The following is a 288358-nucleotide window of genomic DNA, read 5'->3' on the forward strand; positions in this document are numbered from 1 at the left end:
GACCGAGTGTAAGTGCAGCTGTCAAAATGGCACAACCACTTCTTGGCCTTTTCTGAGGTCTGTGGGGACCCACTGTTGCTGATCTGTTGGCAGCCGCTGACCCACTCTGCTGCTGCCGCCGAAATGTGCTCACACTGGTTTAAAAGCAACGAGATGAGCTGTAAGTGGGTTCGTGGGTAAAGGCGTCAACCGCTCTGATGTTCAGCCATAGATACCGGAAGACTGCAGCTTTACACTGCGTGTATGTGTGCGTGCGTCCGGCGTTGTCTGTTCTCAGCCAGGACAGTAGCAAAAAGGCACCGTAATTTGTCGTCTCGCCCCGGGGCGGGGGAGGGGGAAATGCGGTCAAAAGGCTTGCTGTGTCTCCTGCTACCTCAACGTGTGGGAGCCCAGCGAGGGTCGGGGCTCCCCTGTTGACGCCCACCTCCATTTGAACAGTCTGCTGCCATTCGCTAAGCGCGTACACAGCTGGCTACTTTGGGCAGACTGATTCTAGTAAACCCCAGCATGAATTGGTACTCTGGGAGAGCAGAAAATCCGAAATTTAAGTGAGCCACGTAGATTTGAGTTTTTTTTAAAAATAATGCATTTCTGTGGTGCCCTTCAACTCACCAGCCACTGAAGTTCCTTTTTTAAATGTGCAGTAACTGATCAGCAGGCTAGTGAAGCAGGAAGTTTGTGCACAGCGAGATCCAAAGGAATGAAACAAGTGACCAGTTAATCCGTCTTTAGTGGTGGTTGTTGATGATGTTGGCCCTGACACTTGGGAGAACTCCCCTGTTCCTCCTAGCGCCACAGGATCTTTTACACACAGGGTTGAACCGGCAGACAGGGCCGCAGTCTTACTCGAGCCCCCATCTCTGACAAGTCCAAACTCCCCCCCCGCACACAATGCTGCAAGCGTCTGTTGAAATGATGTGCTCGAGTCTGCAGTGGGGTTTGAGCCCTTAACCTTCTGACTCTTAAGAATGTGCTGGTTGAATCCTCTGCTTCCAAGGTTAAAATAAACTCTTGCAGCATGCAGATCACTGTCCATTCTGAGTAATTTAAAAAAAAAAACTCCACAAAGATCTCGCTGATAACCAGTAAACCCGGTTGCAGTTTATTGTGAAGTTGAAATTACAGCAGAGTTAGTTTCAAAACACTAGACACCAGTGAGCGCTGAATGCTCTCTGTGGCCACTTCAGGCAGATATATACTAGCGATTTTTCAATTGTTCTATGGGGGAGAGGTGGACCCATTGTAACCTGTACATTTATTTAAAAACAAAAGCATCCCAGATAGCCTAGATTTATCCAAAAGTTTGTATTTCTGTTTGCAAGGTTCCTTTTTAATTGTCTTAATTTTGCAGTTGTGTAAAAAACCTCCAAACGATAAATCAGTGCAAAATGCAGTTCAATAAAGCCTTTAACAGAACTATTGGTTTTTTGGTCTCTTGCTTACGGAGTTCGGTCGTACCACAAGCTTTGCAACGAACCTGCCAAACTGGGCGAAAGGTTTTAAATCTCTGCTAGGCTGGTAACTCCACCACCAACCAGTGGTATGATACGAGTTTAACTTCACAATCCTCCGGAGCGGACCCTTACCCATATTTGCCTGGTTACAAGGAGGCCCGAAGCTGATTCCACCCAGCAAAAGTTGTCCCAGAGTGAGATACCGGACGGGCTGCCAGGGCCTGTGGAGCCATACCCCAACAGCCAAGGAGTTCTGCACAGATGGAGGTACTGTCTGCTCTCTCAGGTAGATGTAAAAGATCCCATGGCACTATTTCAAAGAAGAGCAGAAGCGTTCTCTGGTGTCCTGGGCCAATATTTATCCCGCAACTAACATCACTAAAACAGATTATCTGTTTTTCGGAGCTTGCTGTGCGCAAATTGGCTGCCGTGTTTCCTACATTACAACAGTAACTACACTTCAAAAATACTTCCATTGGCTGTAAAGCGCTTTGGGACGTCCTGAGGTCGTGAAAGACGTTATAGAAATGTAAGTCTTTCTTTAAACAAGCCAGGACTTTCAGATGAGATGGGGAGAACATTGAAAGGCAAATAGATTAGACTAAGAATCAGCCATGGGTTTGATTCCCACTTGGGCCATCTCGGGAGTGGTACCTGTAGGGCAGTGATGTTTGACTGTGGGGAGGGTGGCAATCAGCTAATGTCCCCGCGCATTGTTCTCCGGGGCCCGCTGCTAGAAGCTTGCCCCTGCGTATGTTAGATCAAGCTATTGGCCTAGAAATTCAGTAGCGTTCGCCAGCCGTTAACGCCATAAGAGGGGTATATTTCCAGCGCTAGGCACTTAGCGCCCGGGCGCAGACCGATCTGCGCCTACGCCCAAATTCAGTTGACATTTAGCGCCAGCGCAAAGTGTTTGCGCCCGCTCAGCTGCGCGCGCAGCTTATGACGTCATTTTGTCGTGCAACGCTGTTTGTGCGCCCCAAACCGGAAATTCAGTGGCGCCCGCCCAATGTGGGCGTGGCGCTGTTAAGAACTGTGAAGTGGAACGCAACAGAGGCCCTGTGGGCCTCGGGGAGTGCTAATTAAAGGGCACTTACACTGACCTATAAAGCCCAGCCATTTTGCTGCAATGACTTTACTGCTTTGGATTTCTGGACAGAGACCAAGGGACAGAGCTTACTGATTTGGGACAACATAGGAGAGGTATTTTTGGCTTCTGGCCAGAGCTTTGACATTTGAATCATTGTGATTTCACTGTTTGCAACTTTATTATGGGGGCTGTATGGGGGTGCAACCCTCAGTTGCAGCATTATGTGCGAAGGGCTCGCAGACGCTGTGAGAGAGGGCCAGCCATGCCTAGACGCAGAGGGGCCATCAGGCGTCGGCAACGTAGGTCTTACCCACTCAGGCAATACCGGCAGCAGGTGTCCTATCTCACCATGACTGCGGCGCATTGTGTTAAGAGGCTGCGCTTCAGAAGGGAGGTGGTTGCAGAGATCTGCCAGCTGCTTCACAGAGATCTGCGTCCACAGCTGATGTGCAGGACGTCTCTCTCGGTGGATGTGAAGGTCACGGTGGCTCTGAACTTTTATGCAAGCGGCTCCTTCCAAGCCGCTGCTGGGGACATAGCGAACATCTCCCAGTTCACCGCGCGTCGCTGCATCCGGCAGGTCACCGATGCACTTTTCGCGAGGAGACACCAATTCATCTCCTTCCCCATGACCCTACAGAGGCAGGAGCAGCGTGCAGTCGGATTTGGCAGGATCGCGGGCTTCCCCATAGTGCAGGGCGCCATTGACTGCACGCATGTGGCTATGCGGGCACCTATCGACAATGCCGAGGATTACCGCAACCGGAAGGGCTACCATTCCCTCAATGTACAGCTGGTGTGTGACCACAGGCAGCGCATCCTAGCTGTCAATGCCCGCTTTCCAGGAAGCAGCCACGATGCATTTATCCTGCGCCAGACTACTGTGGCTGACATGTTCAAGGCACAGCCTCCACCAAGGGGATGGCTTATCGGGGACAAGGGCTACCCTTTGTGTACATGGCTCATGACCCCGCTCCGCGCGCCCAGGACCCCAGCGGAGGAGGCATACAACGAAAGCCATCAAGCCACAAGGAACATCATAGAGCAAACGATAGGCGTCCTCAAGCAACGGTTCCGCTGCCTGGATCGTTCCGGCGGATCTCTACAGTATTCGCCGGATAGAGTCTCCCAGTTCGTCGTCGTGTGCTGCATGCTGCACAACCTGGCTATCCGCAGGACTCAGGCACTGCCACCTGACATTGCACCACCACCTCAGGAGGACGAGCAGGAGGACCATGAGGAGGAGGAGGAGGAGTACCAGCCCAGGAGGGAGCCACAAGGTCCAAGGGCCGTCCACCGGCGGCTTATTGAACGACATTTCTAGGCCCCCTGTCAGGGAATGGCCTGTGGCAATGAACGCACCTGAAGGCAGCCGCTCCGCAAGCCCTCAGCCGGTTAACGCAACAACCACTTGAAACATGACACCTGGACATGCTGAATAAATAAAAAGCTTTATTTCACAAACTCAGGGCCCTTCCCACATGAAACAGAAAAACAGACAAGACCCCCCAAAAACAGTCAAAAATATCTGTCACTCCCAAAACCTGGGGAGGACTAACAAAACTTGCCCATCCAAATGGCCTTCATCATCGGCCTTACAAAAATAAGCCCCCCCCTCCACAACACAAACACCCCCATAAAAACAAAAAATGCCTTGATCTTCGGCCTTACCAAAATAATCCCCCCCCAGAACACAAGCCCCCCATATAAAAAAAACCGCTATCACCACACTCTACTGGGTGTGCCGAGAGGGCGAGTCCTTAGGCTTCTCCGGCCCCTGCCCGACCTGCTGCTCCGCCTCAACCTGGGCCCTGTGGCTGTGGCAAGGCTGGGGGAAGGCTCATGAGGGCGACAATGCGTGTCGGCAGATGCCCTTGGGGGTCGGCCTAGACGAGGCCCGGCCCGGGAGGGGCCGGCTGGTGACTGCTGCAGCTGTGGCTGGCCAGCATCAGTCTCAGCAGCAGCTCGTCGCACCTTGGCTGGGGGAGTGGCAGTGTCGGCTGCACCAATGGGGGCAAGCTGGCTGATGGCAGGCGCGCGCTGTTCGCCAGAGGCACTGGCACTCGGCCGGGCTGGCAGTGCAGCAAGCGCAGCAAGCTGGTGGAGGCCAGACCGCTGTGCTGCAGCAGGGCGGCGGGTGCCCTGGCGATGCTTCCGCACCACAGCAAGTGTGGCAGAAGTGAGTGCCCGAACTGCCCTGGTATGTGCCCGCATCAGCTCTGCCAGTGTCTGGACGGCACCACTCATGTACTCGCGACTCGCGTCCTGCGCTGCCGCGAGTTGCTGGACACCCCTGTCGTGCGCTGCCGCGAGTTGTTCGACCCCCCTGGCCTGTGATTCGCCAAAAGCGACCACACTATGAGCCAGGGACTCGATGGCCTGAGGCATCTGTTGCACAACCCCCATGAACTCCTGGTGGCGCCGCTCCGACGCCGCCAACATCTCATCGAGGAGGCGCACCTCCTGGGCGAGGACCGTCTCCGGACTGGAGGGCGGACTCTCCCTCTGGGGAGAAGGCCGCCGAGCTGCCCGACCCTTCCCGCGTGCGTTGACCCCACTGGGCCCAGGAACTGCCCTCCCCTGCAACACCTCCCCCCTCTGGGGAGAAGGCCGCCGTGCTGCCCGACCCTTCCCGCGTGCATCAACACCACTGGGCCCAGGAACTGCCCTCCCCTGCAACACTTCCCCCTGGCTCTCCTGCAGGCCAGGCGTCTCCCCTCCATTGCCATCCCCTGGCGCGGATGAGGGTTCCCCCGATGTGCTGCCTTCCTCCTGGTCCTCGTCGTCCTCCTCCTCCAAGGGCCTGGCACTCTGAGCTTGAGGGGCCACCTCCTCCTCACCAGCTGAAAGCAGGAAGGCACAAGAGTAGCTTTAGAGTGAGGACAGGGCGTCAGCGAGGGAGGCCTGAGTGGTGGCATTATGCGCATTTGTCGGACAGTGGGAAAGGATGTAGATCTGAAGCGCAAGGGCAACGAGAGAGGTCCAACCGGTCATGTCCTTACCAGTGGGTCCCAGTACAGGGTCCGCATCTCCGATGGCAACAGGGCCAGTCACCCGGCCACGCATGAGTCGAGCCACGCTCTCCTCCAGCTCACTGAGCGCCTGGTACTTGGGACGGCCTCCACCGGTGACAGACTGGCTCCTCAAATTCCGCGCCAGCTTGGCCTGCAAGAGAAAGGACGGCCTGTAAGTACAGTGTGGTGCCCTGTTGCTGTGTGCACTGCCTCCCATGGTGGAATAGCTTGGCCAGTGTGGTGCCCTGTTGCTGTGTGCACTGCCTCCCATGGTGGAATAGCTTGGCCAGTGTGGTGCCCTGTTGCTGTGTGCACTGCCTCCCATGGTCGAATAGCTTGGCCAGTGTGGTGCCCTGTTGCTGTGTGCACTGCCTCCCATGGTGGAATAGCTTGGCCAGTGTGGTGCCCTGTTGCTGTGTGCACTGCCTCCCATGGTGGAATAGCTTGGCCAGTGTGGTGCCCTGTTGCTGTGTGCACTGCCTCCCATGGTGGAATAGCTTGGCCAGTGTGGTGCCCTGTTGCTGTGTGCACTGCCTCCCATGGTCGAATAGCTTGGCCAGTGTGGTGCCCTGTTGCTGTGTGCACTGCCTCCCATGGTGGAATAGCTTGGCCAGTGTGGTGCCCTGTTGCTGTGTGCACTGCCTCCCATGGTGGAATAGCTTGGCCAGTGTGGTGCCCTGCTGCTGTGTGCACTGCCTCCCATGGTCGAATAGCTTGGCCAGTGTGTTAAGTGCAGAAAGTGCTATTGATGATCATGCCAGTGCCATAGTTGCGGGAGGAGGGCTGCCCATTAGGCCTTTGAGGTCCCTTTGCCCATAATGTGAGGTGCACATGCAAGGATGAGGAGGACACTGGAAAGGGTACTCACCTTCACCAACCGAGTGAGGTCGATGTACTTCTTCCGGCATTGGTCCGCACTCCTGGGGACATCGCAGGTGGATGACACCCTGCGGGCGATTTTCTTCCAGGCTTTCCTGTACTGCCTCCTGGGAGCCTTCTTGCCACTGTCCGGGCACAAGATCTCTCTTTTGTTTTCCACACCATCAACCAGCACCCTCAGAGCATGCTCTGAGAAGCGCTGCGCTCGTTCATGGGCCCTCTCCATGGCTTCAGGCGCTATTTTGGCCCACCAGCAGTGTTGAGGCCTAGCTGCAGGGCTCCACTATGCAGGGCGTGGCAGCAGTCAAAGTCGACCCTTCCCCCTTTAAGAGCTGGCCGGTGTCAGGGTGTCTGCTGTCAATCAAAACATGCCCGCACCTGCGCTGCGCCCGGCCTCGGCGTTATCAGGCCGCATCTCCGGCTTAGCGCCTGAAGATAGCATTGCAACGCCAGTTTCAGCGCTCGCCCAAACTCTTGGCCAAATCTACTGAATTTCGGCGAAGTGGCCTACACTTTCCGGCGGACGCTAACTTTAGCGAACGCCCGACTTTAGCGCCCCAAAAGTGTCCAGACTGAATTTCTAGGCCATTGTGTCTACAGCAACCGAATAGTCGCCTAACACTCACTGTTCAAGCTGCCACACACTGGCTACAAGGTTGAGCTAACAAAAGTGGTGGAATCTACCCCAGGCAGAGTTGTTACTTCAGGAAAGGAGTAGAGAAATTTGGAGTGGGGTTGTAAAGGGTGAGATTGATGAGCAAACCTCAATATTTGGGGGAGGCAAATGTGGCTCTAGAGCAGGTCAGAGGCTGAGTATTCTGCAGCGAGTGTCTCACCTCCTGACTCCCCAAAGACTTTCCACCATCTACAAGTCAGGAGTGTGATGGAACACTCTCCACTTGCCTGGATGAGTGCAGCTTCCAACAACACTCAAGAAGCTCGACACCATCCAGGACAAAGCAGCCCGCTTGATTGGCGCCCCATCCACCATCTTAAACATTCGCTCCACCACCGGCGCACTGTGGCTGCAGTGTGCACCATCTACAAGATGCACTGCAGCAACTCGCCAAGGCTTCTTCGGCAGCACCTCCCAAACCCGCGACCTCTTCCACCTAGAAGGACAAGGGCAGCAGGCACATGGGAACACCACCACCTCCAAGTCACACACCACCCTGACTAAGAAGTATATCGGCCGATCCTTCATCGTCGCTGGGTCAAAATCCTGGAACTCCCTAACAGCACTGTGGGAGTACTTTCACCACACGGACTGCAGCGGTTCAAGAAGGCGGCTCAGCACCAACTTCTCAAGGGCAACTAGGAATGAGCAATAAATGTTGGCCTTGCCAGCGACGCCCACATCCCAGGAACGAATAAAAAAAATGAGCCACCGTACCATCAGGCCCCTAGAAGCGATGCAAGAGTAAACATCCCTTGGGAGGAGAAAACTAAAAAAAGTTAAAACAAATAATGTTGAATTAATATTTGCAGCCAAAAAGCAGGGTCAAAGTCACATTATCCTGTTGAAAATAAGAATTGTGGAATGATTTTCTTGTACATGCTGCAGTATCTCCTCTGAACCTGGCGGGGAGCAGGCTACAGTATTTCCTGCTGTAAGCACCTGTTCTAATTTCAGAGATCTGATGGCAATTTCTTGCCTTTAACCAACAGTTTAAAACTGGAGTGAATATATATTATTTAAACATTTTGCGTTCCCCAAAATGCCTCAGTCAGTAAATATACTTCCCCGGTCTAGACCTGAGCTGCATAAACAAAGGGGAGTCCTGGGTTCAGTCCCAGTTCTGCTGAGCTGGTGAATCTCAGCGAGGTAACGGTGAAGGTGCTACATGGGTCTAAATGTCCCGTCCCCCCCCCCGCAATAGAAAGCAGTGGGGCGGGGTGGGGGGGAGGCCAGGGCTAACACTCCTAGAAACATAGAAGATAGGAGCAGGAGTAGGTCATTCGGCCCCTTGAGCCTGCTCCGCCATTCAATGAGATCATGGCTGATCATTCAAATTCAGTACCCGGTCCTTGCCTTCTCCCCATATCCCTTGATCCCTTTAGCCTTAAGAAATATATCTAACTCCTTCTTGAATATATTTAATGAATTGGCCTCCACTGCCTTCTGTGGTAGAGAATTCCACAGGTTCACCACTCTCTGGGTGAAGAAATTCCTCCTCATCTTTGTCCTAAATGGCTTACCCCTTATCCTTAGACTGTGACCCCTGGTTCTGGACTCCCCCGCCATCGGGAACATCCTTCCTGCATCTAGTCTGTCTAGTCCTGTTAGAATTTTATAAGTTCCTGCTGCCATCTATGGAATTCTATCCCAGGAGGAGTCAGCATCTTCAAGAGAGGAGGGGGAACATTTGAGAAAAAGAACTTGTGTTGTGAGATTCGACAAAGGGCGGTGGGGAAAATCAAGATAAACCCAGTGGCCTAGAAATCCGTCTCCTGCGGTGGCACAAAGGAGGCGGTATCGGACTGTTATACGCAGCGCCGGCCGAGATGAATCTCTAGGCCACTGATTTTTCTTAGCTCCCAGGGAAAAATTGTCAGAATAGTGTTTGGCTATTCTACCACAGAGGCCATCACAGCTAAGCACAATCCTGTCTTTGGTGTCTCCTGGGACTGCTTTGATTGCCATTGGTGACGGAGAGAAATTTCCCAGAGTTTTTTCCTTAATTGGTCTAGGGTTTCTTTTATCTCCCAGCAGATTCAGGGGGGTGGTGGGGGCGGGCGGGCGGGCGCTGGGATGTCATGTGCATAGGACGCACACGGCTGTATGAGACAGGCTCGATAAGGAATCGGGGGCGGGGGTTGGAGGGGGAGATGAGAAATGTTTTTACGCAGCGAGTTGTTGTGATCTGGAATGCGCTGCCTGAAAGGGCGGTGGCAGCAGATTCAATAGTAACTTTCGAAAGTGAATTGGATAGGGGGGGGTAAAATTGCAGGGCTATGGGGCAAGGGAGAGTGGGTCTAATTGGATTGCTCTTTCAAAGAGCTGGCACAGACCGGATGGGCCAAATGGCCTCCTTCTGTGCTGTGTGATCCTATAAGGCACAGAGTCCCAGGTAACTGATATTTTCTTAGGCAGTTAGTTATACAGGTGGGTGACGTGCTGGGCGAAGCTTCACTTTTTGAACTGATTTAAGATTATTGAGACCTTCTGGCATAAACGCCAACTTTTGTGGGGTTTTTGTGCCCAGCACGGTAAGGAATGTTAGTGCAGTGAAACGGAACACTTTATCCCATTTCGTTCGCCCAGTGTCAGCATCGAGCGTTCCCCAGATCAGGGCTGTGGGATGAGAGAAAGGAGAGAGAGAGAGAGAGATCAGCCCAAGACCTACTCAATTCAATTCAATTCAATTCAAATCGCTTTATTGGCATGACAAGGTACATCTTATGTTGCCAAAGCATCGAAAAACATTCATGGTTGAACACAAAAATACAGATCTATCCATACAGTGTATAAACAGATATATCCCTGAGTGTATAAATATACATTCCTATAAACAGATATATCCCTGAGTGTATAAATATAAATATACCTACTCCCAACTGCCATCTAGTGACCCCTTCTAGTAAATCCACAATTGGATGGCGACAGGATTGTGCCCTTTGAAGATCCAACAACATTGAAGCAAAGTGGGGTAGAGTCTACGAGAGGTTAGATTGTACGATGTCCGTGGAAAGTGTGGCTTCGTGGGCTGACTGGCCTTTCTCTACCCGCTATCTCTGAAGCTCATGTTGCGTACGACCCTAACAGTTACCAGACAGAGAACCTGTCGTCCCATCAGTCAGGGCTGGTCTTGAAGCCAGGGCCTGTAGGTGAAAAGGACAGTGTGGTGCCCATTCTCCGCTAATTATAGATGGGACGTATAAGAAATGGCAACTGGTATTTTTTCTCACAGTGCTGTGAACAACAACAACAACCTGCATTTATATCGCGCCATTAATGTTGTAAAACATCCCGAGGTGCTACACAGGAGCGATTATCAAACAAAATTTGACACCGAGCCACATAAGGAGATATTAGGACTGGTGACTGTCATAAATCTCATCATCGAGAAACTACCTATGAAGTAACACTGGACGGCCAGCTGGTGGCGCCGTCCAAGGAGTATAAATACTCGGGCGCTGGCCCCAGCTTTCCAGGGGCATTTTGTAAAGACAAGGAACTAGTGAAGTACAACTAGACCTCCATGTTCTGAAACAAGTTGATTAAAACCTTGCTTTATACTCAAACCAAGTGCGTAGTGAGCTTTTTTACATCAGTGACCAAAAGCTTGGTCAAAGAGGCAGGTTTTAAGGTGCGACTTAAAGGAGGAGAGAGAGGCGGAGAGGTTTAGGCAGGGAATTCCAGAGCTTAAGCAGTTGAAGGCACGGCCGCCAATGGTGGAGCGATTAAAATCGGGTATCGGTGCTCAATAGAGCCATATCTTACCCCGTCTCTCCACTTTCCTCCCCTCCTATCCTGAATCAGTGGGCTGCTGCTGGGGTAGGGTTCCACAAAGCCTACCTGTCCCACGTGGCCATTCTTCTAGCGAGCTCAGAGGTGTCGGAAGGCTAGTCAACCCTGTAGGGGGGGATAACAGCAGGAGCTCTGGCTGATTTTCCTCCCGCCCCAGCACTGGTGATAACTGTATTGCCCCGGTTGCTGCCCAGACGGTATCAGCTAACTCAGCACGGAATGGAGTGGAACCTAGGACCTTCCTGCTCGGTATACTCTTGCTTGTTGTTTCGTCTGACGGGAAAAGCTTATAATGGGACGTCTAGTTTGGCTCTCCATTCGATGGCCTCCTGAGATGTCGAGTGGAGAAATGAGGTGCTTCCCGCAGCAGATCTCAGTGGGCAGGTTGATGTGATGTGTTCCATGGTCTGGGACTCATGACCACAGTTGCACTTCGGGTCGTCTCTCATCTTCCACTTGTGGCGCAGGAGGCCGCATCGTCCGTGCCCTGTGCGGATTGGGTCGAGCGCTGTCCACTGTCCACGAGGTAGGTCGAAGCCAGGGACCTCTGCTGTTGAGTCAGCGACGAGGTGTTGGTTCTTTACGTTGCGTGCGCCCCACGATTCCCTCCATCCGGATAGCGGGGTCGATACCCGCTGCGTGAATATCGGCTGCTGTTTCCCAGAATGGCCGGCGTGATTTTAAGCTCTGCTTATCGGTCGCACCTCCCAAACCCGCGACCTCCACCGCCTAGAGTGAATTAAAATAATAGGGGACCAGCCGAATCACCGGAGGGAGCTACGTGGAATTGTCCTGGCAAAACAACCGTGCAAGATGGTCTTTTTCATATTCATTCTCGGGATGTGGGTGTCGCTGGCAAGGCCGGCATTTATTGCCCATCCCTAGTTGCCCTCGAGAAGGTGGTGGTGAGCCGCCTTCTTGAACTGCTGCAGTCCGTGTGGTGAAGGTGCTCCCACAGTGCTGTCAGGGAGGGAGTTCCAGGATTTTGACCCAGCGACGATGAAGGAACGGCCGATATATTTCCAAGTCAGGATGGTGTGTGACTTGGAGGGGAACTTGGAGGTGGTGGTGTTCCCATGTGCCTGCTGCCCTTGTCCTTCTAGGTGGAAGAGGTCGTGGGTTTGGGAGGTGCTGCCGAAGAAGCCTTGGCGAGTTGCTGCAGTGCATCTTGTAGATGGTACACACTGCAGCCATGGTGCGCCAGTGGTGGAGGGAGTGAATGTTTAAGGTGGTGAATGGGGTGCCAATCAAGTGGGCTGCTTTGTCCTGGATGGTGTCGAGCTTCTTGAGTGTTGTTGGAGCTGCACTCATCCAGGCAAGTGGAGAGTATTCCATCACACTCCTGACTTGTGCCTTGTGGATGGTGGAAAGGCTTTGGGGAGTCAGGAGGTGAGACACTCGCCGCAGAATACTCAGAATGACCTGCTCTTGTGGCCACAGTATTCATGTGGTTGGTCCGGTTAAATTTCTGGTCAATGGTGACCCCGAGGATGTTGATGATGGGGAATTTGGCAATGGTAGTGCCATTGAATGTTATGGGGAAGTGTTTAAATTTTCTTTTGTTGGAGATGGCCACTTCCTGGCACTTGTGTGGTGTTAATTTTACTTGCCCCAGTCTTGCAGTATGTGGCCATCGACTGCTTCATTATCAGAGGAATTGCAAATGGAGCTGAACACTGTGCAATCATCAGCGAACATCCCCACTCTAACCTTATGATGGAGGGAAGGTCATTGATGAAGCAGCTGAAGATGGTTGGGCCTGAGTCACTGCCCTGAGGAACTCCTGCCACGATGTCCTGGGGCTGACATGATTGGCTTCAATCAACCACAACCAGCTTCCTTTATGCTAGGTGCGACTCCAGCCACTGGAGTGTTTTCCCCTGATCCCCATTGACAAGTTTTACTAAGGCTCCTTGGTATAACACTAGTCAAATGCTGCCTTGATGTCGAGGGCAGTCACTCTCACCTCACCTCTGGAATTCAGCTCTTTTGTCCATGTTTGCACCAAGGCTGTAATGAGGTCTGGAGCAGAGTGGCCCTGGTGGAACTCAAACTGAGCATCAGTGAGCAGGTTATTGGTGAGTAAGTGTCGCTTGACAGCACTGTCGACAACACCTTCCATCACTTTGCTGATGATTGAGTGCAGGCTGATAGGGCGGTAATTGGCCGGATTGGATTTGCCCTGCTTTTTGCATACAGGACATACCTGGGCAATATTCCACATTGTCGGGTAGATGCCAGTGTTGTAGCTGAGCTGGAGCAGCCTGGCTAGAGGCGCGGCTAGTTCTGGAGCACAGGTCTTCGGCACGACAGCTGGGATGTTGTCGGGACCCGTAGCCTTTGCTGTGTTCGGTGCGCTCAGCCGTTTCATGCTATCACGTGGAGTGAACCAAATTGGCTGAAGACTGGCATCCGTGATCTTCTGATAGTGTCGCTAGTTCTCAATGCTGACCCTCCTTCGTGAGGTTTATGAGGCAATGTGGAGACGTTCGTTGTGTGGGAGCATTGCGTTTGTTCTCAAGCGCGGAGTAACAATCTCAGATCAACGAATAATATTTTGGGAACTCTTTGTTGTTAAGCGATTGCGAAACATATAAACAAAAGTCAACTCATTCTTTCCTTTGGTCAAAGCTCACTTTGCCTCTTATTTGTATTCAACACAACTCAACCTGATGACAGTATACATCGCCCCTGCATGCCTCTGGTGTACCTTTGCCAGACTGAAGGTCAAACGAGTGGAGCTCAGGCGTGAAGCCATCAATCTTTAGGGTACCACTTATTTGGTTTACGGAAGGCTTGATGGGCTGAAGAACATTTTCTTGTTCCATGTTTTCTTGCCGACGAACCTCAATGGACTCATAGCCAGTAGGCAGAGAAGATGGTGGTCCCATCAGTCTGGCTTGGGTTGGAACCCACGTTCCAGATGTGTAGAGGACTGTACCGACCCAACTGCCGAACTATACACATTTCAATTTTAGATAATTAACCTTCTTTTGCCTCTTCTACTCTCCCCTTTGCCGGGCCCCACCCTCTACCCGTGCCACTCCCGTGGCTGAGGAGGAGAGAAAGAAAGATTTGTATTTCTATAGCGCCTTTCACATAGAAACATAGAAGATAGGAGCAGGAGTAGGTCATTCGGCCCCTCGAGCCTGCTCCGCCATTCAATGCGATCATGGCTGATCATCCAAATTCAGTACCCTGTCCCTGCCTTCTCCCCATATCCCTTGATCCCTTTAGCCTTAAGAAATATATCTAACTCCTTCTTGAATATATTTAATGAATTGGCCTCTACTGCCTTCTGTGGTAGAGAATTCCACAGGTTCACCACTCTCTGGGTGAAGAAATTCCTCCTCATCTCTGTCCTAAATGGCTTACCCCTTATCCTTAGACTGTGACCCCTGGTTCTGGACTCCCCCACCATCGGGAACATCCTTCCAGCATCTAGCCTGTCTAGTCCTGTTAGAATTTTATAAGTTTCAATGAGATCCCCTCTCATTCTTCTAAACTCCAGTGAGTATAAGCCCAACTGACCCAATCTCTCCTCATACGTCATTCCTGCCATCCCAGGTATCAGTCTGGTGAATCTTCGCTGCACTCTCTCCATGGCAAGAACATCCTTCCTCACGACCTCAGAACGTCCCAAAGCGCTTTACAGCCAATGAAGCACTTTCAGAAATGTGGTCACTGCTGTGATGCAGGAAAGGCGGCAGCCATTTTGCGCACAGCAAGCTCCCACAAACAGCAATGAGATCAATGACCAGATAATCTGTTTTAGTGATGTTGGTTGTGGGATAAATGTTGGCCCCAGGACACATGTTTTTATAATATCTGAGCTATTGCCGATGGCACTGGTTGTTAGGTTTGGTGGAGATATCAAGCCCTGCGTAGTAGACCTTGAATTATCACACACAGTTGAGGTAACAAGGTTGTGGGCATCATCACCTGTACGCCAGGATGTGTGGGCATCATCACCTGTACCCGAAGGTGTGTTAGCATCATTACCTGTACCCCAGGATGTGTGGGCATCATCACCTGTACCCCAGGATGTGTTGGCATCATCACCTGTGCCCCAGGATGTGTGGGCATCATCACCTGTTCGCCAGGATGTGTGGGCATCATCACCTGTACCCCAGGATGTGTGGGCATCATCACCTGTACCCCAGGATGTGTGGGCATCATCACCTGTACCCCAGGATGTGTTGGTATCATCACCTGTACCCAAAGATGTGTTGGCATCATCACCTGTACCCCAGGATGTGTGGGCACCATTACCTGTACCCCAGGATGTGTGGGCACCATCACCTGTACCCCAGGATGTGTGGGCATCATCACCTGTACCCCAGGATGTGTGGGCATCATCACCTGTACCCCAGGATGTGTGGGCATCATCACCTGTACCCCAGGATGTGTTGGCATCATCACCTGTACCCCAGGATGTGTTGGTATCATCACCTGTACCCAAAGATGTGTTGGCATCATCACCTGTACCCCAGGATGTGTGGGCACCATTACCTGTACCCCAGGATGTGTGGGCACCATCACCTGTACCCCAGGATGTGTGGGCATCATCACCTGTACCCCAGGATGTGTGGGCATCATCACCTGTACCCCAGGATGTGTGGGCACCATCACCTGTACCCCAGGATGTGTTGGCATCATCACCTGTACCCGAATATGTGTTGGCATCATTACCTGTACCCCAGGATGTGTGGGCATCATCACCTGTACTCCAGGATGTGTGGGCATCATCACCTGTACCCCAGGATGTGTGGGCCTCATCACCTGTACCACAGGATGTGTGGGCATCATCACCTGTACCCCAGGATGTGTGGGCATCATCACCTGTACCCCAGGATGTGTGGGCACCATCCCCTGTACCCCAGGATGTGTGGGCACCATCACCTGTACCCCAGGATGTGTGGACATCATCACCTGTACCACAGGATGTGTGGGCATCATCACCTGTACCCCAGGATGTGTGGGCATCATCACCTGTACCCCAGGATGTGTTGGCATCATCCCCTGTACCCCAGGATGTGTGGGCATCATCACCTGTACCCCAGGATGTGTGGGCACCATCACCTGTACCCCAGGATGTGTGGGCACCATCCCCTGTACCCCAGGATGTGTGGGCATCATCACCTGTACCCCAGGATGTGTGGGCACCATTACCTGTACCCCAGGATGTGTGGGCATCATCACCTGTACCCCAGGATGTGTGGGCATCATCGCCTGTACCCCAGGATGTGTGGGCACCATTATCTGTATCCCAGGATGTGTGGGCATCATCACCTGTACCCCAGGATGTGTGGGCATCATCACCTGTACCCCAGGATGTGTGGGCATCATCACCTGTACCCCAGGATGTGTGGGCACCATTACCTGTACCCCAGGATGTGTGGGCATCATCACCTGTACCCCAGGATGTGTGGGCACCATCACCTGTACCCCAGGATGTGTGGGCATCATCACCTGTACCCCAGGATGTGCGGGCACCTTCAGGAGAAAATTGAAACACATTTTTTTGCCCAGAATTAGCGTGAAGAATCACAAGGACACACCAGAATCTCCTAACGTCATTCCGTCGTTCCTTGTTGCGAAAATATTGACCCCCCTCCCGACCCCCACAGACATTCTAAGACGCTGTAGCGCTTAGGGAGATGATTGTGACCTCACTGCCCTTGTTAAACCAAAGAAAATCACTTTCTTCCTCCCTCTATTTGTTTCTACACCTCCCTTCCCCTTTTTGTTCTCTGATTGTGCAAAAACCTCCCCACGTCTTGCTCTCTTTTGCTTTTCATGTTATGTAATTCCTTGGCCCTGTCCTTGCCTGGCTGGTGCAGCGATTGTACTTTGAACGCACAACCTCCCCTTTCAGTGTTTTTGACACAGGAACGCTTTGCTGATGCGCTGAGAGAGGGAGAGAGAGAATAACAGACCCGCATCACTTGTAGTAACTAGCGCTAAACAGACCCTCTGTGTACAGGCAATCAAAGCACACTTGGGTGAGGCACCGAGCTGCGAATTATGGAAACAAACTGCATGTTTAGTCAAAATATTCATTAGACGCAAGTCACTGCACACTTGTCGTGTTGCATTCACGCTGATAAGCCGAGGAATTCTCATCCTGTACACCTAGTTAGCCTACCTGGTTAAGGCTGATGCATCGCAACGGCACATAGCTCTGATAGGCGATATCAGGCCTGAAGAAGGGTTCAACCCGAAACGTCAACTCAAATTTCTCTCCACGGATGTTGCCTGACCTGCTGAGTTTTTCCAGCATTTTCTGTTGTTATTTCAGGCCTGTCTATGTCAGGACTGTCATTGCATCCAAACACAGAAATGTGCTCGCTTCTGTAGCCGCGAGATATTTGGAGTTTTACGGGATATGAGGTCGGTTATGCTTCCCTCGGGATCAGTACTCGCAGCACAAGCTCTAGGAAAGGGAAGGCTGAGGGGTGACCTGATAGAGGGCTTTAAAACTGTGAAGGGGTTCGATAGGGTAGACGTAGAGAAGATGTTTCCACTTGTGGGGGGAGACCAGAACTAGGGGCCATAAATATAAAATAGTCACTAATACATCCAACAGGGAATTCAGGAGAAACCTCTTTACCCAGAGAGTGGCGAGAATGTGGAACTCGCTGCCACAGGGAGTGGTTGAGGCGAATAGCACAGATACATTTAAGGGGAAGCTCGATAAACACATGAGGGAGAAAGGAATAGAGGGTTATGGTGATAGCGTGAGATGAAGAGGGGCGGGAGGAGGCTCGTGTGGAGCATAAACACCGGCACGGAGCAGATGGGCCGAATGGCCTGTTTCTGTGCTGTACATTCTGTGTAATTCTATGTAAAGGGGCAATAGCCACAAGCAGTTGTTGAAGCCGAGTCCGGTAGAAGGATTAGAGGGGAGTTGAGGAGAGCTTTTCTCACCCAGAGGGTGGTGGGGGTCTGGAACTCACTGCCTGAAAGGGTGGTAGAGGCAGAAACCCTCATCACATTTAAAAAGTACTTGGATATGCACTTGAAGTGCTGTAACCTGCAGGGCTACGGACCAAGAGCTGGAAAGTGGGATTAGGCTGGAGAGCTCTTTGTCGGCCGGCACGGACACGATGGGCCGCACGGCCTCCTTCTGTGCCGTAAACTTCTAGGATTCTATGATTTAAGAGGAGATTCGATGAACACACAAAAAAATAAAATGTTACAGGATTAGATAGCTCCAATATTCTTATTATGTGAATGAAAGCAAAAATTGCTAAACTCTTTCCCATTAAGATCACCCCCTGCCTCCGTCCCCCCCCCGTCCCCCCCTCCGTCCCGCCCCCCCCCCCCCCGCTATAAGATCCACAGTGTTCCCTAAGGTGGAGCTTGCAAGTGTGTTGTCCCTTTCACATTCTCAGGACATCCCAACGTGTGTTAAAAGTGTAGTCGTTGTTGTTACGGCGGCAAGTGTGGCAGCCAATTGACACACAGCAAGGACCCATGGATGACTGAATGAACTGACCATTTTGTTTTTGGTTGGTGCTGGTTGAGAGCTTGTGTCGGGACAGCTCCCTGCTCTTTGACCAGCGCCCTGGGATCTTCTACAGTGTCAGCTGTGGCTCAGTGGGCAGCACTCTCGCCTTCTGAGTCAGAAGGTTGTGGGTTCAAGTCCCCACTCCAGAGACTTGAGCACATAAAGCTAGGCTGACGCTCCCAGTGCAGTGCTGAGGGAGTGCTGCAATGTTGGAGGTCCCGTCTGCTCTCTCAGGTGGCCGTAAAAGATCCCATGACACTATTTCGAAGAAGAGCAGGGGAGTTCTCTCCAGTGTCTTGGCCATTATTTATCCCTCAGGCAACATAACAAAAAAAAATCAGATTATCTGATCATTAGCACATTGCTGTTTGCGGGAGCTTGCTGTGCACAAACTGGCTGCCGCGTTTTCCTACATTACAACAGTGACTACACTTCAAAAAGTACTTCTTGACTGTAAAACGCTTTGAGACGTCTGGTGGTCGTGAAAGGCGCTAAAGAAATGCAAGTCTGTCTTTCTTTCTATGTCCACCTGAAAGACAGCACTGACAGCAATGCTGCACCCCCTCGGTACTGCACTGATGCGTCAGCCTAGACTAGGCGTGCAAGTCGTAGTGGAGCTTGAACCCATGACCTCATGTCTAAGAGGCTAGATTCCCAGCACTTCACAACCATCAGGCTCTGATCCGGGTAGATTACAGATGACTCTTACGTCAAGAGCCTTAATGTAACCCATTCAGCCCTTAAATACCCTCTTTTACTTGACTGAACAACAACATGCATTTATACAGCACCTTTTGGGTTGAGAGATTGGGTCGACTAGGCCTATATTCACTAGAGTTTAGAAGAATGAGAGGGGTTCTCATTGAAACGTATAAAATTCTGACAGGGCTAGACAGACTGGATGCAGGGAGGATGTTTCCCCTGGCTGGGTGGTCTAGAACGAGGGGTCACAGTCTCAGGATACGGGGTAGGACATTTAGGACTGAGATGAGGAGAAATTTCTTCACTCAGAGGGTGGTGAACCTGTGGAATTCTCTACCACAGAAGGCTGTGGAGGCCAAGTCACTGAATATATTTAAGAAGGAGATAGATAGATTTCTAGACACAAAAGGCATCAAGGGATATGGAGAGAGAGCGGGAATATGGTATTGAGATAGAGGATCAGCCGTGATCACATTGAATGGCGGAGCGAGCTCGAAGGGCCGAATGGCCGACTCCTGCTCCTATTTTTCCATGTTTCTATGTTTAGCACAGTAAAACGTCCCAACGGGCTTCACAGGAGTGTTATCAGACAGAATCTGAGACTGAGTCACGTAAGGAGATATTCGGGCGTTGCTCAACGACGTAGGTTTTAAGGAGCGCCTCAAAGGAGTAGAGAGAGGCAGAGAGCTTTAGGGAGGGAATTCCAGAGCTTAGAGCCCCAGGCAGCTGAAGGCACGGCTGCCAATGGTGGAGCGATGGAAATCGGGGGATGCGCAAGAGGCCAGAATTGGAGGAGCGCAGAGTTCACGGAGGGTAGTAGAGCTGGAGGAGGTTGCAGAGATAGGGAGGGGCAAGGCCATGGAGCGATTTGAAAACAAGGATGAGAATTTTAAAATTCGGTGGCCATAGACTTTCAAAAACTCAACACCCAGTGTTGGCTGATGTCTTGTTTACATTTTCAACACTGGGTTGACAGAACTCAAAGTGCTAAACTGATTCATAAGTTATCACTATCACTAGTTTGTGCCCTACACCAGCACAGTAAGGAAGATGCACCAATATATTAGGAAAGGTTTACCCACCCCAACCCCTTTCATTTCTAGGTTCACTAGATTGATCCCTGGGATGAGCGGCTTGTCCTATGAGGAGAGATTGAGTACAGGAAACTCTTTTTTATCCGGCACCGACGGGACCGGCGTGGTGCCAGTTTATCAAAAAGTCCGGATTACCGAGAGGTATAGTTAAAAGGTACGAGAGCGCCGTACACAGCAACAAATCCAGGCGTCCCTGTTGCATAGCAACAGGTGCAGGAACCCCAGTTACACAGCCACAGATCCAGGAACGGCCACTAATATGAAGTAAAACTTACCTGAACCTACTCCTGAATTTTTGCCGGTTAACAGAGATTTCCGGTTATTTAGGTGCCGGTAAATCGAGAGTTTCTTGTAGATTGGGCCGATACTCTCTGGAGTTTAGAAGAATGAGAGGTGATCTCATTGAAACATACAAGATTCTGAAGGGGATTGACAGGGTAGATGCTGAGAGGTTGTTTCCCCCCCGGCTGGAGAGTCTAGAACTAGGGGGCATAGACTCAGGATAAGGGGTCGGCCATTTAAGACTGAGATGAGGAGGAATTTCTTCACTCAGAGGGTGGTGAATCTTTGGAATTCTCTACCCCAGAGGGCTGTGGAGGCTCAGTCGTTGAGTATATTTAAGGCTGAGAGAGACAGATTTTTGGACTCTGGGGGAATCAAAGAATGTGGGGATCGGGTGGGAAAGTAGAGTTGAGGTTGAAGATCAGCCATGATTTTATTGAATGGTGGAACAGGCTCGAGGGGCCGAATGGCCGACTCCTGCTCCTAATTCTTATGTTTTTATTTTTTCCCCTTCTCTCCAGAAAGTGCTGGGATATCCTGTTCCAAAGAGGCTTGGCCATCCCCCAATACATTGGCCAAGCGGCCATTCCTTACACATAGACCTAGACAGTGAGTGCCAGCAAGCTATTCAACCCTGGCAGCCATCACAACTCAGCCTGATCCTGTCCCTTTCCAATTTTAGCACCCCTAACGCAACCCTACTTAACTGAGATCTGTGAACTCGGCATAAACCAAGAATTGAATCTGGGGCCTCTCTGTATGAGAGAGAGACGGACCTGGGTTGATAACTTGGTTGCTATGTGTCAGCCATGGCTCAGTGGGCAGCACTCTCGCCGCTGAGGCAGAAGGTTGTGGGTTCAAGTCCCACTCCAGGGTACTTGAGCACATAAAGCTAGGCTGACACTCCCAGTGCAGTACTGAGGGAGCGCTGCACTGTCGGAGGTGCCGTCTTTCAGATGAGACATTAAACCGAGGCCCCGTTCGCCCTCTCACACAGACACACAGAATCACACAGAATCCCCACAGTGCAGATAGAGGCCATTTCGGCCCATCGAGCCTGCACCGACACATATCCCACCCTATCCCCATAACCCCACGTATTTAATCCCCTAACACTAAGGGTCAATTTATCATAGCCAAATCAACCTAACCCGCACATCTTTGGACTGTGGGAGGAAACCGGAGCACCCGGAGGAAACCCACGCAGACACAGGGAGAATGTGCAAACTCCACACAGACAGTCGCCCGAGGCCGGATTCGAACCCGGGCCCCTGGCGCTGTGAGGCAACAGTGCTAACCACTATGCCACCGTGTACATAAAAGATCCTATGGCACTATTTCGAAGAAGAGCAGCGGAGTTATCCCCGGTGTCCTGGGGCCAATATTTATCCCTCAATCAACATCACTAAAACAGATTCTCTGGTCATTATCACATTGCTGTTTGTGGGAGCTTGCTGTGCACAAATTGGCTGCTGCATTTCCCACATTACAACAGTGACCACACTTCAAAAATTACTTCATTGGCTGTAAAGTGCTTTGGGACATTTGGTGGTCATGAAAGGCGCTATATAAATGTAAATCTTTCGTTTTTGCTAATTTCCCCTCTCTCTCTCCCCATCCACTCCAACAGTAAGAAAGCTGATTATTGTGAATGGCAGGCTTTGTTACAGCAAGCTCAGTATATTGGGAACTATGGGCACGAACCCAGACCAGGCTTCTCCGCGACACGACATGTTGGTGTATCAGTGTGCTGTACACCACATCACCCAAAACATGCTGTTAATAGCAAGATATTGGCCTCTTAGACACAGAGGTTATTGTATCTAGTGTAGAACAGCAGTTGGGATTTCTCCTTTCAATGTGCTTAACTATTGAAATATTTACCATTAGACAAAACTTGTCTCCTCTTTCCATATACCCTTCCTTCATTCTTCACTTCTTTCATTCCTAATGACCTTCCTTTTATCTTTCCTCCTTTCTGTTGTTCTTCCCTCTGTTCTTCACCCTCCTTCATTCTTCTCTTCCTTCCTTCTTATTTACCTTCCTCCCTCTGTCTTTCCTCTTCCATTCTTCCCTTCCTTCCTTCTTGTCTTCCTTCCTCCCTCTGTCCTTCACTCTACCATTCTTCCCATCCTTCCTTCTTGTCTTCCTTCCTCCCTCTGTCCTTCACTCTACCATTCTTTCCTTCCTTCCTTCTTGTCTTCCTTCCTCCCTCTGTCCTTCACCCTCCTTTATTCTTCCCTTCCTTCCTTCTTGTCTACCTTCCTTCCTCTGTCTTTCCTCTTCCATTCTTCCCTTCCTTCCTCCCTCTGTCCTTCACTCTCCCATTCTTCCCTTCCTTCCATTCTTGCCTCCTTCCCTTCCACCCTCCGATCCTGGCCCTCCTCCATTTATCCTGTCTCCCCTGAGCTTATCACGCTCCAGAGAGCACCGCGGTTAACAAGGTTCGCAAATACGTACAGCCTTAGTTGAAAGGAAGCCCCTTGCCGAGGCCTCCTCGGAGAAATGCTGGGCGTGCTGGGGAGGGACTTTTAACTTTGACTCCCTGGATCTGCAAGGACTGCAAAGCAAAAACAAACTCTCATTAGCAGCCTGTGCCTCCCGCGGTTTGACGGGTTCATTGCCGCGGACTGAAAGCAGAGAATTCCGGTACATTTTGGCACCAGTGAATAGAATCACAGAAACATAGAAATTTACGGCACAGAAGGAGGCCATTCGGCCCATCTTGTCTGTGCCGGCTGACAAAGAGCTCTCCACTCTAATCCCACTTTCCAGCTCTTGGTCCGTAGCCCTGCAGGTTACGGCGCTCCAAGTGTATATCCAAGTACTTTTTAAATGTGATGAGGGTTTCTGCCTCTCCCACCCTTTCAGGCAGTGAGTTCCAGACCCCCACCACCCTCTGGGTGAAAAAAGTTCTCCTCAACTCCCCTCTAATCCTTCTACCAATTACTTTAAATCTATGGCCCCTGGTTATTGGCCTCTCTGCTAAGGGAAATAGGTCCTTCCTATCCACTCTATCTAGGCCCCTCATCATTTTATACACCTCAATTAAATCTCCCCTCAGCCTCCTCTTCTAAAGAAAACAACTCCAGCCTATCCAATCTTTCCTCATAGCTAAAATTCTCCAGTCCTGGCAACATTTTTGGGAATATATCGCTGTTCCTTCATCGTCGCTGGGTCAAAATCCTGGAACTCCCTCCCCAACAGCATTGTGGGAGTACCATCACCACACGGACTGCAGCGGTTTAAGAAGGCGGCTCACCACCACCATTTCAAGGCCAATTAGGGATGGGCAATAAATGCTGGCCCTGCCAGTGATGCCCACATCCCGCGAATGAATTAAAAAACCATCCTCATAAATCTCCTCTGTACCCTCTCTAATGTGATGACATCCTTCCTGTAATGTGGTGACCAGAACTGTATGCAGTACTCTAGCTGCGGCCTACTGACCAGAAATAAATTAAGACTCTGATCTGAATTTAAAAAAACTCACCAGCTACTCACCAATCAGCTCCTTCCCTTTTGCTGATGTCACTTTAGATGTTTTTTACGTCTTTCCCTGATGCTCCCAGATCGCACTCTCTCTCTCTCGCGCGCTTTTTACTCTCGAACTGCTCTCTCTCTCTCACTTCATCGCTTTATTCCCTGCTGCACTGTCGGAGGTGCCGTCTTTTGGATGAGATGTTAAACCAAGGTCCAGTCTGCCCTCTCAGGTGGACGTAAAAGATCCCGCGGCACTATTACAAAGAAGAGCAGGGGAGTTATCCCCGGTGTCCTGGGGCCAATATTTGTCCCTCAACCAATATCACTAAAAAACAAATTATCTGCCCATTATCACATTGCTGCTTGTGGGAGCTTGCTGTGCACAAATTGGCTGCCGTGTTTCCCACATTACAACAGTGACTACACTTCAAAAAATACTTCATTGGCTGTGAAGCACTTTGAGACATCCGATGGTCGTGAAAGGCGCTATAGAAATGCAATTCTTTCTTTCTCTAAGCACTTGATCTGTTACCCACCAATCCGCTCGCTCCGCAGCAGTGACATCACTTGTGAATTTCTTTCTCTGATTTCCACGTTCGGCTCGCGCTCCGACTCTGACTCTCTGCTGCCGGTTCTCCCGCTTTGATCCGTTGTCCTCTCGCTCTGTTTCCCCTCAGGCTGGCTCTCTTTCCGCTCTACTGACTCTCTGCCGCTGGTTCGCCCACTTACACCTGTTGTTATAGTTAGAAATTAAATTATACAGTTATAGAATCCATAACGGCACAGAAGGAGGCCATTCGGCCCATCGAGTCCGTGCCGGCTCTCTGTAGAGCAATCCAGTCAGTCCCATTCCCCCGCTCTATCCCCGTAGCCCTGCAAGTTTATTTCCCTCAAGTGCCTACCCAGTCTCCCCTTGAAAACATTGAGGGCTGGATTTTGTCAATGGGGAGCTTTTGGAGGCAGGACTCCCACTTTTTGGGTTGTAGTCTCGCCTCCATCCACTTGTGGCCAACCCACGCTATTTTCCCTTGATTGACCTTGTTAAGCCCGCCCAGCAGGCTCAGCAGGCCAAGTAAGGGACACCTGGTTACTGGTGACGTCAGCGATTGACATTTCATCTGTCTCTGTGAAGCTCTGTGAGGCTGTCAAACACTGACAATCTGTCTTCTAACTTGAGTCCTTCTACTCAGACTCAGTTAGAGATCTCTCCAGACCAGAAAGCAGAGGCTGCAGCTTTTCACAGTTCAGTGGCCATTTTGCTTTCTGTGCCGGTGAGCTGAGGGACTCCCGAGAACTGAAGGAAGGAAGCCTGCAGGAGAAAGTAAAGGTAAGTAAAACTTATTAAAACACTTTACGCTTACCTCACACACTTACCTCTGCACACATGCACCCATCACTCACCTGCACAACGGACATCTCGACCCCTCCAACCCCTGCAGACCGACGGCCCGCCTCGCTAACTTGGCGTGGTTTGGAGCCGTTGGACAGCCCATACTTCAGGGCTAAAAATAGGGATTAGGCAAAAAACTGCCTGTTAACTACCTGTTGACAGGCAGTTAATTGGCACTAATCCCCTTCCCGCCTCGGGGAGGCGGCTCCCAGCACAGGTCGGATACCCGCCTCCTGGGACATTGGCACGGAGGTGGGTTGGGGGCGGGATGGGTTCGTGCCCCCCGATTCTGCAATTTTCCCCCCACTCCCGCCTCCAAACCCGCCTCCACGGGGCTTGGAAATTCGAGCCCTGAGTGTCCCCGCTTCCACCACTTCCGTCAGCAGCGAGTTCCAGGTCCTCGCCACTCGCTGCGTAATAATGTTTTTCCTCACATCCCCCCTGTATCTCTTGCCCAAAACCTTAAATCTGTGTCCCCTAGTCCTTGTACCATCAACTAGTGGGAACAGCCTTTCCCCGTCTAGCCTACCCAAACCTGTCATAATCTTGTACACCTCTATCAAATCACCCCTCAACCTCCTTTGCTCTAATGAAAACAAATCCAGCTTCTCCAACCTGTCCTTGTAGCTAAGATCCCCCATTCCCGGAACCATTCTGGTAAATCTCCTCCACACCCTCTCAAGGGCCTTCACATCCTTCCTAAAGTGTGGTGACCAGAACTGGACACAATACTCCAGTTGTGGCCTAACTAGCGCTTTATAAAGGTTCAGCATAACTTCTCTACTTTTGTACTCAATACCTCTATTTATGAAGCCCAAGATCCCATATGCTTTGCTAACCACTCTCTCAATATGTCCTGCCACCTTCAGGGACCTATGCACATTAACTCCCAGGTCCCTCTGTCCCTGCACACTCTTTAAAACTGTGCCGTTAAGTGTATGTTGCCTCCAGCGTGGAGGGTCTATACCTTTGAACTCATTTCGAGAGAAAGAAGAACATGGCTCATCTTACAAACACTTCAAGGCACATTTGGAAAAGGGGAGGTTCCTATATATTTAATATACCCACGTCTTTAAAAGTGTGCACCTCTCGGTTCAAGAACCGAGACAGAAGATCCAAGAGGGAGACGGCTGTGATGGTTTCAAGAATGGAGATGGCTGGAATGACCTGTCAGGGCCTTGCCCGCACGGGGACATGGAACAGGAGGCCCAAGAAGGCAAAGAGAGTCCTGGACAGACAATGTCAAAGTGTGATTTGTCACAGAAAAGGGGGATACAGAGGACTGAAGCGGTCAGGCTGGTTCAGAACCCGCAACACTGGAGCAGACGGACGGGAATTAAGTAGTACCTGTAATAGCATTAGTAGCATTATTAATATTAGTACAGGTTGAGCATCCCAAATCCGGCAACCTCGGGTCCGAGGCCGAGCCGGTTTTTGGGTTTTTCCCGGACTTCGGAACGTGTTTCTGATGTCCGAAGTCCGGAAACGCCCGAGCCCAGGTTGCAGTTTTTTGGTAAGCCTCCCTCAGGGTGTCCGGATTCCAAAACATTTTACGGATTCCGGACCCCCTGCCACCACTCGCCCCGGATTCCGGAACTCTGGATTTGGGACGCTCAACCTGTAGCAGTATTTAGCAATGATCCCTTTAAGCTGCACGACCGCACATCAGTCTGGAGGTCCCGCGCAGCCGGCTCACCGGCTTTTAAATGGAGGAACCGCGCACGCGTGGAATTTTGAATGGGCCGCGCGGCCCCCAAAAAGATTAGCGGGAACATTGAGTATTAGTATTAGCATTATTAGTATTGTTAGTATTAGTACCTTTCAATTCATGTCCATTTACAGTGCTGTTTTTTTTGGAAGCCATTGTACAGGAAACTCTTTGGTATCCAGCACTGACGGGACCGGGATGGTGCCGATTGATTAAAAATTCCGGATGACGGAGAGGGTTATCTACCGAGGCTATTTTTAACAAACAAAAATAAAAAAATCAAGAAATGTGCAGTATACAGTAATTGGGTACTCCCGGCAGCGCGGGAGGGTCAGACTCCTGTTATTGAGGTGTTCGGACTTCTGACAGCGCCAAGAAGCCGAGTAGTGGCAGTTTGGAGAACTGTCCCCACTGACTAACTCGGCCACCGCGGGAGACTCGGACTCGGCAACATTGCCGGTTATTGAGGTGTTGTTTTCGGAGTATGAATTTTGCCGGTTAATAGAGAACTCTGGATATTTAGGTGCCGTTTAAACGAGAGTTTCCTGTACTGTGGACTGCATGGCTTGTTACGAAGCCGCAGTAGATCCCAAAGTTTGATCTAAGGCTCCACGTTTGATCAGCCAGGGTCCCCTCTGAGATCCTATTGGAAAGGGAGTGTGTGTGGATAGTGGGTAAGGAGAGGATTGCACGCGATTATCTCGCCTCGCACGTGGGGAGAGCGCGATAAAAGAAAGACTTACATTTCTATAGCACCTTTCGCAACCTCAGGACGTCCCAAAGCGCTTTACAGCCAATGAAGTACTTTTTGAAGTGTAGTCACTGTTGTAATAGAACATAAGAACATAAGAAATAGGAGCAGGAGTAGGCCAATCGGCCCCTCGAGCCTGCTCCGCCATTCAATAAGATCATGGCTGATCTGATGTGGGAAACGCGGCAGCCAATTTACGCACAGCAAGCTCCCACAAACAGCAATGTGATAATGACCAGATAATCTGTTTTTCAGTGATGTTGATTGAGGGATAAACATTGGCTGTATTTCTTCTTCTTCTTCTTAGGCAGTCCCTTGGATCCGAGGATGACTGGCTTCCACACTAAAAATGACACATAAGGACACCTTCAAAGCCTCCTTGAAAAAGTGTAACATCCCCACCGACACCTGGGAATCTCTGGTCCAGGACCGCACAAAGTGGAGGAGAAGCATCCGGGAAGGCGGCGAACACCTCGAGTCTCTTCGCCGGGAGCAAGCGGAAGCCAAGCGCAAACAGCGGAAGGAGCACACGTCAACCCAGGCACCCCACCCACCCGCCCCTTCAACCACCGTCTGCCCCACCTGTGACAGAGTCTGTGACATGAATCAGTCATTCATGAAAGAAAGACTTATGAAATAATACTGAGCGGCCTGCGGGTGGCGCTGTCCAGGGAGAGCATAAATACTCGGGCACGGGCCCAGCTTGCGCAGGGCATTCTTATCAGGAACTAGTGAAGGACACAACTAGACCTCCATGTTGTAAAACAGTTGTGGTGTATGTGCCTTTAAGAGCAATTGTGGTGTATGTGCCTTTAAGAGCCCCAGGTGTGCGTAATGCCGGTAATTGCCACTTGGGCTATATAAGCCTGTGTATTGTGTATATCCTTTAGAAACCCCCCCCAGACTTGCTTAGTAAATACCTATGAACCAACTCCTGTCTTCAGTGTCTTTATCTACACACGGACACTACAGTGGCGACGAAGTGGAAACGGACTTACCTGCAATTCGGCAGCACCTCAAGGACATCGATTCCTCCAGTGTCCTGAAGACTCAAGGAAGTAAGAGTAACTGTGGTTTCACCAGCTGGCCAAGCTGGTGACGGGTACTGCGCTAATCCTTCCTGGGCGTCAGGCTAGAGCTCCAGCGGCGGGCTCTACAGCTGAGACAGGCAGCGAAATCGGAGGCAAGCAATAACGGACTGGGAGGGTGCACTCGAGAGACGGCCGGCGCGGCAAGCAGGTCAGCGTTTAGACCTCCGTCGGGAACGAGTCTCCAACAGTGAATAAACAGCGTTGTTATCGGTAGCAGCGGCGGGAAAGCGCGGGAAGCGCCATATCGTTGCTACAGAGAGAAAAAAAAAGCGCGGGAAGCGCCATATCTTTTCTGAAATGCCTAATTCTGGTAATATTGAGGCTTTTGATGGCGAAATAGAAGATTGGACCACATACGTGGAAAGAGTAGAGGTTTATTGCACTGCAAATGGAATAACAGATGAAAAAAAAGCTTCAGTACTTCTGAACTTAATGGGCGCGAAGACATACGGGCTGTTACGAAATTTAATCAGTCCAGCCAAACCAAAGGACAAGACTTTTAAATAAATTGTTGATACCCTGCAGGAGCATTTAAACCCAACACCGCTGCTGATAGCGGAACGATTCAAGTTCTTCAAGAGAAATCAACACAAGAATGAAAGTAACGCTGATTACCTAACCGAATTAAGAAAGCTATCAAAGTACTGCCAATTCGGAGCAGGACTATCGGATTATCTTCGAGACAAATTTGTTTGCGGTCTCTTAAGTGAAGGAACACAAAAAAGACTGCTTTCTGAAAAAGATTTAACATTGGACAAAGCTTTCAGTATGGCTGTATCATACGAAGCAGCAGCAAAAGGAGCTGCAGAGATACAACAAGAGACACAGGACTTCGGCACCCATAAAATGACACAGGAGTTCGGAAGATGTTATCGCTGCGGCAGATCCACCCATAACCAGAGGGACTGCTGGTTCAAGGGCAAAGCATGCAGGCAATGTGGTAAGATTGGACACATTGCACGGGTATGCCAATCTGGACAAAATAAATCCACTGACAGAAAACAAAAAAATCAATAAAGAAAAGTACAGGAAGGTACAAATGATGACGGACAATAGCTCCGAAGACCAGAATAGCGATAGCGACTCCGGAAACAAGAGACTAAGCTGTCTCAAATTACATAATGTACTTGCCAAAGAGGATTACCAAACCATTTGGGTTACCCTCACAATAGTAGGGTCCCCAGTTAAAATGGAGCTAGATACAGGATCAGCTCTAACCGTAATAAATCGACGAGATTACGAGAGGCTATTTTCGCATATACCTCTAAAAGACACATCCATTATCTTAAAAACATATACGGGGCAGAAAGTCTACCCCAAAGGAAAAATAAGGGTGCCTGATGTATACAACGGCAAAGAAATACAAAAGTTGTATTTATACATTCTACAAGATGGTGGTCCACCGTTGTTGGGACGTGAATGGATAAGGAAGATACGTTTAGACTGGCACTCCATTCAGGCACTGACGGTGACCAGTAAGGAAAAAAACAATGATGACATCATACCTGAACGATTAAAAGACATCTTGGCCAACGCCAAGGAAGTGTTTCAAGAGAAACTAGGAACCTTGAAAGGCATCACCGCCTCAATAAAAGTGGAAGATACAGCAATTCCAAAAATTTTTAAGGCAAGACCGGTGCCATACGCAATACGTCTGGCAGTCGAGGCAGAGCTGAAGAATTTGGAAAAGGCAGGCGTATTATCCAAAATAGATTGGAGCGAATGGGCAACACCCATCGTTCCAGTCATGAAAAAAACATTGAAAAATAACTCTGAGGAACAGAAAAAAATTCGCATCTGTGGGGACTTTAAGGTGACTGTAAACCCGGTCCTTCACACGGTACAGTATCCTCTTCCGAGGATAGAAGATATTTTCGCCTCACTATCCGGAGGGAAACGTTTCACAAAAATTGACTTGGCACAGGCATATCTACAGATGGAGGTTGAGGAGACCTCTAAAAAGTATCTCACAATAAACACACACAAAGGCCTGTACCAGTACAATCGACTGGTTTTTGGAATAGCATCAGCTCCAGCTATCTGGCAAAGAGCTATGGAGCAAGTCCTGCAAGGGATTCCGGGGACTCAATGCTACCTAGACGACATCCTTATAACAGGAGAAAACGACAACGAGCACCTTGCCAATTTGGAGCAGGTGCTCACTAGGCTGAAAGAACGGGGCCTACGAGCAAATCGCCCCAAGTGCGAATTTTTCCAAAATCAGATATCATATTGTGGCCACATAATTAATAAGGAAGGGTTGCATAAGTCACCTGAAAAAATTGAAGCAGTTATAAAAGCCCCAGCACCTGAAAATGTTTCACAATTAAGGTCATTCCTGGGATTAATAAATTACTATCATAAATTTTTACCGAACTTATCAACTATTCTACACCCTCTTAATGATCTTCTACAGACAGGAGTGATTTGGAAATGGAACGAAGACTGTAAACGTGCCTTCCATAAATGTAAAGACTTAATCACATCCGAGAAAATTTTGGCTCATTACAACCCATCACTACCAATCAGACTGGCGTGCGATGCATCCCCTTACGGCATAGGAGCGGTATTGTCCCATAGATTCCCTGATGGCTCGGAACGGCCGATAGCTTTTGCGTCACGCTCATTGAACTCAGCTGAGTGTAACTATGCCCAGATAGACAGGGAAGCACTCAGCCTGGTATGGGGAGTGAAGAAATTCAACCATTACCTACACGGACAAAAATTTACCTTGCTGACTGACCATCAACCCCTCATCTCCATATTCAACCCTAAAAAAGGTGTCCCCATTATGACGGCACAAAGACTACAGAGGTGGTCCCTTTTTCTAGGGGCACAACAATACAACATTGAATACAAAAGGTCAAAACAGCATGGGAATGCTGACGGTTTATCACGCCTACCGTTGCCAACGATAGAAGAGGCACCTACAGTAGACCCAGTAGAGATATTCCACTCTACCATAGTGGAATGTCTACCGGTGACAAATTCTGCCATTGAAAGGGAGACAAGAAATGACCCTACTCTCTCACGGGTCTATGATTTAACAGTGAAGGGATGGCCAGCACATGGCGAACCACTGTTGCCAGCATTCTCGCAAAGAAGAGAACAGCTGTCAGTGTGCCGAGGAACCTTGATGTGTGGATCCAGAGTGGTGATTCCACCCAAACTCCAGGATAAAGTGCTAAAGGAGCTTCACGAGGGGCATCTGGGTGGAGTGAAAATGAAGAACCTAGCTAGGGCGTTTGTATGGTGGCCAGGTATCGATGGAGACATCGAAGACATGACCAAGAGCTGCCTAGGATGCCAGAAGGTCCAAAATGCTCCGCCACAGGCCCCTCTACATCCATGGGAGTGGCCCTCATCTCCCTGGCAAAGGGTGCACATCGACTTTGCTGGTCCATTTATGGACTCAATGTTCTTAATCGCAGTTGATGCACACTCCAAGTGGCTGGAGGTAATAAAGATGTCCTCCACCACCACGGAAAAAACCATCACAGTATTAAGGACCATATTTGCCAGGAATGGGCTGCCGGAGCAGATATGTTCTGATAATGGACCGCAATTTGTGTCCGAAGAATTCAGAAAGTTATTAAAGAACAATGGGGTAAAGCACTACACGTCCGCCCCATACCATCCCGCCACCAATGGATTGGCTGAAAGGTTTGTCCAGACCTTCAAGAAGGCCATCAAGGCCATGGGTAATGAAGACATAAAACTTCAGCACCAGGTGGATAACTTCTTATTTGCATATAGGAATGCAACGCATATGGTTACTAACCAAACTCCCGCCATGATGTTCTACAATAGAAACCTAAGATGCCGGCTGGATTTGGTCAAGCCCAACATCCGAAGGGACGTGGAGAACCGGCAGTTTCAGGGCATGAATGAAAGGCCAACTAGGGCCTTCCAGATAGGCCAACCGGTTTTGGCCCGGGACTACCGTACCGAGAAATGGCAGCCTGGAACTATCTGCACACGATTAGGACCACTGATGTATACCGTGGACATCGGAGACAGCATAATAAGGCGCCATGCTGACCAAATCATCAAGTCATCCGAAAAGGGACAACCTACACCACCACTCTATACATCTAATGATGAAGTAGAGATACCCATATCTACCTCCGATCCGGTGATACTGGAGCCCGATGAACCCGACACTGGCCTTCAAGCCGAATCAGCCTTGCCAGAAGAACCTACTACACCACCAGAAACTACTACACCCCCGAGGCGTTATCTGGACCGAGTCAGGAAGCCTCCTGAGAGAATAACTTATAATTAATTAATACAGCAATGTATATTATTTTGCATATAACATGTAATTAATAATTACTTAAAATATGATGTACTAGTTAGCTAGAAGGGGAGGAATTGTGGTGTATGTGCCTTTAAGAGCAATTGTGGTGTATGTGCCTTTAAGAGCCCCAGGTGTGCGTAATGCCGGTAATTGCCACTTGGGCTATATAAGCCTGTGTATTGTGTATATCCTTTAGAAACCCCCCCCAGACTTGCTTAGTAAATACCTATGAACCAACTCCTGTCTTCAGTGTCTTTATCTACACACGGACACTACAACAGTTCATTAAAGCTTTGTTTAACGCTTAGACCAAGTGCCTAGTAGTTTTCTTACGTCAGTCTGCAGGTCCCGCATCGGACTCATCAGTCACCTGAGAACTCATTTTTAGTGCGCTAGCAAGTCATCCTCAGATCCAAGGGACCGCTTAAGAAGAAGAAGAAGAAGAAGAAATACAGCCCTGACCCACAGGAGCAGGCAGACAGGGCATCAGCTTAACACCTCAACAGAACAAGGGGAGACAATCGTAAAATTAGAGCCAGGCCATTCAGGAGTGAAACCAGGCAACACCTCTTCACACAAAGGGTGGTAGAAATTTGGAACTCTCTTCCCCCAAAAGGGCTGTGAGCACGGGGGGCCAATTGGAGCTGTCAAGGCCGAGAACAATAAGAGTTTTTGTTGGGCAAAAGGGTATTGAGGGATAGGCAGTTGAGGTGAAGAGCAGCCATGATCTGATTGGACAGCGGAGCAGGCCCGAAGGGCTGAATGGTCTCTTCCTGTTCCTAACATAGAACATAGAAAAATAGGAGCAGGAGTGGGCCATTCGGCCCTTCGCGCCTGCTCCGCCATTCAATATGATCATGGCTGATCCTCTATCTCAATACCATATTCCCGCTCTCTCCCCATACCCCTTGATGTCTTTTGTGTCTAGAAATCTATCTATCTCCTTCTTAAATATATTGGCCCAGTAATTCCGGGCACAACGCGTGAGTAAGGACGGGGTACTCATGCGTGTGCCCGGAGGAATTGCCGGTTTTCAGCATGCACAGCACATGCGCTGAAAACCGGCATTTCCTGTCCTCTGACCCAAGGGGTTAAGAGGCTCAACGCGTGCGCGGTATCGGGCAGCGCGTGCGACTTGGATTTCCTCTATTTTTAGAGAGTTGCGCGTGTGTAAAGGCCTCCGGTCTTTACGCATTGAAAAACCACACGTAAGTACTTAGTTTTTCAGGTAAGTGGTCTATTAATGCAATTGAGAATTTTTTTTTCCACAGGTTTGTTATTTTTAAAGAACTTACAGTAAGGTATGTTTAGTTTTAGCCCCGATTTTTTTATATAATTTTTTTTTTCAAATTTTAAAATTATTGTTTAAAATAGTTTTTCAGAGTTCTTTATGGTTCATTTGAGTAGTGCAATGTTTTTTTTAATTTTCTTTCAGGTTTAAGTAGTGTTTTGGGGCCAGAAGTTTTCATGAGTTTGACAGCTCTTACTCTCAAACTCATGAATGAACTTTTGCAACCTTCCATTGGTTGCCCTGTGCTCACGTGATCCCAGCCGGCTCATCGCACTAAGTACGCCGCTGGGTCACGCATGCACAGCGCGGCAGCACCTCAAGCGGGCCAGTCAGAGGAAATGCAATGCGGGCCTGAATTAAAATGTCAGCGCGCCGGGTAAGTGAACATCGGGGGCTTGCACGCGCGGCAAGCTCCCGATCCTAATTTCAGGGCCAATCAGTGACTTGGCCTCCACAGTCTTCTGTGGTAGAGAATTCCACAGGTTCACCACCCTCTGAGTGAAGAAATTTCTCCTCAACTCAGTCCTAAATGTCCTACCCCGTATCCTGGGACTGTGACCCTTCGTTCTAGACACCCCCTGTGATAACACTCCTGTGATAATGCCACACTCCCTCAGTGCTGTGCTGAAGTTTCAATGTATAGCGTAGGCTTAGCGATGGGAGCGTGACTAACTGAGCCAAGCTGACCGGGAGTGGAGGAAAAGGCAAAAAAATCTAAAGAATGTCACTCTCTCTCAGTTCTAGTGCACTCCCAATGTACTCCAGGAACCACACTTCACCTCTTTACAGAAGCAAATCTTTTTTAAAAGATAAGGAAAACCACTACAAAGGCAAAATACTGCGGACACTGGGGGCTGGATTTTGATACTGGAGGCGTGTAGGAGGCGGTGTAACATTTGCATATTGAATTATTATTGGCCCGCAGGCATCTGTAAGGAATACCTATTATATTCACATGTGATCACATGCTGAGTTGTCATTGGCCTGCAGGCATCTGTAAGGGGTCCTAACTCCAGCTTGTCCACACTGTGCTGTATGATTGAGATCACAGACCTGACGCTTCATAAAAGAGTTTAAACTGTAATACTCCGTTGCCCTGCAATTTATTATTTTTGTACAAGGTTTGCAAAACAAGACAGGCGGGGCTACAACTTTCGGGGTTGTAGTCCCGCCTCCATTGAGCTGTGGCCAATCCACGCGATTTTGACATGATTGACCTTGTTGAGCCCACTGGGCGGGCTCAGCAGGCCAATTAAGGGCCACCCGGCAACAGGTGACGTCACAGGCTGACATTTCATCTGTCAAGAGCTTTTGACAGATGAAATAACAGCGTTTCACAGCTGTTTGAAGCTGTCAAACACTGACAATCTGTACTCCAAGTTAATTCCTTCCTCTCAGGCTGATTTAGAGATCTCTCCAGAACAGAAAGCTGAATGCTGCAACTTTTGACAGCTTGCGGCCATTCTGCTTTCTGTGCCGGTGAGATGAGGGACTCCCGAGACCTGAAGGAAGGAAGGCTGTAAAGGTAAGTAATGGTAAGTAAAACTTCTTTAAACACTTTACACACACCAAACACACTTACCTCTGCACTCATGCACCCATCACTCACCTGAACACCGGACATCTCGAACCCTCCAACCCCTGCAGACCGATGGCCCGCCTCGCTAACTTGGCGTGGTTTGGAGCCGTCGGGAATCCCACACTCCAGGAATAAAAATAGGGATTAGGATAAAAACTGCCTGTTAACTACCCATTAACAGGCAGTTAATTGGCACTAATCCCCTTCCTGCCTCAGGGAGGCGGCTCCCAGCACAGGTCGGGTACCCGCCTCCTTTGAAACTGGCATGGGGGCGGGTTGGGGGCGGGATGGGTTTGTGCCCCCCCCCCGATTTCGAGATTTTAACCCCCCACATGCCTCCAATCCCACCTCCACGGCCGAATGAAAATCCTGCCCTGGGAATCTGAGATATAAACAGAAAATGCTGGAAGTACTCAGCATCTGTGGAGAGAGAAACAGAATTAGCGTTTCAGGTCGGTGATCTTTCATTAGAACTGGAGAATGTTAGAGATGTCACAGAGTTTAAGTAAGTGCAGAGGCAGGGAAAGCGGGGAGGGGAGGAAGGAACAAAAGGGAAGGCCTGTGACAGGGTGGAAGGCAGGAGAGATTAAATGTCAAAAGGGATGATGCAAGGCAAAAAGAGATGGTAACAGGACAAGTAAAGAAACAAAAGATGGGTCTAGAGGAGGTGTAAATGGGGATAACAGAATCATCAACAGCTGCCGTGTGAAAAAATGGGGGCAGAGGTTATGGTCTGAAATTGTTGAACTCGATGTTGAGTCCGGAAGGCTGTAAAGTGCCTCATCGAAAGACGAGGTGCTGTTCCTCCAGCTTACGTTGAGCTTCGTTGGATCAGTGTAGGAGGCGGAGGGCGGAGAGGTCAGAGTGGGAGTGGAGCGGAGATAACCAGTAACTGAGCCCCAGTTCAAAATTTACAAGCACATTCCAATCTGCAAAATGCCCTGACGCAACAATTAAACTCTGATTGACCCGAGGGCTGCGTTTCCTTAATAATTACACTTTGTTGCCTCAACAGGGCAGCGCCTCACTCTGAGCGACGGAATAATACCTGATGTAATGGTATGGTACAAGACTCCCGGCCTTTGTAAAATAGCACGTCATCCAACACACCGTGGCTTATCTGCTAATAAAAAATAAACTACATGGCATTTTTTTTTTCTCAGTCAAGTTGACGGGGCTGCAGGCTGCATTTTTGAGAAAAAAAAATAACATAGCTGTTCACCACTTCAAATATATGCATTAGCCCAAAATGATACTTTGTGAACCCATTTATCCCCATTGAGTCAACACGTCATTAAGTCACTTACGCTGCGGGCTGCTCAAGTAAGCGAGCAGGAATCAACTGCGATGAGTTAGATTCCAATATTAGGTTGCAGGCGGGTATAATGGAGGGTTTCAACTTCTTTCAAACTGTGCTAAATTGGGCAGTAATTATACAGGTTGAAGCTCCCCCGCTGGGTGAGTGGGTTAGGTGCCCGGTCCGCTGCGGCAAGGCGGTCCCAGGTTTTGAGGCCTCGTTGGGACTGGAGGAACGGTTTGCGTTTCTGTGGCGCCTCAGGGCTTCCCCAAGCACTTCACAGCCAGTGCCGCACTTTTTTTTTGAAGTGCGGTCACTGTTGCAACATAGGAAACGCCAATATGCGCACAGCAAGCTCCCACAAACAGCAATGGGATAACGAGCAGATAATCGGTTTGCAATCAGGTTGGTCGAGGGATAAGTATTAGCCAGGACACCGGGGAAAACTCGCACCCCCCTCCTTCAATGTGGGATCTTTCGCGTCCACCCGAGAGGGCTGACGGGGGCCTTGGTTTAACGTTTCATCCGAAAGACGGCTCCTCCGGCAGTGCAGCACTCCTTCAGTACCACCCCTCCGACAGTGCAGCACTCCTTCAGTACCGCCCCTCCGACAGTGCAGCCCTCCCTCAGTACTGCCCCTCCGACAGTGTGGCGCTCCCTCAGTATTGCCCCTCCGACAGTGCAGCACTCCCTCAGTACTGCCCCTCCGACAGTGCGGCGCTCCCTCAGTATTGCCCCTCCGACAGTGCAGCACTCCCTCAGTACTGCCCCTCCGACAGTGTGGCGCTCCCTCAGTATTGCCTCTCCGACAGTGCAGCACTCCCTCAGTACTGCCCCTCCGACAGTGCGGCGCTCCCTCAGTATTGCCCCTCTGACAGTGCAGCGCTCCCTCAGTACTGTCCCTCCGACAGTGCGGTGCTCACTCAATACTGCCCCTCCGACAGTGCGGCGCTCCCTCAGTATTGCCCCTCCGATAGTGCGGCGCTCCCTCAGTACTGCCCCTCCGACAGCGCAGCGCTCCCTCAGTACTGCCACTCCGACAGTGCGGCGCTCCCTCAGTACTGCCCCTCCGACAGTGCTGTGCTCCATCAGCGCTGCACTGGGAGTCTCAGCCTAGATTTCGTGCTCAATTCTCTGGACACGACCTACTGACTCAGAGGCGAGAGTGCTACCTACTGAGCCACCGCTGGCACCATGAGTTACCTGATCCCAGCTGGGAGACAGTTGAGGGATTCAGATCAGCTTCGGTCCCCCCGGGCTTGGCAGGATTAAAAAAACAATCGGCGTCTCCCCTCCTGGTGACTTGTCCCTGAATACTGCTGGAAAGCACTTGTGCATGTGGGCATTTTATAATAACAGGTTTGCATTTGGATGAATAGCCTGTCAACAGACACTCCAGTCTGCAGCAGAGGAATGGAGAAAGTTGGGAGAGACATTCCACAAGGTTAGCTGGGGCAATATGCGGGCACAGAGCCCTGGAGCGCCAAAGCAAGGCACAATGGAGTAATAAAAGAAAGGACTTGCATTTATATAGCGCCTTTCACGACCATCGGATGTCTCAAAGCGCTTTACATTCAATTAAGTACTTTTTTTGAAGTGTAGTCACTGTTGTAATGTGGGAAATGCGGCAGCCAATTTGCACACAGCAAGCTCCCACAAACAGCAATGTGATAATGACCAGATAATCTGTCTTTGTTATGTTGGTTGAGGGATAAATATTGGCCCAGGACACCGGGGAGAACTCCCCTGCTCTTCTGGGAAACAGTGGATCGTTTACATCCACCTGAGAGAGCAGACGGGGCCTCGGTTTAACGTCTCATCCGAAAGACAGCACCTCTGACAGTGTGGCACTCCCTCAGCATTTCACTGGGAGTGTCAGCCTAGCTTTATATGCTCAAGTCTCTGGTGTGGGGACTGTGAACCCACGACCTTCTGACCCAGTGCGCGTGTGTGCTGCCCACTGAGCCGCAGCTGACACAGCTTCCCTCACCCCGCGCAGTCGAGTTCCCAATCTCGGCCGAGCTGCTGGGCAAGGAGCACCAGACGCCAAGGGATTATGGGGATCGGGTGGGGAAAGTGGAGTCGAGGTCGAAGATCAGCCGTGATCTTATTGAACGGCGGAGCTGGCTCGAGGGGCGGTAGGGCCGACTCCCGCGCCTATCTCTTACATCTGCTCAGAAAAGGAGGGCAAGTTGGAGTGAGGATTATTAGGGACTGCTTCCACAGGCCTCCTAGCAGCTAGCTGGCAGAGGCCATGCATTGCTCCCATGCCCTGCGCCCGCACATTGCCCAAGCTAATTGACATGAATCAGTCATTCATGAAAGAAAGACTTATGAAATAATACTGAGCGGCCTGCGGGTGGCGCTGTCCAAGGAGAGTATAAATACTCGGGCACGGGCCCAGCTTACGCAGGACATTCTTAACAGGAACTAGTGAAGGACACAACTAGACCTCCATGTTGTAAAACAGTTGATTAAAGCTTTGTTTAATGCTGAGACCAAGTGCCTAGTAGTTTCCTTATGTCACTAACCTTGTGGAATATTTCTCCCAATTTTCTCCATTCCTCTAGGAGCAGGTTGCTGTGCTGGCCACTTGGCTTCAGGAGCTACACGGTCAGTCAAGGCATACGTTACAAAGAGTGGAGAACACAAAAGTACAATTTTCTCCCCCCCCACCAAATCTCTACCTTCCTTTCCTGGAGGCGCTGACTCTTCATGGATTATGATTCCACGGGCTGTCACCGCTACAAGCCTCTCACGCCAATGAGCAATCTTTATGCGCGAACCTCGGCCAGTTAGTTTGGGCAGACTATTCGACTGCAGGGGGCCTCGTGGCTTAGCCGATCCTGTTCCCAGCCAACATCCTCACATGGAGGGAGTTCAGCGAAGATTCACCAGGCTGATACCTGGATGGCAGGAATGACGTATGAGCAGAGATTGGGACGATTGGGCTTGTACTCGCTGGAGTTTAGAAGAATGAGAGGGGATCTCATTGAAACTTATAAAATTCTGACAGGACTAGACAGACTAGATGCAGGAAGGATGTTCCCGATGGTGGGGGAGTCCAGAACCAGGGGTCACAGTCTAAGGATAAAGGGTAAGCCATTTAAGACAGGGAAGAGGAGGAATTTCTTCACCCAGAGAGTGGTGAACCTGTGGAATTCTCTACCACAGAAGGCAGTAGAGGCCAATTCATTAAATATATTCAAGAAGGAGTTGGATATATTTCTTAAGGCTAAAGGGATCAAGGGGTATGGGGAGAAAGCAGGGACAGGGTACTGAAATTGGATGATCAGCCATGATCGCATTGAATGGCGGAGCAGGCTCGAGGGGCCGAATGGCCTACTCCTGCTCCTATCTTCTATGTTTCTATACGTTTTCCGGCAGTGGTCATTGGATGGCAGTCGTGAGCGGGGGGGTCTTGGCTGAAGGGGCCTTGGAGGGGATGCAGCACCGAGTCACCAGAGTGACACCCGAGCTAAAAGGGTTAAATTATGGGGACAGGTTGCATAGACCAGGCGTGTATTCCCTCGAGTATGGAAGATTAAGGGGTGAAATGATTGAGGCGTTTAAGAGGATTAAAGGAGTTGATCGGGTAGATAGAGAGAAACTATTTCCTCTGGTGGGGGGAGTCCAGAACAAAGGGGGCATAACATTAAAATTAGAGCCAGGCCGTTCAGAGGTGATGTCAGGAAGCACTTCTTCACACAAAGGGTCGTAGAAATCTGGAACTCTCTCCCCCAAAAAGCTGATGAGGCTGGAGAGGGGTTCAATTAAAAATGTCAAAACTGAGAGCGATAGATTTTTGTTAGGTAAGGTTATTAAGGGTTATGGAACCAAAGCGTGTGGATGGAGTTAAGTTACAGATCAGCCATGATCTCATTGAATGGCGGAACAGGCTGGAGGGGCTGCTCCTGTTCCTATGATTTCTTTCCCCTTGCTAGAGGCTAATGGGCCTGAGAGAAAGGCGCGCGAATGCCTTGTGTTTATAGAGTGCCATCTCCCAGAAACACCCCAGAGCATTTCGCACACTTTGAGTCGCTGTGAAAAGCACCGACTGGTTGTTATGTAATCAAAGATAATTAATGCTCCCACATGGAGCCATGCTGAGATCAGCGAACTCATCGCAGGCTGGGCAATATCGCACCTGGCACTGTCTGACCCGCACAGGATAGCGCTGCAGTGTGTGGTGAGAGAAAAAAACAAGACTTAAAAGCAACTACCTCCGGGCAGTTCCCAACCTTCCATTACTCCCCCCAAAAAAAACACACACACGCATTCAACAGCGAGGCAAGCCTGTAATTTAAAGGAATCAACCATCAAGGATTTGCGAGCAGCTGGCGTCGTCATAGCAACCACCTTTGCTTTGCTCAGCTTCGAGAGGAAGGCTTCCCCGAATCTTGGCATCTCCCGAGTTTATGGACAAGGGGGTAGAATTCCCGTACAGATGTGTTAGCGGATCCCCAGCTGGCTCAGTGGGTAAACAGCACGCCCCAGTGTGGTACTGGGTCCACTTGGTCCCGGAAGCCCCCCCAGCCTGTGACTAGTTTGCTAAATGGGCCTCTATTCCATGGAGTTTAGAAGAATGAGAGGTGATCTCATTGAAACTTATAAAACGCTTACAGTGCTTGACAGGGTAGATGCTGAGAGGCTGTTTCCCCCTGGCTGGAGAGTCTAGAACTAGGGGGCTCAGTCTCGGGATAAGGGGTCAGCCATTTAGGACTGAGATGAGGAGGAATTTCTTCACTCAGAGGGTGGTGAATCTTTGGAATTCTCTATCCCAGAGGGCTGTGGAGGCTCAGTCATTGAGTGTATTCAAGGCTGAGATCGATAGATTTTTGGACTCTAGTGGAATCAAGGGATATGGAGATCAAGCGGGATGTTCTTGCCATGGAAGGAGTGCAGCGAAGATTCACCAGGCTGATACCTGGGATGGCAGGAATGACGTACGAGGAGAGACTGGGTCGATTGGGCTTGTACTCACTGGAGTTTAGAAGATTGAGAGGGGATCTCATCGAAACCTATAAAATTCTGTCAGGCCTGGACAGACTAGATGCAGGAAGGATGTTCCCGATGGCCGGGGAGTCCAGAACCAGGGGTCACAGTCTAAGGATAAGGGGTAAGCCATTTAGGACAGAGATGAGGAGGAATTTCTTCACCCAGAAAGTGGTGAACCTGTGGAATTCTCTGCCACAGAAGGCAGTTGAGGCCAATTCATTAAATATATTCAAGAAGGAGTTAGATATATTTCTTAAGGCTAAAGGGATCAAGGGATATGGGGAGAAAGCAGGGACAGGGTACTGAATTTGGATGATCAGCCATGATCTCATTGAATGGCAGAGCAGGCTCGAGGGGCCGAATGGCCTACTCCTGCTCCTATCTTCTATGTTTCTATGTTTCTATGAAAGTGGAGTTGAGGTCGAAGATCAGCCATGATCTCATTGAATGGCGGAGCAGGCTCGAAGGGCCGTACGGCTGACTCCTGCTCCTATTTCCAAAGATGTGCGGGTTAGGTTGATTGGCCATGATAAAAATTGGCCCTTAGTGTTAGGGGGGATTAAATACGTGGGGTTACGGGGTTACGGGGATAGGGCTTGGGTGGGATGGCTGTTGGTGTAGGGACCGGGTGTTAGGGTTTGGATGATCAGCCATGATCTCGTTGAATGGTGGAGCAGGCTCGAAGGGCCGAATGGCCTACTCCTGCTCCTATCTTCTATGTTTCTATGTTTCTATCTCGGCAGCGTGCTATAAATGGCCTGAATGACCACAAGGATGTTTTTCGGATGAGAGGTCGAACCGAGGGCCCATTGAGGTAAAAGATCCCAGAGCACTCTTTCGAAGAAGAGCAGCGACTTTCTTCCCCAGGGTCCCGGGGCCAATATTTATCCCTCAACCAACATCACTGAAAAAAAAAACCCAGATTATCTGGTCATTATCTAGAGAGAGCGCCTACCACGGGTCACATGCGATGGATAAAAACTGCCTCGGCAACCTAATTAACAGCACACGGACTCTGCCCCTTTAAAATTCAACCCTTCCCCCTGCAGCCCTCAGGGGATGCACTCTTTCATCTTATGCGTCCAAGAAAAATTGCTAACTGGACTAGTCAGGCCCAACTAATCTGGCGCAAAGCGGCGAGTGGCTGGCTGAGACTGCCCCATTAGTCTTGCACCCTAGTGTGAGCACATTCTGATTACCAGTCGATGACCTCGAACCCAGTCTGACAGGCTGCTTGGGTCGCGGAGTTACCTTCTGTACGACTGTGGCTGGCTGAGGGCCGCAGGCTAGACTGCACTCCACTCTTTTGCGGCCAGTTTTTCTTTTCTTGCTCTTGTCCCAAACCCCACCCCACCCCCTGCCTCTTCCCCCCCCCCCCTCCCCAAGTTCTTTCTTCACTCCTCTCCCTGAAATGGGTAGCTCATGCTACCCAGGCAGCAGGACAGGCAGATAAGGTGGCTAGAAAGGCATATGGGATACTTGCCTTCATTAGCCGAGGCATAGAATATAAGAGCAGGGAGGTTATGATGGAGCTGTACAAAACGCACTAAGCTCATGGTCTACAGAGCAGCAGTGATACCCACCCTGCTGTATGCTTCAGAGACATGGACCATGTACAGTAGGCACCTCAAAGCACTGTAGAGGTACCACCAATGTTGCCTTCGCAAGATCCTGCAAATCCATTGGCAGGATAGGCGCACCAACGTCAGTGTTCTCGCTCAGGCCAACATCCCCAGCATCGAAGCTTTGACCACGCTCAATCAGCTCCGATGGACAGGTCACATTGTCCGCATGCCCGATACGAGACTCCCAAAACAAGCGCTCTACTTGGAGCTCCGACACGGCAAGAGAGCCCCAGGTGGGCAGAGGAAACGCTTCAAGGACACCCTCAAAGCCTCCTTGAAAAAGTGTAACATCCCCACCGACACCTGGGAATTCCTGGCCCAAGACCGCACAAAGTGGAGGAGAAGCATCCGGGAAGGCAGCGAACACCTCGAGACTCTTCGCCGGGAGCAAGCGGAAGCCAAGCGCAGGCAGCGGAAGGAGCGCACGTCAACCCAAGCACCCTACCCGCCCGCCCCTTCAACCACCGTCTGCCCCACCTGTGACAGAGACTGTCGGTCCCGCATTGGACTCATCAGTCACCTGAGAACTTATTTTTAATGTGGAAGCAAATCATCCTCGGTTCCGAGGGACTGCCTAAGAAGAGAAGAAGATATGGGATACTTGCCTTCATTAGCCGAGGCATAGAATATAAGAGCAGGGAGGTTATGATAGTGCTGTACAAAACGCTAGTTAGGCCACAGCTGGAATACTGTGTGCAGTTCTGGTCACCACACTAAGGAGGGATGTGATTGCATTGGAGAGGGTGCAGAGGAGATTCACCAGGATGTTACCTGGGCTGGAGCGCTTCAGCTACGAAGAGAGACTGGACAGGCTGGGGTTGTTTTCCTTGGAGCAGAGAAGGCTGAGGGGGGACCTGATTGAGGTGTACAAAATTATGAGGGGCATAGATAGGGTGGATAGAAAGGAACTTTTCCCCTTAGTAGAGGGGTCAATAACCAGGGGGCATAGTTTCAAGGTAAGGGGCAGGAGGTTTAGAGGGGATTTGAGGAAAAACTTTTTCACCCAGAGGGTGGTTGGAATCTGGAACTCACTGCCTGAAAGGGTGGTAGAGGCAGGAACCTTCACAACATTCAAGAAGCATTTAGATGAGCACTTGAAACGCCATAGCATACAAGGCTATGGACCAAGTGCTGGAAAATGGGATTAGAATAGACAGAGCTTGATGGCCGGCGCGGACACGATGGGCTGAAGGGCCTCTTTCTGTGCTGTATCACTCTGACTCTATGCTGCATTGCAGACCATAACCTCTGCCCCTGTCCTTTTTTTCCCGTTATTTTATTTTATTTATTTTTTCTTCTCCCCCACACGGCAGCTGTCTCATTCTGCCATCGCCATTTACACTTCATCTAGAGCCATCTTTTGTTTCTTAACTTGTCCCATTACCATCTCCCCTTGCCTTGCGCCATCTCTTAATCTCCCTTAATGTCTCTTAATCTCTCCTGCCTTCCATCCTATCACAGACTTTCCCTTTTGTTCTGTGATGAAATATGCCATTCATCACTCATCTGTATTCTCTGTGTGATTGTGCCTGTGACTGTGGTTTAGTTTCAGTTTCATTTCCCTTACCTCAGTTCCGTTTCCTCACCTTGTATTGTATTGTGTGTAGGGCTCCGCCCATACCTGGCCCCTATGTAAGCAGGCTCAGCGTGCCTCACATCCAGTACTGCAGACCTCTGGATGGAAGACACCTCTCCACTGTGTGTTACCTTCTAAGTTAATAAAAGCCTTGTTTTGTTCCGCTAACATTGAGTCTCGGATTTATTGAGGCACATCATGTTCTTTCCTCCCCTCCCCCCTTTCCCAGCCCCTACAGTTACTTCAAATCTGTTCCATCTCCAGCTTTTTCCAGTTCTGACGAAGGGTCATCGACCTGAAACGTTAACTCTGTTTCTCTCTCCACAGATGCTGCCCTGACCTGCTGAGCATTTCCAGCATTTTCTGTTTTTATTTCAGATTTCCAGCATCCGCAGTATTTTGCTTTGGCCTTATGGTACCATGGGTGCCAACAACCTATTGGTAACCATCCCTCCCCTCCCACAAGCCCCACTACAGGCCTTGCACGTATAATCTAGGATGACACTCCCATGCAGTAGTGAGGGAGTGCTGCATTGGTGGAGGTGCCACCTATCTCGCACCAAGTCCCGTTCGCCCATCTCTCCTGTGCTCGCTGACCTACGTTAGCTCCCGGTTAAGCAGCGCCTCGATTTCAAAATTCTCATCCTTGTTTTCAAATCCCTCCATGGGCCTCGCCCCTCCCTATCTCTGTAATCTCCTTCAGCCCCACAACACCCTGAGATATCTGCGCTCCTCCAATTCTGCCCTCTTGAGCATCCCTGATTATAATCGCTCAACCATTGGTGGTCGTGCCTTCTGTTGCCTGGGCCCTAAGCTCTGGAATTCCCTGCCTAAACCTCTCTGCCTCGCTACCTCTCTCTCCTCCTTTAAGGCGCTCCTTAAAAACTACCTCTTTGACCAAACGTTTGGTCACCTGCCCTAATTTATCCTTATGTGGATCGGTGTCAAGTTTTTTGTCTTAAAATACTCCTGTGCAGCGCCTTGGGACGTTTTACTACTGTTAAAGGCGCTATATAAATACAAGTTGTTGTTGTTGCTATCTGGAGGAGGAGCAGCTGGATGTAAAGGATCCCATAGTCCTGATTAAGAAGAGCAGACACGTCTGGTGTCATGGTCAATGGGCATTCCTCAACCAACACCACCAAAAAAAAACAGATTAACTGGCCGTTCATCTCAATTACTGTTTGTGGGATCTTGCTATGCAAAAAAAATGGCTGCCATGTTCACCTGCACAACAGAAAATGTAGTTCATTAGTTGTGAAACGCTTTGGGGTGTCCTGAGGATTGACAAGGCGCTTTATATAAATGGAAGCCCCTTCCCAGATTATTCCCGTTGTTTATCACCCTCTGTATTCCCGCCAATAAATTTCTTGCTTTAGCCCTGGACACCAGCGTTCCAGACTCGGTCAGTAAAAACCTACCAGGCTGCGGTTTATTTTTAAGCCCAGGTACTGTAATTTCTTTGTCAGAGTTGAGCCTTTTCCCATTCCTTATTTGGGGAATGCCACCTCACTTTATCTAGTTATAATTGTAAGTTATACATGAGGTGGCTGTTATAAATCTCATCATCATGAAGAAACGACTCATGAAATAACACCAGATGGCCAGCTGGTGGCACTGTCCAAGGAGTATAAATACTCGGGCGTGGGCCCAGCTTGCCCAGGGACATTTTGTAAGACAGGAACTAGTGAAGTACAACTAGACCTCCATGTTCTGAAACAAGTTGATTAAAGCCTTGCTTTATACTCGAACCAAGTGCGTAGTGAGTTTTATTACGTCAATGGCTTTGTTACTTCTTGTTATGGAGCGCTCGGTACTGCAGCGCGTACACAACAGAGACACAGCGGTTACTGTGTACGCGCCACTGTAGGCCGAGAAAGTTCCACCATCTTTTCAAGGAGGGAGCCTCGCCATCGGGAGTCCTTCAAAGGGGGAATCTCGCCATCAAAACCGCTTTTCATCGAGCGGGTTCCATCTACAGCGTCCCTGGGGGGACGATTTTAACCCTACTCGCTCAGCAAAAACCTGGCGGGCGGGCAGTTAAAATCGCCCCTGGCTTTTACTTGCCCGAAAGCCGCCATGATCGCAACATCTGCAATTTTAACCCTGCTCTCCTGAGGACACGCGCTCGGAGCCAACAGGGTCCTTCTTTAAAAGAAAGAAAGACTTGCATTTCTATAGCGCCTTTCACGACCACCGGACGTCCCAATGTGCTTTACAGCCAATGAAGGACTTTTTGAAGCGGAGTCACTGTTGTAATGTGGGAAACGCGGCAGCCAATTTGCGCACAGCAAGCTCCCACAAACAGCAATGTGATAATGACCATGACATAAGAAATCTACCAGGCACTTGGTCTAAGCATTAAACAAAGCTTTAATCAACTGTTTTACAACATGGAGGTCTAGTTGTGTCCTTCACTAGTTCCTGTTAAGAATGTCCTGCGCAAGCTGGGCCCGTGCCCGAGTATTTATACTCTCCCTGGACAGCGCCACCCGCAGGCCGCTCAGTATTATTTCATAAGTCTTTCTTTCATGAATGACTGATTCATGTCAGAGAGCATTAAGAAAAGTTGCTTTGGAGAGAGAGGTTGGAGCCTAGAGGTGATAGAATGATCACCTATCAGACAACGAGCTTTATTTTGAACTCTGTCCAGTGGCGTGAGGGAGAAGCCTCCCCAGGTACAAGAACAGTAATCAAGTCGATGTCATTGCTTATTGAGAAGCAGGAGCGTTTTCAAGAGAGGACTGCACCGTGAGAGGCACGAAAGTGCCCCAGGGAGCAGAGTGTTAAAATGGGACCATCAAACAAACACAGCAAATGCTGGAATACACTCAGCAGGTCAGGCAGCACCTGTGGCGTGAGAAACAGTCACCGACCTGAAACGTTAACGGTTTCTCTCTCCACAGATGCTGGCTGACCTGCAGAGTGTTTTCCAGCCTTTTCTGTTCTTATTTCAAATTTGCAGCATCCGCAGTAATTTGTTTTTTGTTTTTACCGTTAAGCAAACAATATTCAATCCAGTCTTTAGTAGCGAGAGGGACAATTTGGACCTTAAGGAGCATTTGTTTACCAGTGATTATAATGCCATTAGATTTGTCCTTGTGTTATCGTCCGAGGTACGAGATAACACAATTAATGTTCCTTCATTCAGCGTCGGGGTGGAGAATAAATTAAGAAATAAAAGTGGAGAGGACGCTTGACAAACATGAGACGTTTGTAATGACATACTGGAGAGCACGGAAATGAGATAAACAGCATACAGACGTCAAGGGTAGGCGCACAAAACCCAGACTGAAGTGATTAAACAGGGAGGGAAGGATAAGCAGAGACGGAAAAACAAAAATGGTCTAAGGGAAGGAAGAAAGATTTGAAACACATTTAAAATAAAATTCAGCCAGACCAAAATAATAATCAAATAAAATTGGAAAAAAATAAAACACAAAGAGAAATGAATTGAGAGTCTTTAAAGGAGACATCAATTTATATTTGATTATAGATTCCATTATAAGAAAGAATTTGTATTTATAAAACACCTTTTACTTCCTCAGGACCATGAATCATTTTGAAGGACACTCATTCTTGTCAGGTAGGCAAACGTGGCAGCCATTTTGCGCACAGCAAGATCCCACAAACAACGATGAGATAAATGATCAGTTAATTTTTTTTTTGGGGGTGGTGTTGATTGAGGAAGGTCGGCTGAGGCGCAGGAAGAATTTCCCACTCTTCTTCAAATAGTGCCGCTGGATCTTTAACATCAGCCGCGACTTGAGCACAAAAATCTAGGCCAACGCTCCCAGTGCAGTGCTGAGGGAGTGCCACACTGCCGGAGGTGCTGTCTTTCAGATGAGATGTTAAACCGAGGCTCTGTTTGTCCTCACAAGTGGACGTAAAAGATCCCACGGCCACTATTTCGAAGAAGAGCAGGGGAGTTCTCCCCGGTGTCCTGGCCAATATTTATCCCTCAACCAACATCACTAAAAAAAACAGATTATCTGGTCATTATCACATTGCTGTTTGTGGGCCCTTGCTGTGCGCAAATGGGCTGCTGCGTTTCCTATATTACAACAGTGACCACACTTCAAAAGGTACTTCATGGGCTGTAAAGCGCTTTGGGACGTCCGGTGGTCGTGAAAGGCGCTTTAGAAATGCAAGGCTTTCTTTTATTTTATCCACCAGGCTCAGTTTAACATCTCATCTGAACCCTCCCTCAGAACTACATTGACAGGTCAGCCTAGATTATGTGCTGAAGCCAATGAGTGGGGTTTGAATCCACCACCTTCTGGCTCAAGCAGGGAGAGCGCTACCACTGCACGGTCGGAGATGCCGCCTTTCGGACGGGACTTTAAACCGAGAGGGAGGGGAGAACTCCCCTGCCCTTCTTCGAAATAGTGCCGCGGGATCTTTTACATGAGGCGCCACATCCGCCCTCAGTGCCCCAGGGCAAGGGAGGGAAAAAAAAAAAGCCCAAAATCCGCCGGGGTTCCTGTTACTGATCACCTCCCCTCTGGAAAGTGTCGGAATGTCGACGTCAGATTAGGACTGGACTGTTGCAAAAGCAAAATACTGCAGATGCTGGAAATCTGAAATAAAATCAGAAAATGCTGGAGATACTCAGCAGGTCAGGCAGCATCTGTGGAGAGAGAAACAGAGTTAACGTTTCAGGCCGATGACCCTTCGTCAGAACTGGAAAAAGCTGGAGATGTAACAGGTTTTTCAGCAAGTGTAGGGGTCGGGAAAGGGGGGAGGGGAGGAAAGAATAAAAGGGAAGGTCTGTGATTGGATGGAAGGCAGGAGAGATTAAATAACAAAAGGGATGATGGTGCGAGGTAAAAGGAGATGGTAATGGGACAAGTTAAAAACAAAAGATGGCGCTAGATGAAGTGTAAATGGCGATGGCAGAATGAAAGATAGCTGCCACGTGAGAGAGAGAAAAAAATAAATGGAAAAAAGAGAGAGGGGCAGAGGTTATGGTCTGAAATTGTTGAACTCGATGTTGAGTCCAGCTTACGTTGAGTGGACCGGATTGTTCTTTGCCGTGATTCCCTCCTTGGCCAAAGAGTCCGCCAACTGTCCACTGTCTGTGCCCATCCATAATGAAATTTGGGGTGAGGTACGGAGGGCGGTTGGTGCCTCTCCAACGTGTGAGTTTGCACCTTCAGGGGAGGAGGGGGAGAAGATTGTGGGCAGGGGGAGGAACCAGTCTGAAATCCCAATCACTAAAAACATAAAGCAGATGGGTTCGCGCGTTCTGCACCTTGGATACCACATGTGTGAGACGAGCTTGTTGCCTTGTTTATTGGATCCAAAGCACCCCTTCTACTTGAGGAGACTTGGTGAGACCACACCTGGAGCACTGTGTACAATTTTGGTCTCCTTACCTGAGAAAGGATATATAGGTTGAGCGTCCCGAATCCGGCAAGCTCGGGACCGAGACCGAGCCGGTTTTTGGGTTTTCCCGGGCTTCGGAACGTCTTTCTGATGTCCGAAGTCCAGAAACGCCCGAGCCCAGGTTGCGATATTTCTGGATTTCGGACATCAGAAACACGTGCCGAGTCCGGAAATGCCTGGGCCCAGGTTCCGGTTTTTGGTAAGCCCCCCTCAGGGTGTCTGGATTCCGTAACATTTTACGGATTCCGGACCCCTGCCACCAATCGTCCCGGATTCTGGAACTCCGGATTTGGGACGCTCAACCTGTATTTGCCTTAGAGGGAGTGCAACGAAGGTTCACCAGACTGAATCCTGGGATGGCGGGGACTGTCGTATGAGAAGAGATTGAGTAAACTAGGCCTGTATTCTCTTGAATTCAGAAGAATGAGAGGGGATCTCATTGAAGCATACAAAATTATTACAGGGCTTGATAGGATGGATGCTGGGAGAATGTTTCCCTTGGCTGGGGAGCCTAGAACCAGGAGCCACAGCCTCAGGATAAAGGGTAGGCCATTCAGGACTGAGATGAGAAGAAATTTCTTCACACAGAGGGTGGTGAATCTTTGGAATTCTCTACCCCAGAGGGCTGTGGAGGCTCAGTCATTGGGTATATTCAAAACAGAAGTCGATAGATTTCAGACTAGTAAGGGCATCAAGGGATATGGCGATAGGGCCAGTGAATGGAGTTGAGGCCGAAGATCAGCCATGATCTGATTGAATGGCGGAGCAGGCTCGAAGGGCCGAATGGCCGACTCCTGCTCCTATTTCTTATGATCTTATGTATCCTTATTTAGCAAATGTTTGTGTGTGTGTGTGTGTGTGTGTGGGTCCATCTTTAATTATAGGCATTTCTCAAAACTGTGCAACAGGTCCCGGTCACTGAGAGAGGTCTATGAAGGAAACTCGGTGAGATCATCGTCTGTGGCTGCCTATTCACTTCAAATTAAGTGAGATGTTTCATTGCCGAAACCAGTGGAAAATTACTGGAAGTCAGTGAGAAGGTTGTTCCAATCAAGCTCTCTCAGAAATATCTGCGCCTGTCATTATAATGTTTTTCAGATCAGAGTTACTGACCGGCTCCTCTTGGAGTGAAGGAGAATTTTTTTTTTTTACCCTGCCGGGATTACTGGCTGTGGCCCAAGTAATTATAGCAACATCTCGGAACAGGCCACTGAGGGAACTGGAGCCGACAGTGTCCATTCACTGTTGGGTTCCAATCCAATCTAGACTGGGTAGGATCAGCGCTTCTCCCTCTGGTGCCCGTGAAGGTCCTAAAGTGAAATGTGTTCGGGCAGTTCGAGCCTCGTTGCTTGTGGGTCTGAGCCAGGCACAATTGGGCAAAAAAAAACAAACTGGCCTCAAACTAACCCAGTGGTCACAAAAGGAAGGTTGGTGCGCTATTTGGTGCTTGTATTCCCATGACGATAGAAGATTGAGGGGTGATCTGATTGTTTAAATTATTAAAAAGACTCGATAGGGTGGATACAGAGAAACTATTTCCTCTGGTGGGGGGGGAGTCCAGAACAAGGGGGCATAACCTCAAAATTAGAGCCAGGCCGTTCAGAAGGGTCTTCAGGAAGCACTTTTCGCCCAAAGGTTAGTGAAGATCTGGAACTCTCGGCCCCCAAAAGGCTAAGGATGCTAGGGGTCAATTGGAGCTTTCAAGACTGAGATTGCTAGATTTTTGTTAGGTAAGAGTATCAATGGATATGGAGCAAAGGCGGATAAATGGATTAGGGGGATTGACAGGGTAGATGCTGAGAGGTTGTTTCCCCCTGGCTGGAGAGTCTGGAACCAGGGGGCACAGTCTCAAGATAAGGGGTCGGCCATTTAAGACTGAGATGAGGAGGAATTTCTTCACTCAGAGGGTTGTGAATCTTTGGAATTCTCTGCCCCAGAGGGCTGTGAATGCTCCGTTGTTGAGTATTCAAGGCTGAGATAGATAGATTTTTGGACTCTCGGGGAATCAAGGGATATGGGGATCGGGCGGGAAAGTGGAGTTGAGGTCGATGATCAGCCATGATCTTATTGAATGGCGGAGCAGGCTCAAGGTGCTGAATGGTCCATTCCTGTTCCTAATGTTTCTTCACTTCTCTGAGCTGCTGTGGGGGGAGTGGATAAGATACACTGTTGGGTTAAAGTAGAAAAAGCATCTGACCCATCCAACTAACCCATGCTATCGCTGCTCCTGAAATGGGAATGTTTTATCGTGACACTGGGTGTAAAAGTGGAAAACAATGTTCCATTCAAACAAATCTTCACCCCCCCTCCCCTCCCAAAGGAAAGGAACACTTTCTGGGGGTGGCATCGGAACAGATGTTGGTGTACGCTTACAATTCTTCCACCAAAGCAAACCCCGGTCTAAGCCAAGAGGGAGAGGGGGGCAAAGCAGAGTCAAGGGAAGTCATCAAGTCGACCACAGCATCATCTAGTGGCTGGTCAGTAGAACCGTGCCGGCCAAAGCGTGGGCATAAACTCTGCTGCCTGATGGGCAGGTGGGGAAGAGGATGGGGCGGAGGGTGGGGGTCTGAAGTGTGAAGAAGCAAAAAAGTTACAAAATTAGGTGAGCGGATAATCTTTAGGACTGAAGCAGAACAGCTCGACATCACATCTTGTCTGTTTAAACATTGAGTAGACTGGGCCTCTACTCTCTGGAGTTTAGAAGAATGAGAGGTGATCTCATTGAAACATACAAGATTCTGAGGGGGATTGACAGGGTAGATGCTGAGAGGTTGTTTCCCCCTGGCTGGAGAGTCTAGAACCAGGGGTCACAGTCTCAGGATAAGGGGTCGGCATTTAAGACTGAGATGAGGAGGAATTTCTTCACTCAGAGGGTTGTGAATCTTTGGAATTCTCTGCCCCAGAGGGCTGTGGATGCTGAGGTTTTGAGTATATTCAAGGCTGAGATCGATAGATTTTTGGACTCTAGGGGAATCAAGGGATATGGAGATCGGGCGGGAAAGTGGAGTTGAGGTCGATGATCGGCCATGATCTTATTGAATGGCGGAGCAGGCTCGAGGGGCCGTATGGCCGACTCCTGCTCCTAATTCTTATGTTCTTAAGTTCTTGTGTAAACAGCTCTAACTGTGAGCACTGGCAACGTCACACAACCTGTTGACGTCTTCATATAGAGGCGATTGTTTTCAGGTAAAGAGCTTTACACGTAGGTGAGATCTTAAGAGTGAGACTTACGGAAAAAGAGCGAGGCAGCATTGCAAACCGACTGAAAGATTTGAAGATGTGTTTATTTTCATGAGGGAGCTAAGTCAAGATAAGTGATACCTTTACACCCTAACGGAGTCGCTCATTAGAAATGAGATCTGATGGGTTTGATGTTGTCGCTGTTCTTGTAGCTATGTTGAGGCACGCAGCTTTAGAAATGTGAACCAAATAATCCTGGAGATGTTCTAAACAGTTATAATAAAATCTTAGGCTTTTCTGTGCTTATAGACGATACATTGTCTTTAGGCAAAATTGGGGCAGAATTTGACTTAGTGCCAGGGTGTTAAGCGAGTCGTCGGCCTGTTTTACGTCTTTCCCCGATTGACTTCAATGGGTATAAAAACTCGGGAGAGCTGCCAACTCGCTATCACCAGTTTTACAACCTCGCACAAAGCTAAGATCTACTTTACTGAGATAAGAACAGAAAATGCTGGAGGTACTCAGCAGGTCAGGCAGCATCTGTGAAGAGAGAAACAGAGGGGTCGATTTTAACTGACCTGCGGAGTCGGGATTGGAGGCGTGCGGGGGTTTAAAGTCCCGAATTCGGGGGTCCCGACACCATCCCGCCCCCAACCCGCCTCCATGTAAGTTTCAAAGGAGGCGGGTACCCGCCCCGCACTGGGACCCGCCGACCCGAGGCGGGAAGGGTTTAGTGCCAATTAACTGCCTGTTAACAGGTAGTTAACAGGCAGTTTTTAGCCTAATCCCTATTTTAAAGCTTGAAGTGTGGGATTCCCGATGGCTCCAAACCACGCCAAGTTAGAGGAGTCGGGCTGTCGGGTTGAAGGACTTGGAGGGGTCGAGATGTCGGTGTTCAGGTGAGTGATGGGTGCATGAGTGCAAAGGTAAGTGTGTTTGGTGTGTCTAAAGTGTGTAAAGAAGTTTAAATTACCTGTAGTTACCTTTTTAGCCTTCCTTCCTTTAGGTTCGGGGAGTCCATCATCTAACCGGCACAGAAAGCAGAATGGCTGCGATCTGTCAAAAGTGACAGCCTGCAGCTTTCTGTGCCGGTGGAGTCTGTGGAGAAGGATTCAGGTTAGAAGTAAGACTGTCAGTGTTTGGCAGCTTCAAACAGCTGTGAAACACTGATATTTCATCTGTCAGCACGTCTTGACAGATGAAATATCAATCTGTGACGTCACCTGTTGCCGGGTGGCCCTTAATTGGCCTGCTGAGCCCGCTGGGCGGGCTCAACAAGATCAATCAAGTTAAAATCGCGTGGATTGGCCGCATCTCGATGGAGGCGGGACTACAACCCCAGAAGTTGTAGTCCCACCTCCTTCCTGACTTCTGAATGAAAATCACCCCCAGAGTTAACGCTTCAGGTCGATGACCTTCTGTCAGAACTAGAAAAAAGCAGGAAATGGAACAGATTTTTAATCAAGTTTAGGGGCTGGGAAAGGGGGAGGGGATGAAAGAACAAACGGGAAGGTCAGTGATAGGATGGAAGGCAGGAGAGATTAAGAGACATTAAGAGATATTCAAGGCGAGACGAGGTGGTAATAGGACAGGTTAAGGAACAAAGGATGGCTCTAGATGAAGTGTGAATTGCGCTGGCAGAATGAAAGACAGCTGCCATGTGGGGGAGGGAAGAAAACACAAACAAAAAAAAAGTGTGGAAAAAAATGTATATATGATAGGGGCCGAGGTTATGATCTGAAATTGTTGAACTCAATATTGAGTCCGGAAGGCTGCAGAGTGCCTCATCGGAAGATGAGGTGCTGTTCCTCGAGCTTACGCTGAGCTTCCATGGAACAATGCAAGAGCCCGAGGACGGTGAGGTCTGAGTGGGAGTGGGGCGGTGAATTAAAATGACAGGCCACCGGGAGCTCGGGGTCCCCCTTTACGGACTGAACGGAGGTGTTCCGCAAAGCGGTCAACCAATCTGCGGTTGGTCTCCCCAGTGTGGAGGAGGCCGCATCGTCAGCAGCGAGGTCATACTTGCGATGAATTTTAAGATGCGAGCTGAGGTTACTTCGCAGCCACGACAGCACCATTCAACCTGCACACAGCAAGATCCCGCAAAACGGCCAATGAGATCACAAAATAATTACAGAGGAGGGAGGCCATTCAGCCCATGTTAGTTCATTCATCCAGAAAGATTCTAAAGCCCCCCCATCGTAGCGTCTAATTGTTCCTTAAATGATTCTAGTGCTTTTGCCTCCATTACTCGAGTTGGTAGTTTATTCCACACGTTGCTCACTCTGTGTGAAGGCAGGAAAAGACCAGTTGCTCCATCAAGTTTGCCCCACACTCATGATGGCTAGAAATAGAAGCATAGAATCATAGAATGGTTACAGCACAGAAGGAGGCCATTCGGCCCGTCGAGCCCGTGCCGGCTCTCTGCAAGAGCAGTTCAGCGAGTCCCACTCCCCCACCCTTTCCCCGTAGCCCTGCAAAATTATTTTCCTTCAGGTACTTATCCAATTTCCTTTTGAAAGCCACGATTGAGTCTGCCTCCACCACCCTCTCAGGCAGTGAATTCCAGATCCTAACCACTCGCTGCGTAAAAAGGTTTTTCCTCATGTCGCCTTTGGTTCTTCTGCCAATCACCTTAAATCTGTGTCCTCTGGTTCTCGACCCTTCCGCCAATGGGAACAGTTTCTCTCTATCTACTCTGTCCAGACCCCTCATGATTTTGAACACCTCTATCAAATCTCCTCTCAACCTTCTCTGCTCCAAGGAGAACAACCCTAGCTTCTCCAGTCTATCAATGTAACTGAAGTCCCTCATTCCTGGAACCATTCTTGTAAATCTTTTCTGCACCCTCTCTAAGGCCTTCACATCCTTCCTAAAGTGCGGTGCCCAGAATTGGACACAATACTCCAGTTGAGGCCGAACTAGTGTTTTATAAAGGCTCATCATAACTTCCTTGGCTTTTGTTCTCTATGGGCTGGATTTTGTCAATGGGGAGCTTTTGGAGGTGGGTCTCCCACTTTTTGGGTTGTAGTCCCACCTCCATCCACTTGTGGCCAACCCACGCTATTTTCCCTTGATTGACCTTGTTAAGCCCACCCAACGGGCTCAGCAGGCCAATTAAGGGACACCTGGTTACTGGTGACGTCACAGATTGACATTTCATCTGTCAAGAGCTTTTGACAGATGAAAAATCAGCGTTTGACAGCTCTGTGAAGCTGTCAAACACTGACAATCTGTCTTCTAACTTGAGTCCTTCTACTCAGACTCAGTTAGAGATCTCTCCAGACCAGAAAGCAGAGGCTGCAGCTTTTGACAGTTCAGCAGCCATTCTGCTTTCTGTGCCGGTGAGCTGAGGGACTCCCGAGACCTGAAGGAAGGAAGCCTGCAGGAGAAAGTAAAGGTAAGTAAAACTTATTAAAACACTTTACACTTACCTCACACACTTACCTCTGCACACATGCACCCATCACTCACCTGCACAACGGACATCTCGACCCCTCCAACCCCTGCAGACCAACGGTCCGCCTCGCTAACTTGGCGTGGTTCGGAGCCGTCGGACAGCCCGCACTTCAGGGCTAAAAATAGGGATTAGGCAAAAAAACTGCCTGTTAACCGCCTGTTAACAGGCAGTTAATTGGCACTAATCCCCTTCCCGCCTCGGGGAGGCGGGTCCCAGCACAGGTCGGGTACCCGCCTCCTGGGACATTGGCACAGAGGCGGGATGGGAGCGGGATGGGTTCCTGCCCCCCGATTCTGCAATTTTCCCACCACTCCTGCCTCCAAACCCGCCTCCTCGGGGTTTGGAAAATAGAACCCTATGCCTCTATTCATGAAGCCCAGGATTCCGTATGCTTTTTTAACCGCTTTCTCAACCTGCCCGGCCACCCTCAACGATTTGTGCACACAATACCCGCCAGGTCTCCCTGTTCATACAACCCCTTTAGAATTGTACCCTTTAGTTTACATATCCGACCTGCTGGTTGAGAGAGGATAGCTGACCAGGGGAAAGCAAGACAACTCCCTGCTCTTCTTTGAAATAGTGACTTCAACGTCCACCCTAGCCGGTGGACGTACCTCAACATTTCACTCAACAGGTAATACATTCGACAACACAATACAGCAGAGCGCTCCCTTAGTACTGCACTGGAGCGCCAGCCTCGAGTATGTGCTGCGATGCTAGAGCGGGGCTTAGAGACAAGACTGAGACAAATGGACAAGGTAATTCCAATGGTGTTTCATGAGCCATCATTCCAGTTTAACTCTATGTGTCGATTAATTTGCATCTGTCTCAAGCTGCTGATACTAACAAAGTTTGGTGTTCTGATTTAAGATTAATCCTCCAATAGAATCATACACTTTCCATACCTCGGGAGCCTACTGTCAACAAGGGCAGATGTCGATGACGAAGTCCAACACCGCCTTCAGTGTGCCAGTGCAGCCTTCGGTCGCCTGAGGAAGAGAGTGTTTGAAGACCAGGACCTCAAACCTGGCACTAAGCTCATGGTCTACAGAGCAGTAGTGAAACCCGCTCTCCTGTATGCTTCAGAGACATGGACCATGTACAGCAGGCACCTCAAAGCACTGGAGAGGTACCACCAACGCTGCCGCCGCAAGATCCTGCAAATCCATTGGCAGGATAGGTGCACCAACGTCAGTGTTCTTGCTCAGGCCAAAATCCCCAGCATCGAAGCTTTGACCACGCTCGATCAGCTCCGATGGATGGGCCACATCATCCGCATGCCCAATATGAGACTCCCAAAACAAGCGCTCTACTCGGAGCTCCGACACGGCAAGAGAGCCCCAGGTGGGCAGAGGAAACGCTTCAAGGACACCCTCAAAGCCTCCTTGGAAAAGTGCAACATCCCCACCGACACCTGGGAATCCCTGGCCCAAGTCCGCACAAAGTGGAGGAGAGGCATCCGGGAAGGCGCCGAACACCTCGAGCCTCTGCGCCGGGAGCAAGCGGAAGCCAAGCGCAAACAGCGGAAGGAGCGCACGTCAACCCAAGCACCCCACCCACCCGCCCCTTCAACCACCGTCTGCCCCACCTGTGACAGAGACTGTAGGTCCCGCATTGGACTCATCAGTCACCTGAGAACTCATGGTGCCGAGGCATGGATTTGCCAGCATTTTGGGTATCTCCCAGCCAGTTTGTTGATAGTTAGATGCATAGTTCAAAGAGCGGGCCATCCTTTCAATCCCCAATCCCCCCTATTTTCTCCCTATATCTTCGAACCCTTACTCTGCCCTTCAGTCAGGTCGTGGGTTGAAGCCCCACTCCAGGACTCCAGCACACAATCTAGGCAGACACTCCAGCGCCCTACTGAGGGGAGTTGCTGCACTGCCGGAGTGTGCCTCTTCCGTATGAGATGTTAAACCGAAGGCCTCGACTCTCGGTTGTTCAGATGGGCACGAAAAGAGATCTCACTATTTGAAGAAGAATGAGGAGTTCTTGAGGTGTCCTGGCCAACATTCTGCCAACTAACACCAAAAACAGATATGTTGGCCAATCGTCTCATTTGCTGGGGTTTGGGAACTTGCTATGTGATTGCACTTTGAGAAAATGATCATTTCGATTGTGAAACTCTTTAGGGTGCTTCGAGGATCGGATAAATGATTTGTGTATAGATGCAAGTTTGTTCGACCCTTCTTCATAATCTAGCTCCCTTTAAAACCCCCCAAGTGACCCTGCATGGATGGCATTCCACATTCTCACAATCCTTTATTTCTGGACTGGAATAACCAGCTGGCAATAGCAGGAACTTCAGAGGATAATGAATGGTCCTGTTTTAGGGATACATTCCTGTTCAGCCCATGGATTTTGCTTCTGGGGGTGGACGCGGGTCTCATTAAGGAGATAAGGTTCATCCTAAATTGTTGCCCCAAAACACATAGTGTGTTTACAAAAAACAAACAGAAATTGGACGGCAGGGTGACAGTAGGGGAAGGCAGAGACAGAGCGAGGAAGCCAGGTTAAGGTTCTGGGTAAGATCCTGCATCCCTTCAACTGATTTAAGAAATTTGTTTGGGAATAAATTAATGAATGAAAAAATTTGTAGAGCAATGAAGAGCTTTGCTGTCTGATTAGAAATGATTCTCCCCTCCCCTCCTCCCCCTGTTTAAAATTGGGTGTTTGTGTATAAATTGGGATGGTGAAATGCAGGCCTGTCGAGGTGCGATTTCCTTCTAATGAAATCACCAGCCATTCACAGAAATCACAGAAACCCCACAGTGCAGATAGAGACCATCGAGCCTGCACCGACACATATCCCACCCTATCCCCGTAACCCCACGTATTTAATCCCCCTAACACTAAGGGTCAATTTATCATAGCCAATCAACCTAACCCGCACATCTTTGGACTGTGGGAGGAAACCGGAGCACCCGGAGAAAACCCACGCAAACACGGGGAGAATGTGCAAACTCTACACAGTCGCCCGAGGCCGGATTCGAACCCGGTTCCTTGGCGCTGTGAGGCAACAGTGCTAACCACTATGCCACCGTGATACTCTGAGAGGTAGAACAGCGATCATTAACGAGAGAAAAGGAATGAGAGAGAGAGAGATTGAGAGAGCAGTGCGTTGGGACACAGTAGCCCAGCAATATCCACCAGTGTCTGGCCACATCCACCAGTCGTATTCTTGTACAGACCCCCAAAAAACAACACAACTTTTAAATGAGGCTTTGACACCTCTGAGATCGGGCAAAGTTGAGGCCAAAGTGAGAAGACTTCGATTCTGCATCTCTTTCTCTTTGCTGGGAGCGAGAGGGTTGTGCGAATTTGGAGATTCTGCTGTTTTACCGAGCTGGGAGGGACTTGGGCGGAGCCAAGGGTTGTCCTTTGAGAGTTGGAGCAACTGCACTGGTTTGTTAAAGTGCTGAGTAACTTCTCGCCTTGTGATGGGTTGGGGAGAGGGCAGCCGGAGAGAGAGAGAGAGAGAACTTCATCCAGCTTTGATCCTGCAGCATCAAGACAGGCTACCGGTGTGACGGTAGGACAACCTTTTGACTCTTTGTCAATTGACCCGTTAACTTTGTACGGGCGATCAGGATGGATTGAGAACATTTTCCAAGTTGAGTCTTGAGAATGAACGAACCTTAAAAAAAAAAAATCCTATTCATTCGGGGTTATTGGGGCTGCCTGCTATATTTTGAATTTCTGATGGCCATGTCCCAACGTGTTCTGTGCAATGTGCAATGTTTTTGGTTGTGTTGGGTGGGTTTCCGTGGGCACAGGAAGTCCTCAGCTACCTTGCCTCATCCATGAACCCAGTGAGTAGGCTGATGGACTGTGGTAGGTATCACAGCCAGGTAATTGGACTGTTTTTCGTGGGGTGAAGGGTATCTCAGTTGGATCCTCTCCCCACCTTGATGCCCAGGTGTGTGCACTTTCTACCAAAAGTGGTGATCAGGACCCTGACTGCTTCTGCCTGGCAGCACTGGCACCAATTGGAGGCGCCCCGTGCTACCCTCTACGGGATCACCTGACTTTACCCAGCCTGGTCATTGAATAACAACAACTTGCATTTATATAGCGCCTTTAACGCAGTAAAACATCCCGAGCCGCCTCGTGGGAGTGTGATCAGACAAAAATTGACACCGAGCCAAAAAAGGAGACATTAGGACAGGCTTGGTCAAAGAGGTAGGTGTTAAGCAGCATCTTGAAGGAGAAGGAGAGCGAGGCGGAGGGGTTTGGGCAGAGAATTCCTTGGGGCTTAGACGGCTGAAGGCACGGCCGCCAGTGGTGGGGCGAAGGAAGTGGGGGATGCTCAAGAGGCCAGAATTGGAGGAACACAGGGTTCTCTGGTGGAAGTTACAGAGATAGGGAGGGGCGAGGCTATGGAGCGATTCGAACACAAGAATTTAAAAAGCGGAGGTGTTGGACCTGGCCCCCTCTGCATGTGTCTATCTCAGTACCATACTGGGTGATGCATTTAGTCACCGAGCCATTTGGGCAGTCTTATTTGAATTATAACCTTACTGCAACCTAGTGTGATATCCGTCCCCAAATCTGATGGCTTTTGGCCACAAAGACATCAAAACAAAACATCTTTTAAATAATGTTAAACCATGCCCAGGTTTGGATTTTCAGAGATTAAGGATTGAATATAGTGCGTGTCTTCTGTTAAGTCCAGAGTTGTCGGGCCAGGTTATTGAATATCTCCGGACACGGCTGCAGAGCGAGTGCGGTACAAGATGACGGTTAAAATCAGGCTGTGTGAAACAAGTAACACCTCTGCTAACGACCTGTGTGTGAATTCCTTTACCCGCTTTATAATTGTTAATTAAGCTCGAATTCCTACCTTGAATCGCAGGCGCGCAATCTTCAGACGAGAGCGACTTCAATCCAAGAATGCACATGTTTGGCAACGCCGTGGGATCATTTTAACTTTGCGCGATAGTGTAAAATGGGTGATATTGGATCAGCCCTTGATCCTACCTCTCTCCCGCTTTTCATTTCTGTTGGCTTCAGTGCAAAAGAAAAACTTGCATTTCTATAGCGCCTTTCACGACCACCGGACGTCTCAAAGCGCTTTACAGCCAATGAAGTACTTTTTGAAGTGTAGTTGCTGTTGTAATTTGGGAAACACGGCAGCCAATTTGCGCACAGCAAGCTCCCACAAACAGCAACGTGATAATGACCAGATCATCTGTTTTAGTGATGTTAGTTGAGGGATAAATATTGTCCAGGACACCGGGGAGAACTCCCCCTGCTCTTCTTTGAAATAGTGCCACGGGATCTTTTACGTCCACCTGAGAGAGCAGACGGGGGCCTCGGTTTAACGTCTCATCCGAAAGACGGCATCTCCGACAGTGCAGCACTCCCTCGGTACTGCACTGAAGTGTCAACCTAGCTTTATGTGCTCGAGTCCCTGGAGTGGGACTTGAACCCACAAACTTCTGACTCAGAGGCGAGTGTGCTACCCACTGAGCCATGGCTGACACAAATGAAAATCAGGAGAGGTGTATATCGGGCGGCCCCCAATCCAATATCACCTGGTCTACACTGTCGGCCAAGGCCAAGATTATCCCCCTTTATTTTCGACTTACTGTACATTATTAACTGGGTCCTTCAAATGTGCTGAGTGCAGATTGTTGATATTTACACTGACGAGACTTCAGTGAACTAATCAACAGCAGCAATCAGAGTGCAAGGGGTGAAGCACAACATTATATTGGATAAAGCAAACAACTGTTGTTCATAGACATGAAGTGGGATATCCTCGCTACTGCAAATGTATAAAATATTTAATGGACTATCCCTATTTTTAAAGAGGCTCACTGGAGAGGAGCTGGACCGGTGGTGTATTCGAGCCTGTATTAGTGGCTGCAAATACATAGCACAGACACACAGACATTGCTCTCCCATGTTCTGAACTGTAGAAGTACCAAGCGTAAACGGCCCTTTTGAACAACCCTTTAGATATTAGTCACAGATTTATAGCTAGTTTTTTTTTAAAGCCTCAGTCTTTTCCTAAACTTTAACAAAGTTCCTTTACTTTGTTGCACAAAGGCCAACGGAATCCACTTTTAAAAAGGAATCGTTGGCCTTTGAGGCTGTTTCCTGGAGAGACTTGCTCTGAAAAATTGGCTTTATTATTTGGAGGGAAACATTGCACCCCGGCAGACCAGGCCTCTGATGCAGCATCGACCTTTCTCAGATGCTCTTTGGTTAGGTGCTAACTTTATTTAAAAAAATTCCTGGGATGTGGGCGTCGCTGGCAAGGCCCAGCAATAATTGCCCATCCCCTAATTGCCCCGCGAGGAGGTGGTGGTGAGCCGCCTTCTTGAACCGCTGCAGTCCGTGTGAGGTGAAGGTGCTCCCACAGTGCCGGCTTTTGACATATCAAAACTTTCAGTGACCGCAATTTGATGCAACGTCACTTGTGTCGACATGTTGTGTTGACGCCATTGAGAAGTCCTGCCCTTTAAAAGTTGGAGTCGCCAATGATGGGCGTTATCAACTCTTTCCGAAGAGTTAAGAAAATTGGGGAGCGGCCGTACTGTGGTTATCTGAGATCTGAGGATGGAAAGAGGGCATGGTGGACAATCTAAGATTCTACCCCCCCCCTAGATATTTTGGGGAGAGGGGAGGAAGAGCTGGCGTTACCATCTTGGAGTGGCGCTTGGGCCAACTGAGTTCCTGGAACGGTCTAGTTGTGGGACTTTGACTTCTCCAGGATTTCGAAGAGCAGATGCAATGACATCGTGCGCGAGGGTTGCATTGTTGCACCCGCCTCTCATTTATAATATTGGGCAACAGGGACTGCTGCAAGACACTAGCGAGCGACTGTCCCTGCGGAAACAGCTGAGGACTACATTTTCCTGGATACGCCGCTTCGATGGGATTGCGCATGGGGGGAGTAGGCAAGTCTGAAAGAGCAGCGAATTGGGTTTAGATAACGGCAATCACTTAAGATGGACATTTGAACTTTGGAATCTATATTTTCATTGCTATAGTTGTGTTTTAAAAAAAAAATCTTATGTGGAATAGATTGATCACGCTCCTGTGAAGCGCCATGGGGTGTTTTACTACGTTAAAGGCGCTATATAAATGTGAGTTGTTGTTGCAGTCAGTTTGATCTGTATTTTGCAATCTCAGCGGTTTGCAGCCAATGGGTTTTAATCAGGCTCTTTTCTGCTGAATAGTCCATGGGTTTGGATGCCAGGTCAAGTTGGGTTCAGTCTTGATAGCAAAATACTGCAGATGTTGGAAATCCGAAATAACAACAGAAAATGCTGGAAAAACTCAGCAAGTCAGGCAACATCCGTGGAGAGAAATTTGAGTTGACGTTTCGGGTTTGACCCTTCTTCGAAGGTCAAACCCGAAACGTCAACTCAAATTTCTCTCCACGGATGTTGCCTGACTTGCTGAGTTTTTCCAGCATTTTCTGTTGTTATTTTGGGTTCAGTCTTGACGGTTATAACCTTCCATATTAAAATAGCCAGCCACCGCTTACTGTCCCTTCTTGCCTATGAAGAGCAGCTTCACTGGGGAGGCACTGAACAGAAAAGAAAGACTTGCATTTCTATAGCGCCTTTCACTACCTCAGGACGTCCCAAAGCACTTTCCAGCCAATGAGGTACTTTTTGAAGTGGAGTCACTGTTGTAATGTGGGAAACACGGCAGCCAATTTGCGCACAGCAAGCTCCCACAAACAGCAATGTGATAATGACCAGATAAACTGTTTTTAGTGATGTTGATTGAAGGATAAATATTGGCCAGGCCACCGGGGGTAACTCTCCTGCTCTTCTTCGAAATAGTGCCCGTGGGATCTTTTATGTCCACCTGAGAGGGCTGACGGGGCCTGGGTTTAATGTCTCATCCGAAAGACGGCACCTCCGACAGTGCGGCACTCCTTCAGCACTGCACTGGGAACGTCTGAGGAAGGATGTTCTTGCCATGGAGAGAGTGCAGCGAAGATTCACCAGACTGATACCTGGGATGGCAGGAATGACGTATGAGGAGAGATTGGGTCGATTGGACTTATATTCACTGGAGTTTAGAAGAATGAGAGGGGGATCTCATTGAAACTTATAAAATTCTAACAGGACTAGACAGACTAGATGCAGGAAGGATGTTCCCGATGGCGGGGGAGTCCAGAACCAGGGGTCACAGTCTAAGGATAAGGGGTAAGCCATTTAGGACAGAGATGAGGAGGAATTTCTTCACCCAGAGAGTGGTGAACCTGTGGAATTCTCTACCACAGAAGGCAGTAGAGGCCAATTCATTAAATATATTCAAGAAGGAGTTAGATATATTTCTTAAGGCTAAAGGGATCAAGGGATACGGGGAGAAGGCAGGGACAGGGTACTGAATTTGGATGATCAGCCATGATCGCATTGAATGGCGGAGCGGGCTCGAGGGGCCGAATGGCCTACTCCTGCTCCTATCTTCTATGTTTCTATGTCAGCCTAGCTTTTGGTGCTCAAAGTCTCTGGAGTGGCTGGAAGGCTGCCAGTATCTCCGAACTATACACACAAGTGTTACTCAACACCTTCGGGAGGAAGGGAAAAACTGATGGTTGGGGAGAAGCAGGAAGAAGGATTACTGGTTTATTGTCCCTGTCTTTAAAATAAAACTTTTTTTTTTCACCTGAAGTTTCTCCTGCCAGTCTGAAGCTGCCCAAGTGGATGTCTCGAGTTTCTACACCATCTGGATCTCCCGACTCTCCGAAGTGCAGCAGCCTCCAGCTTGTCCAAGCCACCGATTCCAGTGAGTTCAGCCAACATATCTCCAACCGTTGATCTCTAGCTTTGGTAGGTTCCTGGCGGAACTCTTCCTGCCTCTCTTGTGCTTTCTGTTCTCTGTTTCCTCAGTATGATCTCCAGCATCGTCAGCATCGATAGAAACATAGAAGATAGGAGCAGGAGTAGGCCATTCGGCCCCTCGAGCCTGCTCTGCCATTCAATGCGATCATGGCTGATCATCCAATTTCAGTACCCGGTCCCTGCTTTCTCCCCATACCCCTGGATCCCTTTAGCCTTAAGAAATATATCTAACTCCTTCTTGAATATATTTAATGAATTAGCCTCAACTGCCTTGTGTGACAGAGAATTCCACAGGTTCACCACTCTCTGGGTGAAGAAATTCCTCCTCATCTCTGTCCTAAATGGCTTACCCCTTATCCTTAGACTGTGACCTCTGGTTCTGGACTCCCCGACCATCGGGAACATCCTTCCTGCATCTAGTCTGTCTAGTCCTGTTAGAATTTTATAAGTTTCAATGAGATCCCCTCTCATTCTTTTAAACTCCAGCGAGTATAAGTCCAATCGACCCAATCTCTCCTCATACGTCATTCCTGCCATCCCAGGTATCAGCCTGGTGAATCTTCGCTGCACTCACTCCATGGCAAGAACATCCTTCCTCAGATAAGGCGACCAAAACTGCACACAATACTCAAGGTGTGGTCTCACCAAGGCCCTGTACAACTGATAGCCGGAGTTTGAGTTTAGCTCTTAACACAGTAACGTGAATGCCTGGGTGTTTGAACTTCTCTTTCTTCCCCCCTCCTCCAGAGTCCTTCGACCATCTCTCTCTCTCTCATGCTAAATCGAAAGCCTGGTAACTCAAGGAATGACCATCACCTACACAGCGAGAGTGGCAAATGTCCGCTTCTGCAGTTTCTCCAAGCTGCTGGTTCTATGGAAAGGCAGCATCTACAAACTGCTCTACAAGGAATTTCTCGTCTTCTCCTTCATGTATGCAGTCCTCAGCGTTGCTTACAGGTCAGTAAACGTGTGCAAATAACTATGTAACCCTGCCATGTAACCTTTTTGCTGAAATTAATATTACTCATCAAACCCCCGCACCCCCACCATCAACATCCTGGAGGGTCACCATTGACCAGAAACTTAACTGGACCAACCACATAAATACTGTGGCTCTAAGAGCAGGTCAGAGGCTGGGTATTCTGTGGCGAGAGTCTCGCCTCCTGACTCCCCAAAGACTTTCCACCATCTACAAGGCACAAGTCAGGAGTGAGATGGAATACTCTCCACTTGCCTGGGTGAGTGCAGCTCCAACAACACTCGAGAAGCTCGACACCATCCAGGACAAAGTAGCCCGCCTGATCGGCACCCCATCCACCACCTTAAACATTCACTCCCTCCACCACCGGCGCACCGTGGCTGCAGTGTGTACCATCTACAAGATGCATTGCAGCAACTCGCCAAGGCTTCTTCGACAGCACCTCCCAAACCCGCGACCTCTTCCACCTAGAAGGACAAGGGCAGCAGGCGCATGGGAACACCACCACCTCCAAGTTCCCCTCCAAGTCACACACCATCCTGACTTGGAAGTATATCGGCCGTTCCTTCGTTGCTGGGTCAAAATCCTGGAACTCCCTCCCTAACAGCACTGTGGGAGCACCTTCACCACACGGGACTGCAGCGGTTCAAGAAGGCGGCTCACCACCATCTTCTTAAGGGGCAATTAGGGGATGGGCAATAAATGCTGGCCTTGCCAGCGATGCCCACATCCCAGGAACGAATTAAAAAGAAATTACTTACAGCATCCTATCAATACATGATTCATGATCCTGGTTGTTGCGAGCGTCAGGTTTGATTCTCAGGTGAGTTGACCGATCCTCGCTCGGGGGCACTGCAAATGGCCTGGCGACCCAGAGCTTAGGGAGGGGAAACCAGAGCCAGGTTCCTGCCCCTCTGATGCTAGCTAGTGACGCCCGAAGTGTGAGGGCCAGAGGATTGAGTTTGGTTGTGATGCTCCCCATGTTCAAGTAGCTTGCTGATTGCGGGAATTCTGGCCAACTTTGCACCCCCAGCCCGGAGCACTGTGGCCAATTGTAGCACCCAGCACCCCACCTCTTATTGATATCCGGTTGGGAACTCAGCACAGACTGATGGTCAACCTGGGACCCACTTGGTCCGTGCGGCGAGACACTCAGTTCCTTGCTGTCTTTAGGATGAGACATTGAACCAGCTCCCTGTTCAGGTGGATGTGAAAGGTCCCACGGAGCTATTCGAAGAGGAACAGGTCGAGACCGGGACCTTGGAGGTCCGGTGCAGTCTGGGCGCCCGTGATGACGGGAGCGTCTAGACAACAGCTCGTAAGCACTGGATATTCTGCTCACAAAGCCGAGGCAACTGTTTCTATTTATTGCACCTCTTTATTCTGACTTCTCTTGTTTGATTTTGATGGGTCTGGAGGTTTAGAAAGGTCTGTTCCGAGCACTTGCCCTAATTGGTGGAAAGACCTGTTAGTGCGCGTAGCTTGCGATGCACGCAGATTAACGAGAATCTTCACTTGTATTCCGTGGGGCTATGTTCTGCGATCGGGCACAGTGATGAGTGCTGCTTTCACAGAGAGAAATGACAGGCCGGTGAGTTTCCTGACCCGCGCGCTCTCGGAGCTGCCCCTTCTCCCTGGATGGCGTCCAACTGTCCCCCAAATCCAAGACCAGGTTTGGGTGCTCCTGCCTCCTCCCGGTGACCACTTTTGTGGAAAGCAGTCCTAGAGGCGCTGGCTTTGGATGCAGAGACATCCAAATGGTCACTGGGGGGGGGGGGGTCATCGATAGAAACTTCTCAGCGCGAGGTTAGGAGAAACTCCTGTGTAGAAGTTTGTTGCCAAAGGGAATGGTCGAGGCAGAGACGGGTGACGTAAGAAAACTACTAGACACTTGGTCTCAGCGTTAAACAAAGCTTTAATCAACTGTTTTACAACATGGAGGTCTAGTTGTGTCCTTCACTAGTTCCTATTAAGAATGTCCTGCGCAAGCTGGGCCCGTGCCCGAGTATTTATACTCTCCCTGGACAGCGCCACCCGCAGGCCGCTCAGTATTATTTCATAAGTCTTTCTTTCATGAATGACTGATTCACGTCAGGCGGTTGCATCTTTAAAGGAACAAGTGGATAAACATTGGAAGCCGAGGAAGGTGCAGGGTGGTGAAGAGAGAGAGCGGGGCAGTGGGGTTAGTCGCAACGAGCACGATGGGCTGAATGGCCTCCTTCTGTGCTGGAAACGTTTACGGTTGTTGGCTGTTAATGGAGAAAATGATCCGTCAATAGCTCATTTGATTTAAGATTTTTTTTTTTTGATCATTTCATTTTTATTTCTGCTAAAGGTTCGTGCTCATGGAAGAGCAGAAGAGATACTTTGAGAAACTGGCCCTGTACTGCAACCACTATGCTAACCTGATCCCTATGGCTTTTGTGCTTGGTAGGTTACTTTTTATTCTTGCTCTTCCGTTCACTTTTGTTCCGCCCGCCACCACCACCCTCCTCTTCCTAAAACTCCTGATCACACAAGGTCCTCTCATCTCACCACATGGTCTGAATCCTCTGGCGTTGCGGCCCTGTAATTGGGAGGCAAGTGGATTGGAGATGACTTTTTTTCCTCCCCTGGGTAGAGATGTGTTTTCCACCTTCCCCCCCAAAACCCCTGCCTGGCTAAGTCCAACGTCTCACCATTTGGAGTTTAAGAAACAAGCGTCTGCAATCTTCCACCCCACTCTTCGTACACCCAACATGTTAAGCAGCATCGACTTAATTCTGCTCTGGCTAGCTTCACAGGTCCGCTGATGTGCTACTGCGGAAGGTGGGACAGCACCGCGGTGAGCTAGTGGTAACTATGGTAACTAGAGTGACCATAGGACCTGCAGTACCCAGTGACCTCTCCTGTAACCTTTTTCGAGGCTCCTGCTTTGAGATTGGCTGTGGCGGCCACACTATAGAAACATAGAAACATAGACGATAGGAGCAGGAGTCGGCCATTCGGCCCCTCGAGCCTGCTCCGCCATTCAATGAGATCATGGCTGATCATCCAAATTCAGTACCCTGCCCCTGCTTTCTCCCCTTGATCCCTTTAACCTTAAGAAATATATCCAACTCCTTCTTGAATATATTTAATGAATTGGCCTCTACTGCCTTCTGTGGTAGAGAATTCCACAGGTTCACCACTCTCTGGGTGAAGAAATTCCTCCTCATTTCTGTCCTAAATGGCCTACCCCTTATCCTTAGACTGTGACCCCTGGTTCTGGACTCCCCAACCATCGGGAACATCCTTCCTGCATCTAGCTTGTCCAGTCCTGTCAGAATTTTATAAGTTTCAATGAGATCCCCTCTCATTCTTCTAAACTCTAGTTTTTGACATTAGGCGCGATATTCCCCTGCATCCCCCACCCCGCCCCACCCCAGAGATTGGATGTTTCCACTGAGGAATCAGCCTGGGTTTTTCCTGATTGCGCGTTGACTTCCCCCAATGAGAGGATGAGCCGCCTAGAGCAGAGAGGCGCCTGGTTTGACCTCTGACCTGCGCTGAGGAAGCGGGCCTCACCCGAGGCAGTGCAAGGGACACTATGCCATTATCCTCAGTGCCCGTGGGCAAGTGGACAAAGTTGGCCGGTGACTCCCTTTGGGTGAGAGGGAATCCCCCCCTGTGACGCCCCCAGCCTGCCAACACGCTCCGTGAGTAAAGGACCATCAGGGTGAGCTACCAGAGGGTTTGGCTCCCCTCCTCCGCAACGATCCGTAAGTCAAGAAGGGCAGGGTGGGCATTGAGAGGGCCACGAAGCGCCCTGTGTAGAGCAGGGCACAGATCATTGGATACCAACAAACAGCGCCAACCACACCATCAGCTGTCACTGAGGACAAGACCAGTCCACTACATTATGGTGGCAGCAATAAGATACAAGAACATAAGACGTGGGAGCAGGAGTCGGCCATTCGGCCCCTCGAGCCTGCTCCGCCATTCAATAAGATCATGGCTGATCTGATCTTGGCCTCAAATCCACTTCCCTGCCCGCTCCCCATAACCCTTGACCCCTTACCATTCAAAAATCTGTCTATCTCCGCCTGAATATATTCAATGACCCGCCTCCACAGCTCTCCGGGGAAGAGAATTCCAAAGATTCACGACCCTCTGAGAGAAGAAATTCCTCCTCATCTCCGATTTAAATGGGTGCCCCCCTTATTCTCAAGTTATGCCACGGGAGATGAATTTTTCTCTAAGGCTACTCAGATAGTTTTTGGTAAAACAAGAAGGTGAGCTGGTACAAGATAGCTGTGGTGTGAGATGGGAAACGTCTATTTCTGAGACCTGGGTCAAGCACGCGGTGGATTAGATGCAGCGTTAAGATCCCTCTTTTTTTCCCCATTCCGTTTCCACTCTTCCACTCCCCCACATCCCAGACATTTGGAAGTGCCCACGACTGGCCCAGCGATGCTTTATTTTGCCACAAAATCCGTCCTGTGGTCCAGGGCAGCTGAATTGCTCCCGCAGCGTCCCGGCCATCATTGACCCCTCCTCAAGCAACACCGGCAGAAACAGATGGAGCTGATCATCCATCTCATTGTTGTTTGTGGGACCGTGAGTACAAAATGGCTGCTGCGTTAGCCCATATAACAAGGGCTGTCCTTCAAAGTCATTTATTACAGGTGAAGTGTTGTTGAGGCGCGTCACTATATAAGTGAACATAAGAACCGAAGAATTAGGAGCAGGAGTAGACCATTCGGCCCCTTGAACCTGCTCCGCCATTCAATAAGATCATGGCTGATCATCGACCTCAACTCCACTCTCCCGCCCAATCCCCATTTCCCTTGATTCCCCTAGAGTCCAAAAATCTATCGATCTCAGCCTTGAATATACTCAACGACTGAGCCTCCACAGCCCTCTGGGGCAGAGAATTCCAAAGATTCACCACCCTCTGAGTGAAGAGATTTCTCCTCCGCTCAGTCCTAAATGGCCGACTCCTTATTCTGAGACTATGACCCCTGGTTCTAGACTCCCCAGCCAGGGGAAACATCCTCCCTGCATCTACCTTGTCAAGCCCTGTAAGAATTGTGTATGTTTCAATGAGATCACCTCTCATTCTTCTAAACTCTAGAGAATATAGGCCTAGTCTACTCAATCTCTCCTCATAGGACAATCCCCCCATCCCAGGAACCAGTCTGGTGAACCTTCGTTGCACTCCCTCTATGGCAGGTATATCCTTCCTTAGGTAAGGAGACCAGAACTGTACCCAATACTCCAGGTGTGGTCTCACCAGGGCCCTTTTTAACTGCAGTAAGATAGGTGCAAGTTTTCCTTCCACTAAGAATATGTAGGAGCTGTCCAGATTCACATTACTTAAAATCCTGACAACTGAAGGAGAGAAGACTTTTGAGTCCCATCAACTTGGGCTGGATTCGATCCCAAGCTGGCTGGGCAAAACCCCAGGCCCACGGGACTACCTGGTCCTTGATATCCAGGGCAAGTCAGTTTGGCGCAGTTTGCCAGATCCCGTGAATTTTCTACACTTGCCACCTGAGTATCACATGTAAAAGTCGGATGGCCAGGTGGTGTGGAACAGAACACTCGACCCTAGTCTTCCGTCGCTTACCAGCCTTTATTTACAGAGACACACCTTACAGATCGTGCATCCCCAAGATATGCTTTTATTTTTCTTCCCTTCCCAAGCCTGCTGCCATATATCTGAACACAAGAGATTCATCGATTAATTCCTGAATACAATGAACAACACACGCCCTGGAGTCAGTGAAAATTGCTGGGGGGGGGGGGGGTTTGACCAATGTTCCCTTTAATTTGTTTTCTGGGTGCGCGGCCCCTTTAAGGGACTGCGCGGCCCATTCAAAATTCCGCATGACGTAAGAAAACTACGAGGCACTTGGTCTAAGCGTCAAACAAAGTTTTAATCAACTGTTTTACAACATGGAGGTCTAGTTGTGTCCTTCACTAGTTCCTGTTAGGAATGCCCTGCGCAAGCTGGGCCCGTGCCCGAGTATTTATACTCTCCCTGGACAGTGCCACCCGCAGGCCGCTCAGTATTATTTCATAAGTCTTTCTTTCGTGAACGACTGATTCATGTCACCACGCGTGAGCGTTTCTTCCCCGTTTAAAAGCCGGTGAGTCGGCTGCGCGGGAGCTGCGGAGCGCTGGCGCAGCTTAAAGGGAATATTGCTTGTCACCCACTGATGGTTGTGGTCCTTTCAATCCCATTCATTGCCTTCCAGCTTTGTAATTTACTCCCACCCATTGTAGCGAGTTGGAGACTTACGCCACCGACCATTCGGCCCGTCGTGCCTGTGCTAGCTCTATGAAAGAGCTTCGTCCCCGCGCTCCCCGGCTGTGTCAGTTCGCTGCTTGAAACGTATCGCTGCTTAAATTTGCCCCCCTTCCTCTCTCTTTTCCTCTTCTCAGGGTTCTATGTCACCCTTGTGGTGAACCGTTGGTGGAGCCAGTATACCAGCATTCCCCTCCCCGACCGACTCATGTGCGTCATCTCCGGCAACGTGCATGGCACGGATGAGCGGGGCCGCATGCTGCGCCGCACCATGATGAGGTACGCCAGCCTGTCCGCCCTCCTCATCCTGCGCTCTGTTAGCACAGCCGTCATCAAGCGCTTCCCGACGATGGATCACGTGGTGGAAGCAGGTGAGGCGATCGTCGCGGCATCCGAACCGCTTGAGATTTTGGAATTGTGCCTGTGGACTGGGAAGTTGCAAATGCCGCTCCCATTATTTAAAAAGGGAATTGGGGGGGGAGTTAGGAGAGAGAAAAACCAGCTAACTACAGACCTGTCAGTTTTAAGGTTTTACACCTCGAGTACCTAGATGCAGGAAGGATGTTCCCGATGGCGGGGGAGTCCAGAACCAGGGGTCACAGTCTAAGGATAAGGGGTAAGCCATTTAGGACAGAGATGAGGAGGAATTTCTTCGCCCAGAGAGTGGTGAACCTGTGGAATTCTCTACCACACAAGGCAGTTGAGGCCAATTCATTAAATATATTCAAGAAGGAGTTAGATATATTTCTTAAGGCTAAAGGGATCAAGGGATATGGGGAGAAGGCAGGGACAGGGTACTGAATTTGGATGATCAGCCATGATCTCATTGCATGGCGGAGCAGGCTCAAGGGGCCGAATGGCCTACTCCTGCTCCTATCTTCTATGTTTCTATGTACTGCATACAGTTTTGGTCTCCTTATTTAAGGAAGGATATACTTGCATTGGAGGCAGTTCAGAGACAATTCACTCGGTTAATTCCAGAGATGAGGGGGTTGACTTTATGAAGAAAGGTTGAGCAGGTTGGGCCTATACTCAATGGAGTTTAGAAGAATGAGAGGTGATCTCATTAAAACATATAAGATACTGAGGGGGCTCGACAAGGTAGATGCAGAGAGGATGTTTCCCCTCGTGGGGAAATCTAGAACTCGGGGGGCACAGTCTCAGAATAAAGGGTCGCCCTTTTAGAACTGAGATGAGGAGGAATTTCTTCTCTCAGAGGGTCATAAATCTGTGGAATTCTCTGCCCCAGAGAGCGGTGGAGGCTGGGTCATTAAATACATTTAAGGTGGAGATAGACAGATTTTTGCAAGATAAGGGAGTGAAGGGTTATGGGGAGCGGGCGGGGAAGTGGCTTTGAGCCCAAGATCAGCCATGATCTTATTGAATGGCGGAGCAGGCTCGAGGGGCCGAATGGCCTATTCCTGCTCCTATTTTCATGTTCTTAATGTAGCTGGGAAAAGAACCAGAGGCGGCATGAGGGAAAAAAAATGTCACGTAGAGAGTTGTTGTGATCTGGAACGCACACTGCCTGACAGGGCGGTGGATACAGATTCAATTGTAACTTTCAAAAAGGAATTGCTAAACATTTGAAGGGAAAACATTTGCAGGGTTATCAGGAAAGACACGGGAACGCCGCCACCTCCAAGTTCCCCTCCGAGTCACACACACCATCCTGACTTGGAAATATATCGGCCATTCCTTCATCGTCGCTGGGTCAAAATCCTGGAACTCCCTCACAGCACTGTGGGAGCACCTTCACCACAAGTGCAGATGTTGCGATCATGGCGGCTTTCGGACAGGCGCGAGCCAGGGACGATTTTAACTGCCCCGCCTGCCAGGTTTCTGCTGAGCGAGTAGTGTTAAAATCCGCCCCCACCCAACCCCCCATATTGTCCGGCCAGTAGCTGACTGAGTTGTGTTGTGCCTGATCCAGGAAACATTAGAAGCACAAAAAACTGTTCCATTCGTCAGTGGCATGCTTCATCAGAAGAGCACAGGAGTATTCGAAGTTTGACTTATCTAGGCAGTCTTGCTCTATCGAGAAGTATTCAAGATTAAGAAAGCGGCTGCATTTGTATAATGCTTGGGGCTCTCCATTGCAAAGCACTTAACATGGCACGCATTACTTTGAAGTGCAGTACTGTCGTTGCATAGTTGCCACCTACAATCAGTGTTTCCAAAGCTCCCCACCTCCCTTCCCTTTATCAAACTCCTAGCCACAAGGACAGGTTGGAGAAGCTGGATTTGTTTTCATTAGAGCAAAGGTGGTTGAGGGGTGATTTGATAGAGGTGTACAAGATTATGACGGGTTTGGATAGGCTAGACGGGGAAAGGCTGTTCCCATTAGTTGATGGTACAAGGACTAGGGGACACAGATTTAAGGTTTTGGGCAAGAGATACAGGGGGGATGTGAGGAAAAACTCTTTTACGCTGCGAGTGGTGAGGACCTGGAACTCGCTGCCGACGGAAGTGGTGGAAGTGGAGACACTCAATGTTTTCAAGGGGAGACTGGATAGGCACTTGAGGAAAATAAACTTGCAGGGCTACGGGGATAGAGCGGGGGAATGGGACTGACTGGATTGCTCTACAGAGAGCCGGCACGGACTCAATGGGCCAAATGGCCTCCTTCTGTGCCGTATGACTCTCTGGGCTAAAAATTGAGCAGCGCTAACTTTGCTGGGGCGCCGCAGTATTACAGGCCTTCCTCCCCTTCTTAAAGGGGAGGGGCCTTGCGCAGCGCGACCCGGGGCCCAGCTGGGCCCCCGGGGATCGGGAGTGCCGGCAAAAGAGCCCGGCACTCAAGAGAAGTGCCGGATTCATGGAGCGCAGCCGACACTCTGCGGGGGGGGGGGGGTGGGGGGCTGGGATTCAGGATGCCAGGGACGGGAGCGGAAGCAGGCGCTGGCAGGTGGACAGCAACAAAAATGGTCGCCCGGGCCGCAGGTAGGCCCCCCTAACCCCGTCGGACATAGTGTCCGGCGGTAAGCCAGGGGGCGTTCCCGAAGATCGCGGCCGGGGCGCTGCGCACGGTGATGACGTCATCGCCGGCAGTGCAGCGCCACGGGGCGCTACCGGTTAGCGCCACCGCTAACCTCCTGCGGAGTTTTGCGGGAGGCGTGGGCGGCGCCATGCCCGGGCACTAGTTGCTTTGTGCTCCATTAGGTAACGGGAGGTGCAAAGCAACCCATTTTTCCCCCTATGACTCTATGTATAACCCTACAGATTCATGGGGCGATTTCAGCTAGCCCCAAAATCATCTGTCTGTACCACCACGAGAAAGGGGCGGGGGGGCCGAGAAATGCTGATGTCTGCTCCAAAAGCAGATACTTGGCTGCTGTCTTGTCGCTGAAGTAAACACGGCAGCCATTTTGCATGCAGCAAGATGCCATAGACGGACGTATGACCAGTTAATCGTTTTTTGCAGTGTCGGTGTGGTCAGGGCAACAGGAGAACTCCCTGCTCATTAACAAGTTGCACCATGGGATCGCTCGATGTCCGTTAAAACCACCAGAACAGACAGACGAGGCCTTGGGTTCAGGCCATCCAAAGGCGAGAGTAAGAAAGGATATACTTGCCATAGAGGGAGTGCAGCGAAGGTTCACCAGACTGATTCCTGGGATGTCAGGACTGTCGTATGAGGAGAGGTTGGGTCGACTAGGCCTGTATTCACTAGAGTTTAGCAGAATGAGAGGGGATCTCATTGAAACGTATAAAATTCTGACAGGACGGGACAGACTAGATGCAGGGAGGATGTTTCCCCTGGCTGGGGCGTCTAGAACAAGGGGTCACAGTCTCAGGATACGGGGTAGGACATTTAGGACTGAGACTAGGAGAAATTTCTTCACTAAGAGGGTGGTGAACCTGTGGAATTCTCTACCACAGAAGGCTGTGGAGGCCAAGTCACTGAATATATTTAAGAAGGAGATGGATAGATTCCTAGACACAAAAGGCATCAAGGGGTATGGGGAGAGAGGGGGAATATGGTATTGAGATGGAGGATCAGCCAAGATCATATTGAATGGCGGAGCAGGCTCGAGGGGCCGAATGGCCAACTCCTGCTCCTATTTTTCTATGTTTCTGTTGTCTTTGCAGGGTTTATGACCAGAGACGAACGAAAGAAGTATGAAAGTCTTCATTCTCCCTATAACAAGTACTGGATTCCGTGTGTGTGGTTCACAAACCTGGCCGCAAAGGGACGGAAGGAAGGACGGATAAGAGACGACAACGCACTCAAGCTGTTAATGGAGGTATTGGGCTGCGAATGCTGCTGAACCTAGGCCGAGCTGGGGAGAGGGGAGACCAGATGGTTTCTGAACAATTTCTTCTCAGTCCCATCTTCCTTTCAGCAGTGTGGGCATCTAGATTGGTCAATGGAGATGGGCCGAATGGCCTCCTTCTGTGCTGTATCATTCTCTGTCTGTAGGCTTCCCTCTGGTTTTCGGTCGCGAACTAGCCCAAGGGAGTTTGCTCTTAGTGGAGCACGGAGACAGATAAATTATCATTTTAAATAAGGGGCAGAGAGTGTCACGTGGCACAGCTAATACCAGGTGCCTCTTGACGTAATAAAACTCACTACGCACTTGGTTTGAGTATAAAGCAAGGCTTTAATCAACTTGTTTCAGAACATGGAGGTCTAGTTGTACTTCACTAGTTCCTTGTCTTACAAAATGTCCCTGGAAAGCTGGGCCCACGCCCGAGTATTTATACTCCTTGGACGGCGCCACCAGCTGGCCGTCCAGAGTTATTTCACGAGTAGTTTCTTGATGAATGATGAGATTTATAACACCTCTTGCTTTGGGTCACTTGTCCTATATCTTTAAACCTGTAAGTACCTACATTGGGGAGGGTGCAGAGGAGATTCACCAGGATGTTACCTGGGCTGGAGCGCTTCAGCTATGAGGAGAGACTGGACAGGCTGGGGTTGTTTTCCTTAGAGCAGAGAAGGCGGAGGGGGGACCTGATTGAGGTGTACAAAATTATGAGGGGCATAGATGGGGTAGATAGAAAGGAACTTTTCCCCCTAGTAGAGGGGTCAATAACCAGGGGGCATAGTTTCAAGGTAAGGGGCAGGGGGTTTAGAGGGGATTTGAGGAAAAACCTTTTCACCCAGAGGATGGTTGGAATCGGGAACTCACTGCCTGAAAGGGTGGTAGAGGCAGGAACCCTCACAACATTCAAGAAGCATTATGAGCACTTGAAACGCCATAGCATACAAGGCTACGGACCAAGTGCTGGAAAATGGGATTAGAATAGACAGGGCTTGATGGCCGGCATGGACACGATGGGCCGAAGGGCCTCTTTCTGTGCTGTATAACTCTACCCCCTGTCGACTAGTTAAGGTTACAATTTACATTGTTTTCAACACAACATTGACTCCAGACTATAAGGACAAATGCGACACAGGCTCTACATCACTGAGACCTTGTTCCTGAATGCACGATTTATATGCCATGTATCCTTAATGATGTCCTGGTGCCTTACAGGGTAAAAGGTTTATGTCCAACTCCTTCAGGGTTCCAGTTGTTAAGACGTTGGGTACTGAGTCATTTCCAGTCTGTGCTGAGCTCGTGGCAGTCATCTTCTTAGGCAGTCCCTGGGAACCGAGGATGACTTGCTTCCGCACTAAAAATGAGTTTGCAGGTGACTGAGGAGTCCAATGCGGGACCTACAGTCTCTGTCACAGGTGGGGCAGACGGTGGTTGAAGGGGCGGGTGGGTGGGGTGCATGGGTTGACGTGCACGGCGTTCCGGTCTGTCACTGTTGGGGTTGTCCATGAGGGGCCTGACGTTCCTGGTCCCGAACGTCATTTGAAAGGGTGGAAGATGCCTGTGCATGAATTCTTTTAACGTGGGGTGGCCGCTGCACACCAGCTACCACACGGGCTTGACAGAGCAAGGTCTCGGTCCAATGGCAAGGGGATCCAAGATGATTGGAGACCAGGCTCTGCTACAACGGCCTAGCACACACACACACACAAACTGCTAGTGGCAGTAGACCACTACAGTTAGACTCAAGTGTGCTCTAGGTCATGGAAGGAAAAATCAGCTCCTGCTGGCTGCCCAGTGACCCTTACTGGAAGGCCCACCTGTGCGGGTGATGGGACGGAGACAGGATTGAGCTCGACTGTGCTGCCCCTGTGGTCGAATAGCCACATGTGCAAGGCACCCAGCAACTCGTTCAGGGAAGGAGGGAAAACGGTGGTGTCTGGAGAGAGAGGGAGAAGTTGTGTTTGTTTTTTAAAAAAAATTGAAACCACTGAACCAGCAGTGTGGTGGCATCACAGAAGTACCAATTATTTCCCCCAAAGTGAACCTTTCACTTTCTATAAAAAGTTCGGAGATCATGATGGGTTTTACATTGCGCCACTCTTGGGTCAACTGAGCTGACATAAGTGGAGTTGAGGTCAAAGATCAGCCATGATCTTACTGAATGGGAGAGCAGGCTCGAGGGGCCGAATGGCCTGCTCCTGCTCCTAATTCTCATGTTCTTAGATGAGTGTAAGAAGTCACACAACACCAGGTTATAGTCCAACAGCTTTATTTGAAATCACAAGCTTTCGGAGCGCTGCTCCTTCTTCAGGTGAAGTGGAGAAATGCATAAAGACACAGCTTATATAGTCAGAGAATCATGTCAGATGTTTACAGGTAACCTTTCCAACTGCCATTTATCACACCTCGGCAGAGAGATAATCAGAGCAGTCAAAGGTGTGAATGGTGTCCAAACAGGTCAGTCAGGGAAACATTACATCAAAGAACAATGAGGTGGGGTCACAAGGGGTCAAATACCTGTAAACATCTGACATGATTCTCTGACTATATATGCTGTGTCTATATGCATCTCTCCACTTCACCTGAAGAAGGAGCAGCGCTCCGAAAGCTTGTGATTTCAAATAAAGCTGTTGGACTATAACCTGGTGTTGTGTGACTTCTTACATTTGTCCACCCCAGTCCAACTCCGGCATCTCCACATCTTAGATGAGTGTTAGAGGCTGTGGCGCTGGCAACAGTAAAATGGATGAGGCTTTATTTGGAGTAGGGACACTTTTGCTTCCCCACCCCAAGGCAAATTTAAAATAAAATAGTTCTATATTCAGCCAAATTAGTCTATCGTATCAATATTGGGTATAAACATTGAGGCATTCCCTTAAGCATCAGTTAAGCAACATCCAGGTAGAACCTGATTGGAGAAATCAGGTGGGATTTGCAAGTTATCACTGATCTACTAAACACATCTAGTTTTTCTTCCTTTATCATTGGTTTGTTAGTAAGCTGAACGATATTGGGCCGTATATTCCGATGCCTACGGGTGGGTACGCACTGTGTACATACCCGTAGGGACATCGGAAATGTCGGTTTCAGCTGCCTTAGGCCCTGAGCTCTGGAATTCCCTCCCTAAACCTCTCCGCCTCGCTCTCTCTCGGTCACCTGTCCTAAAATCTCCTTCTGTGGTTCGGTGTCAATTTGTTTGCCTTGTGACGCTCCTGTGAAGCTCCTGAACGGGACGTCTTACTGCGTTAGAGGCACTATATAAATGCAAATGGTTGTTGTTGAATGCAAAGCGGGCTGCCGACCCGCCAGTGCCCAAGATGAATTTATACCCCAAGGATTTTGTCATTAAAAGGAACAGGCCGGATTAGCTTGCAGCTGAACGTCAACTGTACTCACGAGCAATGCCACAGGAGATCCCTAGAATGGCGTTCCTTGGGAGCGCAGTGTGTTACTGCTGCTGTACTTGCATGTTCTGTACTTCCTTTGTTGTCTCCTCCCTCCCCTTCACACTCTTTAATACTTAGAGAATCACCTGAAATGTTGTTGGTGGCTTCGTTTAACGTTGTACTTTCGGTGCCCCGTTTAATGTATTTTTCTCCATTCAGGAGCTGAATACGTTCCGAGCGAAGTGCAGCCTCCTCTTTCACTACGACTGGATCAGTATCCCGCTGGTGTACACACAGGTAAAGGCATTTCTTTGGATTGTGTTAGAAGTCTTGACCATTGAAGAGCTAATGGTCTGAGCTCCTCTTCCTAAGCTCCTCACCACAGCATGGCTCGGCAAGCTTACCCAACGAGTATCTGAACCTCCTAAACTAGGAAGGTCCCAGATCTGACCTCCTTTGACCTCTGCTGGGTTCGTTGATCTTAGCCGGGGTAGCAGCAAAGATGCTCCAATTGGCCTGAGTAGGTTATGGTTAAGGAGCGGAAAATGAACCGGGGGGTCTTGCTCCTGAACTGTGGCTCAGTGGGCAGCACACTCGTGCTCTGAGTCAGAAAGTTGTGGGTTCAAATCCCACTCCAGAGACTTGAGCACAAAAATCTAGGCTGACACACCAGTGGAGATGCCACACTGTCAGAGGTGCCGTCTTTTGGATGAGACGTTAAACCGAGGCCCTGTCTACTCCTCTCAGGTGGATGTAAAAGATCCCATGACATTATTTTGAAGAAGAGCAGGGGAGTTCTCCCTGATGTCCTGGCCAATATTTATCACTAAAACAGATTATCTGGTCATTATCACATTGCTGTTTGTGGGAGCTTGCTGTGCGCAAATTGGCTGCCCGCGTTTCCCACATTACAACAGTGACTACGCTTCAAGAAGTACTTCATTGGCTGTAAAGCCCTTTGGGAGGTCCGATGGTTGTGAAAGGCGCTATAGAAATGCAAGGCTTTTTTTGTTTCTGATCGCCATCTCATGGCTCATATTGGAAGTGCACGTGTGTGGACGACAGGTTCTGGTCTGGGTACGATGCTCCCTTTGGTTGAATAGCTTCTTGACACTCCCCTTTTTGTTCACACAAATAATAGCTACTTGGGCACGATACTGGAGGGTGGTCGGCACCTAGTGAGGGCTTGGCACCTGCAGGGCGTGAGGGGAAACAATGGCAAAGGAAAGCTCTTCTACCTTGCCTACACCTGCAATGTGAACACAAGCCAGAACCACTAGCCAATAATGTCTTTCTTCCCCGTACCCCTCCCGGACGAACAACATCTCTCTCATCAGTAAGCGAGCAACATTCATTCATTTATACATTCTTTCACTCTTTCCTGCTTTTTCTCTCTTTCTCCCTACTATATTTCTTTCTCTCGTCTCTCTCTTTTTCTCTCTCTCCTTCTCTTTTCCTCTCTCGCTTTCTCGCTCTTTCTCTTTTTCGCTCTCTCTTTCTGAGGAAGGATGTTCTTGCCATGGAGGGGGTGCTGCGAAGATTCACCAGACTGATACCTGGGATGGCAGGAATGACGTATGAGGAGAGATTGGGTCGATTGGGCTTGTACTCGCTGGAGTTTAGAAGAATGAGAGGGGATCTCATTGAAACTTATAACATTCTAACAGGACTAGACAGACTAGATGCAGAAAGGATGTTCCCGATGGCGGGGGAGTCCAGAATCAGGGGTCACAGTCTAAGGGTAAGGGGTAAGCCATTTAGGACTGAGATGAGGAGGAATTTCTTCACCCAGAGAGTGATGAACCTGTGGAATTCTCTACCACAGAAGACAGTTGAGGCCAATTCATTAAATATATTCAAGAAGGAGTTAGATATATTTCTTAAGGCTAAAGGGATCAAGGGATATGGGGAGAAAGCAGGGACAGGGTACTGAATTTGGATGATCAGCCATGATCTCATTGAATGGCGGAGCAGGCTCGAGGGGCCGAATGGCCTACTCCTGCTCCTATCTTCTATGTTTCTCTCTTGCTCTCTCTTTTTCTCTCTCTTTCCCTCTTTCTCTTTTTCACTCTCTCTCTAATTCGTGACAATTTAAGATCAGTGTTTAAAATCCAACCTCGTCTTCAAACCTTCCCACAGCTGGATCTCAGCGCTCATTTTCTCATGTCTCTGGTGTAATCAACTCCAAACTGGCGATGCCTTGCAGCAGCCTCTTCCCAAATGCATGGTGCCAGTGATGTAATGAGCCCTTCGAACCCACCCTTCAACCTTGGGGATGAAATCCAGACCGTATACGGGATGAAGCTCTCTGCTACTGTGGTGGGAAGGAGAAGTCTCATTGTGTTATGCAGCGAGTGCTGGTAACTCCCATTTGGAACCGGTTTGAAGCAGTAATTGTGCGGGAGGGGGACTAAAGGTACTCCAGGGGAAGCCGGCCATTATTAGCCTGTTGGCTCCACCTCCCTCACACTGTGGCTCCCTGATTGACAGTCGCACTTTCCCAAATACTAGCCCGACAATCCTTCCCCCAGTACGTTTAAAATCTAACCGTTTTTCAGGCTCCTCCAGTTGCAGGGGAGTCAAGGGTTATGGGGAGCGGGCAGGGAAGTGGAGTTGAGGCCAAGATCAGATCAGCCATGGTCTTATTGAATGGCGGAGCAGGCTCAAGGGGCCGAATGGCCGACTCCTGCTCCTACATCTTATGTTAATTTAGTGAAGGCATCAAGTCACAGATTCCAGAATCAATTCCTGTTCTCTGCTAAGTTAGCTCATCTCATTTACAGGTGGGAGGCGGCGGGGCTGCTACAGCTGACTTTGGCGCCTATGCGTTAGGTCGGGGAACATTAACAACAACCTGTATTTATATAGCACCTTTAATGCCAGGGGTGACGTAATAAAACTCACTACGTACTTGGTTTGAGCATAGAGCAAGGCTTTAATCAACTTGTTTCAGAACATGGAGGTCTAGTTGTACTTCACTAGTTCCTTGTCTTACAAAATGTCCCTGCGCAAGCTGGGCCCACGCCCGAGTATTTATACTCCTTGGACGGCGCCACCAGCTGGCCGTCCAGCATTATTTCACAAGTAATTTCTTTATGATGATGAGATTTATAACAGGGAGCGTTAACAAAATTCGACGCCGAGCCACGTAAGGCGATATTAGGACAGGTGCCCAAAAGCTTGGTCAAAGAGTTCAGGTTTTTTAAGGAGCGTCTTAAAGGAAGAGAGAGGCGGAGAGGTTTAGGGAGGGAATACCAGAGCTTAGGGCCGAGGCAGCTAGGGTTGCTGCTCCTGATCATTATCAAGTGCATGTGTGCGGGTGGGGAAGGCTCAGTTGTGATGTCCTCTGGTTGCATGGTCCGTCAACACCCCGGTATCAATGTTCGCCCATGAAGAATGGCTATTGAGGATCAAGAGGGCATTGGTAGCTTGTGGAATTGCATCCCAGCGAGGTGTCAACATCATTAGGAGCAAAGGGGACAACATTACAATGGTGCCTGATGTAATAAAACTCACTACACACTTGGTTTGAGCATAGAGCAAGGCTTTAATCAACTTGTTTCAGAACATGGAGGTCTAGTTGTACTTCACTAGTTCCTTGTCTTACAAAATGTCCCTGGACAAGCTGGGGCCCACGCCCGAGTATTTATACTCCTTGGACGGCGCCACCAGCTGGCCGTCCAGCGTTATTTCACGAGTAGTTTCTTGATGACTGATGAGATTTATAACAGTGCTCTGTTGTCGTATGTTGCTCCGTGAAATAGTGAGACGTGGTTTTGCATTTACGTCCATTCCCCTCCCAGGTGCTTAGTTGCACTGCCATGAATGCTGAGAACAGGCCATGTGTTAAGGAGGGAGAGGTGGCCCACATGGTACTGCTAACAAGTTGGTTTTGGAGCAGCACTGGGGATCTAGTCACCTGCCCCTCAGATGTTCCCCGGGCGACTTGCAACTCAAGGACAGGAAGATGATGTAGCAACCTCTTAAAAGATGGGAGTCTTTCTTTGCGAGTGCGCTGCCAGCTAATTACACGTCCTCTCTCTCTCAATAGGTTGTCACTATAGCAGTGTACAGTTTCTTCCTGACCTGCCTGATTGGGCGACAGTTTCTTGACCCCGCCCAAGGCTACGCAGGGCATGACATTGACTTGTACATCCCGGTGTTCACCCTGCTGCAGTTCTTCTTCTACGCCGGTTGGCTGAAGGTAGGTCCAGCACTGTTAAGAACCTGCAGTATCTGTGCCCGAGTGTACCTTTACTGAACCAGATGCCATCCGTCCCAAATCTCTTGGTCCTGTAGCTTCGTGCGCCCTCGCTGTCCCATTTACTGGCACTGCTAGAAGGAAGATCGATAAACTTGTTTGCGTCCCCTTGACTTGTTTGGGGTGGAACCCCCTCCTTGGATAACAACAGAAGACGCTGAAAAAACTCAGCAGGCCAGGCAACATCCGTGGAGAGAGAAACAGTCAACGTTTCGGGTCGAAACCCTTCTTCAGAACTGAGAAAAAAAGGCAGGAAATGAAACAGATTAAAAGGCAGTTTGGGGGCTGGGAAATGGGGGAGGGGATGAAAGAAGAGACATTAAGAGATATTCAAGGTGGGACGAGATGGTAATAGGACAGGTAAAGAGACAAACAATGGCTCTAGATGAAGTGTGAAATGCGCTGGCAGAGTGAGAGACAGCTGCCATGTGGGAGAGAGAAAAAGGCACAAACCAAAGGTGTGGATAAAAAATATATAAAAATATAATTGGGGCCGAGGTTATGATCTGAAATTGTTGAACTCGATATTGAGTCCGAAAGGCTGTAAAGTGCCTAATCGGAAGAGGAGATGCTGTTCCTCGAGCTTACGCTGCGCTTCCGTGGAACAATGCAAGAGGCCGAGGACGGTGAGGTCTGAGTGGGAATGGAGCGGTGAATTGAAATGACAGGCGACCGGAAGCTCGGGGTCCCCCTTACGGACTGAACGGAGGTGTTCCGCACAGCGGCCACCCAATCTCCTCTCCTTGGAGTCAGGCGGCTGTGGGTTCAAGCACCACGCCAATGTATTTATCTTGCTAGTCCCATTACTAGGATCTTTCTGGTCGCTTATGTAGTGGTAACCATCGGGATATGGTTCAGTGGTCACAGCAGCGATGATGGACCATTTGGAAGTATCTCCGCTCAGCGGATCCCGCGTAATATTCACTGTCTAATCTCACTTAGCTCAAAGAATCTTGCTGTAAATGTCACTCTGTACAAAGATGATTTGTTTTGTTTGGTCGTGACTAACTTGTGCTGTGCAACCGTCTATTGCACTCGAGTTGGTGGTGAATTTGCTTCAAATCCTGTTTGTAAAAAGTGTTGCGATACCTGTGAAGGCCCGCCTTTCACTTGTGAACAAGGTACAAGAAAAAGCTATTTTCTAAAAGGGTTCTTCTCTCCTCTCTAGCGTCTTATCAGTGCTACTATGGCCGTTGCTCCTCTGAACTTTCTTTGTTTCTCCTAAGCTCCAAAGGCGCCAGCCTATCATTTCGCCCTTGAGATGGGTAGTGCCCATCTTCTCCGCTGCAACAACTTTTTAGTGGACATAGGGGCTTCCTGCTCCATCGCCCTCTCACTCATCACACTGGTCCCTACTCTGAATACATTTACTCCTCCCCCCTTCTCCACCCCCCATATCTCAAAACTGCGGAACTCCGTCTTTCTTTCCTGCTACAGCCTGCGGGCACAGAAACTTGGTGACACCTAACTGCTAATCCCTGATCTATCTGGTCTTCTCTCCCGCTCGTTTCCACTTTGATGTCCCGCATTTATCAACCTTGCTCTTTCGTCTGGACCAAGAAGCAAATGCATGAAAGTGCTCTGTAATTGTACTGGAACACGCTTTCCAAACGTGTTCATTTCGCTTCCCGGATTGATTCAGTGAATGCAGCACGATGTAAGCCAAGAATCGACTGTCTGATTGAAGGTAGTATGTCTAATTACAGGTAGCAGAACAACTAATAAATCCCTTTGGAGAAGACGATGATGACTTTGAAACCAATCGGTTGATCGATCGAAACTTTCAGGTAATGCCCGCTGCACACAAAGGACCTTGGGTGGCACAGTGCCAGTCTCGCTGGTATCTCAGCCGCCTTCACTTCCAAAGTGTCTCTACAAGATACTAGTGCACAAGCACTCAAGTTTTACTCTGTCTGTCCGTTTGATTTTACGAAGGAAAAAAACAGTGGACAAATGCATTGCCTAGTCTAGTACCGAGCCACACAGACTGATGAAGGTTCCTACATTTGATCCCTGATCTATGCTGAGCTCTGCTAAGATGGGGGGGGGGGGGAGGCAGGGATGTTAGAATTGGCCTCTCGTGCACCTGGGCTAGGAATGTTTAAGAAGAGGCAGGGTTCCAAGTCCGGATCGTCATCCAGCCGGAAAGTGTGCACGTGTTCAGAATGAGGAAGGACAGGATTGGGCCTCCGCCTCTGATACTCTTGGTCAACTAGTCTGCCGACACCCCTGTCTTGACTTGAGCATGAAGAATGGCCACCTGTGTAAGGTACTGAAGGGTTGCTGGCACCTGTGGATCCATACACCAGCACGAGTTCACAGTCAGGAGAGGAGGCAAGGAAACTGGGGGGATAAAAACCAAAATATTTTTTGACTGTCTCCTCTTGCACCCCACCCCCCCCACTCCCCAAAGTCTCTCCTAACCATTCCTTGGCTGAGTTACTCTTGTTGAGTTGGCTATCCCTTTTTTGCAGGGTTGCATTGACTGTAGTTGTGACTGTTGCATTCAGGTGTCAATGATGGCGGTCGATGACATGTATCAGGATTTGCCTCTCATGGAAAAGGATCGATACTGGAATGAATCCAATCCTCGTCCCCCATACACTGCGGCCACCGTGTTTGTGCTGCAGAAGCCGTCCTTCCAGGGCTCCACGTTCGACATGACGTGAGTTGTTGCAACTTTACAAGTATTGCGTGACCGGGGTCGGGTGGTGGGCGGACGGCCAATCGCACTTTTCAAAACTTTGTGCCTTTTAATCAAGCCATTGTCCATTTAATGCAGATGAAAGTGAAAATTAGTCAACTCTTTTTTTGGAAAGACTTGCATTTCTATAGCGCCTTTCACAACCTCAGGACGTCCCAAAGCGCTTTATAGCCAATAAAGTGCATTCGCTGTTGTAATGTAGGAAATGCGGCATCCAATTTGCATTGCCTTCTATTTTATTGAATAATGTCCTTCAGTCTCAGAATAAGGGGTCGGCCATTTTGGACCGAGATGAGGAGAAATTTCTTCACTCAGAGGGTGGTGAATCTTTGGAATTCTCTACCCCAGAGGGCTGTGGAGGCTCAGTCGTTGAGTATATTCAAGACAGAAATCGATAGAGTTTTGAATATTAAGGGAATCAAGGGATATGGGGATAGTGCAGGAAAGTGGAGTTGAGGTAGAAGATCAGCCATGATCTTATTGAATGGCGGAGCAGGCTCGAGGGGCCGAATGGCCGACTCCTGCTCCTATTTCTTATGTTCGTGTCTTCTGAAAGATTATCTGAAGTTAAACTGTCTTTAAAATGGGCCCACATGGTGGCTCGCCCCCTGATCAGGTTCAGCTTTAATATCTGAGGTCTGAGCTGAAACCTAATGTCCTTTAGCTGACCGAGGAACAAAATGTCACACGAATACAATAGGGACGTGCTTCCCAAAACGGGCGAAGATGCACAGCTCGGGCAGAGTAAGGGGAGCTTTGACTCTGCATTTGGCCCGTGCCGCCTCTGCTTTGATGTTGCATTGCAAAAAGGTGGGAAAGTGGCCTCTGTGACTGGGCTGGCAAGGGTCGATCATCAAGCGAAGGGGTTCCACATCTAATGGGCGGATTGGGCTTGGCCACGGCAGCGAATCCATCACCCCTGCCACTAGCACTAAGCTGTGCCGGTCGGTCTAGATCTAGGCACGAGGCCTTATCCTATTGTGCAATGTCAAGCCGCCCTTTAGTGCTTATGGCCTGGTGAAATCATCACTTATTGGGACATTTACAAAGAGCAGGGGTGAATGAGGGTGACTTGGCGCTCTGTGTTTTGGTTCAATTTCCTTATGATAAAACTCGTCGCCCCGACAAACTATAACTCCCCAACCAATCCACTGTCTGGCGAGAGATTTAACATTGGTTGTCTGTTGACCTCAAAACCACAAGCCACTAGGAGGCTTCCTTCGAGTTGATTTTCCAAAAGTGGGTACCCATTTTATCTGGTGCTAACTGTAAGTGTGCTATCGAGCGCCAAAACCAAGGGCTTATTTAATGTAAAATAAAAAACAGAAAATGCTGGAAACACTCAGCAGGTCAGGCAGCATCTGTGAAGAGAGAGAGAAACAGAGTTAACATTTCAGGTCGACGACCCTTCGTCAGAACTGGAAAAAGCTGGAGATGGAACAGGTTTTTAAGCAAGTGTCGGGGGCAGGGAAAGGGGGGAGGGGACAAAAGGGGAAGGTCTGTGATAGGATGGAAGGCAGGAGAGATTAAGAGAGAAAAGGGAGGATGGTGCAAGGCAAAAGGCTTATTTGCCTGCTCAGTTTTGGATGTTGGACTGTTCAGAGTAGGGAGTGCTGCGGCTAACATTCCCCGGGACACCCCCACAAAAAAAACCTGTTGTTGGGATCTTGCTGTGTGCCAATCGGCGGCGACATTTGCCTACAGGAGGCGCTGCACTTCAAGAGCAACTCACCGTATGCGAAGTGCTTCGAGCTGTTATATAAAGGAGTCTTTCTGAACGGGCTCCCAATTTTAACGCTTAATGTTTTTTTCCCCTACCTCCCCCCCCCCCCAGGATTTCAAAAGATGACATGCATTTTCAGCCGATGGAAGAGATTGAGGAGAATATGGAAGAAGGCAATCAGCACCACGTGCCCCTGTTCAGCCGCCTCTTGCCCACTGCTCCGTCGCCGGCAAGCTTCCGCAGCAGCATTGCCCGCTCCGCCCGCCCCTTTCAGCTGCTGAAGCGGAGGAACAGCGTGTCGTCCGACGCGTCCATGTACAGCTGCCTGTGCCAGGACACCCAGTCCACTGTGTGCTCCTGCGGCACCTACAGCGACCACAAGCCCCTGACCGAGATCCACTTCCTCTCGGAGAATGCTGAGCGGCAGAGGACAGGGAGCGGGGCCGAGGAAACGGACAGCTTGAAGTTCAGCCAGCAGGTCAGCGAGGAGAAGGTGCCTGCGTCGGAAGCCCAAGGCTCTGGAAGAGGAGTTAGCGAGCGCAAAGATGGCCCCACTAAAGATGGCGACGTCACCTTGGAAGTTGATCCTCATAGTTCTCCTCCAATCTCATCCCTCAATATTTCTAGGGAAGGCATTCCACGCGGAGGGGATTTGATATTTTCATATGATCCACCTGTTAAGCAGGTTGAATCTTACGAGGACCATGGCTGCAGCTTCCAAAGTCCTTCAGTGACTCAACCTGTACCAAAGGCCCCTGCTCACAGCCAACCAACTACGGAAACCATTCCAGTAACTTTCCTGGTAAAAACTCCAGCTTCAGCTCTTCCGCCCCCCAACAGCAACAACGCCCCACTGTCAGTGGAGGCCAACTTTGTGGAGACCTGCTCCTCCTACCGGGGGCCCTACAGTCTTCAGCAGCTAGTGGCGGTCGGAGCGAAGATTGAGCCCCCGTTACTCCCCCTCTCTCCTGCCGAGGAGGAGCCCGGGGAAAAGTCCGAGTGGCCCCGAACGTCCAAGCGGTCCCTGCGTGGGGACGACGCGGCGGAGGAGGAGGAGAGCGCGCCCTTGCACATCTCGGAGCCACCGCACGTCAATGGCACGGAGCCTATCCATTCAAAAACCCCCTCTCAGCTGTGAAGGAGAAAGGGAACGGCCAGATTTAGACTGAACTTTAAAAAAAAACGGTCAACAAAAAGCTTATTCAGCTGCCTGTTGCGTCCGTAACTGCTGACGTGTTCAGCACCCTGCGGGAGAAGGCCGTCTCCTCTTTGCACAGTACGGACTCGAGTGCAGAACGTGTCATGGTGTCTGGGGTGTTTTTTTTGTAAAGCTTAAAATTCTTGCGGCGTGGGCAAAGCCACTTCCGAGGTTTTTTTTTTTAGAAAGTCCACGTGCACTAGTGCGGGGTGTGGGAGGACTCATAAAAATCAACATTTCATTGTGCAGTACACACGTCTGCTGCATATATGACAAATAAAATTGAATTGAATTGAATTGAATTGGGGGGGGGGGGGGCGTGGAAAGACATTTGCTTCCATGTAAATGTACACGGTTAGATTAAGGTCGCATCTGCCAGATCCCAAGGAAGAACTGAAAGGTCTTTCTCGCCAGAGTTGCCGGAGAGCTGCACAGTTACTGCCCTTTTCCATAAAGCTTTTCAGGGCCGAGCACCCACCCAAACCACTTGGTGCTGACCTGCCTCCTCTGTGTTGAACCCGGCTCTGTATTTTGTGCATCTGCCACTGTTTCCAATATCTATCTTGGATTAGACTTGGGTTCATTCAGGTGCTGCACTGATGGAGGGTGGTGGGCCTTGGGCATCAGCAATCACCGATGACCAAAAACACACGTGACCGATGAACGTGTACAAGAGTGAGATAGAAAGAAGAGTTAAAAGCAGTGATTCTAGCTTGGGTTTTGATCAAAGACGTTCATTGTCTGAAACCTTTTGAAATGACTGTATTTCCCCCATGTGTGTGTTTCTATGCATTTTTTTTAATAAATAAGAGTATTTAATCCATAGTTCTCTTGCACGAAGCTGCTGAACAATAGCTGCAGTGGGCACTGAACTCTGGAAGTTGTAGTCCCGTTTATGAAGGATCCACACAGGAGCCATTACAACTCAGTGTAGAAGCCCAATCAGGCCAATAATTGCACCCACAAAAAAGGCGACAATTTGCATAGAGTTTGGGAATGCGGCCCACCAACCGCGAAACGTTCCAACACGACCAAGAGGTCTGCCGAAGGAACGTGGTTTGGAATGGGCGAGGCTGCATTATTTTTTGGAAAAAGAAAAAAAGGGACTCTGGAGCATTCTGGCCACCGCTTGGCTAATCTGTTGGCGTGAAATTCTTCCTCCTCCATCACTCACACCTCACTCCGTTGCATGGCTTGGGAACGGTGGACACAAACCATGGGCGGCCGCGCCTCCCCCGGGTGGCACAGTGCATTAACCCGATAACACACTGCTGCAAGATCACGTACATCTTGCTGGATAAACATGGAGGGATAAAGGATTATGCCGATACGGTTAGATGAAGGAGGGGTGGGAGGAGGCTCGTGTGGAGCGTAAACATCAGCACGGACCAGCTGGGCCGAATGGCCTGTTTCTGCGCTATAGACTCTAAGTAATCATGTTTTGATCTTTTGAGAATGCAAGTGCATCTTGAATATCATGGGGCAGTAGATATGGAATTCAATTTTCTTTTCTTTTCCATTACATAGAAACATACAAAACTAGGAGCAGGAGTCGGCCATTCGGCCCTTCGAGCCTGCTCCGCCATTCAATGAGATCATGGCTGATCCTCTATCTCAATACCATATTCCCGCTCTCCCCCATGCCTTTTGTGTCTAGAAATCTATCTACTTCTTAAATATATTCAGTGACTTGGCCTCCACAGCCTTCTGTGGTAGAGAATTCCACAGGTTCACCACCCTCTGAGTGAAGAAATTCCTCCTCATCTCAGTCCTAAATGTCCTACCCTGTATCCTGAGACTGTGACCCCTCGTTCTAGACCCCCCCCCCAAGCCAGGGGGAAACATCCTCCCTGCATCCAGTCTGTCTAGCCCCGTCAGAATTTTATACGTTTTCCCTACCGCAAAAAATAAAATGAACACCGTACCAACCACGTAACAGGTGTTTTGAGCTTGACCCAACTTGAATTGGGTGCTTGGACAACCGTACTGTGACAGGTACGAAGTTGCCAGGAGCACTGAATGACCGGGTGTGTTATGATGGGCTGGAAGACTGGCCACCAACCTGTGGTGTGATTTTTGCTGGACTATGATCAGTGGAGTTTTTTCCCTTTGTTGGTGTTGGGAGGGGCTCTTGCTCATTCCAGCGGCAGCAAGGCAATGGTCTGCAGGCGTTCCCTTAGCCGTTGTGTGTTGTTGCAAGGAATACCCGCCTGGCTAGTTTGGTAATAGTTTTATGGTGTGTGTGTGTGTCTTTTTTTTGTCATCTCACCCATTTCAAACAACTTTCCTTTGGTAGACCTCTTGGTTTTGTTAGAACGTTTCACAGTCTGTTGATTGTTGTAGATGTTATGCTTAGGCCATGAGCTATAAAGAGTCATGAACAAAATAGTACTTTTAAAGGTGAACTTTCATGGTAACTACTATATGTAGATAAATAAGACACACTCGGGTTAAAAGAGCAAAAGGCACATTTTGGACAGATAGCGGAAAGTTATTCAATACATGGAATTGGCTCCCAGAAGGTGAAAACCCGGAAATCACCTAAATGCAATTTACAATCTACATTAATGACTTGGATGAAGGGACCGAGTGTAATTTAGTCAAGTTTGCGGATGATACAAAGATGGGTGGGAAAGCAAGTTGTGCAGAGGACTCAAAGAATCTGCAAAGGGATATAGGCAGGCTAAGTGAGTGGGCAAACATTTGGCAGATGGAGCATAACGTGGGAAAGTGCAAGGTTATCCACTTTGGCAGGAAAAATAAAAAAGCAAATTATTTAAATGGAGAGAGATTACAAAATGCTACAGTTCAGAGGGACCTGGGGGTCCTTGTGTATGAAACACAAAAAGTTAGCATGCAGGTGCAGCAAGCAATCAAAAAGGCAAATGGAATGTTGGCCTTTATTGCAAGGGGGTTGGAGTATAAAAGCAGGGACGTCCTGCTACAACTGTACAGGGTATTGGTGAGACCACACCTTGAGTACTGCGTACAGTTTTGGTCTCCTTATTTAAGGAAGGATATACTTGCATTGGAGGCAGTTCAGAGACGATTCACATGGTTAATTCCAGAGATGAGGGGGGTTGACTTATGAAGAAAGGTTGAGCAGGTTGGGCCGATACTCATCGGAATTTAGAAGAATGAGAGGTGATCTTATTGAAACATATAAGATACTGAGGGGGCGCGACAAGGTCGATGCAGAGAGGATGTTTCCCCTCGTGGGGAAATCTAGAACTCGGGGACATTGTTCCAGAATAAAGGGTCGCCCTTTTAGAACTGAGATGAGGAGGAATTTCTTCTCTCAGAGGGTCGTAAATCTGTGGAATTCTCTGCCCCAGAGAGCTGTGGAGGCTGGGTCATTAAATACATTTAAGGTAGAGATAGACAGATTTTTGCAAGATAAGGGAGTGAAGGGTTATGGGGAGCGGGCAGGGAAGTGGCTTTGAGCCCAAGATCAGCCATGATCTCATTGAATGGCGGAGCAGGCTCGAGGGGCCTATTCCTGCTCCTATTTCTCATGTTCAACCGAATGCTGCTAAGGTGAGGGGAACTGTAGGGCCACCTTTAATGCATGAACTAAGATGGGCCAAATAAACTTCCAAATCTACAATTGTCTCGTGATCTATACTGCACAGAAAAATACAATTGCACAATTGGTGCTTCTCAAGTCTTTCATGTGGGCCAATGCTAACGCAACCAAGTTGTGTGCCGTGATCAACACCTTGATGTCCTCTAAAGGACGAGATGTTTTACCTTTGCAGGCCCACTTACTTTTCTGGATAGCCGTACAAAGCCCTGGTTAGACCACACCTGGAGCACTGTGAGCAGTTCTGGGCCCCACACCTTAGGAAGGATATACTGGCCTTGGAGGGAGTGCAGCGTAGGTTTACCAGAATGATACCTGGACTCCAAGGGTTGTTACGAGGAGAGATTACACAAATTAGGGTTGCGTTCCCTGGAATTTAGAAGGTTAAGGGGTGAACTGATCGAAGTTTTCAAGATATTAAGGGGAACTGATATGGTCGATAGAGAGAAACTATTTCCGCTGGTTGGGAAGTCTAGGACTAGGGGGCAGAGTCTAAAGATTAGAGCCAGACCTTTCAGGAGTGAAATTAGGAAACACTTCTACACACAAAGGCTGGTAGAAGTTTGGAACACTCTTCCGCAAACGGCAATTGATGCTAGGTCAATTGTTAATTTTAAATCTGAGATCGATAGCTTTCTGTTAACCAAAGGTATTAAGGGATATGGGCCAAAGGCGGGTTTATGGAGTTAGGTCGCAGATCAGCCATGATCTCATTGAATGGCGGAACAGGCTCGAGGGGCTGAATGGCCTCCTCCTGTTCCCATGGATAAACTGGTTGGAAAGTAACCAGCCATGAAAAGGATGGGCCATGGAGAATCCCAGGACTACTGCATCCTGCTCTGTCTCCATCTCTATCTCTAAACTTACCTCAGTTGACAGTGAAGACTGTTGTGCAAGGAGATGAGATTTACTGTTGGGCTCATGTCTTTTTTGAGGAAGGGGGGGGAAAAGAAAAGAAATAGTTTTGAAGCTTTTGAGCGCCAGCCTGTGTTTCTCCCCCAGTAAAGTGGAGCGGCGGAATGAGCCTGGATCGGGCGATCTTGTTGTGTTAATGAAGAGTGCGCACACAGGTGATTTTAGAGTTTGGGAAGGGACATAACGATTTTGTTGGCTGCAGACTAAGGTTCAGTCTCTCATCTTTTGCCTTGAACCCGGCCCTGGGAAATAAGGATTCCCAATGGTGTTGCTGACATTTTTAGCAGAACCGAAGATGCTGGTTTTGTAGAGGAAATGAATAAGCTACTGACAATTGCGCGTTCGGCTTTGAACTATTCTTGAATTCCAACTGGGATTTGAGGCTGTGCATATTGTCTGTTCTGTCTACCCAGCTTGAACCCCCTCTCGTTTCAACTATTTTGGAAAAGCATTATTCTGGCATTTTTTTTTTTATATATACAGGTGGTGGTGGTGGTAGAAAGAACCACTGGCCTTGACCCAATCCAGTTTGGATATTATGTAAAGCCCGGAATTAGAAAAGGCATTCAACACATTGAAGCTCACCCTTCATATGGGAAAAGGAAAATGTGGAATTTAAACATTTGCACTATAGATGTACCTCAGATGGGCTTTTTAAAAGACATTCAATTTTCTACTAAATGGACCTATTTTGTGCCGTTAACTGAGGTGGACCTGGTAGAGCAGTAGCTTCTGCATGTATAAATGGCAGGGTGGATTTTTAATCTGATTGAACACTAAATCACTGGAATGTAGTGACATTGGAATGAGTAAGTTGTTTCATCGCTTACTGCTTGTGCTTAACTTATCAGTACTGTTTTTAAAATATTAGAATAAAAGGTAGATTATATTGTTTGGCTGTCCTTCTTCAATTTGACTCCAGACTCGATAACCTGATTAAATGAATGAGCTACTGACAATTGTGCGCTAGGCTTTGGACTATTCTTGAATAGCGGGGATGCGGAAGGCATGTACTGGCACCAAATTATTGTGAAATAGATCGCTGGGTTATTTTTCCCCTAGGTGACTGGGAGACACCTCAGGAATCATCGAAATTTACGGCACAGAAGGAGGCCATTCGGCCCATCGTGTCTGTGCCGGCCGAAAAAGAGCCATCCAGCCTAATCCCACTTTCCGGCTCTTGGTCCGTAGCCCTGTAGGTTACGGTACTTCAAGCGCATATCCAAGTACTTCTTAAATGTGATGAGGGTTTTTGCCTCTACCACCCTTTCAGGCAGTGAGTTCCAGACCCCCACCACCCTCTGGGTGAAAAAAGTTCTCAACTCTCCTCTAATCCTTCAATCAATTACTTTAAATCTATGGCCCCCTGGTTATTGACCCCTCTGCTAAGAGGAACAGGTCCTTCCTATCCAATCTATCTGGGCCCCTCATAATTTTATACACCTCAATGAAGTCTCCCCTCAGCCTCCTCTGTTCCAAATACAACCCCAGCCTATCCAATCTTTCCTCATAGCTAAAATTCTCCAGTCCTAGCAACATCCTTGTAAATCTGGAATAGAGCTGGATCCCATTTTCCCCTTCAGGTTGCTTGGCTTATTCAATTCCCTAAAAAAAGGAAAAACTTTGAGAACATGGAATTCGTTAAACTTATGGATATGAATGGATCAAAGTATTTAAATCCGTTGATGGTCTTACCCCGCCCTATCTCTTAGAGTGCCCTCCACCCCAAATTCTCATTTCCTCCGACTCTGGCCTCCTGTGCATTCCTCCCCATTGGCCACCATGTGTCTTAAACCATATAGGCACGATGCTCTGGAATGCCTGTAAACCACTCATTTAAGATCCTCCTTAAAACCCACCTCTTTGACCAAGCTTTTGGACACTCCTCTTATTATCTTCAGCTCGGGTGCCCATTCTTAAAATCTGATTACACCTCTGCACCCCTTGCTATGTGGAAGGTGCTATATAAATGCAAGTTGTTAATGGGGAATTGGGGTGCAGTGGGTGAAATTGTAAATCAATAACGATTAATTAACCACAGCCCCAGAGTAGCGGAAACCAGCTTTGTCATGACCGCTTGTCCATTATGCAATTCTAACTGGGTAGAAAATTACCCTTCAGCTTTTGAAGAGAAGATGACTAAATGGGCTAATTACAGTCCAATTAGCTTGTCTGATATTGAAAGACAATTGTATTTCAAAATGTTTTGCAAATTTTTGAGTAGAAATCTCAACTATTCCAGTGAGAGTTTGTTTAGAGTGTGGAGTGGTTAGTTCACCCTGGATTTTAACTATATACAGGAAACTCTTTGGTATCCGGCACCGACGGGACCGGCGTGTTGCCGGTTGATCAAAAATTCCGGATGACAGAGAGGGTTATCTACCGAGGCTATTTTTAACAAACAAAAATTAAAAAAAATCAAGAAATGTGCAGTATACAGTAATTGGGTACTCACCTACAGAATGTTGTGTTAAATGGATGGTGGAAGATGCTTGATTAAGTACAGTGCTGCCAGTTGAGGGTAATCCATAACTCTTTAATTACTTAACAGTAAAACAAAACTTATAAACGACTGTATACAGCGCGGGAGAGTCAGACTCCTGTTATTGAGGTGTTCCGACTTCCGACAGCGCCAAGAAGCCGAGTAGTGGCAGTTTGGAGAACTACCCCCACTGACTAACTCGGCCACCGCGGGAGACTCGGACTCGGCAACATTGCCGGTTATTGAGGTGTTGTTTTCGGAGTGAGAATTTTGCCGGTTAATAGAGAATTCCGGATATTTAGGTGCCGTTTAAACAAGAGTTTCCTGTACAAGCCAAATGGAAACACATGGCCTATACTGTTCTTTAATCTCAGCACTTGAGGTCAATTGTAGTTTTCCTAACTGCCCCCGCCCCCCGAAGAGGAACAAAGATCAAAGGAAAAATGGTCATTCTGCCAAAGCATTGAAACATAGGACAATGGGGTTAAAACGTACAGTAAGCGATGGAGTGAGCTTTCACAATATCTTAAGCGGCGCAGGTAGAAATGAGAGGGCTATTGAATAAATGAGCCAAGGTTGCGTTGGTTACTATGTGGGGCTTGATTAGATGGCTGGCGATCTACGGTTAAAATGACTGAAAAGGAACCTTTTATGTGGCTCTTTTTGTCAAATGCGATTCTACGTGTAATAGCTTGAAGTTGCTTACTGTATCAGAGATTCTGTGTGTGTGTATATATATTATATCTAGGTATCAAATTGGCAAAAGATCATGTGCAAATAAAGAAGCTTAAATAAAGTGGCTCCTATTATTTAAAAACCTATCCCCACTCATCATCCTGCAGCCACTCTTGACTCTTGCCAATTTCTATACGTGCTGCCACACAAGGACATGGGAATGTTGTACAAGATATCCTAGAGACACTGTTGAGAAGTCACTTGGCCCACTCATAGTAAGTTGACTGGACAACATGCACACCAATTACAGGCCATGGCAAAATATTAGAAAAATTTAAACATGGAAGGAAAGACTAATTAACCTCATGAAGCCTGCTGCTTTCACAGATCACGTACACTCTTCCTACTCATTGAATCACGTGAGAAAGTGCTCCTTGGTGTCCAAAAGTAAATTAAACAAACGTCAGAAAATGTATTTCAATCCAAGCCTGCTGCTCTCCACTAGTCATTCCTACCGTGAAGGGGTTGTCTTGAGGACCGGTTGAGCAGGTTGGGCCTATACTCATTGGAGTTTAGAAGAATGAGAGGTGATCTTATTGAAACATATAAGGTTCTGAAGGGGTTTGACAGGGTAGATGCTGAGAGGATGTTTTCCCCTCGTGGGGAAATCTAGAACTAGGGGGTATAGTTTCAGGATAAGGGGTCGCCCATTTAAGATGAGGGGAATGAGGAGGAATTTCTTCTCTCAGAGGGTCGTGAATCTTTGGAATTCTCTCCCCAGAGAGCTGCAGAGGCGGAGTCATTGAATATATTCAAGGCGGAGATTGACGTATATTTGAGCTACAGGGGAGTCAAGGGTTATGGGGAGCGGGCAGGGAAGTGGAGTTGAGGCCAAGATCAGATCAGCCATGATCTTATTGAATGGCGGAGCAGGCTCGAAGGGCCGAATGGCCTACTCCTGCTCCTACTTATGTTTCTTATGTACCATCCCACCAAAACTGAACACATTCCTATAACTTCCATATCTGACCCCAGGGATTGTGCAGCTCCTTGGTGATGGAGATAAATAACAGCATCAGTCGCAGTTTCTATACTTCTACTACTTGGAATGGGCCAAGAACAAGCAATGGGAGCCCAGTGGTTATGGCGCTAGACTAGCAACCCAGGGATCAGGAGATCAAATCCCACCACGGCAAGATGTGAAACGGAATTCAATAAATTTAGTAACGAGTCGGCTGCCACCAGGAAATAAAGAGTGACCATGAAAGTGGTCTCCCTCTCAAGATCCCATCTCGTTTACTAATGTCCTCCAGGCAACTTGCCTTGTCTGACCTACATGCAACCCGTTAACATGCACTCGAGGAGGCTCATTAGCTTCTCGGCAACAGATGAGGTCTTGCTGGTGTCTGCCACGTGCCAAGAACTGGATATAAAAAAAATACATTCTAATCTTAAACTCTCTTTGATCTTCCAGTTAGTGCACATTCCAGTTACTGCAACTGTTGACATAATTACTTCAGAAAAGTTACATTGGCATTTAAAAAAAAAATTTGGGAAAAAAACGTCAACCCTATGCCTTAAATACAACACCGAGTGGAACAGGTACCTCAATTGCACAGACTCCATTGTCTCAGTGGGTTGACATGAACAGCAGCAGAATAAACTCCCTGCGTGGCTAGCACTGCTGAGGAAATGCTATGGCAAGAGAACTTGTTTTGAGGAATGAATTATAACATCGCAGCTACCTGGTAACTCTCGCATTACAGGAAACTTTCGATTAACTGGCACCTAAATAACCGGAAATGTCGGTTAACCGGCAAAATTCAGGAGTCGGTTCAGGTAACTTTTATTACTTGCCTTCCTCCATGTGTTGCTGTGCAAGGGTGTGGCTGCAGCTGTTGCTAAGCTACAGAGACGCTTGCAACTTGTGGCCATTGTTTTGAACCTGTTGCTAAGCAACAGGGTTTGTTGCTTTATACGGAGCTCTCAGCTCCGTATCTTTTACTATAGCGTTCGGTTATCCGGAATTTTTGATGAACCGGCACCACGTCGGTCCCGTCCGTGCCGGATAAAAAAAAAGTTTCCTGGACTAAGAGATCGAGAGAACTGGTGGTGGGCTCTCGGTGATTAACAACACACCTCACTGAAACCGTGCCGAAGGACACCAGCTGCAGGCCAAGAGGTGGCCCTTTAGCAACCCCAACCAACCACACTTTTAATTAATGGCCTTTCTATTAGGCAAGGAGAGACTTACCTTAAATTGGAGATCAGCCCGTTTAATTTGAGGCAGGTGTCAAAGCCTCAAAACTTAATCGCAGCGCTTTTTAACCCTTTCTTTCTGCTCTGTTCAACAGAACTTTGAAAGTGCAATGCAATATAAGGAAGGATATACTTGCATTGGAGGCAGTTCAGAGACGATTCCCTCGGTTAATTCCAGAGATGAGGGGGTTGACTTATGAAGAAAGGTTGAGCCTTGTAATGAAATGTGTTTGGCTTGCCTGTATTCGTTTTGCACTCATGTATATTACCCTCCCCCACACGGTGTATAGTTTCACTTCCTCTTTCCTGACTAACCTGGAAGGTTCCAGGTCTTGGCTCTTGGCTCCGCCCCTGACTTCTCTTACTTAAAGATCTCAGGATCTGTATGACTCATTCCTGTGAGCCAGTCGGTGTGTTGAGATGTAAGCTCTGATCTTAGTGATTAAAAGCCAACTTGTTTAAGTTTATAACTTCTAGTTTTGTGGTTATTGGAGGCACATCAAGCCTATACTCATTGGAACTTAGAAGACTGAGAGGGGATCTTATTGAAACATAAGATACTGAGGGGGCTCGACAAGGTAGATGCAGAGAGGATGTTTCCCCTCGTGGGAAAATCTAGAACTTGGGGGGGGGGGGGGGGCATAGTTCCAGAATAAAGGGTCGCCCTTTTAGAACTGAGATGAGGAGGAATTTCTTCTCTCAGAGGTTCGTAAATCGGTGGAATTCTCTGCCCCAGAGAGCCGTGGAGGCTGGGTCATTAAATACGTTTAAGGTGGAGATAGACAGATTTTTGCAAGATAAGGGAGTGAAGGGTTATGGGGAGCGGGCGGGGAAGTGGCTTTGAGCCCAAGATCAGCCATGATCTCATTGAATGGCGGAGCAGGCTCGAGGGGCCGAATGGCCTACTCCTGCTCCTATCTTCTATGTTTCTATATAATGGACTTAGGTTTGCTTTTCCAATGTGACTTCAGGATCAGAGACCACACACGTAGTACAATAATCATTACATTGCATTTCTTATTTTTAAAAAGTGGAAATAACCAGGCAGTCAGCTACATATACATATATAAAGGACAAAAATCTTTATTTAAATTAACAAAATGCAGGACAACTTATAGAAACTAGACTCCATAACAGCTTTCTCGTCGCTGTGTTAACTACAGCTGCACAGTATTCAATTTAAATATAACCTAAAATATTTTCTTTAAAAAAAAATTCAGTTCAACTAATGATTTCTGTCCAGTTTAACAGCCCAACTCCTAGAGTGCTGAAGACCTTTCCACCAGCAACAGAACCATAAAATGTAATTAGCCACAAAGCCTAGTAAAATTCAGCCCACCTAATCATCTAGAGAGAGAGAATAATACAAAAAAAAAGTTAAATTTCTTCAGCAGTAGAAGAGATACAGAAAAAGCTGTCATTCAAGGGGGCAACCATGTCCCACTGCAACCACAGAGTTGGGCAAAACTACCTGGTTCCACTTCAATGCAAGCTTTGGAGCCAGGACGCCACCACTCAAACTAACCAGAATCAAATGGCCACCAATTAAGAGTAAAGTGCAAATATCTTGGGTATAAACTGCGCTGATAATGTTCCATAATAGAGCAGCCTACCATCATCAGTCAGATCTATAAGGTGCTTCAGTAAAGTAACTAAATGCGACTCGGACACTCGTATTACACACTCCGATCTGAAGAACGGCTCTTAAAGAGAAAACAGCAGCAGCCTAAGAAATGAACGTACCTTGAGTATTAGTGTTACTACATAGGGAGACCCACACAGGCCAACCAGTACTGTACCTCCATAGCTTCTGGTCAACCTCGACATGCCTTGGATTAATTCAAAAAATATTTTTGTTTGAACGGTGGGGCCGGGGGGAAAGGGAGAGAGAGAACTAGCCAGAAGGAGTCGCTGAGAATGGCCATACGAGGGAGATAAATGAACACAGCAAATCGTTCGCCACACCCTGGGTCACGAACGACCCTGGGTTTCATTTGATTCTCTTGCACGGTCAGACTCGGATCTCCTACTAGTTCTCCCCGAAAGGGATCATTGGCATAGTTTTATAAAAAGGCGTTGATGTTAAACCAAAGTCTCTTGTAACTAATCTTTGTTTTTAAAAAGGATTATGATGGCAAAACTCCAACGTAAAAATTCTCCAACAGGCCAATTTAAAAACCTCGCAGGAAGGAAAAGAAAATGTGAGATAAACTCGATAACCTTTTGGAAGGGAATAGCAGTTGTATTTTTTTTTGGGTTGTAGTTGCGTTGAGGTACGGTAATTGCTTCTTCACACCCGCGTGCTGGGCTGACAGTTTATCTCGTTACGGATTGCTGCAGCCGGTTTGGATGCGCTCGACGCGCGTTGGTGGCTTGTCTCTGCTGAGCCAGGAACGACTGTGCTTGACTGTGGCCCCGGGACCTTTCCTCCGTTACCTTTTGGTGAAGAGCCATGCCCTGCGGGAGAGCACAAAGCACAGAGGGTGAAAGCCCAATATTCCAACACATCCTCGTACGTGGCCATCAGTGCAACAGCAGGAAAATAAAATCGGGTAAGATGAACCTTACACTGCCAGAAGTTTTAGTATATAGCAGCAAAAATACCTACACTGGCTCCCGGTTAAGCAACACCTTGATTTTAAAACTGCCATCCTCGTTTTCAAATCCCTCCATGACCTTGCCCCTCCCCATCTCTAATCTCCTCCAGCCCCACAACTCCCCCCAGTGATATCTACACTCCTCTAATTCTGGTGCCTTGAGCAATCCTGATTTTAATCACCCCGCCATTGGTGGTCGTGCCTTCAGCTACCTTGGCCCTCAGCTCTGGAATTCCCTCCCTAAACCTCTCCGCCTCGCTACCTCTCTCTCCTCCTTTAAGACGCTCCTTAAAACCTACCTCTTTGACCAAGCTTTTGGTCACCTGCCCTAATTTCTCCTTATGTGGCTCGGTGTCAAATTTTGTTCCTGTGACGCGCCTTGGGACGTTTTACTATGTTTAAGGCACTGTATAAACACAAGTTGCTGTTATGTCAACAAGTGCAGAAAAATACAAAAATCTGACTACTTCAGATAACGCCCCCCCGAACGGTAGACTCACTCGAGCCTGGAGACCGCAGTTTGAAAAGCTATGGACTAATCAGTCTATTTTTAAGCACCAGTCTTGGCTCAGTGGTCATGCTCTCGCCTCGGAGTCAGAAGTTTTAGGTTCAAGCCCCACTCCAGAAACTCGAGCACATAATCTAGGCTGACGTTTCAGTCGAGGGAGTGCTGCACTGTAAGAGGTGCCGTCTTTCGGATGAGATGTTAAACCGAGGCCCTGCCCACCTACTCGGGTGGACATAAAAGATACCGTGGCACTATTCAAAGAAGAGTATGGTAGTTCTGTGTGTCCTGGTCAACATTCATCTCTCAACCAACACCATTAAACAGATTATCTGGTCATTCCCCTCACGGCTGCGTGTTTACCTATATAACACTGGGGTCTAGAACGAGGGGCACAGACACAAGATTAAATGCAAAGATCGAGAGAAACTTTTTGCTTTACACAGAGGCTGTGGCTGCGGACTACTGGAATTAGTAACTGAAGCACAGACATAGGCAGGTGGTTGAAGGAAAGCAGGATAAAAGGGTATGGGAACAAGCCGGGCACACGGCCCACTGCTTGTGTGGAGGATACACACCAACGCAGACTGGTTGGGCTGAATGGCCGGTTTCCATGTTGTACTTTCTACACAATACACTTCAGAAGTACTGAATTGGCTGTGAAGCACTTTGGGACGTCCTGAAAGCATCGAGATAAATGCAAGCTCCTTCTTTTCTCTTTCAAATGCAGATGGACCTTATGGATAACTATCAGCTTTTCAAGTTCTTCTTTCATATCTTTACCAAATAAAAACTCTCATATAAACGCAATGATTGAGAGAGTATATTAGTCTGAAAGTATTTTCATCCTCGATGCTAAAGTTGTATGAAAGATTAACTCTGTGGTTGACAAATTTAATCTCACGTGCACCACCACCTAGTGGCAGAAACAGACAATGCAAAGGCTACACTGCCTGGTCGCCCCAGCGGGACCAAAGCTCGAATCTAAACCTAGAATTGAAATATCAGCAACAGGTTTGGTTTTATAGCTGCAGAAAGCTGTGGGTAAGAACATTGTTTTTCATCAGATCTGTCCTGCCTGGCACATTGTGTACTCAAAATATGGGGAGCAAGTGTTTTATTTACCCCCTCCCTCTCCCCATGGTCACCTATAGATTTGCCTATATAGTCACTACGCTCCAAAACTAATTGCAAGTGTAAAGCCCTTAGAGATGTTCCATTGCAGACGTAAGGCGTTATATAAATGAACGCTACATTTTTAAAAAACGATGACCTGCCATGATTTTACAGATCTTAAGGGGAGCAAAAATAAAACAGGTGTCAGTTTTAGTAAATTTCAAGACTTACCATGTTGTACCAGGCGCTGATGATCAATTTCTCCTCCTGGTCTCTTTGGGACTTGTTCTTTTCAAAGTCATTCTAACAAGGAACAGAAAGTCTTTTGTAAAACACATTTAAGAGAGCCAGCAGTCTCTGGAAGGACGGTGCTTGGAGCTCTTCCTGGGAGCATATTCACTGTCCGTCAGAGGGCCTTGTGCCCTTACAGCTACTACAGGCACCTTACAAATCAGAGACAGCCAACACACAAATATGGGGCATTACCCGGAAAACATTGAAGGGGAAGAGGCACCAACGATGTCATCGGAGATACCCTCATGTATTCACTTAATAAAGCTGTATTTGTCCGTATACAAGAGATTCCACCTTGAATCTGCAACCCATGTCAAAAAAGTTACCGTATATGCCTATGGAATCAAACATCAATCTCTGTACAGGAAACTTTTTTTTATCCGGCACGGACGGGACCAACGTGGTGCCGGTTCATTAACAATTCCGGATAACCGAACGCTATAGTAAAAGATACGGAGCTGAGAGCTCCCTATAAAGCAACAAACCCTGTTGCTTAGCAACAGCTTCAGAACAATGGGCACAAGTTGCAAGCGTCTCTGTAGCTTAGCAACAGCCGAAGCTACACCCTTGCACAGCAACAAATGGAGTAAAAAAATAAAAGTTACCTGAACCTACTCCTGAATTTTGCCGGTTAACCGACATTTCCGGTTATTTAGGGGCCGATTAATCGAAAGTTTCCTGTATCTAGGAAAAAACATTCTCTAATGGAAACCAAGGCTCGCCTGATGTTCCAGCTAATTAAGACAGTGAGCCGCTGTCAGACAGACAAGGGAGAGCCCAAGTTAGACCCTGATTTAGGCCCAATTGGCTGATCTCATCCGGTTATAAGGCCGGGGGGGCAAACAATTTTATCTCCAAAACCATGGGATAGGAAGGGGAAATCATTTCCGGCCAGGCTTCCCGTTTGATAATTACTGACCACTGGTGGAAGTGGGAGCAGGTCCAGGATTGAGCTCATCTACAATAACAACTTGCATTTATATAGCGCCTTTAACGTAGTAAAACCTCCCCAAGGAGCTTCATACGAGCGTAATCAAACAAAATTTGACACCGAGCCACGTAAGGAGATATTAAGCAGATGTGCGTCAAGTGGTAGGTTTTAAGGGGTGTCTTAAAAGAGGAAAGAGAGGTAGAGGCGCGGAGAGGTACAGGGAGGGAATTCCAGAGCTTAGGACCCAGGCAGCTGAAGGCACGGCCGTCAATGGTGGGATGATCAAGAAGCCAGAATTGGAGGAGTGGACCCGTGTCAAACAGCCTGCTGAAACTCGCTGACTAGGGTCACGCGACAGGTGCCTGTGGAAACGTGCCCCAAAGAGTCAGCTGGCGAGGGTGGGAGAGAAACTGGCCGGGGGTGGGGGGGTGGAAATAAAGAAAACTGCACTGGTAACCTCCAAAATGAGGTGCTGCGACAGCAAAAATGGGAACCGTCTCATCACCACTACAGGATACCATACGATTCACATTAGAGTAGAAGGGGATTATATTTCAGTTCAAAACCAGGATTGGAAGGGGAAAAGAAAATCTCAGTAGATATTATACAAGAATGTAATCACCCTAAATGCCCCAGCATACCATCTGCAAAGTCATAACCAACATGAAGGGTACTGCAGGGGAAACCCCTGCTTATGCTCAAAGTCTCTTAACGGTTTTGGAAAAAGTAGAAATAAAAGATGGAAAAATATTTAATTTGTTTTGTTGCAACAGAATTATATACAGAGCAAAACTGACAGGGTCGATGCTGAGAGGTTGCTTCCCCCTGGCTGGAGAGTCTAGAACCAGGGGTCATAGTCTCAGGATAAGGGGTCGGCCATTTAGGACTGAGATGAGGAGGAATTTCTTCACTCAGAGGGTGGTGAATCTTTGGAAGTCTCTGCCCCCAGAGGGCTGTGAATGCTGAATCGTTGAGTATATTCAATGCCGAGATAGATAGATTTTAAAACTCTAGGGGAATCGAGGGATATGGGGATAGGGCGGGAAAGTGGAGTTGAGGTCGAAGAGCAGCCATGATCTTATTGAATGGCGGAGCAGGCTCGAGGAGCATGAGTTCCCGAGTCCAATGGAGCTGCTCTGGATGTACAGAGCGGTTTTTTGTTGGAACAGCACCTCACTCGAGAGTCTCCATGGCAGCAGAAAAAGGTGGCATTTCCTCTTTGTGTACCATTTCCAAAAAAAGAATTGTTCCAATCGTTTCCACTGGCTTCCTCATCAGCCCATGCGAAAAGCCAAAGATAGGCCCTTCAAACCCGTTTACTGAAAAGCCTTACCTCCAACAGTTGAATCTTAACCTCTTTCTCCTGCAATTGGTTTTTCAGGGCTAGAACTTCAGGAGCGGTTGTTGTAGTTTGTTTTGGGTCGAGAGTTTGAATCACCTGGGGGAAAGAAAGAGAAAAAACCCCATTGTTTTGGATCAGTTGGTCAAACTGTTCTGTACTGGCAAATGCTCAAAACTTAAACGGTTAACTTTATTTCTGGAATTTCGTTGTCTCCCTTACCCTGGGTACTCTGAATCTGCCCATCAAAGTTATTTGAAAAAGTTTGGAAACTGAACAGATTCCAAACTCTTTCAAATTAACTTTGTCTCAATGTACCCAGGCCTTAATCAGAAGCAGTTTTACATTGCAGGCTATGAAGTAGAATTCTTAGTATCTACTGGGACTTTTTTTCCTCTTGTAATTCTGGTTTTGAACTGAAAAATAATTCCCTTCTGCTCTACGGTGAATCGTATGATGATATCCTGCAGTGGTCAAAGGACTTACCGTCCGTGCCTTCTCCAGGTATTTCTTGTATCTGTCCTCCATGGCTTTCATGTCTTCATCTTTCTTCTTCAGAACTTCTTGCAGCTTACCGATCTTGCGGGCTGCTACAAATTTAAAAAATGAATTGTGCATTAAAACGTATTATGTTTACAGTCAGCTGTGGCTCAGTGGGTAGCACACTCGCCTCAGAGTCAGAAGGTCGTGGGTTCAAGTCCCACTCCAGGGACTTGAGCACACACTCCAGTGCAGTGCTGAGGGAGTGCTGCACTGTCGGAGGTGCCGTCTTTCGGATGAGACGTTAAACCGAGGCCCCGTCTGCTCTCTCAGGTGGACGTAAACGATCTCATGGCATTATTTCGAAGAGGAGCAGGGGAGTTCTCCCCGGTATCCTGGCCAATATTTATCCCTCAACCAACATAACAAAAACAGATGATCTGGTCATTATCACATTGCTGTTTGTGGGAGCTTGCTGTGCGCAAACTGGCTGCTGCGTTTCCCACATTACAACAGTGACTGCACTCCAAAAGTACTTCATTGGCTGAAAAGTGTTTTGAGACGTCTGGTGATCATGAAAGGCGCTATAGAAATGCAAGTCTTTCTCTCCAATGATGCAATAGTTTCCTTTCTTCAAAAGGAATTTCTGACATTCCAAACTTTTCTGCAACTGGTGGCAATCATGCTTCATATTTCAAGGCTGAGCTAGACAGATTTTTGGATTCTAGGGGAATCAAAGGATATAGGGATCAGGCGGGAAAGTGCCGCTAAGGTCAAAGATCAGCCATGACCTTACTGAATGGCGGAGCAGGCTCGAGGGGCCGAATGGCCTGCTGCTGCTCCTATTTCTTATGTTCTTATATTTCCAAGGAGAGTGGGTAGACCATGTCTCCCTTTGCTTCCGTCTCTTTTCTCTCCCTCCCCCAAAAGTCATCCATAGTTAGTGCCGGCACTCACTCCAGTGACAGCCAAAATCCATGACTTGAACTTCTGTCAGTCTAGCTAATGACTAACCTACCAACAGAGCCACAGCAGGACTTGAGTGCACAATTTAGGCCGATACTTCAGTCCAATACTGGCAGAGTGATGCATTGCCAGAAGCGGACAAAATGTTAAACTGGGTTGCCAGTGGATCCCATTGCACAAGTCGACGAGGAGCAGGAAATTCTCCAGCGGGCCCTGGCCAACACTGCTCCCTCAATTAATACCTCCAAACCAAACAGATTACCTGCTCACTCGTCTAACTGAAGCAGTTGGGTCACCGTTGGTGCAGAGTGGCTGCTGCATTCGTCTACACAAGTGAAGTGCGTCAAGATGTTTTGATGTGCTGAGGAGCTGTACAAGCGCAAGTGACTTGTGATGTAAAAAGACTACTGCGCACTTGGTTTGAGTATAAAACAAGGCTTTAATCAACTGTTTCACAACCATGAGATTCTAGTTACATCACTAGTTCCTGGTTACAGAAACATCCTGAGCAAGCTGGGCCCACGCCCGAGTATTTATACTCCTTGGACGGTGCCACCAGCTGGCCGCCCAGTGTTACTTCATGAGTCATGATAAGACTCATGACAACTTGTGTTTGTACTGAAAGTCCCACCACTTCCACTACTTACTGTGGCTGTCCACTGTCGGCTCCAGGTCATCAATGTATTCTCTTTTTTTCTGTAGCTCAGTGTGGGCTTCGTGCAGCTTCTCCCTGCAACAACGTGAAAGAACTCAGTATGGGGAGCAGCACCTTTCTCAACTACAGGAGACTTTGGTTTATCCGGAAGTTGTATGTCCGGAAACCTCGATCTACCGGCAGAAATCAGGAGCCGTTTTGTTAGGTTTTTTTTCTTCTCGTAGCTTTCTTTTCAACAGTCAGGCTCTGGAAAGTCTCTCTGAAGCTGTTGCTAAGCTACAGAGATGCTTCCAAGGTACGGGCCGACTGTTTAGAAGCTGTTGCTAAGCAACAGTGTTTGTTGTCAGATACGGAGATGAAAACCTCCGTATGCTTCAACATTAACGCTGGTATGTCCGGCAGTTTTGATGGGACGGCCAAGACACATTACAAAAAGGGGTGGGGGGGGGTGGGAAGAGAAAGAGATTGGCAGAGCGCTTACAAAAAGAGTTAATTTTATCAAGGTTTTTACCAACAGAAATCGAACTTTCAGCAAGAGAAAAGTCAATGATTTCACTGTAGGCGGAAAATGGTAAGCAGGTTGTCCTTGGTTGTCAAGTACAGCACAACTTCTTTTAGTTCGGGATTAGTACAGGAGGGGCAAATAGTTTCACAGCAAGTTAAGATTCCAGGAGACCCAAGCGGATCGAGTCAGGTGGAGGCAGTTCAGACTCAGGCGGACGAGCCAAGCCACAGAGCGGCTGAAAGAATGGAGGTCAGCACCTTAGTTGTCCTCTCTGGGTTGCTCTTTGTCCTCTACCCACATATTGGTTGAGCACTGTTCACATCAGATGAACAGGAACTAGCACCCTCGCCAGATTTAAATTGCCTGGTCTCCTGTAGGACTAAACATTTTGGACAGGTAGATTTTTAATTTTTTTTTAACTCTATATGGAAACATGGGTGATGCAATGTGTTGAGAAAGCAACACAGGACAATAAGGGGCAGTGGGGGCATGAAGCAGAGCAAACAGCTTCATTCCAGGGCCACTGTCCACCTCCATGCCGCTAATTCATTGGCTGTGGCCCGAGAGCCCTCTTGGATGCAGTCAATGAATGGTTTTGGGCAGGATAGGAGCACTCACTCCTCAATATAATGAGAGAAATATAACAGGGGCAGGTATCATTTGCCTTAAATCATGAAACCTCTCTAAATGAGAACACACTGTAGAATATGCCTCAGGTCTCTTAAGCTAGGGAGGGGGAAAAACACAAAGCACTATTGATCAGGGGCTCATGATCACGCTGTGAAGAATGACAAATCTCCCAGATTGTGTTAACTATTTGCAAGAATGTTAGTGGGAGGAAATGACCGCAGTCTAGACAATGTAATCTCTTTACAAATATCATGCGAACTTTGTAACTGCTGCACTCTAGAGAGAATGGATGAGTTCTCAATTAGTGCTATAAGCTGTGCCCACACGTTACACCAGGGTTAGAGGAGTTTGGATGTTAAATTCTATTTAGACAAATGCAAATCAAGACTAGTGTTGATGCAAAGTTAATGAAGCCACTCCTCCTCTGCCTATTTTTTTCAAGTACTCAGCACGGTAGAGCCAGCTCAGTATTCGGCTATAATACCATCGAGGTTTACAAAGCGGTTCCTAAGTGGCAGGGAAACAGCTAGAGGATATCAGGAGTAATAGATGCTTGTAGAATGAAGGAGCAAAAGATTTGTTGCTATGGTTTTAATTGGAGGACTTTGGTGATGGCATTTCAGCAGAAACTTTCGCTTGCAAGTTTTATCTACGGCCCCGAGGATGCAAGGTCAAACCCGTGAAAGAGGAGATTCTTTCTACTCACAGGTGTTCATCCAGCTTCCGTTTCAGCAGATTAGACTGCAAGGGAAAAAAAAACGAGGGGAAGAGGAAGGTATAGTTGAGTACAAACTGTAACGGAAGCACACAACTATTCTTTTCATCAAAAGGTCCATTGAAATAATTCTCACTTGTAGACGTTAATCACACACAGGAAACAAAAAGCATGATTGAGCACAGAGCTCCACACAAAAGCTGAAGGGACTGCCTGTCCCCAAATCTCACCCCTTTCACTCGGCCATCAAGTTCAGTGTCCTTTTTAACGATGGTTTAAATCGGAATCCCAAAGGGCTCACTCGAATGCCATTCTGCGCCAATCAGCCTGCAGTTATAACTGGTTTGCTGTTTCTGGAGTAGACATAACCCAATAAGGAGTAGACAGAAATGCTATCCTACAACCACTCCCTCCACTGTGCACCCCTCCAGTGTTGAAATCAAGACTCATTGCACTTCGATCGATCCCAGGCCTCAAAACTTTGGAACTTCTGCTTCCGTCAGCCTTACCTTTCTTCTACAGTCTACAAGCTTTTACAACCCAAGTTTGATGTCACATAATCACCATTTCTCCTCTTCTACTTCGCTCCCCACTCCTCCCAAACGTTGCGGATATCCTGCAACTACAGACCTTGGCTCTTCACCTTGGTTTACAAGTTAAAAAATAAAACAGATGCAGAATATGCAACATGGGCTGAATACTAGTCGTAGGGTACCCAAGGTGGCTAAGAGGATACAAAATGTCACTTAATACTTTGACAGGCCCTGCCTACCCACTGGCCTCCGAAGCTCCCTCAATAAAGCACCTTTCACCCACTTTTGTTATTTTACAATGGAACTTGAACTATTCAGCCCGACATTTTGGGTTGTCTCATGGGTCTCCAAAACTTTGTTCTAACTCACAGTTTATTGAGGTATCAATTTTTATCAGACGAGCTCTGACCCCACCCACCTGCCCCCCTCTCCCCCCACAGCACCCCCCTTCCTAGTTTCTCTTGCCTGCTCTGTAAAATAGATCACTGAGGATTCACTGCTCTATGGGAATGAAACCCTGAATTTGAAGAACCGATTAGGTTACATATCCTTGTTTGGCGTTATGTCCACAACAGTCCAGCGAGTTCAGAAATCCTAAACCGATGCAAAGTATTCCAAACGTTTGATCAAGATCTTACTCAGTACGAAGGCCCAGTGAAAGGGTTAGGTGACCATCTCTCATCCATAATAACCAGCAGTGAATACTATCTACAGCATTAACCCTTTGAAAAGTGCCAGGAATCACACACTTCCAAAATTCTTCTCGATAAATTTCCAATTGGAGAAAGGTGTAGAACCACGAACATTGCCTGAATGCATTATTGCTGAGGAGATACTGGCTGGTTCGTGTAAAATGTTCTTGGAATTGATAATCACATAGCAGCAGATAATGTTCAATACAAAACCGCTAGTGTTGCGGCACAAGCTTTCACCCAGTTACCAATAATAGGGACATAGGAATGTACAGTACTGGGAAAGGGGTGCGGTATCCTAGTGGTTGTGTTACTGGACTAGTAATCCCGAGGCCTGGATTAATGATCCCGAGACATGAGTTCAAATCCCACCACGGCAGTTGGGGAATATAAATCTGGAATAAAAAAGCTATTAAAAAGTAATGAAAGCCCATCTGGTTCGCTAATGTCCTTTAGGGAAGGAAATCTGCCGCCCTTACCCGGTCTGGCCGATATGTGACTCCAGACCCACAGCAATGTGGTTGACTCTTAACTGCCCTCTGCGGTTCAAGGCGGCGGCTCACCGCCACCTTCTCGAGGGCAATTAGGCAATAAATGACGGCCTCGCCAGTGACACCCACATCCCATGAACAAATTTAAAAAAAAGACCATTGTGGTCCAGCTGGCCAGTCCCAGTAACACCAAGCTTGGGGACTAAAAGCTTGTACAGGAAACTTTCTGGTATCCGGCACTGACGGGACTGAGCTGGTGCCGGTCGATCAACACTGCCGGAGAAACGAGCGCTAATGTTAAAACATACGGAGATCAGAGCTCCGTCTGAAGCAACAAACCCTGTGCTTCAAAACAGTCGGCGCAGCTTGCAAGCGTCTCTGTAGCTAAGCAACAGCTTCAGCTAGACGCTTGCAGAGCCACAAATGGAGAAAAAAAGCAACTAAAAGTAAAAAAAGTTATCTGAACCGACTCCTGAATTTTGCCGGTGGATAGAGCATTCCGGATATTTAACCTCCGTTTAAACGAAAGTTTCCTGTAGATTGTCGCAGAAAGACAAGACGGAGGGAGGTGAAGAGTTCCGCAGTTTTAAGGTCCTGGGAAGGGATATGTTACGAGTCAGAAAAATAGCATACAAGATGCAATAAGGTACAAGAAACACAGTTCACTCTTTAACTACACTAGGTTTAAATTGGTATAGGAGCTCAAGGAATATCAGTTTTATGACCTGTTATTATCAGGTCATTTTCAACAACAGTGAACAAGGCTCTACGTTCATCTTGGTAGAGGAAACTGCAGTCTTCAAAGGGTTAAACCACGCCCAAAACATAAATCAAGAAAAATTAAGCACTTTAATGTGAAAACTGACCCTTGGGAGATTATGAAATAAAAGGTGATTGAGCAGCAGCAAGTAAAAATATGTAATGGTGCAACCAGGCCATGCAATCTTTCCATTGATTTGTGCTTTTTCTGCACACTAATTGTGGATGAATTTCCAACTGCTGATATACTTACAATGGCCTATTGCAGATGAGAACACACAAAAGGGAAGAGAAAGAAATACATTAGACATTATACAGCTACCCAATGAGGAGGGGGGGGGGGGGGGGGGGGGGGAAGAGAACAAAAAATGATCTGCATAAAAGCTGTATATTCTTCAGTCTCCAAGTTTCTCTCTACCCTTGACTGCATTCAGATTGTATTCAAATTTACAACTGGTCCTTCTTTAAATGCCTGGAAAATTGAGGGGGATAACAGGGCTGGGAAATGCAATGTTCTTCCTCTTTACATTTGTGCAAATATCACTAATAAACTGCTCCAACACACCTCGGCTGAAATCACAGAAGGGCCAATATGTCTGCTTTGCCGGCTTGGCTGCATTTCAAACCATATCCAACTCCACAGGCAAAATTAGTGCCATGGATTTGGACCCCTGGGAATTAGATTAGGCTGAACTTCACTTAGAACATGACACAAACAGAAGGGTGGGGAGTGGTGGTTGGTTTGGGCAGACACACACGAGCGACAGCAAGAAAGACAGAGGGGAAGGGAAAGGGATTACTTCAAGGAATTTGAGACTTCACTTGACTCTGCTCATTTTCCTCCAACATTTCAAAAAACAAATATACATTTTCACTTTCTTCATGAAAGCCGGTCTGATCCATTTTGTTCTTTCCTGCAGACCGTGCCGGACAATTACCCAGCACCTGTACTCACATCTTCAGCCTTGCTTCCCTGCTCCTGTAGGGCCCTTTGGAGTTGTTCCACTTGTGCCCGTAACTCGGTGATCTGCTGCTGATTCAACCTAGAGCACATTGGTTACCGGGGTTAAAAATGCATTCTTCAAGCTCCCCAAACGTTCACGTGGCTTTGGCACATTTCCAACTCTCTGCTAACCTGTTCTCATTCTCCAGTTTGTGCGTGTTCCTGTTGGCATCGTCCAGAACGCTCTGGAACTCGGTTAATCGGTTCTTGTACGTCTCCTCTTGCTGCACACGTAGCACTTTGTTCTCGTGCTGCAGCCGAATGACCCTCTCCCTAAAAGCAATACAGCCCACAAGTCAGTGCCGTGGCAATCCAAACCAAACACTATGGTTAAATGTTCCCCCCAATTTTTTTTTTGGGTGGGCGATCCCTTTAACAGGCTGTGCGGCCCATTCAAAATTTCACACATCACAAAATAGAAACATAGAAGATAGGAGCAGGAGTAGGCCATTCGGCCCCTCGAGCCTGCTCCGCCATTTAATGAGATCATGGCTGATCATCCACATTCAGTACCCTGTCCCTGCTTTCTCCCCATATCCCTTTAGCCTTAAGAAATATATCCAACTCCTTCTTGAATATATTTAATGAATTGGCCTCCACTGCCTTCTGTGGTAGAGAATTCCACAGGTTCACCACTCTCTGGGTGAAGAAATTCCTCCTCATCTCTGTCCTAAATGGCTTACCCCTTATCCTTAGACTGTGACCCCTGGTTCTGGACTCCCCCCGCCATCGGGAACATCCTTCCTGCATCTAGTCCTGTTAGAATTTTATAAGTTTCAACAAGATCCCCTCTCATTCTCAATCTCCCATTTGAAAAGCTGGTCCCGGGCGGCGCGGGACCTCCAGACAGCTGTGCGGCTTAGCGGGAACGTTGCTACGGTGGCTCTTTCAGGAACTGAAGAGTCCAGTAGTTTGAGCTCTTCGTAAAGAAAGACTTGCATTTATATAGCGCCTTTCACGACATCAGGACGTCCTAAAGCACTTTACAGCAAATAAAGTATTTTTCCAAGTGTTATCACCTGTAATGTAGGGACCTTGTTATGACAGCTTGGGGATAGGGGCAGTCGGAGAGAGGGAAGGAGGAAGGGAAAGGTAAGACAGCCAGACTTGCGGAGCATAGTCCAAAATACGATGGTCTTCGAAACCAGCAGCAAGTTACACTACTGCAGTAGCTAATTTTAAACTGCTGAAACATTTATGCAGCCAACTGGTAAAAAAATGGGCACTACATTTCTCATTTAGGTAAAATAGTATACAGGAAACTTTGGTTTATCTGGAGGTTAAAAGTCCGGAAACCTCTATCTACTGGCAAAATTCAGGAGCCGTTTCCTATAAGTTTTTTTTACTTCTCGTTGCTTTTTTTTCCCCCCAGTCAGGCTCTGCAAGGTCTGTAGCTAAGCAACAGCTTCAGCTAGAGACGCTTTTAAGCTGCAGCCGACTGTTTTGAAGCTGTTGCTAAGCAACAGGGTTTGTTGCTTCACACGGAGCTGAAAATCTCCGTATGTTTCAACATTGGCGCTGGTTTGTCCGGCAGTTTTGATCTAACGGCAACAGCTCGGTCCCGTCGGTGCCGGATATCACAAAGTTTCCTGTATCTATTTTGTCTTAATCATTAATTTAAAATAGATTTGCATTTCTTCAACTTCAAATCAGATTTTTAAAAATTATTTTTGCATTTGTGAAAAATCATTGCATGACAACTCATCCTTGTTTTCAAATCCCTCCATGGCCTCACCACTCCCTATCTCTGTAACCTCCTCCAGCCCCACAAACCTACTGAGATCTCTGCGCTCCTTGTGTGGAGAGTGGCGAGGCCATGGAGGGATTTGAAAACAAGGATGAGTTGTCATGCAATGATTTTTCACAAATGCAAAAATAATTCTGGCCTCTTGTGTATCCCCGATTTTAATCGCTCCACCACTGGCGGCCGTGCCTTCTGTTGCCTGGGCCCTAAGCTCTGGAATTCCCTCCCTAAACCTCTCCACCTCTCTCTCCTCCTTTGAGACGCTCCTTAAAACTTACCTCTTTGACCAAGCTTTTAGTCACCTGCCCGAATACAGGAAACTCTCGATTTACCGGCACCCAAATAACCAGAAATCTCGGTTAACCGGCAAAATTCAGGAGTAGGTTTTACTTCATATTGTACTTGCCTTCCTCGATCTGTTGCTGTGCAAGGGTGTGGCTGCAGCTGTTGCTAAGCTACAGAGACGCTTGGAACTTGTGGCCATTGTTCTGCACCTGTTGCTAAGCAACAGGGTTTGTTGCTTTATACGGAGCGCTCAGCTCTCCGTATCTTTCACTATAGCTCTCGGTTATCCGGAATTTTTGATGAACCGGCACGTCAGTGCCAGATAAAAAAAAGAGTTTCCTGTATCTCCTTATGTGGCGCGGTGTCAAATTTTGTTTAATAATGCTCCTGTGAAATGCCTTGGGACGTTTTACTATATTAAAGGCGCTGTATAAATACAAGTTGCTGTTATCAAATTCGTCTACCCAAAATTCAATTACGTTCCCCGCCCACTCTCCCGAATGCATTGATTCCTCATGGCACACAGTTCCATAGATACGGTAGCCCTTCAGTAGCTCAGCTATGTGACCATACTTCATGCCAGTTTGGATGACAAGTGTCTGTCTCAAGATATTTGATTAAGGTGGTTGGGGGCAAGCGGGGGGGGGGGGGGGGGGGTGGCGGAAAACAGGTGATGGGACTGAACAGCCAAGCCCCGCACTGTCCTCAATCCTCATCCATCGTCCAAACACATGCACTTTCCAACAGTGGATAAATGATCAGGAGCGGGAACCCTCCTTAAAGTGAGGCCGACCATGATCCCCCCTACAATAACCCAAGGTAACTTAGCAGAGACCAGAAATCAAATCAGGGACCTTTAGATATGGCCCAGCTGAACATTGACTTTAACCAACTAGAGGAAGTGCAGACAAGGCCAGCAGAACACGTGAGGTGAACCCATGGAGGCAACAAGTACAGCTCTTTATTTGCAGTGTGAGGTACATTGCAACATGCACAAGAAAGACTTGCATTTATATAGTGCCTTTCACGACTACTGGATGTCTCAAGGCGCTTTACAGCCAATGAAGTACTTTTTTTGAAGTGGAGCCACTGTTGTAATGTGGGAAACACGGCAGCCAATTTGCGCACAGCAAGCTCACACAAACAGCAATGTGATAATGACCAGATCATCTGTTTTTGTTATACAGGAAACTTTGGTTTATCCGGAGGCTGTATGTCCGGAAACCTCGATCTACCGGCAGAAATCAGGAGCCGTTTTGTTCGTTTTTTTTTCTTCTCGTGGCTTTGTTTTCAACAGTCGGGCTCTGGAAAGTCTCTCTGAAGCTGTTGCTAAGCTATAGAGACGCTTCCAAGGTACGGGCCGACTGTTTACAAGCTGTTGCTAAGCAACAGTGTTTGTTGTCAGATACGGAGATGAAAACCTCCGTATGCTTCAACATTAACTTTGTATGTCCGGCAGTTTTGATAGATCAGCAACAGCTCGGTCCCGGATATAACAAAGTTTCCTGTATGTTGGTTGAGGGATAAATATTGGCCAGGACACTGGGGATAACTCCCCTACTCTTCTTCGAAAAATAATGCCATGGGATCTTTTACGTCCATCTGAGAGAGCAGACGGGGCCACGGTTTAACGTCTCATCCGAAAGACGGCACCTCGGACAGTGCAGCATTCTCTCAGCACTGCACTGGAGTGTCAGCCTAGCTTTTTATGTGCTCAAGTCCCTGGAGTGGGACTTGAACCCACAACCTTCTGACTCAGAGGCTAGTGTGCTGCCCACTGAGTCACAGCTGACAAGAGAAGGTCCATCAACAAAAGTGGCAACTACTAAACATGAATGTGAACACTGTCAGCAGAGACTGGGCGGGGACACGGAACCAGAGGGGACTGCGGAAATACAGTTAAATACTGACTTACTGGAGCTCCGCAGGAACCATCTCAGCTGCAAGGTTCCCCACCGACAAATCGCCATCAGATGCTGTATCTGAACACAAAAAAACACAGATTGACACCCGTTATATGCACTGCTCGAGTATCGTGTCCTAAGCTGCACACATTCCCCCACAGTTACAAAGTGTGGCTGCGGCCAAAAGCTTACACCATCAGCTCGGGGAAACCACATCTTCTAAACCGAATCCGGGGACACACAGGGTGGGAGCACGGCAAAGTAGCCAGGACGTGCTTCAGAAAAACCAGCACGGCGAATTTCTTGCTTCGGCTAGTGGAACACATGTAGAGACAACCAGTAATTTTTAATTTTTTTTTCATGCACAATTCCTTTAAGTGCCTGCACACGGCCCATTCAAATTTTCACGCAGGCGCGATTATTTTCATTGAAAAGGTGGCGAGCGGCCGGCCTGGGACCTCCAGACCGCTGCGTAGCTTAGCGGGAACGTTGGAGACAACGGCATTTTCACTTTACACTGTATCTCAAATCTTGCGTGTGTTCTGTTAATAGTGCTGCACCAGCTATACTCGCCCTGGATACCCTAACTTTTGATTTCTCAATTTTAAATCTGTTCCAAACAGACTGAGATTTTCCATATAGAGTGTGAAACACCCTCTGTCTCAGAAGGTTTCAGAAACATAGAAGATAGGAGAAGGAGTAGGCCATTCGGCCCCTCGAACCTGCTCCGCCATTTAATGAGATCATGGCTGATCATCCAAATTCAGTACCCTGTCCCTTCCTTCTCCCCATACCACTTGATCCCTTTAGCCTTAAGAAATATATCTAACTCCTTCTTGAATATATTTAATGAATTGGCCTCTACTGCCTTCTGTGGTAGAGAATTCCACAGGTTCACCACTCTCTGGGTGAAGAAATTCCTCCTCATCTCAGTCCTAAATGGCCGACCCCTTATCCTTAGACTGTGACCCCTGGTTCTGGACTCCCCGGCCATCGGGAACATCCTTCCTGCATCTCGTCTGTCTAGTCCTGTTAGAATTTTATAAGTTTCAATGAGATCCCCTCTCATTCTTCTAAACTCCAGCGAGTACATGCCCAATCGTCCCAATCTCTCCTCATAAGTCTTCCCTCTTCCCAGTGGGAGAACATAAGAACATAAGAAATAGGAGCAGGAGTAGGCCAATCGGCCCCTCGAGCCTGCTCCGCCATTCAATAAGATCATGGCTGATCTGATCCTAACCGCCAATCCACTATGACAGGACTATCTCCTGAATCTAACAGCATTAGACACACGAAAACAGGAGCAGGATCAGGCTACACGGCCCCTGGGCCCGCTCCGCTACCCACAGGGCCATGACCTATCCGAACCTAGACTCATGTCCAAATTCCTGCCCGCTCCCCGTAACCCTTAATTCCCTTTTCTACTAGGAAACTGTCTATTTCTGTTTTAAATTTATGTAATGTTGTAGCTTCGACAGCTTTTTGGGGCAGCATATTCCATGGACCTACCACCCTCTGAGTGAAGTAGTTCCTTCTCATCTCAGTTTTGAAAGAGCAGCCCCTTATTCTAAGACTATGCCCCCTAGTTCTAGTTTCACCCATCATCTGGAACATCCTCCCTGCATCCACCCGATCCAACCCCTTCATAATCTTATATGTTTCAATAAGATCGCCTCTCATTCTTCTGAACTCCAATGAGTAGAGTCCCAATCTACTCAACCTCTCCTCATATGTCCATCCCCTCATCCCCGGGATTAATCGAGTGAACCTTCTTTGTACTGACTCGAGAGCAAGTATGTCCTTTCTTAAGTATGGACACCAAAACTGTATGCAGTATTCCAGGTGCGGTCTCACCAATACCTTGTACAACTGAAGCAATACCTCCCTATTTTTATATTCTATCCCCCTAGCAATGAAAGCCAACATTCCATTGGCCTTCTTAATCACTTGCTGCACCTGCATACTATCCTTTTGAGTTTCGTGCACCAGGACCCCCAGATCCCTTTGTACTTCAGTACTTTCAAGTTTCTTGCCATTAAGATAATAACTTGCTCTACGATTTTTCCTGCCAAAGTGCATAACCTCACACTTTCCAGTATTGTATTCCATCTGCCAAATCTCTGCCCACTTACTTAGCCTGTCTATGTCCCCTTGCAGGTTTTTTATGTCCTCCTCACTCACTACTTTCCCTCCCATCTTAGTATCATCTGCAAACTTTGATGTGTTACACTCGGTCCCCTCCTCCAAATCGTTAATATAGATTGTAAAGAGTTGGGGACCCAGCACTGACCCCTGCGGAACACCACTGGTTACTGATTGCCAGTCTGAATATGAACCATTTATCCCAACTCTCTGCCTTCTGTTAGATAGCCAATCCTCTATCCATGCCAGAATATTACCCCCAATCCCGTGATTTTTTATCTTAAGCAATAATCTTTTGTGTGGCACCTTGTCAAATGCCTTTTGGAAGTCTAAATACACTACGTCCACTGGTTCACCTTTATCCACCCTATATGTTACTTCCTCAAAGAACTCCAGCAAATTTGTCAAACATGACTTCCCCTTCATAAAACCATGCTGACTTTGTCTTATTAAATTATGATTATCCAAATGTCCTGTTACTGTCTCCTTAATAATGGACTCCAAAATTTTACCTACCACAGATGTTAGGCTAACCGGTCTATAGTTTCCAGCCTTCTGTCTACTGCCCTTTTTAAATAAGGGTGTTACATTAGCAGTTTTCCAGTCTGCCGGGACCTTTGCTGAGTCCAGGGAGTTTTGGAAGATTATTACCAATGCATCCACAATCCCTACCGCCACTTCCCTCAAAACCCTGGGATGTAAGCCATCAGGTCCAGGTGATTTATCCACCTTGAGTCCCATTATTTTACCAAGTACTACTTCCTTAGTGATTTTAATCGTATTTAGCTCCTCCCCCCCTATAGCCCCCTGCTTGTCAAGTGTTGGGATATTCTTGGTGTCCTCTACTGTAAAGACTGATACAAAATATTCATTCAGTGTTTTTGCCATCTCCATATTTCCCACCATTAATTTCCCGGTCTCATCCTCTAAGGGACCAACATTTACTTTAGCCACCCTTTTTCTTTTTATATAACTATAAAAACTCTTACTATCTGTCTTTATATTTTTTGCTAATTTACTTTCATAATCTATCTTCCCTTTCTTAATCAATCTTTTTGTTATTTTTTGCTGTCTTTTAAAGTTTTCCCAATCCTCTATCCTCCCACTAGATTTGGCTACCTTATATGCCCTTGTTTTTAGTCGAATACTATCCTTAATTTCTTTACTTAGCCACGGATGGCTGTCTTTTCTTTTACACCCTTTTTTTCCTCAGTGGAATATACTTTTTTTGGAATTTGTAAAATAACTCCTTAAATGTACACCACTGATCATGTATCGTCTTATCCTTTAACCTATTTTCCCAATCCACTTTACTCAATTCCGCTCTCATACCTTCATAGTCTCCTTTATTCAAGCTTAGCACGCTTGTTTGAGATACAGCCTCCTCACCCTCTAACTGAATATGGAATTCAACCATGTTATGGTCACTCATTCCAAGGGGATCCTTTACTAGGACATTTTTAATTAATCCTGTCTCGTTACACAGGACCAGATCTAAGGTTGCTTGCCCCCTGGTTGGTTCAGTTACATACTGCTCAAGAAACCCATCCCTAATACACTCAATGAACTCATCCTCAAGGCAGCCCTGCCCAATTTGATTCGTCCAATTTATATGATAGTTAAAATCCCCCATAATTATAGATGTTCCCTTATTACAAGCCTCAACTATTTCCTGATTGATACTCCGTCCAACCGAGTTGCGACTGTTCGGAGGCCTATATACTACACCCACTAGTGTTTTTTTCCCCTTATTATTCCTTATCTCCACCCAAACTGTTTCATTATCCTGATCCTTTGACCCAATATCATTTCTCTGTTTTACAGTGATTCCTTCCTTTATTAACATAGCCACCCCACCTCCCCTTCCTTCCTGCCTGTCCTTCCTGATTGTTAAATAACCTGGTATGTTTAATTCCCAGGCATTGTCACCCTGCAGCCATGTTTCTGTAATGGCCACAAGATCATACCCATATGTAGCTATTTGTGCCTTTAACTCGTCTATTTTGTTACGAATGCTACGTGCATTCAGATAGAGAACTTTCAAATATGTTTTTGTGACACTTCGTTCCTGCTATTGCCCTTTTATTACTTTACCTTTTACTCCACACCTTCTACCCCTTCCTGACACGCTCTGGTTTTTAATTTCCCCATTGCTACCTAAGTCTTTGACCTTCTCTGTTGTCATTTTTATTATTTGCTCTCTAGGAACCAAGAATTTAGAGCTTGCCGTATTCAGTTAAAAAAAAACCATGCTAATCGGAGGTAAAGTAAAGCCACTCACCCACCAGCTCTCCCTGCGCCCTCAGCTTCTCCCGCGCATTTTAAAGGTTCTGCCCTCAGGCCAGTCACTACTGGCTGAAACACAGGGTCAGGTGGACTCAATCCCCCAGCGTGCAGGGCGGCCCAAGTTATCGATGGGGCCTTTTCTCCACCGCGCTGCATTGTGGGAAGACGGGGCCGCCATCGTCGCCTCCGTTCAACCGGCTCCTGGAATCTGTTCCCGAGCTCAAACGGGCCGAGAATCTCCCCCCTGGGGGGTTTCTGTACATTCGTGTTTAAAAACACAAAGGGGTAGATTTTCCTGAACCTGTTGGGAAGGCGGCGGGACTTCCCCTTTCGGGTTTTTTGACCCGCCTACATCGACGTCCGGCCAATTCGCGCGATTTTCCCTTGATTGACCTTTTTGAGCCCGCCCAGCGGGCTCAGCAGGCCAATTAAGGGCCACCCGGCAACAGGTGATGTCACAGACTGCAATTTCATCTGTCAAGAGTTCTTGACAGATGAAATCTCAGTGTTTCACAGCTGTTTGAAGCTGTGAAACACTGACAGTCTGAGTTCTGACATGAGTCCTTCTGCACAGGCTCAGTTAGAACTCTTACCGGCACTCAAAGCTGAAGGCTGTCACTTTTCACAGATCGCAGCCGTTCAGCTTTAAGCGCCGGCTGAGTGATGCGCTCCCGACGGCTACAGGAAGAAAGGCTGTTAAGGTAAGTACAGGTAAGTAAAAGTTCTTCACACACTTTAGACACACCAAACACACTTACCTTTCCACTCATGCACCCATCACTCACCTGAGCGCCGACATCGCGACCCCTCCAAGTCCTTCAACCCGACGGCCCGCCTGCTCTAACCTGGTGTGGTTAGGAGCCGTCGGGAAACCCACACGAAACCCCTCAAAATAGGGATTAGGCTAAAAACTGCATGTTAACTACCTGTTAATAGGCAGTTAATTCGGCACTAATCCCTTCCCGCCTGGTTTCGGCAGGTCCCAGTGCGGGGCGGGTACCCGCTGCCCCTAAAACTTGCGTGGGGCGGGGTTTTGGGCGGGATGGTGTCGGGACCCCCAAATTCGGAATTCCCCCCCCCCCCCCCCCACACGCCTGAAACCCCGCCTGACGGCTCCATGAAAATCTAGCCCAAAGACTCGATACGGGGACGAGTTTGGTAAACCAGGGACGTTGCTTGCCCGGGGACCACAGTACCTAATCCGGGGACTGTCCCCGGAAAACGGGGACGAATGGTCAGCCTACCATCAGCGACACTGAAATGCCGATTACTGTACTGCTGCAGTGCGCAGCTCTTTGCGGCTCAGGAAGAACATTGGATTATAGCAAGAGCAATATACGTGCAATTGGTGCTTTCATTAAGTCTTTGGAAGGGCAGAGTTTGAGAGAAGACAAAGATTATAAAGATTACAGGAAACAAAAAGTACAAATAGTATCATGAACTGAAAGATAATTTTAGATCCAAAGAAGCAAATGCACAAAGCGCATGGAAAACAATACAGGAAATGGAATGAAATCTAGTCATAGATACCAGCAAGATAACAAATAATTACTGGAAAATGCAAGGTTGGGGATACAACACATTTTTTCCCAGTTAGTATACATTCAATGTGTGACATTTATATCTTTTTTTAAAGGAAGTTTATGTTGGGTCCACTGATGGGTGAGACTAGAACTAGGGGGCATAATCTTAGAATAAGGGGCTGCCGTTTCAAAACTGAGATGAGGAGAAACTTCTTCACTCAGAGGGTAGTAAATCTATGGAATTTGCTACCCCAGAGAGCTGTGGAAGCTGCAACATTAAATAAATTTAAAACGGAGATAGACAGTTTCCTAGCTGATAAGGGAATTAGGGGTTACGGGGAGCGGGCAGGGAAGTGGACATGAGTCTAGGTTCGGATCAGCCATGATCCTATTGAATGGCGGAGCTGGCCCGAGGGGCCGTATGGCCTACTCCTGCTCCTACTTCTTATGTTGGACAATGGGAAACTGCAAGAAAGAAAGTGAAGGGATATCCCTTTTAATGGGTGTTTTTAATGGTACCACTTTTTGTGTTTTACGCTCGATGCTCTATCCTTCAGTGTCACTGGCTACTACTTTAACCGGACCACGCTCCTAACCCAGCAAAATCATTCAATTCCCTGGTCCGAAAGAAAAATCACACTTGTGCGCCAAGTGCCACGCAGAATTCTGACCTTTCAGCACAATGAAGGAGGCGGCGAAATATTAGTTTACCTGCTCTGTTCAAGAACTTCTGCTGCGCTTGTGCACACCTCAGCTCTTCATTGGTCTCCCTCAGGGCATCTCGCTCTACTATTAGCCGCTGAAAAGAAACACAAGCACTTAATTACTGTAATGCTTGAAAAATCAGCTGGTGTTTAAGTGGCTACAATTAAATGTGAGGTTTAACATTTTGAATGTGGAACACCGCTGTTTCAGCATGGCATTACAGCAGGAATTTGCCACGACATCCTTCGCTTCACGGCTGCAGCCAGTTGTTACTGATTTGGCACTGGGATCGGCTCACTATCCGGATGGACGGAATTGTGGGGCGCACGCAACATAAAGAACCAACACCTCATCACTGACCCAGCAGCAGAGGTCCCTGGCTTCGACCTCCCTCGAAGACAGTGGACAGCGCTCAACCGAGATGGGGGGCGACCCGAAGCGCGACTGTGGCCATGAATCCCAGACCATGGAACACATCACATCAACCTGCCCGCTGAGATCTGTTGCGGGAGGCACCCTATTTCTCCACTCGGCATCTCAGGAGGCCATCGAATGGATAGACGTCCCATTATAATCTTTTCCCGTCGTACGGATGTCGCATTAATGATTTGGCAAGAAGGCAGTTCGGTTAACAAGTTTCTTTGCCTTGCAAAGAGCTTGTGAAGCTGCAAAACTACCGATGAAGTGCCCTGCTCCTGCTTCAGGTTGCGTTTCTGGCTGGGTTCACCCTTTAGAACGGAGGTTCTGCCAACTTCTGCTCTCCCTCCTCCCTAATCGGAGGATAAAACCGAGAAACCGCCAATGAGAGCAGAACTTTCTGAACTGCAGTCCTTCCAAATTCAAATTTATCTCATTGAAACGTATAAAATTCTGACAGGGCTAGACAGACTGGATGCAGGGAGGATGTTTCCCCTGGCTTTGGGGGGGGGGGTCTAGAACGAGGGGTCACAGTCTCAGGATACGGGGTAGGACATTTAGGACTGAGATGAGGAGAACTTTCTTCACTCAGAGGGTGGCGAACCTGTGTAATTCTCTACCACAGAAGGCTGTGGAGGCCAAGTCACTGAATATATTTAAGAAGGAGATCGATAGATTTCTAGACGCAAAAGGCATCAAGGGGTATGGGGAGAGAGCGGGAATATGGTATTGAGATAGAGGATCAGCCATGATCATATTGAATGGCGGAGCAGGCTCGAATGGCCGACTCCTGCTCCTATTTTTCTATGTTTCTAAACCGGCAAATTAGCCAGCGGCGTAAAAAGGAAACCTGGGAGAGATGCAGGAGAACAAGCTGTCGACACATATTCTCTCCGCTGCCCCTTTTCCTGCCCACCCTGCACTTATCTCTGCCTACTCATCTGATTGTGGAGAAAGCTGCCGTATTCGACATTGCTTGGTACGATCTCATCAATTTAACGTCACACCATCAGCTCCAAGTGCTGGTCAGGTCTCGTGTACGCGGTCCTCCCAGTCTCATTCCCACCACAAAACATCTTCCTCTTTCAGAACCTGACCGACCTGCCGTCCATTTCCACTGTTGTCTGGTTTGATCCCACGACCCGACTTTCTGGGATTACCTCTTTCTCTTTCAGCAGCGCATCATGTTTCTCCTGCAGATGCTTGAACTCAAACTGCCACTTCTCGGTTTTCATCGACTCTTCTGTCTGCTTGTTGTGAAGCTCATGAACCTTCATATTTATAAACACGGGGGGGGGGGGGGGGGGAAAAGAGGGAAGAAAAGCGTCAGAATATTTACTTCAATTTAACAAGGAAACTAGCCCGATTGTGTAGAATAAGTTCAACAGATTTACGTTGGACAGTCACAACCAATGCTCCCGTTAAGCTGCGCGGCAGCCCAGCTGCTTTTAATTGGAAAAACCTTGCATGCACGGAAATTTAAAGGGGCAGCGCAGCCTGTTAAAGGGGCAGCGCAGCCAAAAATAAATTGGGGGAACGTTGGTCACACCAGTTCCCAGTGGGGATTGCGCAGATGTAATGTAATATCAATGAGACCGTCTCAGTCAGGGTAACCACAAGGTGATTAATGTGAGAAATGGAAATGCCACCCTGATGCACAGTCAACCGGTCAGAGGAACAAAGAGTTGGGGGTGAAGCGGGGAGAGAAAAAAAGAGAGAAGGTTGTAGGGCTGGAGGAGGTTAGAGATCGGGATGGGTGAGCCCAAGTTAAATGAGATAACGGTGTGGTCCACATTACCTGTCTCTTGTAAGCCTCCAGCTGACTGCGTACGGTGTTTGCTTTTTTCAGCTCCTCCTCCAGGTCAAAGGTCTTCTGCATATACACAGTGTTCCTCTCCTCCAGGAGCTTGACTTGCCTACGCAGGTCTCCCAAATCCTCAAGCTTCCTCTTATAAGCCTCCACGGTAGCCTCCAGCTTACTGACTTTGTCTGAAGAATGCCTGTAAATAACAACATCAGCAAAACCCTCAATAGTTCAGACTCCTTTAGTACTTTAAAAAAACCATTACAGGAAACTCTATTATCCGGCACCAATGGGACCAGCGTGGTACCGGTTTATTAAAAAGTCCGGATTACAGAGAGGTGTAGTTAAAAGGTACGAGAGCTCCGTACACAGTAACAAATCCAGGCTTCCCTGTTGCTCAGCAACATGTGCCGGAACTCCGGCCACAGACCAAGTGTCCCTGTTGCTTAGCAACAAGTGCAGGAACCCTGTTACACAGCCACAGATCCAGGAACTGCCACTAATATGAAGTAAAACTTACCTGAACCTACTCCTGAATTTTGCTGGTTAACAGAGATTTCCGGTTATTTAGGTGCCAGTAAATCGAGAGTTTCCTGTACAACAGTTTGTGCACTTCTAGAGTACAAACTCCTTATATTTAGCTAGGAAGGGGAAAGCTGGTATGACTGCAGCAGTTCCATGATGGCATACACCTTCATGTGCCATTAATCATCCACCTACTTCATACTGTCTTTACTGTGCTCATAAACATCTTTAGTAAGTTTAGACGTTGGGAGGCCAGGCGTAGGTGAAGGAGAACAACCCCCGCCCCCCCACGTCTCTCATAGTGTCTAGTTGGAAAGGCAGAGGAGGTGGTGAACTGCCCATTTTATCACCACTGAAATGGTACATGCAGTGGAAGAGGGGAAAAATGAACCCAGAGGGATAAAACCTACAGGAAACTTTCGATTTACCGGCACCTAAATAAACGGAAATCTCGGTTAACCGGCAAAATTCAGGAGCAGGTTCAGGTAAGTTTTACTTCATATTACTTGCCTTCCTCGATCTGTTGCTGTGCAATTGGGTGTGGCTGCAGCTGTTGCTAAGCTACAGAGACGCTTGGAACTTGTGGCCATTGTTCTGTACCTGTTGCTAAGCAACAGGGTTTGTTGCTTTATATGGAGCTCTCAGCTCTCCGTATCTTTTACTATAGCTCTCGGTTATCCGGAATTTTTGATGAACCGGCACCAGGTCGGTGCCAGATAAAAAAAAGTTTCCTGTACCTGATAAATTGGGTGGGGTGGAAACAGAAAGAAGCTATTGTAACAAAATGCCTCGTAAGCCATTTGAAAACTTCCTGATGCAACAAGAGGTTATATAGTACTTGTTAGTGAAGTGGGAGTTCCCACTTGCTGACTTGGAAATCTTCAGTTTTGAGTATTTAACAGTGACATGCGAGTAAGTAAGTGTTTTCTAAAAACAGAAAGGATCCATCACCATTAGAATAGTGGGTCTACCACAAGCAACTGATGGTCACAAAGAAAGAACAACCAATGGTGAAGGACTATGATGACCAACTGAGATGATGAGGAGACAAATGATTTAAGCTAACAAAGATGAAGAAGAAGAACAGTGACTGCCGACAAACAAGAGTGCCAACAGCAACCCACTATTCCACCATTCAGACAATGGCCCAGAAATTCGGGTCGGGGGCTTCCCGCGGGTGCAAGCCCCCGACCTGCACTTACCTAGCGCGCCAGCCGTTGAGCTGTGGGCCCGCGTGGAATTCCGATCCTGGGCCTGCTCCAACTGCCGGCGCGCAGTGCTTGCGTATCCCAGGGGCGCAGTTAGTTCAAAGCGTCCCCTGGGATCACGTGGGCCATGGGGAGCCAATCGTAGCAGGGAATGCTTCATTCATAAGTTTGACAGGAAGTGCTGTCAAACTTATAAATACTACGAGCCCCAAAACATCACTAAATCTTCAAATAATTTTTTTTAAAACATCACATTTTTAAAATAAACTATAAATTACATGAAATAACTATTTTAAACAATAATTTAAATTTTTGAAAAAAATAATTTTATTTTCTAACGGAGCTAAAAATAAACTTACCTTTCTTTAAAGTATTTAAAAATAATAAACCTGTGGAAAAAATGTTTTAATTTTAATTAATTCACCACTTACCTTGTAAAAAAAACAGGCCTTGCGACTGCTTTTTACATGTCTAACTTCTGGAGGCTTACCCTCCCGGGAAAACCTGCCAAAAAAACGCAAGTTCGATGCGCACGGGCTGCCTCTCCCGCGCATGCGTTCGACCTCTTAACCCCTGCTTTCAGGGGAACGGAAGTGCCGGTTTCCCGCGCATGCGCAGTGCATGCAGGAAACCGGCACTTCCATTGGGCCTACGGGTGAGTACCCCATGCGTACTCACCCGTGGAGACCCGAAGTTCTGGGCCAATGTCTTTTACGTGGGTAAGGTGAGTGGAAGACACCTCAGCCAGGTGTGCGTGCCCATGCTGTTTGTGATTCAGATCTTCATTATTTGTGCTACAACATCAAGTCATCAGTAAAAGTCTTTGCTAGCATGCCATTTCTGTTAGCAAATTAGTGACCAGAGCTTGCAACCTTACCTCAAAATGTCCATTTCGTCTTTGAGAGACTGGGATTCCTCAGCCAGGCTGGTGAGCTCATCGTTCCTGTGCTGCAAATCGTACACCTCCTTTTCCATCTCCTCACACCGGATACGGAAATCATCTTTCATTCCTTCCAACCTGGGCAAAACAGGACGGATTTAACTTTTCTTGCGAAAGGTGGTGGTGTGGCATTAGGCCAGAGTGTTGGCTGTCTCTTTGCACCCAGAATTTCCCAAAACAAGCCCTTGGTGACGGCAGTACGCCAATGAGGGAGCGAGAGAATGGAAGGTGAAAGGAGAAGATATGCGCCATTAAGTTTTAATCATAACTATTTTTGCAATCTTTGGCCTTCTCTTTTAAAATACTTGGAGTTATCAGTTTTCCGTTAAAGAAAGGCTTTAAAAAGGTCAAGGCTTCTTCAACAGCACCTCCCAAACCCGCGACCTCTACCACCTAGAAGGACAAGGGCAGCAGGCGCATGGGAACACCACCACCTCCAAGTTCCCCTCCAAGTCACACACCGTCCGGACTTGGAAATATATCGGCCGTTCCTTCATCGTCGCCGGGTCAAAATCCTGGAACTCCCTCTGCAGCACGTCGGCCGGCAGCTCCATTTCGGGTAACTCGCAGTCCGGATGGGAGGAGGGGAGCCGGGCATGGTGGCCAGAGCGGGAGAAGCAGGCCACCATACGTGGAGCCGGCAACAGTGAGGAGGAGGCCACGGTGAAGGAGGACGACGGAGCGGCTGAGGGACATCGTGCTCCCACTGCCACGGGAAGCCATTGTATTGACTCTGAACGCGGCGCTGTATGTATAGCTGACGCGTCCCCACGGGGAACAAGCATTCCATTGTACTTGTTACACATGGCAAATAAATCTAATCTGAATCTAACAGCACTGTGGAAGTACTTTCACTACAAGGACTGCAGCGGTTCAAGGCGGCAGCTCACCGCCACCTTCGCAAGGGTAATTAGGGATGGGTAATAAATGCTGGTCTTGCCAGCGACGCCCACATCCCAAGGGACGAAAAAAAAACCCCAACTCTCGCTCATTTTGGCTGCCGGGAATGGCGTCCGCTACAAAATAACTTTCCGCTGCTGCATTTGAAATGCCATTTTTCTAAATGTACTCAAAAGGCCAGGATCTGTTGAATTTTTTTTTATTTTTTTAAAACTGTCTGCAACAATTTGGAAGAATGGGAAAGGTACCTGAAGTTCTCCTCTTGTAGCTGCTCCAGCTGGCTCTGGAGTACGAGGAGTTTCTTGTTGGTGACGCTGGTCGATTCCTCGAAGGAGTCGGAGCGGTTCATCCGTTCACGCAGCACTTTGTTCTCGGCCATCAAACTGCTCTTTTCATCCAGAAGAGATGCAACCTGCAGGGGGGGAAAACCTGCAAGAGTCATGGCGTCGGAAGGAGCGAAGAGGAATGTAAGGAAAATCCTTGCCAACCAGAGGGGGTTGGCTCGTTCTTCTTCAGCGGTCTCAGCCCTAATCATCAAGAACCATCATGTAGTGATTGTCTCCTAGATAAGGAATAAAAATACCTTTTTCCCCCACTAAGTTTTTTTCAGAATGAAGTGACGATGAGGCATTAAGAATGTTCCTGGCCATCTGCACTGATAGATGGAGTGCACTGAGTGGACACACTCCAGGTACCAATCCAACATCTGCACCCATTAATACAGACCCTGGTGCTCCTAAATTAAAGTTACATCTGCAGTGAGTTTTTTGGTCACTGCATAGAGACAGCAATATTTTTTTTTAAATGTTCAAATCGGGTTCATCAGCAAAGCAATCACTTTACATTTATAAAATCTCATTCCCTATCCTTAGGCTTATCTCCACACCGAACAGCACAACACAGCTGTCGGATGTCTCCACAGGCATTCACAACATAGCTGCTTCTTCAGCAGCAGCAGACCACCGCTCTTTACCTCACTCTCCTCCCTCTGACCCAAGGGGGGTGATTTTCATTTAGAAGTTGGGAAGGAGGCGGGACTACAACTTTTGGGGTTGCGGCCAATCCACGCGGTTTTAACTTGATTGATCTTGTCCAGCCCGCCCAGCGGGCTCAGCAGGCCAATTAAGGGCCACCCGGCAACAGGTGACGTCACAGATTGGGAGGACTCGTAAAAATCAACATTTCATTGTGCAGTACACACGTCTGTTGCATATATGACAAATAAAATTGAATTGATATTTCATCTGTCAAAACGTTTTGACAGATGAAATATCAGCGTTTCACAGCTGTTTGAAGCTGTCAAACACTGACAGTCTTACTTCTAACCCGAGTCCTACTACACAGACTCAATTAGAAATCTCTCCGGCACAGAAAGCTGCAGCCTGTCACTTTTGACAGTTCGCAGCCGTTCTGCTTTCTGTGCCGGCTGAATGATGGACTCCCGAAACCTAGAGGAAGGAAGGCTGTAAAGGTAAGTACAGCTAATTTAAACTTCTTTACACACTTTAGACACACCAAACACACTTACCTTTGCACTCATGCACCCATCACTCACCTGAACACCGACATCTCGACCCCTCCAAGTCCTTCAACCCGACGACTCTAACTTGGCGTGGTTTGGAGCCGTCGGGAATCCCACACTTCAACATTAAAAATAGGAATTAGGCTAAAAACTGTTTGTTAACTACCTGTTAACAGGCAGTTAATTGTCACTAATCCCTTCCCGCCTCGGGTAGGCGGGTCCCCGCCTCCTTTGAAACTTACATGGAGGCGGGTTGGGGCGGGATGGTGTCGGGACCCCCGAATTCGGGACTTTAACCCCCCGCACGCCTCCAATCCCGACTCCACGGGTCAGTTAAAATCGAGGCCAAGGTCTGACTTGGCGCACACGGTGAGGCCCAAGTTGAAATGCTAGTTGCCCAATACTCTAAATAAATGAAACAACCATAAGCAACAGCATACACAGCACATACCAGGGAACAGAAACTACAGGATAGTGCTGCGAGAGTGTTTTATGGTTTATAAACATTAATAAAACTTCATGCGCTCTTAACAAGCAGCAATTAAATAAAGTTTACAGTGATCGTGCACAGCCCTTTTATGTTTACTAGTTTAAGTCAACTTGGACTCCCTACCAAACCCTTGGTTCCTTTACATCCAGGAAGGCAGGATGAGCTGGGCAGTGGGCTTCTCTGCAGCAGCTGTCAACACCGCTCAGAATCAGACACAACTCCTTCTTTGCAGGGTGGGATTTTTCTCTCAGTCTTTCTCTTCCTTATCCCCAAGCTTTGTCCGAGAATCATTTACGTTAAATCGACAGCACTTCCCAAACCCGCGACCTCTACCGCCTAGACGGACCAGGGCAGCAGGCACATTGGAACACCACCACCTCCAAGTTCCCCTCCAAGTCACACACCAGCCTGATTTGGAAATATATCGGCCGTTCCTTCATCCTCGCTGGGTCAAAATACTGGAACTCCCTCCCTAACAGCACTGTGGGAGCACCTTCACCACACGGACTGCAGCGGTTCAAGAAGGCGGCTCACCACCACCTTCTTGAGGGCAATTAGGGATGGGCAATAAATGCTGGCCTTCCCAGCGATGCCCATATTCCATGAATGAATTTAAAAAAAATCATGCTCCCTTGACCAATGGCCTACTTAGTGTTGTATAAGCCAAACGGACCAGAAAGACCCAGGCTCAATGTCCTGTCTATGTTACATTAACCCATTTCAATTGGAGTAAGGGTGGTACAATTGCTTCAGTACCCATGAGCTTGAGGAGGGAGAGGCAGGAAGGGGGGGGAAAAAAAAGAAACTGAGGTACTTGGTCCTGAAGTGACGCAAGTATGAAAGCATTCATGTGTGGACAGATTAGGCTCACCTGTAATACCCTCCAGAGCTGTATAGCCTGGTAGAACTCACCATCAAGGCTCACTTGGGAGATGTGTGAAAACTGTCAGCACCCGTGGAACGCTACCCGAGAGAGAGTCAGTAGCTCACCCAGAGTGGTGAACCTGTGGAATTCCCTGCCACACAGGGCAGTTGAGGCCAATTCATCTATCTATCTATATATATAAAAAAGGATCCGTCCATCTGTCTGTCTGTGTGTATGTCCGCTATACACTCAAAAGTTATAGAGCATACCTACACATATGTTATATCAAAAGAAAGCTTATGATTAGGGGAGTGTCATAGGCATCTTTACTTTTTGGTCAGACAAAAATTGTTCGGACAGTATACAAAAAACAAAACCTGATGGTTGACCAATCCTACGGGGGAATCCGCTCATTAGCGTTGATTGACTTGACGGTTGACCAATCCTACGGGGTGGGCGGGGCCTAATCCTTCAAACTGCCGTTTTACAAAAAAGCCTTGGCAACGCCGGGCCCCCCAGCTAGTTAAATATATTCAAGAAGGAGTTGGATATATTTCTTGAGGCTAAAGGGATCAAGGGATATGGGGAGACGGCAGGGACAGGGCACTGAGTTTGGATGATCAGCTATGATCTCATTAAATGGCGGAGCGGGCTCGAGGGGCCAAATGGCCTACTCCTGCTCCTATCTTCTATGTTTCAGGAACAGAGAGAATATTAAGTTGATCCAGTATTGACTACTTGGTTGGAGTAGCAATCAAGGCTAGATGCAGCTCCTCCACATGGGGCACTGCTACAGCAATCAAGTCAGATAAATAGCTCCTTTTCAAACCCAAATGGGCCCGTGACTTCTTAACAGTATTTATACCCATCAAGACTACAAAACGACGTTGCAACAAATTGAATCCATATTATAATGTACTTTGCAGATCCTTACAACTTTCACAGTATTTGTAAAAAGAAAATTTAAACCACTATCACAAAAGCCATGCCTAGGGCAGTGTTTGGGTTACACTGTTAAGACGAGGTGTGCTCATGCAGAATTTTGACACCAAGTAGATTAATAACATTTAAGGTGCTATTGTTAAAAGTATATTTAAAAAAAAAAAAGAATCTACTGTTTTTAAAAACTTACCTTAACCTGGCTCCCTTAGAGATATTTTTGTCATTTATTCTTTAGCCCTTATGAATAAAATGTATTAGACAAATTACTGCTCTGAATCATTAAAAGTAAGTCTGCATGGAATGGTACATCATACTTGTGAATACTGCCTATGGGCAGATCCTTCTCATCTTAAAAGGCGCAGTACCTTATATTGTCACACAGATTCTCCGTTTCTATCCCCGACATATGGGAGGAGCTAATGTAGTATGGTTACAGAATGAACATCTTTCTCGAACCATCCAACGTTCACATAGATGGCCAAGTTTAGGATTGGACCATTCGTGCACTCCGCCTGCTGACCTTTGCACTTTGCCCCCTGGGCTTCTGCCAGTAACAGCCAAACAGGTATTGTGCAAACAAATCGTGTGGTACAATACTAATATTTCAGCAATCAAGGGCCCTGGAAAGACTTTATTTTTAAAACCCCCCCCCCCACAGGTTTCCTTTGCTGCCAAGGAGCATTACCGTAAGCTTTACGGCGAGAATCTCACCTCCTTGCAGGGAAGACAGGGAACCGAGTAGGTTAACCAAACAGTCGAAGTCTGGAGGGTGGTCCCATGTGCTTTGTCACCTGACGCACCATTAATTGGAGGGAAATCACCCTGGCTCTTGAGACAGTCTAACTTGCTGTCTGATCACTTGATTTAAGTGAATGGCATTTTTACAATGTTGCAAACCAGTTTGTGCCTTCTGTCAAGGCTGCTGTGCCATACTCTTTGCAGCTACAAGTGCAATTCACTGCAGTAGATTCCCCTATACACTCTTCTTAAGCAGTCCCTCGGAACCAAGGATGACTTGCTTCCACACTAAAAATGAGTTCTCAGGTGACTGATGAGTCCAATGTGGGACCTACAGTCTCTGTCACTGTTGGGGTTGTCCATGAGGGTCCTGACGTTCCAGGTCCCGAACTTCATTTTAAAGGGTGGAAGATGCCTGTGCGGGAATTCTTTTAACGTGGGGTGGCCGTTGCACACCAGCTACCACATGGGCTTGACAGAGCAAGGTCCTGGTCCAATGGCAAGGAGATCCAAGACGATTGGAGACCAGGCTCTGCTACATCGGCCTAGCACACACACAAACATACTCCTACTGTCCTCCACCCTCCTTCCCGCAGGTCCTCTCTGCCTGGGTTTCATAGGCTGCAGTGTGGTCCTCCCGAACCCGCTGCTGGGCCACACTGCACCACTCCTGGGCCTCCACTTATCAACTTACATAGTTATAGTAATCTGGGATGTAATGCTTAAGTTATCCACCAGATGGAGACAAATAGTAAGGGATCACAATTACCAGTGTTTTAAGGTAATGTCCTGGCACACCACTTATTAAGGTAGTGGCATTGCATTCTGGGTATGACTCAGAGGTTGATCCTCCATCTTTTGTTCATGCAGTAAGAAATAGAGTGTGCATGCCTGCAGCTGTAAGAGCTATGTTCTCTCCTAAACTGTGTAATTAAAAAGTAAAGTTTTGGGTTCCTGAAGTCTGGCTTATAGCAGTTATTGGACCTTACCACTCGGATATCACAATAGTCCTACACACACACCAGGCAGAAAGAACTACTACCCATAGACCTAGGCACATGGTGGAATACACTCAAATTACCTGGGCTTGTTTTAGAAATGCAAGTCTACATGTAAATGAACACAGATTTAGGCTTCTGCTATTTTACTCTTTTCACCCCCATGGCTTTTTCTTACTTCTTCTCGAGGATGCTGCCACAGCAAAGTATTTCACCTAGTAAAGTCCATCCTTTGGCGACATTAACTAAATTCCCTTCATTCAGGTCCAGACTAAGACAATTTATGGCGACAAGATTATCAGTGGAGCATACGGTTTTAAAAGTCAGCTGTTAGTAGTCGAATTGCCATATTAGAAGCTTTAGAATCAAGAAATGACCCTGCTTATAAATAGTTAAATAACAAATCAAACTTTGGAAAAGCATCTTCACAGCCGCCAGGGTTTAGTTCTGTATTATTGGATGTCCAGTGACAACAGAGCACCTGTGAAGGGGGCCAATCTTTCAGCTGGACATGCTTTCCCAGCTCTTCAATTAACAAAATGAGCCATTTCCACATGAGCACCTCTCTGTAGTTACATTCATTAGACTTGGCATCATCTTTAAGAGGAAATTAGTTCACAATTACCAGAAAAATACCAGTAATCCAATTATTTTTGGTAGTTGAAGGGCTGCAATGTCGGCGGCAGTGTGTGCACGGTTTCACAAGTTAAATAAACCAGTGATGCAATCACCACAGCCACAAGTTGAATAAAGTCTCTCAGAAGGGTCATGAACTCAGTAATACAAACTTACCAGTGCAGTACTTTATTTATGGTCTAGCAAAACTTTTTTTTAAGTTGTTCTTTTCTTTAAATTATATAATTATATTTAAGTCCCAGGTTAAAAAAAAGTCAGAATTGCAGCTCTGTTTGGAGGACTCCACATAAACCCGGGTCACTAGTTAGGGAGTGAATTGTACAATAATGTTTCAGATTCACCCTCTAGCCAAGCCTTCATTTAAAAGCTTCTACTATACAATTATAATGCACTAAGATCAGATTATTCAGATATAGTGATTTTACAGAATTATGGATTTAGGTAGAAAGAAAAAGACTTACATTTCTATAGCGCCTTTCATGACCATCGGAAGTCCCAAAGCGCTTTACAGTCAATGAAGTACTTTTGAAGTGTAGTCACTGTTGTAATGTGGGAAACGCGGCAGCCAATTTGCGCACAGCAAGCTCCCACAAACAGCAATGTGATAATGACCAGATAATCTGTTTTTGTTATGTTGATTGAGGGATAAATATTGGCCAGGGCACCGGATGACTCCCTTGCTCTTCTTCGGAATAGTACCGCGGGATCTTTTACATCCACCTGAGGGGGCAGACGGGGCCTCGGTTTAACGTCTCATCCGAAAGACGGCACCTCCAGACAGTGCAACACTCCCTCAGCACTGCACCGGAGTGTCAGCCTAGGTTTAGGTGCTCAAGCCCCTGGAGTGGGACTTGAACCCACGACCTTCTGACTTAGAGGCGAGTGTGTTACCCACTGAGCCACAGCTGACACTGTATAGAAAAATATAGATGCCCTTTTATTAAACAAGCTGCATTAGAGCAGATTCCTATTTTTGACCTTATTGGCAGTTCATTTGTTGAAAGGAATCACCTAGTGACTGAAAATTTGTGTGGTTAGCTGAGCAGATTCGTGTGCACTATCTTTGTCTTAGGAACAAAGAGAAATGATCTAGTTGATCAACAATAGTGACAACGCACAGTAGGCATACACAGGTGGAAATACACAGAGTCCTGCGTAGCAACTGGCAAAAGCTGGGAGGGGAAAGGGATAATTTCTTCCAATTTTTACTGGGTATTTCCACTCTTATTTGGGGTGGGCAGTTGAGAAAACAACAGGAAGGTCATAAAAGTTAGACGATGCAGGGTTATTAGCATTTATGTGCAACATTGTCAATTATTGGTCCCCTTCAAATATCTTGAGGTCTATTCAGCCATAGACACCCTAACAGAGATATCCAACTCAGTTGTAAGCACACACCTGCAGATCCAGTTCATGACAGCGCTGAGCGAGTTCATCCTTTGATTCCACCTCGTCACACACACTGAATCTCTTCAACTGGAAAGAGAGAAGGTTGCTTTATTTCGATAATTTCTACATACAGTATTGCTTTATTCACGGTTAGATATACAAGAGTAGTCAGAGTGAAGCCAACAGCGGCTTCTAGGTCTAAAATAACCATTAAGGCATTCTGTGAATTCATTTAACAGACCACTGACCTCCACTGTAAATGCCAGTCAATAGTATTTATTTTTTAAATATACATAACATTACCATCTTTATAATGGAATTATTATTACTAGCAATAACTAAATTCAAATAAGGTTACCTGACTGTCCACGTCACTATAGCTGTCGCTATGCACAGATTCGCAAGGGTCTCTGGTCAAAAGCTGGAGCGAAAGGAAAAATAAGTGATTACTAATAGTGCAGTGAGAAATGTAAAAGGGAAATCTAAGGTGGATGACAAGAAGCGAGATATACACTGAGAACTGATCGAGAGGTTTATAATCAGTAGAGCCCCAAAAGATTGAATTAGATACTTTTAACTTAATTTTAAAAAAATACCCAACTTATAGTTTCACAAAAGTGCACTGAGCTCACTACTATGAAGGGCCAGTATCATGAAGTAGAAGAACGGTGGCATAGTGGTTAGCACTGTTGCCTCACAGCGCCAGAGACCCGGGTTCGAATCCGGCCTCGGGCGACTGTGTGTGGAGTTTGCACATTCTCCCCGTGTTTGCGTGGGTTTTCTCCGGGTGCTCCGGTTTCCTCCCACAGTCCAAAGATGTGCGGGTTAGGTTGATTGGCTATGATAAATTGATCCTTAGTGTTAGGGGGATTAAATACGTGGGGTTACAAGGATAGGGTGGGATATGTGTTGGTGTAGGGGTCCTGTGTCCTGACCAATATTCGCCCTTCAAGAGAAAAACAGAATAACTGACCATTTATTCATTATTTGTGATACCTTGCTGTGTGCAGTTGACTATCGCATATACCTACATAACAGCAGTGACTACACTTTATATTAAAAAAAAAAATTATTGGTTGCAAAGCACATTTGGGATGTCAGTAAAGTGCAACATAAATGCAAATTCTTTCATGATTTCCATTCCTAGCCCCCACCACCTCATTCTTGGCACTATTTTGTTTATTTTTTCCACAATTTAAAAAAAAAAAGGGGTTTAAACATGGCTCTCAATATAAAAACAAAAGGGCTTGAAATTAAATGGAGTTTGAACCTTTGAAGCTGCATTTGTCTAAATTGTTTAAATATAGGATCCTGTTGTAACCATATCATTACTGAATTATTCATCATTTTCACATTACACAAGTAATTTTGGATACCAATTCACTAAAAATACAAGATGGGAAACTGAAAATGACATTGGAGCATGGAATCTAAAAAAAAATTAATTTTTTTTGTAGTTAGCAGAAGCATTTTCCACTTTCCCCAATAAAACATTTGAAAATTTTCAAATTGGTACAGTGCAAACCATAGATTTTGGTTTAAACCATAATTGTTGGTTATAATCTGAATAACCATGTAGGCTTGGACCGAGACGCCGAGGTGTAAAAGAGTTTAAGGGCTCAGATCAGAAGCTCAACTTGGGGGGTGGTGGGGGGGGAACCATACGTCTGTGTCCCATTGCTACAAGGTAGGCCATGTTGGTGCTCCAAAGCCTCACCCCACCAAATTCTATCTGCAGGAAACTCTTTTTTATCCGGCACCGACGGGACCAGCGTGGTGCCGGTTTATCAAAAAGTCCGGATTACAGAGAGGTATAGTAAAAGGTACGGGAGCTCCGTACACAGCAACAAATCCAGGCTTCCCTGTTGCTTAGCAACATGTGCAGGAACCCCGGCCACAGACCAAGCGTCCCTGTTGCTTAGCAACATGTGCAGGAACCCCGATTGCATAGCCAGAGAGCGAGGAACGGCCACTAATATGAAGTAAAGCTTACCTGAACCTACTCCTGAATTTTGCCGGTTAACCGAGATTTCCGGTTATTTAGGTGCCGGTAAATCGAGAGTTTCCTGTACTGCAATACTCGAACGATTAGGAAGCCAAACATCATAAAGCATCCGCTATATTCTTTCTGCCTGTTCGTTTTCACAGTAAATGGATCAGCCATGTGAAAAATGTCACACAGAAGCATTTTGTTTTTATACACCCCGATCTACATTCTGCTGTGGTCGTCTGCTTACCTCCTGGATGGCCGTCATGACAACATGTTGAACAGATTCCTCCAGCGTCATAATACGCTGGATGTATTCTGGAAAGGAAAAGTGCGTCAGTCGTCGAGTAGTATCATATTCATTATGTTAAAAACAGACAGTGAATAAATGGCTCTGAAGTAGTCTTAGGGACCAGAATCTCAGTTACATTGAAAAGTTTCAGAAGGGACACGACCGAGCAAGTGCTGTAGTATGGCACAAAAGTCCGTCCCTCTCTCAAGGCCAGATTTCTAATTCTGGCCTCGACTGACGTTTGAACTCGACTGTCTCGCTATAGGGGGATTTTGCCAGCGAGCAGCTGGGTTGTTAGATGGAACGCCACATGCCAACTCAGCATTCCATTTGTGGGCCGGGTTAGGGGCAGGAAAAGAAAGGATTTTGCAAATGAAAAAACAACTGGGTTAACAACAGATGCAGAGAGATCCACGCTCTGGAAAGTCCCACAGCCCATGGGGAAGGGGGCAGCACTGAAAGATTTGTATATAATTATCGCAAACGGTAGTAACAACCAAGTCACTATTTTGGCTTTAGGCCAAAGCCAAGTGAAACATTCTGGAAAAGCAAGGTCATGAGTCTCTCTCACCCCTTCCCCCACCTCCCAAGATATAAACTTCAAATTCCTTAAAAGTAACATCAACTTCTATGTCAATAGCAAAATACTGCGGATGCTGGAAATCTGAAATAACAACAGAAAATGCTGGAAACACTCAGCAGGTCCGGCAGCATCTGTGGAGAGAGAAACAGAGTTAACGTTTCAGGTCGATGACCCTTCGTCAGAACTGGAATAGGTTAGGGAAGTAACAGATTCTTAAGTAAGTGTGGGGCAGGGAAAGGGAGGAGAGGAGGAAAGAACAAAGGGAAGGTCTGTGATAGGCTGGAAGGCAGGAGAGATTGACTGACAAAAGGGATGATGGTGCGAGGCAAAAGGAGAGGTAATGGGACAAGAAACAAAAGATGACTAGATGAAGTGTAAATGGCGATGGCAGAATCATCAACAGCTACCATATGAGAAAAAAACAGAAAAAAATAGGGGCCAAGGTTATAGTCTGAAATTGTTGAACTCGATGTTCGCGATTTACTTGTACTTCTTGCAATCTAGCATACTGTATTCGCTGCTCACGATGTGGTCTCCTCTACATTGGGGAGATCAAACTCCGATTAGGTGATCGCTTTGCGGAACATCTCTGTTCAGTCCGTAAGGGTGACCCCGAGCTTCCGGTGGCCTGTCACTTTAATTCTCCGCTCCACTCCCACTCTGATCTCTCTGTCCTCGGCCTCTTACACTGTTCCAACGAAGCTCAACGTAAGCTCGAGGAACAGCACCTCATCTTTCGATTAGGCACTTTACAGCCTTCTGGACTCAACATGGAGTTCAACAATTTCAGATCATAACCCCGGCCCCTATCTTTTTTTTCTCTCTCACATGGCAGCTGTCGATCATTCAGCCATCGCCATTTACACCTCATCTAGAGCCATCTTTTGTTTCTTAACTTGTCCCATTACCATCTCCTTTTGCCTCGCACCATCATCCCTTTTGTCTCTTAATCTCTCCTGCCTTCCACCCTATCACAGACCTTCCCTTTTGTTCTTCTCCCTTCCCCTGCCCCGCACTTGCTTAAAAACCTGTTACTTCTCTCACCTTTTCCAGTTCTGACAAAGGGTCATCAACATGAAACGTTAACTGTTTCTCTCTCCACGATGCTGCCTGACCTGATGAGTGTTTCCAGCATTTTCTGTTGTTATATCAAGTTCTATGTCCTATTAGTGACTTTTTTGGGTGCATTTTTTTTTTGATGTGCATCAAGCTGAAAGACGTTGGTGCTGATCAAAGAAACATTTTCGATTATAGGAATCCAGTGCGTCAGCATCAAGCATGCCCAGGTCATGTAAAGTATGATTCAACGCAGAGTAAAGCTCTCATCGAATCATAGAAATTTACGGCACAGAAGGAGACCATTCGGCCCATCCCATCTGTGCTAGCCAAAAAGAGCTATCCAGCCGAATCCCACTTTCCAGCTCTTGGTCCGTAGCCCTGTAGGTTACGGCACTTCAAGTGCATATCCAAGTACTTTTTAAATGTGATGAGGGTTTCTGCCTCTCCCACCCTTTCAGGCAGCGAGTTCCAGACCCCCACCACCCTCTGGGTGAAAAAAGTTCTCCTCAACTCCCCTCTAAACCTCCGACCAATTACTTTAAATCTTACTAAGTGGGCAGAGATTTGGCAGATGGAATACAATACTGGAAAGTGTGAGGTTATGCACTTTGGCAGGAAAAATCGTAGAGCAAGTTATTATCTTAATGGCAAGAAACTGGAAAGTACTGAAGTACAAAGGGATCTGGGGGTCCTGGTGCACGAAACTCAAAAGGTTAGTATGCAGGTGCAGCAAGTGATTAAGAAGGCCAATGAAATGTTGGCTTTCATTGCTAGGGGGATAGAATATAAAAATAGGGAGGTATTGCTTCAGTTGTACAAGGTATTGGTGAGACCGCACCTGGAATACTGCATACAGTTTTGGTGTCCATACTTAAGAAAGGACATACTTGCTCTCGAGTCAGTACAAAGAAGGTTCACTCGGTTAATCCCAGGGATGAGAGGATGGACATATGAGGAGAGGTTGAGTAGACTGGGACTCTACTCATTGGAGTTCAGAAGAATGAGAGGCGATCTTATTGAAACATATAAGATTGTGAAGGGGTTGGATCGGGTGGATGCGGGGAGGATGTTCCCGATGATGGGTGAAACTAGAACTAGGGGGCATAGTCTTAGAATAAGGGGCTGCTCTTTCAAAACTGAGATGAGGAGGAACTACTTCACTCAGAGGGTGGTAGGTCCATGGAATATGCTGCCCCAAAAAGCTGTAGAAGCTACATCATTACATAAATTTAAAACAGAAATAGACAGTTTCCTAGAAGTAAAGGGAATTCAGGGTTACGGGGAGCGGGCAGGAATTTGGACATGAGTCTAGGTTCGGATCGGTCATGGCCCTGTGGGTAGCGGAGCGGGCCCAGGGGCCGTGTAGCCTGATCCTGCTCCTATTTCGTGTGTCTAATTCTGTTAGATTCAGGAGATGGTTCTGTGATAGTAGATTGGCGGTTAGGATCAGATCAGCCATGATCTTATTGAATGGCGGAGCAGGCTGGAGGGGCCGATTGGCCTACTCCTGCTCCTATTTCTTATGTTCTTATGCCCCCTGGTTATTGATCTCTCTGCTAAGGGAAATAGGTCCTTCCTATCCACGCTATCTAGGCCCCTCATAATTTTATACATCTCAATCAAGTCTCCCCTCAGCCTCCTTTGTTACAAAGAAAACAACCCCAGCCTCTCCAATCTTTCCTTATAGCTAAAATTCTCCAATCCTGGCAACATCCTCGTAAATCCACAAAAAGCAGGACAAATCTGATCTGGCCAATTACCGTCCCATCAGTCTTTTTTTTATTTTTTTTATTCGCTTATGGGATCTGGGCATCACTGACAAAGCCAGCATTTATTGCCCATTCCTCACTATCAACCACACAGCCAATTTTTGTGTCATCTGCAAACTTCTTAATCATGCCTCCTACGTTGAACTACAGGAAACTTTCGATTAACCGGCACCTAAATAACCGGAAATCTCGGTTAACCGGCAAAATTCAGGAGTAGGTTCAGGTAACTTTTATTACTTGCCTTCCTCCATCTGTTGCTGTGCAAGGGTGTGGCTGCAGCTGTTGCTAGGCTACAGAGACGCTTGCAACTTGTGCCCATTGTTTTGAACAGCAACAGGGTTTGTTGCTTTATACGGAGCTCTCAGCTCTCCGTATCTTTTACTATAGCTTTTGGTTATCCGGAATTTTTGATGAACCGGCACCACGTCGGTCCCGTCCTTGCCAGATAAAAAAAAGTTTCCTGTATACCACAAAAAGGGACCTAGTACTGACGCCTCTCTTTTACTCTACCCCACTATTATATGCTGGGGTATGCTCTTGAGGTTGGTGCAGTGTGACATTTCCATATCAGTCAATTTAGTACCAATAGTGCCCAATGACAGGCAGTTTTGTGCTGGGAAACTGCTCGTAACTGGATTGATACTGCCCAAATTCAATTCATCAGTAGACTCTTACCGCTAAAATAGACTGAACAGACTCTGATCCCCGACAAGTCTGGGCTGTATTTGAAGCCAGGTGCCAGAGGTGAAAGGACAGCATTTAACAATCCACTGGAGCATCCAGTTCCTCAACTTTGAATGTTGTGGGCAAATGTGGGAAGTCACACAACACCAGATTATAGTCCAACAGCTTTATTTGAAATCACAAGCTTTCGGAGCGCTGCTCCTTCGTCAGGTGAAGTGAAGAGATGCATATAGGCACAGCATATATAGTCAGAGAATACTGCCAGATGATTACAGTCGTTGTTGGCTTGTTCTCTCTGCACAGATGCGGCTGGACCTGCTGTGATTTCCAGCAAAGTTTTTTGTTTTTTTCTGTTTTTCATACAGACCCCAGCATCTGCAACATTTGACCCCTTGTGACCCCACCTCATTGTTCTTTGATGTAATGTTTTCCTGACTGACCTGTTTGGACACCACTCACACCTTTGATTGCTGTGATTATCTCTCTGCTGAGGTGTGATAAAGGGCAGTTAGAAAGATTACCTGTAATCATCTGGCAGTGCTCTCTGACTATATATGCTGTGCCTATATGCATCTCTCCACTTCACCTGACGAAGGAGCAGCGCTCCGAAAGCTTGTGATTTCAAATAAAGCTGTTGGACTATAACCTGGTGTTGTGCGACTTCCCACATTTGTCCACCCCAGTCCAACACCGGCATCTCCACATCTTGAATGTTGTGGTAATTGCCCATCAGAAAGTTATGAGTCACTGCACAGCCCACTGCAACAGCCGGGGTCTTACCTTGTTTCTTCTCACAACTGACGGCGCAGCCAAGCACAAGTTGCAGCATTCGTCCAAGCTCTGCTGCATCCGAGTGCTCTCCTATCAGATTGACCTCTGGCAGATTATACTCAGAAATCTGGTGACCTAGAACCTGAAGAAAAAAATAATTTTTGAAATAAAAAAGTTAATTTGCAGCACTTACCATAATTATACACTTTCAGGGCAACAGACCCTACACGTCAAAATCTAAAATTTTGCTTCAAATTTAACATTTGGAGATCACAGCGTCGGCGGGAAACTCGAGCGGCAGAGCTGGGCTATAAAAGGCCCCAGAGACCAGGTAAGGCCTCAGAGCGTCGGCGGGAAACTCGAGGCAGCAGCGGGGCTATAAAAGGCCCCAGAGACCCAGGTAAGGCCTCAGACCGCAGGTATCGGCGGGAGGCGCAAGCGGGGCTATAAAAGGCTCCAGAGCCCCAGGTAAGGCCTACCAATCTCCGAACTCGGAGGGAAGGAGAGAGGTAAAAAGTAATCCAAGTGTGACGTCACCAGAAAGCGGGTAAGTGATTGGTTGGTAAGTATTTCTCTCTTTTTTAAGCTTAAACTCTGTGGTTTATAGTTTCTAAGGTGCGATATTCATCATCTAGAATCGGGGCAGAGGCTATTTAAAAATATTAATAAATTTAATTAATTACATGGAATGGGAGATCAGGTGATGTGTTGCTGCTGTAATATGTGGGAGCTGGTGGACACCATTGATGCTCACGGTGATCACATTTGCAGTAAGTGTTGGCTGCTCGAGGAATTCCAGCTCCGTGTTGAAGAGCTGGAGTCCGACCTTGAAACACTGAGACACATCAGGGAGGGGGAAGAGTTACCTGGACTCTGTATATCAGGAGGTCGTCACACCAATTAGATTAATTAATTCAGATGTAGTCCGTGGCCAGGGTCAGGATGGTGTGACTAGAAGTGAGGCAGGTACGGGGATCCAGGAGGTAGTGTTGGAGGAGCCGCAGCCCTTGCTCTTGTCCAACAGGTTTGAGGCTCTTACTCCCTGTGAGGATGGGAACAGGGACTGTGGGGAGGATGAGCAACCTGGCCACAGCACCGTGGAGCGGGGGGTCATTCAAGTGGGGGGAGTTAAAAGAAATGTTGTAGTGGTAGGGGATAGTATCGTTAGGGGGATAGATAGAGTTCTTTGCAGCTGAGAGCGAGAGTCCCGAAGGCTGTGTTGCCTGCCCGGTGCCAGGGTTAAGGACATCTCCTCTGGGCTGGAGAGAAACTTGGAGTGGGAGGGGGAGGATCCAGTTGTCGTGGTCCATGTTGGTACCAACGACATAGATAGGACAAGGAAGGAGGTTCTGCTGAGGGAGTTTGAGCAGCTAGGGGCCAAATTAAAAAGCAGAACCACAAAGGTAATAATCTCTGGATTACTACCTGAGCCACGTGCAAATTTGGCTAGGGTAAATAAAATTAGAGAGTTAAATGCGTGGCTCAAAGACTGGTGTGGGAGAAATGGGTTTTGCTTCCTGGGACACTGGCATCAGTACTGGAACAGGAGAGAGCTGTTCCGTTGGGACGGACTTCACTTGGCCAGTGCTGGGACTAGAATCCTGGCGAATCGAATAACTAGGGCTGTAGAGAGGGCTTTAAACTAATTAGTGGGGGGGAGGTTTTAAGAGAGCGAAAAATAAAAATGACAGCAAAGAAGGCAATAGAGCAAGGTAGCAGTGGGGGAATTAAAAACCAGAGCGTGTCAGGAAGGGACAGAATGTATAATGATAAAGGTAAAGTAGTAAAAGGGGTAAAAGCAGGAATAAATTGTCAGAAAACATATTTGAAAGTTCTTTATCTGAATGCACGCAGCATTCGTAACAAAATTGACGAGTTGACGGTACAAATAACTACACATGGGTATGATCTGGTGGCCATTACGGAAACATGGCTGCAAGATAATCATGACTGGGAACTAAACATACAAGGATATTTGACAATTAGGAAGGACAGACAGGAAGGAAAGGGAGGTGGGGTTGCTATGTTAATCAAGGATGGAGTCACTGCAATAGTCAGAAATGATATTGGGTCAAAGGATCAGGATAGTGAAACAGTTTGGGTGGAGATAAGGAATAATAAGGGGAAAAAGTCACTAGTGGGCGTAGTCTATAGGCCTCCTAACAGTTGCAACTCTGTTGGTCGGAGTATAAATCAGGAAATAGTTGGGGCTTGTAATAAGGGAACAGCTATAATCATGGGGGATTTTAACTTTCATATTGACTAATCAAATTGGGCATGGCAGCATTGAGGAAGAGTTCATAGAGTGTATTAGGGACGGGTTCCTTGAGCAGTATGTAACTGAACCAACCAGGGGGCAGGCAATCTTAGATCTGGTCCTGTGTAATGAGACAGGATTAATAAAAAATGTCCTAGTAAAGGATCCCCTTGGAATGAGTGACCATAATATGGTTGAATTCCAAATTCAGTTTGAGGGTGAGAGAGTTGGATCTCAAACCAGCATACTGAGCTTAAATAAAGGAGACTATGAAGTTATGAGAGTAGAATTGACTAAAGTGGACTGGGAAAACAGATTAAAGGGTAAGACGGTACAAGAGCAGTGGTCTACATTCAAGGAGATATTTCACATCTTTCAAGATAAATATATTCCATTGAGGAAAAAGGGGAGTAAAAGAAAAGACAGCCATCCGTGGCTTAGTAAAGTAATAAAGGATAGTATCCGACTGAAAACAAGGGCATATAAAGTAGCCAAATCTAGTGGGAGGATAGAAGATTGGGAAGCATTTAAAAGCCAGCAAACAATAACTAAAAGATTAATTAAGAAAGGGAAGATAGATTATGAAAGTAAACTAGCAAAAAATATAAAAACAGATAGCAAGAGTTTTTACAGCTATATAAAAAGAAAAAGGGTGGCTAAAGTGAACGTTGGTCCCTTAGAGGATGGGACCGGGAAACTAGTGGTGGGGAACATGGAGATGGCAAAGACGCTGAACAAATATTTTGTATCAGTCTTTACAGTAGAGGACACTAAAAATATCCCAACACTGGGCAAACAGGGGGCAATGGGGGGGGGGGGGAAGAGGAGCTAAACACGATTAAAATCACTAAGGAGATGGTACTCAGTAAAATAATGGGACTTAAGGTGGATAAATCCTCCGGACCTGATGGCCTACATCCTAGGGTCTTGAGAGAAGTGGCGGTAGGGATTGCGGATGCATTGGTGATCATTTTCCAGAACTCCCTGGACTCAGGAAAGGTCCTGGCAGATTGGAAAACTGCTAATGTAACACCCTTATTTAAGAAGGGAAGTAGACAAAAAGCTGGAAACTATAGACCAGTTAGCCTAACATCTGTGGTTGGCAAAATGTTGGAGTCCATTATTAAGGAAACAGTAACAGAGCATTTGGATAAACATAATTTAATAGGACAGAGTCAGCATGGTTTGACAAAGGGGAAGTCATGTTTGACAAATTTGCTCGAATTCTTTGAGGATGTAACATACAGGGTGGATAAAGGGGAACCAGTGGATGTAGTGTATTTGGACTTCCAAAAGGCATTTGACAAGGTTCCACACAAAAGATTACTGATCAAGGTAAAAAAATCACGGGATTGGGGGTAATATACTGGCATGGGTGGAAAATTGGCTATCTAACAGAAAACAAAGAGTTGGGATAAATGGTTCGTTCTTGGGCTGGCAATCAGTAACTAGTGGTGTTCTGCAGGGGTCAGTGCTGGGACCCCAACTCTTTACAATCTATATTAACGATTTGGAGGAAGGGACCGAGTGCAACATATCCAAGTTTGCTGACGATACAAAGATGGGAGGGAAAGCAGCGAGTGAGGAGGACATAAAAAACCTGCAAAAGGACATAGACAGGCTAAGTGAGTGGGCAGAGATTTGGCAGATGCAATATAATGTTGGAAAGTGTGAGGTTATGCACTTTGGCAGAAAAAATCAAAGAGCAAGTTATTATCTAAATGGAGAGAAACTGCAAAGTGCTACAGTACAAAGGGATCTGGGGGTCCTGGTGCATGAAACACAAAAAGTTAGTATGCAGGTGCAGCAGGTGATCAGGAAGGCCAATGGAATCTTGGCTTTTATTGCAAGGGGGATGGAGTATAAAAACAGGGAAGTCTTGCTGCAGTTATACAGGGTATTGGTGAGGCCACACCTGAAATACTGCGTGCAGTTTTGGTTTCCATATTTAAGAAAAGATATACTTGCTCTCGAGGCGGTTCAGAGAAGGGTCACTCGGTTGATTCCAGAGATGAGGGGGTTGACGTATGAGGAGAGGTTGAGTAGGTTGGGACTCTACTCATTGGAGTTCAGAAGAATGAGAGGCGATCTTATCGAAACATATAAGATTGTGAGGGGGCTTGATCGGGTGGATGCGGTGAGGATGTTTCCACTGATGGGTGAGACTAGAACTAGGGGGAATAATCTTAGAATAAGGGGCTGCCCTTTCAAAACTGAGATGAGGAGAAACTTCTTCACTCAGAGGGTAGTAAATCTATGGAATTTGCTACCCCAGAGAGCTGTGGAAGCTGCAACATTAAATAAATTTAAAACGGAGATAGACATTTTCCTAGCAGATAAGGGAATTAGGGGTTACGGGGAGAGGGCAGGGAAGTGGACGTGAGTCTGGATTCAGATCAGCCATGATCCTATTGAATGGCGGAGCAGGCCCGAGGGGTCGTATGGCCTACTCCTGCTCCTATTTCTTATGTTCTTAAAGTCTTTTGTTTCCCAGGTGCATTTTCATAGTTGCAATAACAGAAAATGCTAGAAAAACTCAGCAGGCCAGGCAACATCCGTGGAGAGAAATTAGAGTCGACGTTTCGGGTCAAAACCCTTTTTCAAAACTGGAAAGGAAATGAAATAGATCGAAGGCAGGGCTGGGAGAGAACAAAAGAAGTGAAGAGACATTAAGAGGTATTCAAAACCAGACGAGATGGTGATAGGACAGTGGAGACAAAAGACGGCTCTAGATTAGGTGTGAAGTGTACTGGCAGGATGAGAGACAGCTGCCATGTGGGAGAGAGAAAAAAAAAGGGGGGGGGGGAAAGGGGGGAGGGAAAACCCAAAACAAAGGGGTGGAAAATAAATAAGTAAAAATGTAATAGGGGCTGAGGTTATGATCTGAAATTGTTGAACTCGATATGGAGTCCGGAAGGCTGCAAAGTGCCTAATCGGAAGATGACTATCGTTCATAGTTGCAATGTTCGGTTTAATGCACATAGCTAATGGGGATTGCTGTATCTAGCGTTACAGGATATGAGAGCACTGGCTCTTCCAATGATGGGGTAGCGATCTTAAAAACCTTTTTTTCCAAGGTTTACTGCTTTCATTTTGACCATTTTTTTCACCTTCTGATCTATCCTGGCCATGCAGAGCACCCAAGCCAGTCTATTCCAATTTTTCCAATATTCCTCTTTTCTCTCCCGAAAGAATTGATGGGGTACAATTTCACACAGGGCTTCAGTTGAACCTTGCCCAAGTAGCTATTTAAAAAAAAAAGGGCTACATAGTAAAAATTGGCAAGTTATTTAATATCGGAGGGTGTCCTGTTCTAACCTAACGGCCATAATCGCACGTTTTCCACCAATGGTCACAGGATAGTGATCAGGAGTAGGAACCCTGGATAAGAACATAGGAAATAGGAGCAGGAGTAGGCCACACGGCCTCTCGAGCCTGCTCTGCCATTCAATAAGATCATGGCTGATCTACGACCTCAACTCCACTTTCCTGCCCTATCACCATATCCCTTGATTCCCTTAAGAGTCCAAAAATCCATCGATCTCATTCTTGAATATACTCAACGATTCAGCATCCACAGCCCTCTGAGAGAATTCCAAAGATTCACAACCCTGAGTGAAGAAATTCCTCCTCATCTCAGTCTTAAATGGCCGACCCGGGGGAGTCCGGAACCAGGGGTCACAGTCTAAGGATAAGGGGTAAGCCATTTAGGACAGAGATGAGGAGGAATTTCTTCACCCAGAGAGTGGTGAACCTGTGGAATTCTCTACCACAGAAGGCAGTTGAGGCCAATTCATTAAATATATTCAAGAAGGAGTTGGATATATTTCTTAAGGCTAAAGGGATCAAGGGATATGGGGAGAAGGCAGGGACAGGGTACTGAATTTGGATGATCAGCCATGATCGCATTGAATGGCGGAGCAGGCTTGAGGGGCCGAATGGCCTACTCCTGCTCCTATGTCTATGTTTCTATGACCCCTTATCTTGAGACTATGCCCCCTAGTTCTAGACTCTCCAGCCAGGGGAGACAACCCCTCAGCATCTACCCTGTCAAGCCCCCTTAGAATCGTATATGTTTCAACGAGATCACCTCTCATTCTTCTAAACTCCAGAGAGTATCGGCCCAATCTCTCCTCATAGGACAACCCTCTCATCCCAGGAATCAATCTCGTGCCTCTAAGGCAAGCATATCCTTCCTCAGATAAGGAGACCAAAACTTGGCATAGTACTGGATGATTTTCCCCTTCCCAGCCTGGGGATAACAAGGCCCAAATGTAGCCCAATTCAGATAGGGATGATTGGAGCCCTATCTGAAGTTAGTCAACTCAGCACAAACTATTGTGAGAGCCTGGGAACTTCTGGTTTGTATGGATTGGAACACCACCATATTTACTCACTAGGCCATTGGTACAGCTCTACGCTACTCTTCAGCCAGCTACTAGCAGGAACGAAGGGCATTTATATAGCATCTTATCCATCCTCAGGATGTCCCAAAGTGCTTTATAATGAATGACCAGCAAATGAATAAATCACCAGATAATCGGTTTCTGGTAATGCTGGCTGAGGGAGAAGTACTGGGCAGAAAACCCAAGAGAACTATAGATTTAAAATAATTGGTGGAAGGATTAGAGGGGAGTTGAGGAGAACTTTTTTCACCCAGAGGGTGGTGGGGGTCTGGAACTCACTGTCTGAAAGGGTGGTGGAGACAGAAGCCCTCATCGCATTTAAAAAGTACTTGGTTAGGCACTTGAAGTGCTGTAACTTAGAGGGCTATGGACCAAGAGCTGGAAAGTGGGATTAGGCTGGAGAGCTCTTTTTTGGCCGACACAGACACGATGGGCCGAATGGCCTCCTTCTGTGCCATAAATTTCTATGATTCTAACTCCCTGCACTTCTTTGAATAGTGCCATGAGATTAGTTAGGCTCATTTGAGCAGACAGGGCCTCAGTTTACCATCTCACACATTTAACGCCACCGCCAACAGTACTGAAGGGACAGCTGATACTATGTGCTCATATATTGTGGGTTCAAACCCCACTAGCTACTGACACAGAGGGGTGGGTGCTGCCAATTGAGCTAAGATGATAGCCTAATGAAAACCCTCCTTCACTGACTGCCTTCTCACAGTGGGGCTCGGGGGAAGGAAGAAAGGGAGCGGATGAGATGACTAAATATGTAGCCCTCCATGCTGCCCAGCTTACATTCCAGATTAATAATGCAGCAATTTAAGCCGCGTTTCATGCATTAAAACAAATCATGCTGGGTTTGTGTCTGCAATGGGAACAATGGCCATTATACAGGAAACTTTCTGGTATCCGGCAGTGACGGGACCGAGTTGATGCCGTCCCATCAAAACTGCCGTATAAACCAGCGCTAATGTTAAAACATACAGAGCTTTTCAGCTCCGTGCGAATCAACAAACCCTGTTGCTTAGCAACAGCTTCAAAACAGGCAGCTGCAAGCGTCTCTAGCTGAAGCTGTTGCTTAGCTACAGACCTTGCAGAGCCTGACTGGGAAAAAAAAAAAGCAACGAGAAGTAAAAAAAAACTTATAGGAAACGGCTCCTGAATTTTGCCGGTAGATAAGAGCTTTCCGGACTTTTAACCTCCGGTTAAACAAAAGTTTCCTGTATGACCTTAAAGGGCATCATTCAATGAGGAGTGCGGGGTGTAAGGAATTGTGATTGATAAATTTATAAAGAGGCAGTAGTATTGAACATGGGTGGAGACAACTCCATCACAATCTTTTCTCCAAAATTATATTCAGGAAAGCCTCCGTATTCATTTCATGCAAGCCTCCAGAACACCAAAGTCTCATAAGTCTTTACACGAAAATTGCTCTGTTTGATGCTCTTTTTGGCTAAATAGTTGCACTCAGTCAACTATGCTGCAGCTATCAAGACTATGAAAAGTGAATTATACCAACTTTCATATACTGAGAGACTCTGTTTTGCAATTTGCTACACAGGCATCAGTGATCAAAACACAATTATAGTGAAGATCAAAATAATGCTTCCACAAAAATCACAATGAAACTTGACGTAAGAAAACTACTAGGCACTTGGTCTAAGCGTTAAACAAAGCTTTAATCAACTGTTTCACAACATGGAGGTCTAGTTGTGTCCTTCACTAGTTCCTGTTAAGAATGTCCTGCGCAAGCTGGGCCCGTGCCCGAGTATTTATACTCTCCCTGGACAGCGCCGCCCGCAGGCCGCTCAGTATTATTTCATAAGTCTTTCTTTCATGAATGACTGATTCATGTCATAACTCATGCACGCAGGTCTACGGGAAGATGTGATTATACACCAAATTTTACGCTAAATGTCTTTTGGTATCCCTTTGCCTATAAACAATAAATATACTTGAAATAGTGATTTATTGGTGGTGAAGCACTTTGGCACGTCCCGAGGACATGCAAGGTACTCTATAAATGCAAATTATTTCTTAGTATAGGAAACTTTGTAATATCCGGCACCGACGGGACCGAGCTGTTGCCGTCCCATCAAAACTGCCGGACAAACCAGCGCTAATGTTGAAACATACGGAGATTTTGAGCTCCGTATCTGGCAACAAACCCTGTTGCTTTTCAACAGCTTCTAAACAGTCGGCCGTACCTTGCAAGCGTCTCTGTAGCTTAGCAACAGCTTCAGCGAGACCTTGCAGAGCCTAACTGGTGAAAAAAAAGCAACGAAAAGAAAAAAAAACTAACGAAACGGCTCCTGATTTTTGCCAGTGGCTCGAGCATTCCGGACAGTTAACCTCCGGATAAACCAAAGTTTCCTGTAGATGGCATAGCATATTTAGAAACTAACTACACAGCAGAATGTCACACCAATTGCTAAACCTGGACCCAGGATCTTCCAGAAGAATGAAAAATGCCATCAGGCACGCGCACTGTAACTTTATGGGGCTTTCGGGTGAGACGTTAAACCAAGGGCCCCGTCTGCCCTCTCAGGTGGACGTAAAAGATCCCATGGCACTATTTTGAAGAAGAGCAGGGGGGTTATCCCTGGTGTCCGGTCCAATATTTCTCCCTCAACTAACATAACAAAAACAGATTACCTGGTCATTATCACACTGCTGCTTGTGGGAGCTTGCTGTGCGCAAATTGGCTGCCGCGTTTCCCACATTACAACAGTGACTCCACTTCAAAAGTACTTCATTGGCTGTAAAGTGCTTTGAGGTGTCCGGTGGAAGTGAGAGGCGCTGGAGAAATGCAAGTCTATCTTTTACAAGCTCCCGAAGGAAATTCAGTGTTGTACCATCTCTCGCTGTGCACGGCAACACTGCAAATTTCAGACTGCTGCTGTACTCTGATACTAGCCAATGCACTGAGGCGTTAGTAATACTTACATCATGGTAATATTCCAACATGCTCTGAAGGATTTTCTTCAGGTTGCTGACCTGTATTAGAAGAGATTTAAAACAGTCAGAATCTCTCAGACAAGCACAAAGGAAGGGAACAGTCAGGGATTTGGTTCATTCCTTTTTAGTCACAGATCAGGAGCTCAAAAAAGCACTATAGCCCCAACAGAGCAATTACATTCCAACCAATAATAAAGACTGTGGAAAATTAATCTGATCGTGCACTTATCCATGTAATTTTAAACTTGTTTACTCACAACAGCACTATCATAATTCGGGGAAAGGAGTACAAAGAGATCCTAACATGCATTGAGAGATTGCAACTCAACAGCATTTTACTCTGTTCCCCGTTAGTGAGAAAGCTCGGAGTATAAAGCAGGATAAACACGATACTGATACTGATTTTTCCCCCTCCAACATTATCAAACGGAAGAAACATTTACCCTGATAATGTACAGACCTCAGGTTTGGCTTGTTATTTATTTATTTTTAAATACAAAAAGGTTGAAAGTTTGCATTTTCTCTCAATGGAAGGTTAAAGGTCATTCATACTAGCCCCTGCTGATAAGGAACAGGATAGGCCTCCAATTAGTCTCAACAACTGGTGTCTTTTTATAGCGATAAACACAGACGTGAAAGACTTCCTGCAGATTACTACTTGTAGCATTGAACACTGCTCTGATAATTTGATTTTCAGAGAACACTGAGTGCCAGATTGCAGGCCTCCTCTCGTGGCAAGGAAATGTCCGAGTACTCTCTGGCTGAATTCTGTCTCTTGGTAGACTTCCTATTGGACATCGTGTCTTTGGTAAGGATTTCACCTAATCGGTTTCTCTAATTGGTTGTTAGCACCGGAGCAAAAAAGATGATAAAGATTACAAACAGAGCTGTACATTTCAGACTAATGATTTGAAGGAAAGGCCACTGTCTGGGTTTTTCATCGAGTATTATTCCTTGAAGTTTTAATAACCTCAACATGGTTAATTCTACCCAAGGTTCTGTATTCCGACCTTCGTGCCTAAATATGTTGGACTTTCCGAAATAAAGTGTTTATAAATGGAGGATGAAAAAGAACAGAGAAATTTAAGGAAAATATACAGGAGTCAGGATCTCTCCAAAAATGCTAAATTCAGGCTTCAGTAAATTCTAAACAGTAGGTGCAAGGTTTTAAACGGCACTTTTGGTAGCTCATGGAGTGAGCATTTCTGCAAAACTGCGCCAGAATGGGTGACGTTTGATGCAACAAATGGATACAATCTGTAAGGTTGCAATGGGAGGGGCAACGAATGGACAAAATATGGGAGGGAGAAGGTGGGATATATTTTTGATATCTTGCAAAATATTCAGTTTAGATGTGGCTTGATAAATTATTTGTATAAAAAAACATGCTGCTGTTCTATAAACAGCAACATAGCAAAACTTGGCAACAACAATGTGTTCAATGGCAAAGAATGGTGAGATGGAAGATAACCTAAACCACAAAGCTACAATGCAACCGTACTATTTTCATAGCATCATTTCAGCCCTTGATTTAGATTGCTCTTCTACTAGCAGTGTAGTATTTTGATAGTCTCCTAATTGTACAATACTGCTGTCAACAAATAGCGTGGTGCCATTTTATTGAGTTGCATGTGATCCTCAGAATGCCATACAGCAGTGGTCATTTGCACATTACGTTGTGGCAGTCTGAAAAAATATCAACCAAGTATTAATGGGAAAGATGACTATTTTCTGACTGATTATTCAAAGAATTTTTTTTGTAAGCATGCAGGTGCAGCAGGCGGTTAAGAAGGCAAATGGTATGTTGGCCTTCGTAGCGAGAGGGTTTGAGTACAGGAACAAGGATGTCTTGCTGCAGTTGTACAGGGCCTCGGTGAGACCACATCTTGAGTATTGTGCGCAGTTTTGGTCGCCTTATCTGAGGAAGGATGTTCTTGCCATGGAAGGAGTTCAGCGAAGATTCACCAGGCTGATACCTGGGATGGCAGGAATGACATATGAGGAGAGATTGGGTCGATTGGGCTTATACTCGCTGGAGTTTAGATGAATGAGAGGGGATCTCATTGAAACTTATAAAATTCCGACAGGACTGGACAGACTAGATGCAGGAAGGATGTTCCCGATGGCCGGGGAGTCCAGAACCAGGGGTCACAGTCTAAGGATAAGGGGTAAGCCATTTAGGACAGAAATGAGGAGGAATTTCTTCACCCAGAGAGTGGTGAACCTGTGGAATTCTCTACCACAGAAGGCAGTTGAGGCCAATTCATTAAATATATTCAAGAAGGAGTTGGATATATTTCTTAAGGCTAAAGGGATCAAGGGGTATGGGGAGAAAGCAGGAACCGGGTCGTACTGAATTTGGATGATCAGCCATGATCGCATTGAATGGCGGAGCAGGCTCGAGGGGCCGAATGGCCTACTCATGCTCCTATCTTCTATGTTCCTATGTAATATTTCCTGGATTGGAAAGAAGGCTACAGAATTGACTTTAGAAAGTGCGAAGCAAACAATTACATTTCAAGATACCAGGAAACTCTCGATTTACCGGCACCTAAATAACCGGAAATCTCTGTTAACCGGCAAAATTCAGGAGTAGGTTCAGGTAAGTTTTACTTCATATTAGTGGCCGTTCCTGGATCTGTGGCTGTGTAACTGGGGTTCCTGCACCTGTTGCTAAGCAACAGGGAAGCCTGGATTTGTTGCTGTGTACGGAGCTCTCGTACCTTTTAACTATACCTCTCTATGTAATCCGGACTTTTTGATAAACCGGCACCACGCCGGTGCTGGATAATAATGAGTTTCCTGTACTGTAAAGTTTAATTTTGAGGAGCAGATTCAGTGCAAGTATTTCGTACCGTAATACTTGAACTCTCAGTTGTCCATTTAATGTAGCCATTTGGCAAGAATAAAGTTTCTTCCCTTTCCTCCCCTGAAGGTTTGGGCTCCTCCCTAACATCTCCTTCTATGGCTTGGTGTCAATTTTTTTTTCATATAACAGTCCTGTGAAGCACCGTGGGACGTTTTATTACGTTAGAGGCACTAGGTAAATACAAGTTGCTGTTGCTAGGATATGGGCTGACAAGCATGGATGGCCCTCCTGTGTGCTGCCCAACACGCCAATCTCCGTCTTTGGGCCGAGAGAGTGAATATTAGCAGACCATTTTGCTATGCGGGGGCACAGGCCGTCAGTGCCAAGCCTGATCCCACCCTCACTGCATCACCTTACGTGTGTACTTTCCAGTAAAAGTCAATGATTAGGTGTGGGGACCCCGGCTAAACTTCTCCTTTCTCTAGTGTCAGCCATGGCTCAGTGGGCAGCACGCTCGCCCCCGAGTCAGAAGGTGGTGGGTTCAAGTCCCACTCCAGAGACTTGAGCACAAAAATCTAGGCTGACGCTCCCAGTGCAGTACCGAGGGAGTGCTGCACTGTCGGAGGTGCTGGATTTCGAATGAGACATTAAACCGAGGCCCCGTCTGCCCTCTCAGGTGGACGTAAAAAATCCCACGACACTATTTCCAAGACGAGCAGGGAAGTTCTCTCTGGTGTCCTGGCCAATATTTATCCCTCCACCAACATCACTAAAACTGGTCGTTATCACATTGCTGTTTGTGGGAGCTTGCTGTGTGCAATTGGCTACCGCGTTTCCTACAACAGTGCAAAAAGTACTTCATTGGCTGTAAAGCGCTTTGGGGCGTCTTGAGGTCATGAAAGGAGCTATAGAAATACAAGTCTTTCTTGTCTTTACCAGGAATTGTAGTTGTTGTTCCGATTGAGATCAGCTAGCTCAGTTGAGACTGAGGATGAAGCTAGATTCTTTCATTATCAGCTGCTTCTTTTACCCACTGAACCAAAAGGGAAGGGTATCAGTTTCTTGTTAACAGTAGTCCGTATCAAGGCCTCACTGCATGTAAAGCTACCATCGATACAAAGTGATGACCTTGTACAGCATGTGGGCACAGTATGCACTGTCATCTTGCATTTAACTCAGTGGATTTACAGAACAAATCATTAATCAATCTTTTTATCCCCAGCTCATTTATCTTTCAGCAACTCCATGTACTACTACAGGAGACTTTGGTTTATCCAGAGGTTGTATGTCCGGAAACCTCGATCTACCGGCAGAAATCAGGAGCCGTTTTGTGAGGTTTTTTTTTCTTCTCGTGGCTTTTTTTCCCCCAACAGTCAGGCTCTGGAAAGTCTCTCTGAAGCTGTTGCTAAGCTACAGAGACGCTTCCAAGGTCCGGGCCGACTGTTTGAAGCTGTTGCTAAGCAACAGTGTTTGTTGTCAGATACGGAGATGAAAACCTCCGTATGCTTCAACATTAACGCTGGTATGTCCGGCAGTTTTGATGGGACGGCAACAGCTCGGTCCCGTCGGTGCCGGATAGCACAAAGTTTCCTGTAGTATGTGGGACCAGGTCAGAGTTTACCTAGTTGTGTAACTTTATAGCAAACTGTATTTTCTGGAGAATTGACCTATTTCATAGCTGTAGCACGGCGAAGGCAGCCAGGATGGAAACTGCTTCAAGCTCCAGGCTGAGAGAGAAAACATGACGCAAACAAGCTGCACAATAGGCAAGCACATACACAGTGCAATAATAAATCACACCTCCTTTGACACTCAACAGGATAAGTTACAGGCTGCCAGGCAAGAGAGGGCATAGAAGTCCAGGGTAGGACAACGGGAGTCTTTTCCTGCTCCCTCCGTTACTGATTTATACCGGACATGGTTCTACTGATGCTCGTGGGCCTCCAGTACACCTTCCAAATAGCTGTTCTTTCTAGACAGCAAGACTATTTGATTGTGAGTGGGTATCGCAGCCAGGCCCCCTCGTCATGTGAGCACTTTCCAGATGACACTAGGTAAGGATTCACAGTGGGAATCACAGCCAACTGTTCCCTTTCCTTGCTGAAGGGCTTTTGTGGCTTAGTGCCCCCAATTCAGCAGAGAGCAGGGCGTGAATCTGGTCTGTACATGTCAGGAGAACAACTGGACTTTTGTTCCAAAAATGTTCTGACTGCAAAACCATTTCTATATTCTACAATATACTTTGCCTGTTCCAGCAAAGTACAGGAAACTTTCGATTTACCAGCACCTAAATAACCGGAAATCTCGGTTAACCGGCAGAATTCAGGAGTAGGTTCAGGTAACTTTTATTACTTGCCTTCCTCCATCTGTTGCTGTGCAAGGGTGTGGCTGCAGCTGTTGCTAAGCTACAGAGACGCTTGGAACTTGTGGCCATTGTTCTGAACCTGTTGCTAAGCAACAGGGTTTGTTGCTTTATACGGAGCTCTCAGCTCTCCGTATCTTTTACTATAGCTTTCGGTTATCCGGAATTTTTGATGAACCGGCACCACGTCGGTCCCGTCCGTGCCTGATAAAAAAAAAGTTTCCTGTACTAGTCTGTCTCCAAAACACATGCTTGTTTGAGTTGACCTGTTTCCGTTTTGAAAAAGAACAAAAAACATCCGTATTCTGCCACTGTACCTTCAGCCTCCAGTCACCGATATCTTCCTTAATACGCCCTAACCAGGCCTCATTAAACCAGGAAGGATCACTAAAGAAAAGAAACGCAGTGATTGAAAGCAGTTACAGGATACAATCCAGAAAACGGTGTGAATCATTCGACACGATCCCGAGCAACAGACGGCGTGAACCCACACATTGAAGAACAAGTTACAGGAAACTTTCGATTAACCGGCCCCTAAATAACCGGAACGCTCTATCCACCGGCAAAATTCAGGAGTCGGTTCCGATAACTTTTATTACCTTTTTAAACTCCATTTGTTGCTATGCAAGGGTGTAGCTGCAGCTGTTGCTAAGCTACAGAGACGCTTGCAACTTGTGCCGATTGTTCTGAAGCTGTTGCTAAGCAACAGGGTTTAGGGTTTGTTGCTTTATACGGAGCTCTGAGCTCCGTATCTTTTACTATAGCGTTCGGTTATCCGGCATTGTTGATGGACCGGCACCACGTCGGTCCCGTCCGTGCCGGATACCAGAAAGTTTCCTGTATGTTGTCAAGCGCTTGTTCCACAGACTCATGCTACACTTTTAAACGGTGCATCGACAACATTAATCCTCTGCTTGTAAAGGAAAACCGAGCACACTTCTTCCTGACATACATGCAGTACAAGGTTGCCATTTTCACTTAGTAAGCAGATTTAAAATGGCTACTTTGTGCTGGCATCACTTTCCAAATTGCCACCTGTGGCCGCACAGAGCAAATGCATGACTGGATAATACAGCTTTGTATGCTCCAAATTCACATTTTATATTATGGAGTAGCCTCGAGAGTGAATGTGGGGACAACTGTGCACGCTAAAGGTAACCTGTGTTTATTTGTTCCAAGTACTATTGTGGTTTCATACATTCGCTAATGTCAGACGGAGGGCGGCGGGGGGGGGGGGGGGGGAAACTGTACGGCTCACCTGTATGGGTGTGCCGAGAGTTTAATCTACCCTCGACCAGAGTAGAATGGTGGGCACCAGTGGCCATTTGCCTTTCCCACTGGCAACAGTCTGCCCGCAGGAGATGGCAGCAAAATCATTTCAGGATGTGGTACAGGAAACTCTTTATTATCCGGCACCAACGGGACGCCGGTTTATCAAAAAGTCCGGATTACAGAGAGGTATAGTTAAAAGGTACGAGAGCTCCGTACACAGCAACAAATCCAGGCTTCCCTGTTGCTTAGCAACATGTGCAGGAACTCCAGCCACAGACCAAGCGTCCCTGCTGCTTAGCAACAAGTGCACGAACCCCAGTTACACGGCCACAGATCCAGGAACTGCCACTAATATGAAGTAAAACTTACCTGAACCTACTCCTGAATTTTGCCGGTTAACAGAGATTTCCGGTTATTTAGGTGCCGGTTAAAAGAGAGTTTCCTGTACTCTGTATCTCGGAAATCGGGAAAAGGATCCCACTTCTATTCTAATGCTGCCTCCGGAGACAAATTAATATATTAAAAATCTTATTTATGTGCACATTTCCTGTCAACGTTTTCCATTACAAATTCCTGTGTCCACATTTATAATGGCGTGGAAAACTAACAACAACTTGCATTTAGATAGCACCTTTAATGTAGTAAAACGTTCCAAGGCGCTTCACAGGAGGGTTATAAACAAAATTTGACACCGAGCCACATAAGGAGATATTAGGACAGGTGACCAAAAGCTTGGTCAAAGAGGTAGGTTTTAAGATGCGTCTTAAAGGACGAGAGAGAGGCGGAGGGGTTTCGGGAGGGAATTCCAGAACTTGGGGCCCAGGCAGCTGAAGGCACGGCCTCTAATGGTGGAGCGATTAAAATCGGGGATGCTTAAGGGGCCAGAATTAAAGGAGCGCAGATATCTACAGATAATTACACCCTCCTGGCAGTGGAAGGACTGCAGTGTGACAAGTGTACAGGCAGCTTCCATTGCAAGTGCAGACACAGAAATTCATAATGGAAATATAAAAGGACAGAATTACATCCTTGTTCAATTATTCCTTCACCCTCTAACCCTGCATTACCTGAACACTGCAGGTGTTTACTGCTTGTGTGCAAGGACAGGCGAGAGTCAACAGTTTCAATATAAATGGGGTATAAATCTTCATGGTTCAGATGCCATTTATAGAAACATAGAAGATAGGAGCAGGAGTAGGCCAATCGGCCCCTCGAGCCTGCTCCGCCATTCAATGCGATCATGGCTGATCATCCAAATTCAGTACCCTGTCCCTGCTTTCTCCCCATACCCCTTGATCCCTTTAGCCTTAAGAAATATATCCAACTCCTTCTTGAATATATTTAATGAATTGGCCTCCACTGCCTTCTGTGGTAGAGAATTCCACAGGTTCACCACTCTCTGGGTGAAGAAATTCCTCCTCATTTCTGTCCTAAATGGCTTACCCCTTATCCTTAGACTGTGACCCCTGGATCTGGACTCGCCCGCCATCAGGAATATCCTTCCTGCATCTAGTCTGTCCAGTCCTGTCAGAATTTTAAAAGTTTCAATAAGATCCCCTCTCATTCTTCTAAACTCCAGCGAGTACAAGCCCAATCGACCCAATCTCTCTTCATACGTCATTCCTGCCATCCCTGGTGAATCTTCGCTGAACGCCCTCCATGGCAAGAACATCCTTCCTCAGATAAAACCATTTTTAGCATTGCCCAAACCCAGTGACAACCTTGTAACTCATTCTCAAGTAACTACATAGTAATGATGAAGTTCTCAGCATTAATCCATAGGTTGATCATCTAATTTCAGTACCCGGTCCCTGCTTTCTCCCCATATCCCTTGATCCCATTAGCCTTAAGAAATACAACCAAAACTTCCCCGACAACTTACATATGGTTAAGGACCAGAGCGATTGCAACTCCACTGGTCAGCTGCTGTTTGGTGGTGCAGGGCGATGGCACGTGAAATGTCTGGAGCTAAGAGGTGACAGGGATACAATGTTATACCAGAGAGAAAGAAAGCAGGAAGTTCAGAAAGCTTACATTTTTGAATCACAGTTTCTCTAATGCTGCAGACTCTGTTACGAAGCCTGTGGGTTCAAAGCCCACTCCAGAACTGGAGCATAAAATGTAGGCTGATGCCTCAGTGCAGTAGTGATTACTGCAAACGTCACCCTTTGGACTGGACACTAGCCCAAGTCTCTTATCTACCTCTTCTGCTGGCTCGGACAGGATGTTCGCGATTGCACAACACGATTTGAATTTGAGCAGGGAGTTCTCCCACTGTAAACTAAGAAAATAGTAGAGGCCCCAACACGACAGAGTGGCGCTTCCCCTGCAGGCTGTCTGGGGGGGGAAGAAAAGGGATGGGGAGAAGATTAAAATGAAAAGTTGCCAGCAAAATTGTTGCACCATCTCCGTACATGCAGTAGAAACATCCAGCGCGCACACACGAAAAAACAGCGACAAAGACAGAACTTCAGCCAACAGCCATTTTGAGCGTTCAATGCACGTATAAATGTGCTCATTTATGACGGTCATTTGTGTTTTTTTTAAAAAAAAGACAATATTTCTGCCTTAAACATGAACTCAGTGGTTTAATAAGTCAAATTTTTATTGCTTAAAAAAGAGGGGAAAATGCATCAGCCTAGCACCTCATCATGTCCCGAATGCTCCATAAATAAGTGCAGTCACTTATGTAGGCAAACATGACAGCTAAGTTGCACTTAGTAATATCCCACATGGATCACCAGTTCGGCCGTTTTACTGGTAGGAAGAGGATGCTGGCCAGAATACCGGGAGAACTCCCAGTTCCGATTCTTCAAACAAACAGTGCGACAGGATCTTTAACAGCCGCCTAAACCTTCGGACCGGGCAGATGGGGCCTCGGGAGGGCTGCATTTCCGACAATGTAGAACTCCCTCAATGCGGAACGGAAGCGTCAGCCTAGACTATGAGCTCGAGTTCCAACGTGGGGCTTGAATCTAGAAGCTGCTGAATCAGAGGTTAAAGTGCAGCCAACAGAGACAAGCCGATCCTTGCATCGTGTTTACAGCACACAAAAACAAGCCACTCGGCCCAACTGGTGTATGCCGGTGTTTGTACTCCACACGAGGCTCCCCCCACCTTACTTTATCTCACCCCAACATATCCTCCTATTCCTTTCTCCCTCATGCATTTATCTAGCTTCCCCTTAAAGACATCGATGCAATTCGCCTCAACCACTCAAAGTGGTAGCATTACATTTATTCAGGTGTAAAATTCTTTAGATATATTTTTCAGCCTTCTTACTTCCACTGCCCGTTTTGGAGGTTGGGGCAACACTTTGTACGGCACGATCCCACAAACAGCGATAAGACAAATGACCAGACTGTTTTTTGTTCAGCTGGTGTCTTTGGTTGAGGGAGGAATATTAGCGAAAAGGTCGGGTGAACTCGCGAAGCTGCTTCCCACAGTACAATGACATGCTTGAATCAGATCAGGCAGCCAAGGCCTTGGGTTAACGTCCCATCTGAAGGATAGCATCCGTGAGGGTGCAACACTCGCGCAGTAGTGCACTGTCCGGCTGCATCACTACCTGGTAATGGCAACTGCACCGCCACAGACCGCAAGGCTCTACAGATGGTGGTGAAAGCTGCACAACATACTATAGGAATTAAACTACCTGCTGTGCAGGATATCTACCCCGAGAGGTGCCGGGGGAAGGCCCTGAGAATCATCAAAGACGCGAGCCACCCCAGCCACAACCTCTTCGCCCTGCTCCCGTCCGGTAAGAGATACCGAAGTATACGGTCTCGTACCAGCAGGTTTCGAAACAGCTTCTACCCCCAGGCCATAAGACTCATGAACGAATAATTTATTACTGTTGTCTTATTTATTATTACTGTATTTCTATTAGTATTTTTATCATTGCTATGCCATATTTATTCCAATGTTGGGAGGACTCGTAAAAATCAACATTTCATTGTGCAGTACACACGTCTGCTGCATATATGACAAATAAAATTGAATTGAATTGAAAACGTCAGCCCAGATTAAGCTCAGGAATGCCTGCAAACTTCACTTCGCTGGTCTCCAGCTTCACATCCGAGGCCCCATCATCTAGAACACTCATCGCCAGAACTTATTAATTTAAAAAAAGTTATCCCCAAATTGTAAATTCAGCATGCAAGATTTAATCTGTAATGTCCAACCCCTTTCAAAAATCTCTCACTTCCATCATAAGATATTTAAATCGCTCTCTACATAAACACAATCAAATGCCTTATATATCAGACAAACCGCTCATTCATAGAATCAGAGAACATCACAGGCAGAAAGAGGCAGGTTTAGCTCATCAAGTCTGTACCAAGAGCCTTCTAAACTAATCGCACCATCCTCCACACTCTTCATACTTTTTAATATTTCTCTTTTCCAAGCAACCAGTTCATCTTCCTTAAAAACATAAAGGGTCGTTATACAACTAAACATTTTTGTTTGTAAAAGTATATTTAGACCAACTTCCAAACAAACTTTCGCAGCATACTGCACAAGCTAGAAATCAAACAGAAAACGAGAAAAATGCTGGAAACACTCCGGATCGTTGGGAATAAAGAAATGTTAATGATCCAGGTATAACGGGAAGATATTCCAGGGAAGCTTCGAAGAAGGAACAAAGAGCTGGGGCAGGTTGGGGGAAGACCACTTAAACAAGAAAGGGAAAAAATAATGAACTGTAAACCGCATCACCCTCATCAACCCTCTCTGTTACCTCATCAAAGAACTCAAGCAAGTTAGTCAAACACGATTTGCCTTTAAAAAAATCTATGCTGGCTTTCCTTAATTAACACTTGTCCAAGTGACTGTTAATTTTGTCCCCGATTACTGTTTCTAAAAGCTTCCCCACCACCGAGGTTAAACTGACTGGCCTGTAGTTGCTGGGTTTATCGTTACACCCTTTTTTTGAACAAGGGTGTAACATTTGCAATTCTCCAGTCCTCTGGCACCCCCCCCCCCCTCGCTCCATATCCAAGGAGGAAAGGATGAACAGGCTGGGTCTCTTTTCTCTTGAAAAAAGGCTGAGGGGTGACCTAATAGAGGTCTTTAAAATGATGAAAAATTTTGATAGAGTGGATAGCGAGAGAATGTTTCCACTTGTGGGGGAAGAGCATAACTAGAGGCCATCAATATAAGATAGTCACCAAGAAATCCAATAGGGAATTCAGGAGAAATTTCTTTACCCAGAGAGTGGTGAGAATGTGGAACTCACTACCACAGGGAGTGGTTGAGGCGAATAGTATAGATACATTTAAGGGGAGGCTGGACAAGCATATGAGGGAGAAGGGAATAGAGGGTTACGCTGATAGTTAGATGAGGAAAGACGGGAGGAGGCTCGAGTGGAGCATAAACGCTGGCACGGACTGGTTGGGCCAAATGGCCTGTTTCTGTGCCGTATATCCGATGTAATCCTATGGCCAGTACCTCCGCGATTTCCTCCCGCAGCATCCTAGGATGCATCCCATTCGCTCCTGGTGACTCATCTACTTTAAGTACAGCCAGCCTTCCTAAAAACCTCTTCATCAATTTTTTATCCTATCAAGTGTCTCCACTGCCTCCTCCTTCACTAGGTCTATGCCAGTATCCTCTTCCTCCTGTTGTTGACTGGGGTTAGGGTCTGAAGCATTTCCCTGCTGTTGTTGACTGGGGTTAGGGTTTGAAGCATTTCCCTGCTGCTGTTGTTGACTGGGTTAGGGATTGAAGCATTTCCCTGCTGTTACTTTGACTGGGGTTAGGGTTTGAAGCATTTCCCTGCTGCTGTTGTTGACTGGGTTAGGGATTGAAGCATTTCCCTGCTGTTGTTGACTGGGGTTGGGGTTTGAAGCATTTCCCTGCTGTTGTTGACTGGGGTTGGGGTTTGAAGCATTTCCCTGTTGTTGTTGACTGGGGTTAGGGTTTGAAGCATTTCCCTGCTGTTGTTGACTGAACATAAGAACATAAGAAATAGGAGCAGGAGTAGGCCAATCGGCCCCTCGAGCCTGCTCCGCCATTCAATAAGATCATGGCTGATCTGATCCTAACCGCCAATCCACTATGACAGGACTATCTCCTGAATCTAACAGCATTAGACACACGAAACAGGAGCAGGATCAGGCTACACGGCCCCTGGGCCCGCTCCGCTACCCACAGGGCCATGACCGATCCGAACCTAGACTCATGTCCAAATTCCTGCCCACTCCCCGTAACCCTTAATTCCCTTTACTTCTAGGAAACTTGTCTATTTCTGTTTTAAATTTATGTAATGATGTAGCTTCTACAGCTTTTTGGGGCAGCATATTCCATGGACCTACCACCCTCTGAGTGAAGTAGTTCCTCCTCATCTCAGTTTTGAAAGAGCAGCCCCTTATTCTAAGACTATGCCCCCTAGTTCTAGTTTCACCCATCATCGGGAACATCCTCCCTGCATCCACCCGATCCAACCCCTTCACAATCTTATATGTTTCAATAAGATCGCCTCTCATTCTTCTGAACTCCAATGAGTAGAGTCCCAATCTACTCAACCTCTCCTCATATGTCCATCCCCTCATCCCCGGGATTAACCGAGTGAACCTTCTTTGTACTGACTCGAGAGCAAGTATGTCCTTTCTTAAGTATGGACACCAAAACTGTACGCAGTATTCCAGGTGCGGTCTCACCAATACCTTGTACAACTGAAGCAATACCTCCCTATTTTTATATTCTATCCCCCAGCAATGAAAGCCAACATTCCATTGGCCTTCTTAATCACTTGCTGCACCTGCATACTAACCTTTTGAGTTTCGTGCACCAGGACCCCCAGATCCCTTTGTACTTCAGTACTTTCCAGTTTCTTGCCATTAAGATAATAACTTGCTCTACGATTTTTCCTGCCAAAGTGCATAACCTCACACTTTCCAGTATTGTATTCCATCTGCCAAATCTCTGCCTGTCGATGTCCCCTTGCAGGTTTTTTATGCCCTCCTCACTCACTACTTTCCCTCCCATCTTAGTATCATCTGCAAACTTTGATATGTTACACTCGGTCCCCTCCTCCAAATCGTTAATATAGATTGTAAAGAGTTGGGGACCCAGCACTGACCCCTGCGGAACACCACTAGTTACTGATTGCCAGTCTGAGAATGAACCATTTATCCCAACTCTCTGCCTTCTGTTAGATAGCCAATCCTCTATCCATGCCAGGATATTACCCCCAATCCTGTGATTTTTTATCTTAAGCAATAATCTTTTGGGGTTAGGGTTTGAAGCATTTCCCTGCTGCTGTTGACTGGGGTTGGGGTTTGAAGCATTTCCCTGCTGCTGCTGCTGTTGTTTTGAGTGGAGATTTGCAGTCAGGAGCCTCCCTGCAGATGGAGCTTGATGGAAGTTGTCCTTCTTCCCAACACCTCAAAGCCAACCTGCAAACAACTGCGAGAGAGTGAAGGGGGAAGGGGAGGTGGAAGGAAGAGTTAAATAAGCAAGGGGAAAGTGTTTATAGAAAATCTCACCCATAGTAACAGACTCTCGCAGAGCTCTGCTTTATCCAAACTCATCCTTTCCCTTTTGCGAAAGACGTGGACGACGCCAGCCACCTTCTTCTCCCTGCGAGTTTCTCTCTCTTCGCCTCGTATCACCTTTGGCGCAATCCGCACTCACTGCGCCCACCGGCTTCCGTACCAACCGTCCAACCAACCGGGCGGGCGCGAAGGACGGACGGGGCTGGGAGGGACCAGTGCGCCTGCGCGAACCGCTTTTGGCGCAATCCGCACTCGCCCGCTCCCCGGCTTCCGTACCAACCGGGCGGCCGCGGGGAGATTGGGGGGGGGGGGTGGATTTGCGCCTGCGCGAACCGCTTTTGTCGCAATCCGCACTCGCTGCGCCCACCGGCTTCCGTACCAACCGTCCAACCGGGGGAGGGGTCCTTCGCCTCCAGCCCCAGCCCCCGCGCATGCGCAAAACCCCCCTCCAGCTTTTTAGTAGCCGTCCGCGCCGATCGCCTGCTGGTAATTTTTTTTTTTTCCTCTTGTGTCTTGCTGGTTGGTGCTGAGGGTTGAAACGAAGGCTGCTGGTTTGTCCCCGCTTGTGATTTGTGAAAATAAGTTGTGATTCGAGTTTTATAAAAGCTGCTCTTGTTGTTGTGTTTTTGTTTTTTGAGGGGGATGAAGAGGAAGGAAGGAGCTGAGCTGAGCTACAGCTAGTTTAACCCAGAAACTACAGAAGGTGAGAGGCTGGGTTGGGCTGGCAAAACCTTTTTTCCTAATGCTGCTTATTATTCCCCCCTTTTAACATTGCAAATCTTTTATTTCTAACCCATTTTGGCAACAAAAACAAAAAGTGTGCATTTAGTTTGCTCTAAAACAAAGTGCTTTCCGCCCCCCCCACCTCAGTTGCAGTGTCTGCTAATTTTTTTTTTTAAAGCAATTTTTAATTTTTTTTGGCCCCACTTGAAAACTTGATCATAGTTGCAACCTGAGAGGAAAATAGGTAAGGGTGACATGACGGTTCTGTTGCATCCTTCCCTGTGTGTGTGTGTGTCTCTCTCTCGCTCTCCCATCAACTTTCTAAATATTTCAGTCATTCTGCTGTAGTCAGGATCTGACACCAAAACACCAGTCACTTTTTCCCACAAAATGTTTATAATCTAAACTGAAATCTAAGTTTCTGTGAGATTGATACATGTGTGCGTATGCGTGTGTAAATGTGTGCGTGTAAATGTGTGCATATGCGTGTGTAAATGTGTGTGCGTAAATATATGCGTGTGCAAGTGTAAATGTGCGTGTATATATATGCATGCATGCACGCGCGTGTATGTGTGTATATGCGTGTGCGCGTGTGTATATGTGTGTGCGCGCGTGTATGCGTGTGCGCGTGTATATGCGTGTGCGCGCGTGTGCACGTGTGCGCATATGCGTGTGCGCGTGTGCGCATATGTGTGTGTGCATATGTGTGCGCATGCGTGTGCGCATATGCGTGTGCGCGTGTGTATGCGTGTGCGCATATGCGTGTGCGCGTGTATGCGTGTGCGCATATGCGTGTGCGCGTGTATGTGTGTGCATATGCGTGTGCACGTGTGTGCGCGCGCGTGTATATGCGTGTGCGCGTATGCGTGTGCATGCATGTGTACGCGTGTATGTGCGTGCGCGTGTATATGCGTGTGCGCGTGTATATGCGTGTGCGCGCGCGTGTATATATATACACGTGTGTGTATATATAGTGACTTTCATTTTTTATTCCATTTGTTATAAATGTTCTATTTCTCTACTTAAAACTAAACCATGTTAGTAAGACCAAGAGATAGGGGTAAAATTAGGAAAATGCAAGACTGATGTCTTCACACAGCAATGAACACTTGGAATATTCTTTCAGATGAGTTAGTAGAGGTGACAACTTTGGAATCATTTAGGAACAGGAGGAGGCCATTCAGCCCCTCGAGCCTGTTCCGCTATTCGATGAGATCATGGGTGGTCTACGACTTAACTCCATATACCCGCCTTTGGCCCATATCCCTTAATACCTTTGGTTAACAAAAAGCTAACAATCTCCAATTTAAAATTAACAATTGATCCAGCACCAGTTGCTGTTTGCGGAAGAGAGTTCCAAACTTCTACCACCCTTTGTGTGTAGAAGTTTTTCCTGAAAGGTCTGGCTCTAATTTTTAGACTATGCCCCCTAGTCCTAGAATCCCCAACCAGCGGAAATAGTTTCTCTCTATCTACCCTATCTGTTCCCCTTAACATCTTGAGAACTTCGATCAAATCACCCCTTAACCTTCTAAATTCTAGGGAATATAACCCTAGTTTGTGTAATCTCTCCTCATAACTTAACCCTTGAAGTCCGGGTATCATTCTGGTAAACCTACGCTGCACTCCCTCCAAGGCCAATATATCCTTCCTAAGGCGCGATGCCCGGAACTGCTCACCGTGCTCCAGGCGTGGTCTAACCAGGGCTTTGTGTAGCTGCAGTGTAACTTAAAGGGTTGGATGCCATGATGGGTGACTCTAGGGTCTTTCTAGATGGATGGGCTGAATGGCCTTCCTCAGCCATATCTATCTTGTGTGGTCTGTCCCCATTAATAATGTTTCTTGATTTTCACGTCTACTTGCTGACGAGATGATTTTTCTGAAATCTGCCTGTGATTTTTTTATTTTTCTCTCCCCGTGATTACTAATTCCATTCGTTGGCACCAATCATTTTAGCTGCAACCTTTTAACTAGAAACTGGTGTTTTAACTTGTCAGAAGTTATCTGAGGAAGGATGTTCTTGCCATGGAAGGAGTGCAGCGAAGATTCACCAGGCTGATACCTGGGATGGCAGGAATGACGTATGAGGAGAGATTGGGTCGATTGGGCTTATATTCGCTAGAGTTTAGAAGAATGAGAGGGGATCTCACTGAAACTTATAAAATTCTAACAGGACTGGACAGACTAGATGCAGGAAGGATGTTCCCGATGGCAGGGGAGTCCAGAACCAGGGGTCACAGTCTAAGGATAAGGGGTAAGCCATTTAGGACTGAGATGAGGAGGAATTTCTTCACCCAGAGAGTGGTGAACCTGTGGAATTCTCTGCCACAGAGGGCGGTGGAGGCCAATTCATTAAATATATTCAAGAAGGAGTTGGATATATTTCTTAAGGCTAACGGGATCAAGGGATATGGGGAGAAGGCAGGGACAGGGTACTGAATTTGGATGATCAGCCATGATCTCATTGAATGGCGGAGCAGGCTCGAGGGGCTGAATGGCCTACTGCTCCTATCTTCTATGTTTCTATGTTAATATTTATGCAAAAAAAATTCCTCTCTTTCGTGTGGTTTTAATTTTAAGGCGATAATCCGAGGTCTCGCCTTGATAAGTGTCTTTCTATTTCTGTTTTTCTCCCTGAAGTTGCCGATTCTAGGATACAGCTCCACAGGTGCCAACCACCTTCCGGTGCCTCAGTCAAGCTGCCACCCTACATGAGTGAGCCTTGACAGCGAGTGTTGGCAAGCTAATTGATTGATTGGTGGGGGGAAGGGAGAATCGAAAGCCGAGCCTGACTCTGCCCTTGGCCGGCTCGGAATGGGAACCGTTGCTAAAGTCTCCTCCTCGCTCCCAACTTCAAAGCTCCTCCCATTGCTGTCCCAGATAAGGTCAGTTGACTTGGCACAGACCAAGGGATCGAAGCTGGGCCTTGGTGACTTTCACCGCGGATGCAGTTATGTTCCTCTCCTCGCCAGATGTTCCGATAAATGACAAAATAAAAACCTTTACGATGCAGCAAGTGATGGTGAATCTGCTCCTTGGACTGCAGTTCCCGTGGTGATGGTGCTGTGTGGGGAATTCCAGGATTTTGACCCAATAGAGAAAAAGGAAAGCAAGGCTTGCATTTCTCGAGCGCCTTTCACGACCGTTGGACGCCCCAAAGCGCTTTACAGCCAATGAAGTACTTTTTTAAAGTGTAGTCACTGTTGTAATGTGGGAAACGCGGCAATTTGCGCACAGCAAGCTCCCACAAACAGCCGTGTGATAATGACCAGATCATCTGTGCTCGTGATGTTGGTTGAGGGATAAATATTGGCCCCAGGACACTGGGGAGAACTCCCCCCTGCTCTTCTTCACAATAGTGGCCATGGGATCTTTTACATCCACCTGAGAGAGCAGACGGGGCCTCGGTTTAACGTCTCATCTGAAAGACGGCACCTCCGACAGTGCAGTACTCCCTCGACGCTGTGCTGGGAGCGTCAGCCTAACTTTTTGTGCTCAAGTCTCTGGAGTGGGGACTTGAACCCACAACCTTCTGACTCCGAGGCGAGGGTGCTGCGCACTGAGCCACGGCCGACGACGAAGGATCAGCAAACTGTTATGCACCGTCATGCCTCTGATGGGAAGTCCGACTTTCTGGTGTTTCCGTGACCGTGCTGCTCTTGTCCTTCTCGGCAGTAGAGGCCACGTGGCCGAGAGTTGCTGTTGAAATGAGTTTTTCCTTATAGAAATTGTCGTAAAAGTGGGACAGTATTGGCTGAGTCGGGACTAAATGATATCAAATTTATCGAATTGGAGGATATGGATGAAGAACGAGAGTTTTAAATCAACTCAGAATTATGGTCCTTATTCACAGCCAATAATTTCCAAGTTTCCAAAAAAAAGGCCACTGTACTCATTAACCTTCATTTATTATTGAGTGTTGGGAGTTCTTAGGCAACACGAAGAAATGGAAAGCTGTCACTTGTGATGCTGCGCTGCATTGTCGATTGTCTTTGTTTGTGTTCCCACGTTGTAGCTAATACTGGCGCTGAAGTAGACGCTTTCTCCAGGATTCTTCTCCCCTCTCGAAGATGCCGACTCGTGCAAGTATATCGGCACTAATTGTGCTTTGACACCTCGCACAGGTAGCTGTGTGAGCACAGACAGAGAGTGTGGTCAGACTATTCGGCTGGGGTAAACATACATAGAAGATAGGAGCAGGAGTAGGCCATTCGGCCCCTCGAGCCCGTTCCGCCATTGAATGAGATCATGCCTGATCATCCAAATTCAGTACCCTGTCCCTGCTTTCTCCCCATATCCCTTGATCCCTTTAGCCTTAAGAAATATATCTAACTCCTTCTTGAATATATTTAATGAATTGGCCTCAACTGCCTTCTGTGGTAGAGAATTCCACAGGTTCACCATTCTCTGGGTGAAGAAATTCCTCCTCATCTCAGTCCTAAATGGCTTACCCCTTATCCTTAGACTGTGACCCCTGGTTCTGGACTCCCCGACCATCGGGAACATCCTTCCTGCATCTAGTCTGCCTAGTCCTGTTAGAATTTTATAAGTTTTAATGAGATCCCCTCTCATTCTTCTAAACTCCAGCGAATATAAGCCCAATCGACCCAATCTCTCCTCATACGTCATTCCTGCCATCCCAGGCATCAGCCTGGTGAATCTTCGCTGCACTCCCTCCATGGCAAGAACATCCTTCCTCAGATAAGGCGACCAAAACTGCACACAATACTCAAGGTGTGGTCTTACCAAGGCCCTGTACAACTGCAGCAAGATGGTAAAAGTACGGCATCGCAGCTAAGCACCACGCTGTCCTGAATTGGAATCCACACACGCACTTTTCAACAGGGGTTGTTGCACAGCGATCAGGAGCAGGAACTCTGACTAATTTCCTTCCCCTACCCCGCCCCCCCCCCCCCCCCCCCCCAATTACTGACGAGCACTGAGACAATGTTGATGGCCCAAACGAGATGAGGCAACTCGGCAAAGATGGGAAGGAAACCTATGATCTAGTCTGTAAGTTGCAGAACTAAGAAGGGAACCTGGTTATTTTAATAAATATTCAAAACTAAATATAGGGCACGGTGTAGCAAAATCCTTTTCTTTGAGGTCCTGTGTAACTTGTTACTACTTTTCATTGTGGACTTCCACGACATTTAACAAATTGTCAGCAAACGTACATTAGTCTAATGGTGATCACAATGATACCCGGGCACCAAGGGTTAAATTACGAGGAACGATTGCACAAATTAGGGTTGTCTTCCTGGAATTTAGACGGTTAAGGGGTGATCTGATGTAAGTTTTCAAGGTATTAAGGGGAACAGATAGGGTCGATAGAGAGAAACTATTTCCGCTGGTTGGGGAGTCTAGGACGAGGGGGCATAGTCTAAAAATTAGAGCCAGACCTTTCAGGAGTGAAATTAGGAAACACTTCTACACACAAAGGGTGGTAGAAGTTTGGAACTCTCTTCCGCTAACGGCAAGTGATGCTGGGCCAATTGTTAATTTTAAATCTGAGATTGATAGATTTTTGTTAACCAAAGGTATTGAGGGATGTGGGGCAAAGGCGGGTTTGTGGAGTTAGGTCGCAGATCAGCCACGATCTCACTGAATGGTGGAACAGGCTCGAGGGGCTGAATGGCCTCCTCCTGCTCCTATGATCACAAAACATATTTATCGTAAAATATAGTGATATATTAGTTGTACTACTTGATGCACAGGTGTCTTGTAAACCTGGGGTGTAATGTGCGTCTACAAATAATAATCCTTTAAGGTTTTGAGACTTTTAGTACTACAGGTAGACTATCCCTTATCCGAAAACCTTGGGACCAGCTGTGTTTCGGTTTTCGGAAATTTTCGGATTTCAGAAGGTATTATTTCAGACTGGGAATCTCTGAACATTAAATTAATTTGGTAATTAGTATTTGTATTTAATATAAATTTTAAAAGTTCAGGCTACCTCTTGCGACTGCTCCGTGTCTCATTCCCCTTCCTGCTTCTCTGTGCTGCTGCTCCCAGTCTGTTTACAGCTCCCCCTGCTCCGTATCTGAATTCCTTGACTTAGCGGGGGTCTGGGGCTCGACTGCCGCTGCCAGTTGTGGGAAAGCCGGATATCGGCTGACTCCTACGCTAAGCTGGCCCGCAAATCAGGTCAGAAACGCATCGGCCGCGTCGGGTCATGTTTGGCGCCACTCGGGTTATGTCGTGCGCACGACTTACGCTCCACAAAAAAACTTTCGGTTTTCAGAAGTGCGGATAAAAGATAGTCTACCTGTATTAGTCAAAAGTCTAACGCAGGTTCTTCTTACTTACCATGAATAACGCCAACGGGAGGCCCATAAGTAATATAATGTTAGCAGTACATGTGCACTTGATTTGTTCATCATACCCCGGACATCACACTGTGTCCCAGTTGCAGATCAGTCTTACAAAGAAAGAAACCCAATCACTTAATGCTTCTGACCTGGAGCCTGAAATTCACAACCACTTTCCAATAAGTTTTCTTGTCAAATGATAATTCAACTCTGTTACACCTGAGGCAGTGTTTACTTCAGTAGCAATTTGTCTTTGTGCCTTAATGTGAGACAACTGCACCGTAGGAGCAGAATAATACGTTGTGCATTATGACTTTTAAAGACTTGCATTTATATATACATATTTTTATTTGTTTATGGGATGTGGGCATCGCTGGCAAGGCCAGCATTTATTGCCAATCCCCCTTGAGAAGGTGGTGGTGAGCCGCCTTCTTGAACCGCTGCAGTCCGTGTGGTGAAGTTGCTCCCACAGTGCTGTTAGGGAGGGAGTTCCAGGATTTTGACCCAGCGACGATGAAGGAACGGCCGGTATATTTCTAAGTCAGGACGGTGTGTGACTTGGAGGGGAAACTTGGAGGTGATGATGTTCCCATGCGCCTGCTGCCCTTGTCCTTCTAGGTGGTAGAGGTCGCGGGTTTGGGAGGTGCTGCTGAAGAAGCCTCGGCGAGCTGCTGGTGGTGGAGGGAATGAATGTTTAAAGTGGCGGATGGGGTGCTAATTAAGCAGTACCTTTCACAACCTCAGGACGTCCCAAAGAGCTTTACAGCCTGACGTAAGAAAACTATTGGCACTTGGTCTAAGCATTAAACAACGCTTTAATCAACTGTTTTACAACATGGAGGTCTAGTTGTGTCCTTCACTAGTTCCTGTTAAGAATGTCCTGCGCAAGCTGGGCCCGTGCCCGAGTATTTATACTCTCCCTGGACAGCGCCACCCGCAGGCCGCTCAGTATTATTTCATAAGTCTTTCTTTCATGAATGACTGATTCATGTCACAGCCAATGACGTACTTTTGATGTGTAGCCACTGTTTTATAAGGACAGAGTTTGCTACAGTACTGCATCCGAGGGCACAGACCTGAGCTGGTCTTCCTCTCTCGCAGACCTAATGTAAAGATGTTCCATATTTTTGATGCTATTTAAAATGCTTTATTTTAGGGTGTAGACATTTACATTGTAATAGGTAATATTTCAGGGCTTTTCTTTGTAGAGACAGATTATCCCTGAAGAACTATGAATGAACTGTCTTCGAATGGGCATCCTTTTCTTTGTGGTAAGACTTTAAAAATCTCTAACAACTGTAGACTGTTTCAAATAAGTGAACACGCAGAATAATCCGTTCTACTTGGGTGCACTGTGTACACCTGCGATTTTCAAAACTTTCGCTGCAAATGTTAACGTTCTCCTGGGACAACTGCAGAAATTTCAGGAAAAAACAGCGCTGACTACCCAAAGGAAATCACGCTGCTGTTTTCATTATGTACTTGCGAGTCAACAAATACAGAGCGCAGAATTCTCCAGATACTGGGTTCACGGTGGCACAGTTTGCTTAACACTAAAAACGACAAGCTGTTTTAAGGGATCCACAGACTCCACTTTGAAAATCTATGGTGTACACCAGGCTTTAACAGGTGAACTTAACCAGATGTAAGTGAAATATTTGAAGTAATAATGAACCTTTGATTGCACTGAGCTGATTTGGGACTAGAAAAAAATTACCAATGAAAGGAACATCTGAAAGGGGGTACGGTAGCTTAGTTACTGGACTAATGAACCAGAGACATGTGTTCAAATCCCACCACGGCAGCTGGGGAATTCAATTAAATAAATCTGGAATTAAAAAAAAAAAAAGCCAGCATCAGTAATGGTGACCATGAAACTATCGGATTGTCGTTTTAAAAACCCATCTGATTCACTGATGTCCTTTTTTAGGGAAGGAAATCTGCTGCCCTTACCCGGTCTGGCCGATATGTGACTCTTCTGATGTCACCAGCACGTAACTGCCCCTCTGAAACGCAAGCCACTGTATTCAAGAAGGCGGCTCACCATCCACACTCTCAAGGGCAATTGGGGATGGCCAATAAATGCTGGCCTTGCCGATGATGTCCACATCCCGTGAATGAATAAAAAAAATCATTAAACAGAATAGTAGGAACATCAGAGTGGCAAAATGTGCAAGAATTTGGAGCTGCTTCCCCAAATTCTTATACATTTATTTTTTTTAAAAAGTGAATTTGTGTCATTCTGTATTGAAGGAACTTCATTCAGTGCTCCTCCTATTGATTAAAGAAACCATCTCTGAACCATGTAGAGCAGGAAGATCCCATGTCCAATCTCTCTGCTGAATTAGCTGATCTTAGACTGGGATGCCACAGTTGTCCCTGGCACCCTGGAGGGTTAGGAAGAGGGGAAAGTCGGCCAGGGTTCCTGCTGTAGATTGCTATAAAGTGTTTGGAGATTGAGTGAGGGCAGGGTCAGGTTGGCTGTGTTGTTCTCTGCAGTCGAATAGCCTGCCGACGCTCGCCGTTCAATCTCTCGCACGATAAATGGCCCTTTGGGTGAGGTATCGGAGGGAAGATGCTGCCCTTGGGATCTCACCCTAGCAAGAATCATCAGCTTCTGGAGAGGAGAGGAGGGAAGAATATCGAGGAGGGGGAAGGGGACTCCATTTTTCGAGGCTTCCTGCTAATTGTGTGACAATGCTTTGAAAACTAGCTACAGGAAACTTTTTTTTATCCGGGACCGGTGTGGTGCCGGTTGATCAAAAGGTCCGGATTACAGAGAGGTATACTTACCAAGGTACGAGAGCCCCGTACACGGCCACAGGTGCAGGAGTCCCGGTTACACGGCCACAGATCCAGGAACCCCGGTTACACGGCCACAGGTGCAGGAGTCCTGGTTACACGGCCACAGATCCAGGAACCCTGGTTACACGGCCACAGGTGCAGGAGTCCCGGTTACACGGCCACAGGTGCAGGAGCCCCGGTTACACGGCCACAGGTGCAGGAGCCCCGGTTACACGGCCACAGGTGCAGGAGTCCCGGTTACACGGCCACAGGTGCAGGAGTCCCGGTTACACGGCCACAGGTGCAGGAGTCCCGGTTACATGGCCACAGGTGCAGGAACCCCGGTTACACGGCCACTAATATATAGTAAAACTTACCTGAATTTTGCCGGTTAAGAGAGATTTCCGGATATTTAGGTGCCGGTAAAAAGAGAGTTTCCTGTAATTGGATTCAATCAGGAAGCTGTACAGTCATGGAATCCGTCAGTTTGCAACTAATGGGGGAAATGTGTTGAAAACTGGACAACCGCCTCCAATAAGTAGAGAATAAAGGGTGGTTGGCAGTGAGCGACAGTCCACTTGAGTTCTAAAGAGCTTCAGAGATTGAATCTCTGGTTTCAGCTTCCTGCCCTGGTCAGTTAGCTCGGATGGTTAGAGCGTGGTGCTAATAACGCCACGGGTTCAATCCCTGTCCTGCCAAACTGCGCTGGCCGCCGCTGCTTACCAGGCGGGAGAGTGGAGTTGAGGTCGATGATCAGCCATGATCTGATTGAATGGCGGAGCAGGCTCGAGGGGCCGTATGGCCGACTCCCGCTCCTAGTTCTTACGCCCGTTCTTTGTACCGTTGCGTTTTTCTGTCGTTAATGAACCCAGAGTTACCACTAGGCTTTTATCGTAAGATAGAGGCACTAAAATTTTATTGAACCTTTCGAGCTCTTCTAGTGCTTTGTTGTTGAGCGAAGCAGAATCGTAAATGATTTAGGCGAGAGGTTGGCAAAAGGAAGTTACGGGGCCTGGTGTGGCTTTTGAAGTTTGGGAGCAGTGGAAATTACTGACCGTTTACCAGAGAGAAGTGCTAAATGGTACATACTGTGATTTAAACATCTTGTCCCTCAATTTTCTCCCTACCTTTCCTGTAGGTGCTGACTCATGCTGGGGTATGGTTCCACAAGTGCCTGTTGCTCTTCAGTACTTCACCCAAGGTACAGGACACCAGACAGGACGTAATTGGGTTCAACTGTGATGCTTCCCACGGTCGGAGCAGCCCGCCGACTCTCTCGGCTCACAATGCGAAGAATTAATAGCTGTTTGGGTGGAGTATTGGAGGGCTACTAGCAACCATAGAACCATCCCCAGCAAGAGCTGGAGAAGGGGGGGGGGCGGCAGGGGGTCAGGGGGCAGGTGTGACATTTTTTAAATGAAAGGAACAAACAAGATTTTTATTATGCAGAAAGTACGGGGGAAATTCAGGAAGATTTGAGGATTCAGGAGAACAAAATCCTGACTTTTACATATTCAGCTGAATTATTATAAGTTTGCAGTTTTTTTTTAATTAGAAGACTTGCCGTCAGGATCCATTTTACAAATCGGTGATTACAAAGAATGATGGACCTTTTAACATTTTGCTTCTGGACGCCTTTCCCTTGTTTCCAAATGCCTTTGTTGAAGCAGTGCGTGCTGGTGACATCATCAGACGTGCTGGTGACATCATCAGACGTGCTGGTGACATCATCAGACGTGCTGGTGACATCATCAGACGTGCTGCTTTGACAAGGTTACAACATATAAAGGGGGGGTGCAGAATTAATATAGAGAGTGAGCGCTAAATCTTCCCTGAGTTCTGCATTAACCCTTCATAGAATCATAGAAATTTATGGCACAGGAGGCCATTCGACCCATCGTGCCTGTGCCGGCTGAAAAAGAGCTATCCCAGCCTAATCCCACTCTCCCGCACTTGGTCTGTAGCCCTGTAGGTTACATAGAAATATGAAACATAGAAGATAGGAGCAGGAGTAGGCCATTCGGCCCCTCGAGCCTGTTCTGCCATTTAATGAAATCATGGCTGATCATCCAAATTCAGTACCCGGTCCCTGCTTTCTCCCCATACCCCTTGATCCCTTTAACCTTAAGAAATATTCAAGTGCATATCCAAGTACTTTTTAAATGTAATGAGGGTTTCTGCCTCTACCACCCTTTCAGGCAGTGAGTTCCAGACCCCCACCACCCTCTGGGTGAACATTTTTCTCCTCAACTCCCCTCTAGTCCTTCTACCAATTACTTTGAATCTATGGCCCCCTGGTTATTGACCTCTTTGCTAAGGGAAATAGGTCCTTCCTATTCACTCTATCTCCACCCCTCATTATTTTATGCACCTCAATTAGGTCTCCCCTCAGCCTCCTCTGTTGCAAAGAAAACAACCCCAGCCGATCCAATCTTTCCCTCATAGCTAAAATTCCCCATCATTGTAAATCTCCTCTGTACCCTCTCTAGTGCAATCACATCCTTCCTGTAATGTGGTTGGCCTTGACAACTGCTTCAAGAGCTGTACCTCTGACGGTGCGAGAAAGCGAAAGGACACTGTTGCTCGAACTGTGGTCCAGATAGTGAGACTCCCTCAGGGCGTGTTGCAGTAAAGTTAATTTTCATGGCTGTGCTGCCTCACCGCAAACCTCAAAACATGTTTGCAGGAATTTGACAATTAGATTTTTTTTTTTTAAATAAAAAAAATTCTGATGCAATTTTTTAAAATCTTTGTAGACTGGGATCATCTCAGGAGAACTATGACCGAGCTGTCTTTAAAAGGTCTTCCACTTCTGCATGGTAAGTTGTTTATATGTCGGTTTAAATGACAAAGCTATCTATAATACATTTAAAAATCTCTTGCGGTTTTTTTCAGTGTGTCAACGACTGTGACACTTGGTACATTGAAATCAGTGAGTACAGGAAACTTTCGATTTAACCGGCCCCTAAATAACCGGAAATGTCGGTTAACCGGCAAAATTCAGGAGTCGGTTTCAGCTAACTTTTTTATAACTTTTATTACTTGCACAGCAACAAATTGAGGAAGGCAAGGGTTTGGCTGCAGCTGTTGCTAAGCTACAGAGACGCTTGCAACTTGTGGACGTTGTTCTGAAGCTGTTGCTAAGCAACAGGGTTTGTTGCTTCATATGGAGCTCTAAGGTCCGTATCTTTCACTATAGCGTTTGGTTATCCGGAATTGTTGCTGAACCGGCACCACGTCGGTCCCGTCCGTGCCGGATACCAGAAAGTTTCCTGTAATACTGCCAGCTTACTATTTTGGCCCTTTTTATATAAAAAAAAAACAAGTGGCAATATTGTCTGTCGTTCTCGCTTGTTGCAGAGGTACCGCTGTAACCTCGCTAAGCCTGTTGCAATGTAAAAGACACATCATTTTTGTGTCGGCCAGCGACTCGGTTGGTAGCCCTCTCGCCTCCCGAGTCCGAAGGTCGTGGGTTCAAGTCCCGCTCCAAAGACTTGAGCACAAAAATCCAGGCTGATGATCCCAGTGCAGTACTGAGGGAGTGCTGCACTGTCGGAGGGGCCGTCTTTCGGATGAGACATTAAACCGAGATCCTCGTGGCACTATTTCGAAGAAGAGCAGGGGGAGTTCTCCCCGGTGTCCTGGGGCCAATATTTATCTAGGCCCTTCATAATTTTATACACCTCAATTAAGTCTCCCCTCAGCCTCCTCTGTTGCAAAGAAAACAACCCCAGCTGATCCAATCTTTCCCTCATAGCTAAAATTCCCCAGCCCAGGCAACATCATTGTAAATCTCCTCTGTACCCTCTCTAGTGCAATCACATCCTTCCTGTAATGTGGTTGGCCTTGACAACTGCTTCAAGAGCTGTACCTCAATCAACATCACTAAATCAGATGATCTGGGTCATTATCACATTACTGTTTGTGAGAGCTTGCTGTGCGCAAATTGGCTGCCGCGTTTCCTACATTACAACAACGACTGCACTTCAAAAGTACTTCATTGGCTGTAAAGCGCTTTGGGATGTCCGGTGGTCGTGCAAGGCGCTATGGAAATGCAAGCGTTTTTCTTTAACTGACTGTTAAGCACAGCCAAGGGAGGTTGCCTAGTTATAAACTGAAAATGCACTTCTCCTCAGTGTCCAAGTTGCTTCCTCAGAGAATCACAGCAAAGAAGGAGGCCCTTTGGCCCATCGTGCCTGTGCCGGCTCTTTGAAAGAGCTCTCTAATTAGTCCCACTCCCCCCTGCTCTTTCCCCATAGCCCTGCAAATTTTTCCTTTATAAGCGTATATATCCAATACCTTTTTTTGAAAGTTACTATTGAATCTGCTTCCCATAACACTTTCCCTGTCAAACTTTGCTGACAATACCCACTTGCGATAAAATAGCATTTTGCCTGACTCGCTGTGAGCAATGCACAGAAGACCTGCGAGCCACTAACATTTTTAGTCATTTTCCTTAATTTTGGTGAGTAAATTATTTACACCTATATCCCAAGTACTCAGATTATCTACTGTTACTTGGTAACATTGTAAGAACATAAGAATTAGGAGCAGGAGTAGGCCATTCAATAAGATCATGGCTGATCATCGACCTCAACACCATTTTCCCGCCCGATCCCCATATCCCTTGATTCCCCTAGAATCCAAAAATCTATCGCTCTCAGCCTTGAATATACTCAAAGACTCAGCATTCACAGCCCTCTGGGGCAGAGAATTCCAAAGATTCACAGCCCTCTTGAGTGAAGAAATTCCTCCTTATCTCAGTCTTAAATGGCCGACCCCTTATCCTGAGACTGTGCCCCCTAGTTCTAGACTCTCCAGCCAGGGGAAACAACCTCTCAGCATCTACCCTGTCAATCCCCCTCAGAATTTTATATGTTTCAATGAGATCACCTCTCATTCTTCTAAACTCCAGAGAGTATCAGCCCAATCTACTCAATCTCTCCTCATAGGACAGCCCTCTCATCCTAGAGATGAATCTAGTGAACCTCTGTTGCACCGCCTCCAAGGCAAGTATGTCTAACATAGAAACATACAAGATAGGAGCAGGAGTAGGCCATTTGGCCCCTCGAGCCTGCTCCGCCATTCAATGCGATCATGGCTGATCATCCAAATTCAGTACCCTGTCCCTGCTGTCTCCCCAGATCCCTTGATCCCTTTAGCCTTAAGAAATATATCCAACTCCTTCTTGAATATATTTAATGAACTGGCCTCAACTGCCTTGTGTGGTAGAGAATTCCACAGGTTCACCACTCTCTGGGTGAAGAAATTCATCCTCATCTCAGTCCTAAATGGCTTACCCCTTATCCTTAGACTACTCATTGGAGTTCAGAAGAATGAGAGGCGATCTTATTGAAACATATAAGATTGTGAAGGGGTTGGATCGGGTGGATGTGGGGGAAGATGTTCCCGATGATGGGTGAAACTAGAACTAGGGGGCATAGTCTTAGAATAAGGGGCTGCTCTTTCAAAACTGAGATGAGGAGGAACTACTTCACTCAGAGGGTGGTAGGTCCATGGAATATGCTGCCCCAAAAAGCTGTAGAAGCTACATCATTACATAAATTTAAAACAGAAATAGACAGTTTCCTAGAAGTAAAGGGAATTAAGGGTTACGGGGAGCGGGCAACAATTTGGACATGAGTCTAGGTTCGGATCGGTCATGGCCCTGTGGGTAGCGGAGCGGGCCCAGGGGCCGTGTAGCCTGATCCTGCTCCTATTTTGTGTGTCTAATTCTGTTAGATTCAGGAGATGGTTCTGTGATAGTGGATTGGCGGTTAGGATCAGATCAGCCATGATCTTATTGAATGGCGGAGCAGGCTCGAGGGGCCGATTGGCCTACTCCTGCTCCTATTTCTTATGTTCTTATGACCCCTGGTTCTGGACTCCCCAGCCATCGGAAACATCCTTCCTGCATCTAGTCTAAGGAGTCCAATTTTTGAATGGACGGCACCTTCGTACATTTTTACTCCAGAATTGAATGCGAAGTACCGCGATGAAGGTGCAGCAAAGTTTGGCCTGTTGCCTCAGTTAAAGCTCGTACAGTTGCTGTGATAGATTCGGCCAGTATCCCAGAGGATCGCTACATCTGATCAGTGTACCAGAAATCTCTAAATTGCACCGCTGTGATCCCCCCCCCCCCCCCCCCCACCGATTGCCCAGTGTATGCGGCATCGCTTACGCTGACTGAGGCAAACAGCGGTGTAGCTTATAGAACATGAGAAATAGGAGCAGGAATAGGCCACTTGGCCCCTCGAGCCTGCTCCGCCATTCAATAAGATCATGGCTGATCTTGGGCTCAAAGCCACTTCCCCGCCCGCTCCCCATAACCCTTCACTCCCTTGTCTTGCAAAAATCTGTCTATCTCCACCTTAAATGTATTTAATGACCCAGCCTCCACGGCTCTCTGGGGCAGAGAATTCCACAGATTTACGACCCTCTGAGAGAAGAAATTCCTCCTCATCTCAGTTCTAAAAGGGCGACCCCTTTATTCTGAGACTGTGCCCCCGAGTTCTAGATTTCCCCACGAGGGGAAACATCCTCTCTGCATCTATCTTGTCGAGCCCCCTCAGTATATCTTATACGTTTCAATAAGATCACCTGATGTGCAGAATAGTGCTGTAAAAAGATTATTAATGCTTTCGTCATGTTCGGTTCATGCAACCCAAAATTGGACACTGAGCGGCTCACCTGTTTAAAGATCCCAGCAGCACTTTTCCAGTTTGGAGTTTAGCGCAATGAATGCCACAAACGTGTGTTTGTTTTAGCTGCTCTTTCCCTTTGGGATAGCTCCTCACTTTAACTTGCTGCCTCTCCTGGCAGGCCCAGGCAGTATTAATGAGCTTGACGTGAGCAAATTTGCTTCCTGCCATTCCAAACACCCTTTCTTTAAAAAAAAAAGATTGCTCGGGAACTAAGATTTTCAATATGTGTTTGTAAAATTGCCAAAATTTTCACTGGCTACAAGTGTTGAATTTATTTTTCATTTTCTTCCCTTATTTCCCCCCCCCCCCCGCCCCCCCACTCGAAAGTGCTAACTCTTGCTTGTGTACCGTTCTTGGGAGTACCAGTTACTTTGCCCCACCTGGCTATTGTTTGCGGTAACAGTGAGTGTTGGCAAGCTATTTGATCATGGGAGCATCACAGCTGAGTCTGCGCCTGTTTGCACCGGATGCCTGCATGCAATAAATAGCGATCAGGAGCCATTCATTTTTCTTTTTTTTTTTTTACTACTTCTTCTTTTGATTAGGTGCGGGACCCGACTAAACTTCTCCTTTTTCTAGTGTCAGCTGTGGCTCAGTGGGCAGCACTCTGGCCTCTGGGTCAGAAGGTTCACAGTCCCCACTCCAGGGACTTGAGCACAGAAATCCAGGCTGACGCTCCCAGTGCCAGTGCTGAGGGAGCGCCACCGCACTGTCGGAGGTGCCGTCTTTCGGAGGAGACGTTAAACCGAGGCCCCTGTCTGCTCTCTCAGGTGGACGTAAAAGATCCCGTGGCACTGTTCTGAAGAAGCGCAGTGGGGGAGCTCTCCCCAGTGCCTTGGTCCAACATTTATCCCTCAACCAACATCACTAAAACAGATTATCTGGTCATTATCATATTGTGGGAGCTTGCTGTGCGCAAATTGGTTGCTGCGTTTCCTACATTACAAGAGTGATTGCACTTCAAAAAGTACTGTAAAACGCTTTGGGACGCCCTGAGGCCGAGAGGGGCGCTATATAAATGCAAGTCTTTTCTTTCTGTCCCTCTCCCCACTTTCCCTCTTGGCTATGGGCGCTCTCGCCACTTGTAGTACCCCAGCTGGGATCTGCTAATCGAGCGTGGGCTGAGAATCTTAACGCTGGACCTTTTTTTTTTTTGGTCTGGAGATGTTATTCATGCAGCCCCCCCTTTTTTTACTCCCTAGGATATTGGAGGGAAGCCTTTAATATTGAAATCTTAAAAGTAGTCGAATTTAACTTTTTTTTAAAAAAAGGAATATAAATTGCACCCTTTTTGTGTAGGTGCGTTAGTTGTATAGTGAAGAACTGGAACAGGCCTCAAACGCTCAGATTCAGCAGGAAAGTAGAGAAAGAATCAAGGGATTGAAGTTGGGGAATTACTGCAAAACATAGCTTGAAGCTAGAAAGTAAGTCAGCTCCTTGTTAACTGGCAATTTCCATCCCTGCTTGCTTTTTTTTTTTTGCCTTGCTTTAATAATTATCGGCACATATAATTTTGTGCCTCCCACTCCTTTTCTAAAAACCCGTTGTATTTCTTTGTACGTAGCTTGCCTCTATGAGGGGAGGGAGGAGGAAAATGACATCTTGCTGAATCAGTGTGTGGAAATCTAACAGCAGAGCCTGCTCTGACGAAAGAGGAGATGAAAGTCTCCGATCTGGCAGTTTCTAGTGGTTTTTGGAGTTTCGGTACGTTGGTGATTTGTGGCACGCATTGGCCAACGTTGCTTTGGCCGCCAGCGCAAATTGGTGGGGGGGGTGGGATAAAGTCGAGTGTGAAGAATGAATGTATGAATGGGCGGCACATCCTTCTTGAGGCTGTTGGGTATAATTTTAGGGTAGTTCCAGTCAAAGATTGGGGTAGGAGCTCTGTGTTCTATCCGTTGCTAGACCCCCCACTGATGTGATTTCTAAACAGGCTTAAATAGGTGTTTTGAGCAACGTTGCCTGTCATTTGTTTTTTGGGTCGCGTGGCTCATTCAATTTGAAATTGAAAGCCTGATCACTGGCTGCCTGGGAGCTCGAGCGCTGCGCTGCCCCACAGCTTAAAGGGAACGTTGGTCTTGAGAATGTTTTAGCGTTGACTTGCTTTGGTTTTCCTCCTCGTATCTCCCAACAGATCAGGAGCTCACTACACAGCAGCACTGTGGGCCTAACCCTGTGTTGCATCATTTCTGTGGTGCAGTGCGCTGTACATAACTCCTGACTCCCCAAAGCCTTTCCACCATCTACAAGGCACAAGTCTGGAGTGTGATGGAATACTCGCCACTTGCCTGGATGAGTGCAGCTCCAACAACACTCGAGAAGCTCGACACCATCCAGGACAAAGCAGCCCGCTTGATTGGCGCCCCATCCACCACCTTAAACATTCACTCCCTCCACCACCGGCGCACCGTGGCTGCAGTGTGCACCATCTACAAGATGCACTGCAGCAACTCGCCAAGGCTTCTTCGGCAGCACCTCCCAAACCCACGACCTCTACCACCTAGAAGGACAAGGGCAGCGGGTGCATGGGAACACCACCACCTCCAAGTTCCCCTCCAAGTCACACACCATCCTGACTTGGAAATATATCGGCCGATCCTTCATCGTCGCTGGGTCAAAATCCTGGAACTCCCTCCCTAACAGCACTGTGGGAGCACCTTCACCACACGGCCTGCAGCGGTTCAAGAATGTGTGTGTGTGTGTGTTTACTGCAAACTACACGAACGACAAATTGCTAGAAATGCTTGGCAGTTTGAACAGCATCTGAAAGTCATGTTTGTTTCAGGTGCTGACCCTTCGATTTGTCAGAACAAAAAGATTAAAAGGTGATCCAATAGAGATGCGCAATATTGAGAGTGGTTTTGTTCAGGTAAATTGGGACAAATTGTTTCCAATGGTTGAGTGGGTTAACTCAATTTAGGATAAATTGAGGGCATAAATTTAAGATAACGCCACCAACAGAATGAATGACGGGAGGGTTTAGGAGAATTTATTTTGTAGCGCCCAGGGTTGATGGCCATGGAATGCCCGACCAGAAACACTGATGGAAGCATAATGGCTCTTAAAAGGGAAGTGGATAACTATTTATTTTAAAAGAAAACTTTACAAGGGTACGGAGAAAGTGAAATTGGATTAACTGGCTAGCTCTTTCAGAGAGCTGGCACGGGTGTGATAAACAAAACAGCCTCCTTCTGCCTTGTAGATTTTTATTGCTTCTATTCTGAATGTTATGCTACCTTTTCCCCCTCACAGATCCTGTTCAATCTTTTGTGCGTTTCCAGCATTTACATTTTTATTTCCGATTATTCCCGTTTGTTTTCTTCTTTACTTCCCATTTGTAGTGCAGTGATTTCGTGAGAGTCATGTACAAATAACTCTCTGGTTGTGATAGTTTTCCAACAAGTAGTCTTACTTTTTTTTTTAAACACAACAAAATAAAGCCATTAAAAAAAAAGCATTATGATTAACTTTCAAAGCCTTTTTTTTTGTTCAGTCCTGAATAGAGAGGACTGGTTGGCAAGAGATACTGACTCCAGCTGAGAGAGGGGGCTGAATTGACGTCAGTACAGAAATAGTCAACCCCCTGGATGCTTCAGACACTGTTGTTTCAACTGTACATGCGATAATCCAGCTTCCCTGCACCACTGGACTCAGTAACCCTCTCCAGCCTGTTCCTCTGATGTCGCTCAAACAAATACTATTTATCTAATTATAATAGAATGTGGCAAGAAACTGCTCACTTTAACTTCCTTCATCGGCGCTGGGTCAAAAATCCTGGAACTCCCTCCCCAACAGCACTGTGGGAGCACATAGAAACATCGAAGATAGGAGCAGGAGTAGGCCATTCGGCCCCTCGAGCCTGCTCTGCCATTCAATGCGATCATGGCTGATCATCCGAATTCAGTACCCTGTCCCTGCTTTCTCCCCATATCCCTTGATCCCTTTAGCCTTAAGAAATATATCCAACTCCTTCTTGAATATATTTAATGAATTGGCCTCTACTGCCTTCTGTGGTAGAGAATTCCACAGGTTCGCCACTCTCTGGGTGAAGAAATTCCTCCTCATCTCAGTCCTAAATGGCTTACCCCTTATCCTTAGACTGTGACCCCTGGTTCTGGACTCCCCGACCATCGGGAACATCCTTCCTGCATCTAGTCTGTCTAGTCCTGTTAGAATTTTATAAGTTTCAATGAGATCCCCTCTCATTCTTCTAAACTCCAGCGAGTATAAGCCCAGTCGACCCAATCTCTCCTCATACGTCATTCCTGCCATCCCAGGTATCAGCCTGGTGAATCTTCGCTGTACTCCTTCCATGGCAAGAACATCCTTCCTCAGATAAGGCGACCAAAACTGCACACAATACTCAAGGTGTGGTCTCACCAAGGCCCTGTACAACTGCAGCAAGACAGCCTTGTTCCTGTACTCAAACCCTCTCGCTCCTGTACTCAAACCCAAAGCACCTTCACCACACGGGACTGCAGCGGTTCAAGATGGCGGCTCACCGCCAATGTTCCCCCGAAATTTTTTTTGGTGGGGGTGGGTGGGCGCGGCCCGCTCAAAATTCCGCGTGTGCGCGCGGTTTACCCATTCAACAGCCGGTGAGCGGGCTGCGCGGGGACCTCCGCACAGCGTAAAGGGAACGCTGCTCACCACCACTTGCTCGAGGGCAATTCGGGGTGGGCAATAAATGCTGGGCCGTGCCAGCGACGTCTGCAACCCGTGATTGAAATTTTTTTTTTTTTTAAACCAACTGATTTTGTTTTTCTCGCTATTATTTTTGCTCTGTTTAAATTTTTTTCTCCAACTCCACTGTCTCTGCAACGACCTCCCAGCTGTGGGGGCAAGTTGGTATCCTGCTTCTGCCAATGCTGTCCTTGAACTGGCCACTCGGAGGTGCTTTCAAAACAGCTCTGAGTGACTACCTCCGATATACGAGCGCGCGCGTCCTATATTTTTTTCCCCATCCGGTTATGGACAAATAACTAGCCTCTCCTTGTCATGTTCCGTCACCGATACCATTGCCAAAAACCTGACACATGGGGGCAATTGTGGAGGTGACCCCATGTTCTAATAACTTGCGGCATGGAACTTTGGTGAGCGACCCTCTTCACCTGCATACTGTATCTCCACCTTGCCCCTGCAGTCCAATCTTTAAAATAAGGGTGGTACTAAACATAGAAGATAGAAGCAGGAGTAGGCCATTTGGCCCTTCGAGCCTGCTCCGCCATTCAATGAGATCATGGCTGATCATTCAAACTCAGTACCCTGTCCCTGCCTTCTCCCCATATCCCTTGATCCCTTTAGCCTTAAGAAATATATCTAACTCCTCCTTGAATATATTTAATGAATTGGCCCCAACTGCCTTCTGTGGTAGAGAATTCCACAGGTTCACCACCACCAAAGATGTGCGAGTTAGGTTGATTGGCTATGATAAATTGACCCTTGGTGTTAGGGGGATTAAATACGTGGGGTTACGGGGATAGGGTGGGATATGTGTTGGTGTAGGGGTTACGGGGATCGGGTGGGATATGTGTCGGTGCAGGCTCGATGGGCCGAAATGGCCTCTATCTGCACTGTGGGGTTTCTGTGATTCTGTGAAAGGGCAGCACGGTGGCATAGTGGTTAGCACTGTTGCCTCACAGCGCCAGGGACCCGGGTTCAAATCCGGCCTCGGGTGACTGTCTGTGTGGAGTTTGCATATTCTCCCCGTGTTTGCGTGGGTTTCCTCCGGGTGCTCCGGTTTCCTCCCACAGTCCAAAGATGTGCGGGTTAGGTTGATTGGCTATGATAAAAAAAAAAAATTGACCCTTAGTGCTAGGGGGATTAAATACGTGGGGTTACGGGGATAGGGTGGGATATGTGTTGGTGTAGGGATTACGGGGATCGGGTGGGATATGTGTCGGTGCAGGCTCGATGGGCCGAAATGGCCTCTATCTGCACTGTGGGGTTTCTGTGAATTCTCTGGGTGAAGAAATACCTCCTCATCTCTGTCCTAAATGGCTTACCCCTTATCCTTAGACTGTGACCCCTGGTTCTGGACTCCCCGATCATCGGGAACATCCTTCCTGCATCTAATCTGTCTAGTCCTGTTAGAATTTTATAAGTTTCAATGAGATCCCCTCTCATTCTTCTAAACTCCAGCGAGTATAAGCCCAGTCGACCCAATCTCTCCTCATACGTCATTCCTGCCATCCCAGGTATCAGCCTGGTGAATCTTCGCTGCGCTCCCTCCATGGCAAGAACATCCTTCCTCAGACAAGGCGACCAAAACTGCACACAATACTCAAGATGTGGTCTCACCAAGGCCCTGTACAACTGCAGCAAGACATCCTTGCTCCTGTACTAGGATGTTCATTTTTTTTTAAACTTGCTACCCGATTGTGTCTTTGTGTTTGAGCTAACAAAGAACAGCATTACATTGTGATTCGAAAACTCTTCTGTAAAATAACGTCGGTCTCCAAGCTACCGTTTTTAAAAACTCTTGGTTGTGTCTTTCCTTTTTTAAAGATCCAGTGATTGGGGAGCTGTTGGCAGAGAAACAGGCCGTGGACTTAAAGAAGGAGGAGAAACTGAGAAAGAACAGGGAAGCTATGAAGAAGCACCGGGAAGAGGAGACAGCGGAGCAGAGGGAAGACCGGCTGCGCAAAAACAGAGAAGCGATGAGGGTGCGCCGGCAGACGGAATCAGACGAGCAGCGCGACGACCGCCTGCGCAAGAACCGCGAGGCCATGAAGCGGTTCCGCGAAATGGAAACGGAAATGCAGCGAGACGAGCGACTGCGCAAGAACAGGGAGTCGATCAAGAGCCGGCGGCAGCAGGAGTCGCAGCCGCAGCGGGAGGAGAGACTGCGGAAAAACTGGGAGTCGACCAAAGTCCGGCGGCAAGAGGAAACCGAGGAAGAGCGGGAGCTGCGGCTGCGCCGGAACTGGGACGGGATTAAAAGGCGCCGCGAACAGGAAACGGAGGAGCAGCGGAAAAAACGGCTGCGGAAGAACTGGGAGGGGATCAAGAACCGGCGCCAGCAGAAGAACGAGGGTGAGAAGGAAGACATGTTGTGTCGGATTTGGGAAGCAATGAGGCAGTTCACCCAGCAGGAAATGCAGGAAGATCGGGACAAGCGGTGCCACTTGCTTCTGGACAGGGGGCTCATGGAAGGAGCGCAGGAGGGCAAAGACGAGAGGTTGCAGAACAGGGAGGCGCCAAGGTGCTGTTTCCAGCAAGAAGTGGAACAAAGAAAATGAAGAGAAAAATGATCGAATTTTGAAAACTGAACAGCTTGAGCACTACTTGGCTCCTCCGGTATCCCCTAAAGTTGGAAGTCTGACCAATAACGCTTGCCTGTTTTAACTTATTGAACAATGCTGGCTATTCAGAAACAATATTATGCCGTAGAACGCGGGATTAGTATTAAGTCACGCAGGTGGTGGCTAAAATCATCTTGGTTCAGAGTGGTCAGCGATCCACTAAACTTAAAATATATGGTCGTGAAAGATGGCAACATGGTGGCCACTCTATCAAACTAACACTTTTGATGCAGGAACAACATGGTTTTCTTGGCCAGTCGCAACTGAATGTTTCCTTTTTGAAGGGAATTCTCTTTATTTAAAAAAAAAGTAATGCAGGAAATGTTTCATGATATTGTACGTTACAGGTAACGGCGCCCTTCATAGACATTGTGGTTCATTTCAGTTAAGACGACCCCACCAATTCGATCGCGTTCATAACTAAAATAAAAAAAATTTGGGGGGGTGTCCCCTGCGTACTTCGTGCCAACAGCAGACGCACACAATCCGTAAGTCGAGGACGTCACGTAGACTGTGAGCGAGGACCAGGAGCCCAGCTCCGACATAATCAGCGGAGAAATTGTCAGCCGCCGCCTTCCAGTTGACGTTGACAATTTTAAAGGGTACGGGGGACGCGTGAGAAAAGCTGTGGTCGAGACGAGCTCGGTTCCCCCCCCCCCCCTCCCCCGAAATGGTCTGCACTGAAAGCTCCGCTATGTTTATACTGTAACAAAAGATCCGTCTTGTTTTCAACGCAAAGTTTGTGGTGCACACTTTATTTTGGAGAGTTATCGCCTTCATTTTAGCTGAAAATATCACTGTATCTGCAATTTAAAAAAAAAAAAAAAAATCGGGCAACAATTCCCACAGAACCTAGTAATCAATGCTAAGCCCCCTCATCGAATGTGAATTTTGAGTTTCCTTTTATACGTGAGGAAGAGGGGGGGGTGGTGGGGGGAACACTGATTTTAACGGGAAGCTTTGGGTGCTGTAATTACTCATTTCCTTTGGTTAAACAAATGAAAGTAGAGTTTTAATTCAAATTCTGACACAAATCACTGATCATGGTGTTCTGCTGTTTATCGTGTGGCTCCACGTTGCAATGCTATTTGTAGTAAGATGCTTACATATTATATAACTTCTATTGGAAAATTACATTTGAGATTAACCTACTAGAGAAAGAACTTGTATTTATATATTAAGCGCCTTATCATGTCCTGAGGATGTTCCAAAGCGCTCTTCAACCAATGGATTATCTTTTGAAGTGTAGTCACTGTAATTATGTCTGCGTATGTGGGAGCCAACTTGCGCACAGCAAGGTCCCGCAAATAAATAAATAATAGGTGAGCTGTTTTTGGTGGTGTTGGTTGAAAGAGAAATATTGGCTAGAACACCAGGAGAACGCCATTCCCTTGTTGCTGTGGGATCCACCCGAATAGGCACAGAGGGTCTCGGTTTAACATCTCATCCAAAAGACCAATGTGTAAGGAAGGGGAGTAGTTGAGTCCAAACTGGCCTTGTTCCTAGTAAAGAGGAACAGGGGAGATGTGTTCGATCCTATTCTATATCTGGAAGCGTAGGGTAAGTAGGGACAATGACAGTTTAAATCTTCTCTTTTATATATCTCCAGCTCTCTCTGTCTCGCGTTCGCTCTGTCCATATCTATTTATCTCTATCTCCTTTTTAAAAAAAAAAAAAAACTGGAACTTCTAACCAGTGTGTTTTAAAGAACCATCCATTCTGAGCTTGTATTGTGAGCTCAGTCAATCATGAACATCAGCTCACTGAGAACAGGCCAGTTCTTTATGTAAACTGGCTGTACGTACTTTGTTTTGCATTAGAATGGAGTAGAACCGAGTCCTGTTTGCCTCAATCTGGTGCCATTTATACACAATGGTAGTCCAAATGACGGGTGAAATAGTGACAATTTGAGAGACGGGGAACAAGCTCCCCATAATCCCTGGGCTGCACAGTGGTCGCTAACGATCCAAACTCCAGCAGAATAGTTTGTGCTTTGTTTTAAATGGAAGTAGAGTATTCAGAATCCTATTATTACAGTGATCCTGAATTGTGCCATGTAACAAAATCTGATGTGGAAAATCCTTCAGTTTGTGCTCAAAACATACATTTGAGTTGATTGAAGTTTTATTCTGATTAGTTGGATGCTACCTAAAGTAACCCAATCATGCTGCCAGAATCTCATTTATCACCTGCTTGGTGAAACTTATACAAGGTATAGCCCTCGCAACACCCCCCACTGTATCAGAAAGTGAGCAGGTTCTTCGGTTCCGATAGCCTGCATCAAATCCTTCCTGAGTATTTTGAAAATGATTCAATGAAGATGATCTCACGGGAGTTGGGTTCTGTATGAACAAGTTAATAACCTAAGGGTTGTTGAAGCCAACTGGACAGCAGCTGATCTTCATGTAGGAGGGAGTTAAAAAGCAGCAGCAGACGCGAGGAAGGTTGCCTTGAGTCGCTTCATAGCGCCGGGTTTTAGAGGGCCTGTGGGTCAAAGCCTGATGCCAAAACTTGAGCTTGTGTGTGTGATATATATGTATATATACAGGAAACTTTGTTATATCCAGCACCGACGGGACCAAGCTGTTGCCAATCTATCAAAACTGCCGGACATACCAGCGTTAATGTTGAAGCATACGGAGGTTTTCATCTCCGTATCTGACAACAAACACTGTTGCTTAGCAACAGCTTCTAAACAGTCGGCCCGTACCTTCGAAGCGTCTCTGTAGCTTAGCAACAGCTTCAGAGAGACTTTACAGACTTTGACTGTTGGGGGAAAAAAAAGCCACGAGAAGAAAAAAAACCTAACAAAACGGCTCCTGATTTCTGCCGGTAGATCGAGGTTTCCGGACATACAACCTCCGGATAAACCAAAGTTTCCTGTGTATTATATGTATATATTCACTGACTCTCCAGTGTACACTTGGGGGACAGCTGCTTTGCTTTGGATGAGATATTAAACTGAAGCCCCGACTGTCAGTGTTCAGGTGGTCGTTAAAGCTGTAATAGGAAGGCGGTAAGGCCGGCATTGTAGAAGAATGAGATGAAGTGGGCGAAGTGCCGCCGCCTTCATCCAAGCCTATTTTGCGAGATTACATTCAGTGAAAGCAACCATTGGCGGTTCATGCCACCGACTGCATTGTTGCAGCCACTGAGAATCTCATTCAGAAAATGGTTAATGATGTAAGAAAACTACGAGGCACTTGGTCTGAGTATTAAACAAAGCTTTAATCAACTGTTTTTCAACATGGAGATCTAGTTGTGTCCTTCACTAGTTCCTGTTAAAGAATGTCCTGCACAAGCTGGGCCCATGCCCGAGTATTTATACTCTCCCTGGACAGCGCCACCAGCAGGCCGCCCGCTATTATTTCATAAGTCATTTCCGCGTGAATGACGAGATTCATGTCAGTTAATATCTGCTTCACCCTTTACATGAAGCAGAATGCTTAATTCTGACGGGGAGCAGGGCAGGCGGTTTTTGCTCGCGGGCAAGATTCAAACTTCTTGCGAGTTAGTTGGTAACTCCGAGAGGCCCAGCAGACTGGCAAAATAAAGAACTGTTATTTTTTGAGCTGTATCCAGTATTTTATTTTTTGAAAACAGAAGTATCATTTTTTCCACCATTTGCAAAAGACGATGAGAGTTTCTTCATGGCGCTTTGTACAAAACCATAGTAAGTTTGAATAAAAAATGTTCAACTACACAGGGCCTAGGAGGGCATTGATTGCATCGACCGTTGGCTTCTAGTTTCAATTTATATTTTAATCACAAAGCAATTTTCAAATTTGGGCTCCATTCAAAATGGACGTTGCCAGGTGCAGTATTGCCACGCAACCACGGCACAACAAAACTTCCTCCTGCAATCTCTCCTTGTTTCAAAAGCCACTCCTCGCCTGCGCTGTTGCTGCCGATTGGTGACAACGTTTATTAGCGGCTGCCAATTTTAAGGACACCTGCCCTGCCGTCCGTGGGGGGGCAGGGCAAAGGAACAAGTGGACCCCGGTGGCAAAGGAGGGCCATTTTAGTTATACAAAGCCAAAAAGCAAAAAATGCTGCGGACGCTGGAAATCTGAGAGGGGAAACTGAAAAGGCCGGCAACACTCGGCAGGTCGGGCGGCATCTGGAGAGAAACAAGAGCCAACGTTTCAGGTCGATGACGATGTTCTGACAAAAGGTCATCGACCTGAAACGTTAACTCTGTTTCTCTCTCCACTGATGTATTTCCAGCATTTTCTGTTTGTATTTATATACAATGTCTGATTCTCAAATGTTGCTGCCTTTTAACTCTCTTACTTGCTGTTTTCCTATTTGCCTTTATTGAAATACAGGAAACTCTCGTTTTAAATGGCACCTAAATATCCGGAATTCTCTATTAACCGGCAAAATTCTCACTCCGAAAACAACACCTCAGTAACCGGCAATGTTGCTGAGTCCGAGTCTCCCGCGGTGGCAGAGTTAGTCAGTGGGGACAGTTCTCCAAACTGCCACTACTCGGCTTCTTGGCGCTGTCGGAGGTCCGAACATCTCAATAACAGGAGTCTGACTCTCCCACGCTGCCGGTAGTCTCTTCTGATCCGCCATGTTACAGGGGTACTGTGTGTCTCCCACACTGCTGGTAGTCACTGCATTGCATTACCCTCAACTGGCAGTACTGTACTTAATCAAGCATCTTCCACCATCCATTTAACACAACATTCTGTAGGTGAGTACCCAATTACTGTATACTGCACATTTCTTGATTTTTTTCTTTGTTAAAAATAGCCTCGGTAGATAACCCCCTCCGTCATCCGGAATTTTTGATCAACCGGCAACACGCCGGTCCCGTCGGTGCTGGATTAAAAAGAGTTTCCTGTAGTTGATATTCAGAGCTTTGTGGAGTGTCCTTGTGCTGGTTGGCATAAGCTTGTACTTTTTATTTTGGCAGAAAAACGGTAGAATGTTGGCGTGCAGCCATTAGATGCCACCAGTGTGCAGCCATTAGATGCCACCAGTGTGCAGCCATTAGATGCCACCAGTGTGCTGCACCTTCCCTGTCTCGTCCTCCTTCTTCCCCCAAATTCCAGCATTTTCTGTTGTTTTTTTTCAACCTTCAGCTCTTGTAACTCTCTTCAGACTTTATCTCTTGGGTGGCCCTGCTCTTGTTCTCACCCCTGCTCGATTTCAGCTTTTACAGACTGACTCAAAGCTGCAGAAGCCTGTAAATTCAAAAATGTATTTCATTTTAAGCTCTCCCTTCTCCCAGCCCAAGCCCTCCCATGTAAGTGAAAAGTCAGAAAGTTTGACCTGTCCTCCCCCGCCCCCCACTCCCCACCTCGAAAAATAAATAAATTCAGAATAAATCACGGTAATAGGATTTTAAGAACATAAGAAATAGGAGCAGGAATCGGCCCCTCGAGCCTGCTCCGCCATTCAATCAGATCATGGCTGATCTTGGGCTCAAAGCCACTTCCCCGCCCGCTCCCCATAACCCTTCACTCCCTTATCTTGCAAAAAATCTGTCTCCACCTTAAATGTATTCAATGACCCAGCCTCCACGGCTCTCTGGGGCAGAGAATTCCACAGATTTACGACCCTCTGAGAGAAGAAATTCCTCCTCATCTCAGTTCTAAAACAGCAACCCTTTATTCTGAAACTATGCCCCCCGAGTTCTAGATTTCCCCACGAGGGGAAACATCCTCTCTGCATCTACCTTGTCGAGCCCCCTCAGTATCTTATACGTTCCAGTAAGATCACCTCTCATTCTTCATTTGCGATCTTCTTCAAGAGCGTGTTTCCTACCCCACACTGCTGAGCTGTCCTTTGCCACTCAAGTTTTTACCGGTGACAAAGTCAGCCCTGAGCAGCCATAGAAAAGGCGTGGGGATGTCAATGTACACATTGAGGCTGGACAGGCTGGGGTTGTTTTCCTTAGAGCAGAGAAAAGGCTGAGGGGGAACCTGATTGAGGTGTACAAAATTATGAGGGGCATAAATAGGGTAGATAGAAAGGAGCTTTTGACCTTGGTAGAGGGGTCAGTAACCAGGGGGCATAGTTTCAAGGTAAGGGGCAGGAGGTTTAGAGGGGATTTGAGGAAAAACTTTTTCACCCAGAGGGTGGTTGGAATCTGGAACTCACTGCCTGAAAGGGTGGTGGAGGCAGGAACCCTCACAACATTCAAGAAGCATTTAGATGACCACTTGAAACGCCATAGCATACAAGGCTACGGACCAAGTGCTGGAAAATGGGATTAGGATAGACAGGACTTGATGGGCCGAAGGGCCTGTTTCTGTGCTGTATGACTCTATGACATTACTGAAGTCCGCTTCTGCTGAAGAGAGCTATGCAAGACATTTAAAAAAAAAAAATTCTCCTTCCCTTATTTCACTTTCCTTCAACTTCCTTTTCGACTTGTGCCACAAAGACATTTCTGAGGCACTTTTAGGTTGCCGCTCCAGTTTGCGTAGAGCGCCGTTATATCGGACTCTCCGTTCTGCTTTTCTCTTTTTAAAAAAAAAAAAAAAAATCATTTTTCCATTTGGCGCCATTACCCAGCTAGAAGCAGGGCAGATGAATCCGGTGACAGTTCACAAGACCCAGGGAACAAGTGGCTCTCCACTGACCGGCCCAAATTAAGTAGGTACTTTATTTTGAAGGTACCTGATGACTCATTTTTTTCACATCGGTTGCACACTACATTGGCTCCCGGTTAAGCAGCGCCTCGATTTTTAAATTATCATCCTTGTTTTCAAATCCCTCCTTGGCCTCGCCCCTTCCTATCTCTGTAATCTCCTCCACCCCCACAGCCCCCCCGAGATATCTGCGCTCCTCTAATTCTGCCCTCTTGAGCATCCCTGATTTTAATTGCTCAACCATTGGCGGCTGTGCCTTCAACTGCCTGGGCCCTAAGCTCTGGAATTCCCTCCCTAAACCTCTCCGCCTCTCTTTTTAAGACGCTCCTTAAAACCTACCTCTTTGACCAAGCTTTTGGTCACCTGCCCTAATTTCCCCTTATGTGGCTCGGTGTCAAAAGTTTTGTCTTTTTAACACTCCTGTGAACCGCTATGGGATGTTTTACTATGTTAAAGGTGCTATATAAATACAAGTTGTTGTTGTCTAGTAAAAGAACAGGGCAGCATATAGCGAGACCACCATTCCTGGGCAGAATGGAGATGATTGGATAATTCCCCCGTCAATCACTGCCGTAAGTGACTGCGATTTATTTTGCAACATTGTGCTGGAGAAATAATCCTGCCTTTATTGGGAGATGTTGCTGCGGTTTCAGTCATGAGTTCTCCTTTCTGTATTTCCCAGAGATTCTTTATGAATAGACTCTGTAGACTGCTGTAGTGCAATGTCTAAGTAGGTTCTGTTTGCTGAATTAATAGACTTTGAAGTCTGGCCCGCCTCTAACTCACTCAGTGGTTGACAATGGTGTCAATAGACACTCTTCAAGAATGGTCAGGTAATGTGTTCCTAGACCTCTGCCAGTGCCACTGTGCAACCTCGCTGCCATATTGGGGCTAGGCATTCCAGTAGAACTAACCTCCACTTATGCCACCTTTTTTTATATAGATAACTGCTTCAAGAAGCACTCCTGCTCTCGGGTCTCGTTGCTATAGAAATTATCGCAGGCGGATTCGACATTAATCTGTACAACCTGTACTTATCCCAACTTGAGACGTGCGTGGTTCTTTGCAATTTGCGGCGTTGGTTTTTGGTCGCTAAACGTTTTTCAGAAAGGGGAAAGCCCATACCAGACGGTGGCCCGAAACATTCTGCTGATGTGCACAGGTGGGCATAAGTCCCTAAATCCTGCCGCAACAGGAAGGTATCCAACAGCAAGACCTTCTGTCTTTATCTGGCATTGGGATGGTGCTGGCTTCAGATAAACCTGCAGAAACCACCTCCTTTCCCGGGTCTTGCTGTGTCACTGCTGAAAATGGGGCTGCCAATACAAATAAACATGCTATGAACGTAGATTAACTCCGGACACGGTAAAACCCCTTTTAGCTCTATTGAGATGTTCAAGCACTTAATGCAAAAAAAATTAAGGCAGTTCTTTCATTTTGGGATTTTTGGCTGTATTAATATTTGAGATGAGGTTTAATGGTTTCACGTTCTCATGCTAATGAAAAAAAAAGGACCTTTGGCAGCAGCATTATGTTCCTGAGTTGTATCTTAACAAAAATAACAACAGAAAATGCTGGAAATACTCAGCAAGCCAGGCAGCATCCGTGGAGAGAGAAACAGGGTTAACGTTTCAGGTCTGTGACCATCAGAACTGGAAAAAGCTGGAAATGGAACAGATACTAAGCAGGTGCAGAGACAGTGGGAGGTGGTGGGGGGGGGGTGGGGGGTTAGGAGGGGAGGAAGGAATTGAAAGAACATACTGTGAAAATGTTGCAAATAGGAATGGCAAAATCATACTGCATGAAAAATGGGGGCAGGGATTATGATCTGAAATTGTTGAACTCGATGTTGAGTCCGGAAGGCTGTAAAGTGCCTAATCGAAAGATGAGGTGCTGTTCCTCGAGCTTACGTTGAGCTTCATTGGAACAATGTAATAGGCCGAGGACAGAGAGATCAGAGTGGGAGTGAAGCGGTGAATTAAAGTGACAGGCGACCGGAAGCTCGGGGTCACCCTTGTGGACTGAATGGAGGTGTTCCGCAAAGCAGTCACCCAATCTGCGTTTGGTCTCCCCAATGTAGAGGAGAACGCACCGTGAGCAGAGAATACTCTATCTTAACAAGTTGTATTGATCAGAGTTATACCAAGGTTCGTAACATGGAGTATCACACAAGTACCACTTAAAAAATCTAGGAACCCTACCGCTTTGTGTTCTGCAGTGCCATTTATTGACATTTTAAATACGTGTGTAAGTTGGGTGTCAGAGTGCCCCGGGGCTCCAAGTGAGCTGTTCTTCAAGGGGACGTGATGCAAATTCCCCACTCGTGGCTGCACACCTCACCGGAGGGTCGGGGGGGAAAGAGACGAGCAGGTGGCCCCGATTCACTCGCCAGCTTCCGAATGCCTGGATCAGGAGCATAATTGGAAGAATTTGGAAACAGGACCTGGGGCGTTGTGCTAGGAAAAGAGGGAATCTTTTCAACAACAAAAAAGTATCCTTGTGTTGTTTCAAATACTGGCTATAAAATGAATTGAAATTGAAAATTGTTTCTTAATGCTTTTATGGCTAAACTAAAATCCTGTAAACTTGTTACATGCCACAGATCAAGTAGAATCCTGAGGCTGGGTCCCGAGTCTCTGAAATCTAGATTTCTTAATGCAAATGGTTTGATTGACGGCTGTGGGCAGTGACTGACTGACTGCCACAACAGCTTCTGGCCCTGCATTTAACTGGAGTGAGCAATGGTGGCGAGGGGGTTTCTCCTGGTGGGCCCAAACTTGAAGCCGTGTCGGAACCGGGCCGGTTTGGATTTAGAAATAACTAAAGCTCCACTGGTCATACCCATGAAAGGGAACGGTAGCATAGTGATAATGTTACTGGACTTGGAAACATAGAAGGTAGGAGTAGGCCATTCGGCCCCTCGAGCCAGTTCCGCCATTCAATGAGATCATGGCTGATCATCCAAACTCAGTACCCTGTCCCTGCTTTCTCCCCATATCCCTTGATCCCTTTAGCCTTAAGAAATATATCCAACTCCTTCTTGAATATATTTAATGAATTGGCCTCAACTGCCTTCTGTGGTAGAGAATTCCACAGGTTCACCGCTCTCTGGGTGAAGAAATTCCTCCTCATCTCAGTCCTAAATGGCTTACCCCTTATCCTTAGACTGTGACCCCTGGTTCTGGACTCCCCCGCCATCGGGAACATCCTTCCTGCATCTAGTCTGTCTAGTCCTGTTAGAATTTTATAAGTTTCAATGAGATCCCCTCTCATTCTTCTAAACTCTAGCGAATATAAACCTAATCGACCCACTCTCTCCTCATACGTCATTCCTGCCATCCCAGGTATCCACTTGTAATCCACGAGACCTGGACTGAGAATTTGGAGACAAGAGTTCATAATCCCATCACAGCAGCAGGGGAAAGTTAAATTCACTTAAGTAAATCTGGAATAAAAATCTGGATTAAAATCTAGGGAAGGAAATCTGCCGTCCTTACCCGGTCTGGCCTATATGTGACTCCAGACCCACAGCAATGTGGTTGACTCTTTAACAGCCCTCTGAAATAGCCCAGCAAGTCACTCAGTTGTGAAACTCATTGACTCACCACCACCTTCTCAAGGGCAATTGGGGATGGGCCTTGCCAACGACGCCCATATCCCGTGAATGAATTTAAAAAAAATTAAAAAAAATTAGATCCCTCTGTCCCTCTCGACAGAAAATAGCCAAGCACAGGCCAGCCTTAGAGGCATAGTGTCCATTTAATATATTTCGCTGCCTTCACTGATGCCCACAGTTTAAATCCTGATAATCGTGTAACTAATTGTTTGCTGGTTTATATGGGATTGGCCTCTTTTCCCCAGGATTTGTACGCTGGCCCATTTAATTGTTTCACCTGTGAACTGAATCTAATTAAAATGCTTCATAAGACACAATCTGATTTATTTTCTTTCAAGTTGTTGGCATGGGGAAGGATGACTTGATCACTGATATGGTCAGCAATGAGAGCCAAAATAATTGAATATTTTATGCTTAATCCAAGTACTTTGTCTGTAAAATTCTAGAAAATGGAATTTTATACACTCGTCACAGAACTGCTCGTTTATCTGGAATCAACTGTGGTAATGTTTACATTCACATCGGAGTTAGTACCCAGTCTCGGCCAAGCCACTCCGAGTATCTTCCTAAAAGCTTAATAGTAGGCTTACAGTGACACAGGATTTAGACTAGACCCAGTGATTACCTCAATTAGAGGGAATAGTGTCTGGGGAAAAATGAAAAGGATGAGAACCATTTAAAAAAAAAAAAAAAAAGTAAAATTGCCTTTAGGATCAGATTACTTGAACTACAAAATCTTTTGTGAGGATTTTTAAAATTTAAAAATTAGATCTGGGTGTTGACCTCGGAGACTGAGGTTTTAAATTTAGCAAAAATGGACTTTATGCCTTGCAGTAAAGGTCTTGAAACTAGATTCAGCTATCTCAAAACAGTTACTTGTAGAAGCAAGTCTTGAGCATGAAACTGCCTCTAATTTGCCACTTTAGACGGCACCTCTGACAGTGCGGCACTCCCTCAGCACTGCACTGGAGTGTCGGCCTAGATTTTTGTGCTCTAGTCTCTGGAGTGGGGACTTGAACCCACAACCTTCTGACTCGGAGGCACAGCTGATACTCCAATTTTAATAATAATATTGATTGACATGAGGTGAACTTGACTCCATTTTTCAAACGTTTTGCTTTCCACTTTCTCGGGCACCTTGGGCTAGAATTTCCCAGGGCCCTGGAGGCGGGAATGGAGGCGTGTGGGGTGTTAAAATCGCAAAATCGGGGGGGACACGAACCCATCTCTCCCCCAACCCGCCTCCATGCCCGTTTCCCAGGAGGCGGGTCCCTGACCTTTGCAGGGAGCCGCCTCCCCGAGGCGGGAAGGGGATTAATGCCAATTAACTGCCTGTTAACAAATAGTTAACAGGCAGTTTTTAGCCTAATCCCTATTTTTAGCCCTGAAGTGTGGGATTCCCGACGGCTCCAAACCACGCCAAGTTAGCGAGGCGGGCCGTCGGGCCAAAGGACTTGGAGGGTTCAAGATGTTCGGTGTTCAGGTGAGTGATGGGTGCATGAGTGCAGAGGTAAGTGTGTTTGGTGTGTGTAAACTGTTTAAATAAGTTTTACTTACCTTTACTAATGCAGGCTTCCTTCCTTCAGGTCTCGGGAGTCCCTCAGCCCACCGGCACAGAAAGCAGAATGGCCGCCAGCTGTCAAAAGTTGCAGCATTCAGCTTTCTGTTCTGGAGAGATCTCTAAATCAGCCTGAGTGGAAGGAATTAACTTAGAGTACAGATTGTCAGTGTTTGACAGCTTCAAAGAGCTGTCAAACGCTGATATTTCATCTGTCAAAAGCTCTTGACAGATGAAATGTCAATCTGTGACGTCACCTGTTGCCGGGTGGCCCTTAATTGGCCTGCTGAGCCCGCTGGGCGGGCTTAACAAGGTCAATCAAGGGAAAATCGAGTGGGTTGGCCACAACTCGATGGAGGCGGGACTACAACCCCAAAAGTGGGAGCCCCGCCTCCTACTCGCCTCCATTGATAAAATCCAGCCCCTTGTCTCTCCTTCTTGAGGTCACCAGTCTATTTTAATTAAGCTAGTGCCAGGCATTATTTATGTTTTCTCTCCCCAGTTCATGTTGTGATAAAACATGCAGGATTTCAATGAGGGCTCTCTTTTTAGTGCTTTGGTAGAGAGAATACATTTCTGCCTATAACTATATGTACAATGATAACTCCCAGACATGTCTCCTTACAAGTGCATGCAGACGTAAAAATTTTAGTATATTAAAGATGCAATTTACTCCTTTTTATTTGTGAAAGAAAAGCTATAGTTTAAAAATCTTTGCGAGTGGGGCTGCTTGTTTTTAAAAAAAAAATGATATACAGTAGTTACATTCGGAACATAGGAACAGGAGGAGGCCATTCAGCCCCTCGAGCCTGTTCCGCCATTCAATGAGATCATGGCTGATCTGCAACCTAACTCCATCTACCCGCTATTTGCCCCATATCCCTTAATACCTTTGGTTAACAAAATTCTATCAATCTCAGATTTAAAATTAACAATTGATCCAGCATCAATTGCCACTTGCGAGAGAGAGTTCCAAACTTCTACCACCCTTTGTGTGTAGAAGTGTTTCCTAATTTCACTGAAAGGTCTGGCTCTAATTTTTAATATCCCTTAATATCTAGAGTCCCCAACCAGCAGAAATAGAAAAACTAGGAGCAGGAGTCGGCCCTTCGAGCCTGCTCCGCCATTCAATATGATCATGGCTGATCCTCTATCTCAATACCATATTCCCGCTCTCTCCCCATGCCCCTTGATGTCTTTTGTGTCTAGAAATCTATCTATCTCCTTCTTAAATATGTTCAGTGACTTGGCCTCCACAGCCTTCTGTGGTAGAGAATTCCACAGGTTCACCACCCTCTGAGTGAAGAAATTTCTCCTCATCTCAGTCCTAAATGTCCTACCCCGTATCCTGAGACTGTGACCCCTCGTTCTAGAGCCCCCAGCCAGGGGAAACATCCTCCCTGCATCCAGTCTGTCTAGCCCCGTCAGAATTTTATACGTTTCAATGCAATCCCCTCTCACTCTTCTGAACTCTAGTGAAATAGTTTCTCCCTATCTATTCCCCATAATATCTTGAAAACTTCGATTAAATCACCCCTTAACCTTCTAACTTATAGGGAATGCAACCCTAGTTTGTGTAATCTCTCCTCGTAATTTAACCCTTGGAGCCCGGGTATCATTCTGGTAAACCTACGTTGCACTCCCTCCAAGGCCAATATATCCTTCCTAAGGTGTGGTGCCCAGAACTGCTCACAGTGCTCCAGGTGTGGTCTAACCAGGGTTTTGTACAGCTGCAGCATAACTTCTACCCCCTTGTATTCTGGTCCTCTAGATATAAAGGCCAGCATTCCATTAGCCTTTTTGATCATTTTCTGTACCTGTTCGTGGCATTTTAATGATCGATGTACCTGGACGCCCCCAAGTCACTTTGGACCGCCACTGTTTTTAGTCCCACTCCAGAGTTCCTTGCTCACCGTGGATAGATTTCTCACAGGCCTCTGTCTGTACCTCTGTGTGACTGGCTATAAGGAATAACGCTTGTTTTCTTTGCCGAAGGCTTCTGCTTGGCAGCTGTCAGATGCACGGCGAACTGTCGGTGTAAACTCTCATCCTATCGCTTTGTGGTGCAGCATGTTGCCAAACCGAGATAATCCTTGGTTGCTGTGAAGCTCGAATTCTCGGTGAGCCAATTTAAATTTTATAGAGCTTTTTTGGAGCACTGTTCAGCACACTGCTAATTAGTAATGCCCCCTTGGTAACACTGGACTTTGAAGTGACCCAAGTCAGTGTCGGCTGTGGCTCAGTGAGTCGCACACTCGCCTTTGAGTCAGAAGGCCGTGGGTTCAAGTCCCCACTCCAGAGACTTGAGCACATAAATCTAGGCTGACACTCCCAGTGCAGTGCTGAGGGAGCGCTGCATTGTCGGAGATGCCGTCTTTCGGATGGACCGTTAAACCGAGGCCCCGTAAAAGATCCCATGGCACTATTTCGAAGAAGAGCTGGGGAGTTATCCCCGGTGTCCTGGCCAATATTTATCCCTCAACCAACATCACTAAAAACAGATTATCTGGTCATTATCACATTGCTGGTTGTGGGATCTTGCTGTGCGCAAATTGGCTGCCACGTTTTCTACATTATAACAGTGACTACACTTCAAAAAGTACTTAGTTGGATGTAAAGCGCTTTGAGACGTCCGGTGGTCGTGAAATGCGCTATAGAAGTCTTTTCTTTAAGGGTTTACTTCAGTCCAACAAAAGCGAAATACTGCGGATGCTGGAAATCTGAAATAAGAACAGAAAATGCTGGAAATGCTCATCAGGTCAGGCAGCACCTGTGAAGAGAGAGAAACAGAGTTAACGTTTCAGGTCGATGACCTTTCGTCAGATGCTGCCTGACCTGAGTATTTCCAGCACTTTTATCCTTTATTTCTGCTTCACTGTGTTGGGAGACGACTCACCTCGATTAACCCACTGACAAACACATCGATAGGTGTGGTTCTTTCTGTGCGGCAATAACCAGTGACTCGGGAATTACCTGGCTGGGACTCGGGCCTCTTTTCTTTGAAAGGCACTTGACACCAATGAACAGGAGAAAGGGTCAGATAAAGCTGAAATGTTGCAGTCCCAGTATCTCGGGCGCCTTGTGAGTAGTCTGAATCGAATATTTAATGAGGCTCCACTGTGCTCGCCTTGTGTGTGTGTGTGTGTGTGTGTGTGTGCCCAAAGTAACCACTCTGGCTGCTAGATGGTCTTTAATACTAGTAATGCTGCAAATGCGTGCAGTGCAAGGTGTTTATAGAATCATGGAAATTTACGGCACAGAAGGAGGCCATTCGGCCCATCGTGTCTGTGCCGGCCGACAAAGAAACAGAAACATAGAAGATAGGTGCCGCAGTAGGCCCCTCGAGCCTGTTCTGCCATTTACTGAGATCCTGGCTGATCATCCAAATTCAGTACCCTGTCCCTGCTTTCTCCCCATATCCCTTTAGCCTTAAGAAATATATCCAACTCCTTCTTGAATATATTTAATGAATTGGCCTCAACTGCCTTCTGTGGTAGAGAATTCCACAGGTTCACCACTCTCTGGGTGAAGAAATTCCTCCTCATCTCAGTCCTAAATGGCTTACCCCTTACCCTTAGACTGTGACCCCTGGTTCTGGAGTCCCCTGCTATCGGGAACATCCTTCCTGCATCTAATCTCTCCAGTCCTGTTAGAATTTTATAAGTTTCAATGAGACCCCCTCTCATTCTTCTAAACTCTAGCGAATACAAGCCCAATCGACCCAATCTCTCCTCATACATCATTCCTGCCATCCCAGGTATCAGTCTGGTGAATCTTCGCTGCACTCCCTCCATGGCAAGAACATCCTTCCTCAGATAAGGCGACCAAAACTGCACACAATACTCAAGGTGTGGTCTCACCAAGGCCCTCCTGTCTAATCCCACTTTCCAGCTCTTGGTCCGTAGCCCTGTAGGTTACGGCACTCCAAGTGCATGCTCAAGTACTTTTTAAATGCGATGAGGGTTTCTGCCTCTAGCAGCCTTTCAGGCAGTGAGTTCCAGACCCCCACCACCGTCTGGGTGAAAACATTTCTCCTCAAATCCCTTCTAATCCTTCTACCAATTACTTTAAATCTATGCCCCCTGGTTATTGACCTCTCTGCTAAGGGAAATAGGTCCTTCCTATCCACTCCATCCAGGCCCCTCATAATTTTAGACACCTCAATTAAATCTCCGCTCTGCCTCCTCTGTTCCAAAGAAAGCAACCCCAGCCTAGCCAACCTTTCCTCAAGAGGGTAGCGCAGTCTAAAGGGTTCAGGAAGGTGCAGCGTGACCTCTTGGTGCCCAATAACTTGAGCTATGAGATTGGGTTATACCGTTTGTTGCTGAGTATACTTGGTATTGATTTTATAATCTCTGTGCAAAAAGGGAGATGAATGCGGGCGTTGTTTGGCTGTCGGTGTGTTGGTTCCTGGCTGTGGATAGATGGTATGTGACTCAAATTGCTCACACATTTGTTCATCAGTGTGATGGTGGCGTAATCATATGTTAAAATGTACAAACCTCAAGTAGAGAATAATCAGCTGTAGGAAATGTTGGACTCTCAATAATATACATGATACAACCGTAAATATAATTTTTTAAAAATTCATTCCTGGGATGTGGGCATCATTGGCAAGGCCAGCATTTATTGCCCATCCCTAGTTGCCCTTGAGAAGGTGGTGGTGAGCCGCCGCCTTGAAACGCTGCAGTCCGTGTGGTGAAGGTGCTCCCACAGTGCTGGTAGGGAGGGAGTTTTTGGATTTTGACCCAGCGACGATGAAGGATTGGCCGATATATTTCCAAGTCAGGATGGTGTGTGACTTGGAGGGGAACTTGGAGATGGTGGTGTTCCCATGCGCCTGCTACCCTTGTCCTTCTAGGTGGAAGAGGTCGCGGGTTTGGGAGGTTGGCGAGTTGCTGCAGTGCATCTTGTAGACGGTACACACTGCAGCCACGGTGCGCCGGTGGTGGAGGGAAGGAATGTTTAAGGTGGTGGATGGGGTGCCAATCAAGCGGGCTGCTTTGCCCTGGATGGTGTCGAGCTTCTTGAGTGTTGTTGGAGCTGCACTCATTGTACCAGATGGAGTTTTTTGGGTACAGGTACACTATCCCTTATCCGAAAGCCTTGGGACCAGCTGAGTTTCGGTTTTCAGAATTTTTCGGATTTCAGAAGGTATTATTATAAGACTGGGAAATTTGTATTTAATATAAATTTTAAAAGTTCAGGCTACCTCTTGCGACTGTTCCGTGTCTCATTCCCCTTCCTGCTTCCCTGGAAAGCCGGATATCGGCTGACTCCTACTAAGCTGGCTCGCAAATCAGGTCGGGGGTCGGGTGGGGGGGGAGAAAAGAATATCGGACGGGCCGCGGTTCAGGTCAGGGGGGGTCATCGGGGGGAGAAAAAAATATTGGACGGGTCGGGGTTCGAGTCGGGTCGGGGAGAAAAGAATATCGGACGGGTCGGGGGGGGTGGAGAAAAGAATATCGGATGGGTCGGGGGGGGGGGGAGAAAAGAATATCGGACGGGCCGCGGTTCGGGTCGGGGGGAGAAAAGAATATGGGACGGGTCGGGGTTCGGGTCGGGTCGGGGGGAGAAAAGAATATCGGATGGGCTGCTGCAGCTATCGGACGGGCCGCTGTATTGTTGGGTTCACTCTCCCGGTACCTCCTTCACACTGCCCGGCTCGGCCGGCAATCTCCTACCCAAGAGGGAACTCTGTGACCCTCTGCCCTGCTCAGCGTAAGTCGTGTGCCACTCTGGTCATGTCGTGCGCACGACTTACGCTGAACGAAAAAGCTTTCGGTTTTTAGAGGTTTTCGGTTTTCGGAAGTTCGGATAAAGGATAGTCTACCTGTACTGAAATTCATAGAATCATACAGCATCGAAGGAGGCCATTCAGCCCATTGTGTCTGTGCCAGCTCTTTGAAATTAGTCCCACTCCCCTGCTTTTTGATCACAGCCCTGCAAATTGTTCAGGTATATATCCAGTTCCCTTTTGAAGGTTACTATAGATTCTGCTTTCGCCACTCTTTCAGGCAGTGAATTCGATTTTGAAATAGTAACGACTCTGCGTTTTAAAAAAAAAAAAAAAAAAAAAAAAAAAAAATTCTTCTCCATCTCCCCCTCTGGTTCTTTTGCCAATTACCTTAAATCTGCGTCCTCTGGTTACCGACCCTCCTGCCAGTGGAGACATTTCCTCCCTATCTACTCTATCAAAACCCTTCATAATTGTGAACACCTCTATTAAATCTCTACTCGAAGGAGAACAGTCCCAGCTTCTCTAGTATCTCTACATAATTTAAGTCTTTCATCCCTAGTAAATATCCTCTGGACCCTCTCTAAGGCCCTGGACATCCTTCCTAAAGTGTGGAGCCTAGATTTGGACGCAATACTCCAGCTGAGGCCTAACCAGTGATTTATAAATTGATGTCGAAGGATTGCTATCAAGTGACTGCTGCTGGAATGTGTGTGGACATTGGGTGAAGATAGGGTTAGGTTTGGCTGTTCTACGTCCATCTAAGTTGAAACTTGAGTAAGTACAAGAAAAAGTTGTGACCAGGGCTGGAATATGATAAAGATCTCCCGCTGTTGGTCGCAACACTTGTGAGCTTATCTGGGCAGCATCGCTTGTGAAGATGTTTATCATACCACAGTGCAGACCAACCCACAACCTTGGCAGACAGACCAACTACTACATAGAAACATAGAAGATAGGAGCAGGAGTCGGCCATTCGGCCCCTCGAGCCTGCTCCGCCATTTAATGAGATCATGGCTGATCATCCAAATTCAGTACCCGGTCCCTGCTTTCTCTCCATATCCCTTGATCCCTTTAGCCTTAAGAAATATATGTAACTCCTTCTTGAATAGATTTAATGAATTGGCCTCAACTGCCTTCTGTGGTAGAGAATTCCACAGGTTCACCACTCTCTGGGTGAAGAAATTCCTCCTCATCTCAGTCCTAAATGGCTTACCCCTTATCCATAGACTGTGACCCCTGGTTCTGGACTCCCCGACCACCGGGAACATCCTTCCTGCATCTAGTCTGTCTAGTCCTGTTAGAATTTTATAAGTTTCAATGAGATCCCCTCTCATTCTTCTAAACTCCAGCGAATATAAGCCCAATCGACCCAATCTCTCCTCATACGTCATTCCTGCCACCCCAGATATCAGTCTGGTGAATCTTCGCTGCACTCTCTCCATAGCAAGAACATCCTTCCTCAGATAAGGCGACCAAAACTGCACGCAATACTCAAGGTGTGGCCTCACCAAGGTCACTAGTGTGCCAAGGGTTAAGGAAGGGGTCTGTGAAACTGCCATGCAGATTGGGGAGGGGGGGCGGATTGGAGGAAGGGAAGGAGAAACGCATGGTAACTTCTTTCTGGTGTTGTGTGCGATTGCTGCCATATGTTTGATCACTGTAATTGGTACCTCTAACATTAGGAAAGTGCTACTGATTTTCCTTTACTGCAGGATGCCTAGTGTGAGATGGCTCGCTGCTTTTATCTTCATATAAAAACCACTTTGTCAAAGCTCCTTGTGTTTTTTCATCTTCTAAAATAATCACAGTTCTGGTGAACTTTGTGGTCACCAAGATGAGGGATCTCAGTAGCAGGAAATGCGCCATTTTTTTCCCACACTCTGCACCCAATGTCTACATCAAGCACTCTCCGGTCAGGTCTGGCCCATGAGAGATGTAAGGAAGCTCTTTCTACTCAACCTCCTATAATAATGCTACAAAAACAACAACTTGCATCTATATAGCGCCTTTAACGTAGTAAAATGTCCCAAGGCGCATCACAGCAGCGATTATCAAACAAAATTTGACCTCGAGCCGCGTAAGGAGATATTAAGATAGGTGACCAAAAGCTTGGTCAAAGAGGTAGGTTTTAAGCAGCGTCTTAAAGGGGGCGATATAGGTAGAGAGGCAGAGCGGTTTAGGGAGGGAATCCCAGAGCTTAAGGCCTAGATAGCTGGAGGCATGGCCGCCATTCGTGGAACCATGAATAACGGGGATACGGAAGAGGTCAGAATTGGAGGAGCACAGAGATCGCGGAGGGTTGTAGGGCTGGAGGAGGTTACAGAGATAGGGAGGGGCGAGGCCATGGAGGAATTTGAAAACCAGGATGAATTTTAAAAACGAGGCTATACCGGACCGCAAGTGCCTCAATCATAATATGCCTTAATCGCAACCCCTACTGTGCCAATGTGTCATTCCCATTCCCTATACCAGCCCCCTGATTTATGACAGCCATGTTACTGCTGACTTATGAACAGGTTTGGGCATTAGGCCTGTACCCACTGAGAACTGTACTGAACGTACCCATCTCCTGCTCCCTTGACCCCCATTCCCACTATACTATTGACCAGCCACCTTTCTTTCTTGGCCCACGTGCAGGCTCACATTGTAAGTGGTTGTCTCTTCCCTCCCTTTTTAAAAAAAAAAAAAAACCCCACCGTCGTCACCCCTTCACTTAAAAAAAATCTACCCGAGACCCCCACCGTCCTTGAAAACTACCACCCCGTCTCCAACCTCCTTTTCCCCTCTGGTTCTGGAACGTAGTCACCTTCAAAATCTTTGTCCATCTTTCCTGCAACTCCCTGTTTGAATCTCTCCAGTCATGCTTTCACCCCTAACCAAAATCATGACCGTGTATTATCCCTCCTGGTCCTCCTGTATCTCTCCTGCACTCTTAATAAAGTCCCACATAAGAGGTTAGTGTGCAATATTAAAGCACGTGAGATTGGGGGTAATATACTGGCATGGATTGAAGATTGGTTAACAGACAGGAAACCGAGAGTAGGAATTAAATGGGACTTTTGCGGGGTGGCAGCCGGTGACTAGTGGGGTACCGCAGGGATCAGTGCTTGGGCCCCAGCTATTCACAATATATTATCAATGATTTGGATGAGGGAACCAAATGTAATATTTCCAAGTTTGCTGACGACATGAAACTAGGTGGGATTGTGAGTTGTGAGGAGGATGCAAAGAGGCTTCAAGGCGAAGTTGAGAGTGGGCAAATACATGGCAGATGCAGTATAACGTGGATAAATGTGAAGTTATCCACTTCGGTAGGAAAAACAGAAAGGCAGAGTATTATTTAAATGGTGATAGATTGGGAAATGTTGATGTACAAAGGGACCTGGGTGTCCTTGTACACCAGTCACTGAAAGCAAACATGCAGGTGCAGCAAGCAGTTAGGAAGGCAAATGGTATGTTGGCCTTCATTGCAAGAGGATTTGAGTACCGGAGCAAGGATGTCTTACTACAGTTATACAGAACCTTGTTGAGACCACACCTGGAGTACGGTGTGCAGTTTTGGTCTCCCTACCTAAGAAAGGATATACGTGGCATAGAGCGAAGGTTCACCAGACTGATTCCTGGGATGGCAGGACTGTCCTATGAGGAGAGATTGGGTCGACTAGGCCTGTATTCACTAGAGTTTAGAAGAATGAGAGGGGATCTCATTGAAACGTATAAAATTCTGACAGGGTTAGACAGACTGGATGCAGGGAGGATGTTTCCCCTGGCTGGGGGGTCTAGAACGAGGGGGTTACAGTCTAAGGATATTGGGTAGGACTGAGATGAGGAGAAATTTCTTCACTCAGATGGTAGTGAACCTGTGGAATTCTCTACCACAGAAAGCTGTGGAGGCCAAGTCACTGAATATATTTAAGGCGGCGATAGATAGATTTCTAGATACAAAAGGCATCAAGGGGTACGGGGAGAGAGCAGGAATATGGTATTGAGATAGAGGATCAGCCATGATCATATTGAATGGCAGAGCAGGCTCGAAGGACCGAATGGCCTACTCCTGCTCCTATTTTTCTATGTTGATGCGATTGAGCACACCATCCTCCTCCTATGAATGCTCCATTGTGCAGCTCAGTGGGCTTGCGTTTTGGTACTAATCTTGCCTATCCTAGCGTAGCCAGAGCATCTCCAGAAATGGCTTCACTTCCCACCCCAGTTATCTTGGGCTCAACCACCTCCTGATCTACATGCTGTCCTTTTTCCCCTTGCCAACGTCCCCCGCAGTCGTGGGATCAGCTTCCACGTGTACGCTGATGATGTCCGGCTCAAATTCTCCACCACCTCTTGACCGCTCCACTGTCTTTATGTCGTCGGCCTGCTTGTCGTGACTTCCAGCCTTGGTGAGCCGCAGTTTTCTACTGCCAAACATTGGGAAGACTGAACCCAGTATCTTCGTTACCTTTCAGCCAATAGGCGCCCCCCACCACCACCTGGGGTATGGTAGCATAGTAGTTATGTAACTGGACTAGTAACCCAGAGGCCTGATCCAGAGACACAAGTTCAAATCCCACCACGGCAGCTGGGGAATTTAAATTCAGTTTCTAATTCAGTTAATTAAATAAATCTGGAATAAAAAAGCTAGTATCAGTAATGGTGACCATGAAACTACCGGATTGTCGTAAAAACCCATCTTGTTCACTAATGTCCTTTACGGAAGGAAATCTGCCGCCCTTACCCGGTCTGGCCGATATGTGACTCCAGATATGTGACTCTTAATTGCCCTCTGAAATGGCGGCTCACTTTCTCAAGGGGCAACTAGGGATGGGCAATGCCGGCCTTGCCAAGCGACGCCCACATCCCGTGAATGAATGGGAAAAAATAAAATCTCCCTCCACCTCCCTCTCCCTCCTTTTATGACCCTCCTTGAAAAGTCACCTACTTAAACCGAGCTTTTGGTCACTCCTCCTAAAATCTCCTCCTTTGGCATGGCATCCATTTTTTGATCACGTCTGTGAGATTTATTTTTTTTTGAACAAGGGGCTATATAAGTGAAACAGAAAATACCCAGTGGGTCAAGGCAGCATCTGTAGAGAGAAAGAGCGAGAGAAACCGAGTTAACGTTTCCGGTCGACGACCCTTCGTCAGAACTGCTTCTCTGTAAGTGAAAGTTGTTTTTTTGTTCTGAATGATTTGTGACCTAGCTGAGTAAAATGAGATCCAGCTCTATTTCCCTAATATTTCCTCTGAATTTGACTCATCCCTCCTGCACTGCATTGTCCGACTTTTATCTCTGGGTTACTGGCATCACCCGTGCGAGACTGAATGGAAAATTAACCGTTACTGACATGAATTCGAGAGATTACATGATAAGGGCATTCATGTATTTGTAATGTTCAATCATACGCTCGCCTCCATGTCTTATCTCGCTGAGCTGCCTCCTCGTTTGAGCATTTCTAATTCTCAGTAAAACCACCGCGGTCGTGTGTAAAGGGGTCGGTAGCTATAACAAAACTCTCCCCCCCTCTTGACATTAAAGTTGTTTGGAAAAAGAGGGCCCTTCGAGGTTATGGTACAGGAAACTCTCGTTTAAACGGCACCTAAAATATCCGGAATTCTCTATTAACCGGCAAAATTCTCACTCCGAAAACAACGCCTCAATAACCGACAATGTTGCCGAGTCCGAGTCTCCCGCGGTGGCCGAGTTAGTCAGTGGGGGTAGTTCTCCAAACTGCCGCTACTCGGCTTCTTGGCGCTGTCGGGAGTCGGAACACCTTAATCCCCCTGTAACAGGAGTCTGACTCTCCTGCGCTGCCGGGAGTCTCTTCTGATCCGCCATTTTACAGGGGTACTGTGTGTCTCCCACGCTGCTGGTAGTCATTGCATTGCATTACCCTCAACTGGCAGTACTGTACTTAATCAAGCATCTTCCACCATCCATTTAACACAACATTCTGTAGGTGAGTACCCAATTACTGTATACTGTGCATTTCTTGATTTTTAAAATTTTTCTTTGTTAAAAATAGCCTCGGTAGATAACCCTCTCCGTCATCCGGGATTTTTGATCAACTGTCATCACGGCGGTCCCGTCGGTGCCGGATACCAAAGAGTTTCCTGTATTGAGCAGGGCAGTGGGATGAGACGAAGTGGTTGAGGAAGGGAAAACGGCCAGTGGGTCAAACGCCCGTCTTGGTGCTGTAACGCGCTGATCAATCACGTTACAGCTCTGTCTCAGCTCAGTGGGCACGGACTACAAATTTCACGTGCCTGCCGTTATCGGATCGCTGGAGGTTTACGGCATAGAAGGAGGCCATTCGGCCCATCGTGTCTGTGCCGGCCGAAAAAGAGCGCTCCAGCCTAATCCCACTTTCCAGCTCTTGGCCCGTAGCCCTGTAGGTTACATAAGAACATAATAAGCACATAATAAATAGGAGCAGGATTAGGCCATTCGGCCCCTCGAGCCTGCTCCGCCATTCAATAAGATCATGGCTGATCTTCTACCTCATCTCCACTTTCTTGCACTATCCCCATATCCCTTGATTCCCTTAATGTTCAAAAATCTATCGCACTCCTGTCTTGAATATACTCAACGACTGAGCCTCCACAGCCCTCTGGGGTAGAGAATTCCAAAGATTCACCACCCTCTGAGTGAAGAAATTTCTCCTCATCTCGGTCCTAAATGGCCGACCCCTTATTCTGAGACCGAGACCCCTGGTTCTAGACTCCCCAGCCAGGGGAAACATCCTCCCTGCATCTACCCTGTCAAGCCCTGTAAGAATTTTGTATGTTTCAATGAGATCACCTCTCATTCTTCTAAACTCCAGAGAATATAGGCCTAGTCTACTCAATCTCTCCTCATAGGACAATCCCCCCATCCCAGGAACCAGTCTGGTGAACCTTTGTTGCACTCCTTCTATGGCAAGTATATCCTTTCTTAGGTAAGGAGACCAAAACTGTACACAATACTCCAGGTGTGGTCTCACCAGGGCCCTATATAACGGCACTTCAAGTGCATATCCAAGTACTTTGTAAATGCGATGAGAGTTTCTGCCTCTACCACCCTTTCCAGGCAGTGAGTGCCAGACCCCCACCACCACCCTCTGGGTGAGAGAGTTGCTCCTCCACTCCCCTCTAATCCTTCTACCAATGACTTTAAATCTATGCCTCCTGTCAGGTTTCAGTCGAATCCCTGTAACAACATAGGAACAGGAGGAGGCCATTGAGCCCCCGCTATTCAATGAGATCATGGCTGATCTGTGACTCCATCTACCCGCCTTTGCCCCACAGCCCTTAATACCTTTGGTTAACAAAAATCTATCAATCTCAGATTTAAAATTAACAATTGGCCTTGCATCAATTGCTGTTTGCGGAAGAGAGTTCCAAACTTCTACCCCCCTTTGTGTGTAGAAGTGTTTCCTAATTTCACTCCTGAAAGGTCTGGCTCTAATTTTTAGACTCTGCCCCCTAGTCCTCGACTCCCCAACCAGCGGAAATAGTTTCGCTCTATCTGTTCAAGCTACTCAATGGAATAGAACAAATCAAATCATTGAATATTTTGAATTTGAAATGTAAGCTCGCCTCTGTCTGGTTGTATATACGCAAAGTACTGTGTGACAATTTGGATCCCTCGGTTTTTCTGAGGAGAGACTGGAGAAACTTGAGCTTTTCAGCCTGAAATGTAGGCACCCGAGGGATTTTCTTCTTTTATTACTCATTCACGGGATGTGGGCGTCGCTGGCAAGGCCCAGCGTTTATTGCCCGTCCCTAATTGCCCCTTGAGAAGGTGGCGGTGAGCCGCCGCCTTGGACCGCTGCAGTCCCGTGTGGTGAAGAGACGCCCACGGTGCTGTTAGGGAGCGAGTTCCAAATCTCTCTCACACCCCACCCTGACTTGGAAAGATGTCACCGTTCCTTCATCAACGCTGGGTCAAAATCCTGGAACACCCTCCCTAAGGGGGGGGGTGGTGGTGTCTCTGTGTCTGAAGAAGCCTTGGCGAGTTGCTGCAGTGCATTTTGTAGACGGTACACACTGCAGCCACGGTGGTGGAGGGGGTGAATGGGGTGCAGAGCAAACAAGGTGGTGAACTGTACGGGAAAGGTAGATAGAAACATAGAAGATAGGAGCAGGAGTAGGCCATTCGGCCCTTCGAGCCTGCTCCGCCATTCAATGAAATCATGGCTGATCATCCAAACCCTAGCACCCGGTCCCTACACCGACAGCCATCCCACCCAAGCCCTATCCCCGTAACCCCACGTATTTAATCCCCCCTAACACTAAGGGCCAATTTTTATCATGGCCAATCAACCTAACCCGCACATCTTTGGACTGTGGGAGGAAACCGGAGCACCCGGAGGAAACCCATGCAAACACGGGGAGAATGTGCAAACTCCACACAGACAGTCACCCGAGGCCGGATTTGAACCCGGGTCCCTGGCGCTGTGAGGCAACAGTGCTAACCACTATGCCACCTGGATCCCGGATATTACTCTAAATTAAAGTAGGACAAGGGACATGACATGAATCTTGGCATTCATGTGGCAATGACTTATGAAATGATACTGGGCGGTCTGCTGGTGACGCTGTCCAGGGAGAGTATAAATACTCGGGCACGGGCCCAGCTTGCTCAGGACATTCTTTAACAGGAACTAGTGAAGGACACAACTAGATCTCCATGTTGAAAAACAGTTGATTAAAGCTTTGTTTAATACTCAGACCAAGTGCCTAGTAGTTTTCTTATGTCAGGACACACACATTCAAACATGGTAAATTTAAGACTGATATTAGGAAGTTTTTCACATAAAGTGTGATCAACAGTTGGAATAGAGTAGTGGAGGCGATGACCCTGGAATCATTTAAGCAACAATCGGATGCAGCAGTGGGATGGGAGGAGAAATTCAGGATCTTTCTGAACAGATGAACTAAAGTGGGCTGAATGGCCTCCCTCATCTATCTGTAATGATGATCTTGCACACTGTCACTCGCTCCTGCGAGCTGCTATCCAGTGACTGGAAACTCCTTTCGTTCTTGTATGCATTCATTTATCTTTTGTGCATCTTGCCTTTCCATGGAACCTACATCTAGGTGATAAAAGAGCTTTATCAGCACGCGTTAAAGTCTGGGGTTCTCTGTGCATATCTAAGGAAGCATCTGACTTTTTGTTTATGTAGGAGGATGTGGGTGTGGGAGGAAAGTAAATTAAAGTACGCTGACGACACCCAGCTCTACCTCGCCACCACCTCTCTCTGCCCCTCCACTGTCTCTGAACTGCCACATTGCTTGTCCGACATCCAGCACTGGATGAGCAGAAATTCCCTTCAAATAAATATTGGGAATACCGAAGCCATTGTCTCCGGTCCCCAGCACAAACTCTGTTCCCCAGCCCCCGACTCCATCCCTCTCCTTGGCAACTGTCTAAGGCTGAACCAGACCATTTGCAATCTTGGTGTCATATTTGACCTCGCGATGAGCTTCTAACCACACAGCCACGGCCTATTTCCACCTATTTCCACTCCCATACCATCACCCGTCTCCGCCCCTGCCTTAGCTCGTCTGCTGCTGAAACCCTCCTCCATGCCTTTGTTACCCTTAGACTTGACTATTCCCACGCACTCCTGGGCTGGCCTCCCATTTTCTACCCTCCGTAAACTTGAGGTCATCCAAAACTCGGTGCGAGTTAGGACACGGGCAGCCAAGTCCTGTTCGCCCATCATCATCTTCTTAGGCAGTCCCTCGGAACCGAGGATGACTTGCTTCCACACTAAAAATGAGTTCTCAGGTGACTGATGAGTCCGATGCGGGACCTACAGTCTCTGTCACAGGTGGGGCAGACGGTGGTTGAAGGGACGGGTGGGTGGGGTGCTTGGGTTGACGTGCGCTCCTTGCGCTGCCTGCGCTTGGCTTCCGCTTGCTCCCGGCGAAGAGACTCGAGGTGTTCGCCGCCTTCCCGGATGCTTCTCCTCCACTTTGTGCGGTCTTGGGCCAGGGATTCCCAGGTGTCGGTGGGGATGTTGCACTTTTTCAAGGAGGCTTTGAGTGTGTCCTTGAAGAGTTTCCTTTGCCCACCTGGGGCTCTCTTGCCGTGCCGGAGCTCCGAGTAGAGCGCTTGTTTTGGGAGTCTCGTATCGGGCATGCGGACAATGTGACCCGTCCATCGGAGCTGATCGAGCATGGTCAAAGCTTCAATGCTGGGGATGTTGGCCTGAGCAAGAACACCGACGTTGGTGCGCCTATCCTGCCAATGGATTTGCAGGATCTTGTGAAGACAGCGTTGGTGGTACCTTTCCAGTGCTTTGAGGTGCCTGCTGTACATTCGCCCATCACCCCTGTGCTCGCTGACCTACATTGGCTCCCGGTTAAGCAACGCCTCGATTTCAAAATTCCCATCCTTGTTTTCAAATCACTCCATGACCTCGCCCCTCCCTATCCCTCTAATCTCCTCCAGCCCTATAACCCTTCGAGATATCTGCGCTCCTTCAATTCTAATCTCTTGAGCATTCCCGATTTTAATCGCTCCACCGCGGCCGGCCGTGCCTTCAGCTGTCTTAAGCGCTAGAATTCTCTCGCTAAACCTCTCTACCTCTCTTTCCTCCTTTAAGACGCTCCTTAAAACCTACTCCTCTGCCGTAATGTGGCTCGATGTCACGTTTTGTTTGATTATCGCTCCTGTGAAGCACTTTGAGACGTTTTACTATGTTAAAGGGGCTATATAAATACAATTTGTTGTTGTTGTTGAAAGCAATCTACCACACAAACCCATCTACTGTCGGCTGATGAAAAGGACGATGGATATAGGTCCTTGCTGAAGCAGGACAGCAGGGTGCCACAGGAACTGAACGTGGCAATATATTATTAGCAGGGTGCAGGAGAGGACAGGAAAAATTAATCCTTCTTTGGGGGGCTGTTACAATTGGTCTCTGGCACAGTGACTTGTGAGGCGCATCATAGCCAAGCCCAGCGCTGACCGAGTGAAAACTTTATATAAATGTAAGTTCTTTTTTCTTTCTCTTTCTTTCTCTCTCTCATTCCCTCACTCCCTCTCCCTCCCCCCCCCCCCCCCATCCCCCAGGGTGACGCTCCCAGTGCCGTGCTGAGGGAGTGCCGCACTGTCAGAGTTGCCGTCTTTCGGATGAGACGTTAAACCGAGGCCTCATCAGGTGGACGTAAAAGATTAGAGTCATAGAGTTATACAGCACAGAAAGAGGCCCTTCGGCCCATCGTGTCCGCGCTGGCCATCAAGCCCTGTCTATTCTAATCCTATTTTCCAGCACTTGGTCCGTAGCCTTGTATGCTATGGCGTTTCAAGTGTTCATCTAAATGCTTCTTGAATGTTGTGAGGGTTCCTGCCTCTACCACCCTTTCAGGCAGTGAGTTCCAGATTCCAACCACCCTCTGGGTAAAAAAGTTTTTCCTCAAATCCCCTCTAAACCTCCTGCCCCTTACCTTGAAACTATGCCCCCTGGTTATTGACCCCTCTACTAAGGGGAAAAGTTCCTTTCTATCTACCCTATCTATGCCCCTCATAATTTTGTACACCTCAATCAGGTCCCCCCTCGGCCTTCTCTGCTCTAAGGAAAACAACCCCAGCCTGTCCAGTCTCTCTTCATAGCTGAAACACTCCAGCCCAGGTAACATCCTGGTGAATCTCCTCTGCACCCTCTCCAATGCAATCACATCCTTCCTATAGTGTGGCGACCAGAACTGCACACAGTATTCCAGCTGTGGCCTAACTAGTGTTTTGTACAGCTCCATCATAACCTCCCTGCTCTTATATTCTATGCCTCGGCTAATAAAGGCAAGTATCCCATATGCCTTTTTAACCACCTTATCTACCTGTCCTGCTGCCTTCAGGGATCTATGTACATGCACACCAAGGTCCCTCTGATCCTCTGTCCTTCCTAGGGTCCTACCATTCATTGTGTATTCCCTTGCCTTGTTAGTCCTCCCAAAATGCATCACCTCACACTTTTCAGAGTTACATTCCGTTTGCCACTGTTCTGCCCATCTGACCAACCCGTCTATAGCGTCCTGTAGCCTGAGGCTTCCCTCCTCGCTATTTAGATCTGTCAACTTGTAGCTTAAACTTAGCGTGATGTCAACTGTCCAAAAGGGAGGAGCGTACAACAGACTGAAGGTACCAATGGGCAATCTGACTCGGGGAGGCTACAGAACAGCTGGTGCGGAAAATGTATGGGGCAGAAATTCGTCTTGGCGGTTTTTGCATCGGGCGCCTGTCAAGTGTCAGCCGTGGCTCAGTGGGCAGCGCTCTCGTCTCCGAGTCAGAAGGTCGTGGGTTCATAGTCCCCGCTCTAGGGACTTGAGCACGTAAATCCAGGCTGACGCTCCCTGTGCCGTGCTGAGGGAGCGCCGCGCTGTCGGAAGGTGCCGTCTTTCGGATGAGACGTTAAACCGAGGCCTCGTCGGGTGGACGTAAAAGATTCCACGGCACTATCTTGAAGAAGAGCAGGGTGAGTTCTCCCCGGTGTCCTGGGGCCAATATTTTTCCCTCAATCAACATCACTAAAAACAGATTATCTGGGCCATTATCAGATTGCTGTTTGCGGGAGCTTGCTGTGCGCAAATTGGCTGCCGCGTTTCCCACATTACAACAGTGACTACACGTCCAAAAAGTACTTCATTGGCTGTAAAGCGCTTTGGGACGTCTTGAGGTTGTGAAAGGCGCTATATAAATGCAAGTCTTTCTTTCTATTCAACCCGCTTTATACTCCGTCCCATTGAAGTCAGTGGAACTAAATATCGAGCGAGGCGTATAACAGGCGGCCAGTTCAATGCCGTCCGTTTTGTGCTGTTCTTCAAGGCGATTTTCTACCTCCGATAAGCCACTGGCTTTCTTTTGAGATTGCACCTGAGGAGCTTTGCTGAGGCAGAGTAGAGGGAACTTTCCTCGGCATTCAACCCTGCTGCACCTGCCCCCAGGACTGCTGGACGCTGGGTGCACTGGCATTGCTCATCTTTCTTTAAAAAAAAAAATTCAAGATGTAAGCTTCGTTTTTAATCGGTTCTCTAATTTGTCTGAATTTTATAAATCTGCTGCCAAAGGTCTAATGTGAAGTCAATGTTACAGGCCAGAACTTCGGGTCCCCACGGGTGAGTACGCGCTGGGTACTCGCGCGTAGGGCCCAACGAAAATGCCGGTTTTGTGAATGCACTGCGCACGCGCGGGAAACCGGAACTTCCATTCCCTCGAAGGAAGGGGTTCACAGGTCGAACGCGTGCGCCGGAGAGGCAGCGCGTACGCATCGAACTTCCGTTTTTTTCCCAGGTTTCTCCGGGAGGGTAAGTCTCCAGGAGCTACGCTTCTAAAAAGCAGTCGCAAGGCCTGCTTTTAACAAGGTAAGTGGTGAATTAAGTAAAATAAAAACATTTTTCCACAGGTTTATTATTTTTAAATACTTTAAAGAAAGGTAAGTTTATTTTTAGGCCCGTTAGAAACTGTAATTAATTTTTTCACATTTAAATTATTGTTTAAAATAGTTATTTTATGTAATTTATAGTTATTAAAAATGTGATTTAAAAAAAATATTTGACGTTTTGGTTAGGTTTTGGGGCTGATTTGTATTCATAGATTGACAGCTCTTCCTGTCAAATCTATGAATACAGATTCCCTGCTCCAATTGGCTCTCCATGGCCCACGTGATCCCAGGGGACGCTTCGAACTAACTGCGCCCCTGGGATACGCAAGCACTGCGCGCCGGCAATTGGAGGAGGCCCAGGATCGGAATCCCACGCGGGCCCACAGCTCAACGGCCGGCGCGCAAGGTAAGTGCAGGTCAGGGGCTTGCACCCGCGGGAAGCCTCCGACCCGAATTTCTGGGCCAATTAATTATTTTGCACGCTTTGTGAGCTGCGCGCCATGCCATGCTTTAGCCACATGATGGTGCTGTTTTCAATGACATTTTTAATCAAACAACCATCTCGGATGCTGGGCAAAGTCGTGCGTTCCGCAACAACATATTTCTGCAATCTATTTTACATCAGCTTTCAATCAGAATATAATGTCCCAGAATTTGCGGGCGGATGCCTCCCACCTGTTTTTTAGAAACAAAATCTACCAATGTACCTGGTGGCCCGGGAGATACGGAGACTCGCGATCCTGGGCCTCTCCGGGTCTGCGCGGGCGGTTCGCAAGCGCCCCTGGGATCACGTGGGCCGGCACCACCAATAAAAGAAGGGACTCCCCATTCATACTTTTGGGAGTTCCGTACATACGAAATCCCTATAAGTATGAATAAGGATGACTTAAAAAATACACGAGCACGTGAAATACATTTTAAAAAAATTACACATTTAAAATGAATGAAAATGCCATTTAATTAAATATTTTAAACAAAAATTTAATTTTTTGAATAGGTTCGAAGTTTAGAAGAATGAGAGGGGATCTCATTGAAACTTATAAAATTCTAACAGGACTAGACAGACTGGATGCAGGAAGGATGTTCCCGATGGCGGGGTAGTCCAGAACCAGGGGTCACAGTCTAAGGATAAGGGGTAAGCCATTTAGGACAGAGATGAGGAGGAATTTCTTCACCCAGAGAGTGGTGAACCTGTGGAATTCTCTACCACAGAAGGCCGTGGAGGCCAATTCATTAAATATATTCAAGAAGGAGTTAGATATATTTCTTAAGGCTAAAGGGATCAAGGGATATGGGGAGAAAGCAGGGACAGGGTACTGAATTTGGATGATCAGCCATGATCTCATTGAATAGCGGAGTAGGCTCGAGGGGCCGAATGGCCTACTCCTGCTCCTATCTTCTATGTTTCTATGTTTCTGCATATTTTAACGGGGCTAAAAATAAACTTACCTTATTGGACAGGGTTTTTAATGTATAAATGAGTGACAACATTTTATTTTTCTATTTTTTTTAAAACTCTTCTGTGGGTAAAAGCGGGCCGTACGCCTGCCTTTACCGGGCGTACGAATTTCACGGGCATTCAGCGGGCGGAAGTTGGGCAAATAGCGCAACTCTCCGCCCGCTGAGGTCCGTCTCCCCGGGGTGTGGAGGATTTCTCCAGAGGATTCTGGACAGATCGCAAGTGCCGGGTTTCAGCGCACGCGCGTCGCGCGCCTAAACCCGGAATGTGCACGGCCCCCACTGGCGCGTTCGCACTTCGTGTGCACCCGTGGGGGTCACAAAATACGTCCCAATGAAATAACAATACATGTGGATAAAATTCTCATCCTTGTTTTTAAACTTGATCGAGTTTTTTGATGAGGTAACAGAGAGGGTTGATGAGGGCGCTGCAGTTGAGGTGGTATACATGGATTTCCAAAAGGTGTTTGATAAAGTGCCACATAATAGGCTTGCCAGCAAAGTTGAAACCCATGGAATAAAAGGGACAGTGGCAGCATGGATACGGAATTGGCTAAGTGACAGGAAACAGAGAGTAGTGGTGAACGGTTGTTTATCGGACTGGAGGAAGGTATACAGTGGTGTTCCCCAGGGGTCGGTTCTCGGACCACTGCTTTTCTTGATCTATATTAATGCCTTGGATGTGGGTGTACAGGGCACAATTTCACAATTTGCAGAGGACACAAAACTTGGAAGTATAGTGAACAGTGAGGAGGAGAGTGATAGACTTCAAGAGGACATAGACAGGCTGGTGGAATGGGCGGACACGCGGCAGATGAAATTTTAATGCAGAAAAATGCAAAGTGATACGTTTTGGTTGGTAGGAAGAACGAGGAGAGGCGATATAAACTAAAGGGTACAATTCTAAAGGGGGTGCATGAACAGAGAGACCTGGGGATATATGTGCACAAATCATTGAAGGTGGCAGGGCAGGATGAGAAAGCAGTTAAAAAAAAGCATATGGGATCCTGGTCTTCATAAATAGAGGCATGGAGTACAAAAGCAGGGAAGTTATGATGAACCTGTATAAAACACTGGTTCGGCCTCAACTGGAGTATTGTGTCCAATTCTGGGCACCGCAGTTTAGGAAGGATGTGAAGGCCTTAGAAAGGGGGCAGAAAAGATTTACGAGAATGATTCTGGGGATGAGGGACTTCAGTTACGTTGATAGACTGGAGAAGCTGGGGTTGTTCTCCTTGGAGCAGAAAAGGTTGAGAGGAGATTTGATAGAGGTGTTCAAAATCATGAGGGGTCTGGACAGAGTAGATAGAGAGAAACTGTTCCCATTGGCGGAAGGGTCGAGAACCAGAGGACACAGATTTAAGGTGATTGGCAGAAGAACCAAAGGCGACATGAGGAAAAACTTTTTTACGCAGCGAGTGGTTCGGATCTGGAATGCACTGCCTGAAAGGGTGGTGGAGGCAGATTCAATCGTGGCTTTCAAAAGGGAGTTGGATAAGTACCTGAAGGAAAAAAATTTGCAGGGCTACGGGGAAAGGGCGGGGGAGTGGGACTAGCTGAAGTGCTCTTGCAGAGAGCCGTCACAGGCTCGACGGGCCGAATGGCCTCCTTCTGTGCTGTAACCATTCTATGATTCTAAATCCTACCTGTAACCTCCTCCTGCCCTACAACACTCTGCGATCTCTGTCCTCCTCTGATTCTGGTCTCTTGCACATCTCCGATTTTCTTCGCTCCACCATTGGCGGCTGTGCCTTCAGCTACCTGGGTGCAAATTGGCTGCTGTGTTTCCTACATTACAGCAGTGACCACACTTCAAAAAGTACTTCATTAGCTGTAAAGCACTTTGGGACGTCCCAAGGTCATGAAAGGCGCTATAGAAATGCAAGTCTTTCCGTCTTTCCGTCTTTCCGTCTTTCTTTTTGTCTTTCTGTCTTTTTTTCTCTTTCTCTTTCTCTCTTTCTCTCTATCTTTCTTTTTAATTTTCATTTTCTATCTTTCTTTCTTTCTATCTTTCTATCTATCTATCTATCTTTTTCTATCTTTCTTTCTCCAGGCGAGATCTGCTAGTCTACAAGAAAGGGGTCCTGACTCCATCTTTTAAGGGGATCTTGCTGGCGGGCCTACTTGTCTTCGCACATCCAGTTCCTCAAGCCATGAAAGACTTGGCGACAGCGAAGCCCTTTTTTTTTTTGGTTGGTTTTTTTTCTGCACTCGAATTGCTGAATGGGTTTCATGCGAGAGATCAGATATCTTGGGGACACAGATGACTGTGCTCTTATTCGGCTGAAGCAGTTGTTTTCTCGTGGCAGCATTGTTGGCCTTTCACTTCCTATCCCGCTCACCAACATCCTTTCCCCCTGTTTTTCCAGAGAACCGCATTCAGATTTTTATCAAGAGGTTCTACCGAAGCTGCTTCGACTTTTCTTGGAATTAAAAAAAAACACAACGGAATTCCTGTTTGGTGGAACTAAAAACCCCTTTCTTACCGCAGTATGTGGAGATATAAATGGGTTTTACATATGATGACCCAGTTCTCTTTACGATGAATTGCACTTGTATTTATTTTTTTTTCATGTGTGGTAGAGCTAAAAATACTAATGTGGTAGAACTGCTAATATTTAGAACCAGTCAAGTGCTCTCGGCAGCTTTGGAGCGCAATTATTGATTTATATCGACTTTAGAAAAGGGCCACTGGTCTTCAAACATGCTCGATCAGCTCTGATGGACGGGTCACATCGTCCGCATGCCCGATACGAGACTCCCAAAGCAAGCGCTCTACTCGGAGCTCCGGCACGGCAAGAGAGCCCCAGGTGGGCAGAGGAAACGCTTCAAGGACACCCGCAAAGCCTCCTTGAAAAAGTGAAACATCCCCATCGACACCTGCACAAAGTGGAGGAGAAGCATCCGGGAAGGCGCCGAACACCTCGAGTCTCTTCGCCGGGAACAAGCGCAAGGAGCGTACGTCAACCCAAGCACCCCACCCACCCGCCCCTCCAACCACCGTCTGCCCCACCTGTGACAGAACATACGAACATACTGATGCGCTATCAATTACTCATAAAAGACTGAGAGTTAGAAGAGTAACCAAAGGCTTTTATTAACAACAGAATGGAGGTCTGCCTCGCGTGGTCGACCGGTCCATGATACTAAGGGCTGGGGAGCAGTCACCTTTATACTAGGACCTGTGGGAGGAGTCAGCCGAGGCATGTCCAGGCATGTACACAGTGGAATACAAACAGGACAAACAGGAATACAAACAGTGGTTTACCACATTCACCCCTTGTTTAAAATTGAGTCCGGCGGGGTGAAGTGTATTAAAAGTTAGTGTATTGGAGTCTCTCCGGAGGTCTTGTCTGCCGCTGTGATCTGCGTGGCGACGGCAGGGGTAGTGAAGTTTCCGGCGTCGAGTCCAGCGTAGGCTGTGGCACAGGCGTGTCGTCCTCGTAGATGTCGAGCGGGTCGCGGGGCCCAGGCCTGCCATCTGCTGGGGCTGGATATCGGATCGTGGGGGGGGTGGTAGTGGGTAGTGGGTTACTGCGGCCCCCGAGGGTGCAAGGTCTCTTATGGAGACTGTGTCCTCCCGCCCGTCCGGGTATGCGATGTAAGCATACTGGGGGTTGGCGTGGAGGAGGTCGACCCTCTCGACCAGGGGGTCCGTTTTATGGGTCCTCACGTGTCTTCTCAGTAGGACCGGCCCTGGGGACGTCAGCCATGGCGGTAGCGATGTCCCCGATGTGGACTTCCTTGGGAAGACAAACATTTTCTCATGAGGGGTGGCGTTAGTGGCAGTGCAGAGCAGTGACCGAATAGAGTGGAGCGCATCGGGGAGCACATCCTGCCAGCGGGAGGTTGGAAGGCCCCTAGACTTTAAGGCTAGCAGGACGGCCTTCCAAACTGTCGCATTTTCTCTTTCCACCTGTCCGTTCCCCCGGGGGTTGTAACTGGTGGTCCTGCTTGTGGCAATACCCCTAGTTAGCAGGTACTGACGGAGTTCGTCGCTCATAAACGATGAGCCCCGGTCGCTATGGATATAGCTGGGGAAGCCGAACAGGGTGAAGAGGTTGTTCAGACATTTAATGACCGTGGCACTGGTCATGTCCGGGCAGGGGATGGCGAACGGGAAACGGGAGTACTCATCAATAATATTGAGGAAGTACACATTGCGGTCGGAGGAGGGGAGAGGCCCTTTAAAATCGACGCTCAGGCGCTCGAAGGGGCGAGTGGCTTTTATCAGGTGGGCCCTGTCTGGTCTATAAAAGTGCGGTTTGCACTCAGCGCAGACTTGGCAGTTCCTGGTCATGGTCCTGACCTCCTCAATAGAGTAAGGCAGGTTGCGGGCCTTGATGAAGTGGAAGAACCTGGTGACCCCCGGGTGGCAGAGGTCATTGTGGAGGGCCCGCAGTCTATCGATCTGCGCGCTGGCGCAGGTGCCACGCGATAGCGCATCCGGGGGTTCATTTAGCTTCCCGGGCCGGTACAAGATCTCGTAGTTGTAGGTGGAAAGTTCGATTCTCCACCTCAAGATCTTGTCATTTTTGATTTTGCCCCTCTGCTTGTTGTTAAACATAAAAGCAACTGAACGCTGATCAGTGAGCAGGGTAAATCGTTTTCCGGCCAGGTAGTGCCTCCAATGACGCACAGCCTCCACAATCGCCTGGGCCTCCTTCTCAACAGCGGAGTGTCTGGTCTCCGGGCCTTGGAGGGTTCGTGAAAAGAAGGCCACGGGTCTCCCCGCCTGATTGAGGGTAGCGGCCAGGGCAAAGTCGGACGCATCGCTTTCCACCTGGAAGGGGATGGATTCGTCCACTGCGTGCATGGTGGCTTTGGCAATGTCCTCCTTGATACGGTGGAAGGCTAAGCGGGCCTCTGCCGTCAAGGGAAAAGAGGTGGACTTGATCAGCGGACGGGCCTTGTCCGCATAGTAGGGGACCCACTGGGCGTAATAGGAGAAAAACCCTAGGCACCTCTTCAGGGCCTTGAGGCAGTGGGGCAGTGGAAGTTCCATAAGGGGACGCATCCGGTCGGGGTCGGGGCCGATGACTCCGTGTTCCACAACACAGCCAAGGATGGCGAGGCGGTTTGTGCGGAATATGCACTTCTCCTTGTTATATGTCAGGTTTAGGAGTTGGGCGGTGCGGAGGAATTTTTCGAGGTTTGCATCATGGTCCTACAAGTCACGGCCGCAGATGGTCACATTGTCCAGATATGGGAAAGTGGCCTGCAACGCATTTTGATCTACCATCCGGTCCATCTCCCTTTGGAAGATGGAGACCCCGTTGGTGACGCCAAAGGGAACCCTAAGGAAGTGATAGAGGCGGCCGTTTGCCTCAAAGGCAGTGTACTGGCGGTCCTCAGGGCGGATGGGGAGCTGGTGGTACGCTGATTTCAGGTCAATGGTCGAGAAGACGCGGTACTGCGCGATCTGGTTGACCATATCAGCTATACGGGGGAGTGGGTAGGCGTCCAGCAGGGTGTAGCGATTTATTGTCTGGCTGTAGTCGATGACCAGGCGCTGCTTCTCGCCGGTCTTAATGACCACAACTTGGGCTCGCCAGGGGCTGGTGCTGCCCTCAATAATCCCTTCTTTCAGGAGCCGCTCCACTTCGGTTTTAATGAAAACCCTGTCCCCGGCACTGTATCGCCTGCTCTTTGTGGCGATGGGCTTACAGTCGGGGGTGAGGTTAGCAAACAGTTGGGGGGGGGTGACTCTGAGTGTGGAGAGGTTGCACCTGGTGCGCGGCGGGCAGTTTGGAAGCTGCTGGCTGCGGACTGTGAGTGGGGGTAGGGGTCCACCGTACGCCATCGTAACACTTTTAAGGTGGCACTGAAAATCTAACCCCAGCAGGACGGCAGCGCAGAGGTCAGGCAGGACCAGAAGTTTAAAATGATCGTACACGGTCCCGTCTACTATGAGTGTCACCACGCAGTAGCCGCCGATGTCCGCCGACTGGGACTCGGAGGCCATAGAAATCCGCTGTTGCGCAGGCAGGACTGGGAGAGAGCAACGCCGCACCGTGTCGGGGTGGATGAAGCTCTCCGTGCTCCCAGAGTCAAAAAGGCAGATTGTATCGTGACCATTTACCTTAATGTCCATTGTGGAACTGGCCAGTTGGTGCGGTCTCGCTTGGTCCAGTGTAACGGATGCCAGCGTAGGGGTCGGTGTGTCGCTGCGGGTATCAGATGAGGCGGTGTCGGGGGCCTGCTGCGTCCCGGCTGTCGTCCAAGATGGCGGCGTCCATGATCCCCATGTGGCTGGAGGCGTCCAAAATGGCTGCTGTACCGGTGATTCGCACATGGCCGGGGAGGTCCAAGATGGCGGCCCGCATGGCCCACACGCGGCGCTGCTGGGGTTCGGGGTGGCTTTGGCCCTGCAGACGCTAGCGTAGTGTCCCTTCTTCCCGCAGCCCGAGCAGATCGCGTTTTTCGCCGGGCAGCGCGCTCTGGGGTGTTTTGCCTGGCCACAGAAGTAGCATTTCTGGCCTTGGGGCACTGCTGTCTGGCCTTGGGACACTGCTGCGGTAGTTGGGCCATTGTTGGGGTGTGGCTGGGGTGGCACGGCGCTATGAGGCGGTCCTACCGTGTCCCAGGCTGTCATTCCCCGCGGCGTCCACGGTGCAGAGGAGTAGGCATCCATGCCCTGGTAGGCTGCATCCAACGATAGTGCGAGTTCAGAGGCCTTGTTGAGGTCGAGGTTACTCTGCTCCAACAGTCGCTGTCGGGTGTAATTGGATCTGTGGCCCGCTACAAAAGCGTCCCGGATAAGTTCCTCTGTGTACACGGCGGCCTTTACATCCTTACAACCACAGGCCCGGCCAAGCACAGACAGTGCCTGAAGGTATTCCACGGTCGATTCCCCAGGTTGTTGTTTACGACTCCCCAGGAGGTGCCTGGCGTACACTTCGTTCACTGGGCGCGTGTACTGGTCCTTGAGGAGCTTGATAGCGTCCGCGTACGAGGTCGCGTCTTGGATGACCGAGTACACTCGGTGGTTCACTTTGGAGGTCAGGACATCCAGTTTGTCCTCGTCCGATTTGATTGCTTCGGAGGCGGTCAGGAATTTTTCGAAACACTTAAGCCAGTGAGTAAACTTGGTGGATGAGTCCGCCTCCCGATGATCTAAGTCCAGGCATGCTGGTGTGAGGATCTTCTCCATTATAAAAATGTTGTTAATAAAATTGATGCGCTATCAATTACTCATAAAAGACTGAGAGTTAGAAGAGTAACCAAAGGCTTTTATTAACAACAGAATGGAGGTCTGCCTCGCGTGGTCGACCGGTCCATGATACTAAGGGCTGGGGAGCAGTCACCTTTATACTAGGACCTGTGGGAGGAGTCAGCCGAGGCATGTCCAGGCATGTACACAGTGGAATACAAACAGGACAAACAGGAATACAAACAGTGGTTTACCACACATACGAATTAGGAGCAGGAGTCGGCCACTCGGCCCTTCGAGCCTGTTCTGCCATTCATTAAGATCATGGCTGATTCGATTACTCCACATTCCCGCCTACCCCCGATAACCTTTCACCCCCTTGCTTACCAAGAATCTATCTACCTCTGCCTTAAAAATATTCAAAGACTCTGCTTCCACCGCCCTCTGAGGAAGAGAGTTCCAAAGACTCACGACCCTCTGTGAGAAAACATTTCTCCTCATCTCTGTCGTAAATGGGCGACCCCTTATTTTTAAACAGTGACCCCTAGTTCTAGATTCTCCCACAAGAGGAAACATCCTCTCCACATCCACCCTGTCCAGACCCCTCAGGATCTTATATGTTTCAATCAAGTCACCTCTTATTCTTCTAAACTCCAGCGGATACAAGCCTAGCCTGTCCAACCTTTCCTCATAAGACAACCCGCCCATTCCAGGTATTAGTCTAGTAAACCTTCTCTGAACTGCCTCCAAAGCATTTACATCCTTCCTTAAATAAGGAGACCAATACTGTACACAGTACTCCAGATGTGGTCTCACCAATGCCCTGTATAACTGAAGCATAACCGCCCTACTTTTGTATTCAATTTCCCTCACAATAATTCCCCTACAGAGACTGTCGGTCCTGCATTGGACTCATCAGTCACTTGAGAACTCATTTTTAATGTGGAAGCAAGTCATCCTCGGTTTCGAGGGACTGCCTAACAAGAAGAGAAAAGGGCCGTTGTGACCTCTCCATGTGGCTCTGTGGTTTGCACACTTGAGAGGTCCCAGGTTTGATCACTGGACTGCAGTGGGTTTGCGGTCCCCAGTTTGGGGATGGTGATTTGGCGGAGGGAGATGGTTGCAAAAACCGCTGGGGCCTCGGCAGCTCCAGCCTAGCTAGGGATCCCTGATGGCGATAACTAATCCAGTGGCCTCTGCCCTAAGGTGCTTGTGTGTGGACGTCAGGCGGGGAACCGGGTCTTCGAGAGCAAAACACTGCGGATGCTGGAAATATGAAATAACAACAGAAAATGCTGGGAACACTCAGCAGGTCGGGCAGCATCCGCAGAGAGAGAAACAGAGTTAACGGTTTCAGGTCTGTGACCCTTCGACAGAACTGGAAAAAGTTGGAGATGGAACAGGTTTTTAAGCAAGTGCAGAGGCAAGGAAATGGGGGGAGGGGAGGAAAGAACATAGAAAACATAGAAGATAGGAGCAGGAGTAGGCCATTCGGCCCCTCGAGCCTGCTCCGCCATTCAATGAGATCATGGCTGATCATCCAAATTCAGTACCCTGTCCCTGCCTTCTCCCCATATCCCTTGATCCCTTTAGCCTTAAGAAATATATCCAACTCCTTCTTGAATATATTTAATGAATTGGCCTCCACTGCCTTCTGTGGTAGAGAATTCCACAGGTTCACCACTCTCTGGGTGAAGAAATTCCTCCTCATCTCTGTCCTAAATGGCTTACCCCTTATCCTTAGACTGTGTCCCCTGGTTCTGGATGGTCTGTGATAGGGCAGAAGGCAGGAGAGGTTAAATATTGAAAATGGGGTTGGCAGAATCATTATCCGCTGCCACCTGAAAAAATAGGGGCCGAGGTTATGATGTGAAATTGTTGAACTCGATGTTGAGTCCAGAAGGCTGTAAAGTGCCTAATCGAAAGATGAGCTGCTGTTCCTCGAGCTTACGCTGAGCTTCATTGGAACGGTGTAAGAGGCCGAGGGCAGAGTGGGAGCGGAGCGGAGCGGGGAGCAGCGTCTGGCTCCTCTGTGACACCACCTGCGGTTGAGGAACCTACCCACACACTCGCTGTCCCGGCTCACAGGGAAAGTGGGTGAGGGGCAGGAGGGTGGGCGCTGCCTGAGGAATTCTAACCCCCAGCAGGGGTCAACGCTTTTACAAGAGGAGAGAAAATTGGGTAGTGTAATCATGAGAGGCTCTGACAGAATTCTTATTATGAAGGGGTTTCAACAGGGTAGACATAGAGAAGATGGTTCCACTTGTAGGGGGGGGGGTCCAAAACTAAGAGACATAAATATAAGACAGTCACTGATAAATCCAACAGGGAATTCAGGAGAAACTTCTTTCCTCCCCTCCCCCCTTTTCCCCGCCCCTGCACTTGCTTAAAAACCTGTTCCATCTCTAACTTTTTCCAGTTCTGACGAAGGGTCACAGACCTGAAACCGTTAACTCTGTTTCTCTCTCCACGGATGCTGCCCGACCTGCTGAGTGTTTCCAGCGTTTTCTGTTGCTATTTCAGATTTCCAGGGACGTAAGAAAACTACTAGGCACTTGGTCTAAGCGTTAAACAAAGCTTTAATCAACTGTTTTACAACATGGAGGTCTAGTTGTGTCCTTCACTAGTTCCTGTTAAGAATGTCCTGCGCAAGCTGGGCCCGTGCCCGAGTATTTATACTCTCCTTGGACAGCGCCACCCGTAGGCCGCTCAGTATTATTTCATAAGTCTTTCTTTCATGAATGACTCATGTCATCCAGCGTCCGCAGTGTTTTGCTCTCGAAGACCTGGTTCCCCGCCTGACGTCCACACGCAAGCACCTTAGGGCAGAGGCCACTGGATTAGTTATCGCCGTCAGGGACCCCTGGCTAGGCTGGAGCTGCCGAGGCCCCAACGGTTTTTGCAACCATCTCCCTCCGCCAAATCACCATCCCCAAACTGGGGTCCGCAAACCCACTGCAGTCCAGGGGTGAGAATGTGGAACTCGTTACCACAGGGAGTGGTTGAGGCGAATAGCATCGATGTATTTACATAGAAATATCGACGATAGGAGCAGGAGTAGGCCATTCGGCCCCTCGAGCCTGCTCCGCCATTCAATGTGATCATGGCTAATCATCCAAATTCAGTACCCAGTCCCTGCTTTCTCCCCATACCCCTTGATCCCTTTAGCCTTAAGAAATATATCCAACTCCTTCTTGAATATATTTAATGAATTGGCCTCTACTTCCTTCTGTGGTAGAGAATTCCACAGGCTCACCACTCTCTGGGTGAAGAAATTCCTCCTCATTTCTGTCCTAAATGGCTTACCCCTTATCCTTAGACTGTGACCCCTGGTTAAGGGGAAGCTAGATAGACACATGAGGGAGAAAGGAACAGAAGGATGTGTTGACGGGGTGAGATGAAGAGGGGTGGGAGGTTGATGTGGAGCATAAACACCGGCACGGTCCAGCTGGGCCCAATGGCCTGTTTCTGTGCTGTAAATTCTATGCAACATCGAAGAAAGAATTTTACAATCAGCGCTACAAAAACTCATGGTTAAAAGAAAAACAGCGCCTTGAACATATAAAATATATAAAAGCATCTTTTTTTTTGAGAAAAGGTCTGTTGTTGATGCCAAGTCATTTTTGGATTATTTTAAAATTATTTTCGTGTGTGAATTTGTACTCCTCAGCATGTGGCAGTCGCATAGCTGCTTGTAAGGAGGCATTAACAGATGCTTCAATTAGGCCCTGCGGAGAAAGCCAAGAAAGGCGAAGAGGGTAGCTGTACCGTACTATTCTAGAGGGACTCGGGCCTGGGATGGTGACGGGAGCGTGTGAAGGCAGAGTAATGTTGTGGGGTAGGGATTGGGTGGGAAAATTGCCCAACAGGGGAGAAATGAAAGGTGGCTCTGGAATTCCATAGCTAAGCTCCTCCACCTCCCTCTTCTCCTTAAGACGCTCCTTAAAACCTAACTCTTTGGCCAAGCCCTCCCTAATATTTTCCTCTTTGGTTTGGCACCCATTTATTTCTGATAAATCTCCCTGATGTAATAAAACTCACTACGCACTTGGTTTGAGTATAAAGCAAGGCTTTAATCAACTTGTTTCAGAACATGGAGGTCTAGTTGTACTTCACTAGTTCCTTGTCTTACAAAATGTCCCTGCAAAGCTGGGCCCACGCCCGGGTATTTATACTCCTTGGACGGCGCCACCAGCTGGCCGTCCAGCGTTATTTCACAAGTAGTTTCTTGATGAATGATGAGATTTATAACACTCCCCACCTCTGTCCCCTCCTCCAGCCCTACAAAGCTCCGAGATCTCTGCGCTCCTCCAATTCTGGCCTCTTGCGCATCCCCCATTTTAATCGCTCCACCATCGGCGGCCGTGCCTTCAGCTGCCTGGGCCCCAAGCTCTGGAATTCCCTCCCTAAACCTCTCCGCCTCCCTCTGCCCCTTTTAAGACGCTGCTTAAAATCGACCTCTTTGACCCAGCTTTTGGTCACCTGTCCTAATATCTCCTTATGTGGCTCGGTGTCAAATTTTGTCTGATAAATCGCTCCTGTGAAGCGCCTTGGGATGTTTTACTATGTTCAAGGCGCCGTATAAATACAACTTGCGGTCTGAATTCGGCGCCAATTATTGCTGAATCAGGGGCAGTTTTGTGGGTGAGCCCATCCCCACCGGGGGAACTGTGTTGAGACTACCCCAAAATTATTTTACTTAAGACCCTTTCAGATATTAGGCAAAAGAGCGGATTTTCACCCCATCCATTTTGGAAAACAAAACAAGTCCCAGAAGTGAAACCGTGGCGAACCCACGGCACCACCCAGTCCCCCTCCTTGTTTTTGCTAATCTCTCTCTCTTGCATAATATTCACCATATGGCTTTTTGGCTGGTCTCCAAATTTTTTCTGTAAATAAATTGCAATTGCCTTGAAGCTGCCAAGTGTCAGACCCGTCAGTTTTCGCAGGCTATAGCCACGCAGGACCATCCCAAGTTTTCTTACTTTGTCTTTGTGGGCAGTATCATGGAGCTATGCGGTCTGAAGTTTAAATGATTGTTCCCATTGATGTAACATAAGAATATAAGAAATAGGAGCAGGAATAGGCTACTCGGGCCCCTGGAGCCTGCTCCGCCACTCAATAAGATCATGGCTGATCTTGGGTTCAAAGCCGCTCCCCATAACATAGAAACATAGAAGATAGGAGCAGGAGTAGGCCATTCGGCCCTTCGAGCCTGCTCCGCCATTCAACGTGATCACGGCTGATCATCCAAACCCTAGCACCCGGTCCCTACACCGACAGCCATCCCACCCAAGCCCTATCCCCGTAACCCCGTAACCCCACGTATTTAATCCCCCCTAACACTAAGGGCCAATTTTTTATCATGGCCAATCAACCTAACCCGCACATCTTTGGACTGTGGGAGGAAACCGGAGCACCCGGAGGAAACCCACGCAAACACGGGGAGAATGTGCAAACTCCACACAGACAGTCACCTGAGGCCTTCACTCCCTTATCTTGCAAAAATCTGTCTATCTCCACCTTAATGACCCAGCCTCCACGGCTCTCTGGGGCAGAGAATTCCACAGATTTACGACCCTCTGAGAGAAGAAATTCCTCCTCATCTCAGTTCTAAAAGGGCGACCCTTTATTCTGAAACTGTGCCCCCGAGTTCTAGATCTCCCCACGAGGGTAAACATCCTCTCTGCATCTACCCTGTCGAGCCCCCTCAGTATCTTATATGTTTCAATAAGATCACCTCTCGTTCTTCTAAATGAGTACAGGAGTATAGCCCTAGATCTAAAGCTATGGAAAAATTACGACTGTTGTCCTTGGAAGAGAGAGGGTTAAGAGGTGACCTAATAGAGGTTTTCAAGATGATGAGAGGTTTTGATGAGCGCAGACTCTGGCGAGTGGGTCAATAACAAGAGGTCATAGAATTAAAATCACTGGCAAAAGATGGAAAGGGGAGATGAGAGGAGAATGTTTTTCACTCGGAGCGTTGTCGGGATCTGGAACGCTCGACCTGAAAAGCTGGCGGAAGCTGATTCCATCAATAACTTTAAAAGGGATTTGGACAGGTTCTCTCCTTCTTAGGCAGTCCCTCGGAACCGAGGATGACTTGCTTCCACATTAAAAATGAGTTCTCAGGTGACTGATGAGTCCAGTGCGGGACCTACAGTCTCTGTCCCAGGTGGGGCAGACGGTAGTTGAAGGGGCGGGTGGGTGGGGTGCTTGGGTTGACGTGCGCTACCTGCGCTTGGCTTCCGCTTGCTCCCGGCGAAGAGGCTCGAGGTGTTCGGCGCCTTCCCGGATGCTTCTCCTCCACTTTGTGCGGTCTTGGGCCAGGGATTCCCAGGTGTCGGTGGGGATGTTACACTTTTTCAAGGAGGCTTTGAGTGTGTCCTTGAAGCATTTCCTCTGCCCACCTGGGGCTCTCTTGCCGTGTTGGAGCTCCGAGTAGAGCGCTTGTTTTGGGAGTCTCATATCGGGCATGCGGACAATGTGACCCGCCCATCGGAGCTGATTGAGCGTGGTCAAAGCTTCGATGCTGGGGATGTTGGCCTGACGTTGATGCGTCTATCCTGCCAATGGATTTACAGGATCTTGCGGAGGCAGCGTTGGTGGTACCTCTCTGGTGCTTTGAGGTGCCTGCTGTACATGGTCCACGTCTCTGAGGCATACAGCAGGGCGGGTATCACTGCTGCTCTGTAGACCATGAGCTTAGTGCCGGGTTTGAGGTCCTGGTCTTCAAACACTCTCTTCCTCAGGCGACCGAAGGCTGCACTGGCACACTGAAGGCGGTATTGGACTTCGCCGTTGACGTCTGCCCTTGTTGACAGTAGGCTCCCGAGGTATGGAAAGTGGTCCACGTTGTCCAAGGCCTTGTCGTGGATTTTGATAATCGGGGGGCAGTACAGTGCGGCAGGGGCAGGTTGGTAGAGGACCTTTGTCTTACGGATGTTTAGTGTAAGGCCTATGCTCTCATACGGGTACTGGAGGATGAGGCGCTTACAGGGTTTCGGACAAAAAAGAGGGTGGGGTGGCGGGGGCATGGGACTGAGCACGATTGCTCTGTCACAGGCACGACGGGCCGAATGGCCCCCTCCTGTGCTGTAGGTTTCTATGATTCTCATTCTCATAGCGCCGGGTGTCTTGATTTAGGATTTGTGGTAAAATCACTTAGAATAACTCCTTTCCAAATCAGCCTGAGGTTTAAAAAAAAATAGAATCAAAAAACTGCACAGCACCTGAAGGAGGCCATTCGGCCCATCGAGTCTGCGCCGATAAATAAATAAATAAGGAAATAGAGCTGTTCAACCTTCTGAAGGACCTGGACTGTGACCCATGGGTCCTAAGGTGGACTGCTGGGGCTGTAAGACCCTGAGCTGTAGTTATTGAAACCCCCAACGTTTTGCTCCAGGGCGAGAAAAGCAATTGTGTCTACAGGTGGCGGCGTTGAGCTGCAGACCGGACGGTGCGGCCCATTCTAGACAGTGCAAGGAGCAGATCTGTGTATCTATAATGTGATCTCTTTGATTCCGACAGATTTGAGCAACTCGTTACTGCCGGAGCGGCTAATTGTAAACATATTTGCGGTTCCTCCACAGCTGTGATTATCCCTGTCTAAATCTTTTTTTTTCGCTGTATTTTCTGTAGGGAAGCGGGAGAACCAGCCCAAGTGAGATCACCGGTTTCAGAAACCACCCCCCTCCCAGCTGGTGCTAATTTGGTGCGCTGGAGTAGGCCATGCCCAAATTTGGGCTCGGAAGATGCCTTAAAAATGACCTAATGTTGTTGTCTTTTTACATTTTCGGGAGAGAGAGAGAGAGAAAAAAAAGAGAGACCTCGAGAGGAAAAAGCGAAGTCAGTTGGAACAGTCCCAAACCCTTGGCTTGCTACCATCGGGAGCGTTGACTGAAGCTCGCCTGGCCCTGAGCTTGAGTGGGTTTGGATCAGGCCCAGTATCCAAGCTGAGGTTGTTCGGCTCGTAGCTAAAACCAGCCAGCTATAAATTTGGAGGAGCTGCTTCTAACAGCGCGCGCCCAGCAACATTACATCGGGTATACAGCACAAACAGAAACAGGCCATTTGGCCCAACCAGTCCGTGCCGGCGTTTATGCTCCACTCGAGCCTCCTCCCGTCTTTCCTCATCTGACTCTATCAGCATAACCCTCGATTCCCTTCTCCCTCATGTGCTTATCTAATCGCCCCTTAAATGCATCGATACTATTTGCCTCAACCGCTCCCTGTGGCAGCGAGTTCCACATTCTCACCACTCTCTGGGTAAAGAAGTTTCTCCTGAATTCCCGATTGGATTTCTTGGTGACTATCTTATATTGATGGCCTCTAGTTATGCTCTTCCCCACAAGTGGAAACACTCTCTCTGTATCCACTCTATCAAAACCTTTCATAATTTTAAGGACCTCTATTAGGTCACCCCCTCAGCCTTCTCTTTTCAAGAGAAAAGAGACCCAGCCTGTTCATCCTTTCCTGATATGTATATCCTTCGTTCATCCCTCTGGAGTTAGTCGTCTCCTTTTAACTCTTCCCGTGCCACTGCCTCAAATTTCCCCATTTGTGATTTGCGGCTGAATGCTCCCCCTGACTTTGGGAGGGTTTACAGTAAACCTCCAGGTAGATCCTGGGTCCTGTCCTCAGCCCTGTGCTGAGTTAGCTTCTCAATCAGGATGGCAACAGTTGTGGGGCCCCAGGGCTAGGGAGGTGGGGAGTGGGGGTGAAAGGCGGGGGGGGGGTGTAATATCAGGCAGGGTTATTGCTCTTGCCCACTATCCAGGGGCCCTGCTCCTAAGTGTATCGGTGTGGATGTAGGCGACTTGAGCTCGCTGTGCTGCCACCCATGTTTAAGAAACATAGAAGGTAGGAGCAGGAGTAGGCCATTCGGCCCCTCGAGCCTGCTCCGCCATTTAATGAGATCATGGCTGATCATCCAAATTCAGTACCCTCTCCCTGCTTTCTCCCCATATCTCTTGATCCCTTTAGCCTTAAGAAACATATCCAACTCCTTCTTGAATATATTTAATGAATTGGCCTCAGCTGCCTTCTGTGGTAGAGAATTCCACAGGTTCACCACTCTCTGGGTGAAGAAATTCCTCCTCATCTCTGTCCTAAATGGCTTACCCCTTATCCTTAGACTGTGACCCCTGGTTCTGGACTCCCCCACCATCGGAAACATCCTTCCTGCATCTAGTCTGTCTAGTCCTGTTAGAATTTTATGTTTCAATGAGATCCCCTCTCATTCTTCTAAACTCCAGTGAGTACAAGCCCAATCGACACAATCTCTCCTCATACGTCATTCCTGCCATTCCAGGTATCAGTCTGGTGAATCTTCGCTGCACTCCCTCCATGGCAAGAACATCCTTCCTCAGATAAGGTGACCAAAACTGCACACAATACTCAAGGTGTGGTCTCACCAAGGCCCTGTGCAACTGCAGCAAGACATCCTTGCTAGAACATAAGAACATAAGAAATAGGAGCAGGAGTAGGCCAATCGGCCCCTCGAGCCTGCTCCGCCATTCAATAAGATCATGGCTGATCTGATCCTAACCGCCAATCCACTATCACAGAGCCATCTCCTGAATCTAACAGAATTAGACACACAAAATAGGAGCAGGATCAGGCTACACGGCCCCTGGGCCCGCTCCGCTACCCACAGGGCCATGACCGATCCGAACCTAGACTCATGTCCAAATTCCTGCCCGCTCCCCGTAACCCTTAATTCCCTTTACTTCTAGGAAACTGTCTATTTCTGTTTTAAATTTATGTAATTTGAACCCGCTACAGAAGTCAGCTGTGGCTCAGCGGGCAGCCCCCTCGCCACTTGAGTCAGGAAAGTCGATGGTTCGAATCCCACTCCAGAGACTTGAGCACAAAATCTAGGCTGACACTCCCAGTGCAGTACTGAGGGAGTGCCGCACTGTCTTTCGGATGAGACGTTAAACCCAGGCCCCGTCTGCTCTCTCAGGTGGACATAAAAGATCCCATGGCACTATTTTGAAGAAGAGCAGGGGGAACTCTCCCCGGTGTCCTGGGGCCAATATTTAACATTCAATCACCATCGCTAAAAACAGATTATCTGGTCATTATCACATTGCTGTTGGTGGGAGCTTGCTGTGCGCATATTAGTGTTGGCGCTCCAGCATTAGCCTCCCGACATCAGGAGAGGCGGAGAGGAGATTGGAAGGTTAGTGCACCTTTTATCTACAGGAACTCCTGTATTTTATAAGGAAAAATGAGGGAGAGAAATGTAATCCGTGCTCCATTAACTGCTTACAGTGATTTTAAGATCAGAGCAGGATTTGTGTATCTGCCTCTGGAAAGGACTCACAACATTCGTATACTCGGGGAGCCCGGTCCAGCTCAGTCCAGTGCCCACTCTGGCGATGTTCCCTGTGAGCTACACTTTGTTTCTGCGCGGCCTGTCCCTTTAAATTTCTGCGCGGGGCGGTGTTTCCAATGTAAAAGCCGGGGAGCGGCCCACGTGGGACCTTTGAGGGGGGCACACTGTACTCTGGGTGCCTCCATATATGTGCAGACAAGGGTGTGGCCACCAGTGAACTACCTGGCCCCCTCTCCTGTTGCATATTTCACATTCCTACTCCATAAACCAGCAACGTCCAATGGGAGGAGTGTTGCTAAAGTGAAAAAAGATTCACCCCCGCCCGCACAAGGGGCCGGTTCTTCCTCTGAAGCCCCCCCCCCCCCCCCGCTTCCCAGTGTGGAGCCTCACCTAGATGGCAGCATGGATCGGAGATGTGGCTAAAACACTGCAGGGCGAATTCTGTCCTCACTCGACACTCTAGCTTGTGTGCAGACCATTGCAAAATCACCTCCCTGTGCCTTACCAACCCTCCCTGAAATGTCCCATGCACTTCCATTACAATGAATTCATTTGAGGTCCACTGACTGTTGTGCATAAAGAAAGACTTGCATTTCTATCGCGCCTTTCACGACCTCAGAGCACTTTGCAGCCAATGAAGGACTTCTGTAATGTAGGAAACGCGGCAGCCAATTTATGCACAGCAAGCTCCCACAAACAGCAATGGGATAATGGACCAGATAATCTGTTTTTAGTGATGTTGATTGAGGGATAAATATTGGCCAGGACACCGGGGAGAACTCCCCCTGCTCTTCGAAATAGTGGCCGCGGGATCTTTTACGTCCACCTGAGAGAGCAGACGGGGCCTCGGTTTAACGTCTCATCTGAAAGACGGCACCTCCGACAGTGCAGCACTCCCTCAGCACTGCACTGGGAGTGTCAGCCTCGCTTTATGTGCTCAAGTCGCTGGAGTGGAACTAGAGCTATTGAACACCTCCACAACTCTACAAAATATCAGAACAGTGCCATTGCTGAACCACTTTCCACGTCCTTGGCTGTCAAAAACGATCAGCCAGTCCTGCACAGTAACTGACAGTGTTTTAATATATTGCACACAGTCTATTCTGAGTATCAGGAATTTAAGATATGAAGACAATTTCAGTAAGTTGGTCTGTTTTCTTTGCAAAGGAGATTTTAAGGTGACACTTTCTCTTTTTTTGCATTTCCAAGATTATGAACCAAATTATCACAGTCGATCCCAGCAAGTTGTTCACTCTGGATTAACAGTTGGGGAGGTGAAGTGGATGCTTTTGTCTAAAGGGGAGTCTGGTGTGGAATAAGTAGGAAGAGAGTGTTTGAAGACCAGGGCCTCGAACCCAGCACCAAGCTCATGGTCTACAGAGCAGTAGTGATACCTGCCCTGCTGTATGCCTCAGAGACATGGACCATGCACAGCAGGCACCTCAAAGCACTGGAGAGGTACCATCAACGCTGCCTCCGCAAGATCCTGCAAATCCATTGGCAGGATAGGCGCACCAACGTCAGTGTTCTTGCTCAGGCCAACATCCCCAGCATCGAAGCTCTGACCACGCTCGATCAGCTCCGATGGACGGGTCACATCGTCCGCATGCCCGATATGAGACTCCCAAAACAAGCGCTCTACTCGGAGCTCCGACAGGGCAAGACAGCCCCAGGTAGGCAGAGGAAACGCTTCAAGGACACCCTCAAAGCCTCCTTGAAAAAGTGCAACATCCCCACCGACACCTGGGAATCCCTGGCCCAAGACCGCACAAAGTGGAGGAGAAGCGTCCGGGAAGGCGCCGAACACCTCGAGTCTCTTCGCCGGGAGCAAGCGGAAGCCAAGCGCAGGCAGCGGAAGGAGCGCACGTCAATCCAAGCACCCCACCCACCCGCCCTTTCAACCACCGTCTGCCCCACCTGTGACAGAGACTGTAGGTCCCGCATTGGACTCATCAGTCACCTGAGAACTCACTTTTAGTGTGGAAGCAAGTCATCCTCGGTTCCAAGGGACTGCCTAAGAGAGAAGTAGGGTAGGGTATTAAAGTGGGCGGTATAAATGGATTCAGGAGAGATGAATTGAGGGATATGGTGAGAAGGCAGATCGGTCAAGTTGATCTTTTTAAAAAAAGGGACCATGCTTGTTGGGTCAAATTCCTTGTTCGGAAAAATCCATATGTCCCAAAGCTAAACACAGTGGACCAGGATGGTGTGTGGAATTCTCTTCCTTAAGACGGATCGTTGGACTGTCAACCTTCTGCCAGATTGCAACCAGGGCTGGCCCTCGAACGCTGCTAACACTTAACCTAGAGATAAGTGGCGTGACTGCAGAGTGCAGTGACTGCAGAGTGCTGTGACTGCAGAGTGCCCAGTGACTGCAGAGTGCCCAGTGACTGCAGAGTGCCCTGTGACTGCAGAGTGCCCAGTGACTGCAGAGTGCCCAGTGACTGCAGAGTGCCCTGTGACTGCAGAGTGCCCTGTGACTGCAGAGTGCCCAGTGACTGCAGAGTGCCCAGTGACTGCAGAGTGCCCTGTGACTGCAGAGTACTGTGACTGCAGAGTGCCCAGTGACTGCAGAGTGCTGTGACTGCAGAGTGCTGTGACTGCAGAGTGCCCTGTGACTGCAGAGTGCCCAGTGACTGCAGAGTGCCCTGTGAGTGCTGTGACTGCAGAGTGCCCTGTGACTGCAGAGTGCTTGACTACAGAGTGCCGTGACTGCAGAGTGCCCTGTGACTGCAGAGTGCCCTGTGACTGCAGAGTGCAGTGACTGCAGAGTGTCCTGTGACTGCAGAGTGCCGTGACTGCAGACTGCAGAGTGCCCTGTGACTGCAGAGTGCAGTGACTGCAGAGTGCCCTGTGACTGCAGAGTGCAGTGACTGCAGAGTGCCCTGTGGCTGCAGAGTGCAGTGACTGCAGAGTGCCCTGTGACTGCAGAGTGCCCTGTGACTGCAGAGTGCCCAGTGACTGCAGAGTGCCCTGTGAGTGCTGTGACTGCAGAGTGCCCTGTGACTGCAGAGTGCTTGACTACAGAGTGCCGTGACTGCAGAGTGCCCTGTGACTGCAGAGTGCAGTGACTGCAGAGTGCCCTGTGACTGCAGAGTGCAGTGACTGCAGAGCGCTGTGACTGCAGAGTGCCCTGTGACTGCAGAGCGCTGTGACTGCAGAGTGCCCTGTGACTGCAGAGTGCAGTGACTGCAGAGTGCCCTGTGACTGCAGAGTGCAGTGACTGCAGAGCGCTGTGACTGCAGAGTGCAGTGACTGCAGAGTGCCCTGTGACTGCAGAGTGCAGTGACTGCAGAGTGCCCTGTGACTGCAGAGTGCAGTGACTGCAGAGCGCTGTGACTGCAGAGTGCCCTGTGACTGCAGAGCGCTGTGACTGCAGAGTGCTGTGACTGCAGAGTGCCCTGTGACTGCAGAGCGCTGTGACTGCAGAGTGCCCTGTGACTGCAGAGTGCCCTGTGACTGCAGAGTGCTGTGACTGCAGAGTGCCCTGTGACTGCAGAGTGCAGTGACTGCAGAGTGCAGTGACTGCAGAGAGCTGTGACTGCAGAGTGCCCTGTGACTGCAGAGTGCCCTGTGACTGCAGAGTGCCCTGTCTGCAGAGCGCTGTGACTGCAGAGAGCTGTGACTGCAGAGAGCTGTGACTGCAGAGTGCCCTGTGACTGCAGAGTGCAGTGACTGCAGAGTGCCCTGTGACTGCAGAGCGCTGTGACTGCAGAGTGCCCTGTGACTGCAGAGCGCTGTGACTGCAGAGTGCCCTGTGACTGCAGAGCGCTGTGACTGCAGAGTGCCCTGTGACTGCAGAGTGCCCTGTGACTGCAGAGTGCCCTGTGACTGCAGAGCGCTGTGACTGCAGAGTGCCCTGTGAATAGGAGGAGGGGAGCATATAGTACTTGACATAAGAAAACTACTAGGCACTTGGTCTAAGCGTTAAACAAAGCTTTAATCAACTGTTTTACAACATGGTGGTCTAGTTGTGTCCTTCACTAGTTCCTGTTAAGAATGTCCTGAGCAAGCTGGGCCCACGCCCGAGTATTTATACTCTCCCTGGACAGCGCCACCTGTAGGTTGCTCAGTATCATTTCATAAGTCTTTCTTTCATGAATGACTGATTCATGTCAGTACTTATATCCTGAGCGATGTTATCTTTGCGGCAATATTAGAAATGATCAGCTGCCCCTGCATAGAAGCTAACAAATGCATGCATCATATAGTAAACGTAACTAGTGTTTATACAGTACCTTTCACCACCTCCGGACGTCCCAAAGCACATCACGCACCATTAATTACTTTTTATAGTCAGCGCTGGAAGGGAAACGTGGGAGCCAATTTTGCGCACAGCAAGCTCCCGCATGCAGCAGCAAGATAAATAACCAGTTAAATCGTTGTGGTGATCTTGGTTGAGGGCTAAATATTGGGCAGGACACCCAGGGGGACGGGGGGGGGTGGGGGGTAAGCTCCCCAGCTGTTACTTCAAAATAGTGCCGTGGGATCTTTTATGTCCACCCGAGAGGAGGGAGTGGCGGGGGCGCCTTGGTTTCGTGTCTCATCCGAAAGACAGCACCTCCGACCGTACCGGACTGCCAGCCTGGAGTACGGGCTCAAATCTCACGGCGTGGGGGCTTGAACCCATAACTTTCTGGCTCGAAGGCGAGGGCGCTGCCCACTGAGCCACGGCTGAGACCTACTCTGTACACAGGAAACTCGTTTAAACGGCACCTAAATATCCGGAATTCTCTATTAACCGGCAAAATTCTCGCTCCGAAAACAACACCTCAATAACCGGCAATGTTGCCGAGTCCGAGTCCGAGTCTCCCGCGGTGGCCGAGTTAGTCAGTGGGGGTAGTTCTCCAAACTGCCACTACTCGGCTTCTTGGCGCTGTCGGAAATCCGAACACCTCAATAACAGGAGTCTGACTCTCCCGCGCTGTATAGAGTCGTTTACTGTATAAGTTTTGTTTTACTGTTAAGTAATTAAAGAGTTATGCATTACCCTCAACTGTCAGTACTGTACTTAATCAAGCATCTTCCACCATCCATTTAACACAACATTCTGTAGGTGAGTACCCAATTACTGTATACTGCACATTTCTTGATTTTTTAAATTTTTGTTTGTTTAAAAATAGCCTCGGTGGATAACCCTCTCCGTCATCCGAGATTTTTGATCAACCGGCAACATGCCGATCCCGTCGGTGCCGGATACCAAAGAGTTTCCTGTACTATGATTTCTTACCATTTCGGTGCTGTGAAGGGCAAATTTGGACAAAATTGGGAGGGAAGGGGTAAAAAGAAAAAGTTTAAAGTAAGGCGAGGATTCCCAAACCTTGGTCAATGAGTATGCAAGACATCTCTTTTGGTGGGGGGTGGGGGGGGGGTATGCGGGAGAAATTGTCTAATGGTGGATTTTATTTATTAATTATTTTATTTTATGAGTATTTTTTTTATAATAAGGCTACTCCAGACGAAGCTTTGAAACTCTGTGCAAATTTGTTATAAATTTAATTTACTTCAAGATGAGAACTCCGATACACAGGGACAATGACGTACAAAGGCCTCACTTTCAATCACCGTATGCTTTGTACAATGTTTGGGTATTAAACGTGTACGCTGGTAGGGGTAGGCTGGCAGTCGGTAGATCTGGAAGGAGCTACGCAATAAGTAAGAGTTTGGGAACCTTTTGCAGGAAGGGGATTGAGTTGTGTATACGTAAAAAGGCTTTTAATGAAAAGTTGGGTGAGTGTGCAGGCTTTGCTTGCTGTGTTTGGGTGAGTGTACAGGGTTTGCTGTGTTGGGTGAGTGTGCAGGGTTTGCTGTGTTGGGTGAGTGTACAGGGTTTGTTTGCTGTGTTGGGTGAGTGTACAGGGTTTGCTGTGTTTGGTGAGTGTACAGGGTTTGCTGTGTTGGGTGAGTGTACAGGGTTTGCTGTGTTGGGTGAGTGTACAGGGTTTGTTTGCTGTGTTTGGGTGAGTGTACAGGGTTTGTTTGCTGTGTTTGGGTGAGTGTACAGGGTTTGCTGTGTTGGGTGCGTGTACAGGGTTTGCTGTGTTGGGTGAGTGTACAGGGTTTGTTTGCTGTGTTGGGTGAGTGTACAGGGTTTGCTGTGTTGGGTGAGTGTGCAGGGTTTGCTGTGTTGGGTGAGTGTACAGGGTTTGCTGTGTTGGGTGAGTGTACAGGGTTTGCTGTGTTGGGTGAGTGTACAGGGTTTGTTTGCTGTGTTTGGGTGAGTGTACAGGGTTTGTTTGCTGTGTTGGGTGAGTGTACAGGGTTTGCTGTGTTGGGTGAGTGTACAGGGTTTGCTGTGTTTGGGTGAGTGTACAGGGTTTGCTGTGTTGGGTGAGTGTACAGGGTTTGTTTGCTGTGTTTGGGTGAGTGTACAGGGTTTGTTTGCTGTGTTGGGTGAGTGTACAGGGTTTGCTGTGTTGGGTGAGTGTACAGGGTTTGCTGTGTTTGGGTGAGTGTACAGGGTTTGTTTGCTGTGTTTGGGTGAGTGTACAGGGTTTGTTTGCTGTGTTTGGGTGAGTGTACAGGGTTTGTTTGCTGTGTTGGGTGAGTGTACAGGGTTTGCTGTGTTGGGTGAGTGTACAGGGTTTGCTGTGTTGGGTGAGTGTACAGGGTTTGTTTGCTGTGTTTGGGTGAGTGTACAGGGTTTGTTTGCTGTGTTGGGTGAGTGTACAGGGTTTGCTGTGTTGGGTGAGTGTACAGGGTTTGCTGTGTTTGGGTGAGTGTACAGGGTTTGCTGTGTTGGGTGAGTGTACAGGGTTTGTTTGCTGTGTTTGGGTGAGTGTACAGGGTTTGTTTGCTGTGTTGGGTGAGTGTACAGGGTTTGCTGTGTTGGGTGAGTGTACAGGGTTTGCTGTGTTTGGGTGAGTGTACAGGGTTTGCTGTGTTTGGGTGAGTGTACAGGGTTTGTTTGCTGTAAGTTGAATGAATTGTGTGTCTCGCCCTCCACGCCCATTTTGGAAAAGGCAATATTATTGACCGAACCAAACTTTTAAAACTGTTTCTTTAATTTATCTGATTCGCTGCCCCTCCCACTTCAGCTTTTCTTGCGACACCTTCTCCCTCCCCAGGATGTCCAGTTGAGATGTCTGTGCCGATGTGTAGCCATTGCTCGCAACTTTGTGAGCGTGACTCACCCAGGGTGACTCACACTCTCTCTCTCTCTTTTGCTTTCCCTCCCTCTCCTATGGGAAAGAGATATGATCTCCTCTCAGTCTGGAGTTACCACCTTGTCTGGTTTTTGAGTGCCTCAATAATTGGCCGTTCTTCCTGTGCTCGTCTGGGCGATTGAGCGTTAGTCGGCATCACAGCTGCAAAGGGGTTCCCCAGTCAAGGACGTTCCTCTCCTCACTCAAGCCACAGCTCCAGAATGTAAACTAATCACGACCAAGTAGGTCTTTTGAGCAACAAAGACATGGTGCGAATGCCTGACAAACTTGTATTACATTTCAGTCTGTAAGGTTGACCCTGAGCTTCCGGTCGCCTGTCACCTTAATTCTCCGCTTCACTCCCACCCTGATCTCTCCGTCCTTGGCCTCTTACACTGTTCCAATGAAGCTCAACGTAAGCTCGAGGAACAGCACCTCATCTTTCGATTAGGCACTTTACAGCCATTTGGACTCAACATCGAGTTCAACAATTTCAGATCATAACCCCAGCTCCCATTTCTCATGCTGTATGATTTTGCCATCCCCATTTGCAACATTTTATCTTTCCTGCCTCTTACATTAGCACAGACTGTTCCTTCAATTCCTTCCTCCCCCTCCCCCCCCCCCCTCTGCCTCTGCATCTGCTTAAAACCTGTTACATCTCCAGCTTTTCCCAGTTCTGATGAAGGGTCACAGACCTGAAACGTTAACTCTGTTTCTCTCTCCACGGATGCTGCCTGGCCTGCTGAGTGTTTCCAGTTGTATTACATTGGCCTGGGCGCTGTTATTAGGCGGTCATTGTGTCCTCTAATGTCCTATAGGGACGGAAACCTTCCGTCCTTACCCGGTCTGGCTTCTATGTGACTCCAGACCCACACCAATGTGGCTGACTCTTACCTGACCTCTGAAATGGCCCAGCAAGCCACTCGGTTGTCAGCACCGCCTTCTCGAGGGCAATTAGGGATGGGCAATAAATGCCAGCGACGCCCACATCCCAAGAATGAATAAATAAAAAATGAACCTGTGTAGTTAAAGCAGTATAAGCTGACACACCGAGGAATTTAATATGAGCACATCGAATTTACTCCTGAACTTTGGCATCCAGAAGATCTATTCTAGAAGCTGGATTCCTAAAATAAAAGCCTATTTCCCCACTCATTTCTCTGCTTTTGTGATGTACGAGAATTTATTAAAGGTTTCTGAATGAGTTGCCATCAGCAGCAACAGATTAAACTCGAGCCATGATCCGTATTCTGCTCCGAAGCGTGAGCTTGGCAATGGAGCTGCCCTAACTTAACTCCTGTTCCTGATGACCTGCTAAATTATATTACATTATTATACGGCATGTTGGCCTTTATTGCAAGGGGGCGTTGGGGTACAAGAGTAAGGAAATCTTGCTACAATTGTACAGGGCTTTGGTGAGACCACACTTGGAGTACTGTGCACAGTTTTAGTCTCGTTATCTGAGAAAGGACATACTTGCCTTTAGAGGCGGTGCAACGAAGGTTCACTAGATTGATTCCTAGGATGAGAGGGCTGTCCTATGAGGAGAGATTGAGTAGATTGGGCCTGTACTCTCTGGAGTCTAGAACAATGAGAAGTGATCTCATTGAAACGTATAAGATTCTGAGGGGGATTGACAGGGTAGATGCTGAGAGGATGTTTCCCCCTGGCTGGAGAGTCTAGAACTAGGGGTCACAGTCTCAGGATAAGGGGTCGGCCATTTAGGACTGAAATGAGGAGGAATTTCTTCACTCAGTGAATCTTTGGAATTCTCTGCCCCAGGGGGCTGTGGAGGCTCAGTCGTTGAGTATATTCAAGGCTGAGATCGATAGATTTTTGGACTCTCGGGGAATCCAGGGATATGGAGATTGTGCGGGAAAGTGGAGTTGAGGTCGATGATCAGCCATGATCTTATTGAATGGCGGAGCAGGCTCGAGGGGCCGAATGGCCTACTCCCGCTCCTAATTCTTATGTTTTTATATTGCACACTTGGTACATGGGGAACTGCTGAAACTAGTGTGCAATATCTAATAGGTTATCAGTTGTTGTGCAACTTATCGCTACCTGCACTATTTACTGCTTAAAATAAAATAATGGTTGGAGTAGGATCCCTCTTGCTTGAGTTTGGGACTTGGCCTGTGCCTCTGGTGCCAGTGGTGAAGTGTTGACAGTCTGGCAAAGGGCTCCCCAAGGTGGTAGCATAGAACCCAGGAGAGAACCCAAGCCTGTTTAATAGGAACAGGAGTAGGCCACTTAACTACCCTGTAGATCCCTAATCACCGAGCTTCCTCGGGAGACCCAGCAGGCACCAGCAGCTCACCCAGATGATTGAAATGAGGTCCAATTTTGGGTGGGCCTCAGGCCTCCCACTCGGGGCACCCTAAGCGAGCACTGATGACACACGGGCCATAACCAATTTCTACCCCATTCAGCTTTCAGTGCTGTTCCAGCCCTACAACCCTCCCAGATCCCTGCGCTCCTCCAATTCTGGCCTCTTGCGCATCCCTGATTTTCATCGCTCCACCATTGGCGGCCGTGCCTTCAGCTGCCTGGGACCCTAAGCTCTGGAATGCCCTCCCTAAACCTCTCCGCTTCTTTCTCCTCCTTTTAAGACGTTCCTTAAAACCTACCTCTTTGACCAAGCTTTCGGTCACCTGCCCTAATTTCTCCTTATGTGGCTCGGTGTCAATTTTTGGTTTGATGACACACCTGTGAAGAGGCCTTGGGCCGTTTCACTACCGTAAAGGTGTGGTATAAATACAAGTTGTTGCCTTTGGTTGAAGGAGGAGTATCGGCCAGGGCACGCGGGGAATTCCCTGGTTCTCGGGCGCAGCCTTTGGATTTTTTTTTTGTCATGTCTACTTGAACCAGAAACTGGGACCTCTGTTTAGGACGGGATGAATACAATATTAATTTTTTTAAAATAAAAAACCTTGTGGATTGTACACCTGCCCGGTCACGCAACCTGGAGAGGCGGACGTTTGTCATCCCGCCTTGAACCATGTCTAATCCTGATCCAAGCCAGCTGCTGTCTGGACCTCGCCCACGTTACTTAGTGTTTATATAACTGGAGGCACTGAAAATGAGCCTTATCTCTGAAGTGTACTATTGTACTTTATCTAGTTTTTTTTACACTAAACCCAGACAATGGAATGTGTTTGTGGTTTGATCTGTCTGGCTCACTGAGAGGAATGGGTCGCATCTCTAATGACTTTGCATTCATTACAATGAGCACTATTAGGTGAGCTGACTTAAAGTTCACCACAAACAATGAAGCAATCTGTACTTTTTAATTAGACCCTCAGGGGTGCAGCGTTAAACTCCGCATTTTGGTCATGTGGCACTGAAGCCCGGCATCCTTTACCAAAAGGGAGACCTATGCCCCTCACAAACATAGAAACATAGAAGATAGGAGCAGGAGTAGGCCATTCGGCCCCTCGAGCCTGCTCCGCCATTCAATGAGATCATGGCTGATCATCCAAATTCAGTACCCTGTCCCTGCTTTCTCTCCATATCCCTTGATCCCTTTAGCCTTAAGAAATATATCTAACTCCTTCTTGAATATATTTAATAAATTGGCCTCCACTGCCTTCTGTGGTAGAGAATTCCACAGGTTCACCACTCTCTGGGTGAAGAAATTCCTCCTCATCTCTGTCCTAAATGGCTTACCTCTTATCCTTAGACTGTGACCCCTGGTTCTGGACTCCCCGACCATCGGGAACATCCTTCCTGCATCTAGTCTGTCTAGTCCTGTTAGAATTTTATAAGTTTCAATGAGATCCCCCCTCATTCTTCTAAACTCCAGCGCGTATAAGCCCAATCGACCCAATCTCTCCTCATACGTCATTCCTGCCATCCCAGGTATCAGTCTGGTGAATCTTCGCTGCACTTCCTCCAGGGCAAGAACATCCTTCCTCAGATAAGGCGACCAAAACTGCAGACAATACTCAAGATGTGGTCTCACCAAGGCCCTGTACAACTGCAGCAAGACTTCCTTGTTCCTGTACTCGAACCCTCTCGCTACGAAGGCCAACATACCATTTACCTTCTTAACCGCCTGCTGTGCCTGCATGCTTACCTTCAGCGACTGGTGCACAAGGACACCCAGGTCTCGTTGCACTTCCCCTTCTCCCAATCAAGCATGGCTGGCGACGATGGTCACCGGGTTTCCCTGTACGTGCATCCAAACGCTAGGGGCCCAGATTTGGCTGGAACCACGCAGGGGCATCCCCGCGGCATGCCCCGTCAGTTAGAATTTGTTAGTGCACGTTTTATGTTTTAAAGAATGTTTTTTTTTTGCCCGCAAGGTTGCCGGAGGGGGCGAGCTGATAACGGCGCAGCTAGGGCAACAGGCTATGTGGGACCTTCGGTGAACAACGGATATAAGCAGGGGTGGCTCCTTGACCGTGGAGATTTAAGGAAAGAAAGAAAGAAAGGAAGACTTGCATTTCTATAGCACCTTTCACGACCACCGGCTTTACAGCCAATTAAGTACTTTTTTTGAAGTGTAGTCACTGTTGTAATGTAGGAAACGTGGCAGCCAATTTGCGCTGAGCAAGCTCCCACAAACAGCAATGTGATAATGACCAGATAATCTGTTTTAGTGATGTTGACTGAGGGATAAATATTGACCCAGGACACCGGGGAGAACTCGCCCCTGCTCTTCTTTGAAATAGCGCCATGGGATCTTTACCTCCACCCGAGAGAGGAGACGCCAATGTTCCCCTTAATCTGCACGGCTGCACGGCGCTCTGCTGCTCCCGTGCAGATCAAACGAAGGATAAAGGAATGGAAGGTCAGATGACGAGGGGTGGGAGGAGGCGCATGTGGAGCATAAAGACCGCACGGACCTGTTGGGCCGAATGGGCTGTTTCTGTGCTGTACGGCCTACGTCAGGGAGACACACGAATGTCTTGCTTTGACACGTGCACCAGTTTCCAATCTCTGTCTGTGAGGATGCATCCTGTCTTTGTCCAGCATGTTCGGCAACAACCTTTTCTTTTTATGTCGTGAAAACCCCAAGGCCCATAAAGTGCAAAGATCCCACCAGGGTTTTAAAAAAAAAAAAGAGGTAGGAGATAATTCAAGAAACTTGAGGTGATTGGCTAAAGAACCAGAGGCGACACGAGGAAACATTTTGTTTTACGCAGCGAGTTGTTGTGATCTGGAACGCGCTGCCTGAACGGGCGGTGGAAGCAGATTCAATAGTAACTTTCAAAAAGGGAATTGGATAAATACTGGAAGGGGAGAAAAAAATTACAGGGCTACGGGGAAAAGAACGAGATGTGGGACGAGTTGGATAGCTCTACCAAAGAGCTGTCTCAGGCATGATGGGCCGATTGGCCTCCTTCTGTCCCCTATCATTCTATGATTCTGTGACCATAGTAGATAGTTGGCCCCCCCAGATTGGGTTTTTGAAAACCTGTCAATTGTAAGAAGGGAAGATCCGAGGGGAGGGAAGATCTGAGGGGAGGGAAGATCCGAGGGGAGGGAAGATCTGAGGGGAGGGAAGATCCGAGGGGAGGGAAGATCTGAGGGGAGGGGAAGACCTGAGGGGAGGGACCCGAGGGGAGGGAAGGCCCAAGGGAGGGAAGATCCGAGGGGAGGGAAGATCTGAGGGGAGGGAAGATCCGAGGGAGGGAAGATCTGAGGGGAGGGAAGATCCGAGGGAGGGAAGACCCGAGGGGAGGGAAGATCTGAGGGGAGGGAAGATCTGAGGGGAGGGAAGATCCGAGGGAGGGAAGATCTGAGGGGAGGGAAGATCCGAGGGAGGGAAGACCCGGGGGGAGGGAAGATCTGAGGGGAGGGAAGATCCAAGGGAGGGAAGACCCGAGGGAGGGAAGATCCGAGGGAGGAAAGACCCGAGGGGGAGGGAAGGCCCGAGGGAGGGAAGACCCGAGGGAGGGAAGATCCGAGGGGAGGGAAGATCCGAGGGGAGGGAAGATCCGAGGGGAGGGAAGATCCGAGGGGAGGGACCCGAGGGGAGGGAAGATCCGAGGGGAGGGACCCGAGGGGAGGGAAGATCCAAGGGGAGGTCAGGAGTCCCACATGTTTGATGCCCTGGGAAAGATGGAGTTGGAGCAGTGAAGACCAATAACTAAATAAACGACTGGCGACCAGAGGTGAGAGAAGGGTCACCATTCGGATGATGAGTTTTTCCCTTGTGTTCAATAATCGTGGTAAATTAGCAGAATTTACAATTTAATTTTACCGTTGGATGGGCCTAACTTGGCACTGGGGATAATAACCATGTGGGAACTCTGCTAATGCCACACTTACGGTAAATGGATGAATACCTGTGTTTGTGTATAACTAACGGCGAGCCAGTACTCTGAACTGAGTGCGCCGGGTGATGTCATTCCGAGGCTGCACGCTCCTCTATTTACAAATACTCAGCAGCACGTGCATCTTTGACACAGTTTCCCACTGGAACCTGGCACTAACCCAACTTGTCTCAACTTCAAGTGTCACTCGAGAGCCGACTGAAAAGACTCCAGCATCTGTTTTCCCTTCTTGAGCTTTGGGAGGACGAGTGTCGGACAAAAAAAAAATGATTTCATTGCGAGGGAAAATGTAGTTTGCTTTTCCAAGGATAGAGCTGGGGGTGCGGGGAGAATTTCGGAGATGGGGTTATTATGAAGGGTTCGGTAAATAAGGTGGAAATAAAAACAGAAACACTCAGCAAGGTCAGGCAGCTGACTGGCGGGAGGGCCGTTTTGTAGAGCGCACAGGTTTGAGGTGATTGGCAGAAGAACCAGCGGGGAGATGAGGAGATTCATTACCTCCGAATGTCCCAAAGTGCTTTACAGCCAATGAAGTACTATTTGAAGTGTAGTCACTGTTCTCTTCTTCTTCTTAGGCAGTCCCTCGGAACCGAGGATGACTTGCTTCCACATTAAAAATGAGTTCTCAGGTGACCGATGAGTCCGATGCGGGACCTACAGTCTCTGTCACAGGTGGGGCAGACGCTGGTTGAAGGGGCGGGTGGGTAGGGTGCTTGGGTTGACGTGCGCTCTTTGTGCTCCTTGCGCTTGGCTTCCGCTTGCTCCCGGCGAAGAGACTCGAGGTGTTCAGCGCCTTCCCGGATGCTTCTCCTCCACTTTGTGCGGTCTTGGGCCAGGGATTCCCAGGTGTCGGTGGGGACGTTGCACTTTTTCCAAGGAGACTTTGAGGGTGTCCTTGAAGCGTTTCCTCTGCCCACCTGGGGCTCTCTTGCCGTGTCGGAGCTCCGAGTAGAGCGCTTGTTTTGGGAGTTTCGTATCAGGCATGCAGAGGATATGGCCCGTTCATCGGAGCTGATCGTCCGTGGTCAAATCTTCGATGCTGGGGATGTTGGCCTGAGCGAGAACACTGACATTGGTGCGCCTATCCTGCCAATGGATTTGCAGGATCTTGCAGAGGCAGCGTTGGTGGTACCTCTCCAGTGCTTTCTGTAATGTGGGAAAGGCGGCAGCCAATTTGCGCACAGCAAGCTCCCACAAACAGCAATGTGATAATGACCAGATCATCTGTTTTTGCTGATGTTTGTTGAGGGATCAGTGTTGGCCCAGGTCACCCCTACTCTTGAAATAGTGGCCGCGGGATCTTTCACACCCATCTGAGAGAGCAGACGGGGTCCAGTTTATGTCTCAACCGAAAGACGGCACCTCCGACAGTGCGGCACTGTGATGTGTTAGTCAACGTTTGTTCCTCCCTCAAGCAACACCACAAACAGAAACAGATTACGCCGGTCATGCATCTCGTTTGCCGTTTGTGGGACCTTGCTGTGTGCAAATTGGCTGCTGCGTTTGCCCACATAGCAAGCGACTACACTTGGAAAAACTAGTTTCTTTGGCTGTAAAGTCTTCTGGAATGCCCAGTGGTAATGAAAGGCGCTCTTTAGATACAAGTTCTATACAACTTGTAAAGCCTTCTTGGATTGAAGAAACACAAAGTCAGGCAGAAAGCAACAGCATGCAGGTACAGCAAGCAATAAGGGAGGCAAGTGGCATGTTGGCCTTTATTGGCAAGGGGGTTGGAATATAACTGCGCCAGCCTGGATTTTTTGGGCTCGAGTCTCTGGAGTGGGACTTGAACCTACAACCTTCTGACTTACGAGGTGAGGGGGGGGGCGACCCACCGAGCTACGGCTTGCGGACTGAGCTTACTTCTTTTTTTTTTGGTCCTGTCTGTCGGAAGTCCTGATGGTTCCGGTTACGGAACATCGCGCCGTGCGATTCACTTCAGCATGAGGAAAAGAATTCCCTGAATTTTCAACTGAAGCTCACAGCAAATCAGCTGTTATCAATGTGTATGAGCTTTGTGGAAAACAGCACAGCTCATTCGCAAGTCCCTCTGTCTCTGAGCGCGTTATCTCTGATTTTATTTTTTGACTTTCCATCCACGTTTTGCTTTTTTTTTTAACCAGACCCATGTCCTCTTTTGTTTGTACAGAGAGGGTGGCACAATGAAGCAATGTCACAAAATTAATTTTCAGTCGGTATTTTAGCAAAAAATGCACAAGATTTAAAAAAAAGACTGAACTGCATTGTAAGAGTTTATTAACCCCCTGGGGCTCTGCAATGACTTTGTCGGAGCTAAACCGTCCATATTTATTGCCAAGTGGGAAACCAGATAGGGGGATGGGATCGTGGCTCAACGCGGAGGTGTTGCCTGCAGCTGACAAGGTTCATTAAGAGCTTTACTAATTGACACCCGTTTGGGAGAGAAAGTTGGTTCTTGCTTGCCAGCTCTCTGCCTACTGACCTGCACGCCTATGTGTGGCTCTTGCATTAGAACAAAACTGGACTGGGGGTTACTCTATTCGTTGGAAGCTTTTCTGCCTATCCCAGCAACAGGATTTGGAATTCCCTCCCTAAACCTCTCCGCCTCCCTCTCCTCCTTTAAGACGCTCCTTAAAACAAACCTCTTTGACCAAACCTTTGATCACCTGTCCTAATAATATCTCTTTACAAAAGCTAGGTGAAGCATCCATTCACTTGTACTTGCAATTTAGCACACCGTATTCGCTGCTCACGGTGCGGTCTCCTCTACATTGGGGAGACCAAACGCAGATCGGGCGACCGCTTTGCGGAACACCTCCGTTCAGTCCGCAAGGGTGACCCCGAGCTTCCGGTCGCCTGTCACTTTAATTCTCCGCTCCACTCCCACTCGGACCTCACTGTCCTCGGTCTCTTACACTGTTCCAACGAAGCTCAACGTAAGCTCGAGGAACAGCACCTCATCTTTCGATTAGGCACTTTACAGCCTTCCGGACTCAACATCGAGTTCAACGATTTCAGACCATAACCTCGGCCCCTAATTTTTCACGTGGCAGCTGTTGATGATTCTGCCATCGCTATTTACACCTTGTTTAGACCCATCTTTTGTTTCTTTACTTGTCCCATTACCATCTCCTTTTGCCTTGCACCATTATCCCTTTTGTCTTTTAATCTCTCCTGCCTTCCACCCTATCACAGACCTTCCCTTTTGTTCTTTCCTCCCCTCCCCCCCCTTTCCCTGCCCCAGCACTTGCTTAAAAACCTGTTACATCTCTAACTTTTTCCAGTTCTGACGAAGGGTCATCGACCTGAAAACTTAAACTCTGTTTCTCTCTCCACAGATGCTGCCTGACCCGCTGAGCGTTTCCAGCATTTCCTGTTTTTATTTCTAATACCTCTTTATGTGATTCCCTGTGCAATTTTATCCGATAACGCTCCTGTGTAGAGCTTTGGGACATTTTACTACATTAAAGGCGCTATATAAATGCAAGTTGAGGCTTGTGAGGGGCTGAATGGCCTACTCCTGTTCCTATGTCTTGGAATCTCCCTGATACAGTAACACTCGCCCAGTAAGGAACTCTTTTATTAATGACCTAAATGTCCTCACAGCTGTCGGTGACGATCACTGCCCCAATGGCTCAGTGTGCTACTTGGTGTGGTGCTAGCATTGCCATGCTTCAATGCTGGGGATGTTGGCCTGAGCAAGAACACTGACGTTGGTGCGCCTATCCTGCCAATGGATTTGCAGGATCTTGCGGAGGCAGCATTGGTGGTACCTCTCCAGTGCTTTGAGGTGCCTGCTGTACATGGTCCATGTCTCTGGGGCATACAGCAGGGCGGGTATCACTATTGCTCTGTAGACCATGAGCTTGGTGCTGGGTTTGAGGTCCTGGTCTTCAAACACTCTCTTCCTCAGGCGACCGAAGGCTGCACTGGCACACTGTCCGCATGCCCGATACGAGACTCCCAAAGCAAGCGCTCTACTCGGAGCTCCGGCACGGCAAGAGAGCCCCAGGTGGGCTGAGGAAACGCTTCAAGGACACCCTCAAAGTCTCCTTGAAAAAGTGTAACATCCCCACCGACACCTGGGAATCCCTGGCCCAAGACCGCACAAAGTGGAGGAGAAGCATCCGGGAAGGCGCCGCACACCTCGCGCCTCTTCGCCGGGAGCAAGCGGAAGCCAAGCGCAAGGAGCGCACGTCAACCCAAGCACCCCACCCACCCGCCCCTTCAACCACTGTCTGCCCCACCTGTGACAGAGACTGTAGGTCCCGCATTGGACTCATCAGTCACCTGCGAACTCCTTTTTAATGTGGAAGCAAGTCATCCTCGGTTCCGAGGGACTGCCTAAGAAGAAGGTTATTCAAAGAAGAGCATTAGTTCACCCGGTGTCCTGGCCAATATCCCTCCCTTAGCCAAAAACAGATGACCTGATCGTTCATCTCAATGCTGTTTTGGGGGAACTTGCTGCATATAAAATGGCTGCCATGGTTGCCTACATAACAACAGTCACTACTCTTCAATGGCCTCCTTCTGTGCTGAATTCTATGATTCTGTAATTCACAGCATGTGGCGTGCTCAAGAATCTGATAAGACACTATATAGACGCCAGACTTTGTATCATGTGCGGTCAGTCTGCAGGTCCAGTATGAATAGGTGGTGGCAGTGACATTTTGAGAGATGAGGAGATAAAGTATCAGTGACTGGCAGATAGGGAGACTGGAGGTGTAACACAAGAAGAACTCCTGTCCGAGATCTGGCACCAGGTGGACTCATGTTTAATGTGGAAGCAAGCCATCCTCGGTTCCGCGGGACTGCCTAAGCGAGAGAGAGCGTTGCCAACTCTGATTCCTGGAGGCTCCATCACAGGATCTCCTGCCTCCAACCGCCCCCGCCCAGTCAGTCGGACAGACCTTTTTTCACATTTCCCAATGTTTGTATAAATAATAAACAGAAGTGTTCAAAGAAAATGGGGGGAAAAAAAATTCTCCCCGAGTTGTTCGCTGTAGTGTCCAGGCGATGCATCTTTAATTCCCGGAGACCCCAGGAGAACACAGACCAGGGACGGCCCATGTTTGAGTCCTTGGGCTTGTTCCCGGTTAACTGCTCTCCGCCAGGGCAGTGGGCTTTGGGTGCTGCAGCTGGCTTCAGTTCCTGCAGGCGAGGGTAGAGGAAATACAGGAAACTCTCGATTTACCAGCACCTAAAAAAAAACAGGAAATCTCTGTTAACCGGCAAAATTCAGGAGTAGGTTCAGGTAAGTTTTACTTCATATTAGTGGCCGTTCCTGGATCTGTGGCTGTGTAACCGGGGTTCCTGCACCTGTTGCTAAGCAACAGGGATGCCTGGATCTTGTGGCTGGGGCTCCTGCACCTGTTGCTAAGCAACAGGGAAGCCTGGATTTGTTGCTGTGTACGGAGCTCCCGTACCTTTTACTATACCTCTCTGTAATCCGGACTTTTTGATAAACCGGCACCACGCCGGTCCCGTCGGTGCCGGATAAAAAAGAGTTTCCTGTAGCCGGGTTTCTGCTCCTGATCACCCTCCAGCGAACCCCCCCTCCTGGACAGCCCGTGTGGATGTTGGGCGAACGCATAATCGGGACTTTGACACCTCTGCAATCAAACACAGCGCACCACTGAAGATTCGGGTACCAAAGGCGAAATGCCGAGGCTGCTGGAAATCCAAAACATAAAACAGAAAATGCTGGCAATACTCAGCAGCGTCTGGGGAGGGAGAAACAGAGTTAACGTTTCAGGTCTGTGAGTTAATTCTGTTTCTCTCTCTCTACAGATGTTGCCTGACCTGCTGAGTAGTTTCAGTATTTTCTGATTATAGACTGAAGATTCTGGTCTTGCGGGCAGAGTGAGGCTCCCTGGGTGAGGTGCTGGATAGAGTTACTGATGTCCAAGAAAGCCAGACCCCAGCAAGATTGAACAGACTCAGGAAAATCACGTGGCGGGGGAGGGAAGCAAGAGAAATAAAGTAAATTCAAATAAATTGAACAGCTCGCTGTGTTGGGTGTAGGGATTGTAACGGCATTATTACAAAATGATTTAGCTACATCTGGAGTGTGGAGGAGATCTCGCTCTCCAGTAGTAATCAGGATAGAATCAGAGAATGGTTACAACACAGAAGGAGGCCATTCGGCCCGTCGAGCCCGTGCCGGCTCTCTGCAAGAGAACTTCAGCTAGTCCCCGCTCCCCCGCCCTTTCCCCGTAGCCCTGCAATTTTTTTTCTCCTTCAGGTACTTATCTAATTCCCTTTTGAAAGCCACGATTGAATCTGCCTCCGCCACCCTCTCAGGCAGTGCATTCCAGATCCTCACCACTCGCTGCGTAAAAAAAGTTTTTCCTCATGTCGCCTTTGGTTCTTCTGCCAATCACCTTAAATCTGTGTCCTCTGGTTCTCGGCCCCTCCGCCAATGGGAACAGTTTCTCTCTATCTACTCTGTCTAGACATCTCATGATTTTGAACACCTCTATCAAATCTCCTCTCAACCTTCTCTGCTCTAAGGAGAACAACACCAGCTTCTCCCAGTCTATCCACGTAACTGAAGTCCCTCATTTTTGGAACCATTCTCATAAATCTTTTCTGCGCCCTCTCTGAGGCCTTCCCATCCTCCCTAAAGTGCGGCGCTCAGAACTGGACACCACACCTCAGCTGAGGCCGAACCAGTGTTTTATAAAGATTCGGCGTAACTTCCTTGCTCTTGTACTCTCTATTTATGAAGCCCAGGATCCCGTACGCTTTTTTTAACCGCTTTCTCAACCTGTCCTGCCACCTTCAACGACTTGTGCACGCATATACCCCCTGTTATTAAGCAGTTTAATTATATTGAAACAAGGCCAATGCAGCACAATCCTGATGTATTCATAGCATATACTTATTCCATAAACATCACTTTGTATCTTTGCTCTGTAATAAGAATCACACACCGAGCAGGATGCGCGCACACACAGTCAGCAGTTAGCTCATTTCCTCCTCTCCTCCTTTCGGAGCACGCTGCCGGCCAAGGTGTCTTTCAAATGGCTTTTATCCGCAGCCTCCCGGTAATCGTTTCAACTTTAACTGGTAGCCGGCCAGTTGTTGCCACCTCCTGTGCACAGTGCGGGGGGGGCCGACTCAGACTGACTAACGAGCTGCCCATCATCTCCCGGTAGACATCCGCTCACAGCGGGCTCCCTGCTTGTTGCCATGGACATCCTGACTAGCCAGTCAATAATTACGCTAGCAGTTCGGTTCACTGGCTTGCAGCCCTTGTGGAAGATGTACGGCCAGCCGTTCTGCGTGTACTTGGAAAAGGCAGTGACGTCAATCTCATTTAAAACGTACGGTCACGTCACTGGCGAGTAACGTCACTGGGTCACAAATAATGAGGGAGAAATAATTACTGTAATCATAATTCCGCCTTCCTGCAGCCTCACTGTTGAAGACGTTACTTAGTGCACAGTCTTCTCTAGCTCACTCTGTTTCACTTCTTTCACCACTGTGACTGCATTAGAACCATAGATATTTACGGCACAGAAGGAGGCCATTCGGCCCATCGTGTCTGTACCGGCCGACAAAGAGCTATCCCGGCCTAATCCCACTTTCCAGCGCTTGGTCCGTAGCCCTGCAGGTCACGGCACTCCAAATGCATATCCAAGTACTTTTTAAATGTGATGAGGGTTTCTGCCTCTAGCACCCTTTCAGGCAGTGAGTTCCAGACCCCCACCACCCTCTGGGTGAAAAAAGTTCTCCTCAACTCCCCTCTAATCCTTCGACCAATTACTTTAAATCTGTGCCCCCTGGTTATTGACCTCGCCGCAAAGGGAAATAGGTCCTTCCTATCCACTCTATCGAGGCCCCTCATAATTTTATACATCTCAATTAAATCTCCCCTCAGCCTCCTCTGTTCCAAAGAAAACAACCCCAGCCTACGGGCAGCATGGCGGCATAGTGGTTAGCACTGTTGCCTCACAGCGCCAGGGACTCTGGGTTCAAATCCGGCCTCGGGGGACTGTTTGTGTGGAGTTTGCACATTCTCCGTGGGTTTCCTCCGGGTGCTCCGGTTTCCTCCCACAGTCCAAAGATGTGCGGGTTAGGTTGATTGGCCATGATAAAAATTGGCCCTTAGTGTTAGGGGGGATTAAATACGTGGGGTTACGGGGATAGGGCTTGGGTGGGATGGCTGTCGGTGTAGGGACCGGGTGCTAGGGTTTGGATGATCAGCCATGATCTCGTTGAATGGCGGAGCAGGCTCAAAGGGCCGAATGGCCTACTCCTGCTCCTATCTTCTATGTTTCTATGCTCTTGTCCAATCACACCCTTCCTTTAATGTGGTGACCAGAACTGCACGCAGTATTCTAGCTGCGGCCTAACTAGTGTTTTATACAGTTCAAGCATAACCTCCCTGCTCTTACAGGAAACTTTCTGATATCCGGCACTGACGGGACCGAGCTGGTGCCGTACCGTCAAAAGTGCCGGACATACCAGCGTTAATGTTGAGAGATACGGAACTGAAAAGCTCCGTGTGAATCAACAAACCCTGTTGCACAGCTTCAAAACAGTCGGCTGCAGCTGCAAGCGTCTCTAGCTGAAGCTGTTGCTATAGCTACAGACCTTGCAGTGCCTGACTGGGAAAAAAAAAGCAACGAGAACTATAAAAACTTATAGAAAACGGCTCCTGATTTTTGCCGTTAGATCGAGTATTCCGGACATATAACCTCCGGATAAACCAAAGTTTCGTGTATATTCATTATGTACTATCTAGAGGATTCTCTGCTGCAGGTCCTAGCCCCGCGACCTCTACCGCCAACAAGGACAAGATCAGGCCAACACCATCATCTCCAAGTACCCCCCTCCCAAGGCACACACACCATCCTGACATGGATATGTAATCACTGCACTTTCATTGTAGCTGGGTCAAAATCCTACTGATCACCATTGTGGGATCAACACAAGAAGAAGGCCCATCACCACCACAATAAATTTAGTAACCGCAGTGTCATAGGCTGAGACAAGTAAAAAGAAAATGTAGACATTCGGACCTGCTCACTCAGGTTTTCCTTCCTCTTGCAAGCTGCATGCTTTTAAAACCCTGGTTAACCTCATCTACTCTTTCCGACCTTGATTGTGCCCTACACCCTTCATGGGTTTCTTTTAAGCAAAACAGGCTCTTCTCCTTCCCTGAACAAAAACTGCTTTTTCACAAAAAATTATTCTCCTTGTAACCTGTCATGTATGTGGCCATCTTTCAATGTTTTGAAGTACTTTTGTTTTCGGTTCCCAAATTTCTCCCCGTTACAATCGAGCCTGCTCCTAGTGTCAGCCTGTGGCTCAGTTGGTTGCAGCCTTGCCTCTAGAGTCAAAAAAGTTGTGGGTTCATAGTCCCACTCCAGGGACTTGAGTACATAAAGCTAGGCTGACACTCCCAGTGTAGTGCTGAGGGAGTGCTGCACTGTTGGTAGGTACTGTCTTTCAGATGAGATGTTAAACCGAGGCCCCGTCTGCCCTCTCAGGTGGACGTAAATAATCCTATGGCCACTATTTCAAAGAAGAGCAGGGGAGTTATTCCTGGGGCCAGCATTTATCCCTCAATCAACATCACAAAAACAGGTTATCTGGTCATTATCCCATTGCTGTTTGTGGGAGCTTGCTGTGCGCAAATTGGCTGCTGTGTTTTCTACATTACAAACAGTGACTCCACTTCACAATAATACTTCATTGGTTGTAAAGTGCTTTGGGACGTCCGGTGGTCGTGAAAGGCGCTATAGAAATGCAAGTCTTTCTTTTTCTTCCCCGGCCTCCTGAAGGCGCGGATGATGTTGGGCATCGTTCCCTAGGTCCTGGCTGCCCTGAAGTATCTCGCCCAAGTGTCCGTTCTTTGTCTGCGAGACTGGACCAAGACTCGGCAGGCTTCTCTATGATGAGGGACGTTGCAGTCAAGCTGGATGCTCGTGTCAGCCGTGGCTCAGTGGGCAGCACTCTCGCCTCTGAGTCAGGGGGTTGTGGGTTCATAGTCCCACTCCAGAGAGTTGAGCACAAAATATCAATAAAAGTGCTGCCCTGATAGTCCATTGGCTAATTTCAACATCTGGCAACAAAAAAGGGGTACGGTAGCATAGAGGTTCTGTTACTGGACTAGTAATCCAAAGGCCTGGGCTAATGATCCGGAGACCGTGAGTTCAAATCCCACCATGGCAGCTGGGGAATTTAAGTTCAGTTAATTAAATAAAACTGGAATAAAAAGCTAGTATCAGTAATGGTGACCATGAATCTACTGGATTGTAGTGAAAACCCAATCTGGATCACTAATGTCCGATAGGGAAGGAAATCTGCAGTCCTTACCCGGTCTGGCCTATATGTGACTCCAGATCCAGACCCACAGCAATGTGGTTGACTCTGAAATGGCCTAGCAAGCTACTCAGTCGTACCAAAACAGGACTGCAATTGTTCAAGAAGGCGGCTCACCACCACCTTCTCAAGGGCAATTAGGGATGGGCAATAAATGCTGGCTTTGCCAGCGATGCTGACATCCCATGAACGAATAATAAAAAAAGATCCATCTTGGTAACGCTAAATGGGCAGAGTCACGTCGGCGGCCTGATTGACATTCAGTTCTATTGAACTCAATCAATCTGATCTCAGGTGGGGAGAGTAACAGGTAGCACAGTCAATACCCACTGTTTTCGCTGTCGCCCCAGATGAATTTCTGCCCCCCTAGCGTTATACTGAGCAGGAAGATTCCAGATTCGATCTCCAGTCAGCGCTGATGAGCTGGTGGTGTAGGCATTGGGGCTATGAGGGGCAAAAAAGGTCAGGGAGGGATCAGCCTGAGATTTAGGGTTAAAAGGCCGTTATAGATCTGCCTTTGGAAACCCAGAGAATCCCTGCTCCCTAATGGTACATAGCCAAACGACCTGCGAGCCCAGAGAATCCCTGCTCCCTAATGGCACATAGACAAACGACCTGCGACCCCAAAGAATCCCTGCTCCCTAATGGTACATAACCAAACGACCTGTGACCCCAGAGAATCCCTGTTCTCTAATGGCACATAGACAAACGACCTGCGACCCCAAAGAATCCCTGCTCCCTAATGGTACATAACCAAACGACCTGAGACCCCAGAGAATCCCCGCTCCCTAATGGCACATAGCCAAACGACCTGCGACCCCAGAGAATCCCTGTTCCCTAATGGCACATAGACAAACGACCTGCGACCCCAGAGAATCTCTGCTCCCTAATGGTACATAACCAAACGACCTGTGACCCCAGAGAATCCCTGCTCCCTAATGGCACATAGACAAACGACCTGTGACCCCAGAGAATCCCTGCTCCCTAATGGCACATAGCCAAACAACCTGCGACCCCAGAGAATCCCTGCTCCCTAATGGTAAGTATGCAAACTGCCTTCGCTGCTCCCCCTGCCACCCCCCAAATGCAGCCGTAGAATGTCGCAACAAAATTCATCTGCAAGTTAATTTCAGTTCTACAAAAAAAGAAGAGAACACGGTCTTAATTTCCGTAACTCTGCACGTCAACATTTCCTGCTGGCTCGAAGGAATGTTTCTTTACCAACAACAAAAAAAACTGCAAAGCGCAATAGCGCTTCAACATGCTAAGTCGGGCACGTGCACATCGCTTCCTTTACTGGAGAGTGTTCTATCCAGGCAGCTGTTTCCTATTTCTCTATTTCTGTGACATGTGCATCCTTTTTGGTAAGCGCTGTGCGGCGGGGAGTTAAAAGCAAGGCTCGCGTACAAATCTCGAAGTGAAGTTAAAAGCAACAGTTTTGGGAGAGTACCGAGGAGGAGAGACACAGATATTTTTCCAGGCCGGTTAATAAAACAGTGTTGTTTACCGCACTGCAGGGTCTTGACATTCATGGTGGGTGGGGGATTAACGATTGCAACAAGTACCCCGCCCCCTCCAGGCAGCACCAGTAAAACTGAAAGTCTCAAGGGGGGGTTGGTTGGTGAAGCAGCTTGTCAGACGTTTTTGCTATTGAAAAATCTCAGTGAGGGGCTGAGGCACAAAAGTTGCTAAGAGTAGGAGGGCAAATGGGATAAACGAAGAAATAAGGGCTCGGTGACACCGAGCGTGGGTGTTAAGAGCGTGTTGATTGTAGGAGGTGCAGAGGATTGAGGAGTTCCATGGTGTTGAGATCCAGGGGACAAACATTACAATGGATGATTTGGACAGGTTGGGTGATTGGGCAGATAGATGCATGGCAGATGCAGTATAATGTGGATAAATGTGAGGTTATCCACTTTGGAGGCAAAAACAGGAAGGCAGATTATTATCTGAACGGCAATAGATTGGGAGAAGGGGAAGTGCAACGAGACCTGGGTGTCCTTGTGCACCAGTCGCTGAAGGTAAGCATGCAGGTGCAGCAGGCGGTTAAGAAGGCAAATGGTATGTTGGCCTTCGTAGCGAGAGGGTTCGAGTACAGGAACAAGGATGTCTTGCTGCAGTTGTACAGGGCCTTGGTGAGACCACATCTTGAGTATTGTGTGCAGTTTTGGTCACCTTATCTGAGGAAGGATGTTCTTGCCATGGAAGGAGTGCAGCGAAGATTCACCAGACTGATACCTGGGATGGCAGGAATGACGTATGAGGAGAGATTGGGTCGATTGGGCTTATACTTGCTGGAGTTTAGAAGAATGAGGGGGGATCTCATGGAAACTTATAAAATTCTAACAGGACTAGACAGACTAGATGCAGGAAGGATGTTCCCGATGGCGGGGGAGCCCAGAACCAGGGGTCACAGTCTAAGGATAAGGGGTAAGCCATTTAGGACAGAGATGAGGAGGAATTTCTTCACCCAGAGAGTGGTGAACCTGTGGAATTCTCTACCACACAAGGCAGTTGAGGCCAATTCATTAAATATATTCAAGAAGGAGTTGGATATATTTCTTAAGGCTAAAGGGATCAAGGGATATGGGGAGAAAGCAGGGACAGGGTACTGAACTTGGATGATCAGCCATGATCTCATTAAATGGCGGAGCAGGCTCGAGGGGCCGAATGGCCTACTCCTGCTCCTATCTTCTATGTTTCTATGGTATCATAAGGTCTTCATTTCAACACCGTGAGGGTACAGAGAGGGGGAAGAGCATCGAGGGCACAGTATTTATGACAAATACTGACTATTGTCTATCAATAAAACTGAGAAGAAGGGTTGTAATGGAGGGAGAGACTAGAGGTGAAGATGACAAGCTTTTGACGTTTCATCGTCTAGATTTGGAATTGACTGATTAAATAAAGGAAAGCTTCCTCCTTGCTAAGGAGGTATTGAGTGTCACTCAGAGCACTGACGCTACACTGAAAACTGGATTGAGTGCAGCCCATACCAATTGAAAGAAGACATCCAACTCTCATGGGTAACTGGGTGGGAAAGTCTGCTAAAAAAAAGCTGTTCTCTCAACTCATAGGGGAGGGAGGTGTAGGTTGTGTGTAACTTAGATTGATGGGGGGAGGGATGGGTAGACTAGGTGTTAACATAGAACCACTGCCCCTAGTACTTGGTTTAATTCTGTCCAGGCTGGTAAAATGCAGGCCTTAATTTTCTTCCAGCTGTATGACTCTTAAGATAATATTTGAAGACCAGGGCCTCAAACCCGGCACTAAGCTCATGGTCTACAGAGCAGCAGTGATACCCGCCCTGCTGTATGCCTCAGAGACATGGACCATGTACAGCAGGCACCTCAAAGCGCTGGAGAGGTACCACCAACGCTGCCTCCGCAAGATCCTGCAAATTCATTGGCAGGATAGGCGCACCAACATCAGTGTTCTTGTTCAGGCCAACATCTCCAGCATCAAAGCTCTGACCACGCTCGATCAGCTCCGATGGACGGGTCACATTGTCCGCATGCCCGATACGAGACTCCCAAAACAAGCGCTCTACTCGGAGCTCCGGCACGGCAAGAGAGCCCTAGGTGGGCAGAGGAAACGCTTCAAGGACACCCTCAAAACCTCCTTGAAAAAGTGTAACATCCCCACCGACACCTGGGAATCCCTGGCTCAAGACCGCACAAAGTGGAGGAGAAGCATCCGGGAAGGCGCCGAACACCTCGAGTCTCTTCGCCGGGAGCAAACGGAAGCCGAGCGCAGGCAGCTCAAGTCAACCCAAGCACCCCACCCACCTGCCCCTTCAACCACCGTCTGCCCCACCTGTGACAGAGACTGTAGGTCCCGCATTGGACTCATCAGTCACCTGAGAACTCATTTTTAGTGTGGAAGCAAGTCATCCTCGGTTCCGAGGGACTGCCTAAGAAGAAGATGAATGTGTGTGGGGCAGTCCTCGAGTAATGAATCCATGCCACAAAATTAACTGCAATTCAGGTTTGGGTCCAGAGCTGTGCATCTGTCTTGTTGAGTTTTGGTTAAAATTGAGAAATAAGAGAACTCCACTGACGGCTCATTTGGGTAAATAAATACCCGCGCTGCCCCGAACAGGAAGTCCTGGCTTTAATGTCTGGTCTGTGTCCAGATGGCTGACCACACACTCCTGATCACTCTCCGAAGACCTCCTTGCACGTGGGCATCAGGCTGGGGACGTGATGGGGGGCTCACCGGCGATTCGTCGCCCGGTGACGCGGCCTGGTGACGACGCTAGGCCCGCGCATGAAGAGTCACGTCGGCAAGGCACCAGGAGGCCACTGGCACCCAGGCAGCCAAGAGCCAGCACCCTTCATCCAAGAGAGGAATAAAGAGGCACAGAGTACCATCGGGAATCGGCCAGCTCTCCCTCGTCTCCAGCCTTACCGGGTAGCTGAGGTAGGAGGTGGAACGGTGAATTCCTGACTGCGAGACTACAATGGCTGATTCATTCAGCGCAACCTTCTCTGAAGGTGTTGTTCAGTGAGTGCGTCTGATAAAAGACACTGTGTGCTTTATTTTTTTTTTCCTTTCATTTTCACAACAGTGATGTTCAAAAGAGATCACGTATAATGCATCGGAGTGCTGAGAGCTCACCAGCCAGAGCTGTGGGTTTTTCTCTTTTTTGTAAGTGAACAGACATAGAACCACATCAAGGAGTGTTCTGCAGGAACCGTTCTCTCACCACATCTTAGCCCTCTCTATTCAACTAAAGCCCTGCAGAGGTCTGAACACAATGCCTTGAGTACAGTAGCAAACACCTTTCCTCTTTCTAACCTGGTCTTGCTGGCTTCAAACAAGTCTGGTTCTCAGCTGTGCGACTGCACTGTGCAGCTGGATCTCACCTCCCTGACCCTGCCTTGACACTTTGCATTTCTAAACCTCTCCCCAACCCCCCATATATACAATAGGTGCAACAGATCTCTCTCATCCTGTGTGTCAGCTGTGGCTCAGTGGCTAGCACTCTTGCCTCCGAGTTAGAAGGTTTGTGGGTTCAGTTCCCACCCCAGAGACTTGAGCGCAAGCATCCAGACTGACACTCGCAGTGCAGTGTAGCGGGAGTGCTGCACTGTCAGAGGTGCCGTCTTTCGGATGAGATGTTAAACTGAGGGCCCCGTCTACTCTCTCAAGTGGATGTAAAAGATCCCACGGGCACTCTTCCGAAGAAGTGCAGGAGGAGTTCTCCCCGGTGTCCCGGACAATAGTTACCCCTCAATCAACACCACTAAAACAGATTATCTGGTCATTGTCACGTTGCTGTTTGTGGGAGCTTGCTGTGCGCAAATTGGCTGCCGCGTTTGCCATGTTACAACAGCGACTACGCTTCAGAAAGTACTTCATTGGTTGTAAAGTGCTTTGAGACGTCCTGAAAGGCGCTATAGAAATGCAAGTCTTCCTTTCACACTGCCCTCCTTCAAATAGCGCCTCCGAATCTTTCACGTCTGCCTAAGCGGGGCCTCGGTTTAGCACCTCGTCCCAAAGGGCGCTACCTCCAACAACGCAGCGGTTCCTCCGTACTGTACGGTCAGCTTAGCTCACTCGCTCAACGTGCCGGAGTGGGGCTGGAACCCGCGACTTTCATGACCTCGGAGGCAGGAGTGCCACCGACTGAGCCACGGCTGACACGAGTACGATAGCAAAATACTGCGGATGCTGGAAATCCGAAATAACAACAGAAAACGCTGGAAAAACTCAGCAGGCCAGGGCAACATCCGTGGAGAGAGAAACAAAGTCAACGCTTCAGGTCTGGGACCCTTCGTCAGAACTGAGAAAAAAGCAGGAAATGAAACAGATTAAAAAGGCCAGTTTGGGGGCTGGGAAATGGGGGAGGGGATGAAAGAACAAAAGGGAAGGTCTGTGGGGGGTGGAGAGACATTAAGAGATATTCAAGGCGAGACGAGATGGTAATAGGGCAGGTAAAGAGACAAAGGATGGCTCTAGATGAAGTGTGAAATGCGCTGGCAGAGTGAGAGACAGTTGCCGTGTGGGAGAGAGAAAGGAAAAGGCACAAACCAAAAGTGTGGATAAAAAATATATAAAAATATAATAAGGGCCGAGGTTATGATCTAAAATTGTTGAACTTGATATTGAGTCCGGAAGGCTGTAAAGTGCCTAATCGGAAGATGAGGTGCTGTTCGTTGAGCTTCTGTGGAACAATGCAAGAGGCCGCGGACGGTGAGGTCTGACACTCATTGACAAACTCAAACCACTGCTAAGATCTGTTGGGCTGGTTTAGGTTTTTTGAGACACACTGTCATCCAACTTATTTCCGTATTATTCAGCGAATATGATGACGGCAGCAGCATTGTTTCGAAATATTCTTGCCTGTTCACTGTGTGCTGTCAGGAAAAACATGATCAAGGGTGTACTGGGAAACTGCAGCTGCTGCAAGAAAAGCCAAATTAGAACCATTCCGAAGGCCTTGTCTACGTCAGTGCAACTAGGATGTGTCAGGCTTGAAGTCATGATCTAATCTCATTCTCGTGCTCATCAAAATAAGGGATGTTAACACTGGGGACCGAAATGTTTATCCCACTTCAGACACACAGGGCAGGATTTTCATTGGGCCGTGGAAGCGGGATTGGAAGCGTGTGGGGGTTTAAAATCCCGAAATTGGGGGGCACGAACCCATCCTGCCCCCAACCCGCCTCCATGCCAGTTTCAAAGGAGGCGGATACCCGACCTGTGCTGGGAGCCGCCTCCCCGAGGCGGGAAGGGGATTAGTGCCAAATAATTGCCTGTTAACAGGTAGTTAACAGGCAAGTTTTAGCCTAATCCCTATTTTCATTGTTGAAATGTGGGATTCCCGATGGCTCCAAACCACGCCAAGTTAGCGAGGCGGGCCGTCGGGATGAAGGGCTTGGAGGGGCCAAGATGTCCGGTGTTCAGGTGAGTGATGGGTGCATGAGTGCAGAGGTAAGTGTGTTTGGTGTGTGTAAAGTGTTTAAAGAAGTTCTACTAACCTTTATTTACCTTTACAGCCTTCCTTCCTTCAGGTCTCGGGAGTCCCTCATCTCACCGGCACAGAAAGCAGAATGGCCGCCAGCTGTCAAAATCTGCAGCCTCTGCTTTCTGTTCCGGGGAGATCTCTAAATCATCCTGAGCAGAAGGAATTAACCTGGAGTACAGATTGTCAGTGTTTGACAGCTTCAAACAGCTGTCGAACGCTAATATTTCATCTGTCAAAAGGTCTTGACAGATGAAATGTCAATCTGTGACGTCACCTGTTGCCGGGTGGCCCTTAATTGGCCTGCTGAGCCCACTGGGCAGGCTCAACAAGATCAATCAAGTCAAAATCGAGTTGGTTGGCTAGAACTCGATGGAGGCGGGACTACAACCCTGAAAGTTGTAGTCCCGCCTCCTACCCGACTCCTCAATGAAAATCCAGCCCACAGTGTCAGCGTCAAGCACTATCAGCCCAGCTGTGGGATAAAGCCCCCTCCACTCTACGCCAACGGTGTTCACTGTCAGCTGTGGCTCATGTGGGTAGCGCTCGCTCACCTCCGAGTCACAAGGTTGTGGGTGTGAGTTCCCACTCCAAGATACTTTGAGCAGAAAAACCCAGGCCGACACTTCCAGCGCAGTGCTGAGGGAGCGCCGCACTGTCGGAGGTGCCGTCTTTCGGATGAGACGTTAAACCGAGGCCCCCGTCTGCTCTCTCTCGGGTGGACGTAAAAGATCCCGCGGCCACTATTTCGAAGAAGAGCAGGGGGGGAGTTCTCCCCGGTGTCCTGGGGCCAATATTTATCCCTCAATCAACATCACTACAAAACAGATTATCTGGTTATCGTCACATTGCTGTTTGTGGGAGCTTGCTGTGCGCAAAATGGATGCTACGTTTCCCACGTTACAACAGTGACAACACTTCAAAAAGTGCTTCATTGGCTGTAAAGCGCTTTGGGATGTCCAGTGGTTGTAAAAGGCGCTATATAAATGCAAGTCTTTTTCTTTTTATTCTGCCTTAACCTCTGAACAGTACTCCCACTACAGCGCTGTGATGCTTTGCTTCCCACGCTTGCTGTGCCTTTGGCCTCTTGCTTGCGTGAGTTAGAGATGATATTATAGTCAAAGTTCTTCAAGCTGAGCTCGCCACTAGTGAGACCCTATCCACCTAACTCTTCAGTGCCACATTGTAGGTAGTGGGCTGTGGGCTCCTTAGAAACCAGGTTGGCACAGCCCAAACTCATTCCACAAAGGCTCTTCGTAACTAGCCCTCCGGCCTGGGCTAGATTCAACGCAGGTGAAGGGACAAGGTGCTAATCCAATTCAATTGAAATCAATTCAATTCAATTTTATTTGTCATATATGCAGCAGACGTGTGTACTGCACAATGAAATGTTGATTTTTACAAGTCCCCCCAACATTGGAATAAATATGGCATAACAATGATAAAATACCAATAGAAATACAGTAATAATAAATAAAACAACAGTAATAAATAATAATAAATTATACGTTCATGAGTCTTATGGCCTGGGGGTAGAAGCTGTTTCGAAACCTGCTGGTACGAGACCGTATGCTTCGGTATCTCTTACCGGACGGGAGCAGGGCGAAGAGGTTGTGGCTGGGGTGGCTCGCGTCTTTAATGATTCTCAGGGCCTTCCCCCGGCACCTCTCGGGGTAGATATCCTGGACAGCAGGTAGTTTAATTCCTATAGTATGTGGTGCAGCTTTCACCACCACCTGTAGAGCCTTGCGGTCTGTGGCGGTGCAGTTGCCATACCAGGTAGTGATGCAGCTGGACAGGATATTCTCGATGGTGCACCGGTGGAAGTTGGTGAGACTCCGCTGCGCCATTCAGTGCCCCAGTCACGGCCAGATCCAGACGTTAATACTATTGAGAGAAAACTTCCTGCAAGCCATCTTCAGATGCTGCTCCCTCTTTGTCTTGTTCTCCCTGCTCTCTTTCCACTCTGGGTCCCCACTTAAAGGAAAATACACGGCAGACCGCGACTGGGAGGCAGTGAAAGTGAAGAAGGCGTTGCGTAGAATTACATAAAATTTACAACACAGAAACAGGCCATTCGGCCCAACTGGCCCGTGCCGGCGTTTATGCTCCACACGAGCTTCCTCCCGCCCCTCTTCATCTCACCCCATCAACATAACCTTCTATTCCTTTCTCCCTCATGTGCTTCTTAGAGTGTTAGCTGTGGCTCAGTGGGCAGCGCTTTGTCTCTGAGTCAGAAGGTTGTGGGTTCATAGTCTCACTCCAGAGACTTAAGCACAAAAATCTAGGCTGACACTCCCAGTGCAGTGCTGAGGGAGTGCCGCACTGTCAGAGGTATCGTCTTTCGGATGAGATGTTAAACTGAGGCCCCGTCTGCTCTCATGGCCACTATTTCGAAAAAGAGCAGGGGAGTTCTCCCCGGTGTCCTGGGGCCAATATTTATCCCTCAATCAACATCACTAAAACAGATTATCTGATTGTTATCACATCGCTGTTTGTGGGAGCTTGCTGTTCACAAATTGGCTGCCGCGTTTCCCACATTACAACAGTGACTACACTCCAAAAATACTTCATTGGCTGTAAAGCGCTTTGAGACGTCCGGTGGTCGTGAAAGGCACTATAGAAATGCAACTCTTTCTTTCCTTTATCTAGCTTCCCCTTAAATGCATCTGTGCTATTTGCCTCAACCACTCCCTGTGGTAGCGAGTTCCACATTCTCACCACTCTCTGGGTAAAGAAGTTTCTCCTGGATTTATTGGTGACCATCTTATATTTGTGACCATGATCCTTCACACTGCTGATACGGCGATGGATTGGTAACCAGCCAGGCGAATCATCCACAGGTGCTCTGGTATAGCGCCTGCCTCAAAACAGTGCGGGCCGAGGCCTGGGAATAAGTTGCTTGCTTAGCTTTTGCAGGGTAGCCATTTGGGATTTCCTCCCTGGATCCGTTCCTTCCATCCTGTCACCTCACTCAATGAATCCTTATGTTTGACCATTACCCTTGCCCATTGCCTCAAAGTTTCCACTTTCAGTTTTTTTTAATCATGTAGAATGAAAGAACCGGCATTTATACAGCGTCTTTCACAACCTCAGACCATCCCAAAGTGCTTTACAGCCCACAAAGTGGAGTCACTGTTGTAATGTAGGAAATGTGGCCACCAATTTGCGCACAGCAAGCTCCCACAAAACAACAATGTGATAATGATCGGATAATCTGCTTTAGTGATGTTGGTTGAGGGATAAATATTGGCCCCAGGACACCGGGGAGAACTCCCCCCCTACTCTTCTTCAAAATAGTGGCTGTGGGATCTGTTACGTCCACCTGAGAGAGCAGACAGGGCCTCTCATCCAAAAGACGGCACCTCCAACAGTGCAACACTCCCTCAGCACTGCACTGGAGAGTCAGCCTAGATTTTTGTGCTCAAGCCTCTGCAGTGGGACTTGAACCTGCAACCTTCTGACCCAGAGGCAAGAGTGCTACCCACTGAGTCACGGCTGACATTTCCTCTGAGCGGCCTGAGACATCACTCTATGTAAGGAGGGCTATAGAAGTTGCTATTTTAGGTTCTAAATGCCTGTATGGGAATAAGAAGGGGATTCTAGTTGTTGGGTGGGCTCAGAATCTTTTTGAATAAACAGGTTTCATTCTATGTGAGGGTCTACGAGAAGGCAGGAGAACAGGGGGGGTGGAAGCTTTCTCATTTGAGGAGCCGAGAGAGCAGTTTAATTCCGGTCTCCCAGCGCGAAGTCATTATCTTTAAACAGGACAGTAGCCCTCCTGGAAGGAAGTGGAGCCCACAGTGACAATAGAGGCAGCATGGGGACAGGACTGAGATTGAGGGGATGTGTCCGCTGCTTCTGCTGTCTAGCCTGATAAGGATCCGCTGTTTCTCTCCCCCGCCTCCCTCCCCCCCCGGCCCCCGCCTCCCCAGTCATTCTATCTACAGCTGCCTGTCAGGCGGTGGGAAAACAATGCATTTGGGATAGGGACTGAAATCTGCTGTCTCCAGATCCCTTTCCTTCTGGTAAATTCCCGATAACGCCTCAGTTGGAAACCGGGCTAAAAATAACCACCGGAGCTTGCTTGCCCAGTGACTCATTTTGGCAAATGCACCAGCCTGTGTGGAGCACGGCCATCCAGACCCAACAAAGAGCCAAGTTCCAATGCCCGGCCTGTTCCAAAATTAGCTCGCATCGGCCAGGGTGACAGTAAAGAAAGGAAAATAGAAAGTCTTGCATTCATATCGCGCCTTTCACCACCTCAGGACGTCCCACAGCGCTTTACAGCCAACTCTGGAAGCCTAGTCACTGTTGTCATGTAGGAAAGCTGGCAGCCGATTGGCGCACAGCAAGATCCCAATGTCGGGGCCACCGTCTTAAGGAGAGGACGGGGGGGGGGGGCGGGAGAAAGACTTATTGGGCACACAAGCCATGCTGACTCCAACATCTGCCTCGCTGTACATTCTTAAGTTAACAGGGGAATTTTGCCATCTGCACATTTTTGTTTAAATGAATCGATTAAAAGGAAGTATGATTAATTTTAACATCCTTTCCTCCGTCTATTTTTTGATTTTCAAATATATCTGGTGATGGGGGTGAATCTTAATTATGTTATCGGTTAACCGCTACTTGTCAGTGGCGAATGCAAGGGAGGGCAAAGTTGTTACAATCTATATATGAAGAGGAGATTGGAGGGAGGCTGCAGCTCTCGTCATTTCAACTTGCCTTCTTGAATAATCCCTCATGCTGTCTTTTAGCCAATAGGCTACCATACGGGTCTATCTAGGCTGACACTACGGTGCAGTACCGAGGGAGGGCTGCAGCGTCAGCAATGCTGTCTTTCGGTTTCAGCGTTAAACTGAGGCCCCCGCTTGCCCTCTCCAAGTTCCCCCCCCGCCTCGGTCTCCTGGGGCCAATGCCTAGCCCTCGACCAACTTCACTCTAAACAGATTATCCGGCCATTATCACAGCGTAAGAAACATAGAAACACAGAAGATAGGAGCAGGAGTAGGCCATTCGGCCCCTCGAGCCTGTTCCGCCATTCAATGAGATCATGGCTGATCATCCAAATTCAGTACCCTGTCCCTGCCTTCTCCCCATATCCTGGAAGCCCTCCCTGGACAGACTGGTTCAGCTCCACGCCGACCCATCCGGTCACCCACTGATCCCGTGAGGGGGGAAAAAGTCCTGAAGGTTTTACCCTCAGTCGCTCCAGAGTGATCTTAGTGTAGACATCAGCTCGGAGGGGAATTCATCTGGGCGGCGTTCAGGAACTGCAGCCTGCCCTTTGAAGGTTGCTGGAGCTGGGTAATGACTCAGAGATCAGTGAGGCAGCTCCATGGCTGAGGTCTTAACCCTCAGAGTCCAGAAGGGCTGGAACAGCCTGCAAAGCATGCACCTCTCTCACACAACAGCTGCAGATCTGACTCTCTGTTTGACACTGACGGTGAATTTTAGAAGGTTGAGAAAGGCTGAGACACAAAGGGCAGCACTTAAGGCGGCACAGCCAGCTGCTCATGTGGTGTGTTAATGGAGGCGTGAATTACATGGCCAGTAACAACACGCTATCTTCGAAATTCCAGTCCCCTTGGGCCCTATAATATTTTATTTCCTCCCCCCCCCCTATTTTCTGCCCTTTTCCCCTCCCCACCCTCATCTGATTCATGCTGGGGCTCAGTTCTACGGGCACTGGTCACTCTCTGATATCCCAAAGCCAATGAAGTACTTTTTTTTTGAAGTGTGGTCACTGTTGTAATGCAGGGAAACGCGGCAGCCAAATTGCACACAGCAAGCTCCCACGAACGTCAATGTGATAGCAAAATACTGCGGATGCTGGAAATCCGAAATAACAACAGAAAACGCTGGAAAAACTCAGCAGGCCAGGCAACATCCGTGGAGAGAGAAACAGAGTCAACGGTTCAGGTCGAAACCCTTCGTCAGAACTGAGAAAAAAAAGGCAGGAAATGAAACAGATTAAAGGCCAGTTTGGGGGCTGGGAAATGGGGGAGGGGATGAAAGAACAAAAGGGAAGTTCTGTGAGAGGTGAGGATACATTAAGAGATATTCAAGGCGAGACGAGATGGTAATAGGACAGGTAAAGAGACAAAGGATGGCTCTAGATGAAGTGTGAAATGCGCTGGCAGAGTGAGAGACAGCTGCCATGTGGGAGAGAGGAAAAGGAAAAGGCACAAACCAAAGGTGTGGATAAAATATATATAAAAATATAATAGGGGCCGAGGTTATGATCTGAAATTGTTGAACTCGATATTGAGTCCGGAAGGCTGTAAAGTGCCTAATCGGAAGATGAGGTGCTGTTCCTCGAGCTTATTGAAACTTATAAAATTCTGACAGAACTGGACAGACTAGATGCAGGAAGGATGTTCCCGATGGTCGGGGAGTCCAGAACCAGGGGTCATAGTCTAAGGATAAGGGGTAAGCCATTTAGGACTGAAATGAGGAGGAATTTCTTCACCCAGAGAGTGGTGAACCTGTGGAATTCTCTACCACAGAAGGCAATAGAGGCCAATTCATTAAATATATTCAAGATAGAGTTGGATATATTTCTTAAGGCTAAAGGGATCAAGGGATATGGGGAGAAGGCAAGGACAGGGTACTGAGTTTGGATGATCAGCCATGATCGTATTGAATGGCGGAGCAGGCTCGAGGGGCCGAATGGCCGACTCCTGCTACTATCTTCTATGTTTCTATGTTTCTATGTCCTGATTCCCATCCTCATCCCACTTCCGGACAGGTGGCACTTTGTTGACAGTCTTTACCAAGGAGCCATGGTTCGGAGTAGGTTTGTTTCTCACTCTGTGTTGAGTTCACTGATCTCAGCGGGGAAGTAGAGGAGGGCAATACAATTGGTCGATTAAAGTTGACTGTATATGGTAATAAAAGAGGCATATATATATTGCAAGAAAAGGCAGGATGTTTCTCACTCTGAAGCTTGAAGGAGGGTTGCGTGTAGTCTGTGATTTCTGGATCACAGTTGGCTCTCACTGGTAGTCAAAGAGTGAAACCTGAAACTCAGTGAACCCACAAGCAATAGCAAAGTAACGGTCTCAGAGAGCTTCTAACGGCAGTTGGCACGTTTATTCATACATTCCTTCCTCGGAAAACATCATCACCGTTTTTACCGCGGCTAAAACAGGGGTGCCTTGTTATTCTCTAAATGCGGCTCGTTCTTGTACAGTTGACGCCAGTTCTATCTTTGAAGTGGTTTTTAATATCAAGATCAGAACAAAAGGCTCGCTGAATCAGTCAGCAGCTTTCCCTTCCTTCGTGCAGATCTATCAGAGGGGGTGGGGGGGGTTTGAGGCCTCCCACCTGCCCCGAAAATGGTGGGGGATGACTGACCGCACCATTCCCCCCCCCAACCCCCCCCCGTGCCGCTGTGGTCAGCGCCATCTTTCCCCCGGGCCCAGCGCTGGGCGGAAGGCGTGCTTGCCCGAGCCAGGCGGTGGGCCGTTTAACTATGCAAATTGGGGTCCTGCGCTGTACGTAAGGTCCCCGGTGGCCATTTTGCTGACGGCAACCGGGCGGATCCTTACGCCAGCCGGCTGGTCCGGCCGAAGAGGAGCCTGGTGCGCGGTGAGGCCTGCGTGGCTCCACAAAACCAGGCTGGGCCGCTGACCCTCCGATTCCCAGCACCCCACCCCCCCCATCCACCCCTGTCCCAAGATCGGACGCCACCCTGGGCCTATCTTCCTGTGGCCGTAGGTGTAACATTTGCATACTGAATTATCATTGGCCCGCAGGCATCTGTAAGGAATACCTATTATATTCACATGTGATCACATGCTGAGTTGTCATTGGCCTGCAGGCATCTGTAAGGGGTCCTAACTCCATCTTGTCCCCACTATGATCGAGATCACAGACCTGATGCTTCATAAAAGAGTTTAAACTGTAATACTCCGTTGTCCTGCAATTTATTATTTTTTTACAAGGTGTGCAAAACAAGACAGTAGGCAGGCAAGGCTGCCCGATATTGCCCCGGGGCACTTGTTCTCCACCCGCCCTGATTAATACTAATTCATTAAAATGGACCGGGCCTGTCCTTGGCACGATTGGGCAGCCACCTGGCGGACTAGTCAAAACCTACCCTGAGTTAAACCGAGGCCCCGTCTGCCCTCTCAGGTGGGCCTATAAGATGCCCGCGGCCACTATTTCGAAGAAGAGGGTGGGGGGGGGGAGCTCTCCCCCGGTGTCCTGGGGGCCAACATTTATCCCTAAAAACAACATCACTAAAAAAACAGACGATCTGGTCATTTATCACGTTGCTGTTGGTGGGAGCTTGCTGTGCGCAAAGTGACGTTTCCCACATTACAACAGTGACTGCACTTCAAAAAGTACTTCGCTGGCTGTAAAGCGCTTCAGGACGGCCTGAGGTCGTGAAAGGCGCTATAGAAATGCAAGCCTTTGTTACTCTGTACCATGGTTGAATTCCGCTCACTCAACACAGACCAGGGACTTTTGAGAGCAGTCTGTTGTATTGCCACCCCAGCATTTTTAGTGGAAAAAGTGCAAAATGTTTGAAACTTATTAATATTTAACTTGCTGCGATGCGAAAGGGCACATAAAGTAATAAAACCCACGCCAGGGTTTGGCTTTAAGTCACTTGAACTGTGAAACTGCTCGAAGGTGTAACCCTGGGCAGAAGAGTGTTTACTTTTAGCTCGACCCAAAACAGCTAAAAACGAACCCATTACGATGAATCAGGAAGGACAGGCAGAGGCAGGAAATGGCGCCGAAGATCTTCAATTGGGGAGCAGCTCACAAAAAAACACTCGCTCCTGAAGATTCCTCTTGAATGGAGCCAGCAGGGCGTGTAATAGGTCAGGGCGACCCCAAACTAGTCACGTCAAATCTTGACGAGCGCCCAATGGGACTGCGCCATTACCCAATTGGGAAAGGAGTGCTTCGTGCTCGTGCAGTGACTTTACGATGTTGGGAAACATTGACATACCCCCCCCCCTCACACACACACACACACACACACAATGAGATAGAAACAGAAAGTAGGAGCAGGAGTAGGCCATTTGGCCCCTTGAGCCCATTCCGCCATTCAATGAGATCATGGCTGATCATCCAAATTCAGTACCCTGTCCCTGCTTTCTCCCCATATCCCTTGATCCCCTTAGCCTTAAGAAATATATCTAACTCCTTCTTGAATATTATGGTGGACAAGTTAATCCGTTGTTCCCCCCCGCCCCCGGCAATGATACCGGTTGAGGGAGGAATATTGGCCTGGTCATTGGAAAAACATCCCACTCTTCTCCAAATGGCGCTATTTGATATTTAATGTTCGCCTATACCAGATCTCAGTTTACCCAGAACTGAGAGGTTATATCAGGAAAGATTGAACAGGCTGGGGCTCTTTTCTCTACAAAAAGAGAGGTGCCCTGATAGAAGACTTTAAGATTATGAAAGAGTTCGATAGGGTAGACCTAGAGAGGATGTTTCCACTTGCTGGCGAGACCAGAACTAGGGGCCATCAATATAAGATAGTCACTAATAAATCCAATAGGGAATTCAGGAGAAACTCCTTTACCCAGAGAGTGATGAGAATGTGGAACTCGCTACCACAGGGAGTGGTTGAGGTGAATAGTACAGATGCATTTAAGGAGAAGCTCGATAAACACATGAGGGAGAAAGGAATAGAAGGATATTTTGATGGAGTTAGAGGAAGAAGGGTGGGCGGAGCCTCGTGTGGAGCATAAACACCGGCACGGACCAGTTGGGCCGAATGGCCTGTTTCTGTGCCGTACGTTCTATGTAATGTACTGATGCATGACGCCTCCAACAATGCAGCAATCCCTCAATACTGAACCGGAGTTTTACCCCAAATTATGAGAACAAAACTTGGGTTGGGACTTCAAGCTCACAACCTCCTGGACCAAACAAGAGTGCTCCTAACTGAGCTAAGCCGAGGCTGATTGTGATAAGATCTGCTGATCATTTGTGCCACTTTGGCGCCCGTTACTGATTTATTTCCAGGGCCGTAGACCGAGTTTGATCCTTATATAAACCCATTACTGGTATGTCAAGAAATACCGCTGAAATTATTGGAATTAAAGGAATTCTACAAACTGTAGGCAAAGCCTACCCCCAAAAGCTCTCTCCCATGGAGAGATACTAGCCCTGATTTTAACTCAGGGTGGGTGTCGGGCAGGTGGGGGCTGAGGTGGGCAGCAAACAACATGAGGCCCGGTGGGGGGGCGGTGGGGGGGAGATTTTAACTCCCGGGGCCTTACCTGCATAGCCTCAGTCAGACTCCCACACAGAACCCAGCAGAACGCGGCATCTGACTGGCTGGCTTGGAGCGCAACGTCTGGCGGGCCGAAGGAACAGTCCCTGGCGCTCAGATATGTCGAGGTGGGGTGTGTGTAGAAGCCTAAACTTTCTGGGCCGGGCCCCGGAAGAGCAAATTCTCCTCCAGGCCCCACACAAGGAACGTCAAAGGTACTTACCGTGGTGGGCCTTCTTCCCCAGGTTGGACCGGCGGGGAAAGCCACGGTGGATTCCACTTTGTCGGCCTCTGGTTAAAATAGCAGTCAGGCCCCCGGCGGGATCTGCGTATTTAAAGAATGATCCCGCCAGTTTATCAGCGGGTGTGTCTTTGTTGCTCGCTGAGAAGAGCAGGTTAAAACGGGAATGGGCGGAATCAGTGAGGCATGTCCCGTGGGCACTTTTGACTGCCTGCCCTCCCGGCTTCTGTCGAGCGGGCAGGGTTATAGCCGCCTCTGCACTTTCATCCCTGCAATTCCTCAAGGACCAAGTTCGTAATCCCAGCTGGGCTATTTATCAAGGGGAGAGAGGAAGGGAGATCAAGCAGAGCTACCCAAGCAGTGTCCAACTCGAGAGAAGCAGGAGGGAAGAGGTTTCCTTACTGATGGGAGAAAGAACTTGCATTTATATGGCGCCTTTCACAACCTTGGGATGTGCCAAAGCGCTTCGCGGCCAATGACCTACTTGTGAAGTGTAGTCACCGTTGAAACACGACGGCCATTTTGGGCACAGCAAGCTCCCACAGACAGCAACGTGATAATGCCCACTTAATCTGTTTTTAGTGATGTTAGTTGAGGGATAAATATTGGCCCCAGGACACTGGGGAGAACTCCCCCCCTGCTCTTCTTCGAAATAGTGGCCGTGGGATCTTTTACGTCCACCTGAGAGGGCAAACAGGGCCTCGGTTTAATGTCTCATCCAAAAGACGACACCTCCGACAGTGCGGCACTCCCTCAGTACTGCACTGGGAGCGTCAGCCTAGATGTTTGTACTCAAGTCTCTGGAGTGGGGACTTGAACCCACAACCTCCTGACTCAAAGGCGAGGGTGCTGCCCACTGAGCCCCGGCCAACACCTTTGACTTTATTGCCCGGATGGCACAGAGGGAAGGGGAATCAAAAATGAGGGCGAGAAGAATAAATAAATCGGGATCACACATGAACAGTAGCTGCAGTCAGGGAAGTGCAGCTGCCACTTTTATTGCTTTCTGTTTCCCGTCTCGTGTTTGATCAGGTATCTACCAAAGCTCGCTTTCACAGCCACATCTCTTTCCTCAGCAACTGTCTCCGACTCAGACTTATTCCACTTGGATTCCAACTGAAATTCCCATCTTTTCAGACGGCAACTGTTGCTGATGATTCTGCCATTCCCATTTACACCTCCTCGAGACCCATCTTCTGTTTCTTAACTTGTCCCATTACCATCTCCGTTTGCCTCGCACCATCATCCCTTTTGTCTCTTAATCTCTCCTGCCTTCCACCCTATCACGGACCTTCCCTTTTGTTCTTTCCTCCCCCTTTTCCTGCCTCTGCACTTGCTTAAAACCTGTTACATCCCTAACTTTTTCCAGTTCTGACGAAGGGCCAGCGACCTGAAACGTCGACTCTGTTTCTCTCTCCACAGATGCTGCCTGACCTGCTGAGTATTTCCAGCATTTGCTGTTTTTATGCTTTTTTGGGGGTTTAAATGGGATGTGGGGTTTCTCGATAGTAAACTCTCTCATACTATAATCAAGATCAAATCTCTTATCAAATCTCTGGCATCATGTTATAAGAAGAGAGGACCACCCATTTCCAGCGCAGTATTGATCCAGTTACTGTCCCACATTGTAGAGTATCTCGCATTGCTGGAAATCCTCGAGGGACTAGATGGGAGAGGGAGAGAACAGAAAAGAAACCAACAGCAACAACTTGTATTTATATAGCACCTTTAACATAGTAAAACATCCCAAGGCGCTGCACAGGAGCGATATCAGACAAAATAAGAGACTGAGCCATGTAATGAGATATTAGGTCAGGTGACCAAAAGCTTGGTCAGAGATAGGTTCTAAGGAGCGTCTTAAAGGAGGGGAGAGAGGCGGAGAGGTTTAGGGAGGGAATTCCAGAACTTAGGGCCTGGGCAGTTGAAGGCACGGCCGCCAATGGTGGAGCGATGAAAATCAGGGATGCTCAAGAGGCCAGAATTGGAGGAGCGCAGAGATTTTGGAGGGTTGTAGGGCTGGAGGAGATTACAGAGATAGGGCGGGGGGAGGGGCGAGGCCACGGAGGGATTTGAAAGCAAGGATGAGAATTTAAAAATCGGGGCGTTGCTTAACCGGGAGCCAATGTAGGTCAGCCAGCACAGGGTGGCGGGGGGGGGGGGGGGCAATGGGCAAACCATGAGGGCCATGAAAGGAAAGATTGTAACGCCCGTGGGTTCAGTGGGCTACTGCTAATGTTAAAACGAGGCTGATTGCAAAAACCTGGGCTTGAATGTGAGCAGATTTTCTGACTGCGGATAACATTACAGCTGAGCCTGACACTGTACCCACACAGTTACACTCCCAGTATGGGGTGGAGGGGGTGGTGGGTGGGTCACTGTGCAGTGATCAGGAGCCGGAACACTGGCCTTAGCTTCTTCTCTCTGACCAAGGGGAGCTGCAGACAATTGTAATGCAGACTGCTTCCCTGATACCTCACACTTTTAATCAAAAGTAAAACGTAAAAGTGAGGGCTTTTTAAAAAAAAAAAAATCAAAGCATATAAAGTTTCTTGGTAAACACCACTGACTCTACCCTGCGGCTGCATTTGTTAATGTTCTTCAAGAACTGGGGCCAGTTCCTCGACCACCGTGAGACATCACGTGTACATGTCCAAGAACCCAGGATCTGAGACAACAATGATCTATGGAACTGCCGGTTGGAGGTGCGGTGGGGGCTTGAGAGAGACCGTTGCAAAAATAGTAAAGGTTGACTGAAGCTTCGCATAAGTTGGGTGCGCGATCATAGAATCATAGGAATTTACATCACAGAAGGAGGCCATTCGGCCCATTGTGTCCGTGCCGGCCGAAAAAGGTCTATCCCAGCCTAATCCCACTTTCCAGCTCTTGGTCCGTAGCCCTGTAGGTTACGGCACTTCAAGTGCGTATCTAAGCACTTTTTAAATGTGATGAGGGTTTCTGCCTCTACCACCCTTTCAGGCAGTGAGTTCCAGACCCCCACCACCCTCTGGGTGAAAACTTTCTCCTCAACTCCCCTCTAATCCTTCTACCAAAGCTATCTTCTTCTTCTTCTTAGGCAGTCCCTCGGAACCGAGGATGACTTGCTTCCACACTAAAAATGAGTTCTCAGGTGACTGATGAGTCCGATGCGGGACCTACAGTCTCTGTCACAGGTGGGGCAGACGGTGGTTGAAGGGGCGGGTGGGTGGGGTGCTTGGGTTGACGTGCGCTCCTTGCGCTGTTTGCGCTTGGCTTCCACTTGCTCCCGGCGAAGAGACTCGAGGTGTTCGGCGCCTTCCCGGGTGCTTCTCCTCCACTTTGTGCGGTCTTGGGCCAGGGATTCCCAGGTGTCGGTGGGGATGTTACACTTTTTCAAGGAGGCTTTGAGGGTGTCCTTGAAGCGTTTCCTCTGCCCACCTGGGGCTCTCTAAAGCTATGCCCCCTGGTTATTGACCTCTCTGCTAAGGGAAATAGG

The 288358-nt window shown here is 47.9% G+C and overlaps 3 protein-coding genes across 7 annotated transcripts; 2 read left to right on the forward strand and 1 right to left on the reverse strand.

Annotated features, from left to right (window-relative positions):
• Nucleotides 1-67234: 67234 nt before the first annotated feature.
• best2 (bestrophin 2) lies at nucleotides 67235-91159 on the forward strand. Its single transcript, XM_085971426.1, has 9 exons — nucleotides 67235-67386; nucleotides 69744-69838; nucleotides 73817-74050; nucleotides 77772-77926; nucleotides 81553-81630; nucleotides 85385-85537; nucleotides 87301-87381; nucleotides 88105-88259; nucleotides 90133-91159. The coding sequence occupies exons 1-9, from the start codon at nucleotides 67235-67237 to the stop codon at nucleotides 91157-91159; spliced, it is 2130 nt and encodes a 709-aa protein (XP_085827552.1).
• Nucleotides 91160-102194: 11035 nt separating this feature from the next.
• Nucleotides 102195-170227, reverse strand: hook2 (hook microtubule-tethering protein 2). 3 transcript variants are annotated; one of them, XM_085971721.1, is made up of 22 exons: nucleotides 170007-170224; nucleotides 164399-164484; nucleotides 161562-161631; nucleotides 156062-156112; nucleotides 146462-146594; nucleotides 141545-141612; nucleotides 139666-139728; nucleotides 139317-139394; nucleotides 131976-132139; nucleotides 130765-130905; nucleotides 128149-128350; nucleotides 127511-127621; nucleotides 125940-126027; nucleotides 119289-119355; nucleotides 115477-115617; nucleotides 115297-115384; nucleotides 111858-111892; nucleotides 110009-110091; nucleotides 108402-108505; nucleotides 107910-108014; nucleotides 105583-105654; nucleotides 102195-103590 (listed from the first exon to the last, which is right to left on the reverse strand). In XM_085971721.1, exons 1-22 carry the CDS (start codon nucleotides 170049-170051, stop codon nucleotides 103450-103452), a joined length of 2136 nt encoding a protein of 711 aa, XP_085827847.1. In that variant the 5' UTR covers nucleotides 170052-170224; the 3' UTR covers nucleotides 102195-103449. The 3 variants fall into 3 exon arrangements, with proteins under 3 accessions (XP_085827847.1, XP_085827848.1, XP_085827849.1); XM_085971722.1 differs by lacking the exon at nucleotides 130765-130905 and having other exon boundaries at nucleotides 170007-170227; XM_085971723.1 differs by lacking the exons at nucleotides 146462-146594; nucleotides 156062-156112; nucleotides 161562-161631; nucleotides 164399-164484; nucleotides 170007-170224 and adding an exon at nucleotides 141723-141826.
• Nucleotides 170228-170378: 151 nt separating this feature from the next.
• On the forward strand, nucleotides 170379-197542 carry LOC147097700 (uncharacterized). 3 transcript variants are annotated; one of them, XM_085971725.1, is made up of 6 exons: nucleotides 170379-170501; nucleotides 170654-170718; nucleotides 178258-178320; nucleotides 180972-181034; nucleotides 182590-182652; nucleotides 193045-197542. In XM_085971725.1, exons 3-6 carry the CDS (start codon nucleotides 178281-178283, stop codon nucleotides 193776-193778), a joined length of 900 nt encoding a protein of 299 aa, XP_085827851.1. In that variant the 5' UTR covers nucleotides 170379-170501; nucleotides 170654-170718; nucleotides 178258-178280; the 3' UTR covers nucleotides 193779-197542. The 3 variants fall into 3 exon arrangements, with proteins under 3 accessions (XP_085827851.1, XP_085827850.1, XP_085827852.1); XM_085971724.1 differs by lacking the exon at nucleotides 170379-170501 and having other exon boundaries at nucleotides 170515-170718; XM_085971726.1 differs by lacking the exons at nucleotides 170379-170501; nucleotides 180972-181034 and having other exon boundaries at nucleotides 170515-170718.
• Nucleotides 197543-288358: the final 90816 nt, after the last annotated feature.

This window comes from Somniosus microcephalus, chromosome 31 (assembly GCF_052327205.1).
Source record: "Somniosus microcephalus isolate GS21.2 chromosome 31, FLI_Smic_1.0, whole genome shotgun sequence".
NCBI lineage: Eukaryota > Metazoa > Chordata > Chondrichthyes > Squaliformes > Somniosidae > Somniosus > Somniosus microcephalus.

Bases quoted from the DNA above. Each gene is read 5' to 3' on its own strand.
- LOC147097700 (XM_085971725.1), top strand. From the start codon at position 178,281: ATGAATGAACTGTCTTCGAATGGGCATCCTTTTCTTTGTG. The intron at 181,035-182,589 runs GTACAGGACACC...AAATCTTTGTAG, and splicing joins TCTTCAGTACTTCACCCAAG to ACTGGGATCATCTCAGGAGA. The intron at 182,653-193,044 runs GTAAGTTGTTTA...CCTTTTTTAAAG, and splicing joins AGGTCTTCCACTTCTGCATG to ATCCAGTGATTGGGGAGCTG.
- best2 (XM_085971426.1), top strand. From the start codon at position 67,235: ATGACCATCACCTACACAGCGAGAGTGGCAAATGTCCGCTTCTGCAGT. The intron at 69,839-73,816 runs GTAGGTTACTTT...TCCTCTTCTCAG, and splicing joins CCCTATGGCTTTTGTGCTTG to GGTTCTATGTCACCCTTGTG. The intron at 74,051-77,771 runs GTGAGGCGATCG...TTGTCTTTGCAG, and splicing joins GGATCACGTGGTGGAAGCAG to GGTTTATGACCAGAGACGAA.
- hook2 (XM_085971721.1), bottom strand. From the start codon at position 170,051: ATGAGTTTGGATAAAGCAGAGCTCTGCGAGAGTCTGTTACTATGG. The intron at 146,595-156,061 runs GTAAGTATTACT...TTTTTTCTTCAG, and splicing joins TGTTGGAATATTACCATGAT to GTTCTAGGTCACCAGATTTC. The intron at 111,893-115,296 runs GTGAGTACAGGT...TTTCCCTTGCAG, and splicing joins AGGGAAGCAAGGCTGAAGAT to TCTAATCTGCTGAAACGGAA.